At 47.1% G+C, this 288,358-nt stretch overlaps 4 protein-coding genes and 1 non-coding gene across 15 annotated transcripts; 2 read left to right on the top strand and 3 right to left on the bottom strand.

Annotated features, from left to right (window-relative positions):
* Positions 1-14,749: 14,749 nt before the first annotated feature.
* On the bottom strand, positions 14,750-67,338 carry TSPAN15 (tetraspanin 15). 4 transcript variants are annotated; one of them, XM_010820586.4, is made up of 10 exons: positions 67,163-67,338; positions 55,525-55,731; positions 37,501-37,686; positions 36,165-36,239; positions 26,086-26,181; positions 25,749-25,865; positions 23,514-23,630; positions 18,969-19,016; positions 15,792-15,908; positions 14,750-15,571 (listed from the first exon to the last, which is right to left on the bottom strand). In XM_010820586.4, the coding sequence occupies exons 2-10, from the start codon at positions 55,570-55,572 to the stop codon at positions 15,422-15,424; spliced, it is 954 nt and encodes a 317-aa protein (XP_010818888.1). In that variant the 5' UTR covers positions 55,573-55,731; positions 67,163-67,338; the 3' UTR covers positions 14,750-15,421.
* A 21,141-nt stretch (positions 67,339-88,479) lies between these two features.
* On the top strand, positions 88,480-110,502 carry TACR2 (tachykinin receptor 2). 4 transcript variants are annotated; one of them, XM_010820530.4, is made up of 6 exons: positions 88,480-89,519; positions 91,422-91,616; positions 95,455-95,608; positions 96,236-96,432; positions 99,893-100,003; positions 107,709-110,502. In XM_010820530.4, exons 1-6 carry the CDS (start codon positions 89,128-89,130, stop codon positions 107,845-107,847), a joined length of 1,188 nt encoding a protein of 395 aa, XP_010818832.1. In that variant the 5' UTR covers positions 88,480-89,127; the 3' UTR covers positions 107,848-110,502.
* On the bottom strand, positions 102,291-214,833 carry HK1 (hexokinase 1). 4 transcript variants are annotated; one of them, XM_024986501.2, is made up of 20 exons: positions 214,744-214,833; positions 192,907-193,003; positions 189,065-189,112; positions 154,447-154,609; positions 142,003-142,151; positions 136,216-136,335; positions 134,135-134,230; positions 133,441-133,540; positions 133,145-133,328; positions 126,623-126,778; positions 123,669-123,902; positions 120,608-120,912; positions 119,560-119,708; positions 119,134-119,253; positions 117,363-117,458; positions 115,460-115,559; positions 110,401-110,584; positions 108,175-108,330; positions 104,772-105,005; positions 102,291-103,176 (listed from the first exon to the last, which is right to left on the bottom strand). In XM_024986501.2, the coding sequence occupies exons 2-20, from the start codon at positions 192,931-192,933 to the stop codon at positions 103,032-103,034; spliced, it is 2,766 nt and encodes a 921-aa protein (XP_024842269.1). In that variant the 5' UTR covers positions 192,934-193,003; positions 214,744-214,833; the 3' UTR covers positions 102,291-103,031. The 4 variants fall into 4 exon arrangements, with proteins under 4 accessions (XP_024842269.1, XP_059738389.1, XP_059738390.1 ...); XM_059882406.1 differs by having other exon boundaries at positions 214,740-214,758; XM_059882407.1 differs by lacking the exon at positions 189,065-189,112.
* HKDC1 (hexokinase domain containing 1) lies at positions 214,618-275,207 on the bottom strand. 2 transcript variants are annotated; one of them, XM_059882599.1, is made up of 19 exons: positions 275,041-275,207; positions 269,306-269,468; positions 264,783-264,931; positions 264,571-264,690; positions 260,502-260,597; positions 258,602-258,701; positions 256,229-256,412; positions 252,757-252,912; positions 251,433-251,666; positions 250,123-250,427; positions 248,404-248,549; positions 248,185-248,304; positions 245,115-245,210; positions 244,845-244,944; positions 243,270-243,453; positions 241,009-241,164; positions 240,146-240,379; positions 233,982-236,417; positions 214,618-214,936 (listed from the first exon to the last, which is right to left on the bottom strand). In XM_059882599.1, exons 1-18 carry the CDS (start codon positions 275,101-275,103, stop codon positions 236,270-236,272), a joined length of 2,754 nt encoding a protein of 917 aa, XP_059738582.1. In that variant the 5' UTR covers positions 275,104-275,207; the 3' UTR covers positions 214,618-214,936; positions 233,982-236,269.
* TRNAC-GCA (transfer RNA cysteine (anticodon GCA)) lies at positions 254,327-254,398 on the top strand. The gene has a single exon. It is a non-coding gene; the product is annotated as a tRNA-Cys (tRNA).
* Positions 275,208-288,358: the final 13,151 nt, after the last annotated feature.

Below are 288,358 nucleotides of genomic sequence, written 5' to 3'. Positions count from 1 at the left end.
TCATCAGGCACTCTATCAGATCTAGTCCCTTAAATCTATTTCTCACTTCTACTGTATAGTTATAAGGGATTTGATTTAGGTCATACCCAAATGGTCTCATGGTTTTCTCCACTTTCTTCAATTTCAGTCTGAATTTGGCAATAAGGAGTTCATGATCCAAGCCACAGTCAGCTCCCTGTCTTGTTTTTGCTGACTGTATAGAGCTTCTCCATCTTTGGCTGCAAAGAACATAATCAATCTGATTTCGGTGTCGACCATCTGGTGATGTCCATGTGTAGAGTCTTTTCTTGTGTTGTTGGAAGAGGGTGTTTGCTATGACCAGTGCGTTCTCTTGGCAGAACTGTTAGGGTACCAGGAGACTAAATTTGTGCTAATGGAATCGGGCAAAAGCAGACCCCTTCCATTTCTGGGGCAGAAAACCCTCCAATTTTCCATCCTCCTTGCCCTGTCTTTTGCAATGATCCCAGTAGCTATCCATTAAAGATGGCGGAGACACAGGATAGAAGAAACAGGGATTCCTGAATTGCCATTGGGAAACAGTCAAACAACCAGGAACACCTGGTCTCTAAGTGAGTAAAAGACAAACTTCTGCTGTGTTAAGCCCCTAAGATTAAAGGAGGGAAGTTGAGCTAGTAATGCCTTCTTAATACTAAAATCAACATTAAATCATCTAGACCTGATGCACTTGTAAGTCATAGTTTTTTTTAACAGTTTTATTGAGATCTAATTCATTAGCATATGAGTCATCCATTTAAAGTACATGATTCAATGGGTTTAGTATATTTACAGACCTGCAACCATGATCACAGTCACTTTAAAACATTTTGACACCTCAGAAAGAAACCCTGTACCCTTCAGCTATCACCCCTAACTCAAGTACCACTACCCCTAATCCTAGGCAACCCCTTAACTACTTTCTGTCTCTGTAGATCTTCCTATTCTAGACATTCCCTATTAATCAAACCATGTAATTGTATGATCTTCTGGGACTGGCTTCTTTCATCTAACATAATGTTTTAAAAGTTTATCCATGTTGTAGCGTGTATCAGAATTTATTACTCAATGGCAATCCACTCCAGTACTCTTGCCTGGAAAATCCCATGGACGGAAGAGCCTGGTAGGCTGCAGTCCATGGGGTCACTAAGAGTCGGACGCTTACTGAGTGACTTCACTTTCACTTTTCAGTTTCATGCATTGGAGAAGGAAGTGGCAACCCACTCCAGTGTTCTTGCCTGGAGAATCCCAGGGACGGCGGAGCCTGGTGGGCTGCTGTCTATGGGGTTGCACAAAGTTGGACACGACTGAAGCGACTTAGCAGCAGTAGCAGCAGCATGGCTAAATAGCATTCTATTATATGGATATAATATGTTTTATCTATTCATCTATCAATGGACATTTGGGTTATTTCTACCTGTTGGCTTATGAACAATGCAGCCATAAAATTTTTCATATACAAGTTTTTGTGTTTCATTTCTAGCAGTAGAATTACTGGGTCATATGGTAACTCTGGGTTTCCCAGGTGGCACTAGTGGTAAAGAATCCGCCTGTCAGTGCAGGAGATGTAAGAGACATGGGTTCAGTCCCTGGTTGGGAAGATCCCTGGAGAAGGAAATGGCAGTCCACTCCAGTATTCTTACCTGGGAAACCCCATGGCCAGAGGAGCCTGGTGGGCTACAGTCCTTGGGGTCACAAAGAGTCGGATACAACTGAAGCGACTTAGCGCACGAACGCACAGCAGTGACTAAGAGTTCAGATTTCTCCATATCCTCACCAGCATTCATTTTTAGTATTATCTGACTTTTTGATTCTAGCCATCCTAGCGGGTGTGAAGGTGGCCTCTCATTGCAGTTTGATCCATATTTCCCTGATGACTAATGACATTGAGCATCTTTTCATATTCTTGCTGGCTATTTACATATCATCCTTGGAGAAATGTCTGTTCAGAATCTGCTGTTTTTAAATCGTGTTATTTGTCTTTTATTACTGAGTTGTACTAAGTCATAGAAATGTACTAAGTCATTTCTGTAGTTCTTGTTGTTTAGTTGCTAAGTCATGTCTGACTCTACGACCCCATGGACTGCAGCGCTTCAGGCTCCCCATCCTTCACTACCTCCTGGAGTTTGTTCAGATACAGGTTCATTGAGTTGGTGATGTTATCTAACCATCTTATCCTCTGCCGCCCCGTTCTCCTTTTGTCTTAAATCTTTTCCAGCATCAGAGTCTTTTCCAATGAGTCAGCTCTTTGCATCTGGTGGCCAAAGTACTGGAACTTCAGTTTCAGCATTAGTCCTTCCAATGAATAACCAGGACTGATTTCCTTTAGGAATGACTGGTTTGATATCCTTGTAGTCCAAGGCACTCACAAGAGTCCTCCAGCACCACAATTCAAAAGCATCAATTCTTCAGTGCTAAGCCTTCTTTATGGTCCAACTCTCAAAACCATACATGAGTATTGCAAAAACCATACTTTTGGCTATACAGACCTCTGTCAGCAAAGTGATGTCTCTGCTTTTTAATACACTGTCTAGGTTTGTCATAGCTTTCCTTCCAAGGAGAGTCTTTTAATTTCACAGACTTTTAATACATAGACTTATAATCACACTTTAATCTTGCATATTGTTATGGATCTAGCCAAGTTTTCTTTTCTTTTTGAATGAGTATTGGTAATTTATACTCTTCTGAAAATGCATTCATTTCTCTTGTTCTTTAAATGTATTGCTATTCAATTCATTTCAGTCACTCAGTCATGTCTGACTCTTTGTGACCCCATGGACTGCAGCACGCCAGGCTTCCCTGTCCATCACCAACTCCCGAAGCTTCCTCAAACTCATGTCCATAGAGTCGATGATGCCATCCAACTATCTCATTCTCTGTCCTGCCTTCAATCTTTCCCAGCATCAGGGTCTTTTCCAATGACTCAGTTCTTCATATCAGGTGGCCAAAGTATTGGAGTTTCAGCTTCAGCATCAGTCCTTCCAATGAATATTCAGGACTGATTTCCTTTGGGATGAACTGGCTGGATCTCTTTGCAGTCCAAGGGACTCTGAAGAGTCTTCTCCAATACCACAGGCTCAAAAGCATCAATTCTTTGGTGCTCAGCTTTCTTTATGGTCCAACTCTCACATTTATACATGACTACTGGAAAAACCATAGCTTTGACTAGATGGATCTTTGTTGGCAAAGTAATGTCTCTGCTTTTTAACATGCTGTCTAGGTTGGTCATAACTTTTCTTCCAAGGAGCAAGTATCTTTTAATTTCATGGTTGCAGTCACCATCTGCAGTGATTTTGGAGCCCTAAAAAATAAAGTCTGTGACTGTTTCCATTGTTTCCCCATCTATTTGCCATGAAGTGATGGGACCAGATGCCATGATCTTCGTTTTCTGAATGTTGAGTTTTAAGCCAACTTTTTCACTCTCCTCTTTCACTCTCATCAAGAGGCTCTTTAGTTTTTCTTCACTTTCTGCCATGAGTGTGTTGTCATCTGCATATCTGAGATTATTGATATTTCTCCTGGCAATCTTAATTCCAGCTTGTGCTTCATCCAGTCCAGCATTTCTCATGATGTACTCCACATGTAAGTTAAATAAACAGAGTGACAATATACAGCCTTGACATACTCCTTTCCCAATTTGGAACCAGTCTGTTATTCCATGTCCAGTTCTAACTGTTGCTTCTTGACCTGCATACAGGTTTCTTAGGAGGTAGGAGGTGGTCCGGTATTCCCATCTAAGAATTTTCCACAGTTTGTTGTGATCCACACAGTCAAAGACTTTGGCAGAGTCAATAAAGCAGAAGTAGATATTTTTCTGGAACTCTCTCACTACAGCTGCATATCATATTCATTTATAATTCTTTTCATCTCTTTTCATATTTGTGGTTGTATCATATCTCTTGTTCTTAATGTTATAGATTTCAACTTCTTCTCATCTAGTCTCCCAATCTTAATCAGGTTTGTCAGAGGTTAACTCTTTTATAAAAGTTAAAATAGATTTTTGTTAATATTTTTATATTTTTTTCTATGTATTTATTTCAACTTTTTACTTTTAAAAAATTCTGTATGCTGTCCTTTCTATTTTATTTCCTTTATTGTTCTCTATCTTAATTCAACAGTAAGTGAACCAAGAACTTCCAGATGTTCCAGCTGGATTTAGAAAAGACAGAGGAACCAGAGATCAAATTGCCAACAATATACATTTTCTCTTGTGAAGAGTCTTAAATGTATCTGGTAAGTCTTATATAATTTGTTCCCCTTGTATTATTAATTTTAAATTTCCAGATTGATTTACCCTTTGAGGGGTTAGTTTTAAAGTATTTATTATTTTTTTTAATTAGTTACACTCTTTTTAAAGTAATCTTCTCACCTTTCAGCTATCATTCCAATGAATTAAGGTAAGTGAATATGGCCTAAAGAAACCTCTACTTTTTGAAACTTATTAAGGTTTTTTTTGATAAAGTGAACAATAAACTTTTGTTAGTGTTTAATATAGTTTTATATAAGACAAACTAATGTGAGATGCATATATATGTACATATAAGATGCATTTACACATATAAGATACATCTATATATGATCTTATAATTATTCAAATCCTCCATTCCCTTGCCTTTTTTTGTTTACTGAATTGTCATATTCGAAAAGCTTTCATTTTAGATCACCCACATGATTGTAAGGGTTTTTTTTTTTTTTTAGTTCTTTATTTTTCAAGTTTTGTTTGCAATTTTAGATGTTTTTGCTGCTGTGTAATTTGGCAAAAGTTTATGACTATTTTATGTTCTCCGTAAGAAAGAAGTTTTTCTTCTAGAAATGGGTATCGGACTTGATCTATTGACACAATACAACTAAATCTCCTAACATTAAACCATCAAGTAAAGTCACCCTGATTTTGTTAATTTGTGGATAACCTTTATTTTCTGCTTATATTCTTAGAGATTTTTATTTATGTCTTATACTTAAAACATCCACCAGGCTGTGGATTTCCTTCTTAAATTTTTGCCTAGTACAGAGTAAATTCTGAGTTTACCCATCAGTCTTGTGATTTTTCTTTTGAAAAGAAGAAGTACTGAAAAGTGACCCCATGTAGCCCGTACAATCTTGAAAAAGAACAATGCTGAAGGACTCACATTTCTTGGCTTCAAAGCTTACTACAAAGCTACCATGATCAAAGCAGCGTAGCACTAGCAGAAGGACAGATGTACCAACCAAGCATATAAAGTAGAGAGTCTGGGAAAAGCCCTGTCATATATGGTCAATAGAGTTTCCATAAGGATGCAAGACTATTCAGTAAGGGAAGGACAATCTTTTCAACAGTATACTTTGGGAAAAGTGGATATCCACATGGAAAAGAATATCCTCCACACCAGACACAAAAATGAACTCAAAATAGTTTAAACACCTAAATATAAAACATGACATCGTAAAACTCCTAGAAGAGAACACAGGCAAACCATTCTCAGATATAATTCTTAGCAGTATCTTCTTAGATCAGTCTCCCAAGGCAAAAGAAATAAAAGCAAAAATAAACAAATGGGACCTAATCAAACTTAAAAGCTTTTGCACAGCTTAGTAAGCCAGCAACAAAAAGAAAAGACAACCTATAGAATGGCAGAAAGTATTTGCAAATGATGCAACCAAGAAGGGATCAATATCCAAAATATATGAACAACTTATACAACTCAAGCTCAAAAAAACACAAACAATCCAATCAAAAATGGGTAGAAGATATAAACAGACATTTCTTCAAAGATATACAAATAGTCAACAAGCACATGAAAAGATGCTCAACGTTGACATTGAAGAAAGTGTTAATCACTCTGTTGTGTCCGACTCTTTGTGACCCCATGGACTGTAGCCCGCCAGGCTGTTCTTTCCATGGAATTCTCCAGGCAAGAATACTGGAGTGGGTTGCCATACCCTTCTTCAGGGGATCTTCTGGACCCAGGGATCAAACCCACGTCTCTTACACTGGCAGGCGGATTCTTTATGCTCTGAGCCACCAGGGAAGTCCAGATCAAGTATACTTCAACTAAAAAAAAAAGACCAACCAGAAAAATACAGACAGCTACTGAGAATAACATAAAGTTTCATCTATGGATATAACAAATGGACAAATACTCAGGTTTGAACATTTTTCTTTCCAGCTTTAAAGAAAATAAATAAGCTGTACAGAAAAGGTTGAATTCTATTTGGTCCTCACCCCATTTCCTTTGCCTCTTACAGAGTCTCATGATTTTGACCTATCTCCACCCATTCCTCATTTTTATACTTTTACTTATGTAGATAGCCATAAGAAATCTATCATTTTTATTTTTTAAATTTTTTAAATTTTATTTTATTTTTATACTTTACATAATTGTATTAGTTTTGCCAAATATCAGAATGAATCCGCCACAGGTATACATGTGTTCCCCATCCTGAACCCTCCTCCCTCCTCCCTCCCCATACCATCCCTCTGGGTCGTCCCAGTGCACTAGCCCCAAGCATCCAGTATCATGCATCGAACCTGGACTGGAAACTCGTTTCTTACACAATATTTTACATGTTTCAATGCCATTCTTCCAAATCTTCCCACCCTCTCCCTCTCCCACAGAGTCCATAAGACTGTTCTATACATCAGTGTCTCTTTTGCTGTCTCGTACACCGGGTTATTGTTACCATCTTTCTAAATTCCATATATATGCGTTAGAGAAATCTATCATTTTTAAATCAATGCAATGACATTGTATTCTATGTGTCATTATGCAGCTAACTTTTCCATTCAACACTGCATTCTTCAGCTCTAATGCATAGAGCTTGGGTTCCTTCCTTTAAAGCTGTAAAGGAGTCCACGGCAAGGACCCACCACCCACTAGGAATTCACTCCCTTTTGGTGAACACTCGAGTGGTTTCCCACTTTTTACAAACAGCACTTCATGGACATCCTTGTCACCATTCCTAGGGCACCTACATGAGCGTCTAGGGCTCACCCATTCTCGTCCCTGAAACCAGGGTCTGGGAGCCTTCTCTCTTTATCCAGAGAGCTCATAAATATTATCACATTATAAGCACTGGGGAAAGTGAAAGAAGTGCCAGAACTGCACAGTCTTACCTTTATTGTGTCCTTTTCTTTTTTCTATCAAGAGTTTACTTCTTTTAAGATTTATTGCCTGTTTCCCGTAGTGTGTGCATGTGTGTGTGGTGCGAGGAAGTGGGGCAGGCAGAGAACGCCTGCCCTCAGTAAGGCTTTCGTGGTCCTCATCCCTGTGCGTTTTCACAGTGCTCTGTCCTTACCCTTTCCTGTGCATCCTGGGAATGCCTCTCCACCTGACCCTTTCGACCTCTCATCTGATTTTTGCACCTTCAGGTCCACTATTTATTGCATCCAGTGCAAACTGTAACTCAGCTCCTGTATTTTTTGTTTACCAGACCTCTTCCCATGAACTGTCTTATTTAATAGCAGCTGTATTCTCTTGTACCTTATATAGAGCCTGAAGTCCAAATATTCTAATTTTGCCAGTAAAATCCATGGCTGAGGAAGGTTATACTCTTGAGTCACATATTCACTTAACATATTATTGAGCAGAATTTGTGTGGGTCTTATGAGGTGCTAGAGCTACAGTTATAAGATGTAAGCCCCGCCTTCTCATCATCCTCTCCTTTTGGCTGTATATTTTTTCATAGGCTCACATTTTTCTCCCGGTGACTGCTCCTCTAATGAAGAGTTCTTTCTATGGGCCTTTTGTTGGATTCATGGATTGTCCCAGCTCCCACCTAGGACCCCCAGACCCAGGCAGAATCTTCCTCACAGATCTATGGTGGAAGATGTGGGATTATGTGGTACCCAGCCAAGCTCTGGCCGATATTCTCCATGGGCTGTTTCCCCTTCTGGGTGTGAGACCCAGTTCCAGTTCTCCAGGCAACATGGTACATGCATGTGGGTGGCTCTTCTTAATGGAATTGGTTTCTGAGACCCACCTTGGCTGCCAGCAGGGTCCAAATGATTTTGAAGAAATCTCTACTGCTAAAGGCTCCCCAACATTACCCATCAGCATGGCCTTGGACAGCTGAGGCCAAATCATAAAAACCCCATCCAGGAGGCCAAGCCCCACCAGCTCTTGGCTAATGGTATCTCAGTCTGGGTCCTTGCTAGAAGTTGCTACAAAATCTGCCTCAAGCACAGGCTTAGTTTCTTAAATTTATGCAGACATATTTCTATTTGCACGGGGGTTTTCACTGCATATTGGAAGGGAGAGGGGAAGTCATAGCATGTTCACTTTGATGGATAGAGGAAAGGATACAGGGGCAGGAAGCGGGAGGAGGTGGCAAGCCATGACCAGTGACAGGTGTCATGAAAGGTCATCCTTACCTCTGGCATAGCCACCTCCTGAGCCACCACACCTGAAAACCTTTAGATGCTCCTCCAGGGAGGAGGAGAGAGAAGCCCTGAGAGGGACAAAGATGTGACGAGCCCAACAGCCTGTACAACAGTGCAACGCACAAGCCTGGCCCTCTGGGGTTCACAAGTCGGGGGGTGGTGTCCACTGAGTCCAGGGGGCCTCGCCGAGCACAGGTGCCCCATGCTCCAGGTCATTTACGATCCCTTGGCCAACACCTGCTCTCTGAGAAGCCACCACGCACCAGACACCTTAATCTAAGCACTGGGCAGACAGCAGTGCATGATGCAGGCAAAACCCCGCCTGTCAGAGACTGGTAACAGAGACTGCTGCTGCTGCCAAGTGGCTTCAGTCGTGTCCGACTCTGTGCGACCCCATGGACCAGGCTTCTCCGTCCATGGGATTCTCCAGGCAAGAACACTGGAGTGGGTTGCCATTTCCTTCTCCAATGCATGAAAGTGGAAAGTGAAAGTGAAGTCACTCAGTCGTGTCTGACTCTTAGGGACCCCATGGACTGCAGCCTACCAGGCTCCTCCATCCATGGGATTTTCCGGGCAACAGTACTGGAGTGGGGTGCCATTGAGACTGGTAACAGCAAAACAAATCAGGTAAACAGATAAAACATGCGCCGGCCACAGTTAAGACTGTTGCTGGTCAGTGGGCCTGCTCAGGGCTAGGGGCAAGGGCTGGGGACAGGGTTAGCTGCAGAGCTCTCACAGAGCAGCAGCTTGGCATGCGTGGCCTCCCCTTCACCTGGGCAGGAGCAATTATCATCCTTGCACAGACAGAAACTGCCCTCCAGAGTCCTGCTGCCTCCCGGCCTCTCTCTGGCATATAGGTGCCTGCCAGCCTCCCAGGGCCTTACCTGAGGCCCTTCTGCAGCCGCCTAAAGGCCAAGGCCTCCCTCTGGTGGTCACACCATGCTGGGGCCCGGAGGCTGTGCTGGTGGAGCAGACTTCACCTGGGGTCCCGGTTGAGGTGGACGAGGGGGCAGCACTGGACCAACAGGCGATCCTGAGAGGATGCGGGCAGCGTGCTTCAAATCCTGGTTCTTCCCTCTATTACCACTAACTGACTCAGCCCCAGTTTCCTCACCTGCAAAACGGGACTAAAGAGCCTGCCTCCCTGCTGCAGCGACTAAAGAGGACGAAGCCTAGAGTGTGCTCAGCACCGTGTACACCCCGCCCATACGCGCACACACACAGGTCCAAACGACCGTCAGTAATAGAAACCTCTTGTTAGTATCCAGCCTCCGTTTCTCAGTTAACGATGATTTATTGAGAGTCCCTTGGGCAGCAAGGAGATCAAACCAGTCAATCGTAAAGCAAATCAACTCTGAATATTCATTGGAAGATTGATGCTGAAGCTTCAATACTTGGGCCACCTGATGCACAGAGCCAACTCACTGGAAAAGACCCTGATGCTGGGAAAGATTGAGGGCAGGAGGAGAAGGGGGCGACAGAGGATGAGATGGTTGGATGGCATCACCGACTCAACGGACGTGAGTCTGAGCAAGCTCCAGGAGATAGTGAAGGACTGGGAAGCCTGGAGTGATGCAGTCCATGGGGTCGCAGAGTCGGAGACGACTGAGCGACTGAACAACAACAACTATACGCAGATACCAGTATTTTAGACTCGCTCACCTTTTAGCCCGCTCTTTGAGGTAGGGACTGAAGGGCACACTCCAGCAACCGCCACAGCGCCGGCGCGGCTGTCGGGGGTGTACAGCGAGAGCAGTGGAGTTTGCGTGCTGGGCTCCAATAGGCGGGCCTGCAGCGCCACCTAGTGGCAACATGCGGCCTGCCAGGAGACGTGCTTTCTGCCTTCCTGGGCTCTCAGGATTGCAAATCAGTCTCTCACCAAGGGCTCTCACTGTGGGAAATCAGGACCTGGGCACCAGAGCCATCAACCCCTTATTACTGCGCAGGTCCCAGGCCCCAGGGGGGGTGGTAGGCAGGGCAGGGGCATGGAAGGAGCCAGGTTCTGGGGTTCCTGGTGAAGCCACTTGCTATACAGTTTACTAGCCTGGCCTCAGTTTTCTCCATCTGCAAAATAGGTAACCATAAAAATAAGTCTTCCCACACACATGGCATCCGGTCCCATCACTTCATAGCAAATAGATGGGGAAACAATGGAAACAGTCACAGACTTTATTTACTTGGGCTCCAAAATCACGGCAGATGGTGACTGCAGCCATGAAATTAAAAGAGGCTTGCTCCTTGGAAGAAAAGCTATGACCAACCTCGACGGCATATTAAAAAAGCAGAGATGCTACTTTGCCAACAAAGGTCCGTCTAGTCGAAGTTATGGTTTTTCCAGTGGTCATGTATGGATGTGAGAGTTGGACTGTAAAGAAAGCTGAGCACCAAAGAACTGATGTTTTTGAACTGTGGAGTTGGAGAAGACTCTTGAGAGTCCCTTGGACTGCAAGGAGATCCAACCAGTCCATTCTGAAGGAGATCAGCCCTGGGATTTCTTTGGAAGCAAAGATGCTAAAGCTGAAACTCCAGTACCTTGGCCACCTCATGCGAAGAGTTGACTCATTGGAAAAGACTCTGATGCTGGGAGGGATCGGGGGCAGGAGGAGAAGGAGACAACAAAGGATGAGATAGTTGGATGGCATCACCGACTCTATGGACATGAGTTTGAGCAAGCTTTGGGAGTTGATGGACAGGGAAGCCTGGCATGTTGCAGTCATGGGGTCACAAAGAGTCGGACACGACTGAGTGAATGAACTGAACTGAACTGAACACACAGAATTGAAGTGAGACACTAAGAAAATGGGGAGAGGGAATATGGAAGAGTTGACAGCTGGATCTTTCTGGTGAGATGATAGGCAAAACCATGTGAGTTAAGAATGAACTGGGTAAGTCCAGGGACCTGCTGCTGGCAGCAAGGTTCAGAGATGCAGCCAGAATGGTAGGTACGATTTCCAATGCCAGGCTCACACATGTTTTCAAATCCTGGCAGTACCACTTACTAGATGGGGGACCCTAGATACGTTCCTCAACCCTTCTTATCCCAATCCCCCTTTCCATAGCATGGTTATTATACACTATTATTACAGGTGAAGAGATGAGCACAGAGCTGGTGAATAACAAACATGAAAAAGAGGCAGTTGTTGCTTAACTGACACTCTGCCTGGAGAGAAGTCACCCAAAGAAGGAGTCATCTTCTCAAAAATGGGGGGTTGGGGGAAGGGAGGATAAATTAGGAGGTAAGGCAATGGCACCCCCCTCCAGTACTTTTGCCTGGAAAATCCCACCGACGGAGGAGCCTGGTGGGCTGCAGTCCATGGGGTCGCTAGAGTCGGACAGGACTGAGCGACTTCACTTTCACTTTTCACTTTCATGCATTGGAGAAGGAAATGGCAACCCATTCCAGTGTTCTTGCCTGGAGAATCTCAGGGACAGGGAAGCCTGGTGGGCTGCCGTCTATGGGGTCGCACAGAGTCGGACATGACTGAGGCGACTTGGCAGCAGCAGCAGCAACATACACACACTACTACATATAAAACATTTAATCAACAAGGATCTATTGTATAGCACAGGAAACTCTACCCAATAATTTTTGTAATAACCTGTAAGGGGAAAGAATCTGAAGAGCAATATATTTATATTATACTATATTATCAGTTATATATGTGTAACTGTGCTGTACACCTGAAACTAACACAATATTGTAAACCAACTATGAACTATGCTTCTATTTATATATATATGTCTCTCTCTCTCTATATATATATATAGACAAAAAAGGAAATGCAAAATAAGACCACAATGATTTACCATCACACACCCATTAGAATGACCAAAATTTAAAAGACTGGCCGTACCAAATACGGGCAAGGAGGTAGAAGAACTGGGACTCTACACTGTGGTGGGGATATAAAATCAAGCAATCACTTTGGAAAATATTTTGGCAGTTTCCTATAAACCTACACATACACTTAGCATATGATCCAGCTATTCCCCTCTGAGATATTTACCCAAGGGAAATGAAAGTGTATATGAAGACAGGCACATGAGTGGTTATAGCAGCTTTTATTTGTATTAACAACAGCTAAACACTGGAAACAACACCAATGTCTATCAATAGACGAATGGATAAGCTGTGGCATATCCACACAACGGACTACTACTCAGCAATATAAAGGAATGGACTACTGATTTATGCCATGAAATGGATAAAGCTCCAAATAATTATGTTGAACAAAAATAAATGCAGACAAAAAGAAAAGTCTATGCTGTATGAATCCATTATATAAAAATTTAGAAAATACAAAATAGTGTATAAAGACAGAAAGTTGATCCAAGGTCGCCTGGAGATGGGACGGGGGTGGCGAGGAGGAAAGCATCGCCAACAGGCAAGAGGAGATTTTTCAGCTTGATAGGTTTGTTCATTATCTTGATTGTGGTGATGGTTTCATTAGTGATATATTTGTCACTTGAAATATGTGTGGTTTTTTTAGGTTGAAAATAAGTTTGGAGAATATTGTATTTGCAGTTTTTATACAAACCCAATCTTCCTTAATGCATTTTACTGTTTTTTCTTATAAATATATTACAACAAAAAAAGTCCAAAATCAAAGCCTACAAATCCCCCCATTTCACGGCTATTGCAGGCTGCATTAAGATCGTCATTGTGTCTGTGTGCCATGGTGAGAGAAAAGGACTCATTCTGAAGGTCATTCTTCCATCCTTGTGTGATGAGAGGTCAGGATTATGTAACTGCTTTGGAAGCACAAAGGGTGCAAATCAGGGGCACCCCAACCACAGGACTGAAAAAGTCCTCTCTGTGGCTTCTGTTTGCTTTTTGGAGACGTGAGTGGCTGAGGTTTGGAAGAAAAAGAAGAGCTAAGTGTCCACAGCAGCTCAGCCACCTGTGGGTACCAATCTGTGATCCCTGATCCACAGAAGCAACAGTGGGAGCTGGGGGTGTTGGTGAACAGTGGTGAAAAGAGGGAGGTCAAGGTAACCAGAAGCTTACAAGTACCAGGGCAACGTGACTTTGGATAAGCAGACTCTGTGCTGTCCCAGCCTCCTCAATGTTGCTGCCATCTTGCTGTCCATCTTGCTGTCCCCGAGGCAGCTGCCACCCGCTCTGAGCACAGAGAGAAACCTCAGAGAGCAGCCATGAGGCCGCCAGCCACAGAGTCTGACCTGGTCTTGGGTGCACTGGTCCCAATGGGGACCAGGCAGAGACTCCAGCCGTGGCTGCAATCACCACCCGCTGGAGACAGCTGGAGTAGCAACTATCACTGGTTTCTCATGCTTAGTACCATGTGTCCACACGAGGCAATGGAGGCAGTGGGACAGAGGGGCTGAGTGCACGGGAGATTCCACCCGGGCTTATGTCATAGCTTTGACACTTGCCAGCGTGTGCCTTGGGCAAGATACTTAACCACAACATGCCTCAGTTTCTCCATCAATAAAATGGAGATAACAAGAATTACCACATACAGCAACTAAGGGTGAAAGGAGTTGACATCTGTGTTTAGACAAGTTTCTGAGACAGTGTGCTCACTGATGTGCTTGCTATTATTCTAAAAAATAGCCCTCTTCTGCCCTTTCCCACATGTCAGACAATGCAGGCTTGTACATATGGCCACTATGTAAATGCTGGGTGTGATGGGCAGTTCCCTTAACATTCTTAAACTGATTTTTTCAGGTTTGGGGCTCATGCTGTTTATTTCTATTGCTCTGGCTTCCAAGAACCTCAGAGCAAATCTAGAACCCAGGTCTTGGGGCAGGAAGGCTTGGGAGGGCTGATCATGCAGGTCCTGCCGTCTCCAGCAGGGGGCGACGAGCACCCACCACCCTTTGCTAATGATGAGCAATGTCCAGCCCCACCCCAGGCCCTGGGAACAATGGGCTGTTTACAGCCGGAGAATCATTTTAATTCTATAGCCCAATGGCCACAGGCGGATTTGTGGGCACTGCTCCCTCCTGGACTCCTGACTTCCCTAGTTTCAATCTGTTCCACTTCCTGGAAGTAGAGACTCATGCCACAGTGGCTTGGCCTCAGTTTCCCAGTCTGTAAAACAGGTTGTCATCACTGCCTCTTTCCCTGAGGTCCCACAGTGAATTCTTAGCAGGAATGACAGGCAGGAGAGGCTCCATGCCCTGCCCACAAGCACAGCTGGGAAAAGCCATTTCCTGAAGCAGCAACACCAAAGGATGGGGGAGGTGTTTCCAGGCAGGGAGCAGGCAGCCTCGGTGATCTTCCCTCCTCCCAGCCTCAGTGTCTTGCACTGTCCCAAAACTTGGCTCCAGGACGGCCCCCCTTCAATCTTTGCACCAATGAGGGACTTCCAAGCCCAACCTGAGGTTTTCTTCACCCACCCTTGACCCAAACAGCACAAATGAAACACCAGGAAAAAAAAAAAAAATCACATCTTTATTGTCTGATTAATGAACTGGCTTGGAGAGGGAAGAATGTAAGGGGGCGGGGAACATCCAGCTTTGATTAGTCAGAAAGTCCTAACAGTGTACAAAATGAATGTTACAAAAATCATGTAAAAAAACAGGTCAGCAAAGCAGCAGCCCTGGGGAGGGCTCAAGGCACCTGGGAGGCTGAGAAGAATGCCCACCCTGGCCTCAGGAGTGAGGCCAAAGGACAGGGGCCGGGGACGGCACTCCTCCCCTCCCTCACCACGGGGCACGTGTGTCTCCTCGCTCCCCGATTACAAGTCAGTACAAAACTGCCTTCAAGGGCCCAAACCCCGAGGCCAAGGCACTACCAGAAATGAAGTGGGCCTGAAGCCAGCACTGAGCTCCCCTTTCCCAGCGGCCGGAGCCTGGAGAAGGGGCGCCCGGTTCCCCATGCCCAGCGGGCTGGGCAGACAGAGTCCCGCAGCTGGGGAGTGGCTCTGCCTCCCGACACGCAGTAGTCCGGGAGCCCTGAGCAAACACAGCCGGGGCTTTGGTCAGTGCTGAGTATGGAGAGAGGAGCCGCAGGCCTGTCCAGCCCCCCATGTGCCTCCCGACGCGGCCTCAGCAGAGCTGTCCTGTCACGGTCCTTCTGGAGCCGATGCTCAGGCCACAGCCCTAAATGGGGTAACACATGCAGCACCCCGTTCCTGCCGCCTCCACGCCGGCCTTGGTGCCGGGCCCCAGGAGCCCGTCGGTGACAGAGTGCTCCGTGATGATGTCCTCTACCCGGGTGATGTACAGGAATGTCAGCAGCACTCCCAGGAACTGAGGAGAAGGGGCGCGGTGGGTGTCACTATCTGGGCCATTCGCCCTCTCTTTCCAGCCCCCCAGCCCATGCCGTCCGAGCCCAGCGTACCCGAGCCCTCTTCACCCTAGTTTTGTCCCTCCTCTGCACTCTGTAATCACCAAGCCACACACCATCGCGGCCCACAGCCTGCCCACCCCACCCCCGCACCCCTCCCTGGTGGAGGGGGGACCAGCCCACCTGGGGGAGCAGGATGCCCAGCAGGACGCCCGCCATGATGGTGTAGTTGTCCGTGAACCACATGAGCACGGCGTTGGTGCAGCCCCGCACGTAGATGACGTTCTGCACGCTCAGGCGCTGCGGGGAGGAGCCTGGCTGAGCGCCCGCCTGGCAGCCCCAGTCCCAACTCTGCCATTTATCCCAGGCCCAGGCGAGTCCCTCAGCCTCTCTGGGTTTCTCATATGCAACCTGAGAAGCTGACTCTAAACCACAGGGTCTCAACAGAAAGTGAAAGTCGCTCAGTCGTATCTGACTCTTTGCGACCCCCTGGACTGCCAAGCTCCTGTCCTTGGGATTCTCCAGGCCACAATACTGGAGTGGGTAGTCGTCCCCTTATCCAAGGGATCTTCCCAACCCAGGGATCGAACCCAGGTCTCCCACATTGCGGGCGAATTCTTTACCAGCTGAGCTACCGGGGAAGCCTTTCAACAGGCAGTACTGTTACCTAGAGAGCCTGCTGACATTGTGGTGGAACTTAAGCTTGTCACAGAGATAGGGGTGGGGGCTGAAGGACTACAGAGCTCAGTCAGGGCAATCCTTCTCGAGGGACAGCCACCCAGACTGTCTGCTTCATAGATGTCCCCCGGGCATCTGGATGGGTGACAACCCATCCATAATTATCTGAGCCCAAAGCCTAATTCCAGGGACATAAAAACCAGTGTTTTCTGCTTGGCTTTACTATACATTGAATTCTACAGAAATAGAAATAGGTAAACTAAGGGATAATTAACCTCAGATATGCAGATGACACCACCCTTATGGCAGAAAGTGAAGAGGAACTCAAAAGCCTCTTGATGAAAGTGAAAGTGGAGAGTGAAAAAGTTGGCTTAAAGCTCAACATTCAGAAAACGAAGATCATGGCATCCGGTCCCACCACTTCATGGGAAATAGATGGGGAAACAGTGGAAACAGTGCCAGACTTTATTTTTCTGGGCTCCAAAATCACTACAGATGGTGACTGCAGCCATGAAATTAAAAGACGCTTACTCCTTGGAAGGAAAGTTATGACCAACCTAGATAGCATATTCAAAAGCAGAGACATTACTTTGCCAACAAAGGTTCGTCTAGCAAAGGCTATGGTTTTTCCTGTGGTCAGGTATGGATGTGAGAGTTGGACTGTGAAGAAGGCTGAGCGCCAAAGAATTGATGCTTTTGAACTGTGGTGTTGGAGAAGACTCTTGAGAGTCCCTTGGACTGCAAGGAGATCCAACCAGTCCATTCTGAAGTAGATCAGCCCTGGGATTTCTTTGGAGGGAATGATGCTAAAGCTGAAACTCCAGTACTTTGGCCACCTCATGTGAAGAGTTGACTCATTGGAAAAGACTCTGATGCTGGGAGGGATTGGGGGCAGGAGGAGAAGGGGATGACAGAGGATGAGATGACTGGATGGTATCACTGACTCGATGGACATGAGTCTGAGTGAACTCTGGGGGTTGGTGATGGACAGGGAGGCCTGGGGTGCTGTGATTCATGGGGTCGCAAAGAGTTGGACACGACTGAGCGACTGATCCGATCTGAAGGGATAATTATATTCAATTTTGTTTGGAACTTTATCCAAGAATTGTTCACCATTTTAAAAACCATGTCCATGGCAAAAAATATGCCCATGCTATGCAAGTTGCCCACACAACACCCCTCCTAGGCAACAGAAGCCCCTGGCAGTGCAAACATCTGATAACTTTGCTGTCTTCTGCTGTATCTATCTAGCACCTAAGCATGTACATGTTGAAATACAGTATATGGTTATAAATCATTTTATGTTATTTCTCCCTTTATCTCAAATCAGGGGCTTCCCTCATAGCTCAGTTGGTAAAGAATCCACCTGCAATGCAGGAGACCCCAGTTCCATTCCTGGGTTGGGAAGATTCACTGGAGAAGGGATAGGCTACCTACTCCAGTATTCTTGGGCTTCCCTTGTGGCTCAGGCAGTAAAGAATCTGCCTGCAATGCGGGAGACCTGGGTTCGATCCCTGGGTTGGGAAGATCCCCTGGAGAAGGAAAGGCTACCCACTTCGGTGTTCTGGCCTGGAGAATTCTATGCGCTGTATAGGGCGTGGGGGTCTCAAAGAGTCGGACGTGACTGAGCTACTTTCAGTTATCTCAAATCATTATGCCACTTGTTTTGAAATCAGGTGTATAGGTAGGTAGGTTATAATATCTGTGAGTGTCATTTTGGAATAACAAAAAACAATAGGGCATTGTGTATGCCAAGTCACTTCAGTGGTGCCTGACTCTTTGCGATCCCATGGACTATAGCTTGCCAGGCTCCTCTGTCCATGGGATTCTCCAGGCAAGAATACTGGAGTGGGTTGCCATGCCCTCCTCCAGGGGATCTTCCCGACTCAGGGATCAAATTCGCATCTCTTACATCTCCTGAATTGGCAGGCGAGTTATTTACCATTAGTGCCACCTGGGAAGCCCAAATAGGGCATTACCAAGTGTTTATTATAAAAACTAGCCGTTGGGTCCCGTGTTTGGAGAACCACTGCTAGTCTGTGGTTCAGCATCTTAGATGTTTGTCAGAGTCACCCACTGGCCCCATCCCAAGAGTGCACGTTTCTAACAAGCTCCTTGGGGTGCTATTACTGCTAGTCTGGGGATCTCAGTTTGTGAAACAGTGCTCAGAGACCATCTCAAGTCATCATTATTTTTACCTCCCTTCTCAACACAACCCTATCTTCTCTCCAAGTCCAGGAGAAATGCCCAGGAAGCTGACCCAGGAGGTACCAGCCAAAGACTCTCTTCCCCCAGGGACTCCTGGGTCCCAGGCTGAGGGAGCCAGTGTGTATCTGCAAACTGGCAGCTCCAAGGGCAGAGGTGGGCTGGTGAATGCAGCTGGGCATGGGGACACACTGGGGGCACTGACAAGGGCATGGTGGCCTCACACATTAGTTGCTCAGTCAACTCTGGCAGCCAGCTTCTCCCAACCTGGAGTGGGGGGGAATTCTTGGCTCCCCAAGTCCTTCTGTGTCTAGATAGGGGCAAAAAACGTGGGCAGTCCCTGGCTCCTGTTCATAGCCAGGAATGTTGGGAGATCTCAACAGCCAGGAGCCTCACCCCTGGAAGCCCCTCCGATCACCCTGGGGATGGAATAGGAAGAGCAGCCTTTCTGGGGAAAAGAAATTTCAAAGACATTACCTCCTTGTCGATAGTTTTGTAGCCACACATGGTGTTGACAACTTCTGTCTGAAACAGAAATGTGTATTAGCTAACACTTACATGGTGATTACTGCAGAAGACACTTATTCCGCACCCCCCCCCAACTCCCCCATTTTACAGATGAAAAAACTGAGGCATGGAGAGTTGCACTAGCCAGTATGAATGGAGCTGAGATTCCCATCCCAGCTGCCTGGTTCAAGTCTGCATCTTAATCTTCTGGATCCAAGAAATGCCCAGGGAGACAAGGTGGGAAGACCAGTTCTGTGGGTCTTGGGTGGGAGACCCATTGCTCCACCAGTGACAGGCTAGGAGCCCAGAGGAAAGGGCACAGCCCAGGCTCTTCTGCTGCAGCCGCCAGAGCCTCACTTTGCTGAGATGGTCATGTGCTGAAGTCAGGACTGGGCTGCTGCCTGTCTGTTGGCTCTTGTGAAAGAAAATCCCAGACCACAGCCAGGCCCCTGGCCAGCTGGGGTTTACCTGAGGGCAAGGCCAGGCCTCTGACCACACTTCCCGGACCCTGCAGACTGCTACCCGCCAGTAGGGCTGCTCAACCTCCTGCCCAGGAAGACAGCTGCCTTCAGGAGCTTCCAGCTGCTGACTAATCTGGGCACGGTGGAAGTTGTGGTTGGCCCTGGGCTCATCAAATCTCTTCCCAGCTAACCTAGGTCACAGGGCTGGCAGGGGCACTTCCCATCACAGCCTGAGCCCTTGTGGCGTCTCCTCTGCTGCTTTCTAGAAGGTGAGAGAGAGCTCAGTGTCCTACCCATCCACATCTAAGTGACAGCTACTGTGGGATCAGGGTGCCACAGGAGCCAGCAGTGATGTAGGAGGGCAGAGTGGCCAGTGTGGGCTCTGGCATCACATTGCCCAGTCCAGGCCCTGCTCTGCCACTTAGGAGCTCTGTGACCAACCTTAGGTGTGGTGCTAAGGGACAGGCACACGGAGGCACTCAATAAGGATTTGTTGAATGAATGAATGGACAGGTTCCCTGAACTCTTCAATAAAGCAATCATAATCTCTGAATGTACCCCATGGGGCTGTTTTGAATATAAAGTGAGATATATACATAAAATGATTGTCCAAGGGCAGGGCACACTGGCTGGACTGACCTTGAACACAATCCCAGACCCTGGAAGTCAAGGAGGGCTGCTACTCTTTCTAAAAACATGAGTTGAACCTCATGTCATCTGCTGCTGCTGCTGCTGCTAAGTCGCTTCAGTCGTGTCCGAGTCTGTGCGACCCCATAGACGGCAGCCCACCAGGCTCCCCCATCCCTGGGATTCTCCAGGCAAGAACACTGGAGTGGGTTGCCATTTCCTTCTCCAATGCATGAAAGTGAAAAGTGAAAGTGAAGTCACTCAGTCGTGTCCAACTCGTAGCAACCCCATGGACTGCAGCCCACCAGGCTCCTCGGTCCATGGGATTTTCCAGGCAAGAGTACTGGAGACCGGTGCCATTGCCTTCTCTGCAGATGTCATCTAGATCAGTCTAAATGTCAAGGCTTGATGTGTGGACAAAATAACCTCCTTCAGTCTAGACTGTCCCCCAGGAACCCTCAGACCCCAAAACACCCAGGATCCACCTCACTTCAGTCAGTATCAGTGGCCCCTCCAGGCCATAAACATGACCCCAGTGGAGAAGCTCCAGCCTGGGTAGTAGATGTATGAGGGCAGGATGGGAGCAGGTGCTTCCTGCCTAATTTGTTCACTCATTAAATCATTACTGAACAGACAAAGCATCAATTATGTACCATTCTCTGTTCTAGAAGTTGGGAATACAGAAGAACAAAGTAAGATCCTTGCCTTCATGGAACTTTTATTCTAGGAAGGGAGACAGGCGATGAACATAATAAATAAGGAAACTGTATGATACGTAAGACCGTGACAAGAGTAACTTTACTCGTCATTGTGCTGCTTCCAGACCTGGAGGCAGAACCACAGCTCCTGCCCTTGGGGAACAGACATGCTATGGCAGAGGCCTCCCTTACACCTGGAGCCAAAAAACTCTTCTCTAGGCCCCAGAGGTGGAGGGGAACTGATGTAGGTATCTAGGCAAACATTACTCTGGGCATTTTTAACATTAAAATCAGTAGGCTGAGTAAAGCAGATTGCTCTCCCTAATGTGGGTGGGGCTCATCCAATCAGTTGAAGGCCTAAATAGAACAAAAAGGCTACCCTTCCCCCAAGTAAGGAAGAATTCTTCCTGTCTGATTTCAAACCTGAACTGAAACATCAGCTCTTCGTGGGCCTTGAGGCTGCCAGCCTCAAACAGGAACTACACCATCAGCTCTCCTGGTTCTTAGGCCTGTGGACTCGCGCTGGAAAGTAAACCATTGGCTCTCCTGGGGCTCTTGCTTGCCAACTCACTCTGCAGATCTTGGGACTTGCCTGTCTTCATAATTCTGTGAATCAATTTCTTATAATAAATCTCTTTACACACACACACACACACACACATCCTATTGATTCTGTTTTCTGCTAAACAAGCCAGGAAGTCCCTTCCTGGATGAAACACTAAACTCACGTAATGCCTGCTGAATGTGGAGGTATGAAGGCCTGCCCATCTCACCCCAATATGGGACAACTCTGCAGGATCATCCCCGGACATCCCCATGGATTCGGCTGAGGCGCCCCCTGAGACTGCATCATTGCTCAACCTCTCCCTCTGCCCAGCCCAGCTGCTATCCCCTCCCTTACAGGTGTCAATCCTGAGCACACCTCCTCCTAAGCTTCCTGCTCACTAACCAGCATCTCAGGGCCCACTTTCCAGACAGCCTTGGCTGAGACACTGGGATCACTGCACGAGCCCCTAACCGGACTGCCCAGGTCATCTCTGCCACCGCAGCAGACGGGGTGGTGCTGGTAAAGCCTAAGGAAGATCTGCTACTCGTCCACTAAAGCCCTGTCACTTGACTTATTGACACTCAAGGGAACCAAAGTCCTGATTGTGACCTTCAGGGTCATGACCCATGACCTCTGACTTCATCTACAACTATCCTCCCCCAAGCTCACTCTGCTCCAGCCACACTGGAGCTGATATCTGTGCTGTTTCTTAAATTCACAAGGGCAGGTCCCACCTCAGGGCCTTTTCACTTGCCCTTCTCTCTGCCAGGAATTCCCATCCCCAGAGAGCATGGCTTACTCCCTCACTTCTTTCAGGGTTTTACTGAGAACCAACCTTCTCAGTATCTAAAATGCAATCCTCCATGCCCTTGTTTTATTTTTCTCCTTAGAATTTATCATCTCTTAGAATATTATCTCTTTTACTTATTTATTTTGCTTATTAGTTTTCTCCACTGGAAAGAATGTCAGCTCCATGTGGGCAGAGTTCTCTGTGTGTTTCCTGTATCCTTAGAACACACAACTGCATCTGGCTGGTCCTCAGTAAATACCTGTTGAATGAATGAATGAATGAACGAATGCATGTTGGGCTTTCACATCTCAGCTTGGACATTCAGGTGCCACTGCCTTGGATGACGAAGTTCAGAGTCATCCCCACCCCCTCCACAGGCTTCTCTGAAAACCCTGGGCTCCTCCTCAGCACTCCCCCTGCACAAAGAGCTACCCTAAAATGGCAGCTCCAACTTCCAAACAAACCTTCCCTCCTGGCCCAGCCTTTTTAGGGCTCATGCACTTGGCACTGCCTCCCTGAGTCATGGGTGAGGCCCCCACCCCCACCAGCAGCTGCCCAGTTTACAGAATCCAGCAGTGGGCACAGAATGTGGAGACATCAGAAGAGAAATTTTCCATGACTCTTCAAGGCATGAGTAATTGCAAAACTCCCCGCCTCATTCCAATCCAGAAACCAGGCAGCTTTTGGACACATTAGTCAAACACAGGATTGACCAAGCCTCTCATTTATTAGCAGTAATGGCACAGGGCAGCCTCCCAAGTGGCCAAGGAGGCAACAGAGCTGAGAGGATCCCACTGGGGAGAGGCGGAGGCTGGCATTTACATCACCAGACCGCTTCCAAGCACCTCATTGCTGATGATCGCCAGGACGTCAAGCCCAGAGTCCACCAGCAACGTTCAAAGTGCAGGCCCTGCCCTGGCCCCCAGCTATGGCTGCCAGCCGGCCACCCTGCTAAACCCCCTGGCCTGGACTCTCTCCCACTCTTCGCCTGGCGTGCACTGTAGTCCAGGGCACGGCTCTGACAACAGCTGCCTGAATTTCATCCTAGCTCTATCAACCTTGAGCCAAGAACCTCACCTTTTGGTGCCTCAGTTTTCTCATCTGTATAGTGGGTTGTTGAAAGGACTTAACGAGTCAAAACAACTAAAGAACCCAGAGCAGGCCACACGTGGTAAGTGCTCAATAGATATCAACAGCCGTTGCTAATAAGACCAGTCTTCCCCATCCTCTACCCCCAGATTCACCCCATTCAGTAGCCCTTGAGGCTCAGGAAGCCTCGCCTTGGCAAGGACCACCACCTCCTGCCTACCCCCCTATCCAGCCCCACCGCCCCTGTCCTGAAAGGTGAGAGAAGCGTTTGACCAGCCAGGAGGCCCCCGGAGCAGTGGATACCGTGTTTCTGAAGCAGCAGGTGTAGGGCACCCCACAGGCCAGGGGTCCGGGGGCTCTGCAGTCGTGGTACTGGTTTTTGCTCCAATCTCGGTAGTCTTCCCCGCCACAGCACTTAAACTGAAGGAGGAAGCAAGTGGGGAAGAGACCTGCTGTCACCACCAAGGCCCCCAGGACGACAGCAGGGAGCGGCCCAGCCAGGGAACGATGTGATTTATGATGCGGGTCACACAGGTAGGGGGCATTATGGGGAGCATGTGAGGCATCGTTACAGGTCAGAGCTCAACAAAAGCAGAATGGTGGCCCAGGAGGTAGTGAGCACCCCGTCACTGGGGAGGCATGCAAGCCAAGGCTGGGTAGCCTTTTGGTGGGATAGTGGGTGGTGACTAAACACTGGAGGAAAAGCACTTCCTTGCCAACCGGACTCCATCTTCACATCCCCAGTGCAGATGCTCCACCCCAGGACCTGGCCTTTAAAGTCCCAGAGACTAGGATTCCAGGGGAGCCCCACAATGGGGCCCCTGAACCTCACCCACCCAACTCTGCCTGCCCCACCCTTAGCAAAGGGGCACACACACACACCCTGGCCAGGGCTCAGGACTGAAGTGATGGCACAGCTGGCGTCATTTTCCCCTTGGCTGAGCTCTGCCCTGCATGTCCCCCTGTACAGATGCCAACGCCTGGGGGAAGCAGTTACTTCACTGGGCCGCTGCTGTGTGCTGGGCATTGCTCTGTGTGCGCGAAAACCAAGGGGGAGGGAAAGCGCCACAGCCCTGAGGGAGATGGAGAGGGTTAGCCACCACATGAAAAAGGTGTGAGGCAGTGCTGGGTACCAGGGATACGGCAAACGGGGCAAGGAGGCGGGAGGTCGGGAAAGGCCTGAGGAGATCTCATTTAATTGGAAATATGAACAGGAAAAAAACAGTCAAGACATGCCAAGACCTCGCACAGAGATGAGTTAGTTGTATTGATATTTCAGCAGCAGGCGTAAAAACTGGAGCAGAGTGAGCCAGAGTAGAGGGGTTGAGGTCAGACCATGAAAGCTTTGTCAGCCAGAATAAGCAGGGAACGGGGATAGTATCCTTAGTGACAGGAAGTTCCTGGAGGGTTTAACCAGGGGAATGATATGGTCAGAGGTTCTAGTAGAAACAAAGAAGATGCCCTTCCAGAGTCTCCACAGAGCCTTTCAGGCCATCAGTCTAGGGGTCCAGGAAGTGCCTCTGTGGGGTTCAATGCAAAGAGTATTTATTTTGCCATCTGACAGGCCAGCATTCAAATCCTCATACCACCACTCCATGCTCTGTGGCTCTGGGCAAGTCAATCAGCCTCTCTGGGCCTCAGAGGTCAACTGTAAAGCAGGAAGAGCAATGCTATCTTTGCACAGCTGAGCTGAGAAGTACAAAGACAAGCAAAGCATGAAGCACACAGCATAGGACCTGGCCTGAAGCAGGTGCCCAGTGAGCATGAGTCATCCCGCCATTCCACCCTGGGAGAAATGAAATTCGCAAGCCAGCTGAAGGTTGGTTCCAATAAAAACATCTTGCCCCACCCGATGGCCAGAGCTGGCAGACGCATCCCTGGCAGAGAAGGGCCTCCCAGAGGCTGCACCTGTTATGACTACAGAGAAGGCCTGAGCCAAGGGAGTGGCCACTATGGATGGCCCCGGGTGCAGAGAGATGTTGGTCCCCCACTGAGGGCTATCACGGGGATCAGGTCAGCTGACGCCCCCAAGGTCATGTCCCGAGAAGCGCTGCCTCCACTCATCCTCACCTAGCAGGACAGGCAGACAATGATCACCCCAGCTGACACTGCTTTAGTCTCACCACATACCTGGCCCTGCTCTAACCACCTCTGAAATAAATCCAGGCAAATCTCACAGCGACACTAAGTAGAAGGGACCATCAGTATCCCGCTGGGGCAGGTGTGGAACCTGAGGCTCAGGACTAAGTGAGATTGGTGTGTAGAAGCCCCCGAGGGCAGCAGGCACTGCTATTACTGCTTCAGCCACAGACTTGGGTGGACCGTGGGAAGGAGGGATGACCATCAACACGTTCAAAGGAGTGCCGTCGGAGAAAAGGAGAAGACGTGTTCTGTTTCCTGTGCAGGGTTAAATGGAACCGGAGAAGAGCTCTCTCCCCACCAGGGCTGTCCTTGATTTGGCAAGGGAGGGAGCTCCCCGTCCCTGAACGGTCTCGGCAGAGGGAACTTTGAATTGGGTGGCTTGGAGGTCACTCTCACCTCAAAGAAGATTCTTTGCCCACTGACAAGAGGCACCCTGAGACTCTGCCACGTGGTTTGTAGCTCCCTCTGACCTTTTTTTCTTTTTTTTTTTTCAGAAGGGGAGGGTTTGTGTAGCTGGAAAGGAATGGGCAGGGCAAGTATATGCTGGACCAGGCATGCCCTGGCATCCCCTCCCTTGGCAGCTGTCCATGGCCCACCCTCAACTCCGAACTTGGCCAGCCACCTGACCCCTCACCCCCACCCTCTTGAGCAGGGTCCCAAGTTGGGGGCAGAGGAGGGTGGGCAGAGCAAAGGACGTGGGAGGCAAATTTCTGACCCCAAGCACCTGACTCACCTCCTTCTGAACAAAATCCATGATGTTTTTGAAGTCCAGATCATCATAGTAGTTCTCAATTCCTCTTCGAATATTGTCATTCAGAAAGTCGATGGTCTATGTAGACAGAGAAATTATAAAGGAGGAAGAGTGCACGACCCCAGGGTCCAACCCAAGATTTCCCAGAAGTCAGGATTGAACCAGAGAGCCCACCTGCCCAGGGAGCCTCCCCCAACGACCTGCACAGAGCACCTCCGTTCCCACCCACAACCTTCCTGCACCAGCACCCTCTCCATGTCCCCAGTGCCCATCAGAGGCAGGAATGGTGCACCCCCTTCCTTTACAGATCAGGCAACCCAGGCCCCATGAGGGTGAGGCCCTGCTTGGGGGACACCGTTCTGAAGGAGCCAGGCCAGGGCTGGGGCTTGGCTGCCCAGATGCTCCTTCTACTGTAGCCAAAGACAGGCCTGCACCGGAACCTTCCCTTTGCCCTCCAGCCCCCTCTCCACACTTCTTTCCTATATAAGCTCTTCTTTTACAGATGAAAAGGCCCAGAGAGGGAGATTGACTCTTCCCAGGTCACCAAGCAGGTGTCGGCTTTGGTTAGGGGCCCAGCCAGGATTGGAAACCAGGTGTCCTGACTTCCCTCGGGCCTCTCTCTGTCACTGCAGTGCTCTGGCCCAGATGACAGGGCCCACCTCCCTCTCGGACCGGGACAATCCCCACTGGGAAGGGTGCTGGCCGGCCACCCTCTCCCAGTCACGCTGGGCCTTCGGGATCAACAGCCCGGCTGTTGTGCCGAGATCCAGGAGCACAAAAGGCCCCACAGCGGGAAGGGACGGGGCGGGAGTGTGGGCAGCCCAGCTCCACACTCACAGTGACAATTGGGGCTTTCAGAGCAGGGAGGCCAGTGGATCATCAGAGATTGTGCTGGCACAAAGGGCTCATTCTCAGCTCTGGAGCCAGACGATTCCCGGGGGAGGCGCCCTCAGGGTTCTTGGGGACAAGAGGGTCCTGAGTTCCAGGCCCCACCCTAGGACTGCAGGCCCCACCCTACTCTTCCACTCTCAGCTCCCCACTTGTGAATCAGTCACGCAAGCCTGTCTTTAAGACACCTTCCAGCGCCAAAGATCAAAGACTAAGGTGCGAGGGGCTGTCACGCCTCATAGTCAAGAACAGTCTTTGCACCCACACCTGCCTCAGGAATATCAATTAACTTCTGGACCTCCAGTGGTTCAGACGGTAAAGGATATGCCTACAATCCAAGAAATCTGGGTTTGAACCCTGGATCAGGAAGATCCCCTGGAGAAGGGAATGGAAACTCACTCCAGTATTCTTGCCTGGAGAATTCCATGGACAGAGGAGCCTGGCAGGCTACAGTCCACAGGCTTCCAAATAGTTGGACCCGACTGAGTGACTGACACTTTTCCTCCCCTACAGGGTGGGAGTGGGGATCCTCTGCCTCAGAGGAATTTGAGACTCAAACAAACTAGAGCAACGAAAGCGCTTAGCACGATGCCAGACACATAGCATTATTATGTATTATTATGATAGATTTTTCTCTTTTTCCAGGAGGTAGTACCACTTCATACCGATCATGTCATCAGTGGAAAATGGCTAATCCCAAAAGAAATCAAGACCCTAAGTCTTGTCCAAGAGCCACTCCTGGATCTGGGACCCCTCCCAAACTCCCTGCAGCCCCAAGAGGTAATGTGACTTGTCTAAGGTCACCCCATGATCACTGGCAGAGAGATGCTGGAATCAAGAGTCAAAATCGCATCCTGATATACTTTAAGAAGCCAAGAACCCAAGGTTGAGTTCAGGGCCATCTTCCCAAACTATCTCCAGTATCAGGGAGAGAGAAACAAGGATGTGATAGCCACCTCCTTCCTGACATTCACACACTGCTCAAAGCCAAGGTGACAAAGCAGACTGGCTCAAGGAAACCAGTCTCCATGGTCAGAAGGAAAACCCTCTGTTGATGATAATCACCGCTCAGGAGCAGACATCGCTCAGGATCACGCCAGCCTCGGGAGGCACCAGGCCAGACCTCTTCCCCTGTAACAGGCCATCCGCCCTGCCCAGGTCTGGCTCTGGATCCTGGGGCAGGGGCTCAGGGGAAGAGCTGTTTGCTGGCCACCCGACCTGGGCAGAGCAGGGACCTGCCTGGTTCTCAGGTCCACCCTTCCCAGAGGTCCCCAGGTCCTGCAGCCTTTCCAGTCTTGGGTGCCTGTTCCCTGGGGTGATGATGAAGGGAAAGGCCAGCCAGCTGGGGAATAGTTGGGGGTGTCTAAGAAACAGGACACCAGGCTGGATCAGTCTGTCACCCAGGGAATGAGCTCACAGGATTACATGGCATGCTGTAAGGGGCTCTTGGCAGGGGGTGATGTCCAAAGTCAGGGATATGTCAAGGGCCACACTCATGGCGGGTGAGGTGGCTTCCCTTCAGTCTCAAGGCACTGCAGGCCGTCCTGGCCCTCCTATCCCAGCCCACTGGCCACCTCATAGTCCCTCTGCTGGGTCACCCCTCAGCCCTCCCACGGGGTCACATGCGGTTAGGGGCCAGGGTGGGATGAGGGCAGGAGGCCCAGGGCGGGGAGGAAGATCAAGCAGCAGAGCGGATGCCCGGCAGCCCCACGGGGAAAAGCTCTCCCCCGCTCTCTGGTGAGCAGCCCTGACCTCTCTCCCCAAACCGTCTCAGTCTCTGGGTATTTTCCAAAGGCGCGGACTCCGAAAGAGGCCTTGTTTGTGCAAATCAGGCCTTCCATCTGGTTAGCTGAGCTGGACCCTGCGGGGGAGGGAGGCCCCACTGGAGGCCTCTCTGGACGGACAGGAAGAACAGATGGTCCCAGACTCCACGGGCGGCAGCTGCCCCCGTTCCCACCAGGGAGCTCTCTGGCTTGTGCTGGCTCTTACACATGCGTGCTGCCCTTGGCACCACGTCTGTGTGTGTGTGTGGATGTGTCCACACCAGGGAGACGTGTAGAATGTTTGGGTGGTTCCTGCAGGGGTGGGGGTTGTATGGTTCATTAATTAACTATAATCAACTGTAAAGTGCGCTGCTATGTTCCACAATGTTCTGAGGGACTGGGGGAGCCACTCAGAGGACGTGTCCTGTGGGAGCTCGGCAGGGAAAAGCAAATTTTAGCTTCCTCTGCTGTCTCAGAGGCCAACGCACCCAGGGCCACCCCCACCCGGCTCTAAACCAGGTCATGCAGTGGGGCAGCTCCAGTGAGGACCTGAAAACCACCTTTCATGAATGGCTGGCGTGACCTCAGAGGCATGTGGCCCGGGCTAAATAAAACAAAGAGTAAGCGGTCATCAAAACCATGCGATTTTCACAGCACATTGTTCAAGCTACCAGACTCGAGCCACAGAGCACTGCCCTTTCTAGGTCTGTCTTTCAATCTAGTTTTAAAGATACCCAAAGCCCCTGCATCACTCCCCTCAGTGGAGGCACTCGGACAGTTTGTTGATGAACGAGGAGGCTAGCTCAGGGGTGGCGGATTTTTTCTCAAAGCCACGGAAATGTTCTAAAATCAACAGGTCATGTATGAATGAACACTTCTAATGAGTGAACTGAATGGTGTTCATGCTCAGTCGCTCAGTCGTGTCCAACTCTTGGCGACACCATGGACTGTAGCTCACCAGGCTCCTCTGTCCGTGGGATTCTCCAGGGAAGAATACTGGAGTGGGTTGTCATTTCCTCCTCCAGGGGATCTTTCTAACCGAGGGATCGAACCCTCATCTCTTGGGTCTCCCGCATTGGCAGGTGGATTCTTTACCACTAGAGCCACCTGGGAAACCCGAATTGTATGGTATATGAATGACGCATCAATAAAGCCTTTTATAAGCCTGAAGAACAAATAAATAAGGCTTTGGAGCGGGGCGGGGAATGGGTGGCAGCTCCCCAGGATGGGAGGATGAGGAGCAGAAAAGGAGGAGTGGAAGAGCCAGCAGCTGGAGCCTCCCACCAGGCCTCTGGGGACGGAGCTGCCTAGTTTCCTGCATGCTGCCAGCCGGGCTCCATCGATTCACGTTAGCTTCTGGGGCCCACTCTGGGGAGGCCCAGTAGCCGGCAGCTCAGCGGGAACCCTCGCCAGCTCAGCTCTCACAACGCAGAGGCGGGTGCTCAGGCTCGGACTTCCTTCCTCCCTCAGTGCCTGGGCTAAGCCAGCATCTCTGGGCTCCCCTCAGCATCCCCCAGAAGGTAAAGACTCATCCTTGTTGCCTCCAGACCCCAGCCTCTGCTCCAGCCCTGAGATGGGCCCTATCAGACAACCAAGGGTTGAGAGGAACCCAAAGAGTGAGAAAAAAAGAGGTGTGAACACTGCAAGGTTCTCAGGAATATCTGCCAGTCCCTTCCTCAGACCTGGCTGGACTGTGTGTTAGCCCCTCAGTTGTGTCTGACTCTTTGCAACCCCATGAACTCCTCTGTCCTTGGGGTTTTCCAGGCAAGAATACTGGAGTGGGTTGCCATTTCCTTTTCCAGGAAATCTTCCCAACTCAGGGAGCAAACCCAGGTCTTCTCCGTGGCAAGCAGATGCTTCACCACGAGCCACCATGAGCAGATGAGCCACCAGGGAAGCCTATCACACCTGGCTGGAAGTCGCAGGATTAATCCCCATGGTGGGGGAGGTAATGCTTTGGTTTCCCAGGTGTTTGGAGCCCAGCTCTCCCTTCCAAACGGCTGTCCACAGTGGGATGCACCAGCTGCAGGAGTCCGTCCACATTAGTGTAGAACTTTCTCTACTTGCTCCAGGTGGGAAGGATACATATGCTCAGGTGCCAGACAAGCAGGCCATGCTGTCTCCTTTCTCCTTGCTCCAACCTCACAGTCACGCCGAGAGCCAGCTGGTGACAGTGCCAAGATAAACAGGTTGGGTGCTGCCCATTGTTCCTTGGCTGATGTTGGGTGTGACCACGGCACCATCCAATCAAGGCCAGAAAAGAGGTCACTCCTCCACTTGTCCAGGAGGTAGAGGGAAGGAGGCCAGGGATGGGTACAGACACACCAGCCACAGCCCAGTGTCTTCTGGGTGTCCCTGCTCAGCACTGCCTCGCTGGGAACACATGGGCAGGAGCTGCGCACCTCCAACACCCCAATATTCCTTCAGGGAGGCTCAGAGCAAGCTGGGGTGATGTCAGGTCAAGAACAAGAGACCTGGGGATTTCCATGGCTATCCAGTGCTTAAGACTCCATGCTTCCCTGATGCGAGTTCAATCCCTAGTCAGGGAAGTAAGATCCAGGCAAGAATACTAGAGTGGGTTGCCATTTCCTCCTCTAGGGGATCTTCCCAACCCAGGGATCGAACCCAAGTCTCCTGCACTGCAGGCAGATTCTTTACCATCTGAGCCACAGAGAAGCCCAAAGTCAAAGTGTTAGTCGCTCAGTTGTGTCTGACTCTTTGTGACCCCATGGACTGTAGCCTGCCAGGCTCCACCATCCATGGAATTATCCTGCCAAGAATATTGGAGTGGGTAGCCATTCCTTTCTCCAGGATCTTCCTGGGTCTCCTGTATTGCAGGCAGATTCTTTACCAACTCAGCCACCAGGCAAGCCCTGCATGGCCAAAACATAAATTAATTAAAAAAAATAAAGAGCAGTGAGACCCAGACACCTGTGGAAGTCATCCAGGTTCTCCACCCACTGCTGGGTTCAGGCTGCTGCACTTCTGCTTTTAATGCCCGGATCCTTGGGGCCACCAGCTCTGCACCAAGTTCCCCATCACACAGCCACTCCACCCTACATAAGCAGAGAAGCTGCTTCAGTCCAACTCCTGGGTCATGCCTAGCAGCAGAAACTGTGCCCAGGGTCAGCAACTGATGGAGAATTTCTGCCTCACACCCGGGAGTTGTTTCTCTTTCACTGCCTGGAGGTCACCATGGTTGTACCTTCCTGAGAGCCCTGTGTGTAGTCATCAGCCTGATGATTTGTCCTCATCTGTCACTACAAGTGGATTCTTAGAGTTAAGAGGTAGCCTGGGGGGCTGGAGACTGAACTTGTTACACTGTGACTCAGAGAAATCTGTCTTCTCCTCTTGGGGAAGAAAAACTAGAATTGGGAATTCACCTGGAACCCGATCTTGACTGTGCCTCATCTCTTTCCCCACCATCAATGGCCAGGCTCCTCCTTCCCTATCCTCGCCATTGGCCCATTTCTTGTTTTACGAAATCACATGGCATTACTGTTGGCAGGGACATTATTTTTCTTTATATGGTATTTTTCTTCTTGATTATAAAAAATGAAAAAGAAAATTTGGGAGCTAGGGAAAAAAAATATAAATTTTAGGAGGAAATAAAAATCACCCTAGTCCCATCCCTCAGGGAAAATATGAGTTAATATGTTAATATTTCTATTTCCTTCCAGATTTTTCCAGGCCTATTTTTTTTTTCATTGTGGAGATCTTACTGCACTTACAGGGCTTTTTTTTTTTTTTCTTCTTTCTTTCTCTCTTTTTCTTTTAGGCCATGCTGCGCAGTATGTGGGATCTTAGTTCTTCAACCAGGGATTGAACCCATATCCCCTGCATTGGGAGCAGAGTCTTAACCATTGGACTGCAGGGAAGTCCCTACACTTACAGTTTTGTATCTCATTTTTAAGTTTTTGAATTATGTATCACTGTCATATGAGAGCACAGCCCGTCATAAGCCTCCAAAGAGCTGAGAGCCCTGACGATGAGGGTCCTTCCTGGACTGACATAGTTCCATGGGGGGACACAATACCCAAGGAGAAGGAACACACTTCAGCCTGTGGTGCCCTCCGTGTCTGGGGATAATGTAAGCTCTCAGCCCTGACCTCAAGCCCATGGCATCCTCAGCTGTGAGGACTAAAGGTCCCTGGAGGTTTCGCCTTTACTTAGCACTTCCCTGGAAAGGAGTGGTGTCACGGCCCCTGTTGAGCTACAGGCAAGGAAAATAAGTCATCAATCTTTGTGAAAGCACCCTGTAAACGAGAACCACTATTCACTTAGGAGATTGTTTATTAAAACACTGATGCTGCTGACCGTGGCCTGGACTTGGGCTCTAGTTAGTAAAGTACTAACTCATAACTCTGGAAAGTTGTGGGCAGCCAGGAGCCCTGCTGGCTGCACAGAAAGGCATCCCCATGGGCAAATGGAATAAACATCTCTCTCTCCTCAACGCTGCTGAAAAATGAACCAGTACCCTGGATCTGCCAGCCCAGAGCAGATGGTCTGAAGAGCAGAAAAGAGGAAAAGGGAGGAACAAGAGGCAAAACTGAATTGGGAAGACAACCAATGGGTCAGGGCAATCTATAGATTCAGCGCAATCCCCCTGTAAAATTCAGATGGCATCTTTCAGAGATACAGAAAAAAAAATGCTCAAATTCATATGGAATCACAACAAACCCTAGTAGCCAAAGCAATCTTGAATAAGAAGAGTCAAGCTGAAGGTATCACATTCCATGATTTCAATATTACGAAGTTATGGTTACCAAAACAGTATGGTTCTAACATATAAATAGACACATAGATCAGTGGAACAGAAAAGGGAGTCTGGAAATAAACCCAACATATATGGTCAACTAATTCCCAACAAAGATGCCGACTCTCTTTAATAAATAGTGTTGAGAAAACTGGAAATCCACATGCTAAAGAATGAAATTGGATCCTTATATCATAGACAAAAACCAACTCAAAATGAGTTAAAGACTTAAATGTGGCAGAAGACCTCAAGTAGTAGAACTAACTTCTAAAGGAAATATAGGAAAAAACTCCTTGACATTGGTCTTGGCGATGATTTCTTGGATCTGACATCAAATATATAGGCAATGTTGCCCATAGCAAAAAAATAAAATAAAATAAGTGGGACTATGTTAAACTAAAGCATTTCTGCTAAAAAGTAAACCATGTAAAAAGTAAAAAGGTGAACTATGAATTGGGAGAAAATAATTGTAAACAATATATCTGAAAAGGGGTTAATACCCAAAATATATATGGAACCCCTACAGTTGCAAAATAGCAAAAAAAATACAGTTGACCTTTGAACAATGCAGGGATTGGGATGCCAACCCCCAATACAGTTGAGCATCTGCATACTGCTATCTCTGCCTCTAAACAAAGGAACTGATAAATAACTCACTGAAGGGCAGGAAGCTAAAACAGTTTAAATACAATCAGGACTCAAACCCTAGTCCTTTTGACTCCACTTATTGTGATCTCTAACTGAACATAAACTTTTCTTACACTTAGTTAATTTAAAGTTCTGTAAACTGAACACATTTCTCACACTTAGTTGATTTAAAGATCTGTAAAATGAAAATACAGGTACTATATTTATTGAAAAATATCTGTGTATAAGTGGATATACACTGTTCAAATCCATGTTGTTCAGCTGTAATTTGATTAAAAAATGGGCAGAGGACCTGAATAGTTTTTCAAAGAAGACATACAAATGACCAACAGATATATGAAAAAATGCTCAACATCTCTAAACATCAGGGAAATGCAAACTAAAGCCACAATGAGATATAATCTCACTCCTATTAGAATGTCTATTATCAAAAAACAGGAGATAAATGTGGGTGAGGTGAAAAGGGCACCTTTGTGCACTGTTGCTGGGAGTGTAAAATTGGTACAATCACTATGGAAAACTGTATGATGCTTTCTCAAAAAATTAAAAATAGAACTACCATATGTGGTACAATCCCACTCGTGGGAAATGAAATTACTATCTCAAAGAGTCATCTGCCATGAAAAGAGCTCTCACGTTCATCCCAACATTACTCACAATTGCCAAGATATGGAAACAACCGGTCTGTTTGCCAGATGAATGGATCAAGATGTGAGATAGATACAGATATTCCATTGTTTGTGTATACAGGATGTATATATATAATGGAATATTATTCATCCATAAAAAATAAGGAAAACCTGCCACTTAGAACAACATGGGTAAATCTTGAGGGTATTATGCTAAGAGAAATAAGTCAGAGACAGAAAGACAAACACTTCCTATGTGGGGCCACTTATATTTGAAATCTAAAAAAGAGTCAAACTCACAGAACCAGAGAGCAGAAAAGTGGTTGTCAGGGGACAGGAGGTGGGGGAAACAGGAAGATGTTGGTCAATGGTATAAATTTTCAGTTACAAGATGAATAAGTTCTGAGGATCTAATGAACAGTATGGTGACTATAGTTAATAATACAGTATTATATATTTGCAATCTGCTTAGAGAATAGATCTTAAAGATTAAGATCTTACCCCCTCCCCCAAAGTTAACTATTCAAGGTGATGGATGTATTATTAACTTGATTATGGCAATCCTTTCACAATGCATGCATATATCAAATCATCACATTGTAGAGTTTAAACATAATTTTATTTGTCAATTATTCCTCAGTAAAGCTGGGGCAGTGGAGGAAAAAAGAAATGAAAAGAAATTGGAAAGCATCCCTGAGCTGCCTCCCTCTTGCTATGTACTCTTAGGAGGGCTTCTTAACCTCTCTGTGCCTCAGTGACTCCATCAATATGATGGGAATCTCCCCTCCCCTCTCCTGGGACTCATGAAACAGGAAGAAGACCCTTGGATCCCAAGGCTAAGACATGCCTGTGGTTAAGGCTCACACACAGCGAGTTTCCCTACTGTCCACTCTCCATTAAGCAACAAGTAAAATGTGAATCAGATCACATCGCTTCCCAGCATAAAACTCTCCACAGGCTCCCACTGCCTTTTAAAAAAATTCCAAGGCCTTACATGATCTGCCCTGGCCAGTCCTTCCAGCTTCACCTTCTATCCACTTCCCATCCCTCACCTTCAGCCAAGCAGCCTCCACACTGTGCACAAACCTACCAAGCTCCCTTCTGCCTCAGTGGTTCCCTCTGCCTGGACCCCTGAGCCTCAGCAGGTTGGCTCCTTTTCATCAGCGTCCTCCCCACCTCCACCCCAGGCGCTCTGCCATCAGCCTGTTTTGTTCTCTTGTTTTCTGGTCTACCTGTTCAGTGCCTGTCTCCTCAGCCCAGTAGACACAGGAGGGATTATCCGGCCCACTCTCCGCTGCACTCCCAGTTTGCAACCCAGGGCGCACATAGAGCGGGTGCTCAGCATACACGGGACTGATAAATGTGCCAGAGGCCCACCTGGTTCCGGAAGATCAAGGCCACCACGCCACCAATGAGCTCAATTATGAGGCAAATCCCAAGGATGTACATGAACTGAAAAACAAAGCTCAGTGAGTCACCGGGAGTGGAAGGGGAATGCCATCCGCTCCAAGGTCAAGCACAGTAAGGAAATCATCTTCTCAGAGCTCTTAAGGGCTCCTGGGCCTTCACCCCTTCCTCCTGTGAGGACACAGGATGTGGACAGACATTCCCGGGAAAGCCCGGCGCTGGAGCCTGTGATCAGGAAGAGTGACTCAGCTGTCCCAGCCAGACTGTCATCGAGGTTTGTCCCAGAAGTCCTCAGTGGGGTCTGGGTGAAAAAACACAATCCCCTCCCCCAACCCCACACCTTGAGCAGCCACTGGTCCTCCTCTGGCTGACCCAGAGGGGACAGACCTGTCTTGACAGGCAGGTTAGAGCAGCATTTCCAGCTCTGCCAGCAAAGCCCCTGCAAAGTGACTTCCCAGACCCCAAGGGCAGATGAGGGGACATCTCAGGCTGAGTACATATATCACTCTTTAGCACAGAAACAAGCATTGTCCAAACTAATGTCAACAACTTCCAGCCTCAGGGAACATCACTGAGACCACACTCATAGGGGCTTTTAGGGGCTTCCCGGGTAAGGGGAACTATGAGGTCAAACACACATGTGGGTGCACAGTAAATAGATATCCTATCTGGCACCCCCTGTGTTGAGAAGCCATCCCTCACCCCACAGTAAGGGGGCAGAGAGGCTGACCCCACCCCTGACTCCAGGGCAGGCACTTGGCCAAGCAGTCCCATCAAAGTCCTAGGATCTTGGCCAGAGTTACCAGGAAAGACTCCCAGGACCCTGAGCTATAAGGACTGTTGGCCTAAGGCTGCTGGTGACCATCGCAAATTGAACCTGAGGACAGCACCTGGCATCCTCTGGGAGGCAGCAAGAGAGACAGCCCAAGGGCATCAGCTAAACCCCTGGACCTAGGGTGGGCTTGCTGGTTACATGAGCTAATGACTCACCACCAACAACTTTTCTTGGTTTTGCTTGCTCTCATCTGAGAGTACCTTCTCCCACTTCCAACAGACAGTCCAGACTAACATGGGGTTTAAGAACAGTCTTTGAATCAGCCTTTCTAAGCAGAAGTGGAGGAGGCTGAGCCCTCTTGGGCCAATATGGACAGGCTGACCCATGAAACCCTCCAGTCGAGCTGGTTTGAGGCAAGGACTGATTAACTGGGCTGCCCGAGGGCTCAGGGGTGGTCTCCCAGCTCTCCCAGGGACACCAAGGATCACACCCCAAGTACCACCAGTTGATGGGTGCCTGGGGCTGACTCACCGCTTGGAGGAGACACAGGTTGTCGCGGAGGGAAGCCAGGACGCCGATGAAGGACACGATGAACATGACGACCCCCAGGAGGATGAGGATGATGGCTGGGGCCAGAAAGGCGCTTTCCAGGGTTTTGTATTTCTGCCTCTCGACCTCTGCATAGATCCCCACAGACAGGACCAGGCCCCCGATCAACTGCAGCAAGAAAACAAGGAGTGAGAGAGGAGAAGGACTGCAGTTGCTTGATTCTCCTACAAAGGATTCAAGGGAGGGTTCTGGTGCCTGCCGTTGGAGGGGTCACCCCAGGTCACCGGATGTGCAGCCACCTGTTATGGGCTGAACTGTGTTCCCAAAATTCACAAGCTGAAGTCCTAACCCCCAGAACCTCAGAATGGGACTGTACTCGGAAACTGAGGCTTAAAAGAGGTAATGAAGTTAAAATGAGGTCTTACAACTCAGGTTGAATCCACTATGAATGTTGTCCTTCTAAGAGGAGATTAGGACACGGACACACAGAGAGAAGACCTTGTTAAAATGCATAGAGAAGACAGACATTGGCAAAGCCAGAGAGGGGCTCAGAGAAAACCAACTCTGCCCACACCTTCATCTTGGACATCCAGCCTCCAGAACTGAGAGGCAATAAACCTCTGTTGCTTAAGCTGCCCAGTCTGTGGTACTCTATTATGGCAGCCCTAGTAAATTAACACAGACCCTATTTGGAAATGCTGCTTTGGTGGGAAGTACTGGTGAGTCAGGGGAAATGCCACTGGCTAGAGGATCAGAGAACCTGGGCCGCAGCCCCAGCTCTGCCACTTGCTAACCCTGGGCTTTGGACGAGCACTGGACCACACGAGTCTGTGTTCTCATCTGAAAAATGGGTATGAAGACTATCATTTCTGCCCTGTTCACCCAAGGGTTTTTGCAGGGCTTTAGTGAGGTAAGGACAGTGGAAACACTATGAGCCTGAAAGCATGCGGCCCTGGGGTGTGTATTACACAGGCAGAACACTGAAGGAAATTTCAGACCTGCTCAGGGGGACGGGCATTGCACTCAGCACCATACACGCGGGATTTATCTTCAGAATGATCATCAGGAAAACTGAAAGTTGGAGCAGGAGAGATTTTGAAGAGATTTTTAAGTCAAATTCCTCATCATCAATTTTCCTAACAGTGGAAAGGTGACCACTGTAACTCCCCATCAGGAAAAATGAGGCAAAAAAGTTCTTGGAGGACCCCTTCCTGCTCTCAGCTGGAAAAGTCTCATACTAAATCTTCAGGGAGCCCTATCGGCGGATGTCACCCCAAACCCTCAGACATGTCTGGGACTGCATTGCCCCATCACCCTGAGATTCACAATAGTGTTCTAACTGGCCCCCTTCAGCCTGTTCTTCCTACCAGAGTGACCAAGCAAGATCTAATCAGGACAAGCTGGTTCCCTGTGCCCTGAGAGTAAAAGCCACAAGCCCATCACAGTCCAGACAGCCTGTATGAGCTCACTTCTCACTCCCCTCCACTTCCTCACTCTGCTTTAACTCCACTGGGCCCCTCACTGCCGGCCAAACACACGGAGTCTGCCAGCTCAGGGCCTTTGCACAGGCTGTTCCCACTGCCTGGAATGCTCTTTCTCCTGATCTCCAAATGGCACTATGGCTCCCTCCCTCACCTCCTTCTCATCTTTGCTCACTTCTCACCTGCTCAGTGAGGCCTTTGGGGTCCTCTTGTTTAAACACAGAAAATTCTCTCCCTGAAACTCTCAATCCCAATTTCCTGATTTATTTTTCCTTTGCACTGACAAGTATTAAACATTCTACATTTTTTGTTTTCTTTTTTAACTGTTTGTCTTCCCCACAAGAACATAAGCTCCATGCTAGGAGGAATTTTTCAACTGTTTAAGGCATCCCCAGCACCAGAACAGCCCTGACATTCAGGAAGCACAACAGGCATTTACAATCAATGTCTGTTGGACAGATGCAAGCCAGGCTTCCCAATAGATCCCCGCTTGGGTTTGAGTTCAACGCTGTCTACCTAGCATTCTGTCTGTCCAGTGATTCTGGCATTCCAGGCCACACATTCCCAAGAGCAGATACACTGGACCTCTCTACAGAGAGGGAGGCAGTGTGGGGGAGGAGTCAGAAGCCATGGTGCTGTCAGTAAAGGTCTAAGTAAAGGAAATGAGGGATAATACAGACAAGACATAGACAAGATATGCCATGAGCACAGCTACCCTAGAGTCAACATCCTGAACACCAAGGAGGTGGTGGCTCCTCCAGTTACTCCTGGTCTACCTCCACCTTAAAATGGCTATTATACAATGTGCCCTCAGAGTAGATCTCCTCAACGGCCTTCTAAAGAGCGCCAAGACTGTTCTGGGTAAAGGGAAGTGCTTGCTTCCCCTAAACTCTGCAAGTGGCAAGGATGCCAAAAGTCAAACAGACCAAGCTTATTTGGAAACATTGGGTAACAGAGGGTTACCGGGAAGCCATCTCCTCCAGTCCAGGGCTCTGCTCTGTCACTGCTAAGTCCCATTCCCCTTAGTTTGAAAGGATAATCTGGGATTACTGATACCTACTCCCCAGGTCTAAAAGGAATGCCTTCCCAGCACACACAGGCCAAGAGGTGCTAAAGGCATTGACGAACTTGGCCGTGAACTTGGCCATGTCGGGAAAACCATGAGTGAAATGATGTCATCCAAATCACTCAGTTGGGTAAATTTTTAAATTTAAATTTAAAAAGTTAGGACACACACACACACACACAAGGCCCTCTATAGGAAAATGAGGACCACAAGAAATAAAATCTACTTTTGATAGAAAAATATTAACCAAAGTTATTTGGTCAGTTCATGCTCCAAAACCCAGGACATGGTGAAATCATTGTTCAAGGCCAGCCTAAGCTCTGCGGGTCCTCTGAGAACAAGGGCAAGCAGTTTTAGAGAGCCAAATCCTCCCCTTCCTTATTAGTGCACCTACAAGGAATTACTCAACTCTAACCCTGAACCAGACACAGAACCCCAGAGATCCTTCAGCCCTAGAGCCAGGGTTGACAGTTAAAGAAGAACCCCACATGATCAGAGCCCCGGCAGGGCGTGCAATCAATATGCAAGGACGCAGTGTGCTTCGGGCAACAGAAGTGGTGTTTCATCCTCTATCTTGGTGAAAATTGTAATTTGCATGTTGTCACTGAACCAACAAGATAACACCTTAATATTTTCAGGATTGATTCCACATACTTTTGAGACTTATGTGTTTCAGTTTTTTTGTATGTTTGTTTAGATATAAAAGCTCTTCTTGGGCAGGATGGACATCTAACCACCATCCTAGGCTGCCCGCCCTCCCTGCTTCCCATCTGATGCTATGCTTCTGGGTTCAGGTACTCTGCTTTGGAAACCACCCCCAAAACACCAAGCTGTTGTAGGCCTGCATTCTGAGCAGAATTGACCCTAGCCCTCTTTGTAAAAGCAGTCAGTGGCTTCTTCTATTTTTATAAGCTCCCCAGAGCCTCGGGACCCACTCCAGAACGGCCTTCCTGGCAGGAAACAAAACTTTCTTTGGTCTGATCTCCCTCCTGTTACAAAAGATCACATTTTCCTTGCGAGTCAGCCTTGCAACATTTCCAGACCACTAAAGCCATAGAAAGCTACCGCAGCAAATGCAGACCCAAACCTCTGGACTCCGGCACCACTGTGTGCTGAGCCATCACAGGCTCATCTCTCCCGGTCCAGCCAGGGGTGCTGCCACCTCAGTCCTTCCAGAAGCCACCGGGTAGCCCCTGAGGTGGCGCCAGACACAGCACAAGCAGATCTAGGCTCCTTCTTCAAGGGTTCCAGGAGCAGCAGGCATGGGGAGAGGCTGACATACCCTTCCCAGGAACTTCATGATTTCCAAATGATATTTACATCTCCGAGAACATCAGTTTATGTTTCCCTGTGAGTATAAAATTAACTGTCAATGCTAGTGTGCAATCCCATCCCCTTTTCTCTGCTAATTATAGTCTCTCTTTGGGCACCCAGCCACTCAGCTCCAGCACAGGAAGCAAATGGCCCATTTGTCAAGCAGGACAGCTTCAGCTAAACTTGGCTGGGGGTGAGGGGCACACGGCCATGCCCATTTGGGGCCAGAGAAGGAAAGAACATGCTGCTGGCAGTCCATGGGCCAGGCTAAGAGCCCCAGATTTTGCCACAAGTCACGTGGCATCTTCAAAAGGCTGCTTGGGAGCCTGTTGCCCACTGTGAACCAGGCCTGAAGTCCCCTCTGAGCCCTGCAGCCTGGGAACCGTCTTCCTCCTCTGCAAGCTGAGGCCCAGCTTCGTGCTGCTGCTGGCAAGCATGTGAGGCCTTCCAGCACCTGCACTGCCTCCTCCTTCAGGAAGCATCTGGTTCCGGCTGGCTCACCCCCAGCCGGGGCAGGTCTGCACTCAGAGGGGACCCACAAGGCCTATCTTTACCCCCAAAGGCACATGCCAGGCACCTATTGTGTCCCAGACCCTGAGGGTCACAAGGGGTCACAAGACTATTCATGGGCTAAGTCTGGGGGAAGACAGGTTGAGAGTCTTGAAATGATCTCTATGGTCTGATGGATGGGATTCAGGGATCTCTGAACTGGGGATGGAGAAAAGAGTCAACCTTTACTATCATTATCCTCCAACTGAAGTGTTCCTGGCACACACCAAAAGAGGAAGAACCTCAGATCTAGGGGAAGCATGCTGAATCTCTCCCATGGGGAAGACTCTGGGAATTTGAACAAAACTAAGGGGGCGAAAGGAAATGTCAGAAAATCAGGATGAGCTTCCTGGAGGAGCCAGTGTTTTCTTGAAGCCTCCAATAACTGCTCCACATTGGAGCAACCTAAGGGGCACGCAAAGGCTGCAAGGCTCTATATGGCCCAAACAAAGCACTTTTCTGAGGTTTGAGCTTAAAAGAATAAACTCCAAGGCCTGAGAGAGATTTTAAATAAGGTGGGGCTAGCAGGGCCCCTGTATCCAGCCAGGAAGCCCTGGACCTCATACCCACCAGCCCTTTGGTCCCAGACTGATCCTGCCTGGTCCAGGGCTGAGCCCACCCTGCAGGAGTGTGCTCCTGCTCAGCACATTCTACCAGCATCTCTCCTGCACAGACTGGGGCTGGATGGAGGTGAGATAGGAGATGGGAGTTGGCATTCTGGGCCTTTATGCATTAGTTTAGCGGCTTGGCCATGTCACTTTGCCTCTCTGAGCCTCACTTTTCACTTGTAAAATAGTAATGCCCGCTGCCATGTACAGAGTGATTACACGGCACCAGCATCCTGCAAAGTGCCATACCAGCATCTCCCTGACTGTCACACACCCTGGCACGTCTAAAAAACAGCTAATTGCATTTAAAGACCAGACTCAGTGAGGTTAAGTGACACAGAGCTTATAAGCGGCGGAGTCAGCATGCACAGCCAAAACTTGTCTGCCTGCCACTAAATCTACCAGACGGGCCTTTCACTTTGATCTGGGAGAGAATGGGTCCCAAATGTCTCTGCAAAATACAAAGGTGCCGGTAGCAGAGCAGTGCTCCCAAAAGAATCTTCTATGATGATGGTAACATCCAGTGTGGTTAGTCACTAGCCATATGGAACTAGCAAGCTCTTGAAACATGGCTTGTGTGCCCGGAAAGCTGAATTTTTCATTTTGTTGTTATTGTTTAGTTGCTAAGTCATGTCCAGCTCTTTTGTGACCTCCCAGCCTCCTCCGTTCATGAGATTTTTCAGGCAAGAATACTGGAGTGGATTGCCATTTCCTTCTCCAGGAGATCTTCCCAACCCAGGGACTAAACCTGTGTCTCCTGCATTGGCAGGCAGATTCTTTACCACTGAGTCACCAGCAAAGCCCAGGTTTTTCATTTTACTTCATTTAAGACAGTTTAGATGTGACAGGGGTAGCTGGTGGTCACTGTGCTGGACAGCACAGCTCCAGAGCAGTTCTCCTTGGATGCTGCCCCTTAACATTCCTGCCTTGCTCCTTTCTGATGTAGAGACTATCCTTATCTAAGAGTCATGTGCCCTAATCATCCTACCACTAGGAAGCTTATATTCACTGACTTGCATCCAAGAGAAAGCAATCTCTTCTCTCACTTTCCCCAAGAAAGCTCAGCTCCTGCCACCCCACTTCTCTTTGCACTACAAAAAGCAGGACAGACCAGATCCAGAGCTCCCAACCCAAACTGATCTAGGGCTCATTCTGTCTCCCAGGAGGGTGCCAGACCCACCTCCAGAATGACAGGGCAGTATTCTAAGCTCTGGGGCCCTGGACTTGGTGCCATTGACCAGGCCCCAGCGCTAAATTCAGGCAGTCTGTGCGGGAGGAATAGGGTTCCTCTCAAGCCCAAGGCAAAGCCAGCCCTGGAGGAAGCAGCAGCAGACTGCTACTGCCAGCAAAAGAGCCGGCCCCTGGTCTTTGTCACCGATACTCTGCTGTCAACTCTGCCTTGACCCTGAACTTCTTCTTAAAACACAAAACAAAACAAAAAAAAACTTGACATCCATGCAGAGAACTTGCTTAACTGCAACCCTTGGTCCATGACATTTTCTGACAATCTGCTTTTGTTTAGAATGTAACAGGTACCACTTACTAACTAGTCCTCCTGTCCCCATGGATCTGCTACAACTCTGCTGTCTTACACTGAGGTTCTACACATGCCTAGGTCTCTTTCTGGCTCCCAGTCTCTCCCATCAGTCAGTCTGTCTCTAAACAAACCTCCCTTCCGTAGTGACTACAGTTTTATAATATCACTGTGGCATCTGCAAGCCCACGCCCCTCCTTCCTGCCTTCTTCGGAAGCGTCCTGGATATTCTTAGACCTTGACTCTTGCGTATGTATTAGAATCATCTTATCAACTTCCTTGAAAAACATCTCCTGAGGTTTGACTGGAATCACATTGAATCTATAGATCCCTTCGGAGAAAATCGACACCTTTACCAGGTTTTCCTGCCCATAGGCATGGTTTATTCCTTCTTTATTTATATCATCTTTATTATGACCTCTCTAACAACAGTGGTCTCCACCGCCCTCAAGCTTTCCCATAGCTGTCTAGACAGATTCGGGGAGAAACTTCCTGAAGTATTACCCAGGCCTGCCTCTCTCTCCAGCTCGGCCCAGGGTGGGAAACATGGCCTTCTCTCTAAGAAGCAAAGTGGACATAACACCCTGTTTTGCTACCCTCCTGTCACCAACAGTTACAAACACCCAGTCCTGCATGATAAATTAGGAGTCTGGGATTAACATACACACATTTGTGCATGTGTGCACGTGCTAAATTACTTCAGTCATGTCCAACTCTTTGCAACTCTATGGATCGCAGCCCACCAGGCTCCTCTGTCCATGGGATTCTCCAGGCACTGGAGAATCTGGACACTGGAGTGGGCTGCCATGCCCTCCTCCAGGGGACCTTCCTGACCCAGGAATCGAACCTATGTCTCTCACGTCTCCTGCATTGGCAGGAAGGTTCTTTACCAGAAGCGTCTGTGGGAAGCCTGCATATACACATTACTATATGTAAAACAGATAATCAACATGGACCCACTATAGCACAGGGAACTCTAGTCAATATTTTTAAATGACTTATAATGGAAAAGAATCTGAAAAAGAATGAATATCACTGAATCACTTTGCTGTACACCTGAAACTAACCTAACACTGTAAATCAACTGTACTCTGATATAAAATAAAAATTAGATTAAAAAGATAAAAGACCCACACACATATCTGTTCTCTGTATTGTGAAGTTTTTTTGGAGGTCTGCCTTGTCACTTTCTCTCTCTAAATGATCTTCCACATTCCTATAATAATAATAATAAAAAGACTCCTACAAGCATGCAGCACATTCCAGGCTGTGAAAGAGCTACACTGGGAGGTTTGCAAGCCCCAACTACTCAACCCAGCAGGAGCAGAGTGGAATGTCTAATCACAAACAAATGAAGCACTGGAAGTTAAGATCTGATGGAGGCCGGACTCTCTTTGAGAAGCGTTCAGGGGCAGGCAGATGGGGAATGGTATAACAAACAGCTAGGGAAAATATTCTGAAACAAGAGGCCTGGCAGTGACTTCCTCCTGGGAAATGAGAGCAGGTCCATTGGAGCTGAGCCTGTACAGGAGTTTGACTTCACACTACTGGACGTTCCACCAACACAGGGACCAGCCGCCAGATCTACCGGAGGAATGAATCTGAGAAATGCTATTGCTTTAGATGCCTACAAACCCAAAGAAGAAGCTAATGATCCCACTCCAGAGTACTCTGAAGCTTCAGGATAAAATGACTTACAGTCCTGAAAACTCGCATTAAAAAGAGAATCGAGGTGCTCAGAAAGATAGGTGTCTTATGTTATCAAGACCTGAGGCAGGTAACCCTAATTCATTACAGTGAATAAGAGCAGATTTCCCAGAGGAACCTCCATTTAAAAATAATACTAACAAGACTTATCTGGTTAATCTGAAAACAGAAACAGCCAAGGGGCAAAGGAGAGCCAAGAACACGTCACCTCTACCCAACAGACACTTCTCCCTGGTTTTTCTTTTCCCTGCCCTCTCTGGATCCCCTCCTCTCCACTGTCCACAGGTCAGCACCAGGAAAGTCACACCCCACCTCCCGGCGCTGTATTACCATGGCACCTGGGTGATTATCTCCCCAGGTCTCAGCCCAGGCACAGTGCCTCCTGCTGGAGTACACTCAGGAGTACATTCTGTGCCAAACCACTGCTGGTTCCCATTCCTTTGTCCTCTGTCCCAGATGGCACAGGCTCCTCGCTCATAGCTGCAGGCCGCTGGCAGGAGTGAGTAAGAGGGCCCAAGTCTCCCCTTTACTCAGACATTTCCAGACATTCTAGGAAACCCCTCAGGTCCCATTGTCCAGATGCGAATAACAACTCCATTCCTAAACCAATGCCTGAAGCAGAGGAATTACTAATTGGCTCAGACCTGCTCAAATGGACCAATCGCTGTAGCATAGAGAAGAGATTACAAATCCTGGAAAGTATTTATCTGCCTATAAACTGTACATTAAATATGAGATAATGGAGAAGGGAATGGATGCTGGGGAAATGACCTAACACCCACTGCACAGAGGCAACTCCTTGGCTAATGATGGGCAATTGCGATTCATTGCAAACAGTCAGACACGACTGAGAGACTGAACTGAACTGAACTGAAAGCTAACATCAGCATGTATTATTATGTCATTTTTACCTTTGAGGACTACTTCTGATTTTTCTGTGTATTATCATTTATTATTCACATGATTGTTTCTCTATACTCCCCCATCCTCAACTTGTCAATCCTTAAGGCAGTGTGCTTTACTGATTTTTACTGGCAGCTTCCCAGGTCCCAAATTCTGTACATAGCAGAATGCATAAGAAAAACTGAGCTGCGGTAAATGCTAATTAAATACATGAATACGCACTAAAAATGGTTCTACCCAATGGAAAAAAAAAAAATAAAAGCAGCCACAGGCTCACAGAGGTGACAAGTGGACTTTGTCCTCAACAATGGCCTCCAGTTCAGGTCCCAGAATCCACACCTGCCCACCAGGAACTGGGCCAGGCATCCCCATTCTTCCCTGAGACAGCACAGGATTTACCCCTGGGGACCCAAAGGTCCCTCACTCCAAAGGCTTATGACTCCAAAGAGGTCAAAGGGAAAAAGAGGCAGCATCATACATTACAAGGAGCGCTGAGGGTGGGGGAGGGGGATGAGAGGGGAGCCCTGAACTTTAATCCCAATTCTGTCACTAATCCCATGTGACCTTGGGCAAGTCCTTCCCCTCTCTGGGCCTCAATTTCCCTGCTCAAAAAGGGAGATGTTTGGCCACAAGCCCTAGGATCCCTTCATTGCTCCAGGAAACCCATGCCCAGACAGCCCTCGCAAGAACCCCAGCCATCGGCAGACCATGGTGGTCCAAAGTCTTTTCCGCTACTGAGTCCTTCTGCATGGGTCCGCCCTTGCTTTCCCACCTGGCCAGGAGATGCCACACTTCTGCATGAGTAGGTCCTACAGGGAACAGAGATATCCTTCCCACTCCAGCCTGATCAAGGCATACGACTCCGGCACTGCCTCCCACAGCAGCCACGGAAAGGAGACCAGCTGTTTTTGGAAATAACAAAAATGAAAGGGGCTAACACTCATCCTCCAAAGTTCATCTCAAAGACTCTTCCCCTGGGAAGACTTCCTGGATCACTCCAGCTATAGAGATCTCTCTCCACTTATGATCACCTATGAAACCACCAATGGGAAGCCCTCATTGTACTGTTATTTCCAGTACTAACTATGCCCATTGAACAAATTATTCCAGCTATTTACTACCTACTGTATACATGGTGTGGTAGCAGGACCCAGCAACACACCTACCACACCATCTTTGACGTCAACAACCTCACAGTCTGCATATATAATGCAAATGCATTAGTCCCAGAAGTCCACAGAAAGTTTAGCTTAGCTCCCAGACCATGTTATCTCCACAGAAGCCATATGAAAAGTGATTAGAGCCCAAGCCAGTTCCCAATGGCCTAATGAACCACAGTGCCCCTGAAACAAGATACCATGCAAAGGTTCCCAGCACCCAGTAGGTGCTCAATAAATGTTTCTTCTGAGTGAAGATGAAGTACTGCTGTCACTCTGACATTTCAAGGCTCAAATCAGATGCCAGAAACCATGCCCCCTTTAGAGGCACTTTGGTCCAAGGGTAAATCAGAAGAAAGGGAGTCCCAATTCTGAATTCCAAGGCATCACTCACTGATTCAACACATATTTTAGAAAGTGCCTAGTATGTCCCAGGCACTGGACATAAAAAGGTAAGATCTAGTTTCTGCCCTCAAGAAGCTCAGTCTGGTAAGACATATCTGTATACCAACAAATGCAACAGAAATGGGGAACACTGAGGGAGAGGTAACTGAGTGTGCAGAAGAGCTGGATAGGAGGAAACACTAAATCAAGGGCAATACCAGTGAGATCAAGGAAGGTCTCCTGGGGGAGGTGAGTGTGAACTGAGTTCCATTTGATGAATGTAATGGACAAGCAAGAATTTCTGAAATGGATAAGGAATTTTAGATGCCCATGAAGGTGCCACGAGGAAAGCAGGTCAGCATAGTTAGAACTGAGAAGAGGCAGACAGGAGATGGAGGAGGCCAGGGAAGAGCTCAGGAGTCAGACCACCATGGCAAAGTCTCTCAGCCTAAACCAAAAAGTTCATTCATTTCTTTGATCTCTCTTTACTGACAGGTTGTGTAGGCCAGTGATTCTCCAAGTTTTTGGTCTTAGGATTCATTTTTACTCTTAAAAATTTCTGAGGACCCTAGAGTTTCTGTTTTGGGGGATTATATCTATCGATCATTTACTATATAAGAAATTAAAAGACCTATTTTAAATATTTATTAACTAATTTAGAAATAACAATAATAGATTTACATGTTAACATAAATAGCATATTTTTTGTTAAAAATTTTCCCAAAAAATTGCAAGAGGAAGGGTGGCATGGGCTTTACATTTTTGCAAATGTAAATATCTGGCTGATGAGAAGAGCTGGTAGATTCTTGAAGCTGCTCCTCACTCAATTTGCTGCCACATCACCATCATATGTCCTTGAAATTCCCCCAATCCTGAGAGGATGACAGCAGGAAAGCAAATAGCATCCTAGTATTATCACGAAAATGATTTTGACTTCACAGATCCCCTGAAAAGGCTCCACCCACCAAGGATTCCTGGAGCACACTCTGGGAGCAGCTGTTAAGAACAGGGTGCGGAGGGCTTCCCTGGTGGTCCAGTGGTTAAGACTTCACCTTCCACTGCAGGGGGTGTGGGGGTGTGGGCTCGAGCCCTGGTTGAGGAGATAAGATCCCATATGCCTGATGGCCAAAAAAAACCAAAACATAAGACAGAAGCAATACTGTAACAAATTTAATAAAGACTTTAAAAATGCTCCACATTAAAAAAAAAAAAAAAGGAATGGGGTACAGGATGGGGAGTTGGGCCCAGCTACGGAGAAGGCAATGGCACCCCACGCCAGTACTCTTGCCTGGAAAATCCCATGGACGGAGGAGCCTGGTAGGCTATAAAGCATGGGGTTGCTACCTGTCGGACACAACTGAGCGACTTCACTTTCACTTTTCACTTTCATACACTGGAGAAGGAAATGGCAACCCACTCCAGTGTTCTTGCCTGGAGAATTCCAGGGACGGCGGAGCCTGGTGGGCTGCCGTTTATGGGGTCGCACAGAGTCGGACACGACTGAAGTAACTTAGCAGCAGCAGCAGCAGTTAACCAACCGAACACAAAAGTCTCAGCTATGGGGGAGCTCATGTTCCAGTTGGGGAGAAATAAATAAATAAATAAATAAATGGTATGTCTTGGTTATGAGGGCCATGAAGATAGAAACAGGAAAGGAGGCCAGGAAGGCTGATGGAGGGGGCTGGCATTTTCAATACCACAGCCAGGGAGAGTGATATTGGAGTGAAGACGTGAAGGGGTAGCGGGCTCTCTATCATCCACACAGATACACAGGTGAACATACCAAGACCTTGGAATGTGCCCATGTGTTCAGAGAATAGCTGCTCCAGCCCGATGGTGGGGAGAGCAGAGGGGAGGAGGTGAGAGGGCAGCGGTGTGGGTTGCAGAGCAGGCGGAACCTTTGAAGCTATTGAGAGGACTCTGACTTTTGCTCTGAGTGGGCGAAAGGCACTCCAAGTTTGCAGAGGAGTGATCTGATCTGACTTTGATTTTTAAATGAGTTACTCTGAAACTGCTGTGCTGAGAACTGGGGGATGGAGATACGGAATCGGAATGGTCAGGAATCTACTGCAGCAACCTAGATGCTGGTGATGGTGGCCTGGACCAGGACGGGCATGTGCAGGTAGCAAGGAGCAGGCAGACTGGACATATTCTGAAGGAAGATCACTGACATATTTTAAGCAGGGAGTCCCATGCTCAGATTTGCTTTCAAAAGTTATTTGGTAGACAGAATATTCACACAGCCTCAGGTGTCACCCACAGCTTAGGCATTCGTTATCACGGGGAAATGCATGCTTGCAATGGAGAGAACTGGGGGTCCAGCCTGGCATGGAGAGCAGCTGAGTGGCCGAGCATCACACCTCCTATACCTCCCACATACCCTGTGCAGCACTCATACGGGAAATTTATGTTGCTGTTGTTCAGCCACTAAGTCACGTTCAACTCTTTGTGACCCCAGGGACTGCAGCACACTAGGCTTCCCTGTCCTTCACTATCTCCCGAAGTTTGCTCAAACTCATGTCCATTGAGTCAGTGATGCCATCCAACCATCTCATCTTCTGTTGCTCCTTTCCTGTCCTGCCCTTAATCTTTCCCAGCATCAGGGTCTTTTCCAGTGAGTCAGCTCTTCATATCAGGTAGCCAAAGTATTGGAGCTTCAGCTTCAGCATCAGTCCTTCCAAAGAATATTCAGGGTTGATTTCCTTTAGGATTGACTGGTTTGATCTCCTTGCTACCCAGGGGACTCTCAAGAGTCTTCTCCAGCACCACAGTTTGAAATGTATGACCTGAACCTAATTACCAGGAGATCATAAAGTAAATCCAGAATGCTGATGTTCTACAGAACAAGGGCCTGGGAGGCTTCAAAGGAATCAAAAGCAGTAAAGAGAGTCTAGGTTAGGGGAGATGAAAGAGACATATGACAGCCGAAACATGTGGACCTAGATTGGGTAAAATATTCACTACAAAAGACATTTGGCAAACAAGGAGGGAAATCTGGATATGGACGGCATAGATGTTCTATCTAATGGTAATTTGTTTTCAGATGGACAATGGCAGCATGTGGAAAAATGCCCCTTTTGGAGAGCTGCTTGCTGGGGTATGTAAGGCTATGGTCACAAAAGCTGCAGTCAAAAAAAAAAAAAAAACAAGTATTGAGAGAGAAGGGGGAAGAAAGATAGGGAGAAAGATATTAAAACAAGATGCTAATAATAACATACAGATATTCTTTGAATTTCTCTTTCAAATTTTCTATGGGTTTCAATTTTTTTTCAAAGTTCATTTCCCTGTCACGGCTAATTAGGTACTATTGATTTAGTGCTTTCCATCTTACACAAGAGGCTTCTCCCACTCCACCCCAACCAGACCCCAAGCAGCAAAGCCAAGGAACAAAGAGGCTCCACCCCACACATCCATACTCGCTGGTTATCTGCAAACAGAGCATCTATGAGGTGTCCCTGCAGACTGCAGGCAGCCAGACCCGGGTCTCATAGCTCTTCAGAACATCGCCCCACAGCACCTGGCACAGGACCCAGCACGTGCCACTGGTGATTGGGGCGGGGGTGAGGGGATAGGACTCGGGAGTCCTGTGTCTAGGCTCCAACCACTGAGCAGTTCTCCTTCCAACAGGAAGAGGCAGGAAGAGGGCTCATGCAGGCAGGGCTGGCAGATCCACTTGTATATCCAGGCCCAGCAAGCCTCTCCCTCTCCACTTTCTTTCTTTTTAAAGTATTTTAAGTATTTATTTGGCTGTACCGGGTCTTAGTTGCTGCAATTCATGGGGTCGAAAAGAGTCGGACACGACTGAGCGACTGAACTGACTGAACTGAGTGGGCATATATCGGAGAAGGCAATGGCAACCCACCTCAGTACTCTTACCTGGAAAGTCCCATGGACGGAGGCGCCTGGTGGGCTGCAGTCCACGTGGTTGCAAAGAGTCGGACACGACTGAGCGACTTCCCTTTCACTTTCCACTTTCATGCATTGGAGAAGGAAATGGCAACCCACTCCAGTATTCTTGCCTGGAGAATCCCACGGACAGAGGAGCCTGGCAGGCTGGTCCATGGGGCCCCAAAGAGTCGGACATGACTGAGTGACTAAGCACTGCACAGCAAAGTGGGCATATGGGTATTCACTATCATTCTTTCACTTTTTATGTTTAAAAATTTTTTTACAATAAAAATATTGAAGCAGCAAGCAAGGTCCAAGTTCCATTTCTTCTAAGAGAAGATCTGCTCACAGTCTGAGTGTCCCTTTGGCCTGGGAGGTCTCAGTGGCCACAGCCAGGGGCCGGCTCAATGAGGGCTCAGGGCCGGCAGCCTCCTCTAGCCTGGAATTAATGCCCTCACCAGATGTTCCACTAACTGCCAACCAGGACTAAATACTGGCTGTGATGAGAACCTGCCTATTACCCAATCAGCAAGAACACAGGAAAACAGCCCCCGGGGCTGTGGGACATGCTCCTCCCTATGCCTGGGGGAAAAGCCTGGAGGAAGGGACAGAGAGGGTCTCTCGTTACCTTCGATTGCATCGTTTAAGGAAGTTAGGAACAGAGAAAAGGCACATGGAAACCAACAATATGAGGTCAGCCGGTGCCAGCCATGGGAGGAGGCAAAGGCCATGTGAACTGAGCTCCCTGAGGCTGCGCTGGTGGGACTGGCAAAGAGCATGTGCCAGCTGAGCCCACTCAGGAGTTGTGTGACCTTGGATAGACCACTTTCCTCTTGGAGAGTCAGCTGACTGCTGCTAATTAGGAATGATGTGTGTGTGTGTGCACACGCTGTTATGTCTGACTCTTTGTGACCCCATGGACTGTAGCCCCCAGGCTCCTCTGTCCATGGGGATTCTCCAGGCAAGAATACTGGAGTGCATTGCCATGCCCTCCTCCAGGAGATCTTCCTGACCCAGGGATCGAACCCACGTCTCTTACACTGGCAGGCAGGTTCTTTACTACTAGCGCCACTTGGGAAGCTCCCAAGTACTTCCTGTATGCCTAGGAAATGTTAAATGAGTGACTAAAGGATAGAACCAAAGAACAAACAACTCATCCCCAAACAGCCCACCTCCCTTAAAAGTGTTCTCCTCCTAAGGACAAATACCTGGGACAGGAAGGCATCGAGAAGTTTGCCAGAAGAGAGAAAGGCTTTGCATTTACTTGCAAGTTCCCTAACCTCTCTGAGCCTCTCTTTACCTCAGTGTAGAATGGAGCAATAACCCTAAAACTGCTCTTAGGGTTGCTGGAGGATTAAAGGAAAGAATGTCTAGGAAACAACACAGTCTAGCACATAGGAAGGGCTCATTCATTGTTAGCTTTTAAAAGACAAGAGTCTTCCCTGGCAATCCAGGGGTTAAGACTTCTCACTTCCACTTCAGGGGACACAGCTTCAATCCCTGGTCAAGGAACTTAAGATCCCACATGCCCAGTTAAAAGGTAAATTAATACTAGAAATGTAATTTGCTGCTAAGTCACTTCAGCCATATCAGACTCTGTGCGACCCCATAGACGGCAGCCCACCAGGCTCCTCTGTCCATGGGATTTTCCAGGCAAGAGTACTGGAGTGGGTGGCCATTGCCTTCTCCAAGAAATGTAATTTAGTATATGATAAATATAATTAACACTACTGTATGTCATATATGAAACTTTTAAAAGAGTAAATCCTAAGCATTCTCATCATGAGGAAAAATTTCTCTTTTCTATTTCTTTAATTTTATATCTATTGATACATAAGATGATGGTAACTAAAGTTACTGTGATAATCATTTCATGATTTAATTCAAACCATTATCAAATCATTATGTACACCTTAAACATATACAGTCCTGTATGTCAATCATATCTCAATAAAGCTGAAATAAAAATTAAAAAGACAAAAGAGGAGGAAGCACAAGGCACAACCAGATTAGACAGAGGACAGACAAGGGGCGTTTTCTAATTGCAAAGGGAAAGCTTAATTCTAAGTAAGGTGAGCACCAAAGGAGACTGCAGTGGAAACGAAAGGCAAAAACAGGGCCACTCCTGTCTCAGGACTGTGGGCCCCTGAACAACTCCTGTCCTCATCTTCTTTCTGCTCTGATGCTAAGCCTACCTTCTCTCCAGGATGGAAAGTCAAGTGGCTGCTTCCGCCCAGAACCCAAGTCTCCACTGCTGACTAAGCCTTCCCATCAGCCGGAGCCTCCTGGGAGCTGCTGGCCGGCTCCACCCCAATCACAGAACGTCTGCCGCTGATGTGAGCACACTGCTAGGACGCAGTGAGTGCCAGCCTCTCAAGGAACAGGGACACGACTGGATCATCTGTCCCCCGACCCAGCATAGGGTCAGGCAAATACAGCTCCCTCGTCAAAGGCGGAAGAGAACCAGGTCAGAGGCACGTACAGAGTTCCCGCTGCCTGAGTTCTTTCTAGCTCTGCAGAGAAGGCCAGTCTGTGACAGGTCACACATCAGGCCTCTGCAGCAGGTGCAGCAGCAGGCCCGTTTACAGGGGAGGACACCAATAATGCCAGCGAGAGAGGAAGTCACTGGGGTGAAATCACTAAGCAGTTCCCGTTGTCCCCTCTGAATGGAGGTATTCGAACCAGAGGCACTTTCTGTGTGGTCTGGTCTCAGTTCCCTCTGCTCCCGAAGGAAGGTGTTGCTACACCAGATGCTCACCATGGCCCTTCGAAGTTAGCCCAACTGGAACTCCACCACATCCTAAATGCCCCAAGGGATGGGTGACACTCCTGTTCTGAGAGGCTGTAGGGAAACAGCAGGTGTTTCACAGCCCCGCTCGGCAAGAAGCTTAGATTTAACTATTTTCAGAATCAGAAGCCCTTCCTGAGAGCTAACTTGTACTCCCTCCCCATGCTTTACCCTCTTTCTATAAGGCTTTCCTCGCAGAGGAAAAACCCTTGAGAAATCAGTTGTAGAGCACAGCCTTCGATCTGCGTGGGCAGAGGCTGGAAAGGGGCGGGGCCTGCGTGGAGCCCGGCTGCTTGAGGGGCGGGGCCCCAGTGGGTGGGACTATGGGCCTTCCACCTGGCCAGCCAGGCTCCTCCCCCCGCCCCACCCCTTCTCCTCCGCATTCAGCACCTGCTGAAGGGAAAGGAGTTTTCAAGGCCTTGCTCAACTGGGCCCCTCCCTAGCCAGGCAACCGGGTGAAGCAGAAAGGGCTTGCACTGGTTCTCTGGGCTGCCACAGCAAATTACCACAAAGGGCTTAGAATAACAGAAACGCATTCTCTCAAAATTCTGGAGGCCAGAAGCCTGAAACCAAGGTGTGGCAGGGCCATGCCTCCTCCAGAGGGTCCAGGGGAATATCCTCTCTCACCTCTTCCAGCTTCTGTGGGTGACTCCAGGCATTCCTTGGCCTCTGCATTCACACGGCTTTCCCCTCGGCGTGTCTGTCTTCTCTTCTGCGTCAAGGCCCTCTGCCTTTCTCTTACAAGGATGCTTGTCATTTCAGTTTAAGCCATGTTCAGTCAATCCAGGGTGACTTCATCACAAGATTCTGAGCCCAATTATATCTGCAAAGACCCTTTTCCCAAATAAGGCCACATTCACAAGTTCTGTGACATGAACATATCTTTTCTGTTGTTGTTGGGGGTCGGGGGGAGGGAACCATTCAACCCACTACAGAGCTCATGGTCAGAGTCAGAAGTCAAGTCCTCATCCTTCCACTAACTGGGCCATTACAGTGACCCTGAGCAGGTTCATCACAGCCATCTGAAACTCTGCTTCCCCTCCTTGCCGCACCTCCCCTGTAGGGTCATTACTTTAGGTCACTGATACTCAGTAGATCACAGTCAGCCTTCCAACGCAATGCCGACAGATCAGCTGTTCTCAAACTGGAGACATAATTGAAGGGGAGAAATGATCACAGCTCACCCTCTAAGTGCATGAATCCCTGACTCAAGAAACTTCAAGTCTGGTTCTATACAAAACGTCTTCAAGTTACAAAGTTAACTACAGAGAAGCGTTGCCTTTAAAGCAGATAAAGGGATGTTGTAAAGATAACAAAAGGAAAACAGAATTCTAGAACTATGGATACCCACCCACAACCAGATACATCTAGATCCCCAGAGAAGCCCAGCCTCCACACAGTCACCCACATGCCAAGGCTGGTGGTCTCTACACACCTCCACCAGCCCCGACTGGGTGCTGCCAACACCCCCCACGCCACCAACTTGTCCGCGCCTGCCTAGCATGCTCTCTCCACTTCCAGGACAGCTCCCTCCCAGCGAGCTTCCCCTAAACAGGCACACCGACTTCCCCAGCCCACAGACACTGTCCAGATGGTCAGCAAGGTTGGGAAAACGTTCAGCAAGTCAGTCAGGATTCAGCTAGTGAGAAAGTCAGCTTGGAAACCAGGCCACTCCACCAGAATCCCCTCACAGACACCACCATGAGCTGCAGATTTTACTCCAGCAGCTCCTTAGAATCGTCTGGGGAAGTTTAAAAATTATAGGTGCCTGGGCCCCAACCCAGACCCATGGAATCAGCTGTGAAGATGGATCTTAGACACATGTACTTGTGAAATCCGCGAGATGGAGGCCTCACAGATCCAATGGCCTAGAAGGTCCTGTTGTGTGACCTCAGGAAGTGACCCAGTCTCTAAATTCGTGCCAGCCTCAGAAGCCAGCACCCTACTCCACTCCAGCCAGGTACTTGGTCCCGGTCTGTGATGGGGCAGGCTGGAGGCTGCCCTCTGCCCACCACCAAGCACAGTGCTCCCTTCTCTGGGCCCAGTGCCCACCTCTCAGTGGATGCACAGGAACTGACCGCAGCCCCCTACACTGAACCCAGTACAGCCCATCTTCTGGTAGGGATGGCAAACAGCACAGGGAGCCCTGTGACTTGTCCAAGGCCACCCGCCACATCTGGGAGGGGCTTTCCCACAGGAAGGGGAGGGCTCTGAGAATGACCAGGCCAAGGCTGTCCTCCTTCTACCCTCTGGGCAAATGTTTACTTCCCTGCAGACTAAGATGCAAATATCTCCATTAGTAAGAAAGTCTCCTTTGGAAAGAATTAAACAAAACACAACAGGTACAATTTTCACAGTGAAACAGCTCTGGTCTCAGGGTTGGAGGCAAACAGTGGGTTGTGTCAGTCATGTCTCCCTCCCTAGGCCTCAGTCCCTTCAGCTGTAAAAGGGGAGGAGTGTCCAGCTTACAGAGTTGTTCTGAGAACCCAGAGAAGTGAAGTGCAAGTTCAGTGATGTAAGTGCAAAGTGGAGGCTCCTCCCACCCTCCAGCCTCTCTGTCAACACCCAGCAAGCTGCCACCTAGCTCCCACCCAGTGATGCCACTTCTCCCAGCATCCACGCTGATGCTTATTACACAAGACACCCTGCTAAGAGTTCTGGAGGCATTGCCCACCCAAGCCTGGTTCTATTCAAGGTACAAGGGTTACCTCATTTCCACAGACAAGAAACTGAGGCACAGAGTTGCTTGTGACTTGTCCATGGTCACTCAGTCAATCAGACCTGCTCCCCACCCATCAAACAAGAAGCGCGAATTCTCCTAAGGAGTTGCCTAGAGCTGGGCCTCCAGGCCTAGTTCCCCCAGGGGGTGTTTCTGACCTCAACAACCAGGCCCAAGAAGCATCCAATTCTGCAGTGACCCACCCTCCCCTCCTGAAGCTCATCTCCACTCCTTTCAGCCTGGCTTCTGCGCCCCTCCAGCCCAGATCCCACCTCCTGGAAGTCTCCCCAGGGCTCCTCTGCCATCACAGCCAGTCAGGCAGAAAACCACACACCATCTCCAGCTGGCCACTGCTGCCTGATTTCAGTTTCCATCTCCCCTGTGGGCTGACCTCTTCATCTTCTCTTCTCCTAATCTGCTTCTTGGTCTCTCCTCCTCCTGGCCTAGGCAAGAAGGCCCAGCCTGGAGCTGAACAGTGCCCCTGTTGACATCATCTGTCTGACATTCTCTGGCAGGGGCAGACCCTGCCTCTAGGTTCCTGGAAGTGCTTCTCCCATCCCCTCTTCTCCCATCTGGGTGTTCTCAGCACCTTCTAGTTAGGCTAGACTCACATGCTTGGCATATGGTGCAGAGCCTCTACTGGTGCACCATTAAAGCCAAGAACTAAAGTGTAGGAAGGACCCAGCTCCTAGAAGAAGCCCCACGTTCTCCCAAGGGGTCAGACTTTTCTACCCAAGGGCAAAGCCACAGCCATCTGCTCTAAGCAGGCAGAGCATCCCCAGCAGAAAGTAACCTCCTCTGATAAGACAAGTTCCAGAAGTTATCACATCTAATGTCCCAGTTCCCTTGAGCTCTGTAAGGCTCCCCAGGTAAATCTCCATCCCTCCGTGGACCAGGCCTACAGTGAGCTGGGAGCTTCCGCATCTCTCATCTTGCAGGATCCTCCCCACAGTATCCATAGATGAGTCATCTAGCAGGCTCAGGGAGTCCGCTCTTTACCCAGAGTCACAGCAGAACCAGCACTTGATCCATGTCTCCAGATGGCACTGCCATCAAGTCCTGACAATGAAACCTCCCCCCTAGGTCACTCAGACCCCAGACTCCTCATATGACCAGACTCCCACCAGTCTCTCCTCCCATAATTTAGTCCTCTTAGGCTTCCTCATGTGCTGCAACCATATTTGCCTACCTCGGGGCCTGTGCACTTGCTGTCCTCTCCATCTGAGATATCCTCTACAGGCCTTTGTGTGGCTGGCTCCTTCTCAGTCTTTGCATGTGTGTTCAGTTGCTCAGTCGTGTCCGATTCTTTGCGACCCTATGGGCTGTAGCCCGCCAGGCTCCTCCGTTCATGGGATTTTCCAGGCAAGAATACTGGAGTGGGCTGCCATTTTCTCCTGCAGGGGATCTTCCCAACTCATGGATCAAAGCCACGTCTTCTGCATCTCCTGCATTGGCAGGCTGATTCTTTACCACTGAACCACCCGGGAAGTCTCTCAGTCTTTGAGCCCCTCATAAAGTCTTTCCTTGACCACTCCATTTAAAGTAGGAACTTCCACCTTTCCCCACTTCCTCCCTAATTTGCTCCTTAACACCTATCACAGCTATGTGTATTTAGTGGTCTGTATGTCTTCCAGACAAGTCTGTCTTGTTCACGGTTGTTTCCTGGTTAACTATCACTGTGGCTGGTATACACAGTAGGCATTAAATAACTATTTTGTTGACTGAATAAGCAAACAAATGGTCCCCACCCTGGAGGGAACGGCGTGTCAAGACTGGACTCTCCTGCCTTCCATGAAGATGTCGATTTCAACCCACTCACATCCAGAGGTGCTCTCTGGGAAAGGTCTGTCTTTTCAATCCCCCATGCCCAGGCTTACCCAGAAGACATCTTTCCCCTGTATTTGGAGCCAGCTGCTCCAGAAATTTCATTATCAGTCCCTAGTCTGGTTGACTCTGAGTCCTACCCCAGGTCAGCAATTTGAGCCACCCAGGGAGAAGAGGCACTGGGCAGAGGGAAGGAGAAGGGCAGGCTGTTACTCCTGCTTCTCACGAACAACCAACCGAAGGTAGCAGTGAGGTCCCAACCCAGTCCTGCAGCATAAACAACCCTTCTCTTACAGGAAAAGGTGGGTTTACCCACAGAAGCCTCGACTAACCACAAAGAAACTTTCTTGGGGCCATACTTGCTCATCTGGAAAATGAAGGCATTAGAAAATTCTCCAAACCCCTTCAGGGGCTGCCTTCTGGATTCTCTGGATTGTAAAGGTCCTGTGGCCTGGCTAGGGGAGGGGAGGGACCTCCCTGGGCCTGAGGCCTGAGCCCAGCCCAGGCCATCTCTGGGCGCATGAGGCAAGGTGACCGCCTCCACTATGAAAGCTGCCTCACTTTCTTGAGTTTCAATATTTTCTCTTTGAAATGCTTGCCTAGAACAAGAAAGAAATAGAACTTGCCAATCAAACACATTAAAAAAAAAAATTTAAATATCTACATATATGTATAAGGAAGGGGATTCCCAAGTGGTGCTAGTGGTAAAGAACCTGACTGCCAATGCAGGAGACATAAGAGATGGGGGTTCGATCCCTGGGTTGGAAAGATCCCCTGGAGGAGGGCATGGCAACCCACTCTAGTATTCTTGCCTGAAGAATCCCATGGACGGAGGAGTCTGGCAGGCTACAGTCCATGGGGTTGCAAAGAGTCAGACACAACTGAAGTCACTTAGCACGCACGCCCAAATGTGTAATGAGGTGTCCAAATGAGTATTTATGCCAATAATGGTTCTTTTGGTGATAGAATCAAAAGTGACTTTTATTTTCATCTCTGTGCTTACCTGAATTGCTTGGAATTCTTTTTCAACTATGTGCCACATATTATTTTCGCACAAACAAAGCTCTTTTCAAAACTTAAAAATTCCTGCTGTGCTCAAGAGGGAGGCCAGGTACCTAGCTCCTTCCAGAAATGCTGTTGTCCACTTATACCTGGAACCCTGACAAGTGGAGGGACCACCGGGGGATGGGGAAGGGGGATACCATTGCTGGTAGAGGTCACGGTGACCCCCATGAAGAAACTGAAGTCGGGGGGCTAAGTCCTGATCTGGGTCTGTCATTAACTTGCTGTGGGGTTTCCGATCTTTGCTTCTCCTCTCCAGGCCTGTTTCCTTCTCAGTAAAATGAAAAGTTCACACTAGAGGTGGCTTCAAGGGCCCTTCTAATTCTCAGTCTATGGCTCTTGAGCACCAAGAAGAATAGAAAGGAAGGCCGGGAAAGAGTGGCTAACTCTTAAGTAGCTGGTGTAGTGTTTATCATGTGGCAGGCATTGCTTTCAGCCCTTCCGATAATTAATCCATTTAAGGGTCTCAGGACTCTCAGGTAGGTTCTGGTATTACCCGTTTTTCAGATAAGACGACTGAGGCAGATGGAAGTTAATGCCTATGTCACTCAACCTGTAAGTGTCAGAGTCCAGATTTGAACCCAGATAGCTTGGTACAGAGTCCACACTCTTAACCATTAAACTTTGGGTAACAAGAACTATGGTAATGAGGCCCATCCTTGAAGGGACAAGAAAGACTTAATATTGCCTCCAGCATTTATAACCTCCACCACCTATCCACATCCACTTCCTTCCCGATTATCGACACCACTCAGCCCTGACACCCTTACCCAACCGAAAACCCTACCTCATTGTAAGGGAATAGGCTTGGTGCTTTCTAGACAGCCAGTGTCTCCATGATCAGTCCAGCCTACTTTGCAAATTCAAAGCGTCAGCAAACTTGACCACTGCTGGCTACACACCCAGTTTGGCCTCTGATCCAGGTGCCCATATCTCCAATCTCTGCTTCCAAGGTACAGGTCGGGACTCAGCCACTCCAATGCAACAAGCCTTTCCTGAGCACCTACTGTGTACCTAGCCCTGAGACCAGTATCTGGAAGAGGATATAAAAGAGCTACTCCCCTGACCTCCAGAAGCCCACAGTCCAGCGAGGAAAAAGTCATGTAAACGGATCTCTAGGATACCCTGTGGTCGGTGCTATAATTAGAGGCGTGTCCCCAGTGGGCTGAGGGCACATGTGTCAGAATGATTCACCCGTGCAGTGGGAAGAGGAGGCTCCAAGAGCCTGTGGATGAGCTCATTTCTCACTGAACTGGAAACGAGGACACCTGCAGGCTAGTGCCAGCTGTGCTGAGTGACCTTGAGGCATGCCCTGTCTGAGCCCTGGGGTCACCCTCTAAAAAAATGAAAGGGCCCCCAAGTGTGGCAACAGAGATCTCGTAAGTGGTTCAAGGTCATGTTCATATTGACTCACAGACTAAGAGAAGTTTTCGTTGCTCATTTCCCTTCTGATCCTTCCAATCTCGTCAAGGAGCAAATCTCGGCTTTGGTGTCAGTTTGTCTTTACGCCTCTCAAAACATCTGCCAACCTGCCTTTGGGACAACCCAGCCAAGCCTCGGGTTCGCAGCCTCCAGCATGCACAGTATCTAGCTAGGATTTAATAGTTATTTTGTTCCCTGCACTGTATTTACTGCCACTGTTACCAGCTATTTTCGATGAGGAATTTTGGTTCCCCGTTGTGTGCGTGTGTGTGTGTGTGTGTGTGTGTGTGTGCTCAGTCGTATCTGACTCTTGTGACCCCATGGATTGTAGCCTGTCAGGTTCCTCTGTCCATTGACTTTTCCAGGCAAGAATACTGGAGTGGATTGCCATGTAGACCGCCAAGGGATCTTCCTGAATCAGGGCTCAAACCCAAGTCTCTTGTTTCTCCCTCATTGGCAGGCGGATTTTTTACCACTGCACCATTTAGGAAGCCTTCCCCGTTGGAAGTAGTGATATAAAGCCTCCTTTTAAAAATAAATTTAAGTTTAGGGAATTCCCTGGCAGTCCAGTGGTTAGAATTCCACGCTTTCACTGCCAAGGGCACAAGTTCATTCCATGGTTGGGGTACTAAGATCCTGCAAGTCACAGGGGACATAAATTTAAGTTTAAAAAGTGAATCAGTTTAAAGTAATATAATATTACACATAAATAATTTATAATACTTATAGCTTCTAGTATGGCTGTTTTAACATTAATCAAAAGTTTTAATGCACATACAAAAACAGGCAAAGCTGTTCTGTGTTATTAGACATCCCAATAGTGATTACTACTGCTGAGGGGTGGTAGCAACTGGCAGTGGACACAAGGTGGGTTTCTGCTTCTGCTGACAGTTCTGTTGGTTGACCTGGGGGCTGATTATACAGTGATGCTCGCTTTGTAAAACTTCACTAAGTTGTATACACTTAAGATGACTCATACCCATATGTATATTATGTATTCATATAGCCTTTAACCCAGCAATTCCACTTCTAGAAATCACCCTGCAGACATACACACACATGTGCAAAATGACACATTCAAAGATGCACTATTTGCAGTAATTAAAGATTGGTCCTTAATCTTTAGTCCTGAGTCCCCAAGCTGGAGACTGATGAAATATATTTTGGCATAGCCTACAGTGAATTCTGGGCTTCCCAGACAGCCCAGATTCTTTAGTGGTAAAGAATCTGTCTGCCAATGCAGGAGACAAAAGAGATGTGGGTTTGTTCCCTGGGTTAGGAAGATTCCCCTGGAGGAGGGCATGGCAGCCCATTCCAGTATTCATGCCTGGAGAATCCCATGGACAGAGGAGCCTGGCGGTCTACAGTCCATGGGGTCACAAAGAGTAGGACACAAACTGAAGCGACTTAGCATGCACCCACAGTAAATTCTACACAGCCATCAAATAGAATGAGGCAGCCCCTATCAGAGCTCCACAATTTACACGGATTTAAATTTAAGTGAAAAGGTAAGGACAGAACTGTGTACAGTATGCTACTTTGTCTGTGTGTGTTCAATCGTGTCTGACTCTTTGCAACCCCAAGGACTGTAGCCCGCAGGCTCCTGTATCGATGGGATTTCCCAGGCAAGAACACCGGAGCGGGTTGCCATTTCCTTCTCCTCGGGATCTTCCTGACCCAGGTATTGAACCCATGTCTATTAAGTCTCCTGCATTGGCAGTAAGGTTCTTTACCACTAGTGCTACCTGGGAAGTCCAGAATGCAGGGGGAAAAAAAGAGTATATAACACATCCACATGTTTGTGCCTAGGGTAGTATCCCAGAAAAGACTCACAAGAAACTCCTAACAGAGACTTCCCTGGCAGTCCAGTGGTTAAGATGCCATGCTTCCAATACAGGGGGTATGGTCTGATCTCTAGTTGGGGAACTAAGATCCCACATGCCACAGGGCAAGGCCAAAAAAAAAAAAGGAAGACTAAAGAAACTCACAAAAGTTATGGACAGGGCATACCAGAGAGGGATTGGAGGAAGGCTTATAACTGATGATTACTCTTTCATACATTTAAATTTTGTACAATGTCCTTGCATTTCCTATTTGATATTAAGTTTTAAAGCATAAAGTCCTACAGAAGGTGCATAGCTATGGTAAAACTTTTACCTCCTTAGATACTGAGATGAAAATGTTAGCTCCTTGGGCTTACAAAGCAAGTAACCTTTGGCCCCACTGCTCCTCCCAAGGGATGGCACTGAGCTAATAAGCTTTCCTGTAATGGTTTCCAAATAACCACAAACCCAGTCTAAGACAAATCACTTAAACTGGGCCTCCACCCTGAAGTCAAATTCTGGCACCTGGAGTTGCCCTGGCAGGTGGCTGGGTTCTTGGCATGCATAAGGAGATTATTAAGCACTAATACCTCCAGGGGTGGGAAGTTAAAGATTTTTTAAGTCAGTCTCAGGTGGCTGAAAAGGGAGGATTCCGAGTTCTGAGTCCCATCCTGCTTCAGAAGAGACAGAGCAAGGGCCACAGAGTGGTCTTTTCTTAAGGCTGCAGGGACAGTGGCAAGCAGGGCCTTGAAAATTCAAGTTTCGTTTTAACTGTGTGACTTTCTTTTTTATAGCACTTGCTTTGTCCACGTGTCACCTTCTCCCCACATGGCTAACCTAAGAACAATCTAGTGAGGTGTGAGGCAGGATATCAGTTATCCATTTTGTAGATGGAAAAATGGAGATGCAAAGAAATTAGGAGACAAAGCTATGGTCTTTTCAGTAGTCACATATGGATGTGAGAGTTGGACCATAAAGAAGGCTGAGTGCCAAAGAATTGATGCTTTCGAATTGTGGTATTGGAAAAGACTTGAGAGTCTCTTGGACATCAAGGAGATCAAACCTGTCAATCTTAAGGGAAATCAACCTTGAATATTCTTTGGAAGGACTGATGCTGAAGCTGAAGCTCCAATACTTTGGTCACCTGATGCAAACAGCCAACTCATTGGAAGACCCTAATGCTGGGAAAGATTGAAGGCAAAAGGAGAAGAGGGCAGCAGAGGATGAGACAGTTGCACGGCATCACTGATTCAATGGACATGAACTTGAGTGAACTCCAGGAGATGGTGAGGGGCAGGGAGGCCTGGCATGCTGCAATCCACGGGGTCAAAAAGAGTCAGACACAACTTAGCGACTGACAATGACAACGTTGAGAGAAGCGGTGAAGCCAAAAAAGTAACCCCCACCTTCTGGCTCCTGGTCTTCTCCTGTTTCCCCATCTCCCCACCCATCAACTTTAGCCTTCTCCCTGCCAACTCTGACCTACAGGGAAGGAGCTTCTGAGGCCAGACAAAGAAGGAGCAGGCAAAAAAATCCCAGAATCAAGGGGCCCATGAGACCATCTAGCCTGGCAGTTTTTAACACTTATTATACACTTACCTGGGGAGGTTAAATAAGTTTAAATAAATATGTATGCCAGGGCCCAGGCATCTAGGGTGTTTTTAAAATTCTGAGTTTTTAAAATGCTGATTCTGGTGTAACTTTGAGAGAGAACCACTGAGTGACAGCTCAGATCATCCCCATCCCAGTTTCATATAAAACCGTCTGCCCCAGGGACTTCCCTGGTGGTCTAGTGGCTAAGACTCCACACTCCTAATGCAGGGGGCCCAGGTTTGATCCCTGATTGAGGAACTATATCCCACATGCTGCAACTAACAGTTGGCAACTAAAGCTCCTGCGTGCACCAACTAAGACCTGGCACAGCCAAAATACAAAATAATAAATATTAAAAAACAAAACAAAACACTTCTGCCTCCCTGGACCATCCATCAGTGAGTCTGTGCTACATCCTCCAGCCCCCATACATACCGCTCATCACTCTTGCTCATTACATAGAGTCAGAGAACTGAACTAGGAGCTGGGTGAGTCAATTCACAGCTCTGAGGCCCCAAACAGGGAAGTGACTTGCCTAAGATCTCCCATTGAGTCAGTAACAGAACAAATCGAGAATCTGGATCTGGACACCAGGTAAGGTCACATCCACAGAGAGGTCACAAGGAAAACCTGATGGCAGATCTAGCATTTCCCGCCAGAAGAAAAGACTCAGTGAAGGTTGAGAAAGAGACCAGAGTGTGCATGTGTTTGCAGGGGATGGGTGTCAGGTACCTGGGCAAGTCTGCCCTGTGGCATGTTGGGGGCAGGGGAACTATTCTAGAGTGGCAGGGCTGGCACTGGCCTGTAGAAAGAAGTCCTCATTTCTAGGAGGGGGCCCAGCCCAGTCTGAAATCTCCATAGCGAAACCCAGTCTATTGGGTCAGCTTACCAGGAGGGCCAGCTCCCCTGTCCATAATAATAACAATGGCTGAGACTTCCTGAGCTCTTTGCTGGTCCCTGTACTAAGCAATGGACTTGACCTGTTTCAGTTAATCCCCACAACCATTCAGAAAGTTGAGTATCATCTCTGTTTCTATTGGCAGATGAGGAAACCATGGCCTCAGGAGATGAAGTAACTTCCTCACTATCACTCAGCTGGAAAGTGGTAGTGGCAGGATTCGAAGCTGGTTCATGTCCAACCACAACCATCCTGTCCCCCAACAGGAGAGAAAAGAAGGTAAAGTGCAGGGGCTTTTTAAAGTTCTGAGCACCTAAAAGCAGCTGGAGATGTCCTCGGACACTTCTGGTGGAATCCGCCTGACCACACCTCCCACAAAGCATCCTCCTTCCACCCTAGAGGAAACCGCGGCACGAGGGGGAGGCATCCTCAGGGACGTCGGCAGGTATATAGTGGGACAGGATAAGGAGTCCAGGTCTCCCAACCCCAGACCACAAAGCCTGACCACTGCTCCACAGAATGATGGGGAGGCGAACTCAGTAACACCCGGCAGGCGGGGCGGGAGCGGCCAACGTGGTAACCACAGCCTACCGCACCAGCGTAGGCTGGTGGACTCTAGAACCAAACTGCTGGTCAGGTGCACACAGGTGAGCCACGCGGAGCTCCTTAGTCGTAGTCCTTACCAACAAGCTCTAAGGCTCCCCACCCGGCGGCTGAAATTCAGGCTAAGCTCGAGCAGCCAGAATTTCCTGGTTCCCAAGGAAAGTGGGACGAGAATCCAGTTGTGCGCTTCTGCCGCCTCCCTGGAGCAGACAAGTCTGCACCCAACCCAACCCGCATTCCCCCACCCCCGGCGCATTGTGCGGGTGAACAAGGGAGTGCGTTCTCCCCCTCCCATCCCGGGGCCCGACTGGGGTCACTCACCCAGAACACCGTGGAGTAGATGACGAGCGAGAACTTGAGCCAGAGGTAGGAGAAGCGCGCGCAGTAGCGCACCTGCTCCGAGTCCCCGCGGGGCATCCTGGGGGGCTCCCGGGCTGGGTCCCTCGCTGCCCGCAGCCCCACCTGCGGCTGCCGGACCGGCTCCCGGCCCCGCCACCGGCGCTCGCTCGAGGACTGACACCGGCGAGCTGCAATCACAGCTCCGGCCCGGGACCAACCAGCCCCAGAGGCCAATGGGCGCTCGGGGAGGGGGCGGGCCTGGGGCGGGGCGGAGGCCCTGGACCCAGAGGAGGCCAAGGCAGGGGCGGGGGCGAGGGTTGTGCGAACCAGGTCGCGGGCAAATCTGGAAGCGCTGGTGCTAAGGCGCGTTGGGGGGCGTGGGAGAGAGTGTGCAGAGCGTCTCTACAGAGAGCTAGTGTGCTTCATTCGGGGCACACAGAATGCCCGCTTTCTACTGCGGTCAAGAGGGAAGACCATGGGGAAAGAGCAGGAATTTATGGCTTAAAGCGTTAGAAAAAAATGTGCAGTTAAGTGTGCAAGGCACGAATGAAATAAGGAAATGGAGTTGTTCAGTCTAAGCGAGGCGGGAAGGTAGCATCTGGGAAGGCGCCGCAGACCAGGGTGGGGCAGAGGGCCCTCATGGAAGGCCCCACAGTTACTTTTGTAACAGTGGAAGGCTTTCCCCCAAGTCTCCGATCCTCTCCTTCACTGGGACTAGGTGAGGTAGCAACCCTGCCCCCATGACCTCCTCCTCCGAAAAGCCCTCACCCACTAGCCCCAACTCAGGGGCCTCAGCCCTTGCACACAGCTCAGGTCTGACCCAGCCTCTTTCCGCCCAGCCTTTCCTCTGTCTGGGGTCAAAGTCTGTCTTCCTGGCTGTGAGTCTGTCTCCCACGGCCCCTGCTTGACTCACTGCTGTTTTCCTTTCCCCGCAGGCCTAGCTCAGCTGGGGACTTGGGAACCAGGCAATCCATGTTTGTGGCATTCAGGAATTAAATTTGTGAGTTCAAGGCAGGGCTGGGTGGGGTCCCTGGTGGCGACTTCGGGAATGGCACTCTTGTCCCATTCCCGGGATCTGAATTCCCAAGCCTGCCAGAGACAGAGACCGGCGGCCCAGCCCCCAAAGTTCTGCCGGTTTTACTGTAGAAGGAAGCAAGTAAGGTCTGGGTTGGGAGGGAAGCAATGCCATGCCCAGGGGTTGAAAGGAAGCCAGTTTCCTGGTACAAGGGAGCAAACCCTGCAAGGTTGGGTAGAGACATGGAACCAGGGACTGCTGAGGGTCACCTTCAAATGAATAATCTGGGACTTCAAAGGCATCCTACCTCAAGGTTAGAAGTTGTCATTTCTGTCCTTTGAATGGTTTCACTCAGTGGTGTCCAACTCGTTGAGACCCCATGGACTATACAGTCCATGAAATTCTCTGGGCCAGAATACCGGAGTGGGTAGCCTTTCCCTTCTCCAGGGGATCTTCCCAACCCAGGGATCAAACCCAGGTCTCCCACATTGTAAGTGGATTATTTACCAGCTGAGCCACAAGGGAAGTCCAAGAACACTGGAATGGGTAGCCTATCCCTTCTCCAGCAGATCTTCCCGACCCAGGAATGGAACCGGGATCTCCCGCATTGCAGGCAGATTCTTTATCAGCTGAGCTATCAGAGAAGCCCTTATTCTGTCCTTCAAGGAGGAAAAAACTAACTCTTTACCCCTCTTTACGGGACTAATTTTCCTCACCAGCCCTCACCTTACACCCACTCTTTGAGGTGCTCCATCCCCAGGAGGGCTGACTCAGCTCCATGCCCTTGGAGGGGTTGTCTGTCTCCTTCTCCCTGGGGTTAGCCTTCTAGCCTCCTTCCCTACTGGGATTTTCTTTCAGTTGTCCCTGTCTTAGTCCTGGCCTTCTAGCTAGCTGCACTCGCTCCTCTACAGATCTTCCCTAATAACATGCACACATTTTAGCACCTCCTCTCAGCTCTCCCTGAGCCCCTGTACAATGATGCCTGGGGTGACGAGGCGGAGACACCTCTGCAGAGGAAGCCTGGAGCTCTTTGGGGCTAGCACAGCCTTTCCCCAGTTCCTGAGCAAGTTTGTTGTCCCTCCCTAGCCCCGACCTGATCACAAGTGCCATGGACTACTCCTCAGTCACCCTGGCAAACACTGAAATCTCAGAAGCCATGACAGCGTCTCCTTTAAAAAAAAAAAATTATTTTCATGTATTTGGCTGCACTGGGTGACTGCAGCACATGGGATCTTTAATCTTCATCGTGGCACGCAGGATGTTTAGCTGTGGCACGTGAACTCTTGGTTGCAGCATGTGGGATCTCGTTCCTGACCAGGGATCGAACCTAGGCCCTGTGCATTGAGAGCTTAAAATCGTAGCCACTGGACCACCAGGGAAGTGCCAGTTTTTCTCTCCTTTTGCCAGAAACTCTTGGCTTGCGGGTCAGCAGGTCTGATGCCAAGCCGGGTTTAGTCATGAACTTTGTTAGAATACGTGGCATAAATCATATTCCCTAATATCTTACAGAAACAAACGCTGAACGAAATTTTTGGCCAACCCAATGTGACATACAGGCGTGAGTGTGACCCCGGCTGCAATTTAGAACCACGTGGTGAGCTTTCAGTGTTTCCTGATTTCCAAGCCCCACCCCAGTCCAGTCAAGTCAGCATCTCCACCAACAGGGACCTGCATATCAGGTATCAGTATTGCTGTAAAGGTCCCAGGTAATCTCTAAAGAGCAGGCATTGCCAGTCTAGAGGTAGTCATGAGGGTGAGGTAGTCAGTCAGAATTTTATCAGAAAGGTCACATTCCTGAGGACACAGCTATCCAGTGGTATGCAGGTCAAAGTTAAATAACTAGCTCTCTGGTAGTGGGTGGGGAGGGGGACTCTGTTACCAGTTTCCATAGTGTAAATACTCCCACCGTGTCTGAGATGTGCACAGTCACACCCAGTGAGCTCAACACAGCCCCACAGCTTTCCTTATCTCAATACTGATTAGCATAGGGAGTGCCGTAATGAGTGCATCAGTGAAACTCCTGGCTTATTAATTAGCACAACAGGTGTTAGAAATGAGCTATCCTTTGATGAAGTTACTGCCAGCTTACCTCAGAGATATTTCGAGGGTTCCAATATTGCAATAAAGTGAGTGACTTGAATTTCTGTTTCTCAGTGCATATAAAAGATAGGTTTATACCATTGACTATTAAGAGTGCAGTAGCATTATGTCTAAAAATGTAATGTCTATGCCTAATTTAAAAATACTTTATTGCTAAAGAATGCTAATCATCACCTGAACCTTCATCAAGTTGTAATCTTTTTGCAATAGTAACATCACAGATCACTGATCACCATAACAAATAAGGAAAACAGTTGAACTACTGTGACAATTACCAAAATGTGACAGAGACGTGTAGTGAGCAAATGCTGTTGGACTTGACACAGGGCTCCCACCAACCAATGTGTAAAAAAACATGGTATCTTCCAAATGCAATAAAGTGAAGTGTGGCAAAACAAGGTGTGCCTGTCGCATTCAAGATGTATGCTGCTGCTGCTGCTGCTAAGTCGCTTCAGTCGTGTCCAACTCTGTGCGACCCCATAGACGGCAGCCCACCAGGCTCCACTGTCCCCGGGATTCTCCAGGCAAGAACACTGGAGTGGGCTGCCATTTCCTTCTCTAAGATGTATGGGTTGGCTAAAATGACTGAGGGCACTACTCATTCTTTCTTCAGAGTAAAAAAATCTTACTTAAGGGTGATGCACTGGGCTAAACCCTTGAGGCATCCCAAATCCTGAGGGATTCTGGTTCCTAATGTAACCATCTAGCTAACTGAATACTGTATTTTTTTTAAGAGATTGAATCTTTTTTTACATTTTTAATTTTATTTATTTAGGCTGTACTGGGTCTTCAGTGCGGCATGCCGGCTGTTTGTTGCAGTACTCAGGCTTCTCTTACATGTGGTACGAGAGCCTAATTGCAGCATGTGGGATCTAGTTCCCTGACCAGGGATTGAACCCAGGCCCCCTGCATTGGGAGCATGGAGTCTTAGCCACTGGACCACCAGAGAAGTCCCTGTTGTATCTGTCTTGAGTGGACCCTTCATGCAAGGTGACAGAACACCTAAAAGTACAGGGAACTGGGGCTTCACTGACTTCACATAACAGATTGTATGAACTGGCTTTGTGGCTTCTTGCTAGTAAATGCTTGCTGTATAGATGCTTACATGGGTAGCAGGATTTGTTCTGATACCTAATTCATGATAACCTGGCAGGGAGATTGTAGGGGGAAATAACTAACCTCACCTTTAGTGGCTACTGCTGCTGCTAAGTCACTTCAGTCGTGTCTGACTCTGTGCGACCCCATAGACGGCAGCCCACCAGGCTCCCCCGTCCCTGGGATTCTCCAGGCAAGAACACTGGAGTGGGTTGCCATTTCCTTCTCCAATGCATGAAAGTGAAAAGTGAAAGTGAAGTCACTCAGTCATGTCCCACTCTTTGCGACCCCATGGACTGCAGCCCACCAGGCTCCTCTGTCCATGGGATTTTCCAGGCAAGAGTACTGGAGTGGGGTGCCATTGCCTTCTCCATTAGTGACTACTGCTACTGCTGTTAAGTCACTTCAGTTGTGTCTGACTCTGTGCAACCCCATAGATAGCAGCCCACCAGGCTCCGCTGTCCCTGGGATTCTCCAGGCAAGAACACTGGAGTGAGTTGCCATTCCCTTCTCCAGTGCATGAAAGTGAAAAGTGAAAGTGAAGTCGCTCAGTCATGTCCCACTCTTTGCGACCCCATGGACTGCAGCCCACCAGGCTCCTCCATCCATGGGATTTTCCAGGCGAGAGTACTGGAGTGGCTACTACTGCCTATGAAAAAGAAACCTACCGATTATGCACAACCAGCCCGGCTTGCATAAGTTGGCATCCATTCCTCTGTTTCCCGCTCTGTGAAACCATCAGTTTGGACTGTTTCTCTTCTAGTTCTAACAATCTTAGCTATAGTCCTCACAGACAAATCAGTCAGCAAATAAACACTGAGCTTCTCCTGTGACTCAAGCCCTGCCCAGGGCTCTGGGGATACAGCTGTAAACAAGATAGACAACAGCGTCTATTCTCTTCTATTGAGGCATTGGAGGGGTGGGGGGTGGGGTGGGGTGGGGATATGCAACATGTATGACCACTAATACAAGACAAAGATAATTTCAGGTACTGACAAGCGCTGAAGATGCAGGAGAAGACCTTCTGAGTGGAAGAAGCAACAGGTACAAAGGCCATGAGAGAAGCTGCAGCTTTGAGAGCTTGTGGTCCATGTGGCTTGTGCAAGGACCTCAGAATATAATAGAATGGGGAGAGATCAGTGGCGTGGGAAGAAGCCAGACAACTTTTGTAAACAGTTTAGATTTATTTCCAGGTCTAGTGAGGGCCATGGGTACTGTGTTAAGCACGGACGTGATCCTGAATCTGATTTAAGCTTTAGAAGGTTGCAGCTGGGACTTTCGTAGCAGTCTGGTGGTTAAAACTCCGAGTTTCCATTGCAGGGGGCACAGGTTTGATCCTTGGTCAGGGAACTAGGATCCCACATGCCACACAACCAAAAAAAAACAGAAGACAGTTTCAGCATGGAGGACAGACAGGAGGGGGCCAGGGCTGGGGGCGAGGAAGGCTGGTTAGGAAGCCTTTGCACAGGGTCAGTGTGAAGGGCTGTGGACTAGTGGTGCGCACCGGGAATGGTGACAGGTGGCTGCGCTGGGGATGGATCCTGGAGACAGAGCCACCAGGGTTTACTCACAGATTGGGTGTGGAATGTGAGGAAGAGAAATCAAGATACTCCGAAGTGTTTGTGCTTTAAGCAACCAGGTAAAGTTTGCTCCCATTTACAAACGTGAAGGATGTTATGAAAAATGCTGCTGGGGGGAAAGTGGGTCAAAAATCAATTACTTTGGCCATTTAATTTTTTAAGGTACTTTTTCAAAACCCAGGTAGAGTTGTCCAGGGAACTCGGAAGTGAGGTTTAAGTTAGATGATATAAGTTTGAGAGTCATCAGATCAATTTAAATCATTCCTCCAGTTCTTCCCCTAAAGAACTGCATGTTTGAGTCTATTTATTTCTTCTGGAGGAGGGACTTTTGCTGTCCTTCAGGTTTTCCTTGACTCTTTTGGGGGCCATCTCATGGCTCAGAATTTAGGCCACTTTTCCTTCCCATGCCATCTTAACTCTCAAAGATCTCCATTTATTCCCAACCAGTTATTTATTAAGCATCAGGCCCTGAGCTGTGGGCTTTCACATAACTACCTCTTAATTTCTCACCACCCATGGAATTTGATTTGATGAATCCCACTTTATGGATGAAGGATGAAGGAAACTGAGGTTCAAAGAAGTAAACTGATTTTTCTTCAGTGGAAAGTCCAAATGCTCTGTGAGCCGGCAAATGATATGCTTTCTACCAAATGCAGATGTGGCCCAGCTGTGCTAGAGTAAAATGAGTTAACTATGTGGCTTAAAAAGCAGCTAGAAATAATACACCATAGCTCAGATATTGAGTTCAATACTTGTTAGAGTTGCAACTTTACGTAGCATTATTGTGCATTACTGCAAGATAGTAGTTCTGTGAGATAAGTGTTTTGTTAAAAAGGATCTATCAAATAAGTCTGGGAAATGCTGAAGGACTGTTTCAAAGCCTTTACCATGAGAACAGATATTGTTTCTCTCCAGGAAGAAAGAGGGGGATGTGGCTTTTCTCAACTATATCTGACTGCACACCTCTATCTTCCCCCAGACACCAGCTGTTAACATCTCAAACACTAGTATCTGTCAGTGGTTTGTGGGACTTTTAAAACTGGGACAGTCCCAAGAAACCATAACAGTCCACCTGGGACTGGAGGGGTTTGGGTGCTAAAACTAGGAAGGACCAGTGCAAAAGCAGGACAACTGGTCATCATTTCTTTCCATCCTTTCCATCATCTCACAGATGTTCTGAAGGGTGTAGCCAGAGCAAGACAGCTTCAGACTGTGCCCCCCAGAGTCAGAGAAAGAGGAAGGGAACACTCAGGGGACAGGACCAGTGTCTTCAGGTTCTGGAGGCTGTCATGAGAGGAAAGGGAAAAGTTCATTCTAAGGGATCCCTTGGGATAGGGACCAGGGAGACACGCTGAGGGTGAGTCAAGCTCCCTGAAGCAGCACAGCTTTGAGAAAAACACTGTGATTCAGGATTAGGGGGTTGGGGTGGGGGCAGGGTTACATGCCAGCCCTACCACACGCCAATCAACTCTGAATGAGGCACTGGGAACCCGAGTTACCCTCTTGGGACACCAGTGCCATCTGTGAAATGGGACCCTTCAAGGTAACCAAATGAAATTATTGAGCATTGTCCTTAGAACAAAGCTGGTCCTGAAGAACTGAGTCAGATCTGCTTACAGCTGGCCCAGTCCACTGGGGACCAGTAGACAGCGGGGTGGGACCGACCTCACAGACCTTCCTTCCCTCACAGCCCGGGTGCTGACCCTGTGCCTTGCCTTGACCCTCCCAGGGCATTTATCCTCTGGCTGGTTTTCTCTTTCAAACTTTTTGGAGCCACCTGCCAGCACTGGGAGGCAGGCTGACTCCGTGTTTGTGTGCCTGCTTACCAATGAGAAAAGAGGGTGGTTAGGACATCAACCCCACCCCCACCGACCTCAAAGGAAATTAAGCAGTAAATCAAGTCTGACAGTCATGATTCAGGGAGTGGCCAAGCTGGGAGGATCTTCAGATATCATTCAGTCCACAGCTCTCATAAATGAACAGAGGAACTCAAGGTAAAAGAAGCCAACATCCTGCTCACAGTTGTCTATTTATACCTAATGCCCTTTTCTATATGTGTTATGTTGCACAATAAAAGAAAAATGCTTTTTGAAAAGAAAACAGTTTTAAAATATGCATATCCCCTATGATTAGTGAAGTCAAGTGTATTTTTACATGTTGATCAGTCATTTGTAGTTTTACAAATTTTCTGATTTTATCTTCTGTATATTTTTTCTTTGGCTGCGCTGTGAAGCATGTGGGACCTCAGTTCCCATACCAGGGATCCAACCCATGCCTCCTGCAATGGGAGCACAGAGTCTTGATCACTGAACCACCAGGGAAATCCTCTTTTCCCCTTTGTACACTTTAAAATTAACTAATAGATTCCTTTAAGTAGGCAATGCCAAGGGCTGACAGACTGGGGAAATGCCATTCCCTAGTGGAGAGGCCCTTCTGGAGAAGACTCCAGGCTGGCCTCTCAGACAGAGGAAGGGTCTCGGAGCCGGCCACCTGCAGGGGTTGACCTCACTGGGCCCGGCCGGGAATTCTGGGAAAGCAGCCTGGGTACACTGGCGCTGGGCCAGGCCTGTATGACTCACTGGGAGTGGCGGGCACCCAGGTATCAGGGCTGCAGCAGTGGTCCCACCTGTCATGCGGAAGAGCAGGGCAGCTGCTTCTGGAAGACTGGGTGCTGCTGGGGGAGGGGAGCCTTAGAGGAAGTGGCTGGGCCCCCAGTGCAGTCAGAAGGTACCAAGATTGGGCCTTGGGGAACACATAACTGGGGTCTGGACCTGATCCTGTAGCTACTGAGGAAGGGATATAAGGCTCTTACTCTCAGAAAACGTTCATGGACCTGCTGATCTATGTCAGGAAGGTTTACAAGCCACAGCATCCTGCCCTGTGCTGGTTGCTAGGGGACCCCCAGCAAGGGTAGGCCTAAGGGCAGACCACCCAGTTTAGAGCTGACAAAGTGCTTTCACCCACATGTTAGAGCCCTTACCACTCTTAGATTTACTTGGCTATCACCCTCCTTCCATGAAGCAAGGACCATCTCATCTGAGGGCCTGGTGGGGTGTTGGGCGCACATAGCTGCTCATTAAACACGGAAGCCACAAATTGGCTGTCCCTGGCCAGGCGAGCCGGCTCTGCCTGCAGCTTCGTTCAGACTGCAGGTTCCGGCCTCCCTTGGGGCTTCCACCAGAAACCTAGTCCCACAGACATTTGATGTAAAACTTGTCCTGGGAGGAGCCAGTTCCCTTCTCCCAGACTTGCCGACTCCTAAGGCCTACATCCCTGTAGGCCGTTTCAACTTCCTCTTTCCTGTTTGCTGAGCAGTTTGCATCAGGCACAGCTCCTACTCTCTGTCTTACACTCCCAAGTCCCTCTCTGTCCAGCTCAGAGAAAATAAAAGGCTTTCCATTAGCAAAACACCATTTTCTGTTACAAACATGTGTTGACTGAGGGATTTTTTTCTTTTCCATGGGTCATCAGAATAGCCTTGGGTGTGAAACTAGACAAGGAGGATAATTCTTGCTTTATTTTCGAGGAGTGTGTGCCCAAAGGCACGAAGCCCTACAGGCTCCACGCAAGCTAGGGCTGGTTCCGCCTCCTGCTCAGCCTCCTCAATCGTCCCCCCAAACACTGGAGCAAAGCGGGCTCCCTCTCTGCCCCCAGCAAATGGCCCCAAACCTTCACAAGAACTGCAGAGAAAGCAGGCTAGTCTGACTTCTGGAGGGTCGAGTGGGGAATGAACACCGAGAATTTAGTCTGCTAAATACTAGTTAGTTCAGTATGTCGTAGGAACCTGTGTTTAAAATCAGCTGGGGTGGAGGGAGTCATGGAATTCTTCTAGTAAAGGATCTAATCCTCTTCTATTTTTATTTTCATGTGAAGCCAAAACAACTGCCCTTAGAACATCCTCCAATTCAATACCGCTTATAATTTTTTTTTTTTGCCACACCTGGTGGCTTGTGGGATCTTAGTTCCCCAACCAGGGATCGAACTCCAACTGTGGCAGCGAAAGCACCGAGCCCTAACCCCTGGACTGCCGGGGAATTCCCCTGTTTAAACAACTTTTTATAACATGATGCAGAACTGTATTTTACGTTACAGTCCAGTGTACAAAACACACAACTCAGCAAAAGCTGCGTGAAACAAAGTCACCTTTGCCACAGGACGCATTCCTGTATTTCCTATGGTCTCCCTTTAAACACTAGTCATCACCCACTGTTTGAAGTCACTAATTCAAACTGCTGACCAAATGCCTCCAGAGAAGCCCTACCAGGCCTGTTTCAGCAAACAGGTAAGTTACACCTGGATTTATTATAACATTTGTTTATACAGAGACTACCCAGGTATCAAGCAAAAGCAAAACCCTTTCAAACTTGGCTCAAGTGAATCCTGAGATTGCCTTGATTAAGCACTGAGTGCATATCCCCTCGCCCTGCCTGCCACTCACTCTCTGGGTGACATAACCAGGAAGCCAGGAAAGAGCATCTAAGGCCACAGGGAGCCCCTACATCTCCAAGGACAAGAGAAGGTCTGGGGCCCCGCCCTCCGGAGCCACAGCTCAAGGACCAGTGGTGGGAAAAAAGGCACAGCTCCTTTTGGCACCAGGTAGAAAGGAACTCCTGGTTCCCAGAGATGAACCCCCCCCCAACAGTGGAACCCGAACTCTTCTCAGGGAGGGGGCTGCTTCTGTCTTCCAGCTGTGTGTGGTCCTGGGGGGCCTGCTCCACCCAGCTGACCACCATGGACCAGAGGGGAACTGCACTGGAGGACTGGTGGATCCCAGGTGGCCAGTGAACATCTGAGGATGCCTCGGGTGGACAGCGGTGAAGGAATACTGTTTGCCAGACCCTTGTTTTGCCAAAGGCCCAGGAGAGCAGAGAGGGCTGTGTCTTCCACCACTTATTGGCTCGGCCCCGCTCTGGACATGTCAATAGCCTGACCCCTAGGGGGACCAAGGGGGAAAAAATATGAGCAAGTAAAGAAAAATCACACTTGCTTAAAAGGACTAAGTAACAAAGGGGGAAAGCCCTAGGTGAACATGTAAATTAGAACTAGCAAGACAGACAGAAGAGGACTTCAAAGAAAGAAAAAAGGGTCATGGAAAGATGTAGTTGGAGCACACACAAAAAGATTCCTGCAAACTAAAAAGTATGACTTTCAAATATAACAATCCAATAGAGAGTTCATGCTGCAAATTGAGTCAGTGGTCTGAAAGACAGAGAGAAGTATCTCAGAATTCAGAGGAAAAACACAAAGAGGTGGATTAGAAGAAAAAGATAAGAGATGTGGAAAAAAAAAAAAAAAGATAAGAGATGTGAAAAAAAAAAAAAAGATAAGAGATGTGGAGGCCAGGTCCAGGACAAAATGTGGTAGATGCTGCTGCTGACTAACTCAACCCTGTTCCCAACCTCCTCCCTACTCTGACTTCACTGTGGAGGCTGGACATGTGAAATATACTTATTACCAGCTTCCCTTGCTTGAGACTGTTTTGGTTCATGGGCCATAGACATCCAGAAAGATTCTTTGTCTTTTCTGATACATTTAGTGTCGCATTTTTTCTTCTCCTTTCTTCCTACATTGAATGCAAACATGATGCCTGGAGCTGCAACAGCCATCCTGTAATCATAAGAAAGAGGCCAAGAGAATTGAGGAGATACCAGTCGAAACCCTGATGCTGTCGAACAACAGAACCCAAGTCAACAGCTGCCTACCCAGAGCCCTGTGAAAATAAGGAAATAAGCCCTGAGGGAAATAAGCACCTATTATTCAAGTCATTCTTTACTCAATTATTCTGCTACATTCTTACATAATATGAGAAGAAATAAAGAAAATTTCCCTGTGAAGAAAAACTTGTTTTCAAACTGAAAGGGCTCAGTGAGTACCATATTTAAAAACCAATACCCTTATATACCTGATATAAATTTGTCAATTTATACCTGAATTCCACAGAAAAAAAAGAGAAAAAGCTACAGTCTTACAGCAGAGAGAGCAGCTTCCTTAAAAGAGGAAAAACATCAAACAAACATTAGAGTTTTCATTTTTAGCTCTTGAATCTGGACACCAGAGAAGCAATGTCAACAGATAATCGACAGGAAATAACAAATCAGTTTTAAATACAGGGTATTTTCTCCAGTCTCAAGTTCCCTGGGTAATTATTAGCCACAACTTGGGAATTTCAAATAGAAAACAGATAAAAAACTGGCTTGAAGAGTTCAAAGAACAGACATCTTTATATCTATGTGCTCAGTCACTCAGTCACGTCCCATTCTTTGCGACCCCATGGACTGTAGCCCACCAGGCTTTTCTGTCCGTGGACTTTTTCGGGCAAGAATACTAGAGTGGGTTGCCATTTCCTACTCCAGGATATCTTCCCGACCCAGGGATCAAACCTGTGTGTCTCTTACATCTCCTGCATCAGCAGATGGATTCTTTACCGCTGAGCCACCTAGGAAGCCCCCTTTATATCTATATCCACATTTAAAGAGAAAATGCTTTTCTTCATGCTTCAAACACTGTAAACAGATAAACGGCAAAAATAAAAATCTGGGCAACATTCAAAATCATAAGGTTAATAAAACTTGCCTCTCTTTGTGAGGATTAGTTGCATGCATGTATCCACTCAGTGGGGAAGGAGGTGGTGGTAAGTGGGGGAAGGCGGGCGAAAGACAGACATTTGACAAAGCAATAACAACACAGTGTGGTAAGTGTCAACATCGGGAAGGAGCAGTTGCTTCGATCTGTGTGTTTAGGAAGGCTTCCAGGAGGCAGCAATGTTAAAGAGAGGCCTGCCAGATTAAGCGGACATTGTCCCAGTGAAAGGATGTGTAAGAGGGTCTCAGAACAAGGGGAGAGTGGTTCCCAAACTTGACTGCAAACTGGAACCACCTAGGGATCTCTAAAAAGTACTGATGCCTGGCTCCCACCCCCATGCCCTCCGTGCTGTGCTAAGTCGCTCAGTCGTGTCCGATTCTTTGCAACCCCATGGACTGCAGCCCACCAGGCTCCTCCGTCCATGGGGATTCTCAGGCAAGAATACTGGAGTACTCTGGGTTGCCATGCCCTCCTCCAGGGGATCTTCCCAACCCAGGAATCGAACCCAGGTCTCCCGCATTGTGGGCAGATTCTTTACTGTCTGAACCATCAGGGAAACCCAGGAATACTGGAGTGGGTAGCCCAGCCCTTCTCCAGGGAATCTTCCCGACCCAGGAGTTGAACTGGGGTCTCCTGCATTGTAGGCAGATTCTTTACCAGCTGAGCTACCAGGAAGGCACCCATGCCCTCTGCCTCCTGCCTTAACTCGTCTGAGCTGTGATGTGGCAGCAAGCATTTTCAAAGCTCCCCAGGTGGTTCTAATGAGCAGCAAAGTCTGGGAACCACGGGCCTACACCAAGCTTGAGGCCAGAGCCTGTGGCTCTCTATAGATGGAACAAGGAATTGGAGGCAGAGGACAAACAGTGGGAATGGAGAGAAGTGGATGGGTTAAGATTTAGGATGTAGAGTGGACAGGAGTGAGTGATACTGGGGAGGGAGCAAGTGAAGAAGCTGCTGTCCGTGATCCCCAGGTTTCAGGCTTGGGTGACTGGGGGCATGTGGTCCATTTTCTGAGATGCAGAACACAGCAGGAGAAAGGGGGTGCGCGCAGGAAGATCTCCTGATTAGAAGTGATGCATGCTTATTACAAAGGGGTTTGGCTTAAAAAATCTTAGCCCTGGCCGTGGTTATCATCAGCACCATCTTCCTCATCCCCGTGAGTCTGAGAGGATGCTTGAAGCCCTGTGCTCACAAGGATTAAAGTAATGATGTCGCCCTCTGGTGTCACTATCTGTGTATTACAGGCACTCAGGCATCAGTTGACACACACGCAGATGGACCCAGGACCCGGGCCCAGGTAGGATCAGGGGCTGGAGGTGAGTGATCAGAGATGATCTCTTTTAGTGCTCAGGCTACAGTCTCCCAGGGGGCCCCATGCTTGCCCCAAATTGAATAAGGTCTCCTTGGGATAAGCCGCTGTCCCTGCAAAGTTCCCTTACCTCATGGAAGGAGCCTTGAGCAGAGGAAAGACTACTGAATGGGGAGTTTGCTGGTGGGAGCTGCAGGCACAGCTCTGCCAGTACTGGCTGTCCGACCTGCAGTGAGCACCTTACCTGGGCACCAGTGTCCTTATCATAATGAGGTGCTCCTGGAGGACTAACAGTGTATCTGTGTTGATGATCACAACAGTGGACAAGACTGACCTTCTCTGCCTCCAAGGAAGAGACAAGTGGCAGTTCTCACGTTCTCCAGAAAGGCTGCCAGTGAGGAGTAGAGAGCAAGTCTCCAGGCAGGCTTCTGGAAGGAGGTAGCATTCCATCCGGGCCCTAAAGTGTCTGTGGCCAGACACCCCACCCTTGAGACATTCAGGAGAAACTTGTCATCTTAGAGAAGGCCTGTGGTCGGAGAAGAAAGGGTATGGGCTCTGGAGTCAGACAGACCAGGCTTGACTGATGGTTCCCCCAGCTGCATGACCTTGGGCAAGTTCTTTAACCTTTCTGAGCATATAACCTCATGTATAAAACTGGGATATAATGAAATGACAACAGCAAACTCTCATTTAGCCCTGTGCACCAGGTACCATTCTAAGCACTTTGCATGTATTAACTAATTTAATCCTCACAACAATCCTACGAGATATCTAGCCCCAGTTGACAAACGAGGAGAAGGCACAAAGAGGTTATTTCGCTGGTTCAGTCCCCAGGCACATGGGCACATGGTTGGTGGACAGTTACTGCTGTGACCACAGAGATGATAGTCAGTGGATTTTACTGGAACAGGTAAGCTTGTTGGCAGAGCTCAGTCTTCTGGGAAGGTCAGTGTCTAGGAAAGAATTTCATGAGACAGAAAGTGACATTCTCCAGCAAGCATTAAGCACAGTGCATGATCCTTTTACTTGTGACCACATCATGATACCCTGTAGGCCATGGGACTTCCTGAATGGAAGGACCATTTGGCTAAGGAAAGGGATGAGCTCTTAGAACTGGCTTCTTCCTACCAGCCTCAGTGAGGCCCCACAGTACCAAAACCCAGCTGGGTCTTAAAAAAGGAAAACATTTCCTCTCCCATGTAGCTAAGGGTGGTCATGTGACCTTGTTCTGGTCACATGATATAAAGGACATCTGCTGGGAGGGTCCTGAAAAAAGATTTCCCTCCCTAACAAAGGAGAAATACCTGGAAGGGGAATTCTTTTCCTTCCTGCTCCCTTCCTGGAATAGGAATGCCGTATGTAAGAACTGCTACTTGGAGCTGTTGCAGCCATCTAACAGCCAAGAGGCAAGGGTCAAGAAAAAAAAATTCCTAAAGAACTTTGAAACCGTTGCACTGTTTAGCATGGAATCACTGACCTCCAGACTTCTGGTTATGTGAGAAAATAAGCCCCCGTTTGTTTAAGTCACTATTGCTTATAGCAAAAAGTTTTCTACTATTACACCCAAGCTGTTTCAATATATTCATTCGTTTGCCCAGTCATTCATTCATTTAAGCAACAAATAGCATCTGGCGTACAATGTGTCAGTCATAATGGAGGGAAAGGAAGATATGACTATAATCCAGACAGGATTCCTGGCCTCATGAATTTCTGAGCATGGGTCAGGGTATTAACAAGAAGGAAAGCACAGAAATCTACTGGAGTATAGAACAAAGATAGTCAACCTGTGCAATCATCAAGGAAATGCTTCAAGGATAGTGTATCATGAAGGGTTCAGTGCTGTAACAGAGCCTAACATGCAAGGCCTGAAATAAGAGAGAAGCTTGTTTTGCTTTGTTTTTCTTTTTCATGCAACAACCCTGGGTTTTGCCAGCCATAACACAGGGCTGCCCTCTCTGGATTCAAAATGTCAGCTCCTGTTGTTACCATTTCCCACCCAGTAGGAAGAGGGGAGTGGAAGTGGAAAGCAGCCAGCTCCTTCTCTAAAGATGAGACCTTCAGAATGGCCATCATCAAAAAGTCTACAGATAACAAATACTGGAGAGAGTATGGAGAAAAGGACACCCTCCTTAACTGCTGGTGGGAATGTAAATGAGTGCAGTCACTATGGACGATAGTACAGAGATTCTGCTTAGAAAACTAAAAATTGAACTACCATATTATCCAGCAATCCTAGTCCTGGGCACATATCCAGACAAAACTATAATTCAAAAAGATACGTGCACTCCTATGTTCATAGCAGCACAATTCACAATAGCCAAGACATGAAAACAGCCTAAATGTCCATCAACAAATGAATGGATAAAGACGTTGTACAGTATACAATAGAATACTACTCAGCCATAAAAAAGAATGAAATAATGCCATTTGCAGCGATACGGATGGACCTAGAGACGCTCATACTAAGTGAAGTAAGGAAGACAGACAAATGCCATATGACATCACTTATAAATAGAACCTAAAATACGACACAAATGAACATATATATGAAACAGAAATAGAATCAGGGACATAGAGAATAGACCAGTGGTTGCCAAGGCAGAGACGGGTGGGAGAGGGTTGGATTGGGAGTTTGGGATTAGCAGATGCACACTAGTATATATAGAATGGATAAATGACAGAAGTCTTATTGTACAGCACAGGGAATTAAATTCAATATCCTGTGATAAGCCGTAATATAAAAATATGAAAAAGAACGTTCGTATATGTATAATGAATCACTTTGCAGTACAGCGGTAATTAGCACAACATTGTAATTCAACTATATCTCAATAAAAAATAAATTAAAAAAAAAAAGATGAGGACTTACCTGGTAGTGCTGTGGATAGGAATCTGCCTGCCAGTGCAGGGGACACAGGTTCAATCACTGGTCCGGAAGATTCCACATGCCGTGGAGTAACTAAGCCCACGAGTCACAACCACTGAGCCTGTGGGCCGCAACTGTTGAAGCCCACCTGCCTAGAGCCTGTGCTCTGCAACAAGAGAAGCCACGGCAGCAAGAAGCCCACATACCACAACTAGAGTGGCCTCCACTCGCCATAACTAGAGAAAGCCTGTACACAGCAATGAAGGCCCAGGACAACCAAAAATTAATTAATTAAATTTTTTAAAAACCGAGCTGTTTGTTTAAAAAAATAAAAAAAACAGATGAGACCTTGAAGTTGTCTGTATACACATATAAATCGCTTCTGCCACATCCTATTGGCCAGACCTTAATCATGTGAACCACATCTGGCTTGGAAGGGAGGCCTGGAAATACAGTCCATTAGCTGGGAAGCCAGGTGACAATAGGTAACAACAGAGGAGGTTTTATTGCTAAAAGAAGCAAGGGGAAAGTGGTCCTGAGAAAGAAGCAGCAGTAAAGGAATGAGGCTATTTTTCTCAACCCAGAGAGCAATGGGGATTAAGCAGGAAGTACACGGTCAGATTTGTATTTTTAAGAGATCACTGTGGCAGAGGATGGAGTGGAGGGGACCGATAATACAGGGGGTGGTAAGTTCTCTCTGCTCTTTCAGGATTTGGCTCTCCATCTTGGCTGGAAGCTTCATGAAGGTAGAGACATGACGCTTTCTCCTAACTCTGGGATGATTGCAGGGAGTCTCTCAACTCCCAGTCCAGTTGAGAGACCCCCTGCAGGGCCCAGGACTCAGGTCTTTCAGCAGAAACCCTGACCCTCTGTCCCCTCCCTTTCCTCACGCATTCCCCTCTTCCTCACCACAGAACAATTGCCAGCACCAGGGCAGACACCAAGGCCCCTCTGTCTGCAACACCCAGGCTGCCTCTGCGATGACCCCAGTCATCTAACTAGCAACCCCCTCCTAGGCAAGCCTCGCCCACTTCCTCCTCGGCCTGCCATAGATGGGCAGATTTTGCAAAAGCCTGATGTTGGGAAATGAACCCGTTTGGTGTTAAGAGCTTCTGAGCTCTGTGTACACCAGCACCACAGCAGATGTAAACACTCACGGCCTCTCTTCTCTGGCTAGATAAACTTCAGGCTTTTAGGGGGAGGCACCGCCCCATCACACTCACAGTGTTTAAAAAAGGTGTCAGCTGTAGCGCGTGCTCTTGGCAGACTGCAACTCTCCCTCTCCCAGCTGAAGTCCCAGATTCTGGGCCACTGATGCTCAGGCCAGGGGGTTGGGGGGCCCAGAGTTCATCTTCTTAAGGGGCCAGCTTGGGACCCTCTGGTTTGTGGACAAGGCGAGGCAAACTGTGAGGAATAAATCCTGAGATGCTGTGGAAACACTCAGCATCCTCCAAACGCTCTGCCTGACCTACACAGACATGTTTTTTAGTTTAAGCTTTAGATTCTGTGAAAATAAGAAGGCTACTCCCAACACCCCTGACCGGGTGATGTCCTAAACTTTATCCATTATTTGTTATTCATGTACTCATCTGAGATTTATCGAGCACCTACTGTGTGCCAATGTGCCAGGTTTTACACTGCCCTGCCCACTCAAAGTTCCCTAAAATCCCATCACTGCCAATCCCATTAGTTTAAGGTTTTCACATCTATCTATCTGTAAAGTATCTATCTCTCTATTAGATGTGTATCTACCTATTATAGATAGATGCTTCCAAGGTGGCTCAGATGGTAAAGAATCTGCCTGCAATGTGGGAGATTCGGGTTTGATCCCTGAGTTGGGAAAATCCCCTGGAGAAGGAATGGGAACTCACTCCAGTATTCTTACCTGGAAAATTCCATGGACAGAGGAGCCTGGTGCGCTACAGTCCACGGGGTCGCAGAGTCAGACACAACTGAGCCACTAGGCCACAGCATTATAGATAGATAGATGGATAAATAGATGATATATGCAATATATACAATTTACCATCCCTCACCTCTGAGTCATTTTAAATTTGATTCATCATTTTCATTCAGTCTGCGTGTAGAGGGTACCTGTGATATGCTCGCTGTTCTCCTGGAGAAAAGACATAAACTAGACACAGCCCAGGCCCTGAGGAGCTCCCCACCTGTGTGACAAGGAGGTGACCAAGAAGTGGCTTCCTGAGAGCGGAGGCAGGCAAGCCAGTGCAGATTGTGCAGGACGGGGGAAGCCATCAGGAAGCGGCCCCCTTCACAGGCCAGAGGACCCGGGGCTCCCCCTCTCTTCTCCAAAAGAGGAACTAGATCAGGGCTCCTGTGTCTTTGAATTTCATGGACCAATAAAATTTCAAAACACCTAGTTGAGGGAACCGTACAGCTCACCAGCGTGGTATTCCATTGAGTAAGAGACACACAAGGAAAAGAAGAACCAGGAGGCAACTGCCATCTGCCATCTCCGTTGTTTCATGCGAGAGAGGACACAGTAACCCCCACAGCAAGAAGGGCATAGTTTCGGAATGAAGGCTGATTTTTCCAATGGGATTCATTCACCCAAATAAACGGCTCACTGTGCTGTCCTCGTCCTCCTTCTGCCCAGCCCAGGTGACCAGATGACCTGCCGCCGCATGTGACCCACTGAAGCCGTGACCAGGTGGTCCAAGCCCAGCCAGAGACATGGTCAGGCGACTGCCAAAGGCATCTCTGGGACACTGTTGAGGGGCATCTGGGCCACAGCGCTTCCTGGAACCCTTTTCTTTCTCCCATCCCTTACCCCTGCAGCAGTTCCCACTGTCTCCTCCAAACTCCCTGAAATACAATTCCTCTCCCATTCTAGTCTTCAGGACTCCAGCTTCAAAACCACAATAGCACAAACCATGAGGGTAACTCTAAGGGGTCCTTCTAGCTCAGAGTGATCCGACCTGGGGCTGTCCAAGGCCACTGTCTCACCATCACTGCTCAGCCACCCCCTTTGCCCTCACCGGCTTCTCTCCCCTCCCTTCCCCAGGGGTTGATCCCATGTGCTCCTTAATAAACATCCTGCACTCTAAAGTCAGAACCAGAGTAGCCTGCCAGGGGTACCCAACCTGTACTGCTGCTCAGCCCATCCAAACAGACTGATGGGCAGCATTCTCCTCCACTTCCTGGTGGCGGGAACTTCCTATACAAATCCTCGAAGACCAAACTGGAGTCTGGACGTGTGCAGAGGAGCTAAAGGAATTCGGAGTGTTTTCCTGTCTTGAGAAAGACCGGCTTTCACGGCCATTGTTTAGTGATGGACTCCACAGGCCAGCTCTGTGTGCCCCTCTGTCCAGGGCGGCCCCCACCCTCTCCTTCTACGAGGCCACCAGTACATAGTTGGAAAGCTACAAGAGCACATGATTTAAGGGGGAAATAAAACTCTTAGATTTAACAGCTCCAAAACATAATCCTCACGTAACACTGGAGTGGTGGGATGCTGGCAGGGAGGAGAAACGGGTACTGTTTGGGGCATCTCTGATGGGTGACACATGCTTTGGTGTCTTATCCTTGCGCTCTGCTTGTACCTGAAACTCATTCTGACAGCCTGGAGGAGGAGGCAGAACCGCCAACAGAGTAGGTTGCCCCAGCTGACATCCTTATTTCTACACATTCTGCCTTCAAAACCCTGGTCAGCGGTGCATAAGACAAACAAGTCCCCAAACTGGAGTGTCTGCGGCTCTCCCGCCAAAAAACATCAGAGGCAGAGGTCGTTCAGCAAAAGGCAGTTGTCCAAACAGAGGCTGGTGGCCCAATCCAGACAGGGAACAGGCCTCCCTCTGCCCCGTGGCCTGGCCAGGGTGGGAGCCATTGTGTCCTAAGCTGACTCTGGGAGGGCAGGAGGCCCAGGGTCCTACAGTATACATACCCACAAGAAGAGTAGGGGTCCCCGGAAGCTGGCTGGAGTCCAAGGAGACAGCACACCCTTAGCACAGCAAGGGCTGCCAGTGCTGGTGACTGAGAACCCTCCAAGCGTTAAGGAGGGACATGCCCTGCCCTTCTGAGGCTGCTGGGTCTTGATGGTCTACACCCCCACAGGTGTGCACAGGTGCACAAATGTGCATGCGCTTACACATGCCAGTCACATACACATACAGTCACTCAGACACAGCAGCCTCAGGCCGTGCCCGACACATCACACAGTCAGTGCCCAAGAGTGGAGTCTGCGGGCCGCCCCTCGGGGTTTTCTGGAGCTCACAGGAGAGGCGGTGACCCCTGTCCTTGTCCTAAGACAGTGGTTCTCAAAGTGAGGTCCCTGGGCCAGCAGCATTAACATCACCCGAGAACGTGTTGGACATGCTTTGGGTTCCGTCTTGGTCACAGAGCCCTGAGCAGGCCCGGGGGCCTCCCACAGGACTGCGACTCCTTGTCACGCCTTTTATGCGTCAGCTCCTGTGCTAATCAGACTTAACACACACTATCTCATTTAAAACTCACCAGCACACTGTGAGATGCATGCTGTATGGTTCCTATTTTTTTCAGATGGGAACTGAAGTTCGGAAAGGTTTAGGAGTCCTTGCCTGGAGTCCCCGAGGCTCCCAAGCCCATGCCCCTAGTCACATTCTAGATGTAGCTCCGGCCCCACTGAATGTAAACACCCTACTGAGGACTGTGCCCTCCATGCCAGGCCCCACCCCTGCCACCCCCTCAACTTTCCCTGGGTCTCTCCCTGCCTCAGCAGCCAGTCCTAAATCTTTCCTCAAGAGATGAAGCCTGGCCATCCACGCAGGAGGTGGGACGAAGGGCGGAGGCAAAGCCCCAGCTCGTGAGAAGACAGCACCTCTGCCAAGGCCCTCGTCGCCCTGCACCACACAGCCCCGCCCGGAGAGCAGCGGGAAGGCCTCCCCGCCTGCACCCCAGCGCCTGGAGAGACAGCCTGCTGCACAACTGACCTGCGGGATCCAGACAGCTGCTTTGCGCACGTCTGATCCCTAATGTCTCCTGAACCACATTAGGAGGGACCTGGGTTCGAGTTTATCACCAACTTACTACATGACCTGGGCTGGTCCCCACTTGGAATCTCTTTTTCCATTTCTGCAGTGAAGACACAGGCTGATGATTTAGAAGGATGTTTCTTAGTCTGAGACCACGTCTTGGATTCTAGATATCCACGTGACGTTGGAGAAGGCTGGCCAGGACATGGGAATCTGAAGTGCCTAGGGCTCTGGACCCGGCTGTCTGCTCAGCCTAACTCATCTCTGTTTGAGACTTGGGAGTGACCCCCCCGGCTCCCTGGACGCGCCTGGCTCGGCACCTACTCCTCCTGCTCCCCGCACTCAGAGAGGATTTGTGTGCTCCCACAGGGCACCAGGGCCTGGAGGGAGCCAAGGAGCCTTACCCCTTGTGCCAGACTCAGAGGCGGCCATGGGGGCCTGTGTCGTGATGACCGATATCAACATCTCGTCTGGCCTTGACAGCAATGCCACAGGCATCACAGCCTTCTCCATGCCCGGCTGGCAGCTGGCACTGTGGACCGCAGCCTACCTGGCCCTGGTGCTGGTGGCTGTGATGGGCAATGCCACAGTCATCTGGATCATTCTGGCCCATCAGAGGATGCGCACGGTGACCAACTACTTCATCGTCAACCTGGCCCTGGCCGACCTCTGCATGGCTGCCTTCAACGCTGCCTTCAACTTCGTCTACGCCAGCCACAACATCTGGTACTTTGGCCGTGCCTTCTGCTACTTCCAAAACCTCTTCCCCATCACAGCCATGTTCGTCAGTATCTACTCCATGACTGCCATTGCTGCTGACAGGCAAGTAGGGGCAGCGGGGTAGTGGGGCAGTTATGGGGAGCCGGTTCACTGTGTTGGCTTCAGACAGGGCTGATAACACACCCATAGTCACACAGCAAGTTAAGTGTGGAACCCAGGGAATTAATTGCCTCCTAACCTGTTCATGATCCTAAACTACGCATCTGGAATAGTTTCACAGAGGACTGTGGAACTGAGACGAGAAAGGATAAGGTTAGACACGAGAAAGAACTTTGCCCTAGATGGGTGTTCAAGGCTATAAGGGAAGAACAACAGTGTTTTAGGGACCTTCTGGAGTGTTCTTCTCTGGAGTTGATTTTTGTTTTGGTTTCTTTATTTTACAAGGAAATTGCTTATATTGTTTCCTCTTCCTAGATAGATTATTTGAGGGGAAAATTAAACACTGCATGCAGTTACCACATAATTACGATGGGGCCAATTACCTCCCAGGCACTGTATCTCTGGGGCTGCAGACTGAGCCTCTGCAGGCATAGGGGACAGGAGGGTAGAAGAGTGATCAGTCAGCAGATCTGAAAGTCACCTGAGACTTTCATTCACTCAATAAGTATCTGAGGCACTGTTCCAGGCGCTGGGAAATATACAGCAGTGGGAAAAGTGTGGTCTCATGGAACTTCCGCCTTAAAGCTCAGGTGGGGGGTGGGTAGTATGGACTGTAGAGGGCAGAGTGGAGCCAGGAGTCCAGACAGGCAGGAGGCGGTTGACTAGGTAACTCAGGGGAGGGAAGACGGTGGCTCGGGTCAGGATGGTAATAATGGAGACGCGTCCATTCATTTCTTCATTCATTCTTAGTCATAGGAAGAAATTCCCCCCGTGCCCACTATGTACAGACACTGTTCTGCACATTCAGGTAAAAACAGATAAAGATGCCTGCCCTGGTGAAAACTTAAATAGAAATACAAGACTAAATAAATTATACATTGTATTTTGAGGTCATGAGGGCTATGGGAAAATATAGGAAGGGGATAGGGGATTCGATGGAGAAGGCAATGGCACCCCACTCCAGTACTCTTGCCTGGAAAATCCCATGGACAGAGGAGCCTGATAGGCTGCAGTCCATGGGGTCGCTAGGAGTTGGACACGATTGAGCGACTTTACTTTCACTTTTCACTTTCATGCATTGGAGAAGGAAATAGCAACCCACTCCAGTGTTCTTGCCTGTAGAATCACAGGGACGGGGGAGCCTGGTGGGCTGCCGTCTATGGGGTCGCACAGAGTCGGATAGGACTGAAGCGACTTAGCAGCAGCAGCAGGGGATTCGAAGCGCTAGGGTTTGTGTTTTGGGGTGGGGCAGGTAGTATATCAGATATCATGTCAGGATCAGCGAAAGGGTGGGCTTTGAGCTTTGTCTTATTGTCCTGGCCATGTCTCAAGGTTCAGATTAATCCCAGGGAGGAAGCCTGGGGGGGTCATCTAGGACCAAGGTCATTTCTGCATATGTAGAGCACTTCCTTCACTGCAGATTGCTGGTAGGCAGCTGCTTTGGGCTTTGTGCAGAAGAACTTCGGGCTCTGTTAAAGTTTCTGAACAGAAGAGAGGCTGAGCTGCTGAGGAACTCGGCAGGGCGGAGCTGCAGGACAATGCCCCAGATGGACTTCTGGTGTGGCCACACTGCCCTCTTGTGGCCTTCTGAGAGCATGTCCACGCTCAGAAGGAGGCGATGAGGTGGACAGAGGTTTAGAGCGCTAGTGTGCCACGTGTCTACAAGACAGTCACCAGTTCGGCAGCTCTCTGCAGGTCACCAGCAGGGTGTGGGGAATAGGACGGGAGAGTGTGGGCCTGGAGTGGGAAGAGGAGGTGCAGACTGGTCTGAAGGGCGTGCACTGCTCACACCGGTGCAGACTGGTCTCAAGGGTGTGCACCGCTCACACCGCCCTCTGCTCACAGGTACATGGCCATCGTCCACCCCTTCCAGCCCCGGCTCTCAGCTCCTGGCACCAGAGCGGTCATTGCTGGCATCTGGCTGGTGGCCCTGGCCCTCGCCTTCCCCCAGTGCTTCTATTCCACCATCACCACGGATGAGGGTGCCACCAAGTGCGTGGTGGCCTGGCCTGAAGACAGCGGTGGCAAGATGCTCCTTTTGTAAGGCCTGGGGATGGGGGAACATGGTGTGTGCACATGTGCCTGTGTGCGCGTGCATGCACATTCATGGTGTACACGTGTGCAGTGTGTAAGTGTGAGTGCACAGGTATCTGAGTGAACTGGGGATAATGTGAGCACAGGATCAACTTAGCACTCAGTAAATGTCAGGTCTGGTCTAAGCACTTTACATACATGGACTCATTTAATTCTCACAACAGTATGAGTATGTATTATTATTATTTCCATTTCTCAGATGAGGAAACCAAAGCACTAAAAAAACTAAGGGCCTAGGACCACACAGCTATTAGGTGGTAAATCAAGGATTTAAATTCAGGCAGTCCTGCTTCAGAGTCCAATCTCGTCAACACTCTTGCTTAAATAAGGGGGGTAGCAGGGTACTGAGGCAGAAAGAAAGGGCAGATGATGGAGTCTGGGATGTTTTCAGTAGGAGCCTGGAGATAGCCTTGAGATGAGGCAGGCACCATCGGCTAAGGGATGGGGGCAGAAAGCAGAACTCAGACACGGTGCAGCTGCTGTGTGACCCAGGATAAGTCCTTTTCTTTTCTGGGCCTCAGTTTGCCTAGTTCTCACGTGGCTCTGTCGTCCCCAAGAACCTTGGAAATTCAAAATTGAGGATAAAGAATCGGTTGAGGTTCTGGGGACAGTATTCGGGTTGGAATCCTGCTCTGTCCCCTGCTGGCTCAAGGATCCTTTGAGTCACTTAACCTCTCTGAGCCTTTGGCTCTTTCTCTCTCAAAGGAGATTCGCAAGAGAACCTTGCTCAGGGGTTGTTGTGAGGCACTGCAGCAGAACCTGTGCCCAGTATGTGGTCGTTTAAACCGGAGCAAACGAAAACAAACCCGTCAGACTTAGTCCAAGAAAAGCCTGGCTGCCGCAAGTATAAGGCTGTACACGCTCTGAGCCCAGAGCCGCCAGATCTCGGCAATAATTCAGGCCCCTCCCCGCCCCCTGTCTCCCGACGCCGGCCCCTACCTCTCCTCCAGTCCCGAGCACTGGCCAGAAGGCGCCATTCCTCTGAGAAGCCTGTTTCTGCGGACTGCTGTGTTTCGAGGTCAGGCCCTGCCATTGGTCTTTGCCCTCACCCTGTACCCTCACGTTCTCAGGATTCAATGCTTCGTCGGCGGTGTCCATGTAGGGACTCGCCCCTCTTCCTGGCTCAGGGAAGGGATGGGAGCGGAACATTTCGAGACTGGCCACTGGGGGGCGATGTTTTTCCACCTTCAGTTCTGTTCAATTCAGTCGCTCGGTCGTGTCCGACTCTGTGACCCCATGAATCGCAGCAGGCTGGGCCTCCCTGTCCATCACCAACTCCCCGGAGTTCACTCAAACTCATGTCCCATCGAGTCCGTGATGCCATCCAGCCATCTCATCCTCTGTCGTCCCCTTCTCCTCCTGCCCCCAATCCCTCCCACCATCAGGGTCTTTTCCAGTGAGTCAACTCTTCACATGAGGTGGCCAAAGTATTGGAGTTTCAGCTTTAGCATCAGTCCTTCCAATGAACACGCAGGCTGATTTCCTTCAGGATGGACTGGTTGGACCTCCTTGCAGTCCAAGGGGCTCTCAAGAGTCTTCTCCAACACCACAGTTCAAAAGCATCAATTCTTCAGTGCTCAGCTTTCTTCACAGTCCAACTCTCACATCCATACATGACCACTGGAAAAACCATAGCCTTGACTAGACAGACCTTTTTCCACCTTAACATGGAGCTTTTCTCCTGGAGGCACGGAGTGGTGAGAACTCAAGGTACCAACCACCAGTTTTCTGGGGTGGGTGATTTGTGACCCTGATTCAGACAACGGCAGAAAGCAAGAGGGCAGAGGTGGGCTAGGAGGGTATACGTTGGTGATACTTCGAATTCTGAGAGGATTTGGGCGAAAGCTTGGTTTCTTGTGTGTGAGAATTTATTATTCATTCTTGGGTTAGGGAGCTTCTGAGATTTAGACTGGGGGCTCCATCCTTACAGGCTCACATTCTGTGTGTATGGATCTGATAAAATGACAGATGCCCTCTCCAGGAAAATGCACATACACTTTCAAAATCAAAATGCCAAAAAAAAAGGCAGTCTCAGGTGTGAGAGAAGCCATTCCTGATAATGGCAGGCCCTAGAAGATGGTCCCCAAAGCTCCTTGGCTCTCCCTTCTGGTGGGAACTTAGCCCAGAGTGAATCCCCATCCTGCACCGACCCAAAAAAGAATGAGGCACCAAAGGGGCATCACTCATACTCGGGAAGCATGATGGAGATGATCTCCATGCTTTACAAACGGGGAAACTGAGACTGAAGGAGAGATCTGATTGCCCAAGGTCATGCTTTAAATTAGAGGCTGGACAAGAACCCAGGTCTTCTGATTCCTCAGGGCTCATTCTCAGTGAAAGGGAAATCATTTAGGTGTTAAGTCTGTAGAGCTGTTTCACATGACACAGACTTCCTGTGCCTCTCCGAGCCTCGGTTCCTCGATGTGGACACTGAGGCAGATGGCGCAGCTGATCCTCAAGGTCCATCTGTGACCTCACAATCAAAGGTGACAGGGCCTGGCACTCACTGCTCCTCCTCTCCTTATCTGCTCCACAGGAGGACAGATGGGGATCAGGGTGTCTAGGAGGCGCCAGACATGTTGTAATTAGAAAGTCGAATTCTAAACTCAGGTTTTAGGGAAGGTATTTAGGGAAGAACCCGTCTGCTCTCCTCCCTCCAGGTGGCAGCACCTCTTGAAAGGGGCCCAGAAAGGCTGGCACGTGCGGAGGAAAGTGGCTTGGGAACACCTCAGTTTTCCTAGAAGAAGGTCACATGACAGGGCCAGGGGGCTCGGGTCCATTCACCAAATGCTGCTGCCTGGGTCTTGTTGGAGCGTGACTGTAGCATCACTCAGAAACCAGAAGGGGCAGCAGGCATATCCTTTACCCCAAAGGAAATAAAAGGGCCTCAACACAGCCCCGGGTGTCCTCCACGAGGACTGGATGAGCACCATCAGTGGTGTTCTAGGCCACTTGCTCACAGCAGAAATTGTGTCTGCTGATGTGAGCAGCAGATGCTGCAACAATGCTCACAGTCAGGAAGAGGTGATCCGATAGCTTGAACCATGTGGCCTGTCTTCACTGCCCCATTCCCTGGTAGGGATGCTGGTGCAGGATAGAAACGTATCAACTCCAGGAAATCTATTTAGACAGACAGATGCAGATATAGACGATATATATAATCTAATACCTGTGTATATACACACATATAATGCATGATTCTGGAAGAAAATATTCCAAATCGTTAATAGTGGTGGGGGTGGGATATGTAATTTTACTTCCTCTTTTATGCTTAATGGGGCTTCCCTGATAGCTCAGCTGGTGAAGAATCTGCCTGCAGTGCAGGAGACCCCAGTTTGATTCCTGAGTTGGGAAGATCCCCTAGAGAAGGGAAAGGCTACCCACTCCAGTATTCTGGCCTAGAGAATTCCATGGACTGTATAGTCCATGAGGTCGCAAAGAGTCGGACACGACTGAGCCACTTTCATTTGTGCTTAATGTCATTATAAATTAAAAAAAAAAAGTATTGGTTAACTTTTTCATTCCTATTTATTTCCTCGTTTGATAACTTGTCTGCCACTTGGAAGGACTCCGAGCTTACACTGGTGTCCCTTTTGCGGCAGGGGAAGCCCTCACTGGGCACATATGCTAGTTGATTTGCCTTAAAAAAAAAAAAAAAAAATTAAACCAAGGTCTTGGGAGGCGGCCCCAAGGTGGCCTGCCAGGAAAACTCAGGGGCACCGCAAGGCCTGGGGACTGAGCTCTGGCAGTCGCCAGGTGCCCAGGCCCTTGACTCTCCCTCCAGGTACCACCTCATAGTGATCGCCCTCATTTACTTCCTGCCTCTCGTGGTGATGTTCGTCGCCTACAGTGTCATCGGACTCACGCTCTGGAGACGCTCTGTCCCGGGGCACCAGGCTCATGGTGCCAACTTGCGCCACCTGCAGGCCAAGAAGAAGGTGAACTCCGGGGGCGGAGGGGACGGGGTCAGGGCGGGGCCGGAAGTTTGGCCCCGCCTCGGCATCGGCCATTCCGGACCCACCCCCAAAAGGGCGCCGCGGAGTATAGACTCCGCATGTACCTTGCGTTTGTCCCAAGTCTCTGGCCAGAGCCTTCATTCCTGCTTCCCCAGGCCGGCCGACTTGTCTTTAGACTTTGGGTTGTGACAGACACAGATTGCAGCGAGTGGGGGTCTTGCGGACCCATAGCTGGCAGGGTGTCTCCTAAGGATGGGGTTAGGAGCGAGAGCTCATCCACTCTCCAGAGAGGGGAGCTGCTTTGCTCAAAGAAGGATCCAAGACGCTTTTTAGAGAAGGTGGCATTGAACTGGGCTTTGAGGAGTGAGGACTAAGAAGAAAAGACAGCAGTGTGAGCCTAGAGACCAGCCTGAGCAAAAGCTGGGTAGAGGGCCCAGGAGTGCATGGGTAGTAGGTGTTCTGGGGGACTGAGGTTCCGGACGCAGAGGGGACCTGATTATTGAGGGCTTCTCAGGCTGGCATGAGGGGTGCCCCACCCTCACCCTCAGGAAGACTGGTGGGTCTTGGGGCATCCGGGCTGAGGAGTGACCTGAGTGTCTTCTGGACCAGTTCGTGAAGACCATGGTGCTGGTGGTGGTGACGTTTGCCATCTGCTGGCTGCCCTACCACCTCTACTTCATCCTGGGCACCTTCCAGGAGGACATCTACTGCCACAAGTTCATCCAGCAGGTCTACCTGGCGCTCTTCTGGCTGGCCATGAGCTCCACCATGTACAATCCCATCATTTACTGCTGCCTCAACCACAGGTGAGCCCTCATCCCAGCCCCTCTCCTCAGCCTGGTTCCATCTGGGCCCCCCTGCACAGCTTCACCACCCCCATGGGATTGCCATCCTCACAGGCATCCCTGAGCATAATCCTCGCTGTCGTCTGGGCCTCGCTTGAGCCCCACCCCCTCCCCAAAGCTCTGCCCAATGCCCAGCCCACAGCTTTCATGACCGCCTGCTCCTGCTCTTTCTTCTGGGGGCTGCACCTGGACAAGGAGAAGAGAGAAGGGAGGGACAGAGAGATGGAGAGAGGGGCAGAGAGGCAGAAGGACAGCCGAGAGGGAGGAAGGAAGGAGCCAGGTAAAGGAGGGAGGGACTTGGCTACTTCCCTAGTGGTCCAGTGGTTAAGACTTTGCCTGCCAACGCAGGGGGTGTGGGTTTGATCCCTGGATGGGGAGCTAAGATCACACGTGCCTGTCGGCCAAAACAACCAAACATAAAGAAGCAATATTGTAAGAAATTCAATAAAGACAAAAAAAAAAAAAACAAGGAGGGAGGTACTGATGTTTTTAAGAGCCTTCTACATTGAGGAGGCGCTGAGGACTGTCTGTGGGTGAGGACAGTGCCAGCTGCAGCGAATGAAGCACTCAGCCTGAGGCCTGGGGCTGAGGCTGGAGGGGAAACGGGTTGCTTCCTGGAAGATCACAGGAGGGGCTTTCAGGGGCACTAGGAAATGACCTTGGCAGAGACTGCCAGGGAGGAAGGAGCCCAATTCTCACTCCCTGCTGCTCTCATACCTCTAGAGAAGTGGAGTCTCACTGAGGGGCTGGCATTTGCTCTGGAGCACGTGCACAGGTGGGAGATGCTGGGCCAGGCAGGAGCCCCAGTGCCCAGGAGTCCTTCTTGTAGAGCAGGCCACTCAGCCTCAGAACGGTGGGGCCAGGGAAGAGTCGGTGAGAGGTGAACACTGAGTCCTGGCCTTAACAAGGCAGTGATGTGGGTGACATTGACCCTGGGCCTCTTGTATCACCTTTCTGCACTGATATCCAGGCCATTCATAAGGCCAATAGAGCCTTTGTTGCTCAGACATCCTACCCACCTGGGGCAGGCCAGAAGGAAGTGAGAGACTGACTTTTATCTTTTGAATGTTTAATAGGCGTCAGAACCCTCCATTGTCTCCTTACAGGCAAGTATACCCCATGGACTGTAGCCCACCAAGCTCCTCTGTCCATGGAATTCTCCAGGCAAGAATACTAGAGTGGGTTGCCATTCCCTTCTCCAGGGAGAAACCTGCCTCTCCTGCATTGCAGGTAGATTCTTTACCATCTGAGCCACCAGGGCTACCCATGTAATGGGATGGAGGTGTTATCCCCATTTTACAGATAAAGAAACTGAGTCTCAGAAAGGAAGACTCTCCTAAACTCATACAACAAGAATTCCATGTTTCCAAGGTCTGTAATCTCATCCCCACATCACACATTTTTCTCTCATGCAGTTGTAGAAGTGAGAACTTAGAGACAGGGACTGTCACATCAGGGAGGGCCCCCAGCCTTCTGTGTCTGTGCCCTGCTACCCAGTGACAGTCCGTGGGAGTCAACACCCCACGGCTCTATGAGTTCCTGAAACAACCTCTGATCTTTCAGTATTTGAAGACACTGGCTCTGCAGTAGGACTGTTCCTCCTGGTGCCATCTTCTTTTCTCCAGAAAATAATCTCCAGTGGCTCTGTGTGCCAGCACTGTTCCAGGCCCTTTGGGATACGCTGGTGAACAAAAACAGTGATCCCTTTCCTCAGGGAGCTGACCTTCTTGGGGAGCAGGTGGAGATAGACAATAAGCAAACCTATGAGTGAACTCCGGGAGTTGGTGATGGACAGGGAGGCCTGACGTGCTGCGATTCATGGGGTCGCAAAGAGTCGGACACGACTGAGCGACTGAACTGAACTGAATGAGTCAATGAGCCACAGTGTGTATTAGGTGATAAATCCTATAGAAAAAAAGAGAACTGGGTAAGGGAGGACAGGAAGTAATGGGGGAAGTAATGGGCATAAAGGTTGCAATTTTACAGGATGGTCAGGGTAGGCCTTATTGAAGGGCCTCAGGGTAGGCCTTACTGAGGGGCCTTTTGAGCACATTTGAGGACTGAGTGGGCCCTGGTAGCTGTCTGGATAAGAGTTCCAGGCAGAGGGAACACCCAAGGCAAGGGGGAGAAGCAGGGAGAGGATTAGGCAGTTGCAGTTATCCCAGCAGGCAAGAGATGGTTGGTTTAGATGCATGAGAAGTGGTCAGAACCTGGAGATTGCTAAGGTAGAGTCAACAGACTTTGATGGAGAGGAAGTCAAGGATGACTCCAGGTTCTTGGGTGGTCAGTTATCAGGAATTGAGATGAGGACGACTGTCAGGGACATGGGGGGAAGAGGATAGGGAGCTCAGGTTGGGACATGCTGAATGTAGGTATAAGGGACAGTGGCCATGAAGCTCCCATAATAAAGGCATTTATTGGGCTGCACCGTGGAATCTCTAGAGCTACAGGGGGAGGAACCAACGTCAGGTCCGCGCTTCTGCAACACAGAAGCTTGCCTCTCCTGGGAACAGACCACTCACTCAGTTGTCTGCCTCTCTGCACCACACAGGGCCTCATTTATTTCTGCTGCTGACAGGACAGTGTCTACCTTCTGCCAGCTCTGTCTCACTTTTTCTACTCACTCTCTCCTTCCTCTGATCTCTCGTTTACATGGGGACCCTCTGTGCTGCCATGGGGAAAGCTCACTTATTTTTTAAGCAAATGTCCCCAAACTTAGTAGGTCCATGCGCATATTTCCTTTCAAAGCAGTCCCCTTGGAGAGCATCCTTATTGCTGCCAACATTGCCAAAGCCCCAATTTCTTAAGATTCCTCTTTGCATACTCCTTTAGAAGCCAATTAACAAATCAAACAAGAAAATCTGTTGTGTTATAATTGTACTTGGTTTGTTTTTGTTTGTTTGTAACAAATGGTCTTGTCCAGCTTAATCACCCACTTCAAACTTGGACTTGGCTCCAGATTACTTCTGGCTGTTTCCAAAACTCCAACCCACTAAAGAATGTGTCTCTGAGCTCTTTTTTAAAAATTCTTTATTTTTGGCTGCCCTGGGTCTTTCGCTGCGCACCGGCTTTTCTCTAGGTGCGGTGCGCAGGCGTCTCATTTCAGTGGCTTCTCTTGTGGAGCACAGGCTCTAGGGCGCTCGGGATTCAGTAGTTGTGGTCACGGGCTTAGCTGCACGGGCATGTGAGGTCTTAGTTCCTGGACCAGGGATCGAATCCTCGTCCCCTGCATCAGCAGGAGGATTCTCAACCACTGGACCACCAGGGAAGTCCTCCAGAGACCCTGAGCTCTTACGAGTGAATTTCTGAAGCAACTTTACTCTGGAGGGGAGATCGGCTCCTGGAGGTGGGGCAGCCACAGGGCAGTTCCCATAACTGTTGGCCTCACTTCATTTCTCAAGATGACCCCTCCACCCCTCAGGTTTCGCTCTGGATTCCGGCTTGCTTTCCGTTGCTGTCCATGGGTCACACCAACCGAGGAGGACAAGATGGAGCTGACCTACACTCCATCCCTCTCCACGAGGGTCAACAGGTGTCACACTAAAGAGATTTTTTTCATGTCTGGGGATGTGGCCCCCTCTGAGGCTGTCAACGGGCAGGCTGAAAGCCCCCAGGCTGGAGTGTCTACTGAACCCTAAAGCCTAGTGCCTGGCTGCAGGGAGAGGCTCCGCACCCTTGAGAAGTAGCCAGTCGAAAGGACCACCTCTGAAAGTTTGGCCCGTGCCTCACCCTTCAGTACATCAATGGAAAGATGAGATGGGGCCAGGAACTCTGCAGTGGGTCCTGCCTCTCCCAGCCAGCCCCTCAGACAGTGCTTCAGGGGATCCAATAATTCAAAGAAGACAGGGTGAGCTAACACTTATCTAATCCAGGAGTTGCAAGGTCGAATGCCTTCCTGGGGCATACAACATAGAGTAAATTGAACCCGGTATGAAAGAAAAATTGTAGATATATTGATAAAAGATAACTGACTTCAGTGTCGGGCCAATAGGGAATGGTGGGGACTGGCAAACTGGAGGGCATAGGAATCCAAAGGGGAGAGTAGCTGATCAGCTCTGGGCAAATGCTGCCATGTGACTGATCCTCTACATCTTTCAAGAGAAGCCAGAAATCCAAATTTGTGAAACTTCCAGAATTGTTAAATTTGGCTCACATTGTTATAAATGTTGTGCGAACCAAACAAAACACACCCGTGGGCAGTACTCAACCATGACACTGATTTATTATCAGGATAAAGACACAAGGAAAGAAGCTGCTTAATTCTGCAAAGCCCCTAACCTGTGAGCCAATCCAGGGCTTCTCTGCTTTAGCATCTAAGAACCCAGGTCCACCCCAGGGGAGATGGTGGTTAAGGGTCAAAAGAAGCCTCAGCTGGGTGGTCTCAAGACAATGACCTTCACATTGCCTTCCTCTTTCAGTTGCAAAACTACTTTGCAGGGAGGCTGAGGATGATGGGAGAGATGCCTATAAATTAGCAAGTCCAATACATGTTAAGTGCTTCATAAACAGCGTGTGTGCTCAGTCACTATGTCATGTCCAACTCTTTGTGACCCCATGGACTCTAGCCCACCAGGCTCCTGTCCATGGGATTCTCCAGGCAAGAATACTGGAGTGGGTTGCCATGTCTTCCTCCAGGGGATCTTCCCGACCCAGGGATCAAACCTGTGTCTCCTGCATTGACACGCAGATTCTTTACCACTGAGTCACCTGGGAAGCCCTCATAAACAGCAGCCGTGACTTTCATTACTGCCATGGCAGCCGTCTGACATGAATGCCTCTTCGAGTCAGCAACACAGCCGTCACCCTAACTTCCGCTCAAGAGGCTGGCAGGCAGAGAACACCAACCGTTCCATCCCCTAGAAAGCTCCAGGCCCAGCCGGGTCCACACCTCACCCTGCTTGCTGACTCACCTTTCCTGCCTCGGGCCCTTCCAGAAGAACCACATAATGCTGTAAATGCACACCTAGAGTTTAATGTTACCTGTGTTCTCCACAAAATCACTGTGCCGTAGGCGCTGGCAGTGCCAATAAAGGGACCCTGGTCTCACAAAACAAAGTGAACACGCAGTCAGTCCTGGGGAAGACCTTGCAGAGGTGTGACATGGCACTGCAATCACAGGGCACCAGAATGTGGACTGATGTGGGGTCCACTGACCAGCTTGGGGGGAGGAATCCAAAATGGCAGCCACAGAGTGGAACGGTACCCTCGAGGCTGAGGTGGGGCAGGGATGGAAGGGTTGGGCAAGGGCCAGTTTCCCATAGAAGGGGTTAATTTTCAATGGGGATGTGTGTGGGGTGGGGGTGGGGAGAGCACCACAACCCTGCTACCCAGGGCTGCTGCAAGGCTTCATCTACTTGGGCAGGGGGTCTCTTCATCTGTTGGCCTGGAGTTGGCGGACAGGATGATGAAGACAGGACCTGCTCGGGAACAGCGGGAGCAGCGGGGGCCAGTGTTGCCCCGTCCTCTCGGGAAACCCAAACAGCCCCTGCAAGCCAAGCTTCTACTTTGTTCCAACTACAGGTGAGGAAGACAGGCTATTGGAAGACAGAAGCCTTTACCTTCTGAAAGGGGTCAAGGTGGGAGTGCAGGAATCCCTCCCCAAGGCAGGCCCCTGGGGCTGCAGCAGGGAGCCTGGAGGGCAGGTGCTAGAAGACACGGGGAGAGCATCCTTGAGCCAAAAGAAGGCTGAAGGCTGAAGAACACAGCCTTCATTTCAAACTGCCCCCGACCCAGAAGGCCACAAAACCCCCCAGGGTTTGGTTTTTGCCACATCCCCCAATATCCTCCCTACTCCCCAGTCATTAAGCATCACTCGGGTCTTTGAATTGGTACAAAGTTTACTAGGTCATACAACATGGCTCACAAAAGCGATGGGTAATTCCAATGAGCGTACTGTTTCTTGATTGGTTCCTTTTACCCGAATGGAGACAAGACACTTGCCCGCAGGACTGCCCACCTCCCCTCCCCAAGACAGACAGAAGGCAAGACTGTCACACTGTGGCTATGACCAGTTCCACGGACACATAATTCAGTGGCATTGCCATGCCCAGCTGGGACACCAGCCAGCAGCGGGTGCGGGGCCGGGAGGAAGTGGCGGCCACTGCACCCATGGGAGGAGAAGTCCCGGCAGTGTCTGCTGGTGATAATACATTGCACATGGGGGACGGGTCCCCAGGGACGGGCAGCGGAGGCCCTTAAGGCCTGTCAGATAGTGTGACTTTTCATCTTGGGCCAATAAATAACTGTTGGACGAATGCATAAATTAGAAACGGACGCCACTAAACTTCACACGTGGGGAACGTACGACCGGGTTGAAATCAAATCATGCAGAGTGGTAGGGCAGGTGAGGAGGGACCTGGAGGGCAGGGAGATTATCAACAGCACACACTCTATTTTGTACCCTACGTTACGCGCCGTTAGTGGGCTTCTGGTTTCCTCCCTGTGGTGGTGCAGGCGGGCTCTGGTGCCGGCGTCTCCCAGCACAGCTCGCTGGGCAAAATAAGGGGTCACTGCTTGAAGAGAGAAGTGCTGGAAGGGCAGCAGGCTGGGGGTCAGGACTCTTAGCTGCTCATTTCTTGCCGGAGCCGAACGCCCACCGCTGTGATGAGGGCGGCTCCCTTGCCGCTGCCGTCTTCAGATAAGAGGAAGGACACATTACACTTTGGTGACAGTTCCTTCACGGTTTGGTGCATGATTCTGGAGAAGCTGAAAAGGACGAAAAATAGAGATGGGTTGGTAGAGGAATAGGAGAGATGCCGGACCCACCTGAAGATGCTGAAGCAGCCAAAGGGAAGGAGGGAAGCGAGGAAGGAGCGGGGTGGGGCTGCTCTGAAGCAGCAGAGACTTATTGAGAATGGCCGGGAGGCAAGCAGGTTTACTGCCAACCTAATTACACTCTGCAGCAGGGAGACACGACGGAGAATCCCAAACGAGCTCCTCTGGACAGCTCCTGAGGGCAACGCATGAGTAACACACCCAGACAGCTCCCATCCTCAGAGCCTGAGGAGCTGAGAGGACCGAAATCCAAGAAGGGGGTGTCGAGACCTGGGCGTGGACCACTGAGGCGCGCCAGGCCAGGTCAGGTGTTAGCTCAGCAGGCTTCATGGAAACAAACATCACCCATCCCTAGCTTGCAGCCCTCTGAGACCCCAGCCCATCAGCACCTGAAGCTGAGAGGGAGCCTTCCTTTCCACCCCCAAGTGAAGCACAATCTCTAAATGAGAAGCGACTCTGGATTCTTGCATTTTGTGGTGCAAATGAGATAGGGCCAGGCTGAGAATGCTCAGGGCAGCAGGGCTCCTAGAGGTAATACTGCTTGCCCTCTGCTGAGTATCTCCTAGGTGTCCCACACTTGATATACGTAATGTCCAGTCTGCCAATGGTTATTATCCTGCAAAGAAGAGGAGACTTGACAGAGACGAAGGAATTGAGCACAGCTTCTAAAGGGTGCTGTCAGGATTAAATCCAAGCCTGTCCACGTTGGGCTCCAGAGACTAGCTCTAAACACAGTGACAAGGAGGACAGTGACAAAGGTGAAGAAATGGAGCCAGACAGCCTGTCCCATCCCAAGCCACGGCCGTGAGGTAAGCGGGCACTGTTCATGCTGAGTTGGGTATGCCTGCTTTAAAGTAGGGTGACGTTATGGCTCGTTTACTGGGGAATGGTCCCATTGTAATTATTAGTAGCCCTCTCTCAACTGGCCAAAGTACCTCTGTTTCGACAATAATAAGGTCACTCCATTCGTAAGAGCCCAGCTTTGAGACATGCGGCGGGTCAAAGAGCAGATGGGCCCACCCATTCTCCTCCAGCATGGGATGTGGGACACCGGGCCCAAAGGAGGTTGATCCCGCCCGCCTCCGTGCTCCAAAGCCCAGGGCCACGATTGCTCCTGCCTTCCAAGGCTCTTGACAGACTGATGTAGCAGAACAAGACAGTGGGTCCTCTCCCTTTCCTTCACTCCCTCTCCTGGCTTCTAAGAAACAGCTTCTCCCCCAGGCTGATGGGTAAGCCCACGCCCACCTGTTCCTGCTTTCCTGCTCCCCGCCCAGGATACAAGGGGCCCGGGAGGAGCAGCAAGCAGGAAATGTCAGGACCACGGGGTGAACTGGCCAAGTGAAGCCACTTCTCCGCCCTGCACCCGCCTCCTCATGCCAAACAAGCCCCGCTCCGACCGCACAGCCTGCAGGCCGGCTGTGTTCCTGGTGAGGAGTTTTACTGGAGGGCGGGAAATCACATCCTGGTGTCCCGGAACCAAAAGGGGCTTCGCCCACGCGCCCGCCACCAATGGAAGCCCCACTCACTGCGGATGAAGCTTGTAGAGCGTCCCGTCCACGCCCACAGTCACGTTGAGGCGGTCCAGCCCCCTGTTTTCGCGGATCTTATCCACCACAGCAGCCATGCCTGCGCCACACAGCTGCGCCGCCCTCTTGGACACCACCCCACACACGGTCTTCACGAGGATACTGTCGTCGCACGTGCTGTTCAGGCCCAGCTGCTGGAGGATGGCCCGGACCTGCAGCAGCGCTAATCGGTCGCTGTGGGGGACGAAAGTCAGGAGGCCGGATGAAAAGGAACCCGCTGGAGAGCAGCAGGGGCCAGCCCCCAAAAACTGAGCTTATCCACGAAAAGGGTTATGGGGCTTTCTCTTCCCTTCAAAATAATATTTTTTTTAATGACCCTCCAAGTATTACAAGTTAAGTTGTAGAAAAACTGGCAACTCTAGAAAAATTGGAAAATTGAAACTCTACAGCCCCAACACTGGGGGAAAATACTATTAAGGTTTAAATATATTTCCTTCCAATCTGTTTTTCTGGAATATCATTAAACTGCATTTGTTCTGTATATAAATAGGCTTGTCATTTATTTATGTTTAAATTTTTATTTTTACTGGAGTATAGTTGATAAATGGGCTTCCCTTGTGGCTCAGCTGGTAAAGAATCCACCCACAATGCAGGAAACCTGGGTTCAATCCCTGGATTGGGAAGATCCCCTGGTGAAGGGAAAGGCTACCCACTCCAGCATTCTGGCCTGGAGAATTCCATGGACTGGACAGTCCATGGGGTCACAAAAGGTCAGACATGATGAGTGACTTTCACTTTCACATAGTTGATAATAATATTGTGGGCTTGCCCTTTATATATGGTTTTCTTTCTTGCTTTTTTCTTACTTCATATATCTGAGGGAGTTCCTACCTCCTTATCCAAGACCAGGATTGAAAAAGGCTGCCATAGTAGTTCATTCTGGGAATGACCATAATTTATTTAGAGAAATTTAACTTGAAATTTTTTGCTACACTCTGATGACATTCCTGTTTATAAGTCTTTGTGTGCAACTCAGATTTTTCCTTTAGGATACATTTCTGGGTCAAAGGGCTTTTGACCCAGAAGGCAAGTGCCTTTCTGAAAGTTGACTCTTGGTCTCCTGGGATATTTGTCTCTTCATGAAATTGAAAGAGTTGACAATGAAACAGTGACGATGACGACAACAGTGACAAGAGCAGTGAGCCTTTTTTGAGGACTCACTATGTGACAGGTGTTTACATACATCACTTCATTCCTCTTCCTAACAGCCAACTGATCCACATTTGACTGTTCCCATTTTAAAGATGTGGCAATTGAGGCTGGAGGAGATTGAGTAACTCACCCAGAGCTCACAGCCAGTGACGTAGAGCAGGTCTCAGGACCAGAACTACCAAAGCTCTCACCCACCATGCCATATCTTGTCATATAGAATGCAGATGTTTTCTTTCTTTGGTTTGCTGTTCTGTCTTTTAAGCTTAATGATTGATATTGTTTTTAACTTACAGAAACCATGAGGCTAAAATTTGCAATTTTCTCTTTATTATTTCTCCCTTTGATATGACACTTGAAAAGACCTTCCCCAGCACTTCACACCCATCAGGATGGCTCTTATTAAAAGAAAAATAAAAACAGAAAGTAAATAGTGTTGGCGAGGATATAAAGTTGGAGCCCTTGTATATACTGTTGGTGGGATGTAAAATGGTACAGCCTCTGTGGAAGAGTATAGCAGTTCCTCCAAGTAAATAAAATAATTATGTGATCCATCAATTCCACTTCTGAGTATATAACCAAAAGAATCGAAAGCCGGGATGTGATCATGTATTTGCACGCTCATGTTCATAGCAGCATTATGCACAACAGCCAAAAAGTGGAAGCAACCCAAGTGTCCATGGATGGATGAATGGATAAGCAAAATGTGGTGTATACCATACAAGGAATTACTCATATTCAGCCTTAAAAAAGGAAATTCTGCTACAAATGGATGAACCTTAATGATACTATGCTAAGTGCGGTAAGCCAGATGTGAAAGGACAGAGGCTGTATGATTCCACTTACATGAAGTCACTAGAGAAGTCAAAGTCATAGACACAGAAGGTAGAACAGTGGTTGCCAGGGGCTGGGGGAGGGGGGATATGGAGAGTTAGTATTTAATGGGTACGGAATTTCAGTTTGGGAAGATGAAAAAGTTCTGGAGATGGATGGTGCAGATGGTCGAACAACAAAGTGAATGTATTTAATGCCGCTGAACTGTCTACTTCCAAAATGGTCACAATGATAAAGTTAACACTATGTGTATCTACCACAGTAAAAAGGGCTTCCCTTGTGGCTCAGCTGGTAAAGAATCCGCCTGCAATGCAGGAGACCTGGGTTTGATCCCTGGGTTGGGAAGATCCCCTGGAGAAGGGAACAGCTACCCACTCCACTATTCTGGCCTGGAGAATGCCATGGACAGATGAAAGTCGTAAAGAAGTCCACGGGGTCACAAAGAGTCAGACTCGACAGTGAAAAGTCAGACTTTTTCACTTGACCATGATAAAAAAGTATTAACAAGAAATATTCACTGATACTTTCTTCTCCTTCTTTTCTGGCTGCTATTTTCCACACCCTGGCTCATGGGTGAACTGAGAACGAAGAGAGAAGGAAGTGGGAAACTTGGTTCCCTATCATGGCCCCTCCCTCCCCTGAGACTGTGAAATGCCACCACTCTGGATGCTCAAGACCTCCAAGGTCGGGGCCTCGGGGCTGCTGTCTACAGCAGCGAGCACTTTACTGCATGGGTTCTGGGGGGCAAGGAGTTTCACCTGCAGGTTACAGACCCAGGCTTGGGGGACAGTGAGGAGCAGGCCCTGGCCCAGTGCCGCTATCATGACCATCCTAAAATGTAGGAGGCTTCTGCACAAGCGCTTTTGCTGAGCACTTTCCTACTTTCTCCCACAGTTCACTGTGCAAGATGGCGATGGTAGAGATGAAATGTTCACTCCATCTGAGAAAAACAGGAGGAAGACAGAAGCAGCTCGCTGGGACACTGTGGGTGGTGAGCCCTGAGTCCGCAGCTGCCTTTCGGAGAAGAGGGTGAGGTCAGACCAGTGGCGCTTGGCTCTTTTGGACTCGATGCTCCTTCAATTCAAATATCTGCGATGCACCTTTCCTATCCTGAAATGTAACCTATTACACACAGGACGATTTCAAACAAATCAATATAACGCCCTAACATATAGAATGAATAAAAGGGAATGATTTACAGTAAAATTATGGAACTTCAACATGCAACTGCTCAGGGTATACTACTCCAGAGAAGAAGAAAACGCTCACAAACGGCCAGAATGTCCCCTAGATTGCATACCACCCCCATCACAGCCCCCTGGCCAGGCCCACCTGTGACTTGAAGGCCCTGCCCGCTCACCTCTCGATCTGAGAGAGATACTTGGTCTGAAAGAGGCCCCGGGTCTTCAGCGGCTCAGAGATCTGCCCCCGGAAGAGGAAGCCCCTCTTGGCGAAGTCGATCAAGATGTTGCGGACAATCTCACCCAGGTACATACCGCTGATCATCTTCTCATACCTGGAATGAGAGGAGGGAGGCTGGGCATCTCTAGGAGGCCTCTGGTCTCGAGTAACCATGGGCGCCTTCCTGTGGCTCACGGGCATCACCACCCCGTGTACCCAGCCCTGTGCTCCCTGGCAGAGGCAAAGTGCAAGACCGGGAAGGACTGAGGAATCCCCAACCCTCCCAGGATCAGATGCGGTATCTACCATCGGCGCTGTTTCATCGCTGGATCATCCTCTTCCTCACCCGACTCCCTGCCTCTGCCTGGTGAAATCCCACTCAAGCTCCTAGCTCTCAGTTCAACCATCACTGCTCCAAGGGGTCTGTCCTCCCCACCTGCCTGCTCAGCTTCCAGGCACCCTCCGTTCTTCCCAACACACAGGGGTCCTCGCCCTCTCAGCATCCCTGCAGTGAAAGCCTCGAGGGGACAGAGTGTGAGTACCTTGCTCAGTTTTGTGTCCCAGGGCCTAGCACAACATAGGGCTGCTCTCGGTCAAGCGCTCAATACCTAACTGCAGAACTAGCAAGCAGCTTAAAGGGATAAGAACACGGGGAATGTTTCCACTAGATTTTCCGAAGGTTTTGCCACAACCCAGGGTGCTTGTCAAGCACCCACAGAGTGACAAAGCCACACGGGCTGGAGGACCCAGGCAGCCACCACACCCCTGGGGGCCACCTGTTCTTGGGGCTTTTAATTCCTGCCCTCTCCATGCTCAAGGGCCTCAGGAAATGACAAGAGATTTAATTGCTTCCATGCACACACCCCATGTCTCAGTGTCCCTAAGCTGGGAAGACTCTCCTGGAATCTGTATACTCCAGAAGATCTGGGGTGCTCCACAGGAAAAAAAAAAAAAACACAAGAAATAGCACAACTATCCTCAATTCTCACCTAGTCTTTCTCATTTCACCAAGGAGACATCTCCTTGGTGTGGAACAGTTTGGTGCTAATATGGCTCTAACCCCTTCCAACCCCTACACATCTCTCTCTTAACAAAGAGGGTCTTCCTGTAGAGCGCTGGTGGGCACAGTAGGTAGGACTGAAATAATGCTCTTCTTCACTATATCCATTTTATGGTAATAATACTGGTTTTTCCTCCCTCATTAAACTCAAGAATACAAGCTGATTTAAAGAAAAACATGCAGCATAGGTGGTATTTGGAAAAGACATAAATCTTGAGATTAGCTGGAGAATCACTTATGTTTGAGAGGTACTACCCCAGCTCTTTGTTCTGTTCCTGGGGACGTGACTTGACCACCCCATCTTGGCTGTGGCAGAGGATGGCCTGATACCTGGGAGCCTGAGACAAGAGATCATTTGTCTCTTTGCTGGGAAGGGGGACACTGGCATCTTGGGGAGGGTCCCTGAAACCCAAGTTGCAAAGCTCCAATAGCCACTAGGCGCTAGAGGTCTGCTGTGGGAAGGCTAAAGGGAGGCGGGCCTCAGCCTCAGCCCTGACCTGGAGCCCCCACTCCCATCCCCACCCGCCCTGGCAACATCCTAACTTCCCTTGCCCATTAACAGCTGCAAGTCAAGGGTGTTCTGCTTCCACTAAACAAGGGAGCAGCCTGCTGACCAAGAGGTTTCTATTAGTCTATGGGGAGGAAACATAGAGCAACAGCAAGACCAGAATGTTCCAGAATAAACATGGTCACTGAGAGGACTGGTGTGACCACTGCCACCCTGTACCCAGAGGAGGCACCTGGACAGAACATCAACCTGGGCCATCTTGTACCATGTGCTACTGCTACCCCTAAGTTCTCTGTTCTCCTTGGGCCAAAAGAAAAGGTTAGGAGTTAACCTGAGGGACCACAGTCTCCAAGCTCTGTGCAAAGCCCCCTCCCACTAGAAACTTCTTTCACTGTAACAGGCAGGGGACTTCCCTGGCAGTCCAGTGGTTAGGTAGGACTCCATGCTTTCAATGCAAGGGGCCCAGGTTCAATCCCTAGTCAGAGAACTAAGATCCCACACGCTACATGACTCGGCCAAAAAATAAACAAACACAGGCAGAAACACAGCCACGTACCCTGCACCCCCGCCCCCCACCCACCCGCCACCATCCTGTCTCCTCTACCAGGTGGAATTACCTTTGCTTCCCAGAGTTTAGAGAAAACTCATCCACCAGTTTGTCATAGATTGTTCTGATATCATCCAGACACCCGTTGTCCCCAAAGGCACCCCACTCCATGTTGATACACATTTGTCCCTGGTTTCCTTCTAGCGTCTCGACGTTTTTCATTTCCTCCATGTAGCAGGCATTGCTGCCAGTCCCTGAAATACATAAAGTGGGGAATGAATGGCCCTTAGTGGGGAGGGGGATTGCAACCAGGCCTGGCGCTCCACTGGGGCACGCTTCTGAGATGAACATTCACTTTCCCAATGTCTTCCAGGAAAATCTCAAACTATAATGGGAAAGTTAGAGTGAAAACTGCCCAGAGCATTTGATTAACTCACTTTATACAAAGGCACCAATACTAAGAGCCTCATATGTTCACCTGTCCAAGCAGGGCTGCTGCTGCTGCTGCTAAGTCGCTTCAGTCGTGTCCTACCCTGTCCAACCCCATAGATGGCACCCCACCAGGCTCCTCCGTCCATGGGATTTTCCAGGCAAGAGTACTGGAGTGGGGTGCCATTGCCTTCTCCACCAAGCAGGGCTATGCTTACTTTAATACAAGATGGTGTTAGAGCAAAGGGATGCATCTTAAAAGTGGTGGAGGTTTATGCAGCATTCAGATTGAAAGGGTATTTCTCCATCTCTCTTCCCCCACCCCCCCCAACACACTGGCCACAGATACACAGACACACACACACATATGTGTATATATATATATAAATGGGCTTCCCAGTGGGTAAAGAGCCTGCGTGCCAAAGCAGGAGATCAGTCAGGAAGATCCCCTGGAGGAGGGCATGGCAATCCACTCCAACATTCTTGCCCGGAGAATTCCTTGGGCAGAGAAGCCTGGCAGGCAATAGTCCATGGGGTCGCAAAGAGTAGGACACAACTGAAGCGACTTAGCACGCATGCATATATAAAATACTATTAATACATGGAGGTGTTGTCTACTATCCAGCCACTTATGTCCATATATCTTATCAAACTTGGTCATGGACTCTGCCTGAATAAACTCTCCTGCGTGTTCTACAATGAGGCCTGTGGTTAGTTCACCGAAGGACAGCGTCCTGAGCATGTCCAGGGTACATTTCTAAAGCAATGGTTCCTCACCATTTTGGTATCACAGATCTCTGAAATTCTGATGATTCTCCTGAGAAAGGAGCTTCCCTGGTGGTCCAGGGGCTAAGACTGTGTGCTCCCAATGCAGGGGGCCGGGGTTCGATCCCTGGCCTGGGAACTGGTAGCACTAGTGGTAAAGAACCCTCCTGTCAGTGCAGGAGACGTCAAAGATATGGGTTTGATCTCTGGGTCAGGAAGATCTCCTGGAGGAGGAAATGGCAACCCATTCCAGTATTCTTGCCTGGAGAATCCAACAGAGGAGCCTGGCAAAGAGTCGGACACAACTGAATCAACTTAGCATACACACACTCCTGAGAAAAGGGCCATTTCCCCAGGTGCACCCACACACTGTATACACATAGTCTGACAAATGGCTTCCAGGGGGTCAGGAGCCTCTGATTTCCATCCGTGATCTCCCAGGACAGGGCTACTCGGAGTGTGGCCCCTTAAGGACTAGGGTTGGAACCCAAACTGTTTGCTGTTCTCATCCAGGAGGATTTAGGTACAGATGTTGGGAGGAAGTGTTCTAAAACTTTCATAACAGTTTTAATTGCCAGATATCAAACTTGTGGTTGTTGGCTTTGTCTCGGTGAATGGACGGGAAATTTAAAAACCAATCAACCAAACAAGGAGTCCCTCACACAGATATTTTTCTATATACCTGAATCCCCTGAGGAGTTGTTAAGATGGATTTCCTGATTCAGGAGGTGAAGGGTGAGTCCCAAGACCCTGCATTTCTAATACGCTCTCAGATGATGCTGATGTTGCTGGTCCATGGACCACACGTGAGATTCACAAGGCCCTAGAGCACCATGGACCCACCCTGGGTGGGATGCACAGTAGATGGATTTTCAACATCATTAAGGGACACAAAGACACCCCTACCAACTAGACAAGTGGGCTCAGGTTGTTTTATGCCCTTTAAAGAAACTTAAGTAGAATTTGCAGATGCTTCTGACTGTATAACTATAAGCAGATAGGGTAGGGGGTCCCTGGAGAAAGATAAACAGGCATGACTTTCTTGACATTAGTGAAGCCATTTTGGCCTAATGCATTTTGTGATCTAAGTTTGGCCACAATTCTTGCTCTTCAACAAATCTCAATAATAATGATCTTAAGGGACAAAAGAATAAACTATTATCAGGCAAGAGAAGTAATAATAGCAAAAATAATAAATCAGTTGTAAAGATTCCTAGTTCTGTTTCATGTTAAAGATTAGCCTGAAGCACTTTCCTGAGCTGTTTTGCAGACTTTAAACCCTGCTCAGGCACTCAACTGCCAGATCGTCATGTATGGATGTGAGAATTGGATCATAAAGAAAGCTGAGCGCCAAAGAATTAATGCGTTTGAACTGTGGTGTTGCAGAAGACTTTTGAGAGTCCCTGGGACTGCAGGAAGATCAAACCAGTCAATCCTAAAGGAAATCAGTCCTGAGTATTCATTGGAGGGACTGATGCTGAAGCTGAAGCTCCAGTACTTTGGCCACTTGATGCAAAGAACTGACTCATGCAAAGAACTGATCCTGATGCTGAGAAAGATTGAAGGCAGGAGGAGAAGGGGACAGCAAAGCGTGAGATGGCTGGATGGCATCCCTGACTCGATAGACATGAGTTTGAGCAATCTCCGAGAGAGATAATGAAGGACAGGGAAGCCTGGTGTGCTGCAGTCCAAGGGGTCGCAAAGAGTCGGACACGACTAAGCAACTGAACTGACTGAAGGGATGATGATGTTGACCTTTCTGACCCTTGTGACTTAAATCAAATTAAACCTGGACTGTCAACTTTTGCCCCAACTCTATACTGAATTCTCCTCCGACCAAGCCCAAGGTATTTCATGCATATGCAAGTACCCTTAGCTTAAAACTTCCCCAACACTGCTTTGGGAAAGATCCCCAATGTTCTCCTTCTGATCTTTGGTTTGGCTGTGTCTTTGGGCTCAATGCCCACCAAGAAGCCAGCCCAGTTTTGGATTAACATCACTGGATTACTTTTGCTTTCTCAGTTCTCTTTCACCTAGAGTGTAAAATTGAGAGAAGAGGCCCAGAAATGGAAGGGGTACAAAAAAAAAAATGAAATATGCAAACTTGCTGGGCGAGTTCTGTGCTGAGATCAACTGATGGCAAAGAGTGACTTTGAAGGCAGCAGAACCCCTCCTACACCTCCCCCACACCCCTGTCCCTACATCTGTGGGTCTTACTCAGTCAGGCCGGAAGCAGAGAAAGTGCTGAGTCACTCTAGCTTTGCATTTCACACCTAAGGCCATTCATAAGCAGAAAGGGGAAGGGACCAGGAGGAGAAAGCAAGCTTTGCAAAAGAAAGAAAGAAACAAAGCGCCCCAAAGTCAGGCCTCAACCAACCTTCCCCTGGAGCTGCTCCTCAGTCTTTTAAATCTCCACTGAAGCCAAAAGTGGATTAATAAAGGAAAAGGTCTTCCTGGCACCAGGAAGGCAGCCTGCTGGGGCCTTCTCCCAATCGCCCAGGTCTACGCAGCAGGGTGCTAACCCTCTCTGCCCAGGGAGGTCTGCAGGTGTTGACTAAGAAACCAGGCATTTTCTTAGCATTCCTGAGACTAGGAGCAGGATCAATTAAACAAATGGTTTTCTTGCAACCTAAATCAAGATGCTTCTGGAATTTTGTGCTCTGAAGGCCCAGACCCCTACTTGGATTATAAAGGAAAAGCCTGAAAAGCCAAAAGATAATCCTTCTGCCTATAACCAAGCAGGAACCTATGGGGCCTTCCCTGGACAGACCCTTCTCCCACAGTCTGCTTTAGCTCCTCTCTGAAGTGCCTAGATAATACATCCGAAGAACATTTCCTGAGTTGTTTTACAGATGCCAAAACCCCCACCAAATGGAAGATACTAGCTTCTTGCTGACCTTGGGCACACAGCCCACAGGCCTGGTGGAGCCTAAGGACTGATAATGTTAACCCCTGTGACACCACCCTGCTGTCTCACCATCAACCAGTCAGAGAATTGTGCATGAGATGATCACATTCTGGGACTCCCTCCCTCACCTGGCCTTCTTTGGGACCCCATGAACTGTAGCCCACCAGGCTCCTCTGTCCATGGGATTCTCCAGGCAAGAATCCTGGAGTGGGTTGTCCTTCAGAGGATCTTCCCAACCCAGAGATCAAACCCCAGTCTCCTGAAATGCAGGTGGGTTCTTTACCGTCTGAGCTACCAGGGAAGCCCTTTAAAATGACTTTGCTGAAACCAACTGGGGAGTTCAGACTTTTTGAGCACTGACTGTCCTGGATTCCTTGTATGGTGCCTTACAATAAATGCTGTACTTTTATCCTATGCTAATAAACTACCTCTTTTTCTATCCAAAAAAAAAAAGTGGTTTTCCCTTCACCATATCCCAGTGTCAGTAGATTGGCTTTACTGGGCGAGTAGACCTAGGTTGGCTCAGTAACATGCCTCTCTCTTCAGCAGCTGGTGGGCCACTGCTGCTGAAGGCCAAATGGCATCCAGACTGCCCTCTGGCCCTTCTCTACAGTCAGCAAAAGGGCAGGCTCTGCTTCCTTCCCAGCCACAGACCTGGCCCTGCAACACCTGCCCAAGTCCCTCCATACAAGCCCTCTTGAGTTGCCCTGCTGAGTAGGTCAGCTCCAGGCCCTCCCACCCTGTCCACTGGGCCCATGAGAGCTACCAGGAGCCTCACTCCCGGAAAGTTCAGTTTCTGACAATCTGCTCATGGTCAGTGCACAGCCTCCTGGGGTGGGTGTTAGGAGGGGAAACCTCTGGAGAGCCCTGCAGCCTCAGTCCACAATGCAACTCTGGCAGTGTAAAGGGACAGTGCTGACAGATGTACGATGTCTCCCATCGAGCACTGAGATGCTGACTCAGGGCCCCACAAAACAGGAAAACCCAGCCTTCCCTGCCACGGAAAAAGACCTTCTAGGACACCCACCTACGATGAGTCCAACCTCGCAGGTGGGCTCCTCATAAGCACAGGTCATCATGGTGCCCACCGTGTCGTTGACCACAGCCACCACATCCAGGTCAAATTCCTTTGGAAAGAAAGAGACAAGTTTAGCTTTAGGGGAAGGACACGCACTGCCCGGCTTGAGGTCTGCAGGTTCATTCTGCTGCATGCCAGTCAGAAAGCCACTGGTGCGTCATCTGAAACTGTTTCCTTACCAGCCTGTGAAAGGTAACGAGATGCTCCTTCACTAAACATCTGCTATTAAAGGTGCATCTGAAGCCTGAATTCAGAAGGATGCATTCTACCCATTTCCAAGATGCCACTGAGCACCAGAGAGGCAGCCCAGAGGGCGCTGTGGGACGGAGAAAAGCCGAGGGATCATGGCCACGCAGCTCTCCGTCTCAGCAGGTAAAAACGATAGCCTTCAGAGGGTGTGACAGAAATACCAAATCCACGTCTCAGAATCTGTCCAGGCAAGCAAGTACACAAAGGCACATACAAGCGTATTTTCTCCGTGACTCAGGAGAGCCAGGAGAAACAACTGGAATGCAGATCAAAGGGGGCTATGGAAGGCCTACGCAGGCAAACCCTGGAATCCTGTGCAGCCAAGAAAGCGAGTGAGGTTGGCCTCTATGTAGTAATGTGAAAGACTCCTGGTTTCATATTAAATGGAAAAAAAAAAAAAAAAAAACCAAGCAGCTGTAATATAGTAAATATGGAATGACTCCCATTTTTAAAATGTGTGTGTATTTGTATACACATGGAAAGTACACTGGAATAACACTAAAAGTTTGTGAAATGGGCAAAATAAGTCATCAGATTACTTTTCAATGAAACATTAACTGTTGTCTAGCATATTCTTCCAGGAACAACCAGCTCCTCTTCGTGCCTATTCATTTCAGCCTTCCTAACTGCCTGTGTATTTATCTGCTCTTCTGAACCAGAGAGACTTGAATGGATTTTTTTCTTTAACTTCTTACTGATTCTCTCATTAACTAAGGAGCTGATTTTTCACTTTACGTTTTGTCAATGTCCTCCAGCCAAAGACCACACCCATAGACACGCACCCACAGTGGATAAAGCTGGGCTTCCTGGCTGGTTGGCTGCAACACAGGCAAACACATCCCATGGGGTGACTCAGAATGTGTTAAAAAGCACAAGAATGGGATTTGAGCCTGTGCTGGTGGTTTTAGGGAGGGTGCCAAGAAGTGGGGTTTGGCTCTGGACTGGGTGCAGTCAGGAGGCAGGGCCATCTCCAAGTGTGAGCCAAGTTCTGCTGTGATGATGGAGTGCTTCTTTCTCACCTGCTTCCATCACTGTCGCAGGGGGGCTGTGATGGTGGCTGTGCCCCGTGACAGTGCCAGGCTGTGCCGCATAGACAGGAGCTGCTTTTCCCTTTTTCAAGCTAGAGGAGAGCCATGACTTTACATTCCTTAAACTATCCCTTAGTAACATGAAACTGTTCTGATATTTTATTGCCATCGGTTGCGGGGAATGTTAGTATTCTTGTCGCATACCTCTATATCGACTGAATTCTATACAAGTACAACCTTTTTTTTTTTGGTCGTACAGAGTAGCTGGTGGGATCTTAGTTCCACAACCAGGTATCAAACCTGTGCCCCCTGCAGTGGAACTGTGGAGTCCTAACCACTGGGTCACCAGAGAATTCCCAATCAAGTACAGTTTTTATAATCTGAAGAAAGGAGCACTTCAGTGGTTAAGACTGGCAGTTCAGTGGTTAAGACTCCGAGCTTCCAATGCAAGGGCCAAGGGTTCAATTCCTGCTTGGGGAAATAAGATTCCACATGCTATGTGGTACAGCCAAAAGATCAAAACATAACCTGAAAAAAGCAGTAAAGATTTTTAAAAACATCCTTTTAATAGTTACCTCTCTCCTTTTTATCGCCTCCCTCAGTAAGGTTGCTACATCATGCCCCACGCAGTCGGTTGCCTTAAAACCTTTGGTCCAGGTGATTAAGATACCCTGCAACAAGAAGGGCACCGCAGAGTCTTGTGTCATTAATCCTTCCAGGCAGAACACAAAATGCCACTCCCTCCTTCCAGAGTAAACACCTGCTAAGACAGTACAGCGAGATGACGCTGGAAAATCTGAGGCACAAACGAGTAGAATATGAAGAGTCCTCCCAGGCCTGCCCCCTCTCACCGTTCTCACAGTGGTCTGGTTTATAAGTGCCACTTCACAAACGGAGAATCTAAAGGAGATCAGCCCTGGGTGTTCTTTGGAAAGAATGATGCTAAAGCTGAAACTCCAGTACTTTGGCCACCTCATGCGAAGAGTTGACTCATTGGAAAAGACTCTGATGCTGGGAGGGATTGGGGGCAGGAGGAGAAGGGGACAACAAAGGATGAGATGGCTGGATGGCATCACTGACTCGATGGACGTGAGTTTGGGTGAACTCCGGGAGATGGTGATGGACAGGGAGGCCTGGCGTGCTGCGATTCATGGGGTCACGAAGAGATGGACACGACTGAGCGACTGAACTGAACTGAAGCATAGAGAGTTAATGGTGCTGCCCGTGGTATAACCAACTAGTTCCCCTGAAGAACAGTTTGCCCAAAACAGAAGTGCAGAAATGCAAACTTTCAGTAACTCTGTTACTACCTAAAGTCAACTTTAGGCTTGACTGGAGTTTATATACTTGCCAGCTATGTACTCACTATGATGACGGTACAAGTGAACTGCTTTTAAAAACCACCAGACCTTTAAAAAATCACCCTTAAAAACTGCCCAAAACAAGTTTACGTGGATCCACCTGTTGAGATCTCAAAGCCTTTAAGAGGGAAAAAGCCCCGAGTCAGCACTGTGACTGGATTAACTGGCTTCCAGAGGCAGGTGGCCCTACCCAGCCTCTCAACTGCTGCCAATCATATGCTGCAAACCCTGGCCTAAGACCTATGTCATGTGATGCCAGCACCACAGCTTCCTCCCTGGCCATACCCCTACCTGGGAAAACACAGGCACCCGCAACAACAGGATGGGGCCTGCCTGCATGACTCTCAACAGTCAGCTCCTTCCACACGGACTGTCCCCCTGCCCCACCAGGACCCCTAAGCGTGGCGCTGGAGCTGCTGGTCTAAGGGCTGGGATGCTTCACTGACTGGGGGCTCCCTGAGGGCAGGAACTGCCTGCCCAGTGTTCTCAGTCCTCAGCAGGTGCTCAAGCCCTGACCTTGAACCCTGTGTCCTTCCATTTACTGAATAAACATTTATGAAGCATCTTTTCTGCTGGCACACTGGGCTAGGGCCTGTGGGGAACACAGGTCCTTGGCTCAAGAATCAAATGACATTGAAGAAAAGAAAGATACAGAAGAGCACTAAAAACTGGGTAAAAAGTGCTATAACCAGGCAACATGAGAAGAAACAGGAGACACTAAGGAGGGCGAGATTCTTTTTGCCTGGAGGCCCAGAAGGCTTCCAGAAGAGGCACATGCTTTAAGTAATAAAAGAAGAGTAGAGAAGAGTCTGAAGATGTTTCGGAGGGTGTGGCCTAAGAGCTGGGTCAACCCTCTGTGACAGCTAAATTGTCCAGAATCGAGGGGTGACACAGAGTCTGGAGGAGGCTTCAAGAGCTGACCCACACCGGCCAACAGTCGGTCAGCACTGCCCGACGTCTGAGGCCTGGAAAAAAAGAGACTCACCGCATCTAAGCTCGTCTGCTTGCAGGGAAACGAAAATGTGAAGCCCAGAGGCATTTTAGGGCCCTTGATGCCCATGTAGTCCAGGAAGTCAGAGATGCAGGAAACGATGTGGTCAAACAGCTTTAGAAGAAAAGAAGGGATTACTCATGCAGCTCTGGTTTCACACCCTCAGCGCGCACGCACACACACACACACACACACACACACACACAATGACACAGGCAGAGCAAGGTGCCCTCCCTCGGATCTTCAGAGGGGCCCGAGCATCCGCAGCCCAGACTGGCTGAATGCACCTGACACTTTGGGGCAGCACGGACCCAACTGCCCTGGAGAGCGTATCACATGGAGGCTCTGGGCCCAGTAACGCCAGTGGCCACGTGTGTGTCGCACACGTGCCTTGGTGAGGGAAAAGCAACACTATCTTACCTCCTCCCCAGTGCCCTGCATGATTTCAATGGGAATGGCGTAGATCTTATTGTGCATTTCCACCGATCTCTTTTTCCCACTACGGATTTTCACCAGCAGGACGCGGAAATTCGTTCCTCCAAGATCCAGGGCCAAGAAGTCACCGTTCTCTGTTGTAGTCAAGAACATTAAGAAGGTCAAGAAGAGTGAATTTCACCTCCTGGCAGCCAGTAAGTCCAAGACTTCAAACCTTCAAGGGAGGAAACCCTTATCAAACACAGGGGAGAAACTGTTTAGTCTTTTCTCAGCATACAGCCCAGACTCAGAGAGGTGGGCACGAACTCATGACCACTACAGTCTCCAAGTCACACCAGAAGACAAAAGGCCCCGTGGATGAACCAACTGGATCAGCAAGGTCACAGCACAGGTTGGATGCTGAGCTCCGATGTGCCTGGATGTAAAACTCCCCAGGCCTCTGTGAGCCTCTCACACTCTCCACCTGGGAAGGAGGAGCTGAGTGTTATCCTTCCTCTGCCTTACTGTGTTAAGCAAAGGACCTACAAGCAATCTCAGTGCTTCAGAATCCGCCCAGCTCTGTTCTTTAAACAATTCCGAGTCAGGGCTGTGGTTTTAAAGACAGCGCCTGCGTGGGAGTCCGGACCAGGGGAGGTCAGCTGCCTGGAGTCTCACATGCAGCAAGCAAGTAGTGGTAAATGTGGAAGAGAGGGACTTCACTGGTGGTCCAGTGGTTAACATTTCACTTTCTAATGCAGGGGATATGAGTTCGATCCCTGGTTGGGGAGTTCCACATCCCTCATGGTCAAAAACACAAAACATAAAACAGAAGCAACATTGTAACAAATTCAGTAAAGACTTTAGAAATGGTCTACATAAAAAAAAAAAAAATCTTTGAGAGGTTTCAGTGAGTTTCTAACTCTTGCCAAAATCATGCCACCCATCCCAGTGTCAATGTGTCCCCTGGAGAAGCCAACCTCCCGGCAGCCCCAGTGACTTGGCCGCTGGTATTAGAAGCAGGAGGCACGTGTGAACCCCCAGCTCAGGTCCTCACCAGTCCCATCAGGAGTGCTCCGGACGAAGGAGGGCAACATCTTGACCACAGCCTTGTCATGCGTCTGCTTGCCCAGCCCCAATTCCATCTCAGCCCGCATCCGCTTTTTCACCTCCAGCAGCATTTCCTTGGTGAGGCTGAAGTGGGCCAGGGTCTCCTCTATCTGCCGGTGCTGCTCAGCCAGGCGGTAGGCCACGGCAGTCACCATGGCGGCCCCCTTGCCACTGCCGCTCTCGGAGAGGAGGAAACGCACATCACAGTCGGGTACCAAGCGCCGCAGAGTCTTGTGGAAACGCCGAGAATACCTGGGGGGAGGGGTGCACAGTAGATAGACTGAGCCAGACTGTAGGGACCCCTAGGATCCCCTTCTTTTTCCACACTTTAATTCCATCTTCTACACTCACTTTCCTCGTTATTCAAGTCTACAACACATCCACTGTAGACAAGTTAGCGACCGCAGACAGGGAAAAAGGAAAACTGAAATTACCCATAGTCACAGACAAAAGAGGGGGCTCTCATTATTAGACGAATATCGAGGGCCTTTTCTGGTGGTCTAATAGTTAGGACTCCATGTTTCCAGTGCAGGGGGCACAGGTTTGATCCCTGACCAGGGAACTAGGATCCCACATACCGTGCAGCCAAAAAAAAAATTGTATCGAGTACAGAAAATTCAGGGTTCAAAAATCTGTTGTCCACCCTGACAAAGAGATAATACAGTTCACTGGTTAAGAAAGAGCCCAGTGCTTAAAAGTCAGACCGGAAGGGACTTCCTTGGAGGTCCAGTGGTTAAGACTTTGCCTTCCAGTGCAAGGGGTACAGGTTAGATCCATTGTCAGGGAGCTAAGATTCCACATGCCTCAGGGCTAAAAAACCAAAATGTAAAACAGAAGCAGTGTTGGAACAACTTCAATAAAGACTTTAAAAATGGTCCACATAAAAAAATCTTAAAAAAAAAAAAAAGTCCCCACTTCCACACCAGGGGACCTGGGCCTATTACTTAATCCTGGAGTCAATTCAGATGGCAGCATCTGGCTGACAATGATGAGGAAGGAACTCAACTGAGTTCATCAAATGCTTCAGTGAATAACTGGCGCTAAGCAGGGGCTCAATAAAGACTTGCTCTTGTTTTTCATTTTCACTTGGCCCTCTCCCTCAGTCCCCAAGAGCTGAGATATTTTTTAGTGGTTAGAAGAGGACTTTAGGACAGGACTCAGTATGACACAGAATTTTCTCCAGGTTTGTGGTCTGTTGTAAGTATGGAAGGCTGCTTGCCAAAGGAAAATGGGAATCTAGAACCCCAAAATGATAAGAATGGTCAGTTCCAGGGGATGGGATCAAAAATGACTTCCCTCTGGCAGTTTTGGAACTATTTGAAGTTTCTATACCAAAAATATGTTACTTTGTATTTTAATCTGTATTTAAACAATTATTTTTTTTAATATGATGTTGTAGATGAAGAGTTCAAGAGATGGCTGGTGGTGATGGCTGCACAACAGTATGAATGAACTTAAATTCACTGACCTGTACACTCAAAAAATGGTTGAGATGGTAAATTTTATATTATGTACATTTTATCACAACTAGAAAATTATTTTAATGTGATGTAAATGCCTAAGCTTTCTTGTCCAAAAATAAGCCAAGGAATTTTTTAATGGCTAATTGCATTATCAAAAATTTTACAAACACTCTAAGAATACAAAGAAATAAAATTGTGAACCTGGCAGATAACAACAGCTAACTAGCTCAAACCCCATCCCCTCAGTAACACTGAATTATCTGTTTAAGTCAGTCTTCATTTAACTGTTTCGAGACCTAGTATGAAGGCACAGTATCTGCAAGCCACTTCACAGGCACATTATGTATACAATGGGAGAAATATCTGAGGTCATGTGTTAAAAAAAAAAAAAAAAACAACTTATAGGCAGTCATTTTAAAAACTCAATACAGGGACTTCCCTGGCAGTCCAGGGGTTAAGACTTAACCTTCCAATGCAGGGGTGTGGGTTCAATCCCTGAAAGGGGGGCTAAGATCCTACATGCTTCATGGCCAAAAAAACAGAAGCAACAATGTAATAAATTCAATGAAGACTTTAAAATGACCCACATCAAAAAAAGCTTTAAAAAATTAATTAAAATAAACAAATAAAACTCAGTACATAAAGACTTAGAATTCACCTTTAGCTTTTTAAAAAAATACAAACCGTGTTCTTAGTGGCCAAAGAAGGCTTCTGACACTAAGGAGTCCAACAGACAAGAAGGCAGCGTCTAAGTGAGGACTACTGACAACCTTTCGGTATTTGGTTTAGTCAGGATTATCGGAGAAGGCAATGGCACCCTACTCCAGTACTCTTGCCTGGAGAATCCCACGGATGGAGGAGCCTGGTAGGCTGCAGTCCATGGGGTCACTAAGAGTCAGACAGGACTGAACGACTTCACTTTCACTTTTCATTTTCATGCATTGGAGGAGGAAATGGCAACCTACTCCAGTGTTCTTGCCTGGAAAATCCCAGGGACGGGTGAGCTGGATGGGCTGCCGTCTATGGGGTCGCACAGAGCCGGACACGACTGAAGCGACTTAGCAGCAGCAGCAGCACTGACAACCTAATCTCTCATTGGCTTGCAGATGCAAAGCGTCGACAAGCCGCCTGTGTACTATCTGAGTGTTTGGGGAGCTTTAGAAACTCACAGGAGCTTCTAACACAGGCATGTGGGCAGCACATGTATGACCCAAACTACAGTGAGGATGATGGTCCCTGATTAAATGCAGACAAGTAAAAGAATTGAAGATACAGACACATTCCACCCAGTGCTCCCGGCAGCTAGAGACGTCTCTAACGAGACTTCTGAAATGAGGAGAGATGACAGAGCAGTGCAGAAGCAACACCAGTGGGAATCAGCTGAGAGCCAGACATTTCTCCAAGTGGGCAACTCTGACCCTTCTGTCCAAAACTAGATGTTGTCTTATCTGCCAAAAACTTTCACTGGGTGCAAAAGTCTGACCTCTGGAGACGGTCCTTAGCCAGGGCAGGTGCTGAGTGCCAATTAGAGCAAAGGGGACTCACTGTGGGTGCGTCTTGTAAAGGGACCCGTCGACACCAACCGTGGTCCGCAGCCTGGGCGTGCCCTTGTTATCTCGAAGGCGGCTCAAGATGGCACCCAGGGTCGCCGCCACCAGGTTGGCAGAGCGAAATGAGACGATGGTGCACACATGCTGAACCGCAACACAGTCGTCATCAGACGGCTCCACTCCCAGGCGGGTCAGGATTTCTTTGGCATTGTGGAGGCCTTCCTTATTCCTGTGAAGTCAGAGGCCAAAACTCGTTAGTTAAGGACTACAGCAGGCAGTGCACTGCTGTGAGCACTGGGGCTTGAAGGTCCTGGGGAGGTGAACTGATCATTCATCATGTGTGTGTGGCAAGGGAAAAGTGCCTGAGACGGGGTCTCCTCCGTTAAGAAGTCAGAAAGCAGCAGGAGGAAAAACTGTGATGGTTAAGTTATGTCAGGCACATGGAGGAGAAGAGAGGCAGACCACATGGGCCCGGAACAGGTGGAGAAATAGCTGCTTGCATCCCAGGGCTCAGTGCTTCAGAGATGTGAGGGAATCTCCTGGTCTTTGGGTCTGTAGTATGCCCCTGGATTCTTACACATTCTTCCACGATTTTTCCAGTCAGCGTTTAATTTCCTGCATTTTTGTTATTTAGTCGCTAAGTCATGTCCACCTCTTTTGGTACCCCATGGACTGTGGCCTGCCAGGCTTCTCTGCCCATGGGATTTCCCAGGCAAGAGTACTGGAGTGGGTTGCCATTTCCTTCTCCAGGGGATCTTCCTGACCCAGGGATCGAACCCACTTCTCCTGCTTGGCAGGTGGATTCTTTACCACTGAGCCACCTGGGAAGTCCATAATTTGCTGCATATATGCTTTGTATAGCTTTTGTTGAATTTAAAGTATATCCTGGAGGATATAGTTTTATTACTATTGTAGATGTTGTCTTAAAAAAAAGTACATATACACACGTATTTTAAATGTACCATATTAAAATGTTAACAACGGGAAACACTGGGTAAGAGATACATACTATCTTTGTAGTTTTTCTGTAATTCTAAAAATAGTCTAAAAGATTTTAAAATATGTACATATTTTAATTACTGTCAATACATAGAAATATAATTAACTTTTGTATCTTATCTCCAGACATCATTCCTAACCTCTTTTTTATTCTAATCACTTGTCTAGATATGTTGGTATTCCATACAAATATATTTGCAATTAATGACAGTTTTACTTCCTCTTTTTTAATTCTTATGCCTTTAATTTCTTTTCCTTTTTTGTTTCGTAAAAAAATATTGGAGCTAAGGCTCCAGGACAATGCTAAATAGAAACAGGTGCTACTAACACAGGGCACTTAACTAGGTGCTCTGAAAACCCAGAGGGGTGGGAAGGGGTGGGAGAGAGGTTCAAGAGGGAGGGGACATATGCATACTTATGGCTGATTCATGTTGTTGTATAGCAGAAACCAATACAGCATTGTTAAAGCAATTATCCTCCAATGAAACAAACAAAAAAAAGAATCAGGTGATACTATCTTGGTCCTGAATTTAAAGAGAATGCTTCCAATATATCTTCACTGGTAAGATGTTCTTAATAAATTTTTTTTTTTGAGATAGGCTTTATTACAACATAGATGCCTTCTTGAGCTAGTTCAAGTGGGTTTTGTTTCTTGGTAACCAAAGAGCCAACACCGTAAACAGGCCCAGAGGAAGGCAGGCATTTCCTGACTTTGTCAATGATTCTGAGATAAGCCACAAGTCTCTTGCTCCCTCCCCTCCCAACAGCTGAGCAGGAGACCTGAGAAGGGAGACTGTTGGAAACTCGGGAGTGTGGCTCCCTATTGACTGTAGCACTGCAGGTCCTGAAGGAGAGGTCCTAAGAAAAGGCCAGGACTCAAAAAGAGTAGGTTCAGATAAACCCCTTTCCATTTACATCAGCATCTTCTCCCTGGAGCCAAGCTACGATGCCACCAGCTCTGAATTTCCAGGACCACACCATGGGCAGTGGGCATGAAAGGGCATCTCTAGCATCAGGCTAACCCTATCTTTAAGCAGGTGGCCTCACATGGCTATGTGGAGTCTCCTGAATCCAGAATAGAACCTGGTGGCACACGGAACCAGTCACAGGACAGGTGCCCTTCAGACATTAGGCTACATCAAGGCCTGTTATTTGCAGGCCTTGGGTGGACTTGAGACAGAGAAGTCTGGGGTTCTTATGTTGAGGTCAAAAGATAGAAGCTAGGTTGCTGGCTGGACTCTGTCCTTCTGTGTCTATCTGTCCTATCTCATCTGTTAACCAGTGCTTCTCAAACTTGTGCCAAGGAACATGTGTGGCTGTGAACAAGTGAAAGAACGGGGCGGGGGGGGGGGGGTGGAGGGTGGGAGACAGAGAGGGGAGTGGGGTAGGGAGAGTGCAGAGGGTGCTTCAGTTTCAAAAGGATTGTGGGAAATGACCAGTTACCCAAAGTGAACTAGGCTTTCTTTTATATGTTAATGAGTACTTATACTTCTCTAAATATTTCCCAGTCCTAGTGACCACAAAACCCATTTCTTCGGGGAACATCTAATGATCTTGAGGTCAGTAGGGTTCCCTGGAACACTGTCTGGTGAAGACCCTGATATCCCAAGGCGGGATTAACCCAGGCCTGAGCTCAATCAGTTCCTGTTCATCTCCAGGATCAGCTGTATGTGGGGTCGGGGGAGAGTGAAGGAGAAGGGGATGCTTTGGTAATCACACCATTCAAGAAGCATTTGCCCCTAACTCGACAACTTTTTAATGTGCTGCCACCAGGTGCCCGCAGGGAGAGCAGCCCAGGGTGGGTCAGCCAAGTGAGAGGGGAGACCGGCCCAGAAAGCCCTAACACTCCTCAGGAGAAGCCCAGCAAACCAGGACTCAAGCAGGTAATGAGAGACCCGTTGTTCTTCTCTGCCCCATGCCCCCTAGAAAGCCTTGAGGGGAGGCACCTACTTTTCGATGGCCGACACGTCACTGGTGTTAAACTTCCCTCTGGTGAGCAGCTCTGGGGTGATCCGCCCTTCAAATAAGAGGCCCTCCTTGGCCATCTTGACCAGGATCAGTCGGACCAGCTCGCCCAGGTACATGCCACTGACCATCTTCTCAAACCTGCAGGAGCAAAGCACCAGGCACTCGTCAGTCCCTCCTAGGTACTCACCACTGTGGCATCTCATGAGTGGTGGGAGAGACGTGAAAGGAGAGGAAGACACGGCCTCAATTATCACAAGCGCACAGTCTCCCTGGCAGGCAAGACCACACATGTGTGTGAGTAAACAATGAACAGACGGTGGGGGAGCAGGGTTATCCTGACCCCACACCCATTCCCAAGGAAGGAAACAGGAGGAGAACACCAGGGGCAGGGGCAGTCAGGGAAGGCTGCCTGGAAGTGGAGGGAACATCAGGATTTAGATGGAGAGTAATGAGGAGGGACCCAGACAGGAATGAGTAGGATATGATCATCTTGTGCAAAGCTTTATGCCTTACTTTTTATTTTTATTATTTTGGGGCCATGGCACCTGGCTTACAGGATCTCAGCTTGCCTGGATCTTAGCTCTTCGAACAGGGATCGAACCTATGCCCTAGCAGTATAAGCACTGAGTCCTAACCACTGGAGTGCCAGGGAATTCCAATTACTGTACTTTTTAAAGGGCTTTCATCTTTATCCCTCTATCAGGAAGCTCTCCAATTCCTGATTGGTCAGGCAAGGTGGTCAGGAAGTATTCTCTCCATTTCCCAGCTCAGAAAGTGTAGACGTCTTCTCTGAGGGAAGATGACAGGGCTGAAACGCAGCCATTCCCCATGGGACCTCTGTCGCTGGTCACCTTCGTGGCACCGATGTTCTCTTCTCCAGCCAAGAGAGACCAAGAAAAAAGGTCTCCAAGAAAGTGCTTTGTGCAACTCACTCCTTCCCCACTGACCTGCCCTTACACTCCAGGAGAGGGCTCCCCGAGTAGCTTAAAACCAACCAGCTCCTCCTACCACTCCGGACACATTCAGCCACCAATCACAGTGGATCGGCCCTCCTGCCTCCCCTGGGAGGTGTGGTGGGCGGTGTGAGTGCTGTGACTGCAGCAGCCATTTTGAGCCCAACACTGCAGGGCAGAGGCAGCCAGGAACTAGGGCTCGAAGCCATATCTGAGCCAGAGCCAGGTCCTGAGTCCTGGCTGACAAGGGGCCAGGAGGAAGCCAAGGGCAGGACAGATCAGAGGCAGGTCCACATCCAGGCGGCTGGCCTCTGCTCTGAGGGAGCCCAGCTGGCACACCCAGGGCTGGCTGTGACACAGCAAAAGAATCTGCTCCATTCAGAGCCGGGCGCGGGAGCCAGGGATGCTGCTGGGACCTGAACACGCGGCCCTCCCTCCCCCCAAATCAAGGAGTGGAGAAACATGAGCTCTCATTGTTCAGACAGGACCAGACAGGACTGCCCTGGCCACGGTTGTGTTGAGGATCCCTGGCAGGAGGGCACCCTGCTAAGTCCTTGCTGCCCCACCTAGCTCCTGTCCCAGGCACCTGTGGGAACAGCTTTAGTGCCACCCAAACTGGAATCTCAGCAGACAGGAGCCAGACTGCCTGAACGGAACTCCAGCCCTACCACTTTATTATGCTACTTACCTCTTTGGGCCTCAGTTTCTTTACCTGCATAATGGGGATCACACAGGGCCCACCTATAAGGTTGTTGTATGAAAGATAGAGGTGGATATAGGTAAAATGCTCCAGTGCCTGACTAATACTGAGCCATGGTCCTTGCTGTGTCTCCTACCTAATTAAGCACTTTATGTGTATTAACTTATTTCATCCTTATTATAAACCCTATGAGATAGATATTATCATTATCCCCATTCCACAGATGAGAAAACTGAGGCACAGAAAGGTTATATAACTTGCCCACAGTTGTAGGGCTGATGAGTGGCAAATTATTTTCAATCCAGTTAAATCTAGCTTCGGATTCCAAGCTCTAAGCACTGTGCTGTTCTGTCTCTCCCATGGACAGTGTCATTAAAAGTCACCTGTATTACTGTCATGCTGGCAGCCACCAGCCCCAGCCCAGCCCAGCCTCTGCTCGCTACCTCCAGCTCACTCCTCTAGGCAGTCTGCCCCCGCTAACTGGGCAAATTTGACAACAAGAAGGTTCTTCCCCCTTACGGTGGACTAGTCAGCCTTGTACACCTCCCTACCTTGCTGCTGCTGCTTCTTTTTTATTTTTGGCTGCACCAGGTCTCCATTGCCGTGCCCAGGCTTTCTCTAGTTGCGGGGAACAGGGGCTACTCTCTAGTTGCGGAGCATGGGCTCGAATGCTATCGGGGTTCAGCAGCTGTGGGGCACAGGCTTCGATGCCCCACAGAATGTGGGATCTTCCCAGACCAGGGATCAAACCACGCCTCCTGCATTGGCAGGTGGATTCCTAAACCACTGGACCACCAGAGAAGTCCCACCCATTGCTTCTAGTTCTGCCTTCTGGAGACACTCAGAATGATCTGCTCCCTTTTCTACATGATGGTCTCTTAGACACATAGACACTGCCATCCCCCTTTTCAGATAAAGGAAGCCTGAGGCCAAGAATCTGTCCTTTCCCAGTCCCTCGAGTCCCCGCTGGAGCAGCAGAACAAGGAAACAGCACTTATCAGAAGCCTCCAGCAAAAGCCAGCAAGCCGTGATCTGCTGCTCAGCAGTCAGATACCTATGACCATAGGCCAGTGGGTGGCACCATGGTGTTGCAGCCTCGCTGCATGCTGGTGGGCACAGGCAGAGCTGTGGCCCACAGGGCCTGGGGGAGTCTGGGAAAGGTGGGCAGGGGATTGGATGCTGACAAGGAATGCCCTTGGCAGCCAGGGTCTGCTCCAACGGGCAGCTCAGGGTCAGAGAAGGAAGGTGAGGTCTGTGAGCACTTAAAGAGGATTAGAACTGCTGAGAGAGTCTATGGAGCAGGCAGAGCAACAGTAAGGAAGGTGTTTGGGGGATGATTTGAAAAGAGGTGCAATTACTCCACCACCATCAAGGCCAAAGATTTCTCCAGGCCAGACCTCCCTGCTGTCACAATCACTGCTGCTGCTGCTGCTCTGGGGGGCGGTGTCTCCTTCACTATGAAAGATGTGAGAGGGAATCACAGGGGAATGGGATTCAGAATTCCTAACAAAGCAGAAAATAAAAGAAAATAGAAGAGCAAAAGGCCTAAGAAGACAAGAAGAGGAGAAGGAAAATTAAAAATGAAAGAAGTGGGAGCTACATCTACAGTAGGAGACAGGTGTGGAACCAGGACAGAGGGCAGCAGGGAGGAAGGAAGGCCAAGGCCAATCCCTTTTAGAGGGAGAAACCTTCTAACCTGGGAGCTAGGGGAGGGGTCCTGAAGCAGCTGTCAGCAACGGAGGCAGGAGCCATAGAGCCACTGTACTGATACCCTTCCTGTCCACTGTATATGGTCAGTACTCAGTAAATGTAAACTTCAATCAAAACAAACGAGTGGATGCACAGCGGTCTAGAGCCCACCTGTGCACAGAGCCTTTAGGTAGAGCTAGCTAGATACTAGCTAGCTAGCTAGCACACCTCTGTTTCCAGCCCTGGTTAAAAACTAGAATCATTTGCAGGGTCTTAAAGACAGGCCTCAGCCTAGGCCAAGTAGGATTGGGAGGGAATGTGGGTAGGGTGGGAAAATACCTAGGCAATAATATGTTTTTTAAAGGTCTCTACGTAATTCTTCTTTATTTTTTCTGGCCATGCCATGCAGCTTCTGGCATCTTAGTTCCCTGAGCAGGAATTGAACCTAGACCCTTGGCAGTGAAAGCGCAGAGTCCTAACCACTGGACAACCAGGGAATTCCCCTTAAAAAAAAAAAAAAAAATGTTTTAATGTAATTCTAGTGAAAAACATTCCTCTAGGGGATGTCCTGGGGAATTCTTCTAAGGAATTAAGATTCCCCAAGCCGTGTAGCACAGCCAAAAAAAAGAAAAACATTCCTTTAGACCATTCATGATAATGTTTGTTCATAAATGATGAAATGCCTCTTAAGACATTCTGGAAGTTCACTATGAAAAACATGTACTTTCCAGCAGGACAGAAAACCACAAACCTAAGCCAAATTAAACCTCAATTTAAGCCAGCCGCCCTGTCCCAGGGTCCTAGTGCCTTAACTTCCCCATCAGTCAAACAGAGCAAACACCTTTCCCTGGTACAAGGAAAATGAAACGCTTTGAAGAACTTGACATTGTACAGAAGACACAGGGAAGACCCCCAAAATCAGGCAGATGCCTAGGAGACCAGCTACATTAACTTTGGCAAAAAACCCTCTGACCAATAGCCTATTTCTAGCAATATATGATACAACTCAAGATCTGTCATCTCTTCGGGATTGTTCTTCCCAAGACCTGACCTATGGTTCAGTCAGCAGGGAAGGTGGAGATGGACCTTATCCCACCTGTCTCACTCTTTTATACACGCACGTATTTCCCACCCATTTCCCAGCCGCACTTCTTATTCACTACTCATCCTCCAACCCCCATCCATCCATCCATCCACCTATCTTCGCGTGTCCATCTTCTATCCATCCCCTATTCCAAATAGGTTTATTGAAAGTCAACTGGGAGGCCAGTTCACATTTCAGCCCGAGGATACAGTTCAACTCTTTAGAGAAATTCAGAACTACATCAAAACAGATGACAGAAAATCCAGGTTTCCAGCCAAGCCACGCAGGATCCCTACATTAAGGCTAAGGAAACAGCCAAGGCCCTGGGCCTTATCTGCTCAGTTATCACAGGCAACTGCCCAACCTGCTCTGCTGAGAGGGATGACTTGAGACTCAGTGATTGACAGTAACTACAGGTACATCGTTTCTTATCTGAAACCCCTGGGGTCACATATGCTTGGGAATGTGGACATTTGAGGATTTGAGAGATGGAATATGGTACACATGCCCCATAGTACAGAATAGCCCCAGGGTGTCTGAAGCAGGACTATAATCAAGCACACATCTCCAGTGACATATATAAACACGCAAGTAAATAGCTTCAAGGCAGCTGGGGTCAGGTTTTAGAATTGGGGTTTAGGTCAATGGATTGAGGGGAAAAAACCTTTGGTTATCAGAGCTGGGGCTCTTTATTATCCAGCTGGTGTTTCAGCATGCAGAGCAGATGTTCAGTACTGGGACTAAGAACTCAGGATTCTCCCAGTGAGAGATCTCATTTATTCACCACCACCACTCCCAGTGGAGGGAGGCTGGCCATTTATGCAATTCCATTAACTCAGGTGGAAGGCCCAGTCAGCCAGCCTGGGGGACTGAGATCTTTTGGGTGACAGATTTCAAAATGAAAAACTCCCTGACAGTGTCTCTCTGGCAAAGGATAAAGGCAATTAAGCTCACAGGGTCAATGAACATCTCCCAGCGTGCTGACAGCACCCAACTTCAGAATAAGGCTGCTGGGAGGTCAAAGAAGGCAGCATGCTAGCATCACAGAGAAATATGAATATGCACTTCAGGAAACAAGGAGCTCACAGGAAGCAATGTCCACGCCAGCCTAAATAATATCACTCATACTTCTGTGGCCAGAGCTCTCCAAGACCAAGACCAACTTGCCAGAGAAGTCTGATGCTATGACATCAGACTGTGTCTGTTATCAGCTGTGACCCATCTGGCTTAAACATGACACGGAAGAAGGTCTCCCCACAGTCTGCATGACTCACATGGCTCCCAACCACTCCCCTGCATGACAGGTATTTGTATATGTGACTTCCCTCCCCAACGGGACTTTAAGTTCTGGAATGGAAGGTGCTACTCTGTATGCCTGGAGCCAAGCACTGAGCTGGCACATCTCAGGTGCTCAAGAAGTGTGTGCAGAATGAATGGACACTTGCTCGCTCTCCCTGCTCGCCAGACACCCCACATGCTGAGTGGCCTCTCCCACCCTCAGCAGCAAACCCTACTGAGGACAGCATATGGAAATGTTGTTAAACCTTAGCTTCAGGCTAATGCTTCTGTGCTTTTAATTTTTAAAATGTTTACAAGAATACAATCACAGTGTAATTAAACAGAAATTTGGGGGTGAAGTGGGGGGTGGTAAATTGGGAGATTGGGATTGATGCATACATATTATTACTGTATATAAAACAGATAACTAATAAGAACCTACTGTATAGCACAGGGAACTTTACTCAATACACTGACCTATATGAGAATAGAAATCTAAAAAAGAGTGGATAAATGTATCAATATAAGCGATTTGCTTTGTTGTATAGCAGAAACCAACACAACATTGTAAATCAACTATACTTCAATAAAATTAATAAGGAGAAAATAATTTAAAATACACTTTCAATGTTGCAGACACCACAGCTGTGTGTGTCTCAAAAAAAGTGAGATAATATACACTTGATGGGTGATCCTTTTGTGATCACCTGGCTTCCTGCCCCTCTCGTCATCCACCCCAAATCTCCCCTTAAGCGTCCCGTAGGTCCTCTCTCTGACTAGTAAGAAAGGGTGGGACTCACAGCTGCTTCCCGGGGTTGAGCGACCCCCGGTCTATCTCCCGGTCGAACTCGGTGCGGATGTCCTCCAGGGCCCCGTCGTCCCCAAAGGCCCCCCACTCGGTGTTGACGCACATCCTCCCCTCGTCGCCCTCCACCAGGTCGATGTGTCTCAGCTCCTCCATGTAGCACGCGTTGGTGCCGGTACCTGGACGAGGGAGACGAGATCAGCAGCTGTGACCACACCACGTCACGAGAGAGACGGCAGCGCCAGCTGGAAACACCAGCCTCAGAAGGGACAAGGACAGGGTGGGCGTTACCAATGATGAGGCCGACTTCACACTGCTGGTCGTCGTAGCCACAGGTCATCATGGTCCCCACCGTGTCGTTCACCACAGCCACAATGTTGGCATCATAGTCCTGGAGGGAGAGAAGAGGGGGTCACTGCCCACTCACATGTGGAGCAGAGATCACCAGCCTTTGAGATAGCCTGGCTGGAGGGCTCCCATTTCATAGTCTCCGCTGCTGCTTTCATCACTGCAGGCACTCAAATTCACCACATTCAAGCCCAGTGATCACGTTATGGAGACAAAAAGGTGCCCTTCGTTATTTGGCTTACAATTCTTTTCAATGTGCAGTTGACTCATAGGGCCACAGACCTGTGTAAACATCCCAATGCATCCGTGTGCCTTCTGCATTTGCTGCAACCCTGGCATGCTGCACTCGATCACACCAGCTCCCTGCACAGCTGCCCTCATGTCAAAAGGAGGCCAACCCCTGCCCAAGAGCTTGGCTCTTTGGTAGCACCTCGGACGGCTCTGCTTTGAACCAGCCCCAATCTTCCAGACTGTGAGCTCTCACTGCTCACCTGCCTTGGTCTTCAAGGACCCACACCCACCACACCGCTGCTACAGGCCATGCACTACTGTGCCCCAAAAGAACCTTAGTCACACAGCCTTCTCCCCACACTCCCCAGCTCTAGGTGGTCAAGGCAAGTGGCTAGTGAGAAGTTACCCCACGCTTTTTGATGGCTTTGTCAAGCAGCTTCACCACATCAGTTCCCTCCACGCCGCTCGCTTTAAATCTCTTTGTCCAGGTGATCAGGATGGCCTGCATAGGAGAGCACAGAGGGGTTGGAAGAGGGCTAGGAGGCCTCCGCAATCTCCAGGTCCCTGGGGAGTCTGCTCAAAGACAGTGACTCAAGGGAGTCTGCTCAAGGCCCAGGGGGCTGGCGGGGGACACATCACATCGGGTAACAGACCCAGACTCTTATCTCCTGTTTATCCATCCACACAATGGAATTCTCTGGGGGCTGCCACAGGAAAAAAAACCCTGCTGCTCACACTCAAACACAGTCAGTGGCTGGCTAGTGCGGTGGTGTCGCACAGCATGCAGATCTAACTGGTGTCAACTGCACAGCCAGACTTCATTTAGAAAGAGAAATGCTGTTATTACCTGATCACCTTTCTGTATCTTCAAACCAGACCTTGGTTTCCATGGCCCCAAGGAACTTTCTTTCGTCAGAGCCAAATTTCGAAGAGAAACAAAATGCTAAGATAATTCTGGGCTACTGTGCTTCTAAGAGCCAAGTCCTGAGCTTAAAGGATAACACTAACTGTGATTCATGCCTCTTCCACAAGTTTGGAATGTAACTCCCATTTGTAAGCGATGACTCTATGTATACAGTATAATCCATTTCCGTGTGTATATTTCTAGAGAAACACTAAGGACAGATACCCAGCGGTTATTCACTTGAGACTATAGAAGCATAGGAATTTTACGTTGTGCTTTATACCTTTATATTATTTCAATAGTTTTACATGTTGCTTCTGTATCTTTTTCTTTAAATCAAGGATCCAAGAAAAGAATATTGTTCTATGTGACTATTCCCCGAGTGCAGGAAGTCATTATAAATGCGGCTTGTTTGGGAAGAGCTGCTATTTAGGCCCTGTCGTCTCCAGGGTGACACAGGGACGGGGAAATGTCCACATTGAGTCGCCCTGTGCTCCAAAAGCCGGGTAGCCTCCATGAAGGTTGCATCTGGAAGGGCAGGCAGCAGCCTGCAGCTGACCAGGCATTCCAAAAGCCCCCAGACGCTGTTATCACCCCTTCAATGCTCAGGCCCCCCAAAGCCTTGGAAAACACAGTGCTGTGGAAAGAACGTGAACTGGAAATCAGGACATCGATCCTATCCCCACCACTTCTGTCCATTTCCTCGTGGGCAGTCTTCCCAACTCCTCTGAGGGTGACTCTGTTCATCTGTCAAAAAAGGCAGCTGGTCTAGACACTCTTGAAGGTCCCAGGCAGCCTTGAGGAGCGGGCACAGGCCTCCAGATGGGTAATAAGACCCTGGGATCCACTGGCTTCCCAGCAGGCAGCATGCCCGGCTGAGCAAGCCCTCCCCAGAGAAGGGTCAAGGCTGGCAGGTGGCGGCCACACTTTTGGCTCTTTCTCCGCCAGGCACCATCTGCTCTGCTCTGCCCTGTGGGGCTCTTGTGTCCCCGAGGACGTTCCCTATCCACTTCGGCAACGCCTTCTTTCTTGGAAGACAGCACCTCTGCCAGGCAGGTCACATCTGTGTGCAGCTTTCTCCCAGGGCCTAGCCCAACCCACAACCCACAAGGACGGTACTCGGTCCACGGCCACTGATGAACAGGCAAACAGCCAGCAGCCGCTTCACTCCCGGCCCATCTCCTGCCTCTTCCGGCGGGAGCAGGGAAGTCTCACCCTGTCTTCTGCCCAGGAGCGTGGCTGTCAAGCCTCAGCTCTCAAAAGCCAAAGGAAACCAGTACTGACAATGGTCCTCGTGAAAGGCCACTAACCCTGCTTTGTTTTCCTCCACATGCTTGAGTTTAAGAAATGGTTTTCTCTACCAAATGGCCACGAATACCGTGATTTGTCACGAAAAATACACATATAACTGAAGCAACTGAAAAATAAACATGGTTATCATGACCTTACATTCATTCTACAAATGCTTCTAAAAAAAAAAAAATACAACACACGCAGACCATCCAGTAAGAGAAAGGAAAAGGGTTCCTTAGCATTTCCCCTCTAGGGTGTCTGGGAAGCCTGATAATCCCAGAACGTCTTACCTCGTCTATTCTGGATTGCCGACAAGGGAAAGAAAACGTGAATCCCACAGGTAATTTCTTGTCCTTGATTTTTTTTTTCTCCATGAAGTCTCCCAGGCACTCAGCGACGTGATCAAAAAGCTGAAGGAAGCACAAGAGAGCAGTTGGGAAGGAAAAAGAGGACTTAGCACTTCAGGAAAAATGTGAGGGATTCTCTGCCCAACACGGAAAGGAGCCTGGCTACCCTTGCTGCCCATCCCAAGGCACCTGGCGGCCAGGTGGGGCTTTCCCTGGAGGTTCAGTGTTAAGACTCCCCATGCTTCCACTACAGGGGATGTGGGTTCGATCCCTTGTTAAGGAACTAAGATCATGTATGATGTGCAGCACAGTCAAAAAAAAAAAAGGAAAAGAGAAGCCAAGAAGTGCATGACTGGCAAAGAAGAGTCCCTTGAAAACAGCCTGCCTCGTGGGCCAGCACGGCTTAGGAGGCCTTTTTAAGCCTTCACGTGGCCTCTTGTGTATCACCTGGGTACTAAGATGTATCATCTGGGTACTTAGGAAATGTGAAAATAAGAGAAAAACAGTTCATCCTCCACTACACACAGGCCATGGACCGCCAGCAGCCACCCAGGCAGAGTGGCCATTTGGCCCCTTCTCTCTAACTCCATCTCTCTCTCCCTCACTGTCAGTTCCAGAAGCTCTGTGAGTCAATTCCCTAGCCTCCAGGCCACTTGAGTGATCTCACAATCTTCGAGGTATCCAATTTTTACTTTTAACTCAAGTTCAATATGCATGCAAAAAAGTGCACGTATCCTAAGTGAAGGGCTCACTGGATTCTCACAAGGTGCACCCACCTGTGTCAGCACGGACACCCTCCTGTGCAGTCACTGCTACTGCCACCCAAGCTCACAAGGCCTCGCAAGCCACTCTGACTTCCAACGCCCTTTGCATGGTTGTCTACCACGGATAAAAGGAACAGCAGTGTGCACTCCGTGGCGTCTGCCTTCCTTTCCACTACATTATGTGTGCGGGCCATCCACGTAGTTGTGTACTGCTTCTCACTGCTGCACAGTATTCTATGGTGTGAATAGACTACGATTTATTTAGTGAACTGAAATTTAAGTTCTACGACATGTTGTAGAACTTGCTGGCTCTACAACATGCTGCCAGGATATGCATATGTATCTTAGAATACACTAGAAAGAAGTCAGAACACTGTTCCCCTAGCCTCTGTGTGAATACTGTCAATGACGGCAAGCTCATCACCTCTAAGGCAACTTCTTGGATTTATCCAATACCTCCCTCTTTCTCTAAAGTATATCCAGAACTGAATATAATATTTCATATGTGCTCTGATAAAAAAAAAAAAAAAAAGCTTAGTTGAACTAAGAACCTCCCTTTCTCTTAGCTCTCTACCTCCATTAATATAACCAAACCATATATATGCTCTTTTGGCAACCATGCCACAGTCTAGGTAACCCCTCTTTTATTTTTCACGTGGCTGTCATCTAACACTAGGCCTCCCGTGTACATGGGATTGACACAGCTAATGGAGCTTCTTGAAGCCCAGAGAATGCAGCGTTTGCAGGGCTGAACCAAGGTCACAGGAAGCAAGCTCAGCCAAGGCAAGGCCAACTGCCTGAAGGCTTTCTCTGCAGGGTCCTTCCCCTCCCCCCCACCATATTAAACTTATAGTTCTATTCAGGTTTGATTTTAACAAATGTGTCCAGGAGAGAGCCCACGGGAAAGGGTGGAGTCCATGGGGGTAGATCCCCTCCAAATGCCTGAGGAGGGGGCAGGTCCCCTCCCCTCTCCTTCTCTTCCCTCCTCATCTAAAGGGATTTGGGGGGAGACCTATACAGGGGAGAGGGCTGGTCCCCAGGCTGTGGGGGTGGTGCCTGGGATAAAGGGCTATGGAGGAACAAGAACCCAGACCAGGGAGGAGTCGGGGAATGGCACAAGGACCATTTGCCAGAATCCACAGCTTTCTGATTCCAGATTGAATTTACAGATAAAACACAACTAGACCATAAGCAGCACCCACTTCCTCTCCCCGCTAGGGCTCTGGTTCGAGGGGAGAAGAGACAGTTTCACCAAAACCATGGTCTACTCACTCCGGGTCACTCTGTCGGAGCTCCCTGACAGACTGAGGGGACAGAGGAAACCAAAATTAAACGTCAGATAAATTGTGTAGGAGGAACCCAGGAAGGACCCAGCCAGAGCTGGGCCAGGCACCATGGCTGCCCCTACAGCCACTCTGTAGAGTCTCCTTGAGAGGAGGCCGGAAGTCAATATTCCCATCCCCATCTTTCCCCAGATGTCTCTGACCCAGCTCTGCAGTCTGATCTTCCTGCCAAAGGAAAGGAAACCTTGTCAGTTCTGACTTGGGAGCCTCCGTCCCTGAGTCACTATTACTGAGGCCATGGTGACAGCGGCAACTCTGACCAAGGAGACACATGACCACCTTCCCTGGCAGAACCCAGCTAAGCTTCCTGCGACCTACATTTCTGAGCAACGTAAACCTGTTACTAAGCCCGACAGCTCGCCCCACGTCATCTGCCGGAAGAAGCTCCAGGCTCCCCGTGGCCCTCAGGGGAGCCAGCTGGGCGGAAGGCAGGCAGGCTGCGGGCAGGAAGAGGCAGGGAAGTGAGTTACACAGGGCTGGGGAGCTGGAAGCAGCCTCTGGATTGAAGTCAAACACACCCACCCCTTTGCACTCTGCTAAAAAGGAAATGCCATTTGTGGGATGCCCCAACGCAGGGGTGACAAGCCTGCTCAGAATAGACAGGAAGCTTCCCCCAGGCTAACTCGTGTCTGACCAACCAAAAAGGGAAGTTATCCAGCCTCTCTGCACTCAAAATTTTAGTGACTAAAAAACATTTTTTTTCCTTTCCTGACAGCATGCACATTTATTTAATTTAAATAAATTTAAGTTATTTATTTAGTATTCAAAATTCCCCAAGCTAAATAAGTGATGTTTTAAGAAGGATGCAATTATATTTCTGAAATTATTAACGCTTAAAACTGTGCTGACTCTTTCAAGATACTTTATTTCTGTGTGTGTTATGTGTGTGTGTGTAGAGCAAGAGAGAAAAAAGGGTAAAACAAATAGTTAATTGGGAAATCTGGATAAAGGACATAAAAAGCTCTTTGTGCTTATCTTAAAGTTTTTTTGAAAGTTTAAAATTATTTAGAGTAAAAGGTTTTAAAATCTGTTAAAAATTCCTGCCTATGTTTGAACATGAGATCATAGCCCCAAGAATTCAGCACAATTCACAGGCTGTGAGTTTGAGCTGCTTCACGGGCAAAATGGGGCCCTTTGTGGACTAGAGTATTCTATAGGTCAACAAGACATATCAGAAAAATGGGCCACCGATATTTATTGCTAACCTCACACCAAACTTCTAGACGAGAGGTTGCCTCTTCATCCCTATTTTTCAACTGCCAACCCTCTCCTCCCTCGATCTCTTGAACTTTCCTCCTTGCCCATACATTTCTACACTCTCAAAAATTTTTAGTAAAAACACTAATTAATTTATTAATTAATTAAAAAGAGTGCCCCACATTGCTAAAACTGTCACATCTGGAGCCAGACTACCCAGGTTCAAATCCCAGCTTTATCGCTTATGTGCTGTGTGACCCAAGGGGCTGATCACTTAACATCTGAACCTCAATCTTCTCATCTGTGAAACAGGAATAATAATAATATCTACCCACAGAGTTGTAATGATGATTAAATGAGTTAATCTGTATAAAGGGCTTATATCAGTGACATACATAACAAGTTCTATGCAAGTATTTGCTCTAATAATATTATCATTATCCTCATCAACATCAACATCTTTTCTCTGCAAACTGCTTGAAAGGGGCAGCTGCAGAAACAGCTGCAAACAAAGTAATCTTGGAGCTGGGAAGAAGGGGACAGAGGCTGGGACAGACAAGGTCCTGGGGGCAGCAATTAGAAGAGACATTAGCTTCGGAACTCTGAAACAATAAATATTCACGATGTGTGAGAAAGCATGATACACAACTGTATGATCTTAATTACATAAAAATGGACGCTTAGTTGTGTAAATACACAAACGAGACCTAAAAGGACACATCAAATGGTAAACTGCTCACGAGTTTGGATGACTGTGTCTTCTGCTTCTTGTGTTTTTTGGTTTCCTAGTATGCACATGTTAACTTTTAAGAAATAAATGTTTTTCTAAAAATCTTAAAAAAAAAAAAAAGTCACTGCAGAAGTGATGTAGCATGTGTGCACCTGAAGGAGGGCATCCCCTTAATTTACAAACCCTGCTCCTAAAAAGCCAAGACTCACAGGAATGTCCATGGCATGGGGGGCAAGTCCCAGAGGTGAAGGCAGGAGGCAGAGGTGGCTCCTCCCAAGGGCCATGGGGAAGAGTGACTCATCAGTATTTGTTGGCAAATAGAAAGAGCAAGATGCCAACCGGAGGCTGCTGGCCACCTGCAGAAAGGAGCAGTGTGGCGAGCACTGGGCAGGGTGAGGAGACCCACTCGCTGGAAGCCTTCATGCACACACCTTCATGCACACACTGAATGAATGAGCCAATCTCTGCAGCCCTGTTATGGAGGGATAGCGGAGAGACCTCTGGGCAGGGGCATCTGATGAACGATGCACCCGTTTCAGTGACTGATAAAAAGTGGCCTAAGGACAGTGTCCCCATCAGTGCTCACAGTCTGAAAAGCTCTGAACACAACCCCCGCCCCTCCTCGGCAGCAGGTGAAAGACCAGGATTAGCCCTTTTCTCTGGTAGAAGGAAAAGGTGGGATTTGCATTAGGTCCCATCCATGGGAATTTAGGAACAAGGAGGAGTCAAGAGAAGGTGCTGGGCTTCATCCCAAAGTCCAGCCCAGAGCCATTAGGTTTTCTGCAGAACTTAGTCATGAACCTTGCTGTGAACACACCCTCCCTAAAACAAATATTTGGCAAGCTCTGAATAATACATATCCTGACAACAGCCATGACCTAGGAGGCGAGCTCTAAATGGGAGGGGAGGGGTCAGAACATCTGCAGGAGACGGGGAGGAGCAGAACAGGACCAGAAATGACTGCAAGCCTGTCAAGGGCTGTCCACAACCTGATCACAGGGTCCTCAGTGAGCCTGCGACCTGCCACCCACCACAACCAGATGGGGAAGCAGGAGGGTGGACAGGCCCTTCTGAGCATGCGCATGGCCTCGGCCAGCAAAGGAAGGCAGCCCTTCCGCTGGCAGGGGTTACAAGTGTGAGAGGAAGGGATGGTGACTTTCCAGGCAAGGCCCTGCCCTCGCTGCTTTCCATGCCAAGGTCTCGTAGGAGACTATTCAGTTGGGAAGCCAGGAGCCCTTTAGAATAGTCCTGGGGCTCTGAACTCAGATTCCTGCTGTCCCACAAGGTGACAGCCACAACTGACGAGGCTGAGGCCTTGGGGGACTGGGTGAGGAGGACAATGACTTGGAAGAAGGGCTTTCACCCAAGGGCTCTGCTGTCCCTCTTCTGGGGAACCACCCCAGGATCCTTAGGGAATGAATGCATTTACCCGCTGGGCCTCCTCTTTACACCCCTCACCTGACAGGCCCCGCAGCTGAAAGGACCAGTAGCCCCCTCCAACCCTCCAGCTCATTCACACGGTGGGGATCTCTTCAGGCAGTCACACCCTTCCACCCGGGAGTCCTTCTCTATGTATGCCTATGATGGACTCGCCCCAGGGCTCGGCCCACCACTGCTCTGGGGCTGGTTCCTGGGGGTACCCTGGAGCCTGATGCTTAGGCCACAGGGGCTAGTCAGAAGGGAAGTAGAGACCCACCTGGCTTCCACTGCCATGCATGATGTTCTCCGGGGTGTCGTAAACCTCAGACTCCATATGAACAGCCTGGTTCTGCTCGTGATTCACCTGCACCCGCAGAATTCGAAAGGAAGATCCGCCAAGATCCAGGGCGATGAAATCTCCCTTTTCTGTTAGGGAGACAATAACATCACATCAGATTCAAGTCCCCCTGGGAAGGCCGCACGCTTCACCCACTTCTCAACAGGGTCTGGCCCCACTTCACCGTGCTTTCGGCCACAAAATAGGAGTCATGTAGACCCCATCACAGTACAGCCCCACCTGGAAGAGTGGGCAAGAGAAGCCCTCTCCCAGCCAGGCGTCCCTAGGCAGACAGCTTCACACAGTCCCGCTCAGTCCCAACTGCAGGAGAATGGAAGTATGAACTTCATTCAAGTACGAACCATCGTTCTCCAACCCTTTACCCCTTCTCACAAATGGCTATGTTATCCATAAGGTAAAAATAAAAACAGCACTTCAACTCAGAGAAAACCCTACATCCGAGGTCTATTCCATGCCTTGAGTTCCTTTCCCATCAGCTGAGACACCAATTCCAGCTAGTTCATAGCTCCACTGATTCCCCAGGGGATTTTTTTTAGATTGTAGTAAAATATACATAACATAAAATTTTCCACTGCGACCATTTCTCAGTGTACAACCCCTTGACATTAAATATGTCCACAGTGTTACACAACTACCACCACCATTCTCAAAAATTTTCATCATCCCAAACAGAACCTCTTAACCATTAGGCAGTAATCCCCCATTTCCCCTGTCCCCAGCCCCAGGCAAACACTATTCTACTTTTTATTTCTATGAATTTGCCTATTCTAGATATTTCACATTGTATCAAGTCTCCAGGGTTGATCCATGTTATAGCCTATAACAGTAGTTTACTCCTTTTTTCAGGCTGGGTGATATTTCATTGTATGTGTATCCATTCATCAGATACTGGACATGCATGTTGTTTCTGCCCAGGGGATGTTTTTAACAGAAGTCCCTCCTGGTCAAGAGTAAACCGGTTTACAAGAGTAAACCGGCTTGAACCGGCGTTATTCCTCACGACCAGTGTGAGCAGTGATTGGGGTGGACCTCAGTGGGTTAGAGAAAGACAACAGGCCTGTGTGCCAAGACTGCCACAGAGCACCAGTGGAGGTGGCCGCGATGAGAAACCAAGCCACTAAGCCTCCACCCAGCATTCTTTATCCCAGGTCCCCTCCAAAATCAATGAAAATCTGTTAATTTTACTTCTGATGCTACATTATCACTGTCTCACCATCACCTTACTTTCTTGATGATGACTTTTGAAGCATAAGAGTTTATAATTTTGATGAAGTGCGACTTATCTTTTTTCTTCTGTGGCTGATGCTTTTGGTGTCATATCTAAAAATCCATTGCCAAATTCAAGGCCACAAAGATTCGTACCTATGTTTCCTTCTAAGAGTTTTATAGTTTTAGTTCTTACATTGAGGTATTTGATCCATTTTGAGTTAATTTGTGTACATGGTCTGAAGTAGAGGTTCAGCTTCCTTCTTCGGCACATGGATTGTTGCTGCTTGGTTGCTGAGTCATGTTTTTTGTGATCCAACGGACTATAACCCACCAGGTTCCTCTGTCCATGGATTTCCCAGGCAAGAATACTGGAGTAGGTTGCCATTTCCTTCTCCAGAGGATCTTCCCAACCCAGGGATCAAACCCATGTCTCCTCTGAATCTCCTGCGCTGGCAGGCAGATTCTTCACCACTGAGCTACCAGGCAGGCACTGTCAAATAGCAATACCATTTGCTAAACAGACTATTCTTGCCCTCACTGAAAAGTCTTAACACCCTTGTGAAAAATCAAGTGACCATAAATGTATGGATTTATTTCTGAACTCTCAATTCTTTTTTTCCCCCTGTTTTAAGATGTAATTGACACAGTGAACACTCAATTCTGATTCATTGATCTGTATATCTATCCTAACAGCAGTACCACACTGACCTGACTGCTTATGAAAATTTGAAACCGGGAAGTGAAAGTCCTCCAACTCTGCTCTTCTTTTGCAACATTGTTTTCACTATTTTGAGCCCCTTGAAGTTTTTATTTTTTTTTTAAGTAATGGATTGTTGGGTTTTTTTAAACTTCTGTTTTATAAACTGACACCCTCTTTGTATTTGATTCCAACAAACTTTAGGCTCTGACACACTGCTCTATTTCTGGAACTTAGAATGGTTGTTTGGCATATAGTATGAACACAACCAATATTAATACTTGAATTAATGAGGGTGGCAAAGGAATCGAGGAATAAACCAAAGACATTTACAACTGAATTTCTCTTCTTATCCTCACAAGCTCTTTGAGGGAAAAATCACAAGTTAGGATTCTTTATATCTGCCCTTGGTACCCAGAGTAGTTCAATAAGTGCTTGGTAGCTGCTTGATCACAAGGGTTGGTGGCCCATTCATTCATTCAAGGAAGTTTGGCTTCTTGTTCATTAAACAGGAAGCAGTCATACCACTGACTGGTTGGTTGTTTTCTTAGTAACAGCTTTACTGAGAAATAATTAAAATATCACATTTGATTTTATTTTTATTATTTGGCCATGCTACATGGCTCAAGGGGGCATGGGCATCAAACCCATGCCCCCTTCAATAAAAGAGTGAAGTCCTAACTGCAACAGTGGCCTACCAAGGAAGTCTCCATCTATCACATTTTAAAGTGTACAGTTTGGTGAGTTTTAGTATATTTACATCACCACTACTATACAGAAATTTTTCATCATCCACAAAAGAAACTCTATACCCATTAGCAGTCACTCCCCATTTCCTCCCAAACTGCCTCATCCACTACCAGCCACTAATCCACTGTCTGTTTCCGAGATTTCCCTATTCTGGACATTTCATTACAATGGACACATACAATATGTGGTCCCCTGTGGCTGACTTCTCTCATGTTCCATAATGCTTTCAAGGTTCACCTGCACTGAAGCATATACCAGTACCTCATTCCTTTCTGTGACAAGTTATATTCCACACTATGGATATACCACATGATGTTGCTGATTCTTAAAGAGATTGGAATATCAGACCATCTTATCTGCCTCCTGAAAAACCTGTATGCAAGTCAAGAAGCAACAGTTAGAACCAGGCATGGAACAATGGACTGGTTCAAAATTGGGAAAGGAGTATGTCAAGGTTACTTGTCACCCTGCTTATTTAACTTGAATGCAGAGTACATCAAGCAAAATGCCAGGCTGGATGAATCACAAGCTGGAAACAAGATTGCCAGGAGAAATGTTAATAACCTCAGATATGCAGATGATACCACCCTAAATGACACAAAGCAAAGAAGAACTAAAAAGCCTCTTGATGAAGGTGAAAGAGGAGAGTGAAAAAGTTGGCTTAAAACCCAACATTCAAAAAACTAAGATGACAGCATCCAGCCCCAACACTTCATGGCAAATAGATACAGAAAAAATGGAAACCATGACAGACTTTATTTTCTTGGGTTTCAAAATCACTGCAGATGGTGACTGCACCCAGGAAATTAAGAGGCTAGCTCCTTGGAAGAAAAGCTATGACAAACCTAGACAGTATATTAAAAAGCAGAGACATCGCTTTGCCAACAAAGGTCTGTATAGTTCAAGCTATGGTTTTTACAGTACTCATGTACAAGATGTGAGAGCTGGACCATAAGGAAGGCTGAGCACTGAAGAAATGCTGCTTTCGAACTGTGGTGCTGGAGAAGACTCTTTGATCCCTTGGACATCACGGAGATCAAGCCAGTCAGTCCTAAAGGAAACCAACCCCGAATGTTCAGGAAGGACTGATGCTGAAGCTGAAGCGCCAACATTTTGGCCACTTGATGTGAAGAGCCAACGCATTGGAAAAGACCCTGATGCTGGGGAAGACTGAGGGCAGGAGGAGAAGGGGCGACAGAGGACGAGATGGTTGGATGGCATCAGCGACTCAATGACATGAGTTTGAGCAATCTCTGGGAGACGGTGAAGGACAGGGAAGTCTGGCGTGCTGCAGTCCATCAGTCGCAGAGTTGGACACAACTTAGCATCTGAGCCGATAGTCCAAAGGAAAGAGACCAAGTGAGGCTGCTAGGAAGAAGGTGTCTCAGCTTTGTGAGAAATTCTGACCCTGATGTCACAGGTCACTCAAATGAGTTTTGGGTTTTCCCTGAGTTCCCATCAGAATCCTAATCCCTATAGTGCTTACACTACTACTGGGTAAAAAAGTAAATGGGATATGAGAGGGTCCCTTCCCAGGAGAATGAATTACTAGAACATCAGAAACACTTAAGTTACTATCATTCATTGAGCCCTTCTGTTCTCCAGTTGCTAAGTACTTCTGTCTCATTTTACTTTTAACCCCTCTCCACTCTGTGAAGTAGGTACTATTATGATCCCCACTCTGCAGATGAGCAAGTAAAGTCTAGGAGGGGTTAGGGAACTTGCCCAAGCACATAGCCAGTAATTGCCAGAGCCAGAATTTGAATCCAAAGCCCAAATACATAGCCATCGGATACAACTGCCTCTTGGACAGACCTCAGGAACAAGGATCCCCAGGGACAGCATTAGCGTGAGATGTCAGCATGTCAGGAATGGCTACATCTCTCTATAAACCACTTGTATACAGGGAAACAACACACGCAAAAGCGGACACTGTGTTAGGATGAAAATATGGGTGCTTTTCCTTTCTAACATTTTTATTTAATTAATTTATTTACTGTTTTAATTTAAAAAATAAAAACAGTTATTTATTTCACGTTTTGCACTGGCTTTCATCATAACTTAAAAAAATAGCTTGAGAAATCTTGATAAATCAGTCAGGTCAAAAGTCTCATCTTCAGTTGAATCAAGGGACTAGGTAAAAGCAGGTTCTTGTGCTCAAGTTCCACGTGATGGGGGATCTCTTGCTTATTGGTGTCATTGTCAACACACAACAGGTAAGAGTTTTTAGCCCTTTGTGCAGGAAGGAATCAGGTTTCAGGCAGCACCTCTGAAGTCCCAGGTCTCAAGTTTTCAAGCAGGATAAGTTTAAATGATCTCATCTGTCTCTAGGTCAGGGAAGAACCTGGCCTTAGGGTGCATGGGGCCGGCCCACACTTCTGCAGCTCTGTAAGACCCCTGCCCCGTCCCAGCCTCCCACCACAGTCTGTCCATCTCACTTCTTTTTTTTTTTCAACAAACACAGGTCAATAGGGTTTCAGGGAGTTAGGGGCAGAGAAGGAGACCAGAAAAGTTAGTCTTGAGATGATCTGTGAAGGGGCCTTTCCCTGAAGGCATTTTACAAGCAGACACTGTTAAGCCCAATGCAGCCCCTGATCCCTTCCTGAGCAGTGACCCTGATTCCAGGGTGTGTTTGTGCTTGCTGAAAGAAATGGCAGTTGGCATCTCTTCTGTAAATCACATTTGCAGCACAGGAAATATGGGACAAATATTAACTCACCTACTCCATCTATGGATAAGGTAGCTCCAACCAAACCTGCTGAATGACTTGCTCATGGTCACGCCTGTGGTAAGGCCAGGGCCCTTCCCTTTCCTTAGTCACTCATATACTTGCAAATACCGGGATGCTCATTAATACACACACACACACACACACACACATATACACATAAAAGTTTTATCTTCCTCATCCGGGTGATGAGCAATTTGAAGGCAAGGGTAATTTAGCAGGCTTACTTCCTTTTTCCCAGTACTGAGTCCCATATACAGTAGACAAATCAGAAAGTGTTTGCAGCTAGTTCAGTTAGAACACCTGGGTTAAATGCATGGTCTGTTCAGCCCTAACCTCTGCCAGGCAACGGGCATCAAGGAATGACTTCTGGCAAGGACAGCAAGGTGTCCGGAAAAAAGCTTTGTTTGCTGTCTGGCGTCTCTTTAGATAATCACCCTTCCTGTTTTGTCATCTGAATTGGGGTTGGGGTTGATAGCCTGTTCCATGTGACCCAAGAGCATCCAGAGTCCCCAACTTTGGCCAACGTGATTGGTTCAGGGTGGGCACGTGACCCACATCAGCCAATCACCACCTTCTCCAAGACAACCTTGGGACCTCTAGTTTGGAGATGTGTCAGCTACGGCCGCTGGGGCTCTCTCTGCCCCCATAAGGGACAGGCAGCCTACGAATGCAGAGAAGGCGATGGCACCCCACTCTCGTACTCTTGCCTGGAAAATCCCATGGACGGAAGAGCCTGGTAGGCTGCAGTCCATGGGGTCGCAAAGAGTCAGACACGACTGAGCGACTTCACTTTCACTTTTCATTTTCATGCGTTGGAGAAGGAAATGGCAACCCACTCCAGTATTCTTGCCTGGAGAATCCCAGGGACAGAGGAGCCTAGTGGGCTGCCATCTATGGGGTCTCACACAGTCGGACATAACTGAAGCGACTTAGCAGCAGCAGCAGTAGCCTACGAATGAAGCCTTGGTTAAGAGACAGATGAGGCCTTGGTTACAGGAGCCAACTTACAACTACATTTTCCATTATGTGAACCTAGAATTCCCTTTCTTGCTTATACAACTTTGAGTTAGATTTCTTTCAGTTACAAGCAGAGGCTGCTGGGTTCAACATTCTTTATAGGCAATGGGCGCTCCAAATACCAACTTGCCCTCCATAAAGGAGGTATCCTCCCCTTTATCTCAGTTGGTCCCCCCATTCAGAGTCGTGGTGTTCAATCACCCAGCTGCAGAGGAACCAGAGCTGTAGTCTGTAGGCTCATCCACATTATGAGGGGTTTTGGGGTGGTGGGGAGACAGCCTGCCTTTGCTTCCCCCCTTTTTTTGTCTCCTCCCTCCCATAACATCACAGGGATGCTGGTGAATTCTGAAAAGCTCTGACATTTTCCTCCAGGGCTAGACCTCTACATTTAGGTCTGATGGGTAGGGGTCCTTTGGCCGCATCAGATGAGAAGGGCCTTCCAAAGTTGGGAAATTCTTCCAAAGAATTCTTCATTGTTGTTTAGTTGCTAAGCTGTGCCTGACTCTTTGTGACCCCATGGACTATAGCCCGCCAGGCTCCTCCTTCCATGGGATTTCCCAGGCAAGAATACTGGAATGGGTTGCCATTTCCTTCTCCAGGGGATCTTCCCAACCCTCAGAACGAACCCACATCTCCTGCATTGGCAGGCAGATTCTTTACCACTGAGCCACCAGGGAAGCTCATTAAGAATTCTTAGAAAGTCATTTATTAAGTTATACTGATGACCAGCAGAACAATGACTCTCTGTGACTCTCATGGTGGTTTGCAGTTTCCAAAGCACTTTGATCCTTTTGACAGCTTTGTGAGGCAGGCACAGCAGGACTGCCACGCCCATTTTACAGATGAGGAAATGGAGGCTTATAGCAGTTGAGGGACTTCTCCAAGATCACACAGATAATACGCAGCAGAGCCAGAGATTAATCCAGTGGTCTGAAACTCTATTTTCCCCTTCAGTTTCAAGTTCAGTCTCCTTGCAGCAGTCGGCTTCCTTCTTACTTCCTCTCCTCTTCAAATCTTTGGCTTCAACCTTCCTGCCTGCCACTGCCGAGACTTCATCCTACATTTCCCATTTCCACTGAAGCCAAGAAGAACTGCTCTTCTATAGAAGCCTCATTAAACAAAGCATCTGAAGGGCCCCTGGCAACTCTCCACTTTCTAATGACAGTCATTATTACCAGCAAATAATGGAAAACAAACACCGAAACAGATGTCTCTCTCGAGTCCAGACCTGTGCTGGAATACAGCGCAAACAGAACTCAGCGTTCATGAAATGCCTCCCGTTGCCTGCTCCATGAATTAATCCTGTACACAAGACACAAAGCCTCCTGTCTGCAATCCTGCTAGCCAATGAGAGTTTACACCTTCATCAGAAACCCAACTGGAATGCTAGGCATTTAGGAGATTTCATCAAATGAGAGAATTTCTGAGATAATCCAACCATCTTCCCACATAAGGACAGAGAAAGGTAAGTGAACAGCCCAAATGCAGTGAGAAAAGGAAATGTTTTCCTTCCTTTGGCTGGAAGGCAGTATATCTTAAGCCCCACCAATTTAACTGTGAGTGTGCTAAGGTGCTCAGTCATGTCTGACTCTGCGACCCTAGGGACTGTAGCCCGCCAGACTCCTCTGTCCATGAGGATTCTCCAGGCAAGATTACTGGAGTGGGTTGCCATGCCCTCCCTCCAGGGGATCTTTCTGACCCAGGGATCTTACATCTCCTGCATTGGCAGGTGTGATCTTTACCACTAGCGCCACCTGGGAAGTCCAGGAAGAAGCGTGTTAGTCATCCAGTCGTGTCTGACCCTGCGACCCCATGGACTGTAGCCTTCCAGGCTCCTCTATCCATGGGATTTCCCAGGCAAGAATACTGGAGTGGGTTACCATTCCCTTCTCCAGGGGTTCTTCCTGACCCAGGGATCAAAGCCAGGTCTCCCGTATTGCCACCAGGGAAGCCCAGGACCACATCGCAAATCAAACATTCTAAACTTATCCTCTGGGTGAAGAGCACACTAAGGAACCACAAAGCAGAAACAAGGAAATCTTCAACTCAATTTACCCTCAAGAAGCTTACAGTCTAATTGATATTTACAATATCCTGAGTGATAAATGACAAGATGAGAAAAAAAGGGGAAGTTTCCCAAGTGAGAACCAAAGTCGGGCAGGCCTTCTGACAGAAGCTGGATCCAGGTGGGCAGCTATCCCCAGAAACTGGGCACCTTTGAACAAGGGTTTCTGTTTAGCCAAGTCACCAGCATAAAAAGGCTTCAGTATCTTCCTCCTTTATGTATTATTCATATCTTTCCCATTGCAAAAAGGATATGCAGCAGCTAAAAGCCACTTTAGGGTTTTGCATCTTTTTTTAACCTAATGTATAGATTACTTGAGAACAATTAAAGAAAAAGCACTGCCCATTAAAATTGTCAAAAGGGGGGAAATTAGCAAAAATGGGCTGATGACATTTTCAAAAAAATCAATACAGTTTCAAAAGCCAACAGTTTCCAGTAATCCAGTCATCAAGGTCGAGGTCAGCAGGAAAGGAAAGGTTTGTTTCTCCCTCTGACTTGGAAGTCACATCACCGCTTGACAGGCAGGGGCACCTCTCCACTGCAGTGACTCCAATTTATCCTTTGGTGGTTTGGGATTACCACTAATTTTGTCACTGACTAATTATACAGGTGAAGCAGTAATTAACATCTCGAAAAGAGACTAGCACCATGGTTTACTATGAAGGAGACCCACATTCTGGCTCCTCCAAGGGACCTCGTGGTTGGAGGCACTTCCATCAAAAAGTGGCAGGGACTGGACTGGTGTCCAGGGCCTTGGCATCAATGTCAGTGTCTATGTGGGGCTGGAGGGACCATTCCTGGAGGAGTGTGGGCCCCTGGACACCTGACTTGAACCCACCCGTGAATATTAGGAACAGTCATAGAGAGAAGAGCTATACAGTATATTATGGTTGCACAGTATCCCCCGCAAAAGGTATTTCTGTAGAAGTCCTAACCCTGGGTACCTGTAAATGTGGTCTTATTTGGAAAAGGGTCTTTTTAGATGATGTAATCGGATGAAGAGGAGGTCGTGAGTGTGGGTTCTAATCTGACTGGTATACTTATTAGAGGAAAATGCCACACGACATCAGAAGCTGAGAGTAGAGAGATGCAGCTACACGCCAAGGAATGTCAGGGACTGACAGCCTCCACCAGAAGCCAGGAAAAGGCAAGAAAAGACTTAGTCCAGTGTCTCAGAAGGAGCACGGCCCCAGTGACACCATGACTTTGGACTTCAAGCTTCCAGAACTGTGAGACAATCACTCTCGTTTAAAGCCACCCAGTTCATGGTACTTCATTACAGCAGCCTTGGAAACTAACACAGAGCAGAAGAAACAGTCCCCAGGGAGGGCAGAGGGAGGCGGAGCTGGGGAAGGCCTAGCCGTGCAGGCCAGGGGCTCAGGGCTTTGGCGTCTCCCCTTCCTCCTCTCCTGCTCTCAGCACTGCTCTGTGCTCCCGAGGGGCCCTGAACATTCGGGCCCATTCACTTCCCTTCACACTGGACATGAGAGAGGCTCAGAAGGAGGCATGGGGCCCAGGCTGCTGGCTCCAGTTCCACAAACCCTAGGACAGCATTTCCCAACATGGGCGTGATCACCACCTACATCATCACATTTAAGACAGCACTGAATGTGGACACATCGTTATTTTATGTAATGCGAAGAGAGAAAAAAAATTCTGCTCACAGTAATTTAAAGAGGCAACTGCTGCACAATGCACTGCTGATTTCAGAGGACTCAACAACGAAGACAAAAATAGGGTCTCAAAATAGATGAAATATAGTAGTAAATATTGGGGGAAAGAGCAAACAGGTTTGGGGAAAAGGCAGGTAGCCGAGTTTAACAGGTTTCTCTCCTGTAGGACTGCTCAGGGCCTTTAGCACCCTGGTATCTGCTTCCAATTTCTTTTGTTTTCGTTTTGATTTGTCCATGCCACGTAACATATGGGATCTTCGTTCCGATCAGGGATCAAATCCATGCCCCCTGCACTGGAAGTGCAGGGTCCTAACCTCGGGACTACCAAGTCCCTGCTTTGGATCTCTAAGAGGGATCTTTGGAAATGTTGTTTTTCCCAAATAAGAATGCATTTGGAGCCCTGTTTTCAAATGGCTAGATTACTAGTGTATCTGGATCACACTTTGAGTCCCTCAGCCCTAAAAATGGTGTGTGAAGGTATGAGGTAGGGCATCCCCTGCTGACACACGGGCCACGGAAGGGAAGCTGGCTTGCAGGCAGCATTTAGGAGGAAAGGGAAGAAACGTCTCATGGGACAGGCCAGCCCGGGGCCAGTCACACAGGATCGGGGGTCCCCCAAGCATCAGGCATCCTTCTGAGTTATCTAAGCAAAGCCAGAGTGGGGGCCCTGGGGGGGCGCGCCTCTATCTTATCTCCCTTTCCCCCGTCTCTCAGCTGACAGCATGCAGAGCCACATCTCTCCTACAGAATTCAATGAACCTGGTAAAAACACAAATGCTTCTGGACACGGGTGCCATTCGGGGTTGGGAAAAGTAGGAGCAAACTACAAAGCCAGAGACATGAGAAAAAAAACCCAGGGGACACTGTGGTCTGGTCACTCTGATGGTCAGAGTCTCTTCGGTAGTCATAAAAGAGCCTAAACTGCTGGTGAGCAAGACCTCAAGGAAAACAAAAGGATAAAAGTGGAGATTTTAAAAAGTCAGGAAACATGAGAGATACAAGTACCAGTGCGTGTGCGTGAAGTAAACCCCACCTGTGGCCACAGCGCACACAAGAGCACCCGCCCTTCCACGGTGTCCCAATCTCGTTTAGGACTTTAAAGGCCGGCTGCTGGCACAAGAGGACCTTCCCACTGCAGCCAGTCGCTCCAACACACGGTGCACCTGCCCATCTTTCATAAACATCAGCTGAAACAGCTGCAGTTTTCCCGATGGCCATTTTGAAGGCTGCATATCAGATGCCTCAAATCCCAGCTTTAAATGAGTCCCAAGAGCAGAGGGGAAATAGGAAGAGAGTGTAAGGGCCACACTCTCGGAGTGCGTACTCACAACCCCAAGAGAAATCTGACTTTCATAATCTTTCTCCCTCCCTTGCACATGGCAGGTGAACCCCAGCCTAGAGTACAGAACCCAGCTCAAGGCGGGATTCCTGGGCATGTGCTAAGCTGGGGTAGGCACAACACCCACCACTGGGTCAGCCAGACAGAACGACCTCCACTGAGCAGGCCAAGGCCAGGCTATGCCCTCTCAGCTTCCACTCTGCCAAGTGGAGGGACTGAGGCCACTCCCCTAGGGCGGGGGCAATGACAATTCTCAGGAAGCCCCCAAATGCCCACTGCGGGACATGAGCCACATGATGCAGACCAAGAGGGTAATTTCCCTTTTCCAATCCTACTCCCCTCACCATTGCTCTGCTTGAGGGGCTACCCTGACTTAGCATCTATGAAATTTGTTCAAATGGGGACCTGAATCTCCCCTCTGGGTCTGAGATCCACCTGGCCATTAGGATTGCTGCTTATCTGGGATAGTACAGGGAGGCCCTGGTGCCCTGATGGAGAGATTCTCCTAACATGAACTCTTGGCTTGTTCTGGAACCTTTCCTGTCCTGGAGATGTAAGAGTTATTCACACAGCATCTGGAAGATCCGTGAACACTATGCTCTCTTTCCACAAGTCACTGGACAGTCAGGACGATCAGGGGAGGTCAGCCTGGTCCAAACATGGTGTCCCCTATCACAAGACAGAATCTCAACAAACATAAATTGGATGGATGGATGGATAGGTGAATGGATGGATGGGAGAACAGACGGATGGAACAGTGAATGGATGAATAACTGGATGAGTGGGTAAGTAAATGAATAAATGAACAAATGATGGAAGTTGGAAAGATGGTTTCACAGAGCATTCAGCCCTGAGAGCCCAGTCTCTGGGTGTGAGACTCACCTGAGCCATCGGGAATAGACCTTACAAACGTTGGCAACATCTTGACTGTGGCTGTCGGATTAAAATCCCGGGAGAGGCCATTCTTCATCTCCTTTTTGAAACGATTCATGATATCTAACAGAGTTTCATCAGAGAGCCGCATGGCATAGAGATACTTGTCAATCTGGAGGAAGGATGAAAAGAAAAAAAAGTGAGGCCAAGGCTGAGGAAGGTCGTTTCAGCTCCAGTCTGGTTGGAGGAGGACAGGGACGGCAGGGTGAGGCACCCATCTGTCTAAGACCATACAGATCCATGGGCTCTGGAGCACCCATGCTGATCCATCATTGAGCTGCCATCAACCATGTTGCTCAGAGCACGTTTGCAAATGCTCTGAGCCCTGGTTCCTCTCCTGTAAAATGAACGAGACACCTCCAAGGTCCCTACCAACCCTTGAATATTACATGGAAACTGTCCTTTGATCCCCAAGTACAAGCCAGAGACACATTAAGCCTCCACGTGACTCCTTCCCTCTGGCTCATCCTCACATGGATGGCAGTGCCCCAGAACAAGGGCTCCAAAGCCATCACCTGGGGCTCAAATCCCAGCTCCATCACTCAACAGCTGTGTGAATTTCAGTTTCCTCAACTGAAAAACTGAGATGATAAATAGAACCTACTTCGCGGAATGTTACAAGATCAAAGGAGACAGAGAAGCCCTTAGAACACAGAAAAGTGCTCAATAAACATCAGCTATTGCTAGGATCGTGAGGCAGTGGTGCTGGTGGGTTTCCTTGGGCATGACTTCTAGGTGAATGGAAATGGCGAGTGAAGGGCTGGCGCCCTTCAGAACATGGTGCTTCAGGCCCAGGGCACAGAGACCTTAACCTCACTATCCCCAAAAGGTCTGGAAGAGCCCAAGTTCCCATGCCTGTGTGCCAGGGCCCATGTGCCCACTCTTCCAGATCAGACCACCCCTGACTCAACCAGGACTGAACCAACCTGCCCATCTTCCTGGGCTACCTGCTCTCCTCAAGGATCCCAGGCTCCCAACCTCAGGCCTCCTTGTTGTCATTTGTTTTTCTTTCTTCATAGTACCTTCCCAATGACTCTCCCAAAAGGTATTGACTGGGCGCCCACTACATGTTTGGCTCTGGGTTAGACACCTGTCCTCATGGAGTTCACCGGAAGTCTCTCTGTCTCCTGGCTCATTCTTTCTGCCACGTCCTGCTTTAGGAAGTCCTGATAACCATGTGCCTGGATTCCTGACTCCTGACCCATTCACTGCAATGGTTTTCAGTCTTCAATTTCTCTCCCTTTTTAATCTATCTTCTATACCATGACCACATTTTGCCTTTGGGGGGGCGGGGAAGGGAGGGCGGGAGGCAGGGGGCTTGTCCAGGATATTTCGCTTTCTTAAACTGGGACCCTGATCACTTCACTCCCCTGCTCAAAACCTTGCAATGCCTCCCATGTCCAAGGCCCCTACGCCCTGCAGGTGCAGCTCTGGGCTCTCTGAACTCCAGCCAAACCTCTCCTACCATTCCTGGGCTCTCCTGTCAAACCACCCTTCCTTCTCTTCCCAGTTACTCAAATCTCATCTCCCCTTCAAGGTTCAAATCAAATGTCACCTCCTCCAGCAGATGTCTGAGACCCTCAGGGTACAGATAATGACTCCCTCAGCACTTCTCTCTCCACATGGTCCAGCCTGGCTCACTGCCCGCTAGACCCGTCATGGGGACAGTGTTTGCTCCATTCACCTTGACCTCCCAGTGCCTCACAAGGAGCCTCACACATAGCAAGCTCCCAGTCGATGAAGAGGCTGATTTATGACTCCATGAGGCTGCTACAAAGGCCTTTGATGTTGACTGGCTTCTGAGAATGGGATCTCATGCTTACATTTCAGGGTGGCTGGAAACATTCAACTCAAGGACACAGAGTAATTTCTGCATATCTTGCTCTCGGGCAGCCTTCTTGCTCTGGATTCCTGCCTCCTGCTGCTCCCAGTCCTGCCTGTCTCCTGTCTCACAGACAAGGCAGGAGTCCTCCAGCGTCCTCTGCGGCCTGTGCCCTGTCCCCACCCCCAACTCTTCTACTGCAACCACCTTTTTCCTTTCCCCTTCGTAATAAGAGAAGGGCAATCAGAAACCGCCGAGAGCTGGAATAGAAATGGCCAGGACACAGCCCCAGGAGACGTGCTCTGTTCTACCCCCAAGGCTGGCAGCGCCCATCGGCAGTTCTTGCTGCAAGTCATGGCGACCATGTGCTGGTTGGAAGAGGCAGTCGCTCATGCGTGAGCCACAGAAGCACACGGCGGTGGGGGCAGCGACTGAGTGCAAGAGTGCATCAGGGCACAAGCAAGAGCAAAGGCCAAAGACGAGGGAGGTAGGGCGGTCTGTGTGATGACGGAGCACAGGTGCAAGAATGAAGCAACTGGAAAGGTGTCAGGAGCTAAGCCGTGCAGGGCCTGGTAAGACAGGTGGACACATTTAGACTCTAAATGTGACTCTACGGAGTATTCGACAGTGAGATGTGGCTCAGAAAGATCACGCTGTGTGCTGGGGAGGGGACGGTTGAGCAGGAGCAGAGAAGAGACAGTCACGGCGCTGCTCTGGCATCTGGACGTGTTTTCCCTACCACACTCCTCACCCTCTTACATCATCTGTCTACTGACATGCTTGTCTCCTCTGATAACTCATGAGTTTCCCAGGGAAAGGAAACATGTCGAGTAGACCTTTGGAACTACCTGGTTGCCTGGAACAAAGGAGGAATTCAACGAATGCTGGGTGCAAGAATACTTTATATCAGGGTTTGCAGTATATCAAGTGCTTTCGTATCCAATACGTCATTTTACCCTCAAAATAACCCTGTCAGGGGGACATTCTTAAGCCCCATTTTCCAGTTGTAGAAACTGAGGCTTCAAGAAGCTAAGTGGAGCCTACAACCACTCCCACCCCTTGGGGAAGGCCAGTCCCCTCTACGGTGCAGGCATCAGGCCCAGGCAAAGCTGCTGAGACTTTCTAGCTGGACAAGGAGAAACTTCTAGAAAGAGCAGGGCTCCACAGCCAGCCTGCCTCCTGACTCAAGGTGCAGCTCAGCACAGAGACAAACCCAAATAGAGCCAAGAAGCTCATACAGGAAAGCAGGCTAGGGACACAGATGCCAGACAACCTGGCCCCCAAGTGTTGAAGGAAGAAGGGCTTTCCCTCTCTGGTTCATGTTCATGAATCATCACATGGTACAACTCCTCTCAGCAGAGATGTGGAAATCAGGGCCAGACAAAGGGTAGAGCACAGGGCAGAGCTGGAACTGACTCTGAAGCCTCTAGGATCTCAGGTGGTACCTTCCGGTCCTCAGAAGCTCAGGAGGGGCCTTTGAACAATAGCACAGATCCCGAGGCTGGGCTGCAGTACCCCCCACCCTGCCCGGCCAGGCAGGCACCTGGTGCAGGGCTCAGCAGACTCGCATCATACGGACTGTGGCCCTTTAAGCAGCCCAGGAAGCACTGGAGCCACGTCAAGAGACACTTGCAGGATACTCCGTGGGAAGTGCCCAGAACCTCACCAAACAAGGGGCCTCTTTCCTCTTGTTCATCAGATGAGCCCTGCCTGGCAGCTGGCTGGGCCGCCCTCTGTTCCACCTGGGAAAGAAGCTGGGAATGGGCAGTGGGTGGAGGGAGGTAGAAAGGAAGGGGGTTCTCCTGTCTGTTTGCTCCAGAGCTCTGCAAGAACCCCAGTGCAAGAGCTGTTTTTCTTATAGAAGGTGGGCCCAGAAGCCCAGGGGGGGAAATTGAGGGAAGCAGGGCCGGAGAAGGACAACTTCTGGCTTTGGGAGACTTGGCCGAAGCCGCGGTCCTCTCAGTTTTCCATTTCTGTCCCCTCTCCAAACAACTCCAGATCTTTCCCTCCCCACTCTCTCTCCCTACCTCTCACATTTCCAGTCCTTCCTCTTCCCTTGGGATACTGCCTCCAAACTCTGCTGCTCTGGCCAAACGCTGGTGTCCAACGCATCCCACATGTGCCTTCAACTCCTAGCCCTACATTTTGGTGACAGGAGGGCACGGCACCTCTTCTGGTGGCTTCAAGCTGCAAGCCATCTATCATAGGATGTCTATCACAGACACAGACAGAGGCTCCCAGGAGTCTGTGATAGGAACTCCTTGGGCTCTGGGGAGCTCATGTTCACACTTGGTGTCTGACATGAGCATGCAGGACTCGGGTCAGGCTGGGAAGGAGATGGGGGCAGGGATGCCAGGGTCCCAGACACCACACGCTGCACCGGATCCTGCAGACTCAGCTTAGAGGAAGGGGGAGATGTCGGAAGAGAACACAGCCTTACCAAGCCCCGCAGAGCCACCCAGCCAGCAGAAGTACCCAGTCGCCCCACACTGGTCTAAACTCAAAAGTATCTGTGCCCGACGCCACCTCCTGCTCCCAACAGACATGCATAAAAAAACAATTCAAGACTGGACATGCCCAAGTGAATAGGCCAGTTGTGGCAGGAGGCACCGTAGCTACTGGTGATTTGGGCACTCTGACCCCTCATGGGAAGGGGCACAGCCATGGAAAATTTTTCACTGCCTCTCTCAGCAGAGTAACAGATGTGCCTGAAGTGGCTCAGCACAGGCCTGTGAAGTGAACGTCCCAAGTGAGATGTTTTACTCACAGAGGAAACTGGGGAACAGGCAGTGAAGGGTTAAGAAGGACTCTTGCTTAAGGGCAGAGCAGAGATTTCAACATCAGATGCACTTCTCTTTCTTAAGGGGACTGACTCAGAAAGAATGGGTCCAAGGTGATGAATATTATTTTAATGAGCGCTCATGTTTGCAGAGGACTCTGCCACTTACACACATGACTTTCACATAAATTTCCCATCTGGATGTCATAGAAAGGAAAGAAACGAGCTCGTGGATGTCAGGTGCCTGGCATGAAGTGGGGGCTCAGTGTGTTAGTTTCCTTTCTCCCAGCACAATACGTCAGTGAAGCAGGCAGGAAAGATATCATTATCTTCATTTTATAGCTGAGGAAATGGAGACCCATGACTCACACACAGTCACGTGGTTTATAAGTGGCAGCTGGATCTAGACGCCAGGTTCCAACCCCTCTTTTGGGGCTCCTCCTTATGGATTTCTATTCTTTCTCACATGTGGGAAGAACCCAGGGCTGTGGATGAAGAGAACCGAGTTCAATACCTGCCATTTATTAGCTGTGTGACTTTGGACAAATTACTCAATCTCTCTGATTCTTGATTTCCTCTTTCAAATGGGAATAATAATATTTTTGCATCCCAGGTGGCATGGTGGTAAAGAATCCGCCCGCCAAGGCAGGAGACATAAGAGACACAGCTTCTATCCCTGGGTCTGGAAGATCCCCTGGATTAGGAAATGGCAACCCACTCTGGTATTTTTGCCTGGAAAATTCCATGGACAGAGGAACATGGCAGGCTACAGTCCATGGGATTGCAGAGTCGGACACGACTGAGCATGCACGCAATACTTTCACCTCAGAAAGCTACTGGGAGAATTTTAATAATGTGTCAAAAACTCTTCCCATCCTTCCACTGAAATTACCAAAAGGGGATCCATCTCTCTCACTCACCTGTCTAGCTCATGATCACATGTCCCTAATTCCTTTTACCTAAATATCTAGAGAAATGCATTGATTACCAGATATTACTAACCCATCTTGTAAAAAAGAAAATGAAAGGCAGGTGGTCATTTGCATGAAATCATAGCAAGTGAAAGATGCTCACAAAAGTCCTCTGAAACGTTTGGATTGTTTTATTCTTTTCTTTTAAACTAACAGCAAGTTATATATACTTATTATTAAAGAACACAAACAATGCATAAAAGTACTAATAAAAAGTCTGAGTTCTTCCCTCAATCTTCCCAGAGAAGTCCTTGCTAATACAGCTTTATGTTCTAGGGCAGATTTCCTACTTAAACATCCATGCATACAGAGCTTGGTTTGTTTATATTTTGTTACAAAAATGGAATGCTATTATAAACAGTTTCTCCCTTGAAACCTTAACTCCATCTCTGTTTCTTCTGGGCACTTTCTCTAAGACACTAACAGCCAACTTAGATTTTAGGACCCTGCCTGGTTCAAGGATAAGGCATGGACTGAACAGTGCAGACACCGATGTTGGACTCCAACTTTGCCATTTCGTAGGCACCTCAGTCTTTCCATCTGTAATGTGGCTGTATTCACCTGACTTTGACCTACGAAGGCCTACTTTGCACGGCGATTTCATGTGATGATCCTTAAGCTATCCTATCCAGAGAAGCAGGGCAGGTGCCATCACATCCAATGCCCTTAGGAAACATCAGAGTCTAGAGAGGTTATTCAATTGGCCACGGTGACCACCTGGTGACTCAGACGGTAAAGAATCTGCCTGTAATGCAGGACACCTGCGTTCGATCCCTGGGTGGGGAAGATCCCCTGGAGAAGGGAATGGCTACCCACTCAGTATTCTTGCCTGGAGAATTCCATGGACAGAGGAGCCTGGAAGGCTACAGTCCATGGGGTCACAAAGAATCGGACACGACTGAGCGATGAACACTTTCGAGGTGATCACTGGTCAGCGAGAGAGCTGGAGTGGACACCAAGTTCCTGGTTCTGTGCTCCTTCCTCAGTACGCTTCTTGCTCAGCCCAGGGCGAACCCAGCCTCAGGGTCAGAGAGCAGGGAGATGTGGGAAAACGGTGGCATTAATGCCACCACTCCATCCACTACAGAAGCAGTGTACAGGCTCCCTTGCCTCATCAAAAGCACACCCTGCAGCCTGATTATTCTGGAGGCCTCATTCACCCCCCAGCAGCCACCAGCGATCTGAATTGCTCATTTCATTTTCCCTTTCACACCATCCTGGGAAGGATGCTCAAAGGCCATAGCAAACCCAAAGGTCCTGGCCTAATGGCACCCTCCACCATGGTGGGTAGCATCCCAAGCCCCGCTCTGGCAGGCCCAACCCCCTTCCTGCCTGCCCAGCCCCACCTCACCATTGAGGGTGGGGGCCCAGGAAACCTACCTTTCTATCCTACTTTTGGCAGCTAGTCCCTGAGCAGGCAGGGCACTGGCCACAAAGAGAGACATTTTGGATGCCCTGGGTTCCCTACCAGAATCATCCGTCCCGGGCACCCTCCTGCCTTCTGCCCCACCGATGGTCCTTCCTGACAGATCCACTTCCATTTGACTGCGTTGGCCCGTCTATGCCACTCAACACCCCGCTCCTTTCTCCACGCACACCTCCTCCAAAGGGCGAGGTGACCCGCCTGCCCAGCACCAGCTGCCGCTCTTCTCAGCATCCCCTTGGCCCTTGTGCTCAGTGTGGAGGAAGCAACCTGCCTGGGGACAGTGGCAGTGAGTCCTCCCCGGGCACCACGGTGACATGTGCATGGTGTGTGCCTCCCGCCAGACCAGGAGCGCCAGGGGTGCAGGGGCCACACTTCCAGGCCACTGGTGTCCCCACCCCCTCAGGTGGCTGCTCAGCTGGGCTGAATGGCTGCTCTCCTGGGTGAACAGAAGCCTCCAGTGATGCCTAACCCAGAAGGTCATCTCAGAAGGGTTTGCTAGCTCAGATAATGCAGCAGAGTCCTCTTCCCTGAACGACACAGCCCTTCTCCAGCACCAGCCCCTTACTTCAGCCTCACAGTGACTTGTGTGGAGCCAACAGCCCCTCTGTGAGGGAGGGACTGCTCCAGGCGCTCTCCGATCCCCCCACCCCTCACGACATCTGCACCCTGGGGTCCAGGGGGACACAAAAGTTCTACAGATAATCAGGAGTCTCCACTATTCAAGGTGGCCAGAGGCTGCTGAATACCTGAGAGAGGAAACATGTTTGGGAACATAATTTCCATTTTAGAGGCTTCTGAGAGAGAACTGTGTGTGCAAACATCCCCAAGGCATCAGGGTCCCTTTGGCAGGTTCAAACACTGTCCTCAGAGGCTCCCTTTCCCAGGCCCTTTCCAAGGTTCAGATACAGCTCTCGGTCCTTTGTGCTCCTGAACAGTTAGTTCCATTTCAGTGGGCATGGACTGAGCACGTATTAAGCACCAAGTACTGTTCATACAACACTTCTGTTTAATCACAACAAATCTGGAGGAAAATGGGATCCCCATCCTTGATGAGGAAACTGAGGTTCTGGGAACCGAGATAACAGAAGCGGCCTGGAGCCCCTGCTGGACACTTCAACCTGCCCCGATCTAAGCAGCACACCTGCAGGGTGGGCGTTGTCAGCCCCGTTTTTCATGGGAGGAACCTGGGGTCAAGCAGCCAAGGGAAAGGCATCCAGCCTCTAGGATGTAGGGCGGCTCTGGGTTCAGACCCCAACCCAGTGCTCCCCTGACTCCTCTTGCTAGGAGGACCGCAGGAGGCCAAAGGTCACGCCCAACGTCCTCCTGGTGACCTTGGCTCCTGCTATGAGGCACTTTCTGCTGGTGAGAGACCAAGCCCTTGCCCAGGATGAGAACACAGCTGTCATACTGAACTAGCTAAAAATAAAGGAGGTACCCAGTCTCTGAAGGTGAACAGAACAGCCCTGGAATGTGGCAGGACAAGAACAACAGGCTTCATTCTGGGCCTCGTGGTCAATGGCTTGGGCTAGAGCCAGGCTCCAGACTCACAGTTTCCAACGTCTCAGGTGCCTCCAGGTAGGGGAAGAGAAAATCTGAAGTACAAAGAGCTTTGCTTCCACCATGAGACATCGAGACCCCGGAGTCATGGTTCCAAAGTACTGCATTGGTGGGGGCAGAACAGTCTGGAAAGCAAAGGACCTCAGGCCTCCTCCGGCTGCACGGATTCCTCCTATAACCTTGGGCACATCACTTCCATCTGTGTTTTTCCTATCAGTAAAAGAGCATCATTGAAAACTACCCTCTCGTCGTCACATACGGTGGGCACCGGAGCTCCATGACACCATGGATCCTCAGAATACAAGCTTTTCAGAATCCTATGGTGGCCAAGCAGAATGGGACCCAGGATTCCTGCCCAGCTCGGGGGTCCGGCCACCTACCTCTGTTATCGAGGAAGCTGCACTCCTTCTGCAGGTGCCTACAGGTGTGCTCTGGATGAACAATGCTAACATCTGGCATTTATGTAATTCAGTACACTTTCCAAGGGTTTCCATACCCATTCTCTGATTTAATAAATGGGCACCGAGACACAAATCACCTCATCTGACAGATAAGGGAACTGAGACCCAAAGAGCTTGATGCCCACCTAACAAAACTGCTTCAGCTACAGGGATCCTTGCGAGATAAAGGATTCCAGCCTCCTGCTTTTACAGATGAGGAAATCGAGGCCCAAGGACCCCAGGATCCTACTGCTTTAAATGCAGAGTGCCTCTGTCCAAACCTTTGAGCCATAAAATTCACTTCTAACAGAGTGCTTCCAGCAGGAATATAATGCAAGGCACATATGTAATTTAAAATTTTCTAGTACCTACATTTTTTGAAAAGGTGACATTAATTCTAATAACATTTTATTTAACCCAATATATCCAAACTATTATTCCCACATGTAATTAATATCTTTTAAATTATCAATGAGCTATTTTATATATCTTCTTTGTCATACAAAGTCTTCAAAACCCTGTATTTTAGTTCAACAGCACATCTCAAACCAGACTTGCCACATTTTAAGTGCTCAATAGCCACACATGTGGAGAAGGCAATGGCAACCCACTCCAGTACTCTTGCCTGGAAAATCCCATGGGCAGAGGAGCCTGGTGGGCTGCCGTCTATGGGGTCGCACAGAGTCAGACACGACTAATGCAACTTAGCAGGAGCAGCAGCCACACGTGGCTAGAGGCTCTTGTTCTGGACAGCAGGGCTCTAACACTCCAGTCACATCCCCATCATGGGAGCCCTGAGTGACAATTTCTGCTAGGAGGCCACTGCCATGCACTGCTGTGGAAGCCTAAGGCCCTGGACCAAAGTCATGGATCTGTATGCACAGTGACAGCCACCCACTGGTGTCAGGTAGACCTGTGCCCCATCCCAGCTCTTCTGTTCTCTGGCCAACAAAGATCATGTCAATTCCACTTCCTGAGGCTTCCCTGCCCCGCATATAAGAGGTAGGAAGAAATACCTACATTTAAGCTTGCCAGAAGGACTCCACTAAATCAAGCATGTAAAAGTATTTTGAAAATGAAACAGAACTTTACAAATGTGAGCCAGTGTCTCTGTTACAATGTTGGCCTGGAGTCTCCTACTTGATTCATCACACCCACCCAGGCAGGGTCCTGGAAGGCACTGGGGGACATCAGAGAAATGAGGTCAGATTGAGTAACAAGGCTGCAGGCGAACCCCATGCATCAATCAATCAAGGAAAACAGCTGCTTACAGAAGGGCCAGGCAGACGTTGGGAGAGAAAGCTAGACTGATAATGCATTACAGGGAGCATAGGGAGGTCTTGCACGGTGAGCACTGGCCTCCCCAAAAGTCCTCTTTTAAATGCAAACAGGATGGAGGGAGGGGGACAAATGGAGAAATGGGACAGAAAGAAATTTGAAAACCAGAGAAAATCCCCGACATTCACTGTAAAAGACTTTATTGGGTCCATTTCCTTCACAGGTGGAAGGAGTTGGCCAACACTGAGCAGCCTGGGCGTGGAGGGGTGGAGGTGGAGGGGTGGGGCGTGGAGAGGTAGAGGGCAGAGGGTGGGGATGGGCAGGCACAAACCAGGGTGCTGGTGCTGGGGAGGAAGGGGAGATGGGAATCGGGGATTTTGAGGATTCTGCGCCCAGCTCTGCCTTGTCCCCAGCTCTTTCCTCCTTTGAATCTGTTTCCCTCAACAGCAAAACGAGAGCTGGATGTATTACGGTAGAAAGAACATGGGTTTCTGAGTTAGGGGACCTGACGGTGTTTCTGTCTCTATCACTCACAAGCCATGTGGTCAGCAAGTCCCTCCACCACTTGGGGCCTCAGTTTCCTCATTTCCTTCCAGAAATGAGGAAAGCAGAAGAAGGATCTCTTCCAGCAATTCCACTTGTACACACATACCCAAGAGAAATGTAAGTATGTCCACACAGGGAAAACTGCTCACAGCAGCATTATCATAACAGCCTCAAAGTGGAAACAACAGAAACATCCTGAACTAACAAATGTGTAAACAAAACGTGGTAGATAAGCACAAATGAGCACTATTCAGCAATAAAAAGAACTGGAGTACACGTACTTAGGAGTACGTACATATGAATGAACCATGAAAAGATGCTAAGCGAAAGAAACCACACACAAAGGTCACATTATTATACAATTCTGTTCATATGAAATGTTCAGAAGAAGTAAATTCATTTAAAAAAGAAATAGATTAGTAGATACCAAGGTGTAGGGAGCAATGGGGAGTGACTGCTTAACGGGTACAGAGTTTCTCCTGGGGTTGAGGAAAATGTTCTGCAATGAGATGGTGGTAACAGTTACACAAGCTCGTGAATGTATTAGACACCACAGACTTGCACTCTTTACAATGTTAAGTTTTGTAGTATGTGAATTATATCTCAATGTAGAAAAAAGCAGGGGCTCTGCCAGCAGACTTGATGGGTCTGCATGCTGACTCTTCTGTTTATACCTGAGCCTCAGGGTTCTCATCCAAAAGCAGTGATCATAAGAGATCCCCACTAACAGGGAAGCTGGGGGGATGCAATGCCTTCAGTGCAGTAAACAGGACAGGCATCACATGTTGGCTTCGGTTAGTATTGTTACTACTGACGGTTAAATAAGAACCATTTTAGGAAAGACAGGCCCCTAGAAGGCATTCAGTGCAACCTTCCCTCCAAGGTCCCCTCAACGCCTCAGCGCCTGCAAGCCGGTAACTAAGCGTGGAATTGGATGAACATGATCCGACATTTTCTGCCTCTCACAGGGCTCACAAGATCTGCTTCTATTTGCAAAGGGCTGGGCTGCAGACTTCACATTTCAGTTTCCCTGCTGCGGGGGACACAGCCACCCTCTCCTTTTAGGGAAGATAGTCTGAGAGAGGCTGCCGGCTTTGAGCGTTCTCTAACAGAAATGTTTACGGGGCTGATAAGCCAGCCCTGCCCACCCAGATCCACCCAGGAAGAGAGAGGACGCACGGGCAAAAGCACACTTGTGTGTTTCAACTCCCAGGAAAGTTTAGACGATTCACACTAGAGCACAAGGGGACACAGAGAGCCCTCACAAGCTTGTCTCTGTACCCCCCACCCCAATCCCCTCCGCATGCACTGAGAAAACAGCCAAGGAGGCGGGCACTGCTCACAATGAGTTTTCGGCCGCAGTCAGTAATACTCTGGCAGCAAGGGCTCCCTTCGTAAGGCAAACTAGGAAATGGCTATTTTTAAACCAAGCTCAAATGCTGTCATGTGCGTGGAAATGTCTGGGAAGAAACAGTCTGTTTAAAAATTGTCTATGAAAAATGTTAAAGGTTTTACTGCACCAAGGGTTGGCTGTGGAACCACAGGAACCTGTACAGAACTTTTGTTTTTTCTACTTTTTTTACCTTTTTATTTTTATAGGGGGATAGCCAATTCACAATGTTGTGATGGTTTCAGGTGCTCAGCTATACATATACATGTTCTCCCACAAACTCCCCTCCCATCCAGGCTGCCAATAACATTGAACGGAGCTCCTTGTGCTATACATAGTAGGTCCTTGTTGCTTAGCCATTTTAAACATAGCAGTGTGTACATGTCCAACCCAAAGTCCCTAGCTATCCCTTCCCCACTTCCTCCCCCTGGCCACCGAAGTTCAGAACCTGTACAAAACTTCTAACTGGAAGCCTGATCACGAAAGCAATCTAGCAAACGTTAACAATGGGAAGATATACACACTCTTCCGCCAAGCAATTTCAGCCCTAGAATCACAGCCTAGAGCAACTTCTTTATGGACAGAAGATCCCTATGGCACTGCAAGTTAAAAAATCAGAAATGCAAAAGCACACCAAAAGAACTGATAAATTAGTTGAGTGTGTTCACACAATGTGAGAGCATACCGCAGTTGAAATTGATGAAACACAGGTACATGGATCAACATGGAAGAGTCTTAAATATACAATATTGAGCTTTTAAAGAAAGCCAGTTGCAGAAGGATACAGACCAGAATAACACCATTTACAAAAGGTTCAAGCCATATAAAGTAACAGTACACACTGCTTAATAGATACATATGTAATAAAAAAATATTAAACATGCAGGAAATGATAAACACTAAATTCAGGACAGAGGTCACCTCTGGGAGGAGAAATGAATGGGACTGAAGACAGGCATAGAAACGGATTCAGTTGTGTCTGTAATAAAATTGCAATTGTGTCTGTTACTTTTCAAGCTATGCAGTGGATACACAAGTGTTTGTTATATTAGCTTCAATATTTTTTGTGCACCTTGAATATTTCACAATAAAAAATTAACTCTTATGTACTGATTTGGTGGGGGGAGAGAATTAAAATACAGATTCCAAGTTAAATCACTAAAAACAATAGCCCTCTGGATCCCATTCCAGGTTTTCTAAGACCTTGAGAAAGTTACTTATCTCCTCTGGGCCTCCAGCCAGTCCCTGTTTCTAAAAGGGGAATAAAATCTCTGCCTTCTGTCCATACACACGAGGCAGCAGAATGTGCAGGGAAGGAGCAGTGAGGGGGACGGATAACACTTCCTGCCGTGACAACCTCACTGAGGTTTCTGAAAGATCAGATGAAAGCACACACATACCCATGTGGGTGTCAGTACGTCTGTGTGTATTGTTGGATATAGACAGACATATATACCTACACACCCAACTGGTATCTGATAGGACTTCCCAGGTGGTGCTAGTGGTAAAGAACCTGCCAGTCAATGCAGGAGACGTTAAGAGACAGGTTTGATCCCTGGGTTGGGAAGATCTCCTGGAGGAGGGCATGGCAACACACTCTAGTACTCTTGACTGGAGAATCCCAGACAGAGGAGCCTGGAGGCCTATGGTTCACAGCGTCACAGAGTCACAACTGAAGGCGACTTACCACCCATGCACATGGCACCCGGAAGGTGTTTTAAAAAGAGAACCATTTAAAAAAAGGCAAAACTACATTTTGGTAACTATCCATTTGACTCACCCTTACAAAGTTTCTAAGTATAACGTTCCCATTTGTACATTTGGAGTCTAGCTTCCCCCCCAGGCCCCCACAGCCCACGTGTAATCTTAGTTCCCTGACCAGGGATCAAACCAGGGCCCTTGGCAGTCAAAGTATGGAGTACTAATCACAGGACTGCCAGGGAATTCCCTAGAGCCTGACTTTAAGCAACTCCTAGGCTAGTGACTTCCCACCTAAAGATCTGACCATGGCCCCAAGAGCTCTCATAGCATTCTATGCTTTGCACTTATCATAAGACAGCAGATAATTATTTATACTCCATGAGAAAACAGGGACTATTTTGTCCAGGTTTATAGTCAGCACTCCAGCCTAGTATATACTCTGCACCAAATAAAGGACTCAAACATTTTCTGAAGAAATGACTGCACTCCCATGATCGGATTTGATTCTAAATGTCCTCAAATCAATTAAGCAGGTGTCGGCGGTCTAGCCAGGACTACTTCCTGGGCGCAGAGGTGTATGTTGGCCTCTCCAGCATCTCCCCCAGGGCCTCCTCAGAAATGTTCAGAGCTGACTCCAGTGGCTAATTCTACCAGGCAGGAACCCCTGACTGCAGGAGCACAGTCCTTCTAGGAGAAAGCTGCCCATGCTTTCTCCAGAAAACAGGAGGAGTGTGGGAGGACTGCACGGCATGGCCAGATGTCAAAGTCCCTCATACCCACCAGCACTCCCAGTTTATTCCCTCAAGACAATCCCAAACTGTGAAGCCAAAGGAAGTGTTGGGGATTTTCTGGGTGGAGAACTCCAAGGAACTTCCAAAGGGTAGAGGGGACAGGGGCTGTGTAATGAAGATTCCCCAGGGAGTGAGGCTCTTTCTGAATATTTGCATAACACCAGATCAAAAGGTGCCTGTGACGGTTTTCTATCATTTCTCTCTCATTCCCCCCACCCCACCCCCAATCAATAAGGAAACAAGCATTTTTTAAACGCTTGCTTTTGCCACTGGGACACATGGGCCCCAGGGAACTAGAACTCGGTAGCCCTGTAACTGCTAAGCATACTCTCCTCTGTCTTCACAAAACAAGCACTGGAGGACTTTGGACAAATCACAGTTGTTGCTCACCTGCTTGTGGGGATTCTGTCAGATCGTGGGGATCCCTCCCAGGGAAAATCCACTGGCATTTGTTCACCATTATGACAACTCTGGAGGAAAGGAAGTCTAGCCTTTCTTTAGAAGCCAAGTTCTAACCTTGCGGGGCCAATCTTCCTTTCCTGAAGGAATGCAGCTCTATGACATCCTTCACCATTCTTCAGGCTCTTAATGGCTAACCCAAGTGGAGGAAGCAGGTGAGAGGAGAGGCATGTTAAAAGCTGCTTGGAGGTCAAAAGACACAGGCTGTAGCTGCAAAATTAACAGGTGGCTAGAATTCTGATGAATGGAATGCACACGAGCATCCTTTTCCTCCCAAAAGCAATAGAAGAGTAAAAGGGATATCTATGTTTTATACTTTTGTACTTCAGTCTAATGCCAGGACACCCTTTTCACTGCACCCCATCATCTAACACTATGCATACGCAGTCTGGAAAACAGCGATCCATGCTGGGAAGCTAGATGCTTGGCGCATTTCAACACAGGATGTATTTATGAGGTTGAATTACTGATGTCCCATAAGCAATGGGGAGAGAAAAGATACCCTTTCATGATCACTTTTGTATCCCAAGCAATCCCATAAACCTTCGCTGGCACCATCCCCATCTTCCCCTTTTCCACCCCGAGGATAGAGGGCAAGGAGATGGATGAAGATTAGTTGGGGGTGCCAGAGCTGTCTTCAGTACTCCAGAGGCCACCCAGGGCTGGAGGGCTGAATCATCATGGCTTGTCTTCACTGGCTCCTCATCGGGTTGCAAGTAGGGCCCAGTTCCGCAGGAAGAACAGGGCTTGGAGTCCTGCAGGTGGAGGACTTACCTTGGATCCCTACGGTAAGTGGTCTCTAATAATCCAGAGTCCCAGGAGAACAGATGCAGTCTCTCAGGATCTGCACAAGTAGGGGCTGGGAAAACTGACTAGGCTATCAGAACAAGTGCCCACTATGTGTTCAGGGGGCCCAGGAAGCTTCCTGAGGATCACACACACAATGGAAGAGCCACACAGCCCATCATGAAGGCCAAGGTGACCCTCTGGCAGGAATCCACATCCTCTCCCCATAGAAAGCAGCCTGAGAACTCCTCCATGAGATGCAAGAATGCCAGCTTGTTTTTAAGACTCTCCTTGACCAATAATATTATTTGGTGGAAGCTTTGGCCTCAAGACCCTCCTCCAGCAAGGTTCTGAGGTCAGAGGAAGGCAGAGAAGGAATTTCAGAAAGCCAGTCTCAGAGGAGGAGGGATTTGAGGATCAAGTGATTCAGAAATCACACAGTCAGATGTGTACAGGAGCCTGGTGGATAGACTGTGAGTCAGGCTACCACGAGGAGTGGAGGGCTCTGGCCACACTAGAAACTGCCCACATGATAAAATGGGTCCCACCAAGGGCAGTCCAAACCTCAACTCAACTTGGCCCCTGGCAGCCACAGATGATAGTGGGTGTGGATGCTGGAGGCTTACAAGGTTATCTGGATCCCCACCTTGGTGATCGGCCGTCTTGAGCTACAGAGGGCACCACGTGCAAGGAGAGGACGGTGAACCCATCTATGTCTTCAACTCCCCACTGTGAAATGGGAAGAGCATTAGTGATACGCAACACCACTGCAGACAACTGTGAAATGCACACGTTGGCATGCACAGCTCCCAGAGCTCAGTGGGCAGGAGGCTCCAGGGTGTTCCTCAGGAGTGGAGTCCCATGGTTTGACAACTCCAGACACTGCCACTTGTAGCCATGAAGGACTCTGGCTGGTTCCCAGGCCTGTCTCCTAACTACCCAACTCTGGTCCCCACCGAGCACAGGATCCAAGATCCAAGCAGCATCCTGTCTCAGCGCCTCCCCCTCAGCTGACTTCAAGGAGGAGCCTTGGTCAAGTTCCCAGTGGAGGGAGGCAAAAACTCGGGTCACACCCTGGCTTTCCCCCTAACTCCTCGGGTGACCTTGGTGAGGTGATCTCACTACCCTCAGCAGGCCTGTTTCCTCTTGTGCCAGAGGCGGGGGCTGTCCTGGGTGATTATGAAGAGCACTGAACTCCCGGTGGCTGCAGGTCTGCGGCTCCTGCCTCTCACCTGTAGGTAGCGGTCCCTTGTTGGAACTCCAAAGTCACGTTGACTTTGCTCTCCAGCCCACCTTATCCCAGCAATAATGTCACTCACTTTGGGTGTGGGTCAGGAGCATATGCCAGGCTTGGCAATGATAAAATGGGCGTCTTTCCCTACAGTTTAGGCTGTTTCTTAAATACTTGGTGCCAAAGCTGGTAGAAGGGAGAGATACACCTTTCACACCTGCCAGCTGACAGTTTTTTATGTTTGAAGTCAAGGGAGGGAGATGTGTCCTTGTTCAAGAACACACATGCCATAAGCATGCAAGTCAAGACCTCCATCCGACTCAAAAGAGCAGTCTCTTATTTGAGCTCCCTTGGGCTGGCTGGAAATTACAGCATAAGAGAGCGGTCACATAAAGGGATGATTAAAAAAAAAAAAAATTCCATTCAGACGTACCGCTCCAGACCTGAGGCCTATGAGCAAAGTTTCCGGTGGCCTCCGCGCCCCTCCCTGTTTCAGGAAGCCATGCGGGTCGCTCGGTCCTCAGATTAAGGGAGCAGCCGCAATAGCTGGGAGAGCTGGGGTGCCAGTTTTCCCGGACCCCTGACGCCCTCCACCAGGAACCCCAAATATGGGATGCCTGGCCTCCAGCCAGCACCCCCGCCTGCCGCGCACTCACCTCCCCAGCATCTCTGTGATCACTCCGCCCACAGCGCTAGGACCGTACCAAACAGGCCCTACGGACCAGCCCACCAGTCCCCACATGGCCACCTCCCCGCATGGCCCGGGGGCCCATTTGACTTCCACAGCCCGTTTCAAGGACACTGCAGCAGGCAGCCCAGTCTCGAGGGTCTTTCCCCAACACATACACAGACGGCCCCAGGAAGAATCGAAGGGCGAAGACTTCCCCACCGCCCGCCAATCCAACCAATGCTGGCCTGAGGGAGGCTGGGCGCGGGAGGATGGAGGCGGCTGCGGCGGCGAGCGGATGCCGGAATGCAAGGCTGCGGGCAGAGCGCCGGGCGGCGGCAGCGGCCCCGGCTCACCTTTTTGACTTGGTCATCCTTCAGTTCGGTGAAGTAATAAGCTAGGAGCTGCGCGGCGATCATGCTGGCGGTTGAGGGCTCGGGGCGACAGGCGGGCGGCCGGCGTCTGTCCTCCGCAGCCCGGGCTAACAGTGGTCCTCTGGCGGCTGCTCCGCGGCTCCTCCTCCTCCTCCTCCTCCTCCGGCGGCTCCTCCCCCACCACCCGGAGCGCGGCGCCGGCTCTCGCGCTCCCCGTCTGCGCGCTCCCGTCCGCGCGAGGGTGACAGTCGCCAGCCGGCCCACCTCCTCGGCGCCCATTGGCTGCCGCGCGCCTCGGCTGTGCCGGGCGGCGGCGGGCGGGCCAGGACCTGGGGGGCGCGGTGGCCGCTCCTCCCAGCGTCTGAAAGAGGGCGGGCGACGCTGCGAAATCCCCCACGGCCAGGCATCTCCCGGCACGTCCCCCACGTAGGGAGCCGGCGCAGGGGCGGGAGGTTTTGTCGCGCGCGCACCGCCACGCGTGGCGGCGCCCTGCTTGGGCGGGGCGCAGGCGGGGAGGCGGCACCGCCCGGCCCGGCTGGCTGGGGAACTGGGCAGCCTTAGGGGGAGGGGGGAGAGGGACGGGGACGCAGTCCCCTTCCTCGGAAATTAGGGTTAGCCCCTGTTAGTTCCAAGGAACGGGAGACGCCCTAAGGGGACTCGAAGAAGTGGGCTTGAAAAGCGAGCGGGGCCTGTGGCGGCGAATGCGAGAGACTTGGAGGCTTGGGAGGCTTGGCGGTCCTCGCACCGGGGCCCCACGCCTGCCAGCCTTCGCGGGCCCAAGGGGCCAAGCGCAGAGCCCCACCTGGGTCCTCACCGACCGGGCATCACCCCACTCCACCCTGGCCCGCCCGTGCTGCAGCGCCCCTAGGCCTGATCCTCCAGCTGGCGGATTTGTATTGCTAAACCAAGAGCGACGCCCCACAGCGTCCGTCCCTGAGTCACAGGTTCTTTCAGCCGTCTTCCCCAAGGGCGCACGCCGCACGCCGTTGGGCGGGACTTGAGCTGCAGGCGCTAGCCCCAACCCCTGGGCTCCTGAGCACCCAGACTCGGTGGAGTGTGGAGGACAGTTTGGGCGCCCCTCTTAGATGCCGCCTTTTTCACTTCCTGAAGGAAGTTAGCTAGGTTGGGAGGAATCCCCGGAAAACCATTCAATTCTAAAATAGGGAAGGGAGTTGCGGCATCAGAGGTGTTTATGCTGCTACTAGGACTGATGGCAGCCATAGGATTCTTAGATTAATTGCTTCTGTGTGCCAGACACCACCAGGCGCTTTACTGCCTTACGAGAGGACGTGAGCTGAACTCAAAATACAAAGAAGTGGTTACTGATTCAGCAGGTAAGCAAGTAAGTGGGGGCTCACTGAGGCCATGTGTCTTACTGTACAACCAGAAAGCTGTAGATCTAGGATTAGACTTTGAGTCAGTGTGTTTTCAAACCCGTGCTCACCCCTGGGTTTTATGTCCTCCCAGTGGTAGGTAGCCTCTCTGCCTAAACAGGCCATGGGACTGGAACCAAGGCAGGAGAGATGGCCACTGTCCAGCCCCATAACCTCTACGCAAGCCCTGGATCCTGGGAGCCCCTGGCCAGGCCTAAGAAAGGTACAGTGGAGTCAGGAGGGGATGGTTTAGGACCAGAACATTTCTCAGGAACCTCAGGAGCATGATTTTTGCCATCATCAATTGAAGAAGATCTCAGTTGTGGCCCTGGAGCCCAGAGCTGTCAGTCCAGAGCATAGCCCTCACCGCCCCTCACCTTGCTTTATGGCTGAGGCATCCAAAGTCACTTCTCTGAGCCTGCTTTCTCATCTTATAACATGGAGATACTAATGGCACCTACCTCCCTTGGTTGCTGTGAAATAGTCAAATAAAACACTTGCTTATAATATGCAAATAATAAATGGTGGGTATTATAAGATTGACTTGGAAGCTGATGAGGTTTACACTTTGAGACTTCATGCTCACATTTCCCTGAGTCTAGGCCCTGAGAGGACCCATCAACTTTATTTTGCAATTTTGAATTATTTTCCAAAGACGCTCCCCCAAATTGTTTAAGCTACCAGCCTCACAAAACCTGGCTCTGCCTCCTAGATGTGTGCTCAGTTGCTCAGTCCTTTTTGACTCTTTGCAACTCTTTGGACTGTAATCCTCTGTACATGGTATTCTCCAGGCAAGAATACTGGAGTAGATTGCCATTTCCTCCTCCAGGGGATCTTCCTGACCCAGGGATCAAACCTGCATCTCCTGTATCTCCTGCATTGCAGGCAGATTCTTTACCTGCTGAGCCATCAGGAAAGCCTCACCCCCTGGATAGTATCCTTATAAGCCAGGAACAGAGAGGTCTCTTGGCAGCCATCAAACATTTACACCACCTGCAATTCCATAAAGCAAAATTGGGAGGATGAGAACAATTTGGTTGTTCTCAAGTGCCATTCAAGTCTTGCTAATGTAATTCTGCCAGACTCACAAGGACCAAGAATTGTACTTTGTTAATTGCTCTGTCTCACACTCAGCCCAGGGCCTGGCACTCAAAGATGGAATGAGTCCAGGGCAGTGATCAGGAGTACACATACCCTTTTACCCAGGCCCGGCCAGCATCATCACTGAGCCCCCATTACAACTGAGATGTTTATCTGAGCCTGAGCCAGAGCCAGGGGAAAACTAACCCTTCCACTGGCCAGGCTACCCTGAGATGTTCTGTTTGCAGGCAGGGAGGCTGCCAGTACTTTCTCTTCGCTGCCTTTGAGAGAGAATCTGCTTCTTAAGAGGACTCACTCCTCCCCATCCCCAGAATGCAGCCAGGTCCCAAGGCCTATCAAGGTTTCCTGAGAAATATCTCTAGGCCTGCCCCACTGCTTTTTCCCAACCCTCAGTCCTCATCAGCCCATGCCAGAAATATTACAAGTCTTCTAGCTGCCCTTCCTGGCTCCTGGCTTCCCGCCATCCAAGTCATTCTGAGGTCTGAGCCACATTATTCCTGCTAAAAAGCAGCCTAATCACATCATAACCGTGCCCTAAATCCCTTGATGGCCCCCTCCTTCCTGATGGAGCCAATTCAAACATCTCTGCCTTGTGTCTGAGGCCTTATGTAATCTGACTCCACTCTTCCCCACTTATCTTTTCTCCACCCCAAGGAGGCCGCTTCCCCCTGTCCTTGACCCACACCAGGTCCATCCTGTTTGAGTCCCTGCACTATTTCCTTGCTTGCTCAGCCTTCTCCACTCACCTCCACCTGACCAGTGTCCCTCTCACCGGAAACCCAGCTCTCCCACCCTCCCCATAAAGCCTTCCCTGACCATGGCTACTCACTGCAGTTTCCCAGGCCTCAGCACTTCCACAGGGCAAACTCGGACTGTGGTCAGAGTCCATCTAGATCTAGACCAAGGCTCTTCCTTACAGAGTAAGAACGTGAGGAGCAGTAGGTGGACCATCTTGCCCAGCGTCAGGTTGGTAGAGTTTGGAGCTGGGACTCAAACCCAGTCTTGATGCCCAGCCAGTGTCCTGTTCATCCTTTCCCACCACCTTACTGTAAGCCTGGTCCACAGATAAGTAACACTGAGTCATGACAGTCAGCCTGATATTGCCGGCTGTCTTCTGGGGGAGGGTGGCCTTATCTGCCCCAATCAGACAGCTTCCTGAGGCCGGGGCCCATGCTGCACTGCTGTGTCCCATACTAGGCTCAGAATTGCCCATTTATGTCATGCCATTTATCACCCCTTGTACTTCTTTATTATTCTGCTTCCTTTTTTGTTGCTATCACGGATCTCTTGGACCCCAGTGAAGTCCCTTTGCTAATCACTTTACAGACTCTGAGGAAGAGCAGCAAAGATCTGGACCATAGGAAACCTACTTCCACAGGTCTCCCCTCTAGATGCCCCCTCCTCCTGGACATCTGCTGGGTTTCTCTGTTCAAGTTGTGGGGGGGGGCGGGGTAGAGGATCAGACTGCTGGGCTACCAAGCCACAAAACACCCCTGCTGGTAAGAAAGTGAGGGCTGCAGCCAAGTCAGAATGAAACCATTCGCGTCAGCCCCATGGGCACTAGGAACTTTACTCCAGAAGTTCTCTGCCGAGGAACAAGGCTGTACCCCAGCATCTGGCAGCACGCTTGTAACAGCAATGCTTGGATTATGTTGACAGTTTACAGAGTAGTTTCTCATTTATTGCCTCATTTCTCCTGATAACAGGCTGGTGAGGTTAGAAGGGCAAATATCATTATCTACCCTTAATCAATGAGGGTTATGGGGTTTATAGAACTTGTTTAAGGTCCCAAAGAGAAAGAGAAAGTGAAGAAAGAAAACCCACACTAGGGCAGCATCTTGGAATACTGACAGTGGGGGGCCTGTCATGCATGCAGAACACATTCTGAAAAGCACCACCGGGAGGGGAGACTGACCCAGTGTTTCTGTTAGTTAGATCTGCGGTGTTCAACCTGGGTGCATAGATGAATCACCTGGAGGGAATTCCCTGGTGGTGAAAGCGGTTAGGACTCAACACTTTCACTACTGTGGGCCCTGGTTCGATCCCTGGTTGGGGAACGTAAGATCCCTCAAGCCAGGCAGTGCAGCAAAAAATAATAATAATCACCTGGAGAGCTTTTATAAATGCTAATGTCCCAGCTCTAATCCCGGAGATGATGGCTGAATTGATCTGGGGTGCACGCCAAACAGCCTTTTAAAGGTTCCCTAGGTGAATGCCAGGACTGTCAGGAATGAGAATGACCAATTTAGACCCTAACTTTCTAAAGGGACATCTGGAGGAAATGTCTGAAATGAACTGACCGGTAATAATTTTAGCAGGCTCCCTCAGACACTGCCGGCCGTGGTTCCTCCAGGGTCCTAGAGATCCTGTCAATCTGGAGAACACTGGGATGAAAGTTCATTGTGACTTTCTCATCAACTTTCCACAGTTCTGCTTCTTGCGTGAGAAGGATAAGGAGTGGCTGGGGTCGTAAAATCACCTCAGCCTGCTCCCTTCCTCCTTCATTTGCCTAGAGTGCTGCCTTCCAACAGCCTCAAAACAGAAGTTACAAATTGGCAACTGCCAGGTGGAAACATGGTATTGGACCCACCTCATGTTTTATGTGCTTCCCTGGTGGCTCAGTGGTAAAGAGTCTGCCTGCCAATGCAGGAGACATGGGTTCAATCCCTGGGTCAACAAGATTCCCTGGAGAAGGGTATGGCAACCCATTCCAGTATTCTTGCTTGGGAAATCCTATGGACAGAGGAGCCTGGTGGGCTGCAGTCCAAGGGGTGCAAAGAGTCGGACATGACTGAGCACACATGCACAATGTTTTAAATGTATGGGTCAACCCTTGAAAATTAGGAGATGTCACCTTATTTTTAAAAAAATTTTAGGCTGTACTGCCTGGCTTGCAGGATCTTAATTCTCCCACCGGGGATTGAACCCACATGCCCTATGTTGAAAGCATGGTCTGCCCACTGGACCAGCAGGGAAGTCCCAGATGTCACTTTAAAATCCAGATTTCTGGCATCTAAAGTCTAGCCTCACAGAGCCCATGATATTACTGACAACAATCAGCTGGCATTGAGCACTACTGCCCCCTTCAGACAAGGCGAGGTACTGCGGCTTGCCCCAGACCCCACCCAGTCCACCTGCTTCACTGGTACACACAGTTGACTGGCCCCGGTAGGCATTTCAACTTTCAACTGATAACTGGAATTTACAGACCCAAGGCCTCAGGTATCAGAGCGGTACTGAGATGAAGTAAGAGAGGCCTTGCACCCTGCATGTGTGCATGCATGCTCAGTCGCTCTGTCATCTCCAACTCTTTACTCTTAGCACTTCTTTTGCTTCACTCAAGTCCCAGCCCTCTCAGGTATCATCAAGGTCCCACATGCCTGCTTTTTGTTCACCTCTGACTTGTTTACCTGGTTCAGAAAGGGCCTGAAACCACCACCACCACCACCACCCCCCACCTCCAAGACACCTTGTTCCGCTTCTGTCCCCAAAAGGCTTCTATTCTCCTTTAAGGATGACTCCCTCAGGGATGCCAAGGGAAGCCCAATCCAGTCTTGTCAATCCCTGAACACCCCATCCTCCTCCCATTACCTCTGAACCTGACGAGCTTCCTGTGCTTAAAGAATAATGGCTTGGAGGAAGAAGGGTTAACCAGACTGCTAGGCCTGCCTGGCCTCAGGCCTGCTTCTTATCTGAGGCCAGCTCCTTCCCCAAAGGACACCCATATCGTGTTGGAACAGAGCAATCTTAAATCACCCTGCTGGCTGCCCTGAGTTTCCTGGGCTATTTCTCCCCAGTGCCTCCACACAAACCACCCTCATGGGTCCAAAAAAAGGTTTCTCAATCCTGCCTCTTGGAATTAGCTCCAAAATATAGAGGGAAATGCTCACATAGGAGAATCCACGTCAACACCTAGGCGGGGTCCCCAGCCTGTGGGATTGCACAGGCCAGCAAATTAAACACAAACAAAACCTAGGCACTGGCTTTTTGTTTTGCTGATTTTTTTTTTTTCATTGTAATTTCCATCTCCTCTTACCATAATATCCTAAAGGAAAATATATTTTAGCCCAGAGAAGTAAAAATAAGGGCTGCTTTTTCAATCAAATACTTTGGTTTCATAATAATGTTTACTGCTGGTTAGTCATGAAATTGAGGCTTCCCCAGTGGCTCAGATGGTAAAGAATCTACCTGCAATGTGGGAGACCTGGGTTCAAACCCTGGGTCAGGAAGATCTCTGGAGAAGGGAATGGCAACCCACCCCAGTATTATTGCCTGGAAAATCTGATGGGCAGAGGAGCCTGCTGGGCTGCAGTCCATGGGGTCACAAAGAGCTGGACACAACTGAACGACTGACACACACACAGTTGCTAAGTCATGTCGGACTCTTTACAACCTGTGGACTGTAGCCCAGCAGGCTCCTCTGTACATGGCAAGAATACTGGAATGGGTTACCATTTCCTTCTCCAGGGGATCTTCCCAACCCAGGAATCAAACCTGTATCTCCTGCTTGGCAGGCAGATTCTTTACCACTAAACCACCTGGGAAGTCCCCTTTATAATAAGTGTTTAGGTAGGATTTGCTACATACCAGGTATTGTTCTAAAATCTTTACATATGTTAACATGCTTGATCCACAGAACAATCCAATGAGGTAAAAACCAATTTTATCCCCATCTTATAGGTGTAAACACCAAGTCACAGGGAGATTAAGTGACTTCTCCAAGGTTACAGGGCTACTGATTGGAAGAGCTGGGATCTAAGCCCAGGCAGTCTGACTCAAGACCACCCTGCTGCTCTAAGAAGGCAAAATATTCATTTCACCCAAGCCCAGTGATGGCTCAGTCACAGCTGGGTCCAAGCACTGAGTTGGGGAGCCTGTCTCCCCTAGTGTACTGAGCCATTTTTGGTTAGATGTATAAAACATAGCACATGGAGCCTGGCTCTGCAGAGCCATCTTATAAAGGGCATTTTCAGACCAAGTGCTGAGGCTGATCCAGTGAGAGGGGCCTGTAAGGGGGGCAGGAAAGCAGCGGCCCCTCCCAGTGCGGTGGGGGTGGGGCATCTAGTTTGGTCAAAGGAGCTGAGTGTTCCCTGCTCTCTGAGTCTCCTGTGGGTGCATCCCAGCCTGCCCTACCCAAAGAATCACTCTTGTTTGTCAAGAACTGCAACCCCCACCTCTCCTGAGCTCCAGATTCATATTTCCAACTGCCTGTAAATATCCAGTCCTAGCTCCCACAGGCACCTGAAACTCAATTTGTCTCCCATCACAGTCATTTCTTCTTAAATTTATTTTCTTCTTGGTTGCTCTCCTTGTCATTTACTCACTCAACAAGTACTTGTGAAGCACTTAAGGTGCCCTGTACTTCCTAGTTCACTAGAAATGTGTAGGTGAGAAAGACAGAGTCTCTGCCTACATTCTGTGGGGAGAGACAGTAAACAAATCACAAATTAAAGGTACCTTATGTCAGGTGGTAGGAGGAAAAATAAAGCAAAGTGTTGGCCACACAACTACCTCTTACAATTTCTATTTCCCCTTGTCCCCCAAAACTGAGTTCCCCTGCCAAGTTTATGATTAACCTCTCTTTGCAAAACTTTATTCCCTTTCTTCTCCCAACCCTGTTCCCCTCAGGCTTGAGGAATATCCAAGAAAAGGGGGTCTGAAACTGAGCGGGACCCTGTAGGGTCTTCCCAGCCAAAAATCCCTCCATGCTGCCCGCTCCCCATCTGCCTTCTTGTTTGGCCTTCCCTGAGCCCCCAAAAGTATTTCAGTTCAGTTCAGTCGCTCAGTTGTGTCTGACTCTGTGACCCCATGGACTGCAGCACACCAGGCCTCCCTGTCCATCACCAACTCCTGGAGTTAATGATTAGAACAATGGTCCTGGGCCTCCTGAAGGGACCAAGATAACATCTGAAGCGTGTGTGTATCTTTGAGTAGTTCTGCAGAAAGTAAGACCCCCACTCAGAGGAGGATGGTAACTTGCTGACCCCAAGCATGTAGAACCCAGACTGATTGGAACTAAAAGACTGATGAATAGGACTCCTGAAAACATCTCTTAATTCACCACCAACCAATCAGAAGAATGTCTGCTAACCTATCACACACCCTGCGACCCTTACCCCTAATGCTCCCTTTAAAAAAGCCCTTGCCTGGAAAAAAAAAAAAAAAAACCCTTGCCTGAAAGTCTGTTGTGCATGAGCTGCCCCTTGGGGCCCCACAGTAAACATTGAACAGACGGTACTTCGGGACTTTGTTCTCTACCACCCACCCGGTGTCTGTAGATTGATTTTGCTGCACATCAGACGGTAGGACCCAAGTTCCATCAGTAACAGAAAAAAAAGTGAGAGCATCTCATCGAAGCTTCCCAGAGCCATTCCTGCGCAGCTTCCCCTCTGCCATCCCACCTCCTTTCCTCCTGCTGGCTGAACTACAGACAGACTGGCTGGAGATCCAGGAACTGTCTTGGATTAAGAGATAACCTTGAGAATGGCAGCCATACAAAACAAAGCAACAAAATAAAATAGAAAGAACCTGTTTCCCTCTCACCCAGGGACCCCATATCAGCCCTACACTGACAACCTCCAGATTTCCAGAGCTTGAGAGAGAAAAACTAAATTATAATAGAAAACCACAGAGAATCTAACTATCATTTTAGATAGGATGGCTAAGGGAAGCCTCTCTGAGTATGTGACATATGAGCAGAGACCAGAATAAAAGGAGGGAGTATGCCATGCCTGTGCTTTCTCTTCTCTCTTAGGAAAAGAATGTTCCAGACAGAACCAACTCCCTGCCACCCAAGCTGGAAACCTGAACACCATCCTTGAGCTCTTTCCCCTCCCAAATGCCCCACATCTAATCTGTCACCAAAACCCATCAAGTCTACTTATACTTGGGTCTTGAGAACAAACACAACACAAATCAAACCTACGGACTCTCTTGAATCCATCTTCTCCTTCTGATTCATTCTGCTGGAGCAGGACTGGAGTGGGTTGAATGGCACCCCCTCCCCCCAAGGCATGGCCTGATCCCCACAACCTGTGAATGTGACCTTATTTGGAAGAAAGGTCTTTGCATGTGTAATTAAATTAAAGATCTCAAGATTAGCCTGGATTACTGATGGGCCCTAAATCCCATGACTGTCCTCATTAAGAGGCAGAAGACAAGACATACTGAGGAGAAAGGAAAGTGCCATGTGAGGGCAGAGGCAGATGCCATGTGAAAACCAGCCAAAGGATGCTGAGAGCCCCCTGCAGTGCAAGAAGTTCCCTAGAGCCCGTGGTAGGAACCTGGCCCTGCTGACACCTTGATTTTGATCTTCTGGCCCCCCAGAAGTGTGAGACAATGTATTCCTGTTTGTTTAAGCCACCAAGATTGTGGCAATTTGTTCTTGTGGCCCTAGGAAATGAATACATTTCTTTTAGCACAGTATCTACTCTCTCTTAGCTCCTGGCTACAGAGCTTATCTGTTTAGAAATCCCTGTAGTAAAAAAGTTTTGATCATGTATCTCAATGTAGTAAAAACGTTTTACAACTATTAATGCAGGTGGCTCAGAGGTTAAAGCGCCTGCCTGCAACGCCGGTTTGATCCCTGGGTCGGGAAGATCCCCTGGAGAAGGAAATGGCAACCCACTCCAGTACTCTTGCCTGGAGAATCCCATGGACGAGGAGCCTGGTGGGCTACGGTCCATGGGGTTGCAAAGAGTCGGACACGACTGAGTGACTTCACTTACTTAGTTTCACTTACTATACTAATAAGTATGTTGTAAAACACACCTAAATGTCTATGCTACACATGAAAATGGATGAGACAGATGGGAGTTTAAATGATACAGCTACTTTAGAACTGTTTGGTTGTTTCTAATAAAGTCTCATAGGCACCGACCCCATGACCCAGCAATACTTTTCCTGGGTATTTACCCAAGAGAAATTAGGGTATATGTCCCTACAAAGATTTGTATACAAAAATTCACAACATGTTATCAGTAATAGCCAAAACTAGAAGCCACCCAAATGTCCATGAGCAAGACAGGGGATAAACAAATTGTAGTATATCCATACATACTTTATACTTCTCATGTATAAAAAACAAAAAACAATTTAGGGGTACCAATATTATTGAGATATAATTGACTACCATATATGCACATTTAAAGTATAAGATTCAATGATTTTTAATATAGTTGCAGAGTTGTGAGATCCTCACCACAATCAATTTTAGAACATTTTCGTCATCCCCTAAAGAAACCCCATATCCATTACCTGTCCCTTCCCATCCAAAGTCCACACTCCGCAGCCCCGAGCAACCTCTAATCTGCTTTTTGTCTCTACAGATTTGCCTATTCTGGACATTTCGTAAAAGTGGAATCATACAATCTTTGGTGACTGGCTTCTTTTATTTACCATATTTTCTCATCATTCTTAAGTTTTTTGGAGTATAGTTGCTTTACAATGTTGTGTTAGTTTCTGCTGTACCGCAAAGTGAATCAGCTCTGTCTATACATATATCCCCTCTTGTTTGGATTTCCTTCCCATTTAGGTCCCCACAGAGCGTTGAGTAGAGTTCTCTGTGCTATACGGTGGGTTCTCATTAGTTACCTATTTTATACACAGTAGTGTGTATAGTGGAGAAGGCAATGGCACCCCACTCCAGTACTCTTGCCTGGAAAATCCCATGGATGGAGGAGCCTGGTGCGCTGCAGTCCATGTGGTCGTGAAGAGTCGGACATGACTGAGTGACTTCACTTTCACTTTTCACTTTCATGCATTGGAGAAGGAAATGGCAACCCACTGCAGTGTTCTTGCCTGGAGAATCCCAGGGATGGCAGAGCCTGGTGGGCTGCCATCTATGGGGTCACACAGAGTCGGACACGACTGAAGCGACTTAGCGGGAGCAATGTGTATAGTCCCATTCTCCCACTTCATCCCAACCCCCTTCCAACCCTGGTATCCATGTGTCCATTCTCTATGTCTGTGTCTCTATTTCTGTTTTGAAAATAGGTTCTTCTGTACTAGCGTATGTTTTTAAGGTTCGTTCATGTTGTAGTACATATCTGAACTTCAGTCTTTTAAATATCTGAATAATATTCTGTTGTGCAGCTGTATCACAGTTTGTTTATCCACTCATCGTTAATGCACAGCTGGTTGTCTCCACTTCAGGGCTTCTTTTGGTATTGTATTCGTTAGCTAGGGCTGCCATAGCAAAATATCACTGACTGGATGTTAAGCTTAAACAACAGAAATTTACCCTCTCACAATTTTAGAAGCTTTCCAAATTTTAGAGTTTTCCAAGACCACAGTGTTAGTAGGTTTGGTTTCTTCCGGGGCCTCTCTCCTTGGCTTGTAGACGGCTGCTTCCTGATATGGTCTTCTCTCTCGTGCACAGACCCCTGATGTCTCTTTGTGTATCCAGACTTCATCGCCGTAGAAATACCAGTCAGGGTGGATGAGAGTCCACCCCGAAGAGCTCATTTTAGCTTACTGAAGACCCTATCTCCAAATGTGGTTATATTCTGAGGTACTGGGGGCTAAGACTTCGATACATAAATTTTGTGGAGACATAATTCAGTCTTGCCTGGAGAATCCCAGGGACGGGGGAGCCTGGTGGGCTGCCGTCTATGGGGTCGCACAGTCAGACACGACTGAAGCGACTTAGCAGCAGCAGCAGCAGCGGCAATTCAGCCCATAACAGGTATCACATTAAGAAAACACTGCCAAACCAAGGTCACCAAGATTCATACCTATGTTTTCTTCTAAGAGTTTTATAATTTTAGCTATTGCATTTAGGTCTTTTGAATTAATTTTTTCATATTTCTTGCTGGACATGAGTTTGAGCAAGCTCCGGGAGTTGGTGATGGACAGGGAAGCCTGGTGTGCTGCAGTCCGTGGGGTTGCAAAGAGTCAGATACTACTGAGTGACTGAACTGAACTGAACTGCTTATGGAATGAGGTAGGGATTCAACCTCATGCTTTCACATGTGGATATCCAATAGTCCCAGAACCATTTGTTGAAGAGACTATTCTTAACCCCCATTGAATTGTTTTGATATCCCTGTCAAAAATCAAACAATTGTAAGGTGTTGGGGTTTATTTCTGGACTTTTAATTCTATTCCATTGGTTTATATGTCCATCCTTACACCAGTACCACACTATCTTTATAAGCTTTGAAAATAGGAAATATGAGTCCTTCAACTTTCTTCTTTTTATGAAAGATGTTTTGGCTATTCTGAGTCCCTTCCATTTCCATATGAATTTTAGGATTCACTTGTCAATTTCTGCAGAGAAGCCAGCTGGGATTTTGATAGGGATTGTGTTGAATCTATACATCAATTTGAAGAATATTGCTATCTGAACAGTATTAAGGCTTTCAATATACATGAACATGGCATGTCTTTCCATTTATTTAGATCTTCTTTAATTTCTTTCAACATGTTTTGTAGTTTTCATAGTATAAGTCTTACACGTCTTTTAAGTTCACTCCTAAATGTTTTGTTCTTTTTGGTGCTATTATAAATGAAATTGTTTTCTTAATTTAATTTTGGATTTTCTTTGTAAATGTATAGAAATCCACTGATTTTTGTGTATGGATTTTCTATCCTTGCTGGATGTGTGTATTAATTCTAACAGTTTTGGGGGTGTGTGTGTGTATCTTAGGACCTTCTATATACAAAATCATGTAGGAATGAATATATGCAGCAATATAAAAACATTAAAGCCAGATACCAAAGAGCACATGTGTATGATTATATTTACATGAGGTTCAAGAACAAGAAACCCAACCTATGGTGCTAGAGATCAAAACAAGGAAAACTTCAGGACAGGGGATGGGGAAGCAGTGACTGGAAAGGGGCATGAGGAGATTTTGGGGAGTGATGGAAATGTTCTATATTTTGAACTGCATGATGGTTATATAGGTGCATATGAGTGTGAGTAATAGTCGCTCAGTCATGTCCAACTCTTTGGACTGTAGCCCGCCAGACTCCTGTGTCCATAGGATTTCCCAGGCGAGAATACTGGAGTGAGTTGCCATTCCCTTCTCCAGGGGATCTTCCCTCCCTGGGGATCGAACCCAGGTCTCCTGCATTGCAGGCAGATTCTTTACCAGCTGAGCCACGTGGAAGCCTATACTGGTGCATGAGTGAGTGAGCGAAAGTTGCTCAGTCATGTCAGACTCTTTGCGACCCCCATGGACTACACACTCCATGAAATTCTCCAGGCCAGAATACTGGACTGGGTAGCCTTTCCCTTCTCCAGGGGATCTTCCCAACCCAGGGATCAAACCGGGGTCTCCTGCATTGCAGGCAGATTCTTCACAAACTGAGCTGTGAGGGAAGCCCATACAGGTGCATACGTGTGTTCAAAATTATTGATCTAACACTTAGGATTTATGCATTTGACTGCTAGTCAATTATACTTTAATAAAAATAAAGAGATAAAGATGAAATAAACCATTTTAAAAGGCTGTGGCCTAATGTATCACTAGCTAATTATTTCAAGGCCTTCTATGTAAATAGGGACTAGCTCATCATTAGTGATATATGAAGTAGAGACAGAATTCAAATAGCCTTGCTCACTTTAATTTTTTTGACTGATTACTTATTATATTTGATCAGACCTTTTGTTTCTTTTAATCCCAAGGTGTGACTGATGAGTAGCTTGTATTAGAGATAGGAAAGTAATCAGCACTCTTATTTCTCACTGTTCATTAGCTTTAATCCAGTTTCTATGTAGAAATCTTTCTCAGCCACTTGCGTGTTTTGTAAGGGTCAGTCTAGTTAAAGCCAGATAATATCATGCATAAAACTTCAACTAGTTTAATTTTGGAATTATATAAAAATAAAACATTACCCAGAAAACTGAAAAACAAAACATATGAAAAAACAAAAATAAAGAACAAAAAATCTTCAACCAAGCAGTTTGAAGATATAAAGCCTAATAATACGCTTAAAATGGTTCAGGAAACAAAGGGGCCGCTAACAACCACTTCTCATTGTGAGACCCTAGGTGCAAGATGATACTACTAACCATCTGAGAGTCTAACCAAGCAAGGCTACCATCAAGAAATCGGTTACAATGGAACTTGTAACAGTGGGACTTGTACTATTTTCTTCCCACTCTGAGTGGATTATCTTGCACACACACCTCTGGGGATCTCTCTAGACGTATCCCCACATCCCCATGTCTGAGTTTCCTGGATGCCCAAGGCTCATGCTCCTTGCCACTGCCAGACAGAATGCAATGTAGTCACATGACGCCTCAGCCTAAAGATCTTTTGGACCCAGCCGCTAGAGTTCCTTAACCAGACACCCAGTGCCCGCCCCGCCCAACTTCATCAGCCTCCCCTTGTGTCTTCCTCATCAGTATCACACCAGACAGCCTCTGCAGGCTCCTTTCCATCTGTTCCAGGCTCTACTCTCTCTGCTGAGCATGTATATCTTGCCCTTACAAATTCCTTCCTCAATCAAGACCCTCTGCAAATCTCACCTCTTCTATCCAACCTTCCTTCTCTTCCCAAGACATGGCTGAGTCCTCCCTCATCTGACTCTTAAGTCACATGTCACCCTATGTTGTAACTTTTTTCTGTTGAGCTTCACTTCTCAACCATAAATCCTCAAACAATGGAGACTCTTATTTATTTTGGAAAGGAGAAAAATAGAGCTATACAATCAGTGGAATAAGGGTCAGGGCAGAGGTGGCTATGAATACCAACCCAGCCTTGAGCCTCACCTAGGACCAGATAGTGGGCCCAGATGTAGGAGAAATCAAGAGTTATTCTGCTTTTCTGCCAGCAAATTGGCCGTAAGGGCTCTAATTTACCAGCTTTGCATGAAGCAATCCACCTCAGATCTACTTGTTGCAATATATATTTTTTTTTTTTGGCTGCACCAGCATGACTTGCAGCATCTCAGTTCCCCAACCAGGGATTGAACCCAGGCCATGACACTGAAAGCCCAGAATCATAACTACTAGGCCACCAGGGAACTCCCTGTTGCAATTTTAAAGACACTGTAAAGTGCCAGCTTGGGGAATGAGAGGGGGGTGCCCACCTCAAATGGCACAGAACATTCTGTTTTGGGAGCACATGGGTGATGCCAGTAGGGAAGATCTGAGACCTGTCCATCCTCTGGGGTGGAGGAGTGGGCATCAGTTTCCTGACAAGCCTGCTCCAGCACACTGGAAGAGACAAGAGAGGCGAGAGACCCTTCCATTCCATCTCCCAGAGTCTCCCACAGTCAGGATGCCACACAGCTCCAAGACTGCAGAGCGCTGTGTTTTGCTCTGATGCTTAGCATTTTGCTTCTAAGAAAGGGCTCAGATGTTGTATATTAACACATATATGTGGAATCTATAAAAATAGTATAGATGGTCTTATTTGCAAAATGATAATAGAGACACAGACATAGAGAACAAATGTATGGACACCAAGAGGGGAAGGCAGTGGGTGGAATGAATTAGAAGATTGGGATTGACACATATATCCTATTGATACTATGTATAAAATAGATAACAAATGAGAACCTATGGTACAGTTCAGGGAGCTCCAATTCAGTGCTTTGTGGTGACCTAAATGGGAAGGAAATCCAAAAAAGAGTGGATATATGTATATGCATGGATGATTAACACAACACTGTAAAGCAGCTATACTCCAGTAAAACTTAATAATATTCAAAAAAAAAAAAAGGGTTAAGAAGGGAGCCTAGGAACAAAGTCCTCTCCAAAAGCCTCTGCCCTGGAGGGTGGTCTGGGCCCTCACCCCAGAATCCACTGCAGGGCTTCTCAGTAAAACCATGATCAGAATTTCCAAAGGGAATTGCCCTACACTAGGTCTCTTCTACAAAAACATTACAGAAGGAAATGGAAATAACACTGAGGTCTCTTACCTTACTTTCAGTAAGTGGGGGCTGGATTGAATTTTCAGTTTCTGTACCCTTAAAGACAGGACAAGATAAGGTGTTATAGAGGCATGCAAGTTGCATTCACAGCACATTGGTGCTTATAATTAACCAACAATGCTCAGAAAGTGAAAGTAATTACATGTAACCTTGAAATACCTAAGCATATCCTATAGCGGCAAATGAGCCTCTGGATGAAATGCAGCCGAGCTCAGAAATCTTCGATTCAGGAATTGATTCACATCAGCCTTCATTAGGTATTTACAAATGTGCTGGGCTCTGTGCTAGAAGGCGGAGCTTCAAGGATGAAAACAACAGTGGCTCTGCCCTCAGGGAGCCACAGTTCACGATAGAAGGCAGACATGCTCATCAATAATGAAAGCACAGCTGGCTGAGCTAGCTGCTAGAAAGGTGGGTAGGGAAGCCATGGGAACACAGGAATCTGTCTCTGCTGAACCACTGGCCCCACTGCATCCCCAAGACTGCAGGGTGAGATGCTTCTCGGATGAGTGTGGAGGAACTGTGGGCATTAAGCAGTGACCACTTGCTGAGTTAACACCCCGTCCTTCCATAACCCTCTAACAATTTCCCCTGCCAAACAGATTTGGAGAGCTGCTGCCAATCAAGTCCTTCATTGGAAGGACTGATGTTGAAGCTGAAACTCCAATACTTTGGCCACCTCATGCAAAGAGCTGACTCATTGGAAAAGACCCTGATGCTGGAAAAGATTGAGGGAAGGAGGAGAAGGGGATGACAGAGGATGAGATGGTTGGACGGCATCACTTACTCAATGGACATGAGTTTGGGTTAACTCTGGGAGTTGGTGATGGACAGGGAGGCCTGGTGTGCTGCGGTCCATGGGGTCGCAGAGTCAGACATGACTGAGTGACTGAACTGAACTGCCAAACAAGAGACAGGCTCATGTGGATTTTTTCATCATGGCAGCTGAGGTGATAAGGAGGATATAAATAGTACATTGTTTGCAAAAAAAACCCAAACAAAACCGCCACAACAGTTCTCCTCTCTGTATCTATGCTCTAGTGTTGTCTCCTCCCACAGGGACTCTGGGACTGCCTGTGTGACTTGCTTGGGCCAGTAGCACAGTAGCAACAGGATGCAAGCACTTGAACAATGGCTTGTGCTGGGGCCTGCTTTCTCTTGCTGCTGTTGGGACTCTTGCAAACACCACTCTCAGTGGGTGAGAGGGAATGGAAACCAGAGTGACAGAGCACAAGAGGAAATCCTCCTTTCAAGGAAGGAGACCGAGGTTTCTAGAAGGTTGCATGGCAGCCAGCAGACATGCAGCCAGTCCCTGTGAGAACCAGCAGGAAAATCTGCATCCCCCTGAAAGGCAACCCCTATCTTTTCAGCATTTCTTGTCCTGCCTCAAGTAGAGAGTAGGTGCTCAATTAATGTTTGCAGTTATAAATTGAGAAGCCATGCCCTCTTCTAAGCAGACTCCAAACCAAAGAAGCCCTTATATAATGGTTCCTGGGACTTCCCTGGTGGTCCAGTGGCTAAGACTCCATGGTCCCCATGCACGGGCCTGGGTTCGATCGCAGTTCAGGAAACTAGATCCCTCAGGCCATAACTAAAAGATCCCTCATGCTGCAACAAAGAACAAAGATCCTGTGAGCTGCAACGAAGACCTGGTGCAGCCAAATAAAATAAATAAATAAATACTAAAAGAAAGAGAGAAATCACGGTCCTAGGGAAGCTAGGAAAACAAGAAAAGGCATCAAATGACAAGGACAATCCAGGGATGTCTTCTGCATGCCCAAGACCCAAACAGTCTAGGTTTTACATTGATACTTCATGACAGCAAGCTCCCCTGAAAGGGCTCTCATGAAATCTTGCAGATATCTGTAGGCCTAGAAAGAAGAGTGAGCGGTCAGTAAAAAATATTGTCTGGGGCTTGGGATAGCCAGGGAACCAAAGAAAAAGAAACTGAATGAACCATATAATTTTTGGCCCTTTGTTAGATGAAGAGTAGGAATTCAATATTCAAAGCACAACATTCCTAAGCTTGAAACAACTGGAAATAGAACTGTCCTGAGGAAGTTATGGTTTGAGTGGCATGCCTTGCCCTGAGCCTTAACTTTGATGTGAAGGTGGAAAGAGCGCAGGTTTTGGGTCAGAGAGACCTGAATTTATATCCTAGATCTGCCACTGACTAGCTGTGCAAAATTAGGCAAGTAATTTAACCTCTTCAAGCCTCAGTTTCTCCATCTGTAAAATGGGAATAATACCTGCTTTGTTGAGCCTTTGTGAAAATTAAAGGAATGTAAACTGAAGAGGCCGGCATGGGGTACTGCTCCTGAAATGGCAGCAGCTGCAGAAAAGATCATGTATTTATACAGAAGCACAGGGCAACAACACCAACTTATCCCAACTCACCCCGGGCTACTTGAGAGCTCAAAGCAGCCTCCAAATCGGCAGTTTTCAGCTTGTGTCTGAGACCCCAGAGCCCATGTTCCTCTCTCTGGGCCCCCAAGTACCATGGAGGACCAGTCCTAGACCCACAGATTGACCTCAAATTCCAAGTGCCAGTGGCCAAGCCTGCTGACTGCCACCTGGCGCCTCTGACACTGGCTGCTTTGTGCCCCCAGTCCAAGGCTGGCCTGGCCTGTTTTAAACACTCAGTGGCATTCTGCCTGGAGCTGGCAAAAGCAGGCAGGGGCACAGGAAAGGGGCAGTGGGGACCAGGAGAGGTGGCAACGACACCCCAGATAAACCTTCTAGTTGGGAGGTCCTCCTCCTCCTCTGGGCAGGCAAAACTTGTCTCGTTCTGATTGTGGAGTAAAGGAGATAAGGGAAGGAAAAGAAGTTGAAGACCAGGGACCCACAGAGTCTCCGACTGTAACCAAACAGGCGCCTCAGATTCCGCAGAAGAGACAAAGACTGACTTCCACGTGGGAGTTAGAAATGAGATTAAATCCAATTCTCTCAACACCCTGCGAGGTAGGACGGATGTGTTTGGGCTACACTTTGCAAAGTCCATCTCAGAAATGATGAAAGGCGCATTTTAAACCAGTCTTGCAGGACTGAGGGAAAGAGCCCCCACCTCACCCCACTCCTGTGTGTCCAAGCCCCTCACCTGGAGGCTAAAGCAGCTCACAAGCTCATATTTGAGAATTAATTTGACACCCAGGAGTGCTTTGGGCCACAGGAGTGTTTAAGATGTAAGATGCTGGTGTGAGAGAGTTCTGTCCCCAAGACTTTAGTTCTGCGATTGTCCGACTGTCTGTTGGGCTTAAAACCCCTCAGTGACTCTATTTCCATAACTTTAAAAAGGAGCAAGTGCGTCCTTGCCCAGAGGGGCCAGCTGCAGCACAAGTTAATTTAAAATGAGCCAGCCCACTCAGAACACTGTCCTGTAAACATCTTCCAGGATGTGTTTCAACATCCAAAGGAGCAGCAAAGCTGTCTGTAAGAGGCAAGAATGGGCTTCAGCTTTTACATGGCCACATAGAAAACAGCCCCGGAAGTCTTCTCTTAGATAGAAAAAGTCACAGTCTTGTTTTCATCACACATCTGTGAATTTGCAAATGACTATCTAGGAAGCAATTAAACAGAGAGGTTACATGAATAATCCTCTGGGCTCACCTTAGTCAGGACATTTCTGGCTCAGGTGAAAATTCAACTGCACGGAGAAAGGCTGGATCTGAGGGGCTCCTGACTTGTTCCATAACAAGTCCCTGCAGGGCTCTTGGTCTGGGGCTTCCATTGTAAAATGGATCCTAATGTAACTCCTGCCAGAGAGAGTGGGCTGAGCAGGAAGGGGCACATGTGACCTTGTGAAGTCAGAGAAAAGCTAGAGGAGCTCTTACCCATCCTCGCTGGCAGGTCTGCCCCATGGTGGGGAGGACACTTGCTGTCTGGAGGTCCTTTCCTCTCTTCCACTCTCAGCAGCAGGGGCGCTGACACCTGGAGAAAAGCAAAGTCCAGAGGATGCAGCGTCAGGGGCTTGTCACCTCGTTCCTGTCCTCACCAGCTGGGATGCTAAAGAGGCAGATACGGAGGACTGGGGGCTGAGTGTAGGCCCATGTCTCCAAAAGTAAACTGTCATGAGGTTTCTGGCAGTTTATCATTCCAGAAGAAATTCCCAGGAACCTAGTCTGCAGGTGGTGCTTCATCCCAGCCTCAGCTGCCTCTGCTTAGAAAGAGGTCTGGTACTGGGTGCTCCTTTGGGGAAGGAACCAAGTAGGAACGGAAATTAGCCAAGACAACTCCAATGTTTCAGAAGCGTGATCTTCATCACAGTACCATTCTTCTCCCATGTGTAAAACAGGGTAGGGACTTCCCTGGTGGTCTGGTGGTTAAGACTTCATCTTCCAATGTAAGGGGTGCAGATTCAATCCCTGGCTGGAGAGCTAAGATCCCACATGCCTAGCGGCCAAAAAACCAAAATATAAAACAGGAGCAGTATTGTAAAAAATTTAATAAAGACTTTAAAAATAGTCCATATTAAGAAAAAAATCTTAAAAAAATAAACAAACAGGGTAGGGAGTATCTCTGGGCTTCCCTGGTTGCTCAGCTGGTAAAGAATCCACCTGCAATGCGGGAGACCTGGGTTTGGGAAGATCTCCCAGAGAAGGGAGCAGTTACCCATTCCAGTGTTCTAGCCTGGAGAATTCTATGGATTGTACAGTCCATGGGGTCGCAAAGAGTCAGAAACGACTGAGCGACTTTCACAGGGAGTATCTCTGTGTAAAAAAATAATTTTCTAATTACAAAAGCAATGTACACTCATCACAACAAAAGTCAGAAAATACAGACAAGTAGTTTAAAATTTTAGATCAGCTTCATTCCCAGAGAAACCAGCTCTATTAACATTGTGGTACCTGCCCCTTCCTTATATTTTTCTCCAGATAACTACATACCAATATGAATACAAAGATGGAATCATGCTATAATATACTTTTAAAATCTACTTCCTTCCATGGAATACGATATTATGAAAATCTTCTCATGTCAATTAATCAAGATCTCAGTGGCTTCTCTGGTGACTCAGTGGTAAAGAATCTGCCTGCCAATGCAGGAGATGTGGGTTGGATTCCTGGGTCAGGAAGATTCCCCTGGAGAAGGAAATGGCAACACACTCCAATATTCTTGCCTGGGAAAGTTCATAGACAGAGGAGCTTGCTGGACTACAGTCCTTGGGGTCGCAAAAGAGCAGGACATGACTGAGCGACTAAATAACAACAACAATAATCAAGATCTCATCATTTTTTGTTGGTTACACTGAGTAGAGATTTAGAATTTGTATACAGAAAGGCTAATTCAAGAATCCTTATTCAATAGCCTAAAGTCAAAATTCATAGCAATATTATTGTCTCTACATATCATGAACAGCTTACAAACATAATGTGATTTGCCTAACAATTAGGGTGCTGCAGCAAATCCAAAGCCTCCCTACAATTTGGGGCCTTTTCAGTTCTCAGAGGGTAAGCCAAGAGTCCAAGCTTCTAAACACTGGCGTAAGCTGGGCATGCAGCCACTGAATCCCAACAGTTCAGGGTGTGTGAATTCTGCCAGACTTGGTCTTGGCAGGATATCTGGAGCACCCCTGACACCCCAAAGCCTCCCTGGCCCAGCTCAGAGGCATAAACAAAACTTGTGGGGTTGCTTTGTTATTTGTTTACCTAAACAAAATTTCATTTAAAGTTCACACTTAATTCCTTTATCCCGAGAATTTCTGGAAGAGAAAAGACACAAACTTGGCTATCAAATATTCTTCAGAGAATTTAGAAATATCAGTGCTTTGACATTTACTTGCTAACTGCCCCCCCAACTCTTCCATCAGAGGATAAGCTCCCAAGATATGGGGACTTGGCGCATTCCCTGGTTCTAGGCACATGGTAGGTGTCGAACATAGTCTACAGGTTGGGCTACTTGGTTTGGAGCCCTATTCAGCCACATAATAGCCTTGACTCTGGAAAAGTTACTTGGCCTATCTGAGTCTCAGTTTCCTCAACTGTAAAATGGGGAGAATAATAATAGAGCCACACAGGAATGAGGTACATACGCTTAGAAGCTTGGCATCTAGTGCATATTCAGGATATGTTCATCAACCATCATTCCTGTTGATTGATAAGCAAATTTACTGAAATCCAAAACAGCTGTGAAAGAAGAAAGCGCATTTACTGAGAGCCAGAAAAGGCTTATAATTAGGGGGCACAGCCTGTTCAGAGATGGTTTAAAAAAGTGAGTCCACAGGGAACACAAGACAGTCTGTTGGGGTGACTGAAGATGCGATCAGGACTTTTATTTACAATTTTTAAAATCGAAACCTGTAACTTTTTTAGGCTAGTCTTTATAATGCGTACATTATTTTAGTACCTTACTAAATGTATATAATTTTTTAAAAATTGAGATATAATTCACATACCAAAAGATTCACATTTCAAAGTACGTGTATACTTTGGTGGTTTTAGTGTATGCATAAGGTTGTGCAAACATCACCACTATCTAATTCCAGGATATTTTCATCACCCTCAAAGAAACCCTGTAGGGAATTCCCTGGCTGTCCAGTAGTTAGGACTCCATGATTTCACTGCTGACGGCACAGGTTCCACGTCTGGTCAGGGAACTAAGATCCCAAGAGAAGAGTGGCATGGCCAAAAAGAAAGAAAGAAAGAAAGAAAGAAACCTTGTACCCATCAGCAGATACTCCCCACTTACTCTCCCCACCCTAGTCCCTGGCAACCACTAAGCTACTTTCTTCTCTGTGGAATTGCCTATTTTGAACATTCCACATATATGGAATCATATGTGTATAAAATCTCAAAATAATTAAAATACATGCATTTGGGAATGTGCCTGCAAAAGTATCTTACCAATAGAGTGCATGACCAAAAAAGTTTGGAGACATCCGGCTGGGAGTGTAAAGCCAGCTTACTTTTATCCCTGGTTCCTCTTAGTTTGCTCCACAGGCACTAACAAAAGGTAATAAGCTCTATCAATCTAGTGCTAATGAAATTCCAATCATTGGCACAGTCCAAAGAAAAGTATGACCTATGGGCAACAAACATTTTGCTTTGCAATTTATGATTTAATTCAATTTTTATAAAAAGAATGTTAGATAGAATAACAAAATAGCAATGCAGCCTAGGACCTGGGCTCAATCCTTGCTCTGCTACTTACTGAACTTCTCTATGTTTCCTTGTATCTAAGGTGGAGGTCATAATAGGTGACAACGAATGACCCTTCTCTACTTTCTTTTTTGGCTGCACCACACGGCTTGCAGAATCTCAGTTCTCTCATGCTTGCGTGTGTGCATGCTCAGTTGTGTCTGACTCTGCAGCCGCATGAACTGTAGCCTGCCAGGTTCCTCTGTCCATGGAATTGTCCAGACAAGAATACTGTAGTGGGCTGCCATTTCCTCCTCCAGGGGATCTTCCCAACCCAGGAATCAAACCCAAGTCTCCTGTGTCTCCTGCATTGGCAGATGGATTATTTACCTGGGAAGACCCTGAGCTCTCTCACCAGGGATTGAATTCAGGACATGGCAGTGAATGCCTGAAATCCCAACCACTAAACCACCAGGGTACACCACTATTTGCACTAGAACATGGCCTTAGTTAGTGCTCCAGCTCTGTTCCCCTACTTACCTGGTAAGGGTAGTATGTCAAATTTATTTCTAAGCAACATCTCCTAGGATAAAGATCATCCCTGATTGGTAGATTGCTCTTGGTTGGACTAACTATAAACACTAGATAGAATACCATAGTTTTGGGTTTCCCTCAGAGTGGTGATTCTTGTCCTGTCCCCACAGGGACCCTGGAAGATGTCCCCATGGAATTGTTACAAGAAAATTTGTCTCCTGTGGGGAAGGGAGATTTTAAGCTAAAAGGAATTCTGCACCTGCCTGATGAGATTTTGTCTCCTCCTATCTGTGAACTGCTACACAGACTCCTTCAGAAAAGAAGCACTTGGACTTGTCCTGCAGGCAAGCTGTGGTTCCTGTCTTATAGTCTTGCATGCAGAATGGGGCCAAGTGTGGACTGTGGCAATTTTTGAATCTGGAGGTTTAGTAGAGTCTAGGAACTCTCCTGATGTGCATTGCAGATTAAGTAATGTGGAAAGCCTGGCATACATAAGTACTTAATAAGTGACAACTATTAGTACTAAATAAATATGGCCATTATTATTATTAATGTTATATCTACACTTACCAACTCAGAGCGGGCAACAGATTATTCTAACTCAGAGAAGCCCAGGTGTGGGTATCAAGCTGCCAGATATAGCCTCATTATGAAGCATGAGAAAATACCTCTCTGTAATTCTCAAAGGTGAAATTATAAAGATGTCCATTCACCGAGTATTTATTTATACTAGATGTTAGGAGCACTGTAGTGAAAAAGATTGACACATTCCCTGCCCTTGCAGAGTTTATAGCAATTAAAGAGCAATGATAGTGTTAGGTAGTTAGAATAGGAAAAAGGAGTCCAGAATGGCAATGGCTAAAAGACAAAGAAGGGAAAAGTCCGTGAAAATAGAACAAAAGAAGGTCTGAGGACCGGATTGAAGACCTCAGGTAAAACAAACAGCCCTCCTGGCTAGCCCAATTTGCACAGGGCAGGCTCAGGGGAAGGAGAGCAAACATAAAAACAAGAGCCAAAACTGGGCTTCTCTTCTCTTCACATCGTTTGGGTCGGCCCACCCTCATGCCTTGAGGTTGTATTTTCCTTTGCTTGCCAAATAAAACTGAGCTGTAACACTGATCCGTCCGTCACTTCAAATTTTTGCTGTGGTGAAACAGAACCGAGGAAATTACAAACTCCTCGGACATCTATGGTGCCGTTTCTCGGATTTAACCTGGCTGAAACAAGCTCAGCTTGGTCCCTGAAAGGCAGAGGTCAAACACAGCAGAAGCCCAAATCAGCAAAAGCTCCTGCGGTGGAAGCTGAATGCAAAGAAACCTCAGTGCAGTGGAAGTGACAAGAAGCCCAGCATGCTGGAAACTGCGACAACAAAAACAAACTCAGCAGGAAGCTCATGCAGCTCAGTCCCAGATTCTAGAAGACCTCTGGTTGGGGTAGGAAGTCCTCGCCCATATGGCTTGAAGGACATATGGCTAACAAAATCTTAATTCCTTTACAATCTCCTGTTGCTTGTCTCCTTGAACACCCTGCAAACAGGCGAGTGGAAGTGGGTGCAATTGAGGGACTCTGGAGAGGCTACTCCCCAGTGTGTTACAAAGGCTGCACTGTCCTCTGTGCTCTTGTGGCTGTTGCCCAAGCAGGTGGGGGTTCTTCTGTCCTTAATCTTCTTTGTGCCAAGGATCAGGCCAATGAAAACTGTGAGCACAGGTCAGGTATTTAGTAGATTTTCCAGCAGGTTATGAAGGGGATTCCTTGGCACGTTTTTCCCACTGCTTTTTCCTCCCATCCTTCAGGTCCTCTCTCCTGAGACTTGAGCCTGGCCAAAACCCATGGTGCCTGGTTTTAAGACCTAATGAAGCTCAGGGTCTTGATGTCTCATTGCAAAAAACTTCAGTGAGAGACACAGCAATAGGTAAGAGGTGGGTTTGTTTGGATTTATAGAGAAGTACAGTCCACAGGGTGTGGGCTATCAAAGAGGGTGAATGTGGTGGCCATGGAATGTGGTATGGTTAGTTTTTCCAAGCTGGGTGATTTCGTATGCTAATGAGTGGGAGGACCATCCCAACAATTGGGGAACCACCAACTCCTTGGTCTTTAGACAGTGCCCTGGAACTGTCTTGGCACCTCTGGGTGTGTCAATTAGCTTGCAGATTGAGGATCAAGGTTTAGTTGAATTTGACTTGTCATCTTGAACCCATTTGATTTTAGTCAGTTTATGTTATGTCCTTGGGCCATGTCGTTCTTTCAAAAGTTGTGCCCTGCCCCCTTCCCTCCTGTTACATGCTCTTTTCCTGAGCCCACAATGTTGTCTGGGCTCACAATGTTGCTGCTACAATCTTCTGGATGGACAAACAGAACATAGCTAGCCCTCGCAAGAGAAATACTGTGTAATATCCAATCTTTCTAGATATTCAGGCCTTCATCTTCCATGTTTCCTATAACATGTGCAACAACAGCATCTCTCAGTGAACCCACTAGGGTGGGTGACAGGCACACAATGCCTGTTAGAAGTCCATCTGCTGGTGGCATCCCTCCAAGGGCAATTGGGCTTCAAGGGATAATGTTTGCCACTTTGGGAGTTAGCCCTGCAGGCTGTTTGGACCCAGACCCTTACCATCCTTCTCCTAAAGTTACAAACATACCCCCAGATCAAATCTCCACTCCACTTTTATGGAACATCTGGTTTGTTGCCCCTTGTCAATTTGTTTTTAAGCCACTTACTAACTCCTACAACCAGGACCCTCCCCCCTTGTAGGTAACTTTGCTCCATCCTGCTTAGAATTAAAATACTCTTAATGCCTCTAACAGGACCAGATAACCCACTCCTTTGTCACTACTTCTGTTATTACCTAGAGTGGGTCTATGACAATGAAATGTTTACCACTGAAAACACCCTAAACTGCTCTTATGGAAGACTAGGAGAGGAAATCAGTGATTTACATTCCCTTAGAGCAATAAGAAAATCGCATGGATGGAGGAGCCTGGTAGGCTACAGTCCATGAGGTCACAAAGAGTCAGACACGACTGAGCGACTTCACTTTCACAGAGCAATAAAAGGATAAGGCTTATGGTTGTTTCACCAGGTTCTCAGTCTCAGGGCACAGACTTGGATTGCTTTACATCATGGTATCTATTCCCATCCACAGTGGACAAACCAGCAGAGTTAAGATTCAGTTCAGTTCAGTTCAGTTGCTCAGTCGTGTCCCCTTAATTCTACCCAGCACTGGTCACACTGGAGACCTTGGGGATGCCCAACTCCAGTCCAAGGTCCCCAGGAAGTCGACCTGCCTCGACCTGCCTAGGGATCTGGTCCTCGGAAGGTTGTCATGCCTCAACCTGCTTGGGGATCCGCCTGTCCAGGGATCCCAGGAGGTCGACATGCCTCGACTGCCCAGACCCCCAATTCTCGGAAGGCCGACCTGCCTCAACCTGCTCGGGGATTCAGTCTCCAGGTAGGCTGTCAGGCCTAAGCCTACCTGGGGATCTGCACCCTGACCCAGGGATGCCTGGCTCTCAGGTTGCAACAGTACTGGGTAGGATAAGCTTTAGAAAGACTCACCCCTAATGAAGTTCACCCATAAAAATAGAAGGAGGCCTATTAGTTTTTGTTTTTTTTTTTTTCCTGCCTGTCATGACTGTCTTTCTGATGGGAAATAACCAATCCACTTCCCAACAGACACCCTTGAGATGCAGCCTTGATAACTGGAAGCTGTTCGATCCTCTAACCCCAAGGAGAAGTCTCTTAAAATTCTTTTGTGCTACTGCATGGCCACAGTATCCTCTGGGGGACAAGGAACACTGGCCTGAGGATGAGAGCTTAAATTACAATACCATCCTGCAGCTAGACTTATTCTGCAAAAGACAAAGGAAATGGACAGAGATCCCCTATGTGCAAATTTTTTTCCAACTAAGAGATACGAAGGAACTCTGTCTTAAGTATGGGGTTGTTGTATGCCCTAAAAGTGAGCCTACTAGGCAAATGGTGTGAGGAACAATCAAGAGAAGGAAGCTCCTCGTGAAGGCTCATCTCCCATGGCTCCTGAGTTGCCTAGCACTCCTTCCTTGTATCCAAATGTGTCCCCATATCCAGGAGCACCCCCTCCATGAAAACCAACTCGAGTGTGTCCCTTAGTTGAAACTGGAGGAGAATTCAGACCAACCAGGGTCACAAGCCCTTCTCCCTCTTAGAACTAAGACAGATCAAACAAGACCTGGAAAGCTATACAGATGACCCAGGCAAATATATAGATACATTCCAACACATTACCTTAGCCTTTGACTTGACATGGAAGGGTATCATGGTCATATTTAGTAAAACTTTATCTGACCCTGAGCATGCTAGTTTTCTCTAAGTATGGTTTCAGTGTGTCTGCCCTCTGATGCCCTCTTGCAACACCTACCGTCTTACTTGGGTTTCTCTTACCTTGGGTGTGGGGTATCTCTTCACGGCTGCTCCTTACCTTGGACGAGGGTTATCTCCTCACTGCCGCCCTTCCTGACCTTCAACATGGGATAGCTCCTCTAGGCCCTCCTGCGCCCGCACAGTCACGGCTTCTTGGAGGTAGGGTTGGTCCTCCCGGCCGCCGCCCCTGGCCTCAGGCGTGGGGGCCTGGGGTAGCTCCTCCCAGCCACCGCCCCTGGCCTCGGGCGTGGGAGTGTGGAGTAGCTCCTCCAGGCCGCCGCCCCTGACCTTGGACGCAGGGTAACTCCTCTCGTCGCCGCCCTTGACCTCGGACACGGGGTAGCTCCTCTCGGCCGTTCCTGCGCCATCGCAGCCTGGCACTCTCGGCCACTGCCCCTGACCTCGGACGTGGGGTAACTCCTCTTGGCCGCCACCCTTCGGGCATAGGGTCCTCCCGGCTTCTGCCCCTGACCTCGGACATGGGGTAGCTCCTCACGGCCCTGCTTAGCGCGCCGGTGGCAGCCGCCTGCCCAAGGTAAGAGAAACCCAAGTAAGACGGTAGGTGTTGCAAGAAGGCATCAGAGGGCAGACACATTGAAACCATACTCACAGGAAACTAGTCAATCTAATCACACTAGGACCACAGCCTTGTCTAACTCAATGAAACTAAGCCATGGCTGTGGGGCAACCCAAGATGGGCGGGTCATGGTGGAGAGGTCTGACAGAATGTGGTCCACTGGAGAAGGGAATGGCAAACCACTTCAGTATTCTTGCCTTGAGAACCCCATGAACAGTATGAAAAGGCAAAATGGTAGGATACTGAAAGAGGAACTCCCCAAGTCAGTAGGTGCCCAATATGCTACTGGAGATCAGTGGAGAAATAACTCCAGAAAGAATGAAGGGATGGAGCCAAAGCAAAAAGAATACCCAGCCGTGGATGTGACTAGTGATAGAAGCAAGGTCCGATGCTGTAAAGAGCAATATTGCATAGGAACCTGGAATGCCAGGTCCATGAGTCAAGGCAAATTGGAAGTGGTCAAACAAGAGATGGCAAGAGTGAATGTCGACATTCTAGGAATCAGCAAACTGAAATGGACTGGAATGGGTGAATTTAACTCAGATGACCATTATATCTACTACTGCGGGCAGGAATCCCTCAGAAGAAATCGAGTAGCCATCATGGTCAACAAAAGAGTCCGAAATGCAGTACTTGGATGCAATCTCAAAAACGACAGAATGATCTCTGTTCATTTCCAAGGCAAACCATTCAATATCTCAGTAATCCAAGTCTATGCCCCAACCAGTAACGCTGAAGAAGCTAAAGTTGAACGGTTCTATGAAGACCTACAAGACCTTTTAGAACTAACACCCAAGAAAGATGTCCTTTTCATTATAGGGGACTGGAATGCAAAAGTAGGAAGTCAAGAAACACCTGGAGTAACAGCCAAATTTGGCCTTGGAATACGGAATGAAGCAGGGCAAAGACTAATAGAGTTTTGTCAAGAAAATGCACTGGTTATAACAAACACCCTCTTCCAACAACACAAGAGAAGACTCTATACATGGACATCACCAGATGGTCAACACCAAAATCAGATTGATTATATTCTTTGCAGCCAAAGATGGAGAAGCTCTATACAGTCAGCAAAAACAAGACCAGGAGCTGACTGTGGCTCAGATCATGAACTCCTTATTACTAAATTCAGACTTAAATTGAAGAAAGTAGGGAAAACCACTAGACCATTCAGGTATGACCTAAATCAAATCTCTTATGATTATACAGTGGAAGTGAGAAATATTTTTAAGGGCCTAGATCTGATAGATAGAGTGCCTGATAAACTATGGACAGAGGTTCATGACATTGTACAGAAGACAGGGATTAAAACCATCCCCATGGAAAAGAAATGCAAAAAAAGCAAAATGGCTGTCTGGGGAGGCCTTACAAATAGCTGTGAAAAGAAGAGAAGCGAAAAGCAAAGGAGAAAAGGAAAGATATAAGCATCTGAATGCAGAGTCCAAAGAATAGCAAGAAGAGATAAGAAAGCAGTGATCAATGCAAAGAAATAGAGGAAAACACCAGAATGGGAAAGACTAGAGATCTCTTCAAGAAAATCAGAGATACCAAGGGAACATTTCATGCAAAGATGGGCTCGATAAAGGACAGAAATGATATGGACCTAACAGAAGCAGAAGATATTAAGAAGAGGTGGCAAGAATACACAGAAGAACTGTACAAAAAAGATCTTCACGACCCAGATAATTACGATGGTGTGATCACTGACCTAGAGCCAGACATCCTGGAATGTGAAGTCAAGTGGGCCTTAGAAAGCATCACTACGAACAAAGCTCGTGGAGGTGATGGAATTCCAGTTGAGCTATTTCAAATCCTGAAAGATGATGCTGTGGAAGTGCTGCACTCAATAAGCCAGCAAAGTTGGAAAACTCAGCAGTGGCCACAGGACTGGAAAAGGTCAGTTTTCATTCCAATCCTAAAGAAAGGCAATGCCAAAGAATGCTCAAACTACTGCACAATTGCACTCATCTCACATGGTAGTAAAGTAATGCTCAAAATTCTCCAAGCCAGGCTTCAGCAATATGTGAACCGTGGACTTCCTGATGTTCAAGCTGGTTTTAGAAAAGGCAGAGGAACCAGAGATCAAATTGCCAACATCCACTGGGTCATGGAAAAAGCAAGAGAGTTCCAGAAAAACATCTATTTCTGCTTTATTGACTATGCCAAAACCTTTGACTGTGTGGATCACAATAAACTGTGGAAAATTCTGAAAGAGATGGGAATACCAGACCACCTGATCTGCATCTTGAGAAATTTGTGTGCAGGTCAGGAAGCAACAGTTAGAATTGGATATGGAACAACAGACTGGTTCCAAATAGGAAAAGGAGTACGTCAAGGCTGTATATTGTCACCCTGCTTATTTAACTTATATGCAGAGTACATCATGAGAAACGCTGGGCTGGAGGAAACACAAGCTGGAATCAAGATTGCTGGGAGAAATATCAATAACCTCAGATATGCAGATGACACCACCCTTATGGCAGAAAGTGAAGAGGAACTCAAAAGCCTCTTGATGAAGGTGAAAGTGGAGAGTGAAAAAGTTGGCTTGAAGCTCAACGTTCAGAAAATGAAGATCATGGCATCTGGTCCCACCACTTCATGGGAAATAGATGGGGAAACAGTGGAAACAGTGTCAGACTTTTTTGGGGGCTCCAAAATCACTGCAGATGGTGACTGCAGCCATGAAATTTAAAGACGTTTACTCCTTGGAAGGACAGTTATGACCAACCTAGATAGCATATTCAAAACCAGAGACATTACTTTGCCAACAAAGGTTCGTCTAGTCAAGGCTATGGTTTTTCCTGTGGTCATGTATGGATGTGAGAGTTGGACTGTGAAGAAGGCTGAGCGCCGAAGAATTGATGCTTTTGAATTGTGGTGTTGGAGAAGACTCTTGAGAGTCCCTTGGACTGCAAGGAGATCCAACCAGTCCATTCTGAAGGAGATCAGCCCTGGGATTTCTTTGGAAGGAATGATACTGAAGCTGAAACTCCAGTACTTTGGCCACTTCATGCGAAGAGTTGACTCATTGGAAAAGACTCTGATGCTGGGAGGGATTGGGGGCAAGAGGAGAAGGGGACGTCAGAGGATGAGATGGCTGGATGGCATCACTGACTCGATGGGCGTGAGTCTGGGTGAACTCTGGGAGTTGGTGATGGACAGAGAGGCCTAGCCTGCTGCTATTCATGGGGTCGCGAAGAGTTGGACACGACTGAGCGACTGAACTGAACTGAGCATGCTAGGGTCTTAAAGGAAGCCCAAAGGTATGATATGGGGCTTCACATGTCAAGAGATAAATACCCAGTGGGGGGAAATGCAGCACCCTTCTCAGATCCTAATTGGAATTATAATGACCCTGAACACATCTGGGAAAGGGATCATTCTCTAATCTGTGTAAAGGCAGGACTAAAAGCAGCCCAGCACAAAGTAATCAGCTATGCCTGGGGCTCAGCAATAACTCAGGAGCCCAATGAGAACCCCATTGCCTTTCTGGAATGGCTAAAAGAGACCCTCCAGAAGTTTATCAATCTGGACTTAGACTCTTACGAAGACAGGTGATTTTAAAGGACAAATTCCTGTCCCAGTGTTCGTCAGACATCAGGATAAAGTTACAACAGCTACAGTAGCAGGACTGTGCTACCTCTTTAGATGAGATCATCCAGACAGCCACCGATACCTTTTATAACAGAGAACAGGAGAGGGAGGTCAAGGCCCAGGAAAGGGAGAAAAGGAAAGAGACAAGCATGCTGGACACCTTCCAGGGAAGCCTTATGGTAAACCCTGAGTCCTTAAAGGACAAAGCACAAGGCAAATGCCTAATCTGTACACAGGCAGGACATTGGGCCTAAGAGTGTCCAAACTGTAACTAGTCTCCTAAAATGTGCTACAAATGCCATCAGTTGGGACACTGGGTGGCACTCTACCCTCAGGACCCAAGAGCCTCAAGGTCAAGTGCCAAGCCTTCCCTCACGATGGTTCAACAGGGCTGAAGTGACCTGCTCCAGCCAGCCTGCATCACGGGGCTGGAGCCAAGGGTGCAACTGGATGTGGCAGGTAGGTCCAAGAATTTCTTAATTGACACAGGGTCTACCTACTCTGTCCTGACCTCCTACTCTGGAGACTTCTCCTCCCAAAGCTGTACCATTTTGGGTGCTACAGGAAAAACAGTTACAAAAAAATTCACCGAAGCACTTCTTCATTGCTGGGATGGACAAATATTTTCCCACCAGTTTCTGGTGGTCCCTGAGTGTCCTATTCCCTTATTGGGAAAAGATCTTTCTCTGCTTCAAAATCTTGCAGCTATTGCAGTCCTGATAGAAGATGCTTTAAAACTCTCTCTTGCAGGCAAACTATTTTTATCAGCCACCAAGTGAAATAACTCATGAATGGGAGAGGCCATTTATGGATGTCTGATCAAAGAATCCTCAGATATCAAGTAGTTCTGATGGAAAGTCCAGGCCTGACAATATCCCTTTGTAAGGTTCTCAACCCAGCTACCCTCTTGCCTATCCCTGAGGGCTCTCTCCCCTTTCACTCTTGCCTAGAAACCTTGGACCACTGGACAAAACCCCGAGAGGAATTGTCAGAAGATCCTCTGATCCTGAGGAAATCTGGTACACTGATGGAAGCAGCTTTGTCTTGGATGGAAAAAGAAGACCAGATATGCAGTAGTCTCCAATTTTGAGACCATAGAGGCTAAAACTTTGCCACCAGGTACTTCAGCCCAATTAGCCCTGACTTGAGCTTTAGATCTGGGAAAAGGAAAAAGAGTAGCCATTTACACTGACTTCAAATGTGCCTTACCGGTGCTACATACAAATGCTGCTATTTGGAAAGAAAGAGGTCACTTGACCACCTGAGGGTCCCCAATAAGATATGGTGATCAAATCCTTAGGCTCTTGGAGGCAGTTCACCTGCCCACTGAAGTTCCAGTCTTCCATTGTAAAGGACACAAAAAAGGGAGCATGGAAGTGGCACAAGGGAACCAAACAGCTGATCAGGCAGCTAAGAGAGCAGCATTACAGAACAAGGACCTAATAGGGGTTGCCACCTTAGTTCCACAGACTAATTTGCCAGAAACTCCTTCATAGACTGAACGTGAGACTCTTAAAGCTAAGAGTGAGGGCTTTCAAGAAGATCATATGGGGTGGTTCCAAAAGGAGGGACTTCTTTTTCTGCCTGGGTACCTCCAATGGAGGTTGGTTAACTCCTTACATGCCACCACTGATTTAGGGGAAAAGGTCCTCCAAAGACTACTAGAAAGGTCCTTCAGAGGAACAGGTCTCCAAACAACTATAAGGCAAGTTGTCTCCTCTTGTCCCACTTGCCAATTAAACAACCCCAAGGAGCTCGAAGACCCCAGCTGGCCCAGTCTGTCCAATGACATGGGACCTACCCAGGAGAGGACTGGCAGATGGACTTCACACAGATGCCAGTTTTTCAAGGTTATAAACCCCTACTAGTCATGATAGATACATTCACAAGATAGATAAGGCTTTCCCACCTGGACTGAGAAGGCTGAGGAGGGGCAAAAAACCTGCTCCATGAAATCATTCCAAGATTTGGTCTGCCCAGGTCATTACAAAGTGACAATGGGACATCATTTACTTCTAAGGTCACCCAAGGGGTCTCTAAAGCATTGGGCATTACTTATTATCTCAATTGTGCCTGGAGGCCTCAGTCTTCAGGAAAAGTAGAGAGAGTCAACAAATTCTTAAAATCAGCAATAAAAAAGAAAACCCAGGAGACCTCCTTGGGATGGAAGGAGGCTTACCAATAGCTCTCCTCCACACCCATATTGACCCAAAGGAACAGATTGGTCTTAGTCTTTATGAGATGCTATATGGGAGACCTTTTGTTTATGTCAATGACCTCTTCCTAGATGCAGAGGCTCAAGCCCTCTGGTCTTTACCATGGCTACTGGGCAATTCCAACAAGATATACACTTGTGGGATGTCAACCAGGACCCGAAAAATTCTAAAGAGTCACCACTAATTAAAATCCTAATTAAAGTCTGGAAAGATGGGTCCCCAAAGGCTCAAACTCCAGCTCACATGGAAGGGCCCCTACCCTGTAATACTTTCTACCCCACAGCAGTTAAGATACCAGGACACAACTCCTGGATTCACTACTCATGAGTCAAACCATGGAAGAAAACAGAAGAGGTCACTCAATATACCTGTGAACTCCTGGGAGCTCTCAGATACCTATTCAGGACTACAAATGAGTGCCATTCTAATGAACAACCCCAAAATTAAGCTTCTAGGGATAAGATTTCTCAGGGCAGCTCTAAAGAGCCAACACAGCTTGGCAGGGGTTGTACTCCAAAATAGACAGGAGATGCATCACCAACGCGATGGACATGAGTTTGAGTAGGCTCTGGGACTTGGTGATGGACAGGGAAGCATGGCGTGCTGCAGTCCATGGTGTCACAAAGAGTTTGACATGACTGAGCGACTGAACTGAGATCTCTTGCTCCCTGAACAAGGAGGCACTTGAGACATCTTGAATGAGACATGTTGTTTCTGGGTAAATACCTCCAACTAAGTTAAAGAAAGCCTCACAGTCCTCAAGAAAAACCTTTAGATCCTACAGGATCTCAAAGAACGAGTTGGAGAATTCTTGGGGTGACTACAATCTCTCTTTGGGAGATCTTTCTCATGGCGAGGGGGAATTTGGAGTTGGCTAATGTGAGTTCAGAAAAACATCTATTTCTGCTTTATTGACTATGTCAAAGCCTTTGACTGTGTGGATCACAATAAACTGGGAAATTCTGAAAGAGATGGGAATACCAGACCACCTGACCTGCCTCTTGAGAAGTTTGTATGCAGGTCAGGAAGCAACAGTTAGAACTGGACATGGAACAACAAACTGGTTCCAAATAGGAAAAGGAGTACGTCAAGGCTGTATATTGTCACCCTGCTTATTTAACTTATTTGCAGAGTACATCATGAGAAATGCTGGGTTGGAAGAAGCACAAGCTAGAATCAAGATTTCCAGGAGAAATATCAATAACCTCAGATATGCAGATGACACCACCCTTATGGCAGAAAGTGAAGAGGAACTAAAGATCCTCTTGATGAAAGTGAAAGAGGAGAGTGAAAAAGTTGGCTTGAAGCTCAGCATTCAGAAAACGAAGATCATGGCATCTGGTCCCATCAGTGGGACTATTCTGCCACTTCATGGCAAATAGATGGGGAAACAGTGTTAGACTTTATTTTTGGGGGCTCCAAAATCACTGCAAATGGTGATTGCAGCCATGAAAGTAAAAGACGCTTACTCCTTGGAAGGAAAGTTATGACCAACCTAGATAGCATATTCAAAAGCAGAGACATTACTTTGCCAACAAAGGTTCATCTAGTCAAGGCTATGGTTTTTCCAGTGGTCATGTATGGATGTGATAGTTGGACTGTGAAGAAAGCTGAGTGCTGAAGAATTGATGCTTTTGAACTGTGGTGTTAGAGTAGACTCTTGAGAGTCCCTTGGACTGCAAGGAGATCCAACCAGTCCATCCCAAAGGAGATCAGTCCTGGGTGTTCATTGGAAGGACTGATGCTAAAGCTGAAACTGCAATACTTTGGCCACCTCATGCAAAGAGTTGACTCATTGGAAAAGACCCTGATGCTGGGAGGGATTGGGGGCAGGAGGAGAAGGGGATGACAGAGGATGGGATGGCTGGATGGCATCACCGACTCAATGGACATGAGTTTGGGTAAACTCCAGGAGTTGGTGATGGACAGGGAGGCCTGGCATGGTGCGAACATGGGGTCGCAAAGAGTCAGACACGACTGAGCAACTCAACTGAACTGAACTGAATGCCCCTACTAATCCTTATTATCACCATATTGATGCTGCTTATGATTGCCTCATATATTATCAATTGTTTAACCCATTTGTCTCTGCCCAGGTCAACAAGCTAAAACATGCAGTGCCAGTTCAACAAGGATATAGAAAACTACACCCAACCACAGAAAATATCACTCACCCTTAGATGGACACCATTATAAAGACTCTGAGGCTTGAGACTAGCAAGAGGGGGAGGCCCAATGCCCCTCACCATCCCAGCTCTGCAGGAAGTAGCCAGAGAGACCTCGATGTCTCAATTCCCAAAGAATTGGGCCTCCCATCTCTTGAGGGGGGAATGTTAGGTAGGTAGAATAGGAAAAAGGAGTCCAGAATGGTGATAGCCAAAAGACAAAGAAGGGAAAAGCCCCCCAAAATAGAACAAAGTAAGGTCGGAGGACCGACCTCAGGGAAACAAACAGTCCTCCTGGCTAGCCCAATTTACATAGGGCAGGCTCAGGGGGAGGAGGAAAAAACATAAAAAGAGGAGCCAAAATTGGGCTTCTCTTCTCCTCACGTCTTTTGGGTTGGCCCACCCTCACGCTTTGAGGATGTATTTTCCTTTGCATGCCGAGTAAAATTGAGCTGTAACACCGATCCGTCTGTCGATTTAAATTTTTGCTGGGGCGAGACAGAACTGAAGAAATTACAAACTCCCCCAAGAGTAGTGCACTGTGATGGGGAAGAACAAGGAACTATATTTTAGGAATCCAAGGAGACTTCTCAGAGTAAGAACACCAACCTCTGGCCCATGACACAGAATCCTAGGTTGAATAAAAACTGGAGCCCTGGTACTCATCTTCTCCCTTTCATCACTGTACACATGGCAGATTGTTGCAACTGTGGATAGGTTTCTTTGTATCCATGCCCTTGGGTAGTTCCCCAAAGACCCAGGTTTCACCAATGACTTGCCTTGGGCAATTGGCCAATAGCAACTGTGCCACAGGAAAAGACTTGAAAAGTACCTACACATAAAGGGCTTTCTCTTGCTGCTCTTGGCAGCCCTGCCACTGCTGTCATGGGAAGAAGCCCCTGCTGGCCACTGGCTAATAAGGAGCAACAGTGGGGCAGAAATAGCCAACCCAGTTGAGTATCTGTGGCTGGCTAGCCCCCAGCCAACCAGGGAGTTGACAGAAATGCAGGAGTGAGTCTGACCAAGACCAGCCACGTGTGCCTCAGATCTGCAGTAGCACTGTGATAATGTGATTTACAATAAGAAATATACATTTGGTCTTTGTCTCTGTTCCTGGCACATAGTTCCTAAAACCCTTGTAATTTCCTAAGTGATAAAAATAATGGGATACTCTTTTGTTACAATATTTGGTCTTTTGTCTGCAAATAGCTTCAATTCCAGAAACAACTCAAGTGATCAAGGGGGGTGTCTTATTATTCACAAGCCCCTTTCAAGTTTATGTTAATGAGGATGGGGCTAGTTGCCAGGGGGAAACAACCCTGTGATTTGAGGGTTGGAATTTCAGGCCCCTCCCCACCCCACTGCCACACCACCCATGGGGAAGGGACAGGGGCTAGAAGATGAATTAATATCAGTGATTTAATCTGTCTTGTCTGTGTATTGAAGACTCCTTGAAAACCTAAAAGGATGGGGTTCAGAGAGCTTCCAGGTTGATGAACACATGGAGGTTCTGTGAGGAAGGTGCCCCCTGAGAGGGCATGGAGGCTGGATGTCCCTTCCCACCTACCCTGCCCTATGGATCTTTTCCATTTTGTTGTTTCTGAGTAATACTCTTATAAATTTTTTTCTTTTGGCCATGCCATACAGCTTGAGGGATCTTAGTTTCCTGACCAGGGATTGAATGTGCACCCTCAGCAGTGAAAGCACAGATTTCTAACCGCTGGACCACCAGGATATTCCCAAGTTACATCCTTTTATAATAAACTGGCCATCTAATAAGTAAATTGTTTCCCTGAGTTCTGTGAGCTGTTCTAGCAACTTAAACTTGAAGAGAGGATTGTGGGAAATTCTGATCCACAGAGTCAATTGGTGAGAAGCACAGATGACAACCTGGATTTGTGACTGGCATTGAAGTGGCCTTGTGGGATTGAGCCCTTAACCCATGGAGTTGGTAGATGGTGTCAGAATAAAGTTATAGAGTGGTCTATAATTCTGGTGTCATGGAATTGTTTGGTTTGGGAGAGCACAGATGACAACCTGGATTTGTGACTGGCATTGAAGAGGTGGCCTTGTGGGATTGAGCCCTTAACCCATGGAGTTGGTAGATGGTGTCAGAATAAAGTTATAGAATGGCCTATAATTCTGGTGTCATGGAATTGTTTGGTTTGGGAGAGAAACCCCATCCACCTGGTGACCAGAAGAGTTTGGAGTGAGTAGAAGATACACAAATGAAATGGATCTTCCTTTACAGCCATTCAGTTCAGCCCAGCCTACATTGCTGTAACACAGAATCTCAAGCTTATTGTTGTAAACCACAAAGTATGTTTGTTTGTTTGTTTTTTAATTTCTTGGCCATGCCACATAACATGCAGGATCTTAGTTCCTGGACCAGAGATTGAACCTGTGCCCCCTTCAGTGGAAGCATGGAGTCGTAACCACAGGACCTCCAGGGAAGTCCCTGGGGGTGTTTTTTTTTTTAACATCGCAATAAATAACTGAGCCCTCCAGGGGCATCTATAATAGGAGAGTGCTGAGCCAGGAGTCAGAGAGCTGCCTCCCTCTAGCCTGGTTCCACCAGCTGCTACCTAAATGGTCTCGGGGAAGATGCTCAATCCCTCCAAGCCTCAGAGTGTCGCCTGATCACAACTGCTCTCCTGTCTACTTCAGTAGGTCATTGTGAAGATCTCATCCAATTACTTGTATCCCTCAAGGAAGCTATTAGCATGGCCTGAATGGCAGCTGGCCATAAAGAAACTTTGCCTTCCAATTATTAATAATGCTATAAGAAGAAAGAGTTTCATTTGCAGTTATTATACATTTTTTCCTTTGATCCTGGTAACACCTTTGCAAGGGGGATAATACGACCGACACTCAGTTGTAAGAAGATGCGGACATTCAGAGAGGTGCTGTAACTTGTTCAAGGTCACACAGCAGGACACAAGGAAACAAGCATGGGGGACGATCTCACAGACTCCCGAGACCTTGTCCCCCTCCACAAGCTGCCTGTCCTCCAGAGTCTCTGTCATGTCATCCACGCCTCCTCGCGCCTCATCCTCCTGAAGGCTGGAGTGGAGTGAATCACACACTCCCCAGGTCCAGCCCCTCTCCAAAGAGAGTCTGCAGGAGCTGAGTTGCCCACTAGCATTCAAAGCAGTTCGTCAACACATTCTACATGCACTCTTTCTGATACCCAGGCAGCTTCCCAAGTCTAGTTCAAACACTACCCTGGATCACCAAAGCAACCTAACAGAGAATAAATGTCCATCTTTCCCATTGGTATTTGTTTCTTAAAGACACCACGGGTCTGTCACATGGCCGAGAAGATTATGCTCTCATCCTCTTCTTTGCTGGCTTCCTATCTGCTGTTACCCAGGAGATGGGAATGAGGGGAGAAAGAAACCCTCGGGACTGGCCCAGGGCACTCAGTGTGAAGGTCATTCAAAGCAGTGTTTCTTTTTGTTAAGAAACTGCTTTGGCCCAGAGCTCATGTGGAAAGTGGTGGTATTTCCACTGGCCCACTGTGGTTCTATCAGCATACATATCCTCCTCCCTTCTAGGAGCTGGCATTACCCTGTAAGCCCATGAGTCCTCTTTCTGGGACTCAGACAGTCTCTCTTCAACTCCCTTCTCAGAATTTAGAGCATCTGTGTAAATTGAGAGTTGCCCTTCCCAAAAAACCTGGCACAGCCAATATCTTAACACAACTTCCAAACAGATGCTTCATTTCTTGAGTCATTTACCTGAATTTAAGTCAGTCAATTTAAGTCATTTACCTGAATTTAATAACAACAACAACAAAAAATCCACAATTCATTTGCACATATCAGTGATCAAATTCCTTGTTGGTTTCAAGATATGCTTTCTTGGTATCATCTGAGACTTTATGAGAGAGCATGAATCTTCTAATCAATTGACTTCAAATATTTCCCTTAAACAACTCACTTGGAGGTGACTGTAACTAGCAGTTATTGAGAGCATATTATTTCTCAGGCACTGCTACAAATAAGTCAAGACACTAATTCACAAGAACATATCATAAGTAATATTACCCCATTTTACAGATGAAGAAACTGAGGCTCAAAGAGGTCAAGTAACTTCCCAAGGTCACACAGCAAGTAAGTAGCAGAGCTGAGATTGGAGATCAGATTGGGTCCAGCTCCTGCACTTTTCACTTCTGTACTACACTCTCCCTCAACAGCAGAGCATCAGCTCAAACACTGACATTAATAAGAAGGGCAAATGTTACTCAGGGGAGAGAGACCCTTTACAGTTTATTAAGCTATGATGAATACCAGTACAGCTTTTACCTTAAAAAAAAAAATCACACTGTTAGCCCAGTTCTTTAAAACCAAAAGACTTAAGTGAGTTTGGGTCCAGTTGAAAAATCACCGTGTCCGCTTCCCTGGTGGTTCAGGAATTAAGAATCTGCCTACCAATGCAGGGGACATGGGTTCGATCCCTGGTCCAGCAAGATTCCACATGCTGTGGAACAGTAAGCCCTTGTGGCACAACTACGGAGCCCACGCACTAGAGCCCATGCTCTGCAACAAGAGAAGCCACTGCAGTGAGAAGCCCATGCACTGCAACGAAGAGCAGCCCCTACTTGCTGCAACTAGAGAAAAGCCTGTGCAAAGCAATCAAGACCCAGTCAGTGCCGTCAAAAATAAATAAATATATCACTGGGTAAACTTAGGAAAGTATTTGTCCCTCTCTGGGCTTCTTTAGTCAAGTAAGTAAGTGTTAATCTCTCAGTCGTGTCCGACTCTTTGCAACCCCATGGATTGTAGCCTGCCAGGCTCCTCTGTCCATGGAATTCTCCTGGCAAGAATACTGGAGTGGGTTGCCGTTCTCTTCTCCAGGGGATCTTTTTGACCCAGGGATTGAATCTGCGGCTCCTGCATTGCTGGCAAATTCTTTACTGTCTGAGCCACCAGGGAAGCCCTTAGTCAAGTATGTGGGTTTGAACTCCAGGATCTACCCTTTGAGATCATAGTATCTCTTTATTCGTCCTGTTTTACACAGGACAGGAAGCTATCTAATGCAAGGGTCAGGGAAGGCGTGGCTCCGGGTAGAGTCAGACCACCAGGTTTTGGCCGCCCACTCACTTGCCTTGGGATGACTTGAGACACCTCTGCTGGCTCTTCACTTGGTCTCACTTTCATTTTTCCAAAAGGACAACATATGCTGTGTTGCAACCCAACTGTAGATTCTTGGCACAAAGCAAGTGTGGGTGGGTGTTTGGCTCTTTTCTTCCTTGGAACAATGCACTGGGTAACAGTTCTTCGGTTGGTTAGTTGGAGTCCTGAGAACAGAAAGGGACAAAAGATGCATTTGTCACTGTATCAAGGGTCACCAAAGGACTGGAAGGTGTAGAGGCTGCTCCAGCATCCTGAGGATGGAAGGACACAGGCCTTGTTTTCAACAAAGGGGATGTTATTATGGCCTTATGGGCAGGGGCTGGGGACCTTGGTGCCCTTGACATTCAGAGGTCAGGGTTATGGTTGTGCTTTATGGTTATGCTTTATGGTTATAAAGTTCTTTGTCCCACTGGGATCTCACAGAAGCCTTGGGTGGGGAGGACAGGAATGGTGACCGTGGTGAAGAGGATGGTGAAGACGGTAATGGCAGTGGAAGCCCATGTGCACTGAGCCCTCACTGTGCCAGGTACTGTGCTAAAGATTTCCTGTGTATGGACTCCAGAGGCTTCCCAACAGCCTTAGGAAATAGAAACCTTTTCCTTATACCTAGGGAAGCTGAAGCTTAGAGAAGCTGAGTCAGAGGCTCATGGAAACAGCAGAAAAAGCAGAGCTGGCTTTTGAACGCAGATCTCTCCCATCCTGGGGCTTGACTTCTGCATTTTATGGGTGCAGCAGCTGAGGCTTAGAGTTAGCAAGTAGTTCAGAATTAGTAAAACCAACTCAGGTTTTTAAATCTGGGAAGAAATGAAATGCTCAGGTTGGTGGAAAAAATAAAGAAGATAAACCTCATCCGGGCTTTCCTGGTGGCTCAGAGGTAAAGAATCTGCCTGCAATGCAAGAGCCACAGGAGATGCGGGTTTGATCTCTGGGTTGGGAAGACTCCCTGGAGAAGGGAATGAAAACCCACTCCAGTATTTTTGCCTGGAGAATCCCATGGCCAGAAGAGCCTAGGGGGTTACATGTCCATAGGTTTGCAAAGACTCAGACACTACTGAAGTGACTTAGCAGGCACACACACAAACCTCATCTGTTGGTGCCAGACTGAGCCGAGGTAGACCTGAGCCAAAAGTCCTAGTTACTGTCCCAGGTCACCTCCTCCTTTCCTCCTTCCATCAATAGGCCCTTCTTTCAGGACAAAAACCCCTGCTCTTCCACCTTCTTTCACAATCCTGGAAGTAACCTACTACTGTCCCTTCACCTGTTTCTTGCTTAAATCCTGCCCTCATGGAGCGTAGAGTCTCTGGAAGAGAGAGAGATTAGTTAAGAAATCACATGAAGGAATTCCCTGGCTCCAGTGGTTAGAACTCTGCACTTTCACTGCTGAGGGCAAGGGTTCAATCCCTGGTTGGGGAACTAAGATCCCGCATGCCACACCGTGGGGCCAAAAGCAAAAGAAAATTTTAAAAAGTTTTAAATGCCTTTCTCTGAATGGAGTATAGCCTTTCAAAATTGTACATCGCTATTTTGTACACCGTAACATATAATATTGTACATCAATAATATTTCAATAGTATAATTGTAAAGAATAAATAATAAAGCAACTTAGAAAAGAAGTCAGAAATTCTCTGGCAATCCAGTGGTTAGAACTTGGCACTTTCAGTGCTGGGGCATGGATTCAGTCCCTGGTCAGAGAAATCCCACAAACCAAGCAGCATGGCCAAAAATAAAAATAGAAAGTTTTTTGAAAGTCACACATTACAAACTTTGGATCTGAGACACATTGGTCTGGGTCAGAATTTTTTGTTGTGGACCATTTTAAAATTCTTTATTGAATTTGATACAATATTGCTTCTGTTTAACATTTTTGTTTTTTGGCATATGGGATCCTAGCTCTCTGACCAGGTATTGAACTCAAATCCCCTGCATTGGAGGATGAAGTCTTAACCACCAGACCACAAGGGAAGTCCTCAGAGTTTTCTCTGAGGCCTCTGAGCCAGGGAGAAGTGAGTCTTGATGAAAGAAAAGGAGAGAAGGATGAAGGAGGAGGGTGTGCCCTAAAACTGATTATTAATCTATCCCTCCAGATTTGGGTCTTACTGAGAGTGGACTGGCTTGGGCCTCTAGGGTTCTCAAATTCTTCTCCCTGGACCAGTGGGAGCAGCATTATCTGGGAACTTGTTTAAAATGTACATTCTCAGGCCCTGTTGCAGAACTATTGAACTGAAAACTTTGAGGACGGAGCCAACCATCTGTGTTCAACAAGACTTCATAGCCATTCTGCAACTGATGAAGTGGAGAGCTATGTTCCAGATACCGACAGTCAAGTGGATTCACCCACTAAAAGTATGATAGGTTCTGGTTCTCTCCCACTTTCTCATGTGTTCCCTATGGAAGAGGAATTCACAGATGATCTTCTGCGAGTAAGCCTGATAGGGATCTGCAGCTGTAGAGAGAAATGGGACAAGTGATTTGATGTTGTTGAGAATGGGGGATAAAATACAAACATTTTAGCAAGTCTGAGATCCATTGCCCCAGACATGAGACTCCAGGAGGTAAAATCAGATTCTTTGAAAACTGGAAAGAACTTGGCATATCATATCCTATTCTTAACCCCATTCAAGACAAGATCTGGATAGGTGATACCCCACCCTTTAAAGTAGCCTTTTCCGTTGATGGTTAATCATGTCTGGGATGAAATCTGCCTCCTTTTCTTTTTTCTTAAAAAAAAAAAAAAAGATTTATTTTTATTTTTGGCTGTGTTAGATCTTTGTTGCTGTCTGCAGGTTTTCTCTAGTTGTGGCAAGTGGAAGCCGCTCTTCACTGTGATGCACAGGCTTCTCATTGTGGTGGCTTCTCTTATTGCAGAGCTTGGGCTCCAGGCCACACATGAGCTTCGGTAGTTGCAGCCCTTGAACTCTAGAGCCTGGGCTCAGAAGTTGCGCTGCACAGGCTTAGCTGCCTCACGGCATGTGGGAACTTCCTAGAGCAGGGATCAAACCCATGTCCCCTGCATTGGCAGGTAGATTCTTAACCACTGGACCAGCAGGGAAGCCCCCAAATCTGCCTCCTTTTGACTTCCTTTCATCAACCTTAGTTCTCTGGATTCTTGCAAAAAGTCTTCTTTCCTGTGACCTCCCAAGGATGATAATCTTGTTTATCTAAGGTTCTTAGTGAAGACACAATAATTGACCATCTGAAATATAAGAGAAGATCCCATACTTATAAATGCTTTTATTAAAGCAAGAGAAAACACGATAGAGACAACTACAAGTACACGTGCTTTCAGCTGGGCTGACTGACATGAAGTTGGCTTTGCAGACTGACTCACATTCTGGAGAATGTTCAACAAAGGTTACAAGGATCTGATTCCTAACTCTGGCCCAAGCTTCCCATGACACCTAGCACGTGGTTTATTTCAAGTCCTGCGTTCATGACTTGGCTGGCTAGGAAGAAGTTTTTGGACTGTATATGTAAACTATCAGTGCTTATGGGTATTAACTACATAACAGCCAGGATCTACTTAGTTTCTGGAATAAACATCCCTCATAACATGTTTCTCGTGTCAATCTGAGGTTCTCAATCACATTCTACCAGTTGTATATTCATTCACACATTCACTTAACCATTCTGCACATCCAGTCCAGTCTAGCCTCCTCAATCAACTTGCAGTTGGGCACCACCCAATTTCTTCTCCAAGCTGAAAAACCTAAGAGAACTCTAGGCAAGTCCTACTCCAAAGTTGATGCTAACAAAGAGCTCGAGAAACAGAAATGTGACACTGTGTGAAAGAGTAACTTAAATTCGCTTTTGAACCCGCATTCTCATGCTCTCCCAACTTCCTTCGGAACATGAGGAAGAGGGTCGAAAGATGATCAGCCCAGGGAGAGTCAGACGAAACCTAGAATGCAACACAGGGATCAGCCTTCCAGCCTGGTCATCCCACCACCACTCAGCACCTCCCAGGCCTGGGAAGGCTCTCCAAACACCACTATCTGAAGATGATGTCAGTCCTTGAGTGATTATATGAAATTTATCTTCAACCAAAATAAAGCACCAAAGAAACTTACTATGAAATGGGGCTCTGACATTTCTTGCATAAAGATGGTCTTTGGAGAATCATATCGAGATAAAAGCTCCCTCCTCTGAGGCTGGAATCACAGCTTCTCCGTGCTCTTGATGATGCCGGACAAAAATGTGACCACATGCTCTTACACTGGCTTTCCACCGAACGCCACAGAGTCGGCTCATTTGCCCACCACCTCATAATAATTGGAGCCAAATCTCTGTTTCATTTTTCCGAAAGAAAAAGACTACATCCCACCACAACAGTTCATTGAATTCAAGTCTCTACCCAGAGGAAGCAAAAGGCTTCGTAATCTCAAGCAAAAAATGCCAGCTATGTGCTCCCACAGGCTGCCAGTCCCCTGGAGGCGCAGGGCACCAGGGCTATCACAATAACCTCCCAGCCCATTCACAATTCAATTCTCCTTTGTACAAAACTCCAGACATTCTCCAACCATTCAGATCCAAGCTTCAGTCCCAGGACAGTCCACCCTGTGTTCCCCCCAAAGCATTCCCCGGCTTCACTAACAGACTCAGAAATCTAGATGGACTAGAATCTGGGGCCCAGAGACTGACCACGTTGCTCCAGCCTTCTCTGAGAGGATAGATGGATCTCCAATTTCAGCCAGTATGTGCTGCCTTCTGTGTACCAGACACAAGAGGGAAAGGGCATGGGTGAGTGGCGGGGAGTGGGAGGACAGAATAGACTCTGAGGCACTTGAAGAGCTGGTAGAACAGTTCAGTTCAGTCGCTCAGTCATGTCCGACTCTTTTCGACCCCATGAATCTCAGCATGCCAGGCCTCCCTGTCCATCACCAACTCCTGGAGTTCACCCAAACTGATGTGCATCGAGTCAGTGATGCCATCCAGCCATCTCATCCTCTGTTGTCCCCTTCTCCTGCCCCCAATCCCTCCCAGCATCAGGGTCTTTTCCAATGAGTCAACTCTTCACATGAGGTGACCAAAGTGTTGCAGTATCAGCCTCAGCATCAGTCCTTCCAATGAACACCCAGGACTGGTCTCTTTTAGGATGGACTGGTTGGATCTCCTCGCAGTCCAAGGGACTCTCAAGAGTCTTCTCTAACACCACAGTTCAAAAGCATCAATTCTTCAGCGCTCAGCTTTCTTCACAGCCCAACTCTCACTTCCATACATGACCACTGGACAAACTATAGCCTTGACTGGAAGGACCTTTGCTGGCAAAGTAATATCTCTGCTTTTGAATATGCTATCTAGGTTGGTCATAACTGTCCTTCCAAGGAGTAAGCATCTTTTACTTTCATGGCTGCAATCACCATTTGCAGTGATTTTGGAGCCCAAAAACATAAAGTCTGACACTGTTTCCACGGTTTCCCCATCTATTTCCCATGAAGTGATGGGACCAGATGCCATGATCTTTGTTTTCTGAATGTTGAGCTTTAAGCCAACTTTTTCACTCTCCTCTTTCACTTTCATCAAGAGGCTTTTTAGTTCTTCATTTTCTGCCATAAGGGTGGTGTCATCTGCATATCTGAGGTTATTGATATTTCTCCCAGCAATCTTGATTCCAGCTTGTGCTTAAGCGTTTCTCATGATGTACTCTGCATACAAGTTAAATAAGCAGGGTGACAATATACAGCCTTGACGTACTCCTTTTCCTATTTGGAACCAGTCTGTTGTTCCATGTCCAGTTCTAACTGTTGCTTCCTGACCTGCATACAAATTTCTCAAGAGGCAGATCAGGTGGTCTGGTATTCCCATCTCTTTCAGAATTTTCCACAGTTTATTGTGATCCACACAGTCAAAGGCTTTGGCATAGTCAATAAAGCAGAAATAGATGTTTTTCTGGAATTCTCTTGCTTTTTCCATGACCCAGCAGGTGATAGAAATTTGGTCTCTGGTTCCTCTGCCTTTCCTAAAACCAGCTTGAACATCTGGAAGTTCACAGTTCATATATTGCTGAAGCCTGGCTTGGAGAATTTTGAGCATTACTTTACTACCGTGTGAGATGAGTGCAATTGTGTGATAGTTTGAGCATTCTTTGGCATTGCCTTTCTTTAGGATTGGAATGAAAACTGACCTTTTCCAGTCCTGTGGCCACTGCTGAGTTTTCCAACTTCGCTGGCTTATTGAGTGCAGTACTTCCACAGCATCATCTTTCAGGATTTGAAATAGCTCAACTGGAATTCCATCACCTCCACTAGCTTTGTTCGTAGTGATGCTTTCTAAGGCCCACTTGACTTCACATTCCAGGATGTCTGGCTCTAGGTGAGTGATCACACCCTCATGATTATCTGGGTCATGAAGATCTTTTTTGTACAGTTCTTCTGTGTATTCTTGCCACCTCTTCTTAATATCTTCTGCTTCTGTTAGGTCCATATCATTTCTGTCCTTTATCGAGCCCATCTTTGCATGAAATGTTCCCTTGGTATCTCTAATTTTCTTGAAGAGATCTCTAGTCTTTCCCATTCTGGTGTTTTCCTCTATTTCTTTGCATTGATCACTGAGGAAGGCTTTCTTATCTTTCCTTGCTATTCTTTGGAACTCTGCATTCAAATGGGAATATCTTTCCTTTTCTCCTTTGCTTTTCACTTCTCTTCTTTTCACAGCTATTTGTAAGGCCTCCTCAGACAGCCATTTTGCTTTTTTGCATTTGTTTTTCATGGGGATGGTCTTGATCCCTGTCTCCTGTACAATGTCATGAACCTCAGTCCATAGTTCATCGGGCACTCTATCTATCAGACCTAGTCCCTTAAATCTATTTCTCACTTCCACTGTATAATCATAAGGGATTTGATTCAGGTCATACCTGAATGGTCTAGTGGTGTTCCCTACTTTCTTCAATTTAAGTCTGAATTTGGCAATAAGGAGTTCATGATCTGAGCCACAGTCAGCTCCTGGTCTTGTTTTTGCTGACTGTATAGAGCTTCTCCATCTTTGGCTACAAAGAATATAATCATCTGATTTTGGTGTTGACCATCTGGTGATGTCCATGTGTAGAATCTTCTCTTGTGTTGTTAGGAGAGGGTGTTTGCTATGACCAGTGCGTTCTCTTGGCAAAACTCTATTAGCCTTTGCTCTGCTTCATTCCGTATTCCAAGGCCAAATTTGCCTGTTACTCCAGATGTTTCTTGACCTCCTACTTTTGCATTCCAGTCCCCTATAATGAAAAGGACATCTTTGTTGGGTGTTAGTTCTAAAAGGCTAACAGCGCAGGCTGAGAGGAGCTACCCTATGCCTACGGTCAGGGGTGGCGCCGAGAGGAGCAACCCCATGTCCAAGGAACAGCAGCTGTGCAGGTTCAGGAGGGCCGAGAGGAGCTACTCCACGTTCAAGGTCAGGATGGGTGACCTTGTTCAAGGTAAGGAGCAGCAGTTGTGCTTTGCTGGAGCAGCCGTGAAGAGATACCCCACATCCAGGTAAGAGAAACCTAAGTGAGAGGGCATCAGAGGGCAGACACACTGAAACCATAATCACAGAAAACTAGCCAATCTGATCACATGGACCACAGCCTTTTCGAACTCAGTGAAACTAAGCCATGCTGTGTGGGGCCACTCAAGATGGGCGGGTCATGGTGGAGAGGTCTGACAGAATGTGGTCCACTGGAGAAGGGAATGGCAAACCACTTCAGTATTCTTGCCTTGAGAACCCCAGGAACAGTATGAAAAGGCAAAATGATAGAACAGATTATGCATGCACATATCTAAAAACAAACCACGCAGCCACCGTGTGAGCTGTGAGCAGTGAGCTTTGCACTAAGTGCTTTAGGTGTCAGAGGGACTGCTGGGTGCTTCCAAGAAGATAAATCTGACCTGGGACATGGGTCAAACGCGTCAGTTTCTCTGGGAAATGTCAACCTCCTTTCCTGTGCTCCTTCAGATTTATTTTTGTGCCCAGCCCTATCCCCTGTCCCTCAATAGTTCACTGTAAAACATACTGTTGTTTTTTTTTTATCAGCACTGGGGTAGCTGGTGAGTGTTATTTCATTTAAGCTTATAAGGAGCTACCAAAAAAAAAAAGACATAAATCATAATAGTTATCCATGATGTATTGTTAAGCCAAAAAGCTAGATATAGGGTATTATGTAGGCTTGTTGTTCAGTCACTTGGTCATGACTGCCTCTTTGTGACCCTGTGGATTGCAGTATGCCAGGCTTTCCTGTCCTTCACCATCTCCCAGAGTTTGCTCAAACTCATGTCCATTGAGTGGATGATGCCATCCAACCATCTCATCCTCTGCCTCCTTTTCTTCCTGCCCTCATTCTTCCCCATCCCCCCCCAAAAAAAGAAGAAATAAGTGTTGGAAAGAATATGGAGAAAAGGTAATTTTTGTGCATTGTTGATGGGAATATAAATCAGTTCAGCTACTAGGAAAAACAATTTAGAGATTCCTCAAAAAATTGAAAATAGGAATGTTACATGAATCAGCAATTCTACTCTTGGGCAGTTATCTGAAGGAGGTGAAATCACTATCTTGAAAAGATAATCTGCACTTTCATATTCATTGCAGCATTATTTACAACAGTCAAGGCATAGAAATTAAGTACCCATCAGTTGATGAATGGATAAAGAAAATGTGGTATTCATGTATATTGAATGGAATCTTATTCAGCCATAAAAAAGGAAAATCCTGCCATTTGTGACAGCATGGATGGACCTTGAGGGCATTGCTGCTGCTGCTGCTGCTAAGTCGCTTCAGTCGTGTCCGACTCTGTGCGACCCCATAGACGGCAGCCCACCAGGCTCCCCCGTCCCTGGGATTCTCCAGGCAAGAACACTGGAGTGGGTTGCCATTTCCTTCTCCAATGCATGAAAGTGAAAAGTGGAAGCGAAGTTGCTCAGTTGTGTCCGACTCTTTACAACCCCATGGACTGCAGCCCACCAGGCTCCTCTGTCCGTGGGATTTTCCAGGCAAGAGTACTTCAGTGGGGTGCCATTGCCTTCTCCATTGAGGGCATTATGCTAAGCTAAATAAATCAGATAGAGAGAGACAAGTACCATATGACCTCAACTATGTGTAAAATCTTAAAAACTCATAGATACCACCTTTGTGTGGTTACAAAACATGAGGCATAGGGAATGGGCAAAATAGGTGAAGGTGATCAAAAAGTACAAACTTCCAGTTATGAGATAATAATTCCTGGGGATATAATGTACAACACGATGACTATAGTTAAGAATATCGTACTGTATATTTGAAAGCTACAAAGACTACATTTTTAAAGTTCTCATCACAAGAAAAAAATTGTTAACTATGTGTGGGATAGAATTTTAACTAAACTTATTGTGGTAATCACCTTACAATATGTACATATATCGAGTCATGTAATGCATCTAAAACTAATACAACACTATTATGTCAATAAATTTTTTATAAATATCAATTTGTTTTATGTTGCCATAAAGACATTCTATTATCACTACCGAATAAAACTAGAAATCAAGATAAAAATAACAAAAAGCATTTTCTCTTAACCCATCCTAATGATAATTTATTGTACACTCCCCTTTTCAAGTCCTGTGATAAACATTTTTTTCATATAATATTTTGTAAAAAAATAAAAGAAAAAGAAGAAAAGGAAGGGGGAAATGAGGAAAGGAGGAAAAAGAACTCATTTAGTAGGGTTAAGGCAAATTAGGTAAAATTTACAAAAGAAAACAGAAGGGTAAATCTTCTTGGCTTTGGGTTAAGAAGTGGTTTTCAAGACATAACACCAAAAGCAGAAACAGAAGGAATAATAAAATCATTTATGTTATTTGCTTCAAAGGACATTATCAAGAAAATGAAAAAATAACTCACCAAAATGAGAGAAATTATTTGTAAACCATACATCTGAATATAAACAACACTTAAAACTCAACAATAAAGAGAGAAATAACCTTTTTTTTTTTTTTCAAATGGGCTAAGGATTTTAGTAGACATGACTCCAAAGAAGATAAACAAATGGCCCAAGACCACATAATAAGATGCTCAGTATCATTAGTCAGTAGGGAAATGAAAATCTAAACCATAGTGAGGTATTACTTCATACCAACTAGGATGGCTGTAAACAACAAGACTGATACTAACAAGTGTTGGTGAGGAAGTCGTGGTGTGATGCCACACCACACACACACACACAGCTTGCTGTGTTGGGAATGTAAATGATGCAGTCACTTTGGGAAACAATTTGAAAGTTCCTCAAAAAGTTAAAACACAGAATTATCATTTGGCCCAGCAGTTGCACCCTAGATATATATCTGAGAGATTCAAAATCATATGTTCACACAAGAACTTATTTTAAAATGCTCATAGTAGTATTATTTCTAATAGCCAAAGGTAGAAACAAGCATACATCCATCAACTTATGAACGGATAAACAAAATTATTTGGCATTTAACAGGAATGGGTTCTGATACATCCTACAGCATGGATAAATACTTGAAAATATTATGTTGAGAGAAGTCAGACCCATGAGGGCACATATTGTGTGATTCCATGATATGAAATTTTCAAAATAGGCAAATCCACAGAGAGTAGTTTTTAGAGTGATGGAAATGTTCTGGGATTAGATAGTGGTGATGGTCTCACAACTTGTTAATACTCAAAAAACCACTGAATTTTATACTTTAAACTGTGGCATTTTATGTCATATGAATTACATAAATCTAAAAAATTATGCAAATATATTTGAAAAATAAGACAAAATGGATAAATTCTTGGAAAAATATAATCTACAAACTTGATTCAAGAAAAAAATGGCAAGCCTAGATAGTCTGATTATTCAAAATAATTGAAGAAGTAGTTAAAATGACTTTATAGGTGGGTTTCACAAAACTTTCAATTAACTCTTCCAGAAAATAAAAACTCTTTCTATGAGACTAGTATAACCTTACAAAAACAAGACAATGACAATATGAAAATGAAAGATTATAAGCTCATTCCACTTGGAAAGATGCATGATTTCTAAATAAGATATTAGCAAATCAAATTCAATAGTTATAAAAAATGGTAATAAACCATGACTAAGATGAGTCTATTCCAGTGTTGCAGGGATGGTTTAATATTATTAAATTAATAGGTGATACTCATTATTGTAAGTAATTGAGAAAAAATTTAAAATACATCAATAGACATGTAAAAATACATGAGGAGAAGGGGACAGTGAAGGACAGATGGTTGGATGGCATCACCAACTCAATGGACATGCATTTGAGCAAGCTCCAGGAGATCATGAAGGACAGGGAAGTCTGGCATGCTGCAGTCCATGTGGTCGCAAAGAGTCAGACATGACTGAGCAGCTGAACAACAACAACAAATGCTTCCATTTATATAAAATTCTAGCAAATGCAGAAGAAAACAAAGCAAGTCAGTAGTTACCCAAATATGGATGAGAAAGAGAGGGATAGGAAGGAGGGACTACAAAAGGTCACAAGGAAAGTTTTGTTGGTAATGGATAATGTTCATTGTCTTAATTTTAGTAATGGGGTCATCAGATTATATCAAATTGCACACTTTAAACAGATGCAGTTTAATTATGTCAAGAAAAAGCACTTGTTGTAACTTGACTCTAGGAGAACAGAATGATTTCATTTTAGGGAGAAAAACCCTTTTTATTCAAACATCTCAATGGGTCTTTTTGGTTGGGAAAGGTGAGGTTCCTTGGGCTGTCCTAGAAGTGGGTGGAGACCACAGGAGAAATCACTTACTCTGTTTTAAAAAAAAATTATAGAAAGTTTTCACTTTATAGAGGAATCCAGAATTAAGAAAAGAGGAGAAAGAAGTCTCCAGAGAAGTGGGAAGAATCCATAAAACATGTAGCCAGCAGAGCCTATGGAGAAAGATGGCTGCTGAGAAATTCTCTGGGGCAGAGAGGGTGATAGAACTTTGATATTCATATTTAATTTTTTCTTGGGATTTCCCTGGTGGTCCTGTGGTTAGGACTCAGTGCTCTTGCTGCCAGGGTCAGGATTCAGTCCCTGGTCAGGGAACTAAGATCCTGCAAGCTGTGTGTTATAGCCAAATAATTAATTAATTAGTTCAGTTCAGTTCAGTCACTCAGTTGCGTCCAACTCTTTGCAACCCTGTGGATTGCAGCATGCCAGTCCTCCCTGTCCATCACCAACTTCCAGACTTTACTCAAACTCATGTCCATCGAGTCAGTGAGGCCATCCAACCATCTCATCCTCTGTCGTCCCCTTCTCCTCCTGCCTTCAATCTTTCCCAGCATCAGGGTCTTTTCCAATGAGCCAGTTCTTTGCATCATGTGGCCAAAGTATTGGAGTTTCAGCTTTAACATCAGTCCTTCCAATGAATATTCAGGACTGATTTCCTTTAGGATTGACTAGTTGGATCTCCTTGCAGTCCAAGACACTCTGAAGAGTCTTCTCCAACACCACAGTTCAAAAGCATCAATTCTTCGGTGCTCAGTTTTCTTTATAGTCCAACTCTCACATCCATACATGACTACTGGAAAAACTGTAGCTTTGACTAGACAGACCTTTGTTGGGAAAGTAATGTCTCTGCTTTTTAACATGCTGCCCAGGTTGGTCATAACTTTCCTTCCAAGGAGTAAGTGTCTTTTAATTTCATGGCTACAGTCACACCAGCAGTGATTTTGGAGCCCAAAAAATAAAGTCTCTCACTGTTTCCACTGTTTCCCCATCTATTTGTCATGAAGTGATGGGACCAGATGCCATGATCTTAGTTTTCTGAATGTTCAGTTTTAAGCCAATTTTTTCACTCACCTCTTTCACTTTCTTCAAGAGGGTCTTTAGTTCTTCACTTTCTGCCATAAAGGTGGTATCATCTGCATATCTGAGGTTACTGATATTTCTCCCAGTGATCTTGATTCCATCTTGTGCTTCATCCAGTCTGCCATTTTGCATGATGTACTCTGCATATAAGTTAAACAAGCAGGATGACAGTATACAGCCCTGACATACTCCTTTCCTGATTTGGAACTAGTCTGTTGTTCCATGTCCAGTTCTAACTGTTGCTTCTTGACCTGCATACAGATTTCTCATGAGGCAGGTTAGGTAGTCTGGTATTCCCATCTCCAAAAATTTTCCACAGTTTGTTATGACCCACACAGTTAAAGGCTTTGGTGTAGTCAGTAAAGCAGAAGTTGATGTTTTTCTGGAACTCTCTTGCTTTTTTGATGATCCAGCGGATGTTGGCAACTTGATCTCTGGTTCCTCTGCCTTTTCTAAATCCAGCTTGAATATCTGGAAGTTCATGGTTCACATACTATTGAAGCCTGGCTTGGAGAATTTTGAGCATCACTTTGCTAGCTTGTGAGATGTGTGCAATTGTATGGTAGTTTGAACATTCTTTTCTTGAAGAGATCTCTAGTCTTTCCAATTCTATTATTTTCCTCTCTTTCTTTGCACTGATCACTGAGGAAGGCTTTCTTATCTCTCCTTGCTATTCTTTGGAACTCTGCATTCAAATGTTGTCAAACTCTGCATTCTCCTTTGCCTTTAGCTTCTCTTCTTTTCTCAGCTATTTGTAAGGCCAGACAACCATTTGCCTTTTTGCATTTCTTTTTCTTGGGGGTGGTCTTGATCACTGCCTCCTGTACAATGTCATGAACCTCCATCCAAAGTTCTTCAGGTTCTCTATCAGGCCTAATCCCTTGAATCTATTTGTCACTTCCACTGTATAATCGTAAGGGATTTGATTTAGGTCATACCTGAATGGTCTAGTGGTTTTCCCTAGACCTAGTGGTTTTCTTCAATTTCAGTCTGAATTTGGCAATAAGGAGTTCATGGTCTGAGCCACAGTCAGCTCCTGTTCTTGTTTTTGCTGACTGTATAGAGCTTCTCCATCTTTGGCTGCAAAGAATATAATCAATCTGATTTTGGTATTGACCATCTGCTGATGTCCATGTGTAGAGTCTTCTCTTGTGTTGTTGGAGAATGGTGTTTGCTATGACCAGTGCATTCTCTTGGCAAAACTCTGTTAGCCTTTGACCTGCTTTGTTTTGTACTCCAAGGCCAAATTTGCCTGTTACTCCAGGTAGCTCTTGACTTCCTACTTTTGCATTCCAGTCCCCTATAATGAAAAGGACATCTTTTCTGGGTGTTAGTTCTAAAAGGTCTTGTAGGTCTTCATAGAACCATTCAACTTCAGCTTCTTCGGCATTACTGGTTGGGACATAGACTTGGGTTACTGTCATATTGAATGGTTTGCCATGGAAACGAAAAGAGATCATTCTGTCGTTTTTGAGATTGCATCCAAATACTGCATTTCGAACTCTTTTGTTGACTATGATGATAGCTATTTCATTTCGTCTAAGGGATTCTTGCCCATAGTTCAGTTCGGTTCAGTTCAGTCGCTCAGTCGTGTCCAACTCTTTGCAACCCCATGGACTGCAGCATGCCAGGCCTCCCTGTCCATCACCAACTCCTGGAGTTTACTCAAACTCATGTCCATTGAGTTGGTGATGCTATCCAATCATCTCATCCTCTGTCATCCCCTTCTCCTCCTGCCCTCAATCTTTCCCAGAATCAGGGTCTTTTCAAATCAGTCAACTCTTCACATCAGATGGCCAAAGTGTTGGAGTTTCAGCTTCAACATCAGTCCTTCCAATGAACACCCAGGACTGACCTCCTTTAGGATGGACTGGTTGGCTCTCCTTGCAGTCCAAGGGACTCTCAAGAAGTCTTCTCCAACACCACAGTTCAAAAGCATCAATTCTTTGGTGCTCAGCTTTCTTTACAGTCCAACTCTCACATCCATACATGACTACTGGAAAAACCATAGTCTTGACTAGATGGACCTTTGTGGCAAAGTAATGTCTCTGCTTTTTAGTATGCTGTCTAGGTTGGTCATAACTTTCCTTCCAAAGAGCAAGCATCTTTTAATTTTATGGCTGCAGTCACCATCTGCAGTGATTTTGGAGCCCCCCAAAATAAAGTCAGCCACTGTTTCCACTGTCTCCCCATCTATTTGCCATGAAGTGATGGGACTGGATGTGATGATGTTAATGATCATCTGAGTTAAATTCACCTATTCCAGTCTATTTTAGTTCACTGATCCCTAAAATGTCAATGTTCACTTTTGCCATCTCTTGTTTGACCACTTCTAATTTGCCTTGATGGAGAAGGCAATGGCACCCCACTCCAGTACTTTTGCCTGGAAAATCCCATGGATGGAGGAGCCTGGTAGGCTGTAGTCCATGGGGTCGCTAGAGTCGGACACGACTGAGCAACTTCACTTTCACTTTTCACTTTTATGCATTGGAGAAGGAAATGGCAACCCACTCCAGTGTTCTTGCTTGGAGAATCCCAGGGATGGGGAATCCTGGTGGGCTGCCATCTATGGGGTCGCACAGAGTCGGACACGACTGACGTGACTTAGCAGCAGCAACAGCAGCAATTTGCCTTGATTCATTGACTTAACATTCCAGGTTCCTATGCAGTATTGTTCTTTACAGCATCAGACTTTACTTCCATCACCAGTCACATCCACAGCTGGGTGTTGTTTTTGCTTTAGGTCCATCTCTTCATTCTTTCTGGAGTTATTTCTCCACTGATCTCCTGTAGCATATTTGGGAACTACCGACCTGGGGAGTTCATCCTTCAGTGTCCTATTTTTTTGCCTTTTCGTGCTGTTCATGGGGCTCTTAAGCAAGAATACTGAAGTGGTTTGCCATTCCCTTCTCCAGTGGAGCATGTTTTGTCAGAACTCTCCACCATGACCCATCCATCTTGGGTGGCCCTCCATGGCATGGCTCATAATTTCATTGAGTTAGACAAGGCTATGGTCCATGTGATTAGTTTGGTTAGTTTTCTGTGATTGTGGTTTTCATCCTGTCTTCACTCTGATGGATAAGGATAAGAGGCTCATGGAAGCTTCCTGATGGGAGAGACTGACTGAGGGGGAAACTGGGTCTTGTTCTGATGGGCAGGGCCATGCTCAGTAAATCTTTAATACAATTTTCTTTTGATGGGCGAAGCTGTGTTCCCTCCCTGTTGTTTGACCTAAGGCCAAACTGTGATGGAGGTAATGAAGATAACGGCAACTTCTTTCAAAAGGTCCCATGCATGCACTGCTGCACTCAGTGCCCCCAACACTGCAGCAGGCCATCGTCGACCCATGCCTCTGCCGGAGACTCCTGGACACTCACAGGCAAGTCTGGGTCAGTCTCTTGTGGGGCCACTGCTCCTTTCTCCTGGGTCCTAGTGTGCACAAGGTTCTGTTTGTGCCCTCCAAGAGTCTGTTTATCCAGTCCTGTGTACGTTCTGGCAGCTCTATGGTGGGGTTAATGGTGACCTCCTCCAAGAGGGCTTATGCCATACCCAGGTCTGCTGCACCCAGAGTCTCTGCCCCAGCAGTAGGCCACTGCTGACCTGTACCTTTGCAGAAGACACTCAAACATAGTTCTGGCTCAGTCTCTGTGGGGTCTCTGGGTCCTGGTGGGCACAAGGTTTGTTTGAGCCCTCCTAGCATCTCTGGTTGGTAAGGGGCTTGATTCTAAACGGGATTTCGCCCCTCCTGCCTTGCTGGGGCTTCTCCTTTGCCCTTGATCATGGGGTGTCTTTTTTTGGTGGGACCCAACATTCTCCAGTCGATGGTTGTTCAGCAACAAGTTGTAGTTTTGGAGTTCTCACAGGAGAAAATGAGCACACATCCTTCTATTCTGCCACCTTATGCCATCAGTTAATTGATTAATTGTTTCCTATTCTGTGATGGAGTCCCCCTCCACAGTCCCCAAATATTTAGCTAAGTGTGTTCCAGTCACTGGCCTTGAGTTAATGGTGTTTTGGGGAATCAAAAAGGGACAGTCCCACAGATTAGGCAAAACACAGAGAGAGGCAGCAGCTGTAGGAATTGTGATATCAGCTAAGATGAGTGGGAAGCAAACTGGAAGCAGGAATTAGAGAAGCAATGGGAAGATATAAGCATTCCCTTTAAGAACTGCTGAAATGCTAGGGTTGGGGGACAGAGCTTTCTGCAGTATCTGGAAATAAGTATGGAGAAATAAGCCATTTCATTCAAGTATTAAAGGAAACAGTGACTGACTCCAGGGACTAGTGAATATCCAGTTAAACTTAGAACATTCCTTGTGAAAGGCCACTTGAGACCATGTGAGCTACCACACAGATGATTCAGTAGGAACTGGGTCACATTCAGATCATGATGTGAACTGCAGACCTTGCAGTTTTCCCTTGTACTGTTAATCCATCCCTGCTCTTGAGGTCAATCCCTCAACCATTCTGATTCCTCAGGTTGTCAATAACCTACCTTTCTTCCCCTCTCTCTCTCCTTCTCATTAGAAAAACCAAAAATGAAAGAAAAAAAAGCTGGAAGAGTTTTTGTATTTTCACTTTCTCCCAAGCTTCTTTCCTTCCCTGACTGGAGCAGGAAATTACCCAACTCTTTTATTCTGCTGCTGCTGCTGCTGCTAAGTCGCTTTAGTCGTGTCCGACTCTGTGAGACCCCATAGACAGCAGCCCACCAGGCTCCCTCATCCCCGGGATTCTCCAGGCAAGAACACTGAAGTGGGTTGCCATTTCCTTTTATCCTAATCACCTCGTATTTCACCCTAAATATGAGCTACCAGATTCCTCTATTATTTACTTTCCAACTTCTCCCAAATCCCCTGCTTTCTCTAATAAAATATGGTTCACTAGGAATTTCAACTGTGAAATGGCAAGAGAGGGAATAACAAGACAGTGGAGATGGAAGGAAGGGGTTGTGGGAAATGCATTTGCTTGAATTGCCAGTCGTTAGCCATTTGTATGTCCAGACAATGGGCTTTGAAGGGCCTTAATGCTGACATTTGAGTTGATCACACCCCGATAAGATGCCCGTAACAACCATAACGACCATAACACAACCACCTCACATGTGTACAAATGGCTTATAGCTTATCCACAAGTCCACATGTTCAGCTTGTGTTGCTCACACAACTGTGTTTGGCTGTTATATTATTCTCCTTTCTCACATGAGGAAGTGGAAGTTCGGGAAGTTTAAATAGCATGCCTAGTTCTTCTGAATCCAAACCATACTCTCTCTTTGCCAGCTAATATGCTATCCCTAAGTAAGCACCGGTTCTATTTTGATCAGAGATTATTAACCTGGACCCCATGGTCAGGGATAGGGGGTGGAGGGTGCAACAACTCTCAAAGCAAGGAGTTCATAAACTTAATCATTTCTAATTATAATTTAGCCTTTCCTTCCATTACGAATATGGGCAACAGCTGCACCTATAACTTTCTCTCCAGTGAAAACCATGGAAATTTTCATATAAAAGCTATTGTTGCAAATGTCTCAAAATACTGTTTATAGTCATCAGGAAGACTATGATTGTTATTACGTTTGTCATAGAATGCATTAACGATAAGCATGTCTATTAATACACTGCCCCTGTAATATTCTAATAACTGTAATTCACTACCACCGACTTCCTTTGAAATCCTATGGATTTAATGCATTTAAAAACATTCTGAGAAAGAATCCATAGATTTCTCATGATCGCCAAAGGGGCTTATGGTCACGTTCACACACAGGCATGTGCACACACAGACTGAGCTCCTTACCTAAAGGATGAAGCACATGGTCATGAATTGCGTGTTCACCTCGTTCCTGTTTACCATATTGTATCATATATATTTATTACCTTTCCTTCCCTGGTAGCCTGTGAGTCCTCACGAAGCAGGAACGGTACCTTATGTTTCATTGGTTCCTCAGTGCCTAGAACAGGGCTCAGCATTTGTTGAGCTATCATTTATAGAGTGTCTATTTTGTGTAAGGCTCAAGTCCCATTGGGTGGGGTAGAAGAATGGCGTGATTCAAAGGAGAGCAAAACTTCATTCACACGCTTGTGTGAGCACTCGTTCATTTGTTCATTTAGAGAACTATCCAGTGGTACTCAGAGCCAGCCACTGTGGTAGGCTCTGGGGACAACAGGAAAAATGAAACCCAACTCCTTATTCTCATGGAGCACCCATTCCATCTTATGGAAAGGAGAGAAAACAAGATTTCTGAAGAGAGACAGTGGGAATGACCCCATTTGTTCTGGGGTCATAGTCATGGGGAAACTCTAGTTCTTACACTTATATGCATCAGTTGTTTCTGGATAAAAGGTTCCTGGGAGAGTCCCCACAGAGGTAGAAAACATGGACAACGATGTCTTTCCTAAGAGGACAAGCCTGTGGGATGTGCGTGAGGACAGATTACCTTGTTGTGTGGTTGCTGGTCCTGCCTAGTAAACTGTGAGAAGTTAGCCCTCCATTGCCCTGGGTGTTTCTGGGGCCGGCCTGTCTGAAGACAGCAAAAAGGGTATCTGCCCTCTCTGCAGTTCCGTTTGGTTCAAGGATTCTATGATGCTATCAGTTAGTCAGAATGTTGCCTAGATACCTTGGGGCTTCTCTTTCTCACAAGAAACCAACCCGAGAGACAAGCAGGCCAGGTGACTTCGAACCTGCCAAACGTGTGCTGAAAGACCAGGTGGTGGGAGAATGTGGTGGCACAAATCCCTGAATCTCTGGGCCAGGTCATCCATCCAGGCAGGATGGCAAAGGGGGAGACCCCAGCAGAATCAGGAGAGAAAGGGACTTGGAGCTGGGGGTACCTTAGGAATAGCAGAACTGGGGAAAGGATAATGACAACAAGGTCTGGGGCTAACTAAGCAAAATCTGTTAAGGTGAAACATTTCCCCAAGGAGGCATAACCTCAAAATACAAAAAGATAATTTTAACAAACCCACACAGTATCCTTGAGGAGAGGTATTATGCCAATGCAAAAAAAAAAGTTCATTTTGGTAAATCTAGAACCTGTCCACAACAGTATCTCCATACCTATTTCATAAATGTGTGAAAAAATATTTCCTAGGGAACTCCCTCGTCTGTCCCCAGCCTCAACTAGACTCTCTCTTACCCTCCCTCCAGCCTCCTCCATTCTGTTTGAATGACTTGCTTTAGCAAATGGAGACAGTTAGCACCATTAAGTATATGAAATAAATCAACTTAGATGATCTAGAATATCAAATATCATTCTACTCAATTTGTTACCCATGATAATGGCCTACACTTTTTCTAAGAAAAATTTCTTGGAAGACTTTATTTCAATCATGCCTCTATCTAGGAAATATTTAATAGGAATGGCACAGTGCTGGGTTCACTGGGCCAGAACAAAAATGTTTCTAACAAAGCACTTACAATCTACCAGGCCTGATAAGAAATGTGTACAGATAACTCTGTGACTAGGTAGAAGGTTACAGGTGGTTTAGAGAATGGGAAGCAGGGAATTAAATGAATAGAAAGGGAAAGAGAGAGGACATCCAGTGGGAAAAAGTTCAAGGACAGGCCAATTCCTCTTAGTTCTGGAGGGTAGAATAGAGACAGATGGAGCATGTAGGAGGGGCCAAGTTCCAGAGAGGCAGGGGTCAGTTTGGACGATGGAAGTTCTTCTGGTCAACTCCTGCTGTTCAAAAGCAAGAGCTGTAGGAGCATGTGGTAAAATGCCCTGGTCACAGGACGTATTCCTTCAAATCAAATTCAGATAATTTGTTAAAGATATTATAGAAAATAGTCCATATATTTTCTCCTTGTTGGTAAGGAGTTTAAACTAGAGAGTTTAAACCACAACTTCTGACTCTTTGTGTCTCTTCTTCCACCAACAGAGCATGGAGTTCCCAAGTGATGAAATCATTTCATTCCCAGATGAAATATTAAAACTTCATTCAAAGATTCTTGGGAAATCAAATATTTTTTTTTATTTACTGGATTTCATATACCTGATAGTCCTTTAAAAAGCTATCATGTGCCACCTGTAAAATGATTAACAGGTGCCCCGAACAGCAGCCTCCCTGTCACTCACATGTATTGAGAAACAAATCCTATGGGCACTGATATAACTCACTTTAAGCATGAAGAGTTTCCTATGGAGATCCCTGGCAATCATCCTGGGATGATTTCTTCATCCTGGGGCTGAATGCTCCAAAGTTTTTGTTCTCACTTCATGCTCGAAGTCAACATGACAAGTTAGATTAGATCCCCAGGTAATTACATGAGCCCCTATCGTTCTGAAATGTGCATTCCCAGTAGATGGCCCAATCTGCTATACAAGCCATGACTGAAGCATCCCCATAAGGAATTCAGCCAGCCAGGCCACCTGGGCAGATTATGTATTTGCTTCCAAGTCCAGCAGCCACAGGACCCTAAGCCACAGAAAATTAACAGCTCAGGTTTCAAATGAGAAATTTGCTGAAATGGAATCTCTCGGGACCAATGCTTTGGTTTTACAAGTTGGCCCATCTTTGGTACAAAGATGGCAAATAGAGTCATTTAATGTTGTTGAAAGCCAGTAACAAAATTCTAAGAGTACCCAAGAACCTGGGGTTCTCTTTTGACCATCCAGAAGGTGAAGCCAGCCAGAAGCTTGCGTGTTGGTCTCTGATTAACTCATCTGCCAGAGGAAAGGCTGGTCAGTAGCCAAAGAACACCAGGCCCAACCCCAGGGGGTTCCTAGTGCTCCCTTTGTGCCTGCTGTAACCTCTTGGCCACAGCAGTGATCAGAGCTGCTCCCTTTCCGCTCCCGTCTTCTGACAGCATGAACATCACATCACACTGAGGAGCTAGTTCTTTCACAGTTTCCCGTAGTATCCGAGAAAAGCTACAGAAAAAGAGAAAGAGAAAACACCATTGGCACTTAATTGGAGCATGTGTCAGTGGTTCCTGCCTTTTTATGAGTAATGTTCCACTGTATAGATGTACCACATTTTGTTTATCCGCTCATCAGTTGATGATGAAAATGTAAACTTGCATAGCCATTATAGAAAACAGTATGGAGGGTCTTCAAAAATTTTAAAGTAGAACCAGCACATGATCCACTAATTCCACTTCTGGATATTCATCCAAAGAAAACAAAACACTAAATAGAAAAGATACATGTATTCCTAAGGTCATTGCAGCATTATTTACAATAGTCAAAATATGGAAGCAACCCATGTGCCCATCAATAGATGAATGGATAAAGAAATATGACATGATACATAACACACACATATACACACAATGGTATATTAGTCACAAAAAGGATGAAATCTTGCCATTTGCAAAAAGATGAATGGATCTAGAGGGAATTATGCTAAGTGAAGTAAGTCTAACAAAGAAAGACATACAGCATGATTTCACTTATATGTGAAACAAAAAACAAAACAAAACAAATGAACAAACAAAACAAAACAGAAACAGAGTTACAGATACAGGGAACAAACTACTGGTGGTCGTCAGGAGGGAGGGGACTAGAGGATCAGGCAAAACAGGTGAAGGGTATTAAAAGGTACAAACTTTCAGTTATAAAATAAGTAAGTTAGGGGGATATAATGTACAGCATAGAAAATATAGTCAATAATACTGCAATAACTTTATACAGTGACAGATAGTTACTAGACTTATGGCGGTGATCAATTTGCAATGTATATAAATATCAAATAACTATCCTGTATACCTAAAACTAATATAATACTGCATGTCAACTATACTTCAGTTTAAAAAAAAGATGGTAAGTTGTTCCCTTAACAACATTAAGGCTTTCAATCCACTAGCATAGGATATCTTTCCATTTATTTAAAGTGAAAGTGAAGTCGCTCAGTCGTGTCCGACACTTTGCGACCCATGGACTGTAGCCCACCAAGCTCCTCCATCCATGGGATTCTCCAGGCAAGAATACTGGAGTGGGCTGCCATTTAATTTCAACAATGTTTTGTAGTTTTCAGTGTACAAGTCTTATACCTCTTTTGTTAATTTATTGTTAAGTATTTTATTCTTTTTGATGCTATTTAAATGGAATTGTTTTCTTAATTTCATTTTCAGATTATTTATTGTTAATGCATAGAAATGCAGTTGATTTTTATATACTGATCTTACATCCTGAAACTTGACTGAATTTGTTTCTTAGTTCCAATAGTTTTTTGTGGATTCCTTAGGATTTCTATATGCAAAATCATATCATCTGCAAACAAAGGTAGTTATAGTTTTGCTTTTCCAATATAGATGCCTTTTAGTTCTTTTTCTTGCCTAACTGCCTGTCTAGATTTATACTTGATTCTCCCTTTGAAGTCACATAATTTTTTGACCTGGATCCTATAAGCCCCTCCCTTAAATAAAGACTTGACTGAGAGACAAAACCCACACAATCATCTGTAGGCAGTGTTAGAAGCAGTACAATGTTGAAGAACAGTGGCAAAAGTGGACATTCTTGTCTTGTTCATAATTTTAAGGTGAAATCATCCATCCAGTGCTTCCCCAGTAAGTATGGCATTAGCTGTGTGTTTTCCACAGATGCTTTTATCAGGTTGAAGGAGTTCCTTTATTCTTAGCTTGCTGAGTGCTCTTATCATAAAAGGTGCTCAGTTCAGTTCAGTTGCTGAGTCGTGTCTGACTCTTTGTGACCCCATGGACTGCAGCATGCCAGGCCTCCCAGTCCATCACTAATTCCCGGAGTTTACTCAAACATGTGCATTCAGTCAGTGATGCCATCCAACCATATCATCCTCTGCTGTCCCCTTCATCTCCTGCCTTCAATCTTTCCCAGCATTAGGGCCTTTTCAAATGAGTCAGCTCTTCACATCAGGTGGCCAAAGTATTGGAGTTTCAGCTTCAACATCAGTCCTTCCAATGAAGAACAAGGACTGATCTCTTTTAGGAGGGACTGGTTGGAAATCCTTGCAGTCCCAGAGACTCTAAAGAGTCTTCTCCAACACCACAGTGCAAAAGCATCAATTCTTTGGTACTCAGCTTTCTTTATAGTCCAACTCTCACATCCATATATGACTACTGGAAAAACCCATAGCCTTAGACTAGATGGAGCTTTGTGGACAAAGTAATGTTTCTGCTTTTTAATATGCTGTCTAAGTTGGTCATAACTGTCCTTCCAAGGAGTAAGCGTCTTTTAATTTCATGGCTGCAGTCACCATCTGCAGTGATTTTAAAGCCCAAAAAACATAAAGTCTCTCACTGTTTCCCCATCTATTTGCCATGAAGTGTTGGGACCAGATGCCATGATCTTAGTTTTCTGAATGTTTAGCTTTAAGCCAACATTTTCACTCTCCTCTTTCACTTTCATCAAGAGGCTCGCTATTTCTTCTTCACTTTCTGTCATAAGTGTGGTGTCATCTGCATATCTGAGGTTATTGATATTTCTCCCAGCAATCTTGATTCCAACTGGTGCTTCATTCAGCCCAGCGCTTCGCATGATGTACTCTGCATATAAGTTAAATAAGCAGGGTGACAATATACAGCCTTGACATACTCCTTTTCCTATTCGGAACCAGTCTGTTGTGCTAGATTTTATCAAAAGTTTTGTCTGCACCTATTGAAATGAACATATAGTTTTTGTCCTTTGGTCAGGTCTTGGTTCAAAGGAAGAGACTTGCAGGAATCACAGCAAAAATATGTGACCTCAAGGGGAGAATCAAGAAAAGATATCAGTCAGTTATCCTGGATAATTAGTCAGCATCTTAGGAAGGGCTAAGCATCAAGGACTACAGTAATAATATGTTTATCTATATATTTCAGCATGATTAGAAAATTTTACAAGCTGGCTAATACCTTTCTTCATCTACCAAGATAAAATGTAAAACATTAAATAAAAATAAAAGTTGTTATCACTGCCGTCTTTGTAATATGTCACATAGTCTACAGACACTGTTTAACTAAATTCTCCTGTCAACTTATGAGGTAGGTATGATTTTTATCATCCTTTTACAGATAAAGAACTAGGGTCAAAGAGGGTAAGAAACTGGCCTTGGGCCTCCCAGCTTCTAAGCAGTGGAGCCAGGATTCAAATTCACTCTTCATCCTTCTGCCTGCTGATTCTGAGCTCACACTTGACACACACTCTGTGATGTGCAAAATACTCAGTTCTCACTGCTCCATTTGAGGTCAGGTTGGACTGTGTTAATGATAACCACTTGTATTTACTGCATGTGTAAGTTGCTTCAGTCCTATCTGACTCTTTGTGACCCTATGGACTGTAGCTCTCTAGGCTCCTCCATCCATGGGATTCTCCAGGCAAGAATACTGGAGTGGGTTGCCATGCCCTCCTCCAGGGATCTTTCTGACCCACAAATCGAACCCATGTGTCTTATGTCTCCTGCATTGGCAGGTGAGTTCCACTAGCGCCACCCGAGGACTGTGTAAAGCCCTTTACATGTATGAACTCACCCAATCCTCGAGATTATTTCTGCCTGCCTGATACAGATGAGGAGCCTGGGGTTTAGGGAGGGTGATGAGCACGCCCACATCACAGCACTAGGAAGCAGAGCCCCTTTGTCCGTCAGCCCCAACAGGGTCCACATTCAGCCTCAGCCCCCAGCCCTGAGACTCTGGAGCACTCACTGCGGGTGCAGCTTGTACAGGGTGCCGTCCACACCCACGGTGATCCTCATGTGCTCGAGTCCCTGGTCTTCCCTCCTCTTCTCCACGATGGCAGCCAGGCCAGCACCATAAAGCTGGGCCGCCCGCCGGGACACAGCACCGCACACCTCCTTCACCACGATACTATCCTCACATGTGCTGTCCAGGCCGAGCTGCTGCAGGATCCTCCTGACCTGGAGGAGGGCCAGCCGGTCGCTGCCAGCAAGCAGAGCAGGATGTCAAGAGCTATTGCTGGGGCCCTGGAACCTGCTCCCCAGGGCTCACAGTCCCCCATCCCTAGGTGCCTGAGCAGGAGAAGAAATGGTCCCAGCAAAGCCAAGGTTGGAGCAGGATGCCTTAGAAGCTGAGATTCGAGAAGGTCTGTCACCCCCAGGAAGTCCCATCATCTTTAAAGAATAAAGTATGAGCACATCATCTTTTCAGAATCAAAAGTGGATCATTTTTTTTTTATTATTTACTTGGCTGCACTGGGTTTTATTTGCAGCATATGGGATCTATTTTCCTGACCAGGGATGGAACCCAGGCTCCTTGCACTGGGAGCACAGAGGCTTAGCCACCAGACCACCAGGGAAGTCCCTGAAGAGGATCACTTTTTAACCTAACCTAACTCTTCTGTAACCATTTAGGAATCTAGGGGCCCAGATAGGCTTCTGGCTCCTCAGCTGGGTGCTGTGGTACTGATGTAGCTGGAGAGAGGGAGTAGCCCCAGGACGGGCTCTTACTCTCTATTTTTAAATTTCAAATCTGCTGGAGCCTGGTGAGACAGCATCATGTCCCAATATAGGGCCTTTTATGTCCAGCAGGTGAAACTGATCATGAGTCACCTTTCAATCTGAGACAAGAACTTGGTTTCAAAGATGCCCCTGGTCCGGAGACGTTCTGAAATCTGGCCGCGGAAGAGGAGACCCTGCTTGGTCAAGTCGATCAGAATCTGCCGCACGATTTCCCCCAGGTACATCCCACTGGTCATTTTCTCGTACCTGTTGAGAGAAAGAGAGACAAGGTGGGTAAGACCAGGAAAATCAGTGCTGGTGAGTGGTTCCCAAGAGGATCACATGTCAGAGTGCAGAAGGCGTGCCACTGGCATCCACTAGCTGCCTGGGTCACAGTGGAGTGGAGTGGGCAGCAGGCCCAGAGAAGCGCATGCAGGAGACAGTATGATGTGGGAAGGCTGGGCTTTGGAGACATGTTGAGCAGAAGTCAAGTTCCAGCTCGCCACACATTAGCTGCATGACCTGAGTAAGGACTATAAACCATCATTTATGAAACCAGGAGCAAAGCACTGACCCCACAAGACTGTTGGGAGCCAAGCATCTGGTGCACAGTAGACACTAGGCTAAAATAAGTCCCTTTTCTGGCCCCCAAGCTAGTTTACCTTGGCTTTGTATTTGAAGAAATCTTCTCCACTAGATCTTGCGCTCCATGAGATAACACATTTGAAGTGTATACACACACCAAGGGTGGTCCAAAATGTGAGCTCCCTTCCCTCTTCCTACCAGGCTGTGAGCTCCATAATGGAAGGTGCAAGAGAAAAAGAAGCTCTACAATCAACAGGCACTGACCAGGCACTCTGCCCAGGTACGTGTGACAGTATTAATAACAGTGAGGTGGAGCTGGACTCCCACTGCCTGCAGGGTCAGATGAAAATCCGAGTGTGCCTGAGGCTTACATGCTGGACTTGCATTCTCTTAACTGCTCAGGATTTCATCAGTCTAAGGAACCAACACTTAGACAAACAATGGGGACAGCAAAGTAAATCCAAGTATATGCCCCCTAACACTCTCCACTCCAGAAATGAGAACCTCCAATGGATTCAGACACAAAACTTGGATGCCCCAACTTGGAATTCAGGTCCCTTGTGATTTTGGCCCCTGGTTCAGCTGGGCTTACGGTAACTTGCCTGCCTCCCAGCTACAAAGACTAGTGCCAAAGGAAGATGTGGGGCCACCAGGGCTGGTCTTGGTCTTGTCAAGCCTCTTCCTACTGAGTGTTCTCAGTTGAATAGTCAGCAAGGCATCTATGACCCAGGCATCCCATCACATTTCCTAGCTCAACTTTTCCACTTGGATATTGTCTCACAGTCAATCTATATTTTCATCTTGTTTTATATAGAAAGACACTGAGCTTAGTCGTGACAAAGACCACATGGCCTGAGAGTAAAACACTACTCTCTGATTCTTTACAGAAAAAGTATGCCAACCCCTGTGGAAATATATGGGCCCAGGCTAATAATCAGGTCCCCCCACGCTAGCTCTACCCCTTTCTCTCCTACTAAAGAAGCTATATGAGAATGCAAATGAAAATGTACTCTGTTTTGTGTTTGTTTTTTTTAACCATTCATTGTTTTCAGTGTTTTTAGTATGGTTAGCAATTGGAATAACCCTTACAAGTGATTGTGACCCATGCTGGGACATGACGTCATGGCTGAGAAGCAGGATTCCCATCCTTCACTTGCAGTTACTTCCCCAACCCCAGAACCACAGAGGTCAGCAACCTGGCAGCCTGCTCTTGAAAGACTGAGGATGTCGACCTCTAAACAGGACTTAGTAGAAACCCACCTTGAGAGGCCCACCATGCCCCTGCCGTGTGACATCGAGGCCACGGTGAGTAGACTTCCTGACAACCTTGGCCTCATTTCCAAGGCCACCCCTAGACCCTATGGTAACCTTATGGTAATTAGAAAAAGGCACACCTTCTGTTTGTTGGAAACTGGTCATAAATTTTGCTGCTGCTGTGTCCATGCTCTAGTTGTGTCAGACTCTTTGTGACCCCATGGGCTGTAGCCTGCCAGGTTCCTCTGTCCATGGGATTTCCCAGGCAAGAATACTGAAAGGGGTTGCCATTTCCATCTGTAGGGAATCTTCCTGACCCAGGGATAGAACCTGTGTCTCTTGCGTCTCTTGCATTGCACAAGGATTCTTTACCGGGCCATCTTTGCTTTTGCTCAAATTAGACACTTCACTGACATCTGACGAGTTGTCATAAATATACAAACTATACAAATATCTCTAATATGAAAAGGGCACCCCCATAGATCTGCTGAAGTTGGATGACCTACAGAAATGGACACACACCCCCTTCTCACCTCTGTTTGCCCGGATTCAAGGACCCCTCATCCACCTCCTTGTCATATTGGGTATGGATATCATCTAGGCAGCCATTATCTCCAAATCCTCCCCACTCGGTATTAATGCACATCTTCCCTTCATCCCCTTCCACCAGTTCAATGTTTCTCATCTCCTCCATGTAGCACATGTTGCTGCCTGTTCCTAGAAGGAATCACAAAGGGACTTTAGTCTTCAGAAGACACCACTAGATCTTAAAGAGCCAGCAGGGTACAGTAGATAGGAATTTAGGTTTGGAGTCAGATACAACTGGGTGTGGACTTCAGCTTTATATTTATAGTTGGGTGACTACAGGCAAGTATTTCATCTTTCATAGATCCAATTTCTTCATCTGTAAAAAGGATCTAAAGCCTGCCTTACAGATTTGTTATAAAAAAAAAAAATGAGATGATGTCTGTAAGTTTTCTCCTCATAGAATTCGTACCTGTGATACCATTATCCTCCTCCTCACCCTCCTCATTATTGATAAGCCATAGGCACACAAAGTGAGCCCCAAGTAGTCACAGAGTTAGCGGAGCTGGAAGGGACCATGAAGAACCATCTAGTCTTGGATAAGCAGACACTTGGTATCTGAAAGCCACCCTCTTCTCCTTTGTCCATGACCTGGTCTCAGAACTATTCTCAAGACAACAGTCCAGGTAATTATCATCTTCAATCAAACAAATCTCACCTCTTTGACCTCTCAGATCTAGCCCAACCCTTCCCATGGATGAGGAAGCTCAAGTCCAGACAGACTAGCAACCTGCCCAAGGTCACAAAGCAGGCAAGGCTTAGAGTGAGATGAAACCTCTCCTTGACATTGAAAACATCTCAATATATCCCCGTCTCCTTGTGCTATGTACTACTTACCCTCAGGAAACCCAGACAACCAGCTGGAACAACTTTCTCAGATTCTGTGATTACTTAACCAGTGCCTGCCACTTGGAATGCCCACTGCCCCTGTCTCCACATGTTCAAATGCCACCTGTCCCCTCACCACTTACAGTCATTCCCCTGGAATCTACCCTTGCCCTTAATCACCACCAGACTTTTTCAGAAGACTCCTAAAATGCCTATATCATACCTCGGGCCACTCCCTGCTCCTCTCCTAGGTTTCTTTCCAACTCTTCCCCATCCTGTGCACCTTCTGACAGCCAGAAGAGGTCAGAGAATAGATGAGGTACAAGTTGGAGCTGGAATGAAAATCTAGCTCTCTCAGCTCCAGGCCAACCAACATGATCCAACTGTGGTCTCCCTCCACCCAGTAAAATCTGCCCCAAGGCCCAAATGTGAAAGCTCCCTCTTTCTATGTTATTCTCCTTCCTCAACAGAAAGGACAATCTTGGCTTAGAACCCTTAGGGAAAAAGATATTAAGTAAAGACTTGGGAATTAGAAGACCTGAAATCCCAATCTTAACTTCATCTCAGCCATGGACAAAGCTGGCTTCAGAGCCCCTATGTAATGGAACAATGGCCCCCAGCCCCTCAGTATGTTAAAAAGTAACTTCCAAAAGATCAGATGGGAGCAGGCCAATGGGACACACCTGATCACTTACCTGCAATCAGGCCAACCTCACAATTACTATCTTCATAGCCACAGGTCATCATGGTTCCCACTGTGTCATTCACAACTGCAACTATGTCCAGGTCAAATTCCTGAAAAGGAAGAGAGCTCTGCTGTAAGTAGGATGTGCAGGCCAGCCTCAAGAGGGGCACATCAGACTGAAGTGGGCAGAGGCCAGAGTCGCAGGGCTGGTGTCTGATGACAGAGCACAGGGGCCTTGGGGAAGGACAGGTCAGGTATGAGCTTCAATGCCATATCATACATTTCTCCTCTTGATGGCCTCCCTGAGCATATCCACCACATCTTCCCCTTCACAGTCAGTAGCTTTGAAGCCTTTGGTCCACTCAATGAGTGTTCCCTGAAAGAAAGGAAGGCAAATTCATTTGAGCAATAGTTTGCTGGAACCACTGCACAACCTCAGCATCAAATAGATGCAAGGGACCGCAGCTAACTGCTCGTCAAATGCTTTTGACTGTGCTTCCATTTGGATCCCTAACACTGGACCCAGAGGCACCATGAAGCATGATGCTCAGGCAAGGTCTACTGTTAGGTGGAATAATTGCAGAAATTTACATCAACTCACGTTCCCTGGCCATGACTGCACAGAACAAAGACCACTTCTGATTTATCCAATCAATCACAATGTCTTCATGATCAAAGATAAAGCTACAAAATGTTCATCAAAGCATTGTTTAACAGGAAAAATGGATGGCTAAGGCGGCAAAGAATCTGCCTGCAATGCAAGAGATGTGGGTTTGATCCCTGGGTTGGGAGGATCCCCTGGAGAAGGGAATGGCTACCCACTCCAGTATTCTTGCCTGGAAAATTCCATGGACGGAGGAGCCTGGCGGGCTATAGTTCATGGGGTCGCAAAGAGTCAGACACAACTGAGCAACTAACACACACACACACATTCTGTCTTTCCAACAATATGGATTTATCATTGTATATCAATATAGGAAATGCTCTATAGCCACAAAAATATAATGTTTTAAGAGAATGTTAGCCATTAGAGGAAGATGTTTACCATACACTGTTAAGTGAACTCACATTAAACAAATACAGATGATGAATTATTCTATTATTCTTTTAAAAACCACACACACACACACACACAGTCAAATCTGGAAAAAGGTCTGGAACAATGCATACACCAGAGGGTTGACGGTGGTTCTCTTTAGGTGTAAGATTATAGGTACCTTTCAGTCTCTTTTTGCTTGTCCATATTTTCTGATTTTCCTAAAATTAATATGTCTAACTTTTTATACTACCAAGGAAAAGTATTTCTAATTTTAAAAAGATGGTTACACTGTTAGCCAGAAGCAAGAGTTATCTAGCCTCAAACTCCACACCCCTAGAGCTGGGAGTGGGTGAGCGCAGGGAAAGCTGGGGTGTCTAGGCCAGGAGAGCAGCTGGGATAGGAGAGATGGGCAGAAACTCTAATGGCAGCACCCCCAACCCCAGGGGATGAACGGCCACCTCACCCTGAGGCCCTCAGCTCCGGGCTCCCCCTCCTCTCCACAGTCCTTGGGAACCTAGGCTTCGTTGCTCCTTTCCTGGTGAATATATGTAGAACCTTAGAGATTCAACCCCAGTTGAAAAATCTTTCTAATTAGTTACAATTATACAAAATCATATTTTTTTAAAGTCTCTCTTTTTTGAAAAACTACTGGTTACCAGAAGGAAGAGGGGTGAGGAGAGGGGCAAAATAGGTGAAAGGGATTTAAAGATATAAATTACTAGGTATAAAATAAATAAGTTACAAGGATGTAATGTACAGCAAGAGAATATAGTCAGTATTTTATAATAATTTTGTATGGAGTACAACCTATAACAATATCAAATTACTATGTTATATACCTGAAACTATATAGTATTGTAAATCTATATTTCATTTATTTATTTTTTTAAATTTTATTTTATTTTTAAACTTTACAATATTGTGTTAGTTTTGCCAAACATTGAAATGAATCTGCCACGGGTATAATCCGTGCTCCCCATCCTGAACCCTCCTCCCTCCTCCCTCCCCATACCCTCCCTCTGGGTCGTCCCAGTGCACCTGCCCCAAGCATCCAGTATCATGCATCGAACCTGGACTGGCGACTCGTTTCATACATGATATTATACATGTTTCAATGCCATTACATTTCATTTATTTTTAAAGAAAGTTTTTTTTTCCTCCTCAGCCATTGGTGTCTTTGCTCCAAGCTCTCCCTTGGTCTCCCTTCCTTCTTAGTTATGTCTTTGTGAATCTGTCAGAACTCCTGGGAGGGAGGCCTGGAGGCCCAGTGCCCCAAGTCAGGAGGAGCAGCTGTGTCCTGGTGCCTGTGGACCACTCAGGACCATGGACAGCAGCACGTGGCTTTTCCCCCTCCACCCCCAATTTCCATTTCTATGTGTATTAAATTTTAACAGCAGCAGTAATACAAGAATGCATTACCTTTGCAATGTACACTTAAAAACAGCCAAAATGGTAAATGTTATCTAAATTTTACCACAATAAAAGATGGTAAAATAAAACAAAAATAATGTGTACATCATGGAGACACTGACTGGATCAAACAGAGTCTTAAATCTTTGGTGCCATTCTTATTATCGTCATGAGCTCTCTGGCTGCCTTGCTGTGCTGACCAGGGTTCTCTCTGTAAATTGAAAGTGCTGTTCTGCTTTTACACCAGATCAGATAGCTTGACTGACATAAGCCTCTTAGAGAGCAGGAGGGTACTCTGTTCTCCTTGAGCAGGTGAATGGTGCTTTTATCCAAGAAAGTCATGTGATACACGTTTCTAAATTATTATGAACAATTTATTAAAATCATCATCCATGAAGTTCTTCAGTGTCAACAAAATATGTGTCAATGTGATCAATGTCTCCTGAGAGTCTAATATCAGGAAAGAAATGCATTTCTTCAGAAGCATTGGTAAGCTTTTGTTCATCAGACAATAAAAGCCTTTCAATGTACTGTGTTTCCCTGTTTATAATGACCACCCAGGAAGATACATGTAATATTACACACTAAGAGTTTTATAATTTGCCTTAACTGGTCATTCCCTCCTATCTCTTGATAATATGACTTGACCTCTCTTTTAACAATAATTTTATCCATGTGTCTTTTTATACAACCCGAAAGCATCTTGCAAACTTCAATCCATAATACAGTAATAGTGAAAATGGAACACAGTAAATAAAAAAAAGTAAATAGTCTAAATTCTTGATCATGTCTCCCCAGCTGCCCTGAACCTGAGACCCCTAAATAAAGTGAACAGTGACTCAGAGCTGCCTTGAGACTCCCTGGATGCAGGAGGGAGGCCCGCCAGGCTGGACCGTCTTACCTTGTCAATGCTCGCCTGCCTGCAGGGAAATGAGAACGTGAAGCCCAAAGGCAGCTGGGCTCCCTTGAGGCCCATGTAGTCCAGGAAGTCGGCGATGCACTGCACGATGTGGTCAAACAGCTGCAGGGAGAGAGAGAGCAGCAGTCGTACTGGACGTGCACTGGACGGGGTGGATGGCAGGCTGGCCCCCTGGAGGGTGAACCCCCGGCCGGCAGTTACCTCCTCACCCGTGCCCTGCATGATCTCCAGGGGGATGGCGAAGATCTTGTTGTACATCCGCACTGACCGTCGTCCACTTCTGATTTTTACCAGGAGGACCCGGAAGTTGGTTCCCCCCAGATCCAGGGCGAGGAACTTTCCTTTCTCTGTGGTAGAGGAAGTGAGGGTGGCGTTCCACCAGCATGCACTAAGCAGGGCCTCGTGTGCAGGCATTGGGGGAAGAAGAGATGCCGAAAGAGAGCAGGCCTAGAGCCTGTTGGCCTGAGGTTCGGGGGCCAAAGGGGCGTGCTGGTCAGCAAGCATGGTGTCAGAGCCCTGGGCGGGCATCCTGAGCCCATCTGAGGCCAGCCTGCTTTCCTTGGTGTCTGCTAACAGCCACGCATGATACTTATACTCAAGGAACCTCTGAGGGTGAATCCAGGTCAGGCTACCTGACTACAGTAGACTCGGGAAGGTGCGTCCATTCTGTCTGCAGGGCCTAGAGGAACTGCTCATCCCCAGCCTGAAATGATCTCTGTTCCGCTCTTCCCATCCCTGGATTCCCACACCCCCACCAGACTGATAAGAAACCATATCAAGTCCAACACCCATTACTACCTAGGGCAGCGCCTCTTGCTTCTCTGACATCTCAGGGCATCATAGTCTGTTCTGTGTGTCCCTCCTCTCGCTGACTGCCTCATTCACTCTGTTCTAATCACACTGGTCATTTTACTGTTCCTTGAATTTGCCGAAGCCCTCACACCCGGCCAGCTCTCTTACCTCTGACTCTGCTCTATTTGTCCTCATAGCCCTTTATGACATGGCATCATCTGGTGTTTATTTGCTTACTGTCTGTCAGCCCAGCAGAGCAAAGGTTCCATAAAGGCAGGGACTGTGTTTTCTTTACTGCTCTGTCCCTGTGCCCACAACAGAGCCTGACCTATAGCAGGTACTTAATGAAACTTTGAGGAATGGAGGCAAAAGGAAAAAAGAGACGAAAGAATGAATAATTGAATAGTGTCTTTTCCTGCTCTCATTTTCTCCCCCAAGTAGACTCGAAGGATACTGGCCCTGGAAAAGATCTCTGTTGTTGAGAGACTCCAAGTACAGCTGTGTAACCCTAAGTACGTCACCTAACTTCTCTGAGTCTCCGTTTTGGCATCCATAAAATGGGAATTATTCTCTCTTTACATAACATACAGAGTGGTTGTGAGCACAAAATGAAACTAAAGAGTCAAAAGCAAATTAAAGAGATGAAGCATTTTACAAAGATCAGTATATCTCGGTGAGATTCACGAGATGCAAAGAGATGAGTTACTTGTCTAAAGAACTGACTTCACTGTTCTGTAGCTCCTGTCAGCTGAGCACAGAGGACCAGGAAAAGGATCAAGTATCCAAAAAGTCAGGGGCAGAAAATGAAGAGAGGGGAGAGGAAGACAGCCAAGCCCCAGGAGAGAAGAAAGCTGGAGGAAAGGGAGGAAGACCAGCCAGACATGCCACGTGTCCAGATGGTAGCTCCCGGGGACAGCATCTGGGTCTTCACACACATGGAACCTAACTTAGGTATTCTTCACTGCCAGTGCCCTGGATCAACCAAAGAACAGATTCAGCAGAGTACTCTCCCTCCCTCCATTATAGAGACGAACACAAGGCTCTTGAAACAAAGATCCTAACTGGGTTTAAGGAGCTTGGATGGAGCTCCGGGTGGCCCATCAGAGAAGGGAGTGGTGCAGGGCCCACCTGTGCCATCCGGCATCCCACAGACGTAGGTGGGCAGCATCTTGACTGTGGCCAGAGGGTGGGTATCTTTCTTCAGCCCGTACTCGAACTCCACCCGCATCTTGTTCCGAATGCCCACAAGTTGTTCTTGGGTCAGCCGGAACAGAGCCAGCACCTTATCAATCTGCTTCCGCTGGGCCTGCAGCCGGGAGGCCACTGCAGTCACCATGGCAGCCCCCTTGGTGCTGCCACTCTCTGACAGGAGGAATCGGACATCACAGTTCGGGACCAGTTTCCTCACCACCTTGTGCAGGCGTTTCGGGTATCTGGAGGCAGGGGTGATGGCAAAATATGTAAAAACCATAAAGGCCCAGGCCCAGCCAATAGAAACAGATACAGGTGGAGCAGTGGGACAGCATCCTGGGGAGCCCTGCTGGGCCAAGGCTCACTGCTTTAGTTGCTGGATGGAGGGAGATGATGGGGGTGACTAGGGTAGGGTCCAGGTCATCTGAGGGAGTGGAAGGGACCCTTGGAAGCCTCAAAGAAGTGGTTATTTTATCACTAATATTACAACTAGTATATGGGTTTCCGTGGTGACTCAGCAGTAAAGAATCTGCCTGCAATGCAGGAGCTGCAGGTTCGATTCCCAGGTCGGGAAGATCCCCTAGAGGAGGGCATGGCAACCACTCCAGTATTCTTGCCTGGAGAATCCCATGGACAGGGGAGCCTGGTGGGCTACAGTCCATAGGGTCGCAAAGAGTCAGACACAACTGAAGCAATTTAGCATGCATACACTCATAATATATTGATTGAACATCATCTCTGCCCACAAGGAAAAGGTTTTTTCCCCAGCTCTTCCCAGGTGTACATGCCTGACTGAATTACACCTCTGTTAGTCAGAGGGGCTTTCATTCTCCCTACTTCTGTGTTTTCCTTCCGGTATCCTTCATGTGAACACGGCAAACTCTGCCATCCAGTTATTGCCCCATTTATAACTGGACATATCTTACTTTCCTATCTTAACATAGTGAGTATTCAATAATAGATAGATGAATATAGGGATAGATAGATGGATAAGCACATAGATGGATGGCCTTGGTAGTTCAGGCTATTGGCTTTAGCAAAATATTCCTTTAAGAATGATCCCCTAAAGCAGCCCTGCCAGCTAGATGAATGTAATCTCTGAATTCACCCTTTGCTCTATAATCTCAGAACCATAGAATATGGTTGGTTCTGGAAACCCAGAAAAGCAGCCTAGTTTAGAAAGAAAACTGGACTCTGCTCCAGGGGAGATTGCTTGCGGAGGGTGTGGGCCGGAGACTAGCACTCACTGGGGGTGAATCTTGTAGAGTGTGCCGTCCACGCCCACCGTGGTGCGGAGCCGCACCAGCTTCTTGTTCTCCCGGAGGCGTGTCAGGATGGCTGCCAGGGCGGCTGCGCAGAGATTGGCCGAGCGGAAGGAGACGATGGTGCAGACGTGCTGGACCGCAATGCAGTCTGCATCGGACGGCTCCAGGCCCAAATCTGTCAGAATCTCTCTCGTATTGGCTAGGCCTTCTTTGTACCTGGCCAGGGGACAGGAATGAGAGGATCACACTGCCCCATCCCATGGGAATCCCCCTCAGAGAGAGTGTTCCCACCTCTCGGGACTGTGACCATAAACAGGCTGGCACATCATCTTATAATAATAATGATGATTCAACAATGATCATGGCGGCCACCACTTATTGCTCACTCACTATGGGCCGGGTGCTAGTCTAAGGACTTGACATGTGTGTTAACTTAGTCCTCACAACAAACCTGGGGGGAGGACCGTCATTATCCTACTGTGCTGAAGAGGGATCTGAAGCACAGACAGGGTAGGTAACCTGTCCATGGCACACGGCTGGTGAGTACAAGGGTCAAGACTTGAACTCCGGCAGTTAGATTAAGGAGCCCACCCTTGTAAGCACCCTATACTGCACTGCCTTTCATAGAAACTCAGTCCCTGCCAAGCTCTGCATAAACAGATTCTGGAAGTCAGATGTCACCCTGCTGAGCTCAGAATCTAAGCTGATTGCAAAGCTCAGGGCAGTGCCAGGGTTTCTAACAGGATCTTGAGTCAACCGGGGCCAGTCAGCCTCAGCAGTCAGCTCCCTACTGCAGACCTTTGTGTGAGCTCTTCTCTCTAATCACCAAAGCCAAAGCCAAATGCAGGCCCTGACAGCAGCAGGTAGAGAAGATTATTGCTGTAGTGGGAATTCTTAACTTGGATTCCACGCTAGGGCCTTAATGGTTCCAAAGATGCCCTGATATTATAAGCAGAATTGTGTGCAAGTGTGCATTTTGGGGGTAAAGGGTCCAGAACTTAGACTCTCAAAGGGATCTGCAACCCTAAAAAGGTTATATCACCAGTTTAGGGAGGAAAAAGGCAAAATAAGAAGGGGGTAAACCTCCAACAGCAGAAAACCTGGCTATTGAAACCAACCAGAAGCCACATGTGAGGCATGACAGGCACTGCTAATCCACCTGAAGCTGTGCACAGGTCTGAAATCGTCCTGGTGAAGAAGAAGATCTGGTTCCTCCTATGCACCACTCCCATGAGCACACCATGCCTTGGCTGCCCACCTTACCCTCTTCAGAGTCAAGGTGGGAGGGACCCTGCCAGTAGCTCACCTCTCCATGGCAGCCACATGCCGTGTTTCAATCTTGCCCTTAATGTGAAGAGCAGAGGATTTCTCACCGCCAAACAGGAGGCCTGCCTTGGCCATCTTCAGCAAGATGAGCCTGACGAGTTCACCCAAGTATAGGCCGCTGATCATCTTTTCAAACCTACATTTTGGTGAACAGATAAGTAGCAGCAATGCCTTTGGTTATGCAGCATTCCTTTCCCAAGCCCGTGAGCCATGGCCCATGGTCAGGAACACAAGTAGTGGAAAGGCCTCTTTCCGGGTCAGGAGGCCTCAGTCCTTGCCCCACCTTGAGGTGCCCTTCGGAGCCCACTGCAGCTCTCGGAGCTGCATTATCCCCGCGTATAAAAGAGGAACACTGAACTAGAGGAAACCTATGATTCTTTTCTGATCACAAAGTGCTTGAGTCCAAGAATCTTTATCTCAAATCACACTCGACTGTGGGGTGCCACTCTCAGATATAAGGAATCTCAACTTCAGAGAATTTAGGTACTTTCACAAGATCACTAACCACAGCATGACAAACCCAAATTTGAAATTTTTTCCAACTCCTACACGTTTCTGCCCAAGAGAAAAAGATGTTGCATCTGTTAGTTGGGCTTAGATAGCCTCAGAGAGGTTCTACAATAATATGAGTAAAATAGATAACCAAGAAGGACCTACTGTACAGAACAGGGAACTCTATCAATAGTCTGTAATAATCTATATGGGAAAAAATCTGCAAAATAATGAATATATGTATAACTGAATCACTTTGTTGTACACCTGAAACTAACACTTTAAATCAACCATACTCCAATAAAATTTTTAAACATAGTAATAAAATAAAATCTATAGACACACACACAAAATAATATGGGTGAAATGTCCCACCACGTTACCCACATGTGGACTTTCAGTCTGCATACAACAAGCAATTACTAACTGTTTCCCAAGTAAACTATTAAATATAATTTTTATTCTGCAAACATAATAAAATACAAAATCAAGGACAACCAGTTCCCTAATCAACTTTATCTATTTCATTATAAAAAGTCTTAAAATACTGCAAAAATAGAAAGACAATAGAAAGAAATCCCAGCTGAGCTTGGGATAGTGGAATTATGTTAAGTGAAATGAATAGTGTGAGGATGCTAAAGTCCTCACAGTGGACCCAGTTCCTTAGGCTGTGACTGTTCTGTGTCACCAGCAGAATGGGTGTGTGCTGGGGAACAAGTACATCAAAAGCAGAAATTCGTTCCTCAGATATTCACTTCTAGTGTTGAGTGGTTTCCAGGAGGTACTTAAAATGTTTATTCACCAGGGCTTCTTGGGAAAATGGTTGATTCCATTGCTGGGACTGGGAAAGTACATGGTGAGCCTGGAGCATCTTACTGTGCAAGAAAATAAGGAAGTATTTAAAGAGTGATGGGAACATGTCAAGAGCACTTAGGAAGCTTGAGCTTCCACTGGCTTAAATCTGAAAAAAAAAATTGATAGGAAGGAATGATAATGATAGGAAAAAAATGATAACTCATTAAATTATAAAAGAATCCATATTAGTATAAGGAGAAACTTCCCTGGTGGCTAAGACGGTAAAGCGTCTGCCTGCAATGCAGGAGACCCAGGTTCGATCCCTGGGTCGGGAAGATCCCTGGAGAAGGAAATGGCAACCCACTCCAGTATCCTTGCCTGGAGAATCCCATGGATGGAGGAGCCTGGTAGGCTACAGTCCACGGGGGTCGCAAAGAGTCAGACACGACTGAGCTACTTCACAGTAGTGATGGGAACATGTCAAAAGCACTTAGGGACTAGCTTGAGCTTCCACTGGCTAAATCTGAAAAAACAAAATTGATAGGAAGGAATGATAAAATAATGATAGGAAAGAATTATAACTCATTAAATTATAAAAGAATCCATATTAGTATAAGAAAGTAAGTGGAGGAGATAGCTCTTCCTTACAGTATTCCTTACAGTAGAATAGCAACTAATAACTGCAGAGAGAATGATGGATCTAGAAATTCATCAATGGGCGCTAAAACTAGAGAGTAAAAGTTTAATGAAACATAGGATAATTGCATAGTCTCGAAGTATCTCTTCACCAGATACTTATTCATTACAGAGGGAATAACCTTGTGGTGGAAAAACCTCTCGAACATTCCCTTAATCAAGTGATTTGAATTTGTGTCACCAGTAACTGAATAAATATTATACACTTCCAGATCTGATGCCCCGGAAGGACACACACCACTTGTGTGATAGTCCTGCTGAAAATGCACCACCTGAATCCAGTCATGAGAAACGTCAGCTACAAGCTGAGAGACATGCTGTGAAACACATGGTCTGTATTCTTGAAGACCACGAAAAGCAAAAATATATTACAGAAGATTGAAAGAGGTGAAAGAGATACGGCAGCAACATATAATGTGTGATCCTGGACCTGGACAAGTTTTCTTTTTAAATAAAGGACATTAGTGGGGCAGCTGGTGAGTTTTGAGTAAGATCTATAAATTAGATATTAGAACTGATTAAATGCTAATGTTTTAATTTTGATAATTACACTTTGGTTATACAAGCGAATGCACTTGTTCTCAGGTAATACTCTGAAGTATTTAGGGGTGAAGGGATACTACATTTGCAATTGTAGTCTCAGATGGTTCAGAAAAATGATTTCATTCAGACATGTGTTTATACAGGTGTATGTTTTATACAGGTGTATATTGTATGTGTCTGTGTATATACATATACACACAGATCGAATGTTACTGTTTGGGAATTTGACTGAAAGTTGTACAATTCTCACTACTTTTCTATAAATCTGAAATTATTTTTTAAAATCGCAAACATTTTTTCATTCAACAGACACTTTTTGTTTGTTTTTTAACAAACACTTAAAGCTGCAACAATGTGTAAAGACGCTATGTGTAGAAAGGAAAGGAATTCCCAAGTGTAGCTGCCTTCAGGGAGCTTAGCATACAGTCAGAGCTGAGGCAGACCCTGAAGGCTTATACCACATGTGGGCGTGGGATGAGAGTGCAGGAAGTCTCCATGAGACCTGAGGCCGGGAGGGACTCACACCAGGTGCTTTGCGATGAGGCCTAGGAGACAGTGAGGTGCAGGGGAGCCCTGAAACACAAATGAGGAATGTGTGCTTCCTCAGGCTGCACTGATTTGTTCTGTGACCATTCATTCCAATGGGCCAAAAAGGCAGGACTTGAGTCACCGGGTTCACAGCTGTATCTCCCCTGCCTCTGGATTGAATTTGATCAGGGATATGACCTGGGAGAAATCACTCAGTTTCTTTGGCTTCCCTTTCCTCATCTATCTGGTGAAACTGAAATATCAATACACGCCTTGCCTCTTAAACTCCCTGTGACGGAGAACAAGCGACAGCTAAGGAGTCTCCCAGGTATGAAGCGTACCTGAGTGAGTGGACAGTCACTGGTGCCGATGCCCAGATTACAGCACAGGGTACTCACAGCTGCTTCCCGGGGTTAAGAGAGCCGAGGTCCAGCTCCCGGTCAAACTCGGTGCGGATGTCCTCCAGGGCCCCGTCGTCCCCGAAGGCTCCCCACTCGGTGTTGACGCACATCCTCCCCTCGTCGCCCTCCACCAGGTCGATGTTGCTCATGTCCTCCATGTAGCACGCGTTGGTGCCGGTACCTGGACGAGGGAGCAGAGAGAAAACGGACAGACGTGAGGGCTCCCAGCTGGGCAAAGACAGAGGAAGCCCTCAACCGCCTGAGAGTCCTCTGAAAGCGCCACAAAGTGCTTTTGATGCACTCCCGGGGCTGGTTCCTGCTGAGGGAAGCAGCTTTGGCAAGCCCGGGAGTTCATGAGGAATGAAGCTGACATGTCAAGTCCACACTTGTCGGGGTGTTAATGGTGTACTGTTATGAATGGAGTCAATTGTGAAGAAGTCCCGATGAATATGTATGAAAGCTGACTGAGCACATTTACCGAGAGGACGATGAGTAAACTGAATCTCATGTTTTTAAAAATTCACCGACTCACTAATATTTTTAATCCTTTCCCTGTGCCACTTAGCCTCTTCTCTATTTGATACTAAAAATATTCCTTACTCATAGCCTGCCACAAATTGTTCCTAGCATAAGCTACATCCTTATCTTTGACAGTGATGAGCTATCACATAAGAGAGCAACATGCATTATTCAAACATAAATTCACTCCAAGGAAATGCCTCAAACACTTGAGTAGTGAGGAGTGGCTGCAGATAGGTACAACCTGTTTGAGATATATTGGGATGATGGAAGTGTTCCAGCTGGACTGTGGTGATGATTACAAAACTCTATAAATTCACTAAAATCACTAATTATTACCTAAATGAGAGGGTTTTTATGCTTCAAACCCTATGCTTCAAAGGTAGTCTTTGTTTGGCCGTGACATGTGGCATGTGGGATCTTAGTTGGCCAACCAGGGGCCAAATCTGTGCCCCCTGCAGTGGAAATGTGGGGTCTTAGCCACAGGATTACCAGGGAAGTCCCAGTAAAGCTATTTTTGTTGTTGTTGTTATTGTTGTTTTAATTTTAAGTATCTTTCCCTGGCTGATATTTAGTCTCAGGATTTTAAAGGCAACATGAGAAATAAGAGTCGTAGGCAATCAGATTGTAATACAATATCCGGAAAAGGCTTTTCTCAGAAAAGTACAGACACTGGCACCCAATTAGCAGGTTATCAGACAGTCAGTAAGACAGACACAGCCGACCATGGCAGGTGCCACGCGGGGCAAGCGCCAGGCCCATTCTGAGGTATGGGGCTCCAGGAACTGGAAGGCAAATCAAGAGCCCCAGATGTAAAGATCCTACTCTTTGGGAAAGTCAGACTGAGGAGAGTGAGATGCAAATTAGGAAAAAACAAGTCAGAAAACTTTCCCCGATAGTAGTAAAGGAATAGGAGGGTTGAAGAGACATTTGAGAACAGCCTGTAAATCCAGTCCATTTGGCCTTACTGACCCCACACGGCCCTTTTCACGGACCCCTCCGGGAGGGCCCCCTTCCAGCTCAGGTGTTGAGACACCCACGGACACTCCCACTTTGCTGTGGCCCCCCTGGTCCTGCGCCACAGAATGCAGTGGCCTCTTGGCTGGCCTTAGCCCCAGTAGTCGATTCTCTACACAGCAGCCAAACGAGCTTTTCCAAACGCACACCCCACTTGTCCATCCACCACCCAAGGTCCTCTAGTGCCTTCTCTCCCGTGGGTTTAAAGTCAAAGAGCTTCCAGGGACTGTGTCCCACGTCCTCGGTGATCTGCCCAGTCCCAGCCACTCTTTCTCACCCGAATGGCCTCACTCGCTTTGATTCACAACCATTCAGCCTTTTAGGGCTCCTCAAGCAGCCCAGACTCATTCCCCTCTCACAGGCCACAGGATTCGCTTCCTCTCCATCTCTGCTTTGCTCCCTCCTCCTCATCACGGAGGTCCCTGCTCAAATGTCAGTCCTCAGTGAGGTCTCACCTCACAACCCCACTGCCCTCCCTCTCAGTCACATCACCCTGGTTTATATTCCTCATCACACTAACCACCTGAAATGTGATTTGTTTAGGCCATTTTGGTCTCTCACCCACCTCTGCACTGAAAATTTCAGGAGTACAGGAATCTTTGGGACTCTCACCATCGAGAATCCAACACAGAGCCCAAGGCCTAGCACACAATGGTAACTCAGTAAACACTTGTTGAATGAATGCGTGTATTAATTTTCTATCTCCCTATGTTGCTTCTTCTAAGTAGAAACCACCAATACTCTTCCCACAGAATTTACTCAGAGTTTCCTGAAACTAAGCCCCAAACCAGCCCCTTTCAACCCACCTCCAAAGAGCAAGGCAAATTGAGTTACCAATGATGACACCAACTTCGCAGTAGGGATCGTCATAGGCACACGTCATCATGGTCCCCACGGTGTCGTTGACCAAAGCCAGGATGTCCACATCTAAGTCCTGTTGGAACACAAGTCCCAGAGGGCATCAGTGTGTGGGAGAGAGGCTCTCTTCCTTATTTTTCCCCATAGGGGAAGCAAAAGTAACGAAGGTGCCTGGTTGAGAGAATCACTAGATCCTGTCTTCTGGGCCTGCCTGTAAGAAAAAAGGCCTTTGCCCCACAGCCGTTGTCTGCCTTCAGTCAAGATGTTCTGACTTTTCCTGCTGACCTCTAGATCGTACACACCTGTGACTCAAGATGAACTAGCAAAACAGGAAAGAACTGTTAGGGAAATTAAAATGGAGGTAGTCTTGTTCGAGATTCAAAATTAGGGGAGCAGGCCTCTGACTGACTTCTGACCTTGGCAGAACTACATGTCTGCTTGCAAGACATGTAGTGTCTTGCCACTTGCTGGTGGTTACCAGCAAGTCAAGTGGCACTTTAGATAAGAAAAGGAGTGGGTCTTGGACTTTCTTAAGCCCCTGGAGACCTCGCTAGTCCCCCAGGGTCTAAGGAATCTTAAGATTCACAAGTTGAAATGAATAGCATGTAAAAGTTAAAGGAAAACCAGAGCTGCATTTTCATGTGAAAAACGGTTAATAGTATCAGTTTGCAGGCTGCTTATAAGCAGAACTGCGATTTGAAGTCTCATCCATGGTGCGGATGCACCACCTTGGACCCTTTTCCCAGCTGGGGCTCCAGATTGCTATTACTTAGGACTTCCCAGTGTCATTCAAGTGTGGACGTAGGTTGTCGGCCCAATTTGGTGATGTATACACTGTTATTCCTCTCTATTGTTTCTGTTTCTTCTAATGACCGTATATTGAAATTAAGTTATATAATCTTCTAGAAAAAATTTAAATTGTTAAAAAAAAGAAAGAAGGACTTTGTCGAGGTTTAAGGTTCAGGGGAGAAAAAGAGCAATTGAGACTGAAGAGTGAATGAAACCCATGCTCCTGTTTCATGGGTGAAGGCCTCTGAGCAATGAAAACATGAGGGACAGATCTCCAGGACTCCAGCCAGTGCTTGAAGAACGCTGAGGAATCATGTTTATCCTAGGAGGAATGGTGCCTCCAGGAGAAAACACCAAAGTCCTCGCCCACAGGGACATTTTAACCAGCCGCAGCCAAGTCCTCTCCGTGAGCAGCACCAGGGGTTTCCTGTTCTATCAAGTCAACTAGGGTTATTGCACCACGGTTCCACAATGTTTGGGAGAGCATTTTAAAGCAAAATGAAAACAATAAGAGAAAAAGTATACAAAAGACTATGATAGCAACTTTAAAGAGAAAAAAGACTGGAAGGGTATACTTCAAAATATTTCTCACATTGTCAGTGTAACGAGTCACCTGGGTTAATTTGTGTACTCAGCTCAGCCAGGAGCATGGCTTGCTTTAATAGTTCTTTAAATTATTGTAAAATGTATCCAACAAATAGAGATATTCAGTGAGTAGGGTGCGGAAAATGGGACATAGAACCAGACAGGAAAGAAAATGACCTTTCATGCCTCAGAGAGGAAAGGTGAGGGCTGGAGCATCACACAGCATCAAGTCTAACCAAGACCCCCTGAAGAGGCTATGGCAGCTGGGGAGGTCCCAGGGAAGTATTGGGTCACCCTTCAACAGTAATTGCCACATACCAGGCCCACAGGAGGGTTTATCCAAATTGGCCACATCTGTGCTACAGTGAGAACTTTCTTAAGATCAAGTCCCTCTCTGATTCTCCTTCGAGGGCAGACACGGCAGAAGACAACCTTTCCCCACCCCCACAAGAGATAAGGGCCAGAACTAGGGGAGCTCCCCACACTCAGATGGGTTCCTTACCTGGTGTCTTTTCATAGCATTGGTCAGAGAGCTCACTACGTCTGTGCCCTGAACTCCCCTCGCCTTAAACTTCTTCGTCCATGAAAGCAGGATACCCTGGGGGAAGATATTAGATCCAGACAAAATAAAGAAGGCACGCAGTTCTGAAAATGAGCTGCAGAAATTTCATGCTTACTACAGTGGGTCCTCTGTAGCCTTCTCTTTAAGTTGAGTCACACCAATTCTTTTATTTCCTTAGAGGCCTTTTCTAATAATTTTGACATGTGTATTACTCTCATCTGAGCAGTTTAAAATATTATACACAGGGGCAGAAAGAACAATGGCTGCAGAGTCAGAATGCTTGGGGTCACAATACACTGTTCAAATCATTTAACCTCCCTGAGCCTCAGTTTACTCATCTGGAAATGGAAACATCACCTCCCTGCCACAGGAGTGTTCTGATGGAAGTGCCCAGAATGTGGCAGACACATGATGTGTGCAGAATGTCTAGTTTGCCAGGTCCACAAACAGAACCAACGTGTTACTTTGTAAGACTCTTCTGGGGACTTAATTCCAACTTGGTAAAATGGATCTCAATATGCATTATCAATTATCTGCTTACAAGTGGTATTTCTCAAAGAGTTTCATGTCTAACATAGCAAATAATCACAGGATTTTTCAGACTGAAGGAGAACTTGCAGATTAAAAAATGCCCAAGGTTACCTAGTGGAGAGGAGTTGAGCCCAAACTTACAAACTCCCTGACTAGCCCCACCCCCTCAGCTTATGAATAAAGCAGACAAGCTTCAGAAAAGAAGGAAGATGCTCCAAGTCTCGTAGTCAGTGAAGGAGACAGCCCAATTGGTATGCAGGTTTCTGAAACTAACCCCCTCCCCCACACCCCTCTAACCCCCCACCCCCACTTCAGAGATCAGGTTTTTTTCCCTGCACCACAGCGCTACCTAGTGGTAGCTCCCCCTAACTTCTGCCCTCTTGGGCTATGGTAACTCCTGCCCCGCTGGACAGAGGAGTGAGAGATTGTTTGGTGGTATCCCCTCAAAAAGGATGCCAGGGACAATGTGGGACCTGTTAAGGGGAGATATATGGCGGAGTGGGGAGTAAATGCATGTGACATAGTGTTAAGTGGGAAAAAAAAGCTGTACATACAGCATAGCACCAGTATTCAATATAGATACAATTGCAAGGGGCTCAGACAGAAAAGAATCTGCCTGCAATTCAGGAAGCCCAGGCTCAGTCTCTGGTTGAGGAAGATCCCCTGGAGACGGGAATGGTTACCCACTCCAGTATTCTTGCCTGGATATTTCCATGGACAGAGGAGGCTAACAGGCTATAGTCCATGGGATCCCAAAGAGTCAGACACGACGGAGTGACTAACACTTTCATGACTGCAAGGAAAACCCAATAATTCTAGTAGTGGCTATCTCTGAAGGTTGGGATTAGAGGAGATTTCTATTTTCTTCTTTAAAGTTTTCAATTCCGACCTTCTTTTCTCTCTCTTTCCCCCCCTACCTTTAAGAAATATTGCCATTTTATCATCAGAAACACACATACACACACAGAAATTTTTCTTTGATTAAGACTTTTCTGTTTCCTCATTTAAACAAACAAAACAACAACAAAATGACCTTGTCCTTTAAGTCCAATGCCCTGATCTTCTTTAATCGTTTTTTAGTGTCACAAAGAATCCTCCTCAGTCACACCCCCTCATGAAGTCTTCCCTTTCCCACCTCCTTCTGTACCTACATGGTTGATCAGACTGCACCTTCTCCAAACCCCTTATTTTCATGTCACAAATTTACATGCAGCAGAATCGTGGTTAAACAGCTATGCCCACTCTTGGTTGTTATTACTAATGCATTTACTTATGACTGAAACTTTTCTGCTTTAGACTTCTCTGAAAGGCAACCTGGGAGGAAATTTTATAAAATGCAAGTAATTCAACTAGACTTGGAAGAGAAACATTTGCACCTTTACTTGATATAATCAAGCCACCCTTTCCTAGTTTAAATGTCATCCGAAAACTCTCCTTGGGATGCAACACAAAATGGGTCAAAATGCTTTCAGGCACCTGTTGGTATTTTTTTAAAAACAACTGTATTTACTTACTTCTGGGCGGGGGGTGTGTGGCATGCTGCACAGCATGTAAAAATCTTAGTTCTCTGACCACTGATCAAGCCTGCACCCCCCTACACTGGGAGCAGAGAAAATAAACCACTGGATCACCAGGGAGTCGCCTGGTGGCATTTTAAACAACATTCTAGAGCTCTGTGTTTTTGGAAAATCAGTGTGGTCAGAGAGTTTGTGAGCTTGGGCTGAGCAATTCTTGGCTGTGTGGCCTTGGATAAGTCTCTTAACCTCTCTGAACTGCAGTTTCTTCAAATATAAAATTGAAATAATTTTATCTGCCTCATACGATTGCTTTGGGATTTTAATGAGGTTATACACACGGAGGGTTCAACATAGTACAAGTGTAAAAATCTGAGGTATAGTCTATCATCATTATCATAATCTTCCTTCTTCTTAAGGTCTCTGTTCCTAAGCTCAAATAAGAGGTGTTTAACTATCTGGAGAATTGAGGCCTGATTTCCTGACTCCCCCCACTGCCCCTACTGACTTGGGGGAACTCTGTCCTTTAAACTTGCAAAGACAAGCAAAGCTCCACCTGGCCTCTTCTAACTTTCCTGAAACCTTTACACTATTTCCACCCCCCACCAATTCTTTCTTTAGAAAATAACTAATCAGTAAACCTTAGCCCATATCATGTATAGATAGATAATGGTAAATTCCCATTCAATGGAACCCAGTAAAAGATTGATTACACCTTTCAATTGTCAGATAGTTATCAAGTCTTATTAAATATAAGACACTGCGCTTGAAACCCTAGAAATGGACAGGAAGAACAATATAAAATAGTGCCTGCCCTCCAGAAATATCTGTTCAGTTGAGGGACAAGGTACAAAAGCATGAAGAGACAAGTTGTATGGGGACATTCATTAAAACTGAAGCTACCATTGATGCACCAGGCGCAGTGCTCAGCACGTTACAGAAGCTTTGTCTAAGCTTCACCTCAGCCCAGCGAGTAGACAGTATCCCTGTTTTACAGATAAGAAAACAAGGGACCCAAGAAGTTAAGTAACTTGCCCAGGGGACCCAACAGGTCCTGAGCCATGATTCAAAGTCAGGTCTATTAAATGTGAAAACCCACTCCCTTTCCACTATCCCACAATCAATAAACGTCTCAAGGCAACAACATCAAACACATCCCAAGTCAAGGTGGGTCCATGGATTGGCTGTGAGCTGGGTGCCATGACCTGTCTGGGCAGCAAGAGTTCAGGGACCATCACCCCAGGCAGGAGACCTGACTCAAGACAATAGCCTCCTGGCCCCAGAAAGCTCCCTGTCCTGTTATATGGCCTCTTATTTATTTTCACAGATTCACGTAAGATCAGGTTTACCTTCTCCCCATTTACAAACTGATAATCTGAGGCATAGAGAGGTGGATTACCCGAGTGCCCAGCTGGCTAGTTGCACAGCTAAGAGTACATCCCAGACACCAGGTCTGCTCAGTAACACTGTCACTCCAGGGACCCCACCTCAGCCCTCCTCCTAAGGGTTCACTGTAGAGGGAGACTCCCCCAGCCTTCCCCTTCTTATTCTAGTTAACTGTGTCAGTGCTTCCGAGTGTGGTCGCCAGACCAACAACATCCATACCACCCAGTGAATATTAAAAATACAAATCTAAGGCTCCATTGGTTAAGAAACTCCTGCATGGGGCCCAGCAATCTGTGTTTAACAAGCCCTCCAGGGGTTCTGACTAAACCAAGGTCTGAGAACCACTGAGCTTGGTGGTGAAACCATTTCATTCCTTGTGCTGCGCCCAGGGTAAATGTAAACTCAAGGCAGCCGTGGTACCATATTCTCTGCCTCACTGTTTAAAAAACAAAGAAAAAACAAACAAGAAAACTCCTGCTGATCTTTCCTGTTCCCAGCCTGACCCCCGCACATGCCACATTCTCCAGCCCCAAACCCAAATCCTACACAGCTTATTCCGTCCCTTGCACCAGTCTTACCTCTTCTAATTTAGTCTGTTTGCAGGGAAAGGAAAAGGTTAGGCCAAGAGGTAATTTCTTCTGCATCAGTTCTTTGGTCTTCATGAAATCTGCCAGACAGTCAGCTACGTATTCAAACAGCTGCAGGGAAGAGAAAGCATAGCACACAGGGCTAAGGTCATCCAGAAACTTGGTACCAAGGACCACCTTCACAGAGCCCCCGGCCTTGGTACCTCTGTGCCATTCCCTCGGATGATTTCATTGGGTGTTGGGTAAAACTGACTCTCCATCTGGACATTTCGTTTCCCCTCTTCAGAGACTTGTACCTTCAAGACTCGAAACTTGGATCCTCCAAGATCCAGGGAGAGAAATTCCCCATTTTCTATGAAAAATATAAACCCCCAAAAGTTATCATTTACTGAGAGTCTGCTATACACAAGCTCTGCATTAGAAGTTGGACTGTGATAAACATGAACTCTCACACCCCCACAAGCCAGGTATGCCTGTGTGCCAAGACTCTAGAAGTGTGACTGTTGATTTGCACCCTCCCAGTGAAGGGCAAAGTTGGGGTGTGACCCAAGTCTGCCTGCCTCTGGCGCCTCAGCCGTGCCCACTGGGAATAAATGTGTTCACTGGGAGAGGGGAAATGTGAATGCACTTTTGGCAGGCGGTAATAGAAATGTGCCTTGAGAGACTTCTCTGGTGGTACAGTGGATAAGAATCCGCCTGCTGATGCAAGGGACACGGGTTCAATCCCTGGTCTGGGAAGATTCCACATGCTGCAGAGCAACTAAGACCACGCACCACAACTACTGAGCCCACGCACTGTAACTACCGAAGCCCATGCATATAGAGCCTGTGCTCCGCATCAAGGGAAACTGCTGCAATGAGAAGCCCGCACACCGTAACTAGAGAAAGCCTGCAGGCAGCAAAAAGACCCAGCACAACCAAAAATTAAAAAAGAAAGAAAGAAACGAGCCTCGAGGATGGAGCTTATTCTGGCACACCACAACCACCACAACCAGGAAGGGAGAGTTGATACTCCACAAAACGCAAATAAGGCAGAAAAGACAGGAGGATTTCAGGGAAGAGAAACCAGCTTCATACAAGCCTCAGTCTCACGGACAGAGAGAAAATACTCTAGGAGGGAAGGGAGACAAACACCTAATCCTGGCCCTTAAGGAGCCAAGGATGCTTAATATTTTGGGCCAGAGTCATTCCAAGAGGAGAAAATGTAACATGACCTAGCCCAGTATAAGACAGATGCTATTAATAAGATGGTAGAAATGACACACATGTTGGGGTGGGTGGCCCACCCTGATGACTTCAACTCAGTCATCAGCATCCAGCCAGCCAGAATTCCTGCCTAGGACCCTGCCAGTGTCTTTAGCATCAGCCACAGATACGGGATGAGAGCTCATGTGTGCAGACCCTTGAACCAACAAGTCTTTGTACAAAATTAACTGTGCTGGAAAACTGGCTGCACATGACCAGGCATACTTCATGACATATACCCAAGGCATGTATAAATGAAACTCCATGCACACCAATCTGGTCACCCAAATGGCCTTTTTTTGGTACCATGTGACCCTAGACACAGCTGCCTGAATCTAAGGGACCAGCTGGCCATTCGGATTCATTCCTTGTAAAATGTGAAATAAAACACAGAGGGAAATTGCTAGTAAAAACAGAAATGGAAGTGTCCTGCACACCAGAGATCAGCTGGTAGCCAAGGTGGCCGCATGGTACGCTGAAACCATAGACATTGGGCTTTCCTGCCCTGGCTTGTGCTATGTCTGGCTTGTGCCCCTCTTCCTTCTCCACCCTCTAGTGCAGCATCTCCCAAAGGTGCACAGGGACTGAACAAGTAGATTTCTGGAGATTCACGATCTCCAAGGGGAGAAGCCTGGGAAACTGTATATTTAGGAATTATCCCATTGAAGTGAAAGTGAAGTCGCTCAGTTGTGTCTGACTCTTTGCAACCCCATGGACTGTAGCCTACCTGGCTCCTCCATCCATGGGATTTTCCAGGCAAGAGTACAGGAGTGGGCTACCATTTCCTTCTCCAAGGGATCTTCCTAACCCAGGGATCGAACCCAGGTCTCCCGCGTTGTAGGCAGACACTTTACCGTCTGAGCCGCCAGGGACGTCCCCCAGGAGCTCAGGCGAGTGTGGAACCTTTGCCCCAGTGCAGACGTCTGGGGCCCTCAGCTGATAACACAGAGGCTGCTGGTCTCACCCACAAGGCTTAGCCTCCAGGCAGCCTGGAGGCAGAGGTCAAGAAGAGAGGCCACTGGAGAGGGGCCTAAGGAATCACTGACACATTCAAATCACAAGATGGGCACTTCCTGCCCCCCTTCCCTTGTGACTGGTGGAGAAGAAGGCACAAATCACAACCATGCTTTTAAGGCTCTTGTAAGAACAGTCAAGTGCAGCTCCCCGACTGACAGCTGGGAGGTAACTAAGGCTCTATCAGCTTACCCGCCTCAGGCAGGTGCAGATGGAGGAGGGGAAACTAGAGAGTGGGCCAGCTCTGAAGGATTTCTTCTGGAAACTGCACACATTTCAGAAATGGAGGCCCCAAGAGATTAGGAAATAATCCTAAAATCAGACCAGGAGCTCACAGGAGCTCCATAGCACTTGGGACATCTTGGAGAGTTTCGAGCATTCCTTGTACATGACCTCATCTGATGCTACCAAACCTACAAGTTGGTGGACAAACTGGCCACATCTCTTTTACTAATGAGAACAGGGGTACAGTGGTTCTGGGACTTTACAAAGGCATATGGCTCCACAAGGACTCTGGGCCCAGGGACCTCACTGCTGCAGAATCCCTGGTGAGACCGATTGTGTTAGTGAGAGGAGACCATGAAGACAGGAGGTGGCATCTCCTGGCCTGATGAGGAGGTAATTTCTAAAACTTGGTCAGTTTCACTTCCAAACCTTCCTGAAGCAGCCAGCAGCCTCCAGACCATTGAAGGCCACTTTCCCTTGCTTCTGGGGACACACCTCCACAAGAAGAGCCAAAGCACTGGAAGCCAGGAGGACTCTGAGCTGGTGCTCCCAACACACACATACCTTATGACCAGGTGCTTCTCTGAATGGCCCCAGAGGACCCATCAAGGACCCCAGTCTTCTCAGCATTCTCAAAGAGCAGTGTCAGAACTCAGCAGAGATTTCAAAGCAGGACTGTCTCTCTTCAGAGCTTGTGTTTCTCCACATGGTACAGTGCCCATGCCGCACAACCCCCACCAGCGAGGGAATGGGTCTTTCCCATCACAGTTCCCAGGAGCCTCTCACATGGCAGAGTCAAGCAACTTTGGCCTATGTGTTCTCCCAGAGGGGCCCAGAGCCCTGCTAATCCAATCAAACATCCCCGAGAGCTCCCTAAACTTTAGTCCTTGCTCCCTCGAAAGCCCCAAAGCCCCTGCTGGAGCTTGGTTGGAGCACTGGGACTCTGACATTGGGGGTAGCCCCTTGGCCCTCATTGCTCTCATCTGAGTTGGGGATAAGAGCTCCACCATGGGGTTCTTATGGGGATTGTATGAGACAGCGAGTCCCTAGCACTGCATGACCACAGGAGGTGTGTAGTAGGTACCAATTTCTTTCCTTCCTATGGCTTTACCCAGAGGCTGAGAGTAGAGCAGTTTGATGGCAAAATAATAGTTCCCACAAGATGTTTACATCCTGATCATGGGTCCTATGAATATATTAGGTTCTGTGACAAGAAGGAACGAAGGTTGCTGATAGAATCAAAATTGTTCATCAGTTGGCCTAAAGTAATCACAGGGTTTTAAAGTATGCAAGAGGAAGGCAGAAGGGTCAGAGTCAGAGATCTGAAGATGCTACATTGGGGCTTGAAGATGGGAAGCGCATGAGCCAGTGAACATAGGAAAAGCTGGGAAATGCAAGGAAACAGAGAGACTCTTCCCTAAAGCCTCCGCAAGGAATGCAGCTCAGCCACATCTTGATGATAGCCCTTGATTATAGACCCATCTCAGACTTCTGACCTCTGGGGCTGCAAGAGAATAAATGTGTGTTGTTTAGAGCTACTAAGTGTGTGCTAACTTATTATAGCACCAAGAGAGAACACATTTTACAGATAGAAAAATCAAAGCTAAACATTTTGCCAAAGGTCAGTGATCAATGACAGATCTGGGCCTAGAACTCAGGTTTCTTCAATTACCATTTAGTATTTTTTCCACTATTCTGTCTTCCACTACTTGCTATCTGTAGCCCAGAACCTAGGTACTTAGGAGTGAAATGCCATTTACTATCCGTTCTGCAAACATTTCAGGCCTAGTCTGCATCCAGGACTATGCAGCGCCAAAGCACTGTTTGAAGAAGATGCAGACTCTGCCCTCAGGTCGCATTGGCCCCGTGGCGAGACTCGCATACACAGCAGGGTGACAAGCGCCTAACCCAGCATGGGTTGCTTCCCAGGTGGTCAGTGATCTCTACACTCAGGTGGGAAGGCCAGGTTGGTGTTCATAAGGGGAAGAGTGTTGGGATGCTCTAGCAGGAGAGGGAACAGAATGTGTAGGGCCAAGGCAGGCAGGGAGAAAGCAAGATGTATCGGAACTTTGGCTCCAAACTTTTGATACGGAACATTACTGGAGTCGGGAAGGTGGGATGGGGGAATGTGGAGAGAGGGCTTGGAGAGGTAAGCCAGGAAACAGGAGACAACTTCAGGTACCCATCAGCCAAAAGGGAGCCAGGAGGAGCAGTGTCCCTGGCCGCCCCCAGCCTCACTCACCCGAGCCATCTGGAATGGCCCTGACGAAGGTGGGCAGCATCTTCACCGAGGCTGTGGGGTTGGTGTCCTTCCCTAGGCCCTTCTGCATTTCCGCCTGGAACCGAGCCATGATGTCCAAAAGGGTCTCATCGGAGAGGCGCATGTGGTACAGGAACCTGTCCACCTGGAACAGAGTGCAGAGTGATCAGGGTTGGCTGCTGGGGGCACCTGCCCTCCATTCAAGGCTATTAATTCCCACTCCAGGCAGAAAGCTGCATTCCTGACTTAGGAAAGCTTCTTCTTCTTCTTTTTTTTTTCTTTTTAAGATTTATTTATTTACTTTTGGCTCTGCCAGGTCTTCGTTGCTGTGTACGGGCTTTCTCCAGTTGCGGAGAGCAGGGGTCACTCTCCAGCTGTGGCGTGCAGGTTTTTCACTGTGATGGCTTCTCCCGAGGAGCACAGGCTCTAGGCTGAGTAGCTGTTGCTCATGGGCTCAGCTGCCACACAGCATGTGGGATCCCCCCGAAGCAGGAATTGAACCCATGTCCCCCGCATCAGCAGGCAGACTCTCAACCACTGGACCACCAGGGAAGTCCCTGGGACAGCTTCTTGATATGGATCTCCAAAGGTCCCTTGCCTGACCCCTCGCTGAGCTTAGAAGAACAGAATTGAATGGAAAACTGAGGGGTGAGGGGTAGGGACTTCTTCCTCTGAAGGACAAGCCCTGAGGAAAAAATGGTTCCCCCACTTTTCTGATGGGACAATAGAGGGGCAAAAACAAGAAGGACTCGGTTTCTAATTCCTAGTTCAAGGTCCTCACCATTTTCCCATTGGCTCTCCACTGGAAGAGACTAGCTTATAGAGTGAATCTTACATTCCAAAACAGGGAAGCTTTCTTTTATGCAGTGATAATAATAGCTATTTACATGTCTCCCCTTGTTTATGGGCTGCTAGGAAGCTCAAAGCCAAATTCAGTTTCCAAGTACAATCTCTGAAAGTGAAGTTGCTCAGTCGTGTCTGACTCTTTGCGACCCCATGGATTGTAGCCTACCAGGTTTGTCCGTCCATGGGATTTTCCAGGCAAGAATACTGGAATGGGTTGCCATTTCCTTCTCCAGGGTATCATCCCATCCCAGGGGTCGAACCCAGGTCTCACGCATTGTAGGCAGACGCTTTACCCTCTGAGCCACCAGGGAAGTCACAATCTCTGAAGTCCAGTGCTTTAAATTTCCTTTTTAACTGAGGTTGTTCTAACTAAGATGAAATTTAATTTTTAAAGCCAGCTCAAATTGCTATTAGAAATTAGTGGATGTCACTCACATAATCAGAAAATTGTGACAAAGGACAAACGCCCCAATGGAGGAAAGATATAAAAATTATTCTTGCTGTACACAGTCCATTTTAAGGTAGGAGTCACATCTTACTACCTGCCTCCCCATGCTAACACGAGTCACTCGGTGGTATGGCTTGGACTCCCAGGGTTCGCTGGGTTGGAGAATCAGAAGGGACAGTGGGACAGGCGCCTTGTAGTGCCACCCTGCTTTGTATAATGAACAGCCTCGCTATTCATCCAGGTCACAGGAAGGCTTGATCTGGGCACATTCCTGAAGGAATTGCTTCCCCACACTTTTCCCTAAGGCTAAGAACATTGGTTGCAGTCTGAAAAATACTTTTGTGTGTGATACCTCATCTAATCTCCAAGATATCCAGTTGAGTCTCTTGCATTGTGGGCAGATTCTTTATTGTCTGAGCCACCAGGGAAGCCCCTTGAGGCAGCCAGGTAAGGCCAAAATGATGGCTCCTAATTGAGAGATGGGGACTCCAAGGCTCAGAGCCATTAGGAGAGCTGTATGTCAGGGGCAGCACTGGGACTGTAATTCCTCCATGTTCCTCACTCCAATGGCCTGCTTTTGCTTCACAGCTTTGTGCAGGACCCACGAATCCAACAGACAAATTATACCAAAGCCAGGGGTCACATGACCTTTATCATAAGACAGGTACCCAGCCTTCAGCCAAGCTTAGAGGGCAGGCATCTCAGTTCAGTCCAGAGCCAATATGGAGTCCTAAGCCAGTGAAGTGGTCCATGGCTTTTGGGAGCCTGGGGGCCAGAAAGAGGCCAGAAGACCATCAGAGAGCCATTAACAAAAGAGGACAATTGGGCTGTCAGCATATTTGAGGAGATAGGATGGAACCAGGTCATGCTTCATTAAGGGCTTTCTGTTCGCTCGGAGTCTGTTTATGACTAATTGGTTGGCACAGCAACAGACAAGGAGACAGCCGACAGAAAGGACATGACCCAAGTAATTGGGGCTCAGAGAAGGGTGAGATGTGCCCCTCAGGAACTAAACTTGCTCTTTTACCACCCCAAGGCCCTTCAGACAGTGGCCCTGAACCTACTGCTCATTTCTTCCCATCCCCAGAGTATAATGAGCTTCTCTAGGCATTCCCATAGCATCATCCTTTGTAAGTAAGGAATGGTTTTGAGACCCTTTGGAGTCATTTGCCAGCTGATGTTTAAAAGAGTCATTCAGGACTTGGGGTTACTACTCCTGCTGTTTCAATAAGTTAAAGTTATGTCCAAAAAAATGTCAACTGGTATGGCTTTCTTGTTTTGTATATATATTTTTTATTTTCCACAACACCTGGTAAAGTAGCTAGAAAAGAAGAATGAAACCTATGTTGGGACAACAATGCTATATTTTAAACCCAAACAGGTGATTTGAGGACTGTATAACCAGCAACACACATTGCAGGCACCAAAGAAGGTACCTGAGGGCCTACTCAAGTGAGTCACTCACTTGTGAGTCACTCCAAGCCTACTCTTGGAGTGACTCACAAATCATACGACATGAGATATTTTCTAAACAAAAGAACCAACAAGTAGCACATTTAACATACAAAGAGCAAATTCAAAAATGTAAGCTCAAAGCTGCTGAATTACAGAATGTGGGAGCTGGAAGGGACTTTACAGATCACTTAGTCCAAAGGTCCCATATTATGAAGCTAGAGTCATAAAATGGTTCAACTCTTGGACCCAGTGATTTCACTTCTGGAAACCTACCCTTAGGAAACAATCCCAAATATGGAGAAAATTAAATGCATGCCTGTGTTTAACATAGAAATACTTTAATTGGCAAAAAGTGTTTGTGAAAGTAGCTGAATGTCCAAAAAGATGGGGAAGTTTAAATTATGGCATATCCAACTTGATTGAATATTGTTATTATTTAGTCACTAAGACTCTTTTGCAACCCCATGAACTGTAGCCCAATGGCTCCTCTATCCAAGGAATTTTCTGGGCAAGAATATTGGAGTGGGTTGCCATATCCTTCTCCAGGGGATCTTTCTGACCCAGAATTGAACCCACATCTCCTGCATTGGGAGATGGATTCTCTTTTTAAAATTTTATTTATTTTTTAATCGTGGCAGGTGGATTCTTTACCATTGAGCCACCAGGAAAGCCTGAACAGAATATTAGAAAGGTCTTAAAATGATAATTATGGAGAAATCTATATACATGGTTACGATATAACAGTAAGTGAAGGACACAGATCCAGAACAATATGCACCATATAACTATAAAAACATCCACTGTGAAAAAAGACTACAAAGTCTTCCACATGGCAAATATGACAGTGTTTATGAGAAGGATGGGACTAAAGGTAACATCTCTACTTTTTGCAATGTTGACTTACTAAACTGTAAAAAGTACACATAGAAAACCCTAGCCAGTCCTCTCTCTTATAAATGTACAATCTACAGGTCAGTGACCAAACTCAGCTCAATGCTATCCCTAGGTCAAATAATGCCAATGCATGGAATTGGAAAAGCAGCTGTAAGAGTGGTTTCTCCTCTCTCTTCTTATCTTCCCTCTCTCTTTCCCTTTCTTCTTCCTTTCTGTTTTATTTTCATTTTAATGTTGGTATAAGCAGGTTTCAAAAATCGTCCCAGGTTTTGAATACTAACACTTGCGGGCAAGTAGGGCCCAGGATCTTGACAACTCTCAAGGCAGGAAGCACAGAAACTCTGGAGGGGACTGGCTGCTTGACCAGGAGGGAGAACGAGCCTGTGCCTTTTGACCAGATGTATTGTCACCATGAGGAGGCTGAATGAGTTGTTCTTTCTCTAAACCTGTGACTCATCCAGGCAGCTCATAAAACCTTGCTATGCCAGACACCTGCTGGCCCACTCACTCCAGGTGGCTGGAAAATGTTCCTGAATATCCTTGCTCACCTCACTCTTAACTTTCTCCCCAGAGAGAGAGGGGTCACCTCCAGGCCTTGACAAACACCGATCCTCCTCCCAGAAGGACCGAGAATAGACTGTTGGAGGCTGCGTACCTTGCCTCCTGGGCCCGCACCTGTGCTGCTGGACAAACACGTCCAGCCTGATTCCAGGGTGTGACTAAAGGTTAACCACCACAACGGGGCCCAAGGAAATGAAACTCATTTGCTAGAATTGGAGGTATAGAGGTTGCAAAGGCTCCCCTTGGGGGCTGGAGAGACACCATGCAGCTTGCATCTTGATTAAGAAGTAAATGAATTCTTAAGCAGTGCTGTTTAGCACTTTTCCACCTCCTTAAGCTAGTAGAGGGCTCCATGAATCTAATTGATAAATGAAAAGTCAGATAACTTAACTCTGACTGATTTACAATATTTCCGGAGAAGCAAGTCAGCTCCCTAATGAATGTAGGGAGGGAGGTTATCCCACCCAGTGCAGGAGGGCTGCCCAAAGGTGCCATGCTTCCTTCCTTTCAGTTTGAAAGGCTAGGAAGCATCATGACACAATGGAAAGAATGCTGGAGGAGGAGTCAGAAGCTTGGGTTTAATCCCTACTCCACCTTAAATACCTGGGTAATCTTGGCTAAACCAACCTACTGGCAGAAGGAGAAGAGGAAAACAGAGGATGAGATGATTGAATGGCATCACCAACCTGATGGACATGAGTTTGAGCAAGCTCCAGGAGTCGGTGATGGAAGTCGGGAATTGGGAAGCCTGGCATGCTGCAGTTCATGGGGTCGCAAAGAGTCAGACACGACTGAGCAACAGAACTGAACTGACCTGCTGGGAGGACCTCTGGTCTCTAGATTCTTGTGCCCAGAGCCCTGCCATTGGTATGGCTAGAGTGGCAGGCTGGCCTCATTCCAGGCTGCCAGGAGAGAATGCTGTTGGCCTCCAGCCTTGGCAACTTTTAATCAGCCCACCTTGGAATCAGTTCCATAGATAGGTTTCTTGGGCAAAGTGGCAAAATAATGCACATCATTAACAGCACACACACCCCTGGCAAACAGCACATACCAATAATTTATATTTTGATTACTATACGTGGAATCTCACACCCCTTTTGGTGTTTGCATTTATATCTTTTCAAGCACGTGAAGAATCACGTGAATTACTTCTAAAGTTCTCAAAGTCTTTAAAAAAACAAAACAAAATGATTCTCCTTTGTATCCCTCCCTCCTAAACATCTCTCACATCAAACACAATCATCTCCAGGCTTTCTACAGACTTTCTCCTCATCCCCTTCCCGTCTGGTGTCTGCCAGGAATTTCTGAGTGAAACTGAAGGCTCAGGACACTATGCAATGTAAGCTGGTGGGAGATTTACCTCTTTGTCCCCTTCTGTGAGTTTTTTTTTTTTTTTTTTAACCACTCCTGTGTCCCTTGTGCCTACTCTAATAAGCTCTCTTAAATCTTTTTACACGTAGGGGCCAGTTTATCAGGGAAGACAGAACCAGGTGTCAGCTCTGAGAGTGCTTACCTTCTTGATCTGGTCCTCCTTCAGCTTGGTGAAGTAAAACGCCATCAAGTGTACCGCAAACATTTTCTCCAAGTATGGTTTCTCCTGAGGTGAGCAGAGGTTTCCGTGCCGTGTTACTCCCACGTCTCTGGAGAGCTGCCCACTTCCAGTCCAGCCTGGAGGCTTCCGGGGAACTAGGTGCTACAGATTAAATACTTGTGGGCTGCTCAGTTCAATGATTAAACTTCGCCCCCAGTCTCTGGTCCCTCCCTCCAGCACGCACTAGATTGTCTAATAGGAGGCTTGAGGTGGTAGCTGAAGGTTGGTGGAGGGCAGGCAAGGGGTGAGTTGCTTGAGTCTTTGAGAACTGGGTGTCACAAAATCTCGTTGCTAAGCAACGTGCTCAAGCTAGTGCCCCACCAAGCCCACTCAGCTGAGGAAAATCTTCTGAGGAGTTGACCATTAAACAAAGCCAACTCCCAACCGGCTGAGCTGCTCTGCAAAAGTCTAGTCCCAGGCTTTTCTCTTCGGTCCTTTCTTCTCAACACAGGGACGTAACTCTTGGATCCCTGCTCTTCTAGAGCACTACCTTAATTAAGACTAAGTATTGCCCTGGTCAGAGATTTCAAGAATGTTGGGGCAAATTCCTTCATTTGTGACAGATCAAGATCTCTTAGCTAACAGCCTGTGGTAATGGAAAAAAAAATCAATAAAGGTTTATCTTTTCAGAATGGCAAGCCAGAAAACCTTGATTTCCCAGATAAGGAACTAGGGGGAAAATATCCATGAGAAGGAATGAAATCACCTGTATTCATTGTACTCACTGTGCTATTGGCGAGAAAAATCGAAGTCACAAGCAGGAAATGTCTCAGACCACTAGGATATTTGGTTCATGTATCTCACGCATCATACTTGATGTGAGAAGGGCCCATAAAGGAGCCAACATATGGGTACGACAGACCTTGCATTCTTCCTAGAGTCGTTGGTCAGCTAATAAAACCAACAACAATGTTAACAACAGTAGCTAACATGGATGGAACACTTACTATTTCCATTTTATAAACGTGAACACTGAGGCCCAGGAAGGTTAATTTACTCAAAATCACAAAGCTTGCAAACAGTACAATGAAGAATCGAATCCAGGAGTTTCATTTCAGGGCCCAGCTTTTAACCAATACATAGCATTGCCTTTCTTCTTTTTCCACATGATAGATGATTAATAGCTACTACTAGCAGCAGCGTTCTGTTGGGTTATTGTCAAGAATTCCAACTCCAGTTGACCCTTGAATAACATGGGGTTTGAACTGCATGGGTTCACTTATATGTGGATTTTTTTCAACAGTAAATACTACAGTACTCCATGATCCAGGGCTGGTTGAATCCTGCAGGTGTGGAATCGCAGATACGGGGGAACCACATACATGGTGGGCTGGCTGTTAACTGTTAAATTTTAGACTGCATGGAAGATCTGGTGCCCGTAACCTCTGAGTTGTTCAAGGGTCAACAGTACTCGGAAAACTAAACACAGAGATATCACTACAACAGGATCTTCCCAGTGGCGGGAAATGGCTAAATAAGGAAATTTCTGAGCATAAGGTCCCAAACACTAACCAAACGCTTCCTAAAATTAGCAACTGCCTGATGTAAACGACGGTCAGATGGGCACCCCAGTGTTTCTCCGCTCCCATAGGCACCTGCTCTACAATACAAAGGGAAAACACTGTTTCCTGGTCAGCTCAACAGCCTCAGTTTTGTTTGCTTTTCAGCAGCATAATCTCATTAACCAAAACAATTTCCAGACAATTGCCAGGGTGAGAACCTTCGACAGCTGCCTCTTCAGAAGGCATTGATTCTCCAATCAGTGCTCACTGCCCATCCATCATGTGGATAGCCACTAGAGGTCTAGCTTGAGCCCAGGATGCTCGATTACAATTACTCAAATGCTTTTCTCAGATTGATATAAAACCCTCTCCCAGACTGAGAAACTATCCTTTTCAGTGTATTTACCCCTCAGACTCTGAATGCTTTCAGCTCCCCTGTCATTCCTACAAGCAAGCAAAGGTTAATCTTCCGTTGTTGACACTCCTCGGCATGTGGAATTGTTGGTTTCCTGAGACAGATCGTGTTGTCCCTGAGTCTACACTGGCTGAGGATAACATCCCGGGCAGGTCACCTGCCCATGAGGGATAACAGCATTGTCCTAATTCCTTCATTGAAAAAGTAACCTCTGAGGTGCAGTGTGGCACCGAGATCATCGATCTACTCGACATGGGAATAAAGGGTTACGATGACTCGTGGACAAAAGGAACGAAGCTATAACCAAAGATCTCTGCAATCTTGTGGTTGCTTCTATGTGCCAGATAGGCAGCCTCTGGAATTTTAATCAGGCAAAAGACACCTGAGGATTTTCATCTGTTGTATCATTCCATTTTTTGATCTAAGCACATTAGCATCGATTCATACATTCCAGGTCTGAGTTGGATGACTAAATCAAGAAGCTTAATGACTATAAAGATCATATGTATTTGGAGTCATCTAGCTCAGCCCTCTCAACTTATAAAGACTGAATAATTAGATTGTTTTGCCATCCTTCATCTGATTATTTCAGTATGACCGTTGGAATTATTCACCCTTATTAGAGCTCTGTGGGGGACTTCCCTGGCAGTCCAGTGGTTAAGACTCCACACTGCCACTGCTGGGAGCACAGGTTCAGTCCCTGGTCAGGGAATTAAGATCTTGCCACAGCAAAATTAAAAAAAAAAAAAAAAAAAAAAGCTCCATGTAGCTATACGCAAGTCTTATAAGCACTTAGATTTTGCTTAAGAACACCATTTGAGGGTTGGCCAGCTAAGTGACAATTTTTTTTCTTTTTGTTCAGTCGCTAAGTCATGTTCGACTCTTTTACAACCCCATGGGCTACCCTGCCAGGCTCCTCTGTCCATGGGATTTCCCAGGCAAGAACACTGGAGTGTGTTGCCATTTCCTTCTCCAGGGGATCTTCCTGACACAGGTATCAAACCCACTGTTTGCTACATTGGCAGGTGGATTTTTCATGGCTGAGCCACCAGGGAAACCGAGTAACATTTCAGTGAAAATGTATTATCTGTCTGGCCCAAACCTTCCGTGTAAGAAGGAACTTTGACATCTATACACACTTCTGTTTCCATAGAGCTGGCCCCTAGGGGAAGGCCTAAAGACAATATCTACTTTCCTTTAAGTACTGAGCATAGCAGAAAGATAAGAAATCCAGCAGAATTTACCTATTATTTAGTAAACCCTTGTGTAATGTTTACTGGGTGTTTTACAATACTAATTCCCATAGCAACTATCATTCTCTTCTATTTTACAAATAAACAGGCACAGAGCCCGAGTGGTACATGGAATAGATATTTAAATGCAGGCAGTATGGCTTCATCTTCATCAAGAGGCTTTTTAGTTCCTCTTCACTTTCTGCCATAAGGGTAGTGTCATCTGCATATCTGAGTTTATTGATATTTCTCCGGCAATCTTGATTCCAGCTTGTGCTTCTTCCAGCCCAGCATTTATCATGATGTACTCTGCATATAAGTTAAATAAGCAGGGTGACAATATACAGCCTTGACGTACTCCTTTTCCTATTTGGAACCAGTCTGTGAAGAAAGCTGAGCGCCAAAGAACTGATGCTTTTGAACTGTGATGTTGGAGAAGACTCTTGAGAGTCCCTTGGACTGCAGGGAGATCCAACCAGTCCATTCTGAAGGAGATCAGCCCTGGGATTTCTTTGGAAGGAATGATGCTAAAGCTGAAACTCCAGTACTTTGGCCACCTCATGCGAAGAGTTGACTCATTGGAAAAGACTCTGATGCTGGGAGGGATTGGGGGCAGGAGGAGAAGGGGAAGACAGAGGATGAGATGGCTGGATGGCATCACTGCCTCGATGGACATGAGTCTGAGTGAACTCCGGGAGTTGGTGATGGACAGGGAGGCCTGGCGTGCTGCGATTCATGGGGTCTCAAAGAGTCGGACACGACTGAGCAACTGAACTGAACTGAAATGAACTGAGTGTGGCTTCAGGGTCCATGCTTATCCACTGTCCTCCACTGGCTCTTGCTAACCCGGAAGCAAAGCACAGGGGAAATACGGAACCCAAGCTAGGGAAACGGGCCCAGTGGAAAGTGCACAAGCCCTGGATTCCCAGTTTGGATCTGCCCTGTTTGAAGACAAAGGGTCCAAGTTTGAATGTGTAAAGTGTTCATAGTTCCCTCGGTGGTCATTTGGAAAATAAAAGTAAATGAGATCACATAGGAGAAGTCATGCATCCCACAGTGGACACGCTAAAAGCATCTCTTTAAGCCGTCACCTAGCTACATACCCCTTCTTAAAATTGCTGTTTCATCTCATCCCATTTAAGCCCTTAGGATAAGAAAATACATGGCAGCCCTTTCAGTACATTCAGTAAAACATAACTACAAACCATGATATTACTTATTTATGGAATCCAAAATATAAATTAGTGAATAAAACAAAAAGGAAACAGACTCACAGATATGGAAGATAAACTAGTGATTATCTCAGAGGAGAGAGAAGGGGGGGAGAGAAGATAGGAGTAGGGGGAATACAAACTACCATGTATGACATAAATGCAAATTTTAAAAAAAGTCTAAGGTGAAAGTTCCATGGCAGAGACTCCTAGAAAACAGTAAAGGATAATAAAGGTCTACTGAAATCATTATAAAAAAAGGGAGAAAGAAATGAGCTATGAGGATATATTGTATACCACAGGGAATGTAGCTAATATTTTATAATAACTACAAATGGAATGTAATCTTTTAAAAATTGTGACTTGCTAGTTGTACACCCGAAACTTGTATATAATATTGTACATCAGTGATACCTCAATAATAAATATTATTAAATAACTTGAATAAACCTAAAAAATATTCCATAACCAAAACCACTAAAAGTTACCAGTTTCACTTACTGGAATTATAGAAACAATTAGTAATTTTATAATTATTTTATTCCTGTTACTAAAGAAAACAGGTCTTGAATTCTGTCCTTGATTTTTTTTTTAACAATATGTACAAAGTTAAGATGCCCCTAATATAAGTCAGTCTGACGTGCTGGTATTCCACTTGCTGCCAAAGAATAAGAAAGAGAGTGTGTGAAAGAGCAAACTACCATAAAAGAAAGTCAGTGCAGAAACTTCCAAACTCTGCCAGCAGTTGCAGTTGCTATGGTGTTTCCATGCGAGCAACCACAAATGAAGCTGAAATGTTAACTTCAGCAAGTTTCAAAAAAATACTACTGATAGTTTATTTATTTATTTTTTTACAGGTTTATTCCTGACCCAAGAGCATCCAGGGAACACTCATGAAGAAATGAGCATGTATATTAACTATAGTTCTAAAAAAAATAATTAAATAATACAGCTCTATGTACAGTTGTGATAAAAATAATGTACAGTTGATTTCTTTCTTTTTTATTAATTTTAAAAATAGGTACATATTATACAGATAAATGATACCTAAATTTGAGTAAAGACAAAAAAGAAATCAACTGTACATTATTTTTTATCACAACTATACATTAAGAGCTGTATTTGCAAAATACATAAGCATGGCATAAATCCACACAAACAAGAGAACTTAACTGATTTTGGAAGACAGAAAGCTGACAGAGAAGATTAGCAGGGGAAACACTGATACCTAAGTGCCTGCAGAGAGTGATTCCACCAAGAAATGAGTAATGACATCTATAACTCTAGAACTGCTCAGAAACTGGAGGCCTTGATACTTCAGAAAAGCGAGAGGAGTGGAAAAAAGAGATTGGCTAAAACTGTATATAACAAGGCAATTAGGTCCCAGGTATGCTCCTCTGCCTAGAGCAATGAGTGACCATCGCATCCCACCCCCTAGAGGAGAACAGGTGTTTATTCTTTGGAGAGATTGAATCCAACAACCTCTGGACCTGGGACCATTAGGCACCATGGGAAGTGGGAATGAGGTATGAGACAGAAAATATGGCCATCAAATTAAACCCTCAAGTCAACAGTGAGACCCTAAACCACTTATTTCCAATTTCCACCACCAAATATTTATCTGAATATATCCCTTTCTTCCCCCACTGGGAGGAGTTGGGGAATCCAGTTTTTCTTCTGGTAAAATTAAATGACCTCAGATATGGAAAAGGCAAAACAGTAGAGAGTAAACAGACCAGTGGTTGCAAGGGGCTGGAGAGGAGGACTGAGTAAGGGAAGCACTGAGAAGTTTTTAGGGCAGTGAAGCTCTTCTGTGTGATCTGTAATGGTAAGTACATGACACAAGGGTGCTCGGGGCTGGTGCACCGGGATGACCCAGAGGGATGCGATGGGGAGGGAGCTGGGAGGGGGGTGCAGGATGGGGAAAAATAAAAAAAATAAAATAAAACAAAAAAAATACATTTGTCAAAATCCATACAACTTTATAGCATGAAGAGTGAATTTAATGTATGTGAATCTAAGAGAATACTTAGGAGATGATGGATGTAATGGGAATGACAAAATAACACTATTACAAATGTATAAATAGCCTCCCTGAAGGGGATGGGAAGAAAAGACACTGACCTGAGTAACTTTGGAAATGAGTGAGTCCTATGGTTGGTAAAGCTGCTTTCCCCAAGAGCATGACTTAATAATTCTGGAATCATACATGTACAGTCATCTCTTAGTATCTGTGGGGGATTAGTTCCATGACCCCTCAAAAATACCCAGGAGACTTACCCGATACCATTCACAAAAATGAACTCAAAATCAATACCTGAAGCCATAAAACTCCTAGAAGAAAACATAGGGGAAAAGATCCTTGACATTGGTCCAGGCAGTGATTTCCTAGATTAGTCACTAAAACACAGGAAACAAAAACTAAAATAAACAAGTGGGACTACATTAAACTAAACAGCTTCTGAATAGCAAAGGAAACAATCAATAAATTGAAAAGACAACCTATAGAATGGGAGAAAATATTCACAAACTATGTATCTGATAAAGCACTAATAACCAAAATATATAAAGAACTCATGCAATTCAACAGCAAAAAAAGAAAATAATCTAATAAAAAATGGGCAAAGGACCTGAATAGGCATTTTTCCAAAGGAGACATACAAATGTCCAACAGATCTATGAAAACATGGCCAATATCACTAATCACCAGTGATATGCAAACCAAAACCACAGTGAGATTTCATCTCACACCTGTCAGGATGGCTTTTTGAAAAAGACAAGAGATAACAACATTGGTGAGGATATGGAAAAAAGGAGAGCCTTGTGCATGGTTGGTGGGATTATAAATTGGGACAACCATTATAATGGAAAACAGTATGGCAGTTTCTCAAAAAAACTAAAAACTGAACTACCATATGATCCAACAATCCCATTCCTGGGTATTCATCCAAAGGGATTGAAATCAGTATCTCGAAAGCATATCTGCACACCCAGTTCATTTTATCTTTACTCACAATAGCCAAGATATGAAAACAGTCTAAGTGTCGGTCAGCAGTTGAATGTATAAAGAAGATGTGGTATATTTATACAACAGAATATTATATGGCCATGCTGCTGCTGCTGCTGCTAAGTCGCTTCATTCGTGTCTGACTCTGTGCGACGCCAGAGACGGAAGCCCACCAGGCTCCCCTGTCCTTGGGATTCTCCAGGCAAGAACACTGGAGTGGGTTGCCATTTCCTTCTCCAATGCATGAAAGTGAAAAGTGAAAGTAACATTGCTCAGTTGTGTCCAACTCTTTGCGACCCCATGGACTGCAGCCCACCAGGCTCCTCCATCCATGGGAGTTTCCAGGCAAGAGTACTGGAGTGGGGTGCCATTGCCTTCTCCACAATCAATCTGCATCAAAACCCAAAGCATTACCCATGTAAACAGAGCTTCCTATTAGCTTGCTGCTACTGCTAAGTCACTTCAGTCGTGTCCAACTCTGTGTGATCCCACAGACGGCAGCCACCAGGCTCCCCCGTCCCTGGGATTCTCCAGGGAAGAACACTGGAGTGGGTTGCCATTTCCTTCTCCAATGCATGAAAGTGAAAAGTGAAAGGGAAGTCGCTCAGTCGAGTCCGACTCTTAGCGACCCCATGGACTGCAGCCTACCAAGCTCCTCCATCCATGGGATTTTCCAGGCAAAGTACTGGAGTGGGGTGCCATTGCCTATTAGCTTAATTTACTTTTAAATAGGAACATAGCCAAAGACTACTAGACACTCAAGACAAGTTTCCAACAACAAAGGCAGAAACCACACAAGAAAGAAAAAGGAAACAAGAAAATTTAAGACAAAAACTATAATATCATTAGGTAAATAAAGAGATTGGTTGCATTCATGAAACAAGAACAAGATGATAACCAAAAATAAGAGTGGGAGCAGGGAGTGGGAGAGGAATTATATGACACACACAAAAAAATTCTGTACTTTTTCCTTAGCAAGAATTTTAAGCTCAAAATGAGAAATTTATCTTTGAGCCATAACTGATAAAAAGTTTATATGAATTTTTAGAGAACATCCTAATAAAACTTCAGAGAATAAAGATACACTCTAACAAATTTTCCAATTATTTTTGATAGTATTAAACTTTCATATTCTCTGGTTACATTTTACAGCTTTTAATTAGCTTTGCACAGTTTAAATTCTGCTAGTAAGATAATGGCCTCTGAGAAATACTATACTGTACTAGGACTGTCTGCAAATGAAATAGGGATAAGACATGCACCCATACATTGTAAACTTTAACAATACAAGATATGATATATTAAGTTGGTAAGGGAAGAAGAGCCTTACCCTAGAAAATAAGCATGCTCAGCTGCTTCAGTTGTGTCCAACTCTTTGAGACACTATAGACTGTTCCTGCCAGGCTCCCCTCTCCATGGGATTCTCCAGGCAAGAACACTAGAGTGGGTTTCCATGTCCTCCTCCAGGGGATCTTCCTGATTCAGGGATCTAAGCTGGGTCTCCTGCATTGCAGGTGGATTCTTTACCACCGAGCCACCAGGGAAGCCCAGAAAATAAGCAAGAAAAGCTAAAATCTTTGTGAAAACACATGAGTTCTAATATTACTAAAAATTAAATAGCAGGAGTCAGAACTGATAATTCAGCTGAAATAATTTATGTGAATTTATATATATCATTGGATAAAAAGTCACAGTATATGGACCAGGTGGTGATGAAATTAAATCATTGTGCAGAATTTAGGAGACTACATCACGGGAGGTTATTCTTCTATCACCACAAGACAGAGACTCTGCTCGTGGCTGACAGCCACCAAGAAAAGGCCAGTGCTGAAAGTACCTCCTGTCTAAGAACTCGGGACTGTCAGAATGCCAGTATTCTCAAAGCAACCTTCCTACACTGTTAGTAAGAATATAAATTGGTATAGTCACTATGGGGAACAGTTGGAGGTTCCTTAAAACACTAAAAAAAAAAAAAAAAAAATTACCATAGGATTCAAGGATCTCACTTCTGGGCACATATCCGTAGAAAACCATAATTTGAAAATATACCATGCACCCCAATGTTTACTGCAGCACTGTTTACAACAGGCAAGACATGGAAGCAACCTAAGTGTCCACTAACAAATGAATAGATTAAAGAGGATATGGTAAATATATACAATAGAATATTACTGAGCCATAAAAAAGAATGAAATAATGCCATTTGAAGCAACATGATCGACCTAGAGATTATTATACTAAGTGAAGCCAGCCAAAATATCAAATATCATATGATAATGCTTATATGTAGAATCTAAAAAAAAATGAAACAAATGCACTTATGTACAAAACAGAAATAGACTCACAGACTAGAAAACAAAACTTATGGTTACCAAAGGGGAAAGGAAGGGGGAAGAATAAATTAGGAATTTGGGATTAACACATTCACACTACTATATACAAAACAAATAACCAATGAGGACCTCCTATATAGCACAGGGAACTATAGTCAATATTTTGTTATAACCTATAAGAGAAAAGAATCTGGAAAAATATATGTATATATATGTATGTGTGTGTGTGTGTATATATATATAATATTATATATTATATTTATATTATAAATATTATTTATAATATATATTTTTATTATTAATATAATTAACACAACATATTATATTATAATTATATACTATAATTAATATATTTATATATTATAATATATATATAAAATATAAATGTATATAAATATATATATTTATATATATATAAAAAACTGAATCACTTTGCTATACACCTGAAACACAAGATTGTAAATCAACTATACTTCCATTTTTTTTTAAAAAATGCCAATATTCTCATAACAAGCCACAAAAGTCTTACCTTTTTTCTCTCAATTGCCATACTCCCCTTTATTCTTCTGAATTGTGATTCTTAGCAAATGTGTATCTGAATCTCTCCTCAGACGCAGACATTACACTGTTTATTGTCACTCCTCTTATTTTCAAAATAAAAAGGAACTATCAAATAATAAGGATGTCTCAGAAATGAAAACTCTCACAGAAAAAATTAAATCTTCAAGGGGTTAAAATTGGAGACATTGCCTAGAAAGTAGCCAAAAGGTCACGAACACAATTTTAAACACGGATTTAAAATTAATAACTAATTTATTTAATTAACTTATTAATAACAAAACAAAAAGGAATAATAGCTATATCAAAAGAGAAATGGAGAAAAGGAGCAATTTAAGAAAGCTAAATCCTCATCTAATATAATAAGAAATCAGTAGCTAATGCTTTAAAATGATGACGCAAGAGTTAGCAGAGGATGTATGTTATGCAGTTAATGAGGTAAATATGAGACGAAATAGATAATAGAGTTGAAAGTGATTGTGGTTTTTAAAGCTGTGTATGTATTCCTTTGACAAGAATTACTTTTAAAAAAGTGGCTTAAGCTTACTTGGCTTATGTGTATAGCTAGAGGTAAGTTAATGTACACAAGTGTGACTTAGGGGAAAGTTCTTACTTTCAAGGGAGCTTTGTTTTGAATTTCTATTATACAGTACTTTTAAATACATGTGATCAACATCTATTTATCAATTTTTAAAGAATAACAGTGAGTGATGAACATGTTAAGAAAATGAAAATGTAGCTGTTAAGAGGAAAGAAAAAGGCAATTTGTGAACATTACAAATTACTTAAGGGACTTTAAAAAATATATATGATCTCGACCTAATTACAAGCACTTGAGAAAAAAGCGATTTCCCAGCAGGAAATTATCAGTTTCGCTGCATTTTACAGGTGTGTCAAAAAGCAGTTCAAAGTAGTCACCGGGTTACAAGCCTTTACCAAAGCCTCTACCAAAGCCTCTATAAGCACCAGAGGCTTTTCAAGGGCCTGGACTGCTTAGGGAGCACTTGATATTGAGACTCTGGGCGGATTCTAGGAGTGTAGCCTAAAGGACTTCAAAATCGCCTCTTCAACCCAAATTTGCCAGAAGTAACTTCTTAAATTCAGTCTTCAAAGCCTGATCCTATTTGCAAAGCTTTTTTTCCCCTGTCTCTGGCATCTTTTTGCCCATAAAGACGACTGTCGCTTATCACCTCTATGTGGAAGTGTCCTACTATGTTGAGTGACAGGCTTTTAGATAATACTGCTAATTCAGAAGGATGTTTACAAACATTGCTATCTCTGTTCAAGTGTGTGTATTTTATAACCTTTGAAATACAGAAAGGAAATAGCCTAATTCATTTATCCATTTTCTTCTCTTATTAAACCACAACTTTTCATTATATACTCATAGGTTTGTTTCAAATTGGACAAAGAATGACTACATCATTACAGATTCCCAATTTCGAGGTGTTAAGAATCATTGGTGGTTCCTGATGATAGCTTTGTGATTCACAAGAAGTCATTTTTCAAAAGGCTCAATTCCATTTTGTAGATTCACATTTGTCCCTAAACACAATGTACAACGCTTTACAAGTCATTGGTTATTATTGTTAACCAGTAATGTATTAACCACATTTTACTAAGTTCAGTTCAGTTCAGTCGCTCAGTCGTGTCCAACTCTGCGACCCCATGAATCGCAGCACGCCAGGCCTCCCTGTCCATCACCAACTCCCGGAGTTCACTCAGACTCACGCTCATCAAGTCGGTGATGCCATCCAGCCATCTCATCCTGTCGTCCCCTTCTCCTCCTGCCCCCAATCCCTCCCAGCATCAGAGTCTTTTCCAATGAGTCAACTCTTCGCATGAGGTGGCCAAAGTACTGGAGTTTCAGCTTTAGCATCATTCCTCCAAAGAAATCGCAGGGCTGATCTCCTTCAGAATGGACTGGTTGCATCTCCTTGCAGTCCAAGGGACTCTCAAGAGTCTTCTGCAACACCACAGTTCAAAAGTATCAATTCTTCGATGCTCAGCCTTCTTCACAGTCCAACTCTCACATCCATATATGACCACAGGAAAAACCATAGCCTTGACCAGACGGACCTTTGTTGGCAAAGTCATGTCTCTGCTTTTACTACGTTCCCTAGATCTATACTGACAGAACTGAAGTCAGTATCTGAGTCTCAGTCCATATTCAGTGCTGATGCTGAGCTGAATCCACAATAGTTCAAGGAGGGTTTTCAGACAAGTGTTTCAAAACCTGTTAGAAAACTTCAAGAACAAAAAAAGTTGTGTTTTGGAAAGACTGAAAACAGGACCAGCTTGCCCATAAGGCCAAAAAGAAAGTGACACGTCCAACTTTTAGCAGAGAAGAAAGATTTGTTTTCACGGCGACAATTTTAAACATACGGCAGAGAATTAATTAGGACCACTCCAATTGTATTTTTCCTTTTTTGTTTCATCTGATTTCATCTTTCTTTAATCTTATTCTGCCTAACCACAGAGCTCTTTCCCCCCCAACAGACAGGACAGGTAAAAAGTAAACTATCACTAGTATTTATAAATACACTTTAGCTCAATGTTCAAGCAGCTAACAGCACCCCCTCTCCCCACCCCTTTTATTTGAGGCTTCACTAACATTTAAACTTGCCTGAGTTTGCAAGTGTCTTGCCTAAAGTGTCTTCTCTGACTTACCAATTCGGACTTCCAAACTGGAGAAAGTGGGAGAATTAATAACACGCTAAGTGACGTACATGGGCATGCGTGTGCAGTCCTGTCTGACTCTTTGTGACCCCATGGACTGTAGCCCGCCAGGCTCCTCCGTCTATGGGATTCTCCAAGCAAGAATACTGCAGTGGGTTGCCATGACCTCCTCCATGGGACCTTGCCGACCCAAGGATAGAACCCACGTCTCTTATGTCTCCTGCATTGGCAGGCAGGTTCTCTACCACTAGTAACACCTGGGAAGCCCAAGTGATGTATATCCTCACTTAAATATGAAACCAA

This window comes from Bos taurus, chromosome 28 (genome assembly GCF_002263795.3).
Source record: "Bos taurus isolate L1 Dominette 01449 registration number 42190680 breed Hereford chromosome 28, ARS-UCD2.0, whole genome shotgun sequence".
NCBI lineage: Eukaryota > Metazoa > Chordata > Mammalia > Artiodactyla > Bovidae > Bos > Bos taurus.
This window is presented reverse-complemented; position numbering and strand designations above follow the sequence as displayed.

What these genes read in the sequence shown, in the direction of transcription:
- TSPAN15 (XM_010820585.4), bottom strand. Translation starts at nt 67,258, where the DNA reads ATGCCCCGCGGGGACTCGGAGCAGGTGCGCTACTGCGCGCGCTTCTCC. An exon ending in TGGATTTTGTTCAGAAGGAG is followed by an intron (nt 25,866 to 26,085) that starts GTGAGTCAGGTG and finishes ATTCCTTTCCAG; the next exon opens with CTACACAAACCCTCCCCTTC. An exon ending in CCTGCTGCTTCAGAAACACG is followed by an intron (nt 19,017 to 23,513) that starts GTATCCACTGCT and finishes TTTCTGTTTCAG; the next exon opens with ACAGAAGTTGTCAACACCAT.
- TACR2 (XM_010820530.4), top strand. Translation starts at nt 89,128, where the DNA reads ATGGGGGCCTGTGTCGTGATGACCGATATCAACATCTCGTCTGGCCTT. An exon ending in ACCTGCAGGCCAAGAAGAAG is followed by an intron (nt 95,609 to 96,235) that starts GTGAACTCCGGG and finishes CTTCTGGACCAG; the next exon opens with TTCGTGAAGACCATGGTGCT. An exon ending in TACTGCTGCCTCAACCACAG is followed by an intron (nt 96,433 to 99,892) that starts GTGAGCCCTCAT and finishes TCCACCCCTCAG; the next exon opens with GTTTCGCTCTGGATTCCGGC.
- HK1 (XM_024986501.2), bottom strand. Translation starts at nt 192,933, where the DNA reads ATGGGGCAGACCTGCCAGCGAGGATGG. An exon ending in AGACCTGCCAGCGAGGATGG is followed by an intron (nt 189,113 to 192,906) that starts GTAAGAGCTCCT and finishes CCTGTCTTTAAG; the next exon opens with GGTACAGAAACTGAAAATTC. An exon ending in CTCAACCCCGGGAAGCAGCT is followed by an intron (nt 126,779 to 133,144) that starts GTGAGTCCCACC and finishes TTGCTCCTGCAG; the next exon opens with GTTTGAGAAGATGGTCAGTG.
- HKDC1 (XM_059882599.1), bottom strand. Translation starts at nt 275,103, where the DNA reads ATGTTTGCGGTACACTTGATGGCGTTTTACTTCACCAAGCTGAAGGAG. An exon ending in ATGCTATGAAAAGACACCAG is followed by an intron (nt 258,702 to 260,501) that starts GTAAGGAACCCA and finishes GTGTTCCAACAG; the next exon opens with GACTTAGATGTGGACATCCT. An exon ending in TTCTTGTCTCAGATTGAAAG is followed by an intron (nt 240,380 to 241,008) that starts GTGACTCATGAT and finishes GCTTGCTGGCAG; the next exon opens with CGACCGGCTGGCCCTCCTCC.